We start from the raw sequence: 247597 nt of genomic DNA, 5'->3' as shown, positions 1-247597 counted from the left end.
ACATAGCGTTTAAACACACATGATTGTCTTTGTTCCTTTCCAAATATCACAGAAAATTATTATAAATGGATTTTTAAATTAAAGGGACTTAAATACACAAGGAAAAGAGAATGGGAGAGAAATCAACTACAGTTTGGAAGCTAGAAATCAGAAGGTTGAAGAAGAACACAGCTGGCTGATAGAAGGAGCTGGACACTGAGTATCTCTGATAAGGCAACAGGAAGATTATCTTGAGGTCTCTCAAGAAGTTGGAAGCACCAAGTTGGACAAGCACCAAGTTGGCTGAATGTCTCTTCCTTTCTATCTGTCCCATCTCTATATATGGCAGCCCTGTTCTTCTAGCTGTTCATTTCCAAATCATCAATTTTTTTTCAATTGTGAAAATGCCATACAGAGGGGTTACAATTACATGGGCAAGGTAATGAGTACCTTTCCTATCAAGCATTATTGCCTCCTCCTTTGTTTCCCCTTCTCATCCCTTCCTAGCTCCCCATCCCCACCCCTGTCTTGCCCCCCCCCCCCACCTCGCCAAAATTGTAAAGTTCGTTTTTTGACCGAACGTCTTGTACATCTCATTAGTGCAATGGGTCCACCTGTATCCCTATTTAAACAATTTGTTTTCCCTTCCCCTCCACAAATTATACCAACATCAAATACAGTGAAAACCAGGATTATACCATGGAGGAGGGACATACAAAGCAACAAAGAATTATCTTATAAATATGTTAGAAACAATAGCAAGAAAGAAAAAAACATTTGTGTCCCTATCTTGGGGTTCATTTCACTTAACATCATCTTATCTGACCATTTCTGCTTGTCTCAGACATAAACTAGTTACTGCAAATAAGGGAAACCATGGGACCTATGTTTCTTTGGGCCTGGCTTACTTTACTTAATATAAATTTTTCCAAGTCTTTCCATTTCATAACAAATAGGGCAATGTCATTCTTTCTGATGGGAGGCATAGACTTCCATTGTGTATATATACCACATTTTCTTGATCCATTCATCTACTGAGGGGCTTCTGGGTTGGTTCCATATCTTAGCTATGGTAAATAATGCTGCAATAAACATAGGTGTGCTGATAGCTTTAGTATGGTCTTGTTTGTGATCATTCGGGTAAATGCCCAAAAGTGGGATTGCTGGGCCATAGGGGAGCTCTATGTGGAGTCTTTTGAGGAACCTCCATACTGCTTTCCAAAGTGGCTGTACAAGTTTACACTCCCACCAACAATGCAATAAGGTTCCCTTCTGTCCACATTCCCTCCAGCATCTGTTGTTAATAGAGTTCTTGATTATAGCCATTCTAACTGGGGTGAGGTGGTATCTCAACGTCGTTTTGATTTGCATTTTTTTTATGACTAGGGAGGTTGAGCCAAATCAGCAATTCTTTATTCACCTCAAATCTTGACTATTGACTCTATCTTAAAATCATCTTCAAAGTCTACTTCTACCACTTCCACCATGCCCAACATAGACAGAGACACCATTATCTCCCACCTAGATCCATTTTTCTCATCTTGTTTTATTAGTTCAATTATTGTGCTGCTTCTAGCTTGAACTCTGGGCCTCCCACTCTTGCTCTGCTTGCTTCTTCACAAATGGTGCTCTACCATTTGAGCCATACCTCCAGTCTGCAATTTTGATGGTTAATTGGAGATAGAATCTCACAGATTTTTCTGCTAGAGTTGGCCTTGAATCTTGGCCCTTCACGTCTTAACCTCCTGAATAGCTCCTGTAGAATTATAGGAGTGAGCCACTGGTACCCTTCTCTTCTCTCTTCTCATTTTCTATTGTGTCAATCAATATTTTCTCCCCACTTCTCTGGGAAACTTGCCCAATTAGTGACCTCTCCATTGTCAAATCCAATGGTCATTCTCAATCCTCACTTTATTCAAATTAGCAGCAACATGTGACTCAGTTGCCTTTCATCTTTGAAACACTCTCTTTGGCTTTCAGAACACTATTCTCTTTTCCTTCTTCTACCTCATGGACAGTGAAACATGTAAGCCTCCTTTATACTGGCTCATCATCTTGACAACATTACAGTGCTCCAATCTTAGCCATTAAATGTCTTCTCTGTAGTTATTATTTAATTGATTATATCCAATCCCATGGTTTTAAGCATTGTGTATAAACTAACAACTCCAAAAGATTTAGATCCCCAGCCTGAGCATCTACCCAAACATCTCATTGCCTATTTAATATCTCCAATTACATGTTCCATAAGTGTTTCAAACTGAACATAACTAAAAAAGAAGTCCTAAATCCCACCCTTCCCCCAAAATGCTCTTCTCTCATTCTTCCCACATTGCAGCCATGGGGATTCCTTTAAAAGTCAGAAGCAGGGTGCTGGTGGTTCACAACTGTTTTCCTAGCTGCTCAGGAAGCTAAAATCTGAGGATTAAAGTTTAAAGCCAGCCTGGGCAGAAATGTTTGTGAGACTCTTATCTCCAATAAACTACCCCCCAAAAGCCAGAAGTAGAGCTCTGGGTCAAGTGGTAGAGCTTTAGCTTTGAGCAAAATGAAACTCAAGGACAGTACCCAGGCCCTGAATTCAAGCCCCAGGATTGGTACACGTGCACACACGTGCACACACACGCACACATACACAAAATAGTAAGTCAGATTATTTTATCATTCTTGTGTTCAAACCTCTTCAATAGCTGCATCATACATGGCATAAAAATTCAACTTTTCTGCCACCCTGACCTCATTTCTAACCCTTTTCTTCCTTGTTACTCTGTTCTACCAACATCATTGTCCTCAAATATTCAGATATTTGAGAACCTACTCAAGGCCTTTGATCTCACTTTTTCTGTGCCTAGAATGTCCTTCTCTTAGAGAAGGCTCTTCCCAATTTCAAGAGGTTCCCATTGGCCAAATATGAGACAATGTGTGCATTAAAAAGAATACCTTGATGGTAAGTTTATAAGAAATAAAATGTATTATAAGAAATAAAAATCCTTCAGGATTTTCAAGAACAAGAAAGAAGAATAAAGAAAAAGTTGATTTACTGCCTTTGGAGGTAATTATTAAGCAACTCTTTTATACAAAAATTAGTGATTAAATTGAAAGCACTAAGCATTTGCTCTGATTTTTAAGTAGGTAAGAGAAACTTCTTTGAAGAATAATGACACCTATATGCACATAAGGAATTATGGAATTAGAATATTTGATATCCAATAAAATGGGCTCAGGACAGGATCATGAACAGAAACTGAATCTGTCAGATAACAAAATTGTTGGTAAAAACATTACTACCCTAATCAGAACTGGTGGCTCACACCTGTAATCCTAGATACTCAGCAGGCTGGGATCCAGAGCATCACAATTTCAGCAAGCTCAGGGGAGAAGAGTCTGTGAGACTCTATCTCCAAAACACCAGGCATGGCTCCCATGGCAGCAATAAGCAAGGAAGCAAAGTTCAAAACAAAACAAGAACGTGATTTCAAAACAAAAACAAAGCATTGCCAGTTTTATAATGGAAAGATCTGGCTGTCACCATTTAGACAAGTGATTTGGCTAAGTATCACTATAGTGGGAAAGCCATTACCTCCTGTTATGGTATTTGATGTACACAGAAAGTGTAAAATATACTCCTGTTAGTGGAATAGTGTGGAATGAGGATGATGCACAATGTTTTCCCCAAGTTTGAGAAATGCTCTATTGCCCAGTGGGCACACATGTCCCATTAGTAATGATCACTTAAGGATGAAATACTATCTTTGTATCTTATGATAACTTAGTATCTTGGTAACTTTGCTGAGATACTAAGATAGTATGTATATGGTTTTAAAAATTAGTTACCAAGTTGCTAGGTCACCAATATCCAAATTGTTTATTAGCCTTGGGATGATATGAAAAGAGAAATTATTCAGAGATTGTCACAAAAAGAAATTCTGGAAACCTCTGTCCTAGGGCCATCATTGTATTAGACCTGGAACCAGTGGATGATATTCATCTTTTTGCCCTGAAGTCACCAAAATGGTGTTCTGATTCACTGTCTCTCTCTCTCCATCAGGATTCTAGTCTATGCACAGAGATGATCCTTCTCTACTCTGGCCCTTCGTTATCCTTGAGTTTCTCTCCCTTCCAGTGACTTTGTCTTCCATCCTATGATAGCCACTAATTCTTCAGTCTTGTTACTATCATGCCCTTTAGTATCTGACTCCCAAATTCCTTTGAAATGTCCCTCACTATCCCTTAGCACCATTGTTCACCAATCTGTATCCACCTTTAATATGTTCTCTTTCCTCCTCAGCTTGGGTTTCACGATCAATTGTTAGAATCCCTCCCTTGCCTATGTCCTCAACTTATTTGCCCTTTTCTCACTTTGTTGTAGTTGCTCTTCAAAACTCTCACCTTGGTCAGATCCAATCTCATCTCTTCTAGGATGCACCTGTAAGCCTGGACTTTTACCAAGACTTGCCTGCTGCGGAAGCTGCCGGAGTGACTTTCTATAACCACTTTATTACTTACATGCTTAGAGCTCCTTGCTCTCAGAATAGTGAAAACACATTAAGACACTTCATGGGCCCTTCCTGCTCAGACTCCTGCTGGCCACTCCAGCTCGTTTACCAGAGTGTATCATTCCCCACAGCACATATTACTCTGACTTCACAGTCTGTATTTCCTTGAATATTCCCTGTCCTTCCACCCTTCTCTGCCTTCGCACATGCCCATACCTCTGAAAGTGGTGCTTTTCTAACTGGACTAGTCTCTCAGTCTTTACTGAGTGGTCCACTGTCCCTTTCCTCCCTCTTTCCTTCTTGGTGCTGGAGATGTTTGCTAGGCAAGAGTCCCACACTTCAACTATACACCCAGTCCTTTGGTTTATATTTTATTTTTGACATGGTAACTTCCTAACTTGGCTGGAGCTGTCCTTGATCCCAAGATCCTCTTGGCTCTGCCTCTCCAGTAGCTAGGATTATAGGTATTCACCACATGGTAATGCCACTTGTCTAGGAAGTCACCCTGATATGCTCTCTCTTTGTTCCATAGGTTGTTCTCAGGTGGTAGTTCTGAACCTGTGCTGCAGGTGTATTTATCTATTTGCCTTCCTTATCACCGTTTTTTGAGGGCAGGAAATAAATGCATTGTGTCTTCTGACATAAAAGTGAGTAGCATACAGAATGTTTGTACATAGTTAATTGCGGAATCCTCCAGAATTTCATGAAAGGTGTGATATTACTATATGTATTGGCAAACCCATTTTGCTTTCCACTTCTTATCTCTGTGTCTGTGGGCATGAATTCATTCTCCATTATTTTCATTTTTCTTGTTTTCACCTTTCATTGTTACAGAAGGTCTTGTAACAATCTGCATCATCATGTAGTGAGTCACTGTGTGTGCATCACCTCAAGGACTTGACTACAAACCTGTGTTTTTCTTAATGGTTTCATGTGCTTATTTTTTGTTTTTGGTCCTTGAGAGACTAGTATGGATGTTTTAAAAAGGGCTTACTGACAGATCCAGAGGTAAAACACTAGCAGAAGACATGTCCTTACAAGGGCAGTCCTGGTCTGCACTGTCATAGGACCCTTGAGATACCACTCATGATTGAATTTTCAAAATGAATTTTAACAAACTTTAGAAAACAGAGAAAATACACAGTGCCCCAAAGCCCCAAAGCACACCCAAGTGTGTGTGTGTGTGGTGGGGGGACAGACTAGCCATATCGGTTGCCTTCTCCAAAGTCAGTCATCTCCCCTTAGGTGGGAAAGATAATCCTGATGAGAATATATAGAATTAGATGAATGAATGAGTGAGTTGAAAAGTCTTCAGATGTTATGGGGTGGTATAAATCACACCATTCTGGAAAACGAAACTTGAACGAATTTATTAATAACGAAGACTCTAGAGTTTGTCCACAATTTTATTGTTCTTTACATCTTTTTATCCTATTTTATCTAGAAAACAAGATACTTGGAAGCTGACTACTAGTTTGTACCAAAATGCACTTTATATAGTTTACCTACATTCTATAAAAAAAAAAAAAAGTACTGCCATGGTCTATTAGCTACAAGCTTCTTTCTTGCTTAAGAAAATGCAGGACGTTTTTTTTTTTTTGGGGGGGGGTCTTGATTACAAAGAGTAAGAAGCAAAACTGCAGTGGAAATCCAATGGTGCATTTCCTGTAGAGTTCACAGGTTATATTTCAATTTGAAAATCAAATTTTGCCATTTCTCTTTAGTGGAAATAACTGCCCTTTAGAAATAGATTTTTTTTTTTTTTAAAAGGAGCCTTATAATTAATAAAGGGTTGTCACTGGTTGGTTTCCTGTGCCGTTTTGGAACATGCCTGTCTGGTGCTGCATTTGGCAACTGGCTGTGACTATTGAAGTCACCCCATTTGTTTTAACTCACAGATCCCAGAAAACCATGCAGTCTGACTGTTGGGGTAGGGAAGAGAATGCCGAAGTTAGTGGATTTAAGTCTACAAGATGAAAAAGACAAAGAGCGGGGGAAGCTACCCTCTACTTTGCCAGGAAACAAGACCCAGCTCTGCAAATTAGTTTTGAAAAGGATACTGATTATTTGCTAAGTATCAACTTTTCAACTACTTCCGATAAAGGTGTGAATAAAGAACTGCGGCGCCTTTGTGGGAAGGCTGGCATCCCGTGTGTTCATTAGGACTTTTATGACCACCACGCAGTCTCCTATCCAACCGACACGGCTAAGGGGAGAAGAGGGCCCTTTGGCCCTTAATTGGAATTGCATTTAAGCATACGTGATCCAGTGTTGTTGTTGTTGTTAACACTAGAGGCAGATTGCTTTCCCGTGTGATTTCGGCGCTGCAGGGGATGAGGCCAAGAACACCTGCGGACCGATCACAAACATCCGGGGCCCGCGGTCAAGGGACTCAGAAGATGGGGCCCGTGCCTGGCGCGGCCGAGCGGCCTGCAGGCCCCCCTCCGCCCCCCGCGAGCCTTCGTGGGCCCCGGTTCTCCCTCGCCCCCCCCCCCCACTCCCCCCGTGCCGGCTCGCGCGCCGGGTTCTCCACTAGATGTCACTGCACATCGATCGCAGTGCCGCCGAGCCGGGCGTGGGGCGTCTCTCCACCGAGCCACCAGGCTTTGAAGCCGGCCCTGTGGCTTCTACCGCGACTGCGGAGCCCGAGGCGGGGTGGGCCGGCCGGCGCGGTTACAGCGAGCGGGCAGCGGCGCCGCGGCCAGAGCGGGAGGCGCGGAGGGGGCGGGGCGGGGCGCGGCGGCCCGGACTCCCCGCCCCCCCCCCCCCCCCCCCCCGAGTGAGACAGTCACGTGCCTCCGTAGGCGCTGCCCTCTGCGGGGCGGTGGCGCGAGCGGAAGGCGGGCCGGCGAGGGGGCGGAGCGCCGCGCCGCACCCGCCGCTCCAGGGTCGCCTGGGGCCGGGCGCGAGCCGGGCGCGTGCGCGGCGCGGTCGGCCGCCGCAGCGGGGAGCAGGGGGGGCGGAGCCAGCGGCGCGCGCGCCCGGGGAGGGGGAGGGGCGGGAGCCGCCGCGGAGGCTCGAGGCCGGCGTCGCCGTTGACGGGGGAGCGTGGGCCGTGGTGCGGCGGGTGACCACGTCCGTCGGCGTTCCTCTGGGCTCCGGGCCGAAGGCACTGTGTGCGGAGGACGCGGCGGCGGCACCCGCGAGGCCGGAGGTGGAAGCAGGGCCCGGGCATGGTGGTCCGAGGCAAAGCGGAAGGTGAGCGAGCGGCCGGGCCGGCGCGGGATGGGGGAGGGGCGGCCGGGCACGCGTCGCCGGAGACGCGGCGGACCGCGCGGCCGGAGGCGGGAGCGGGGCGGGGGCGCGGGGCGGCGGCGCGGGGCGGCGGCGCGGGGCGGCGGGAGCGGGGCGGGGGCGGCGGGGAGGCGCGCCGGCCGGCCGCCCGCTCGCGGCCCGACCTCTGCGGCCTGGGCTGCCGGCGGCTGCCGGGTTATGTAACGCGTGACCTCCCCTACCCCCTCCTCCACGGCGCGGCGGTTCCGGCGCCGCCACCCGCTCCCGGCTGTCAGCCGCCCGCCGGCGCCCGCGGCTCTTCCGCTCGGCGTCCTGCCGCCGCCGCCGCCGCCGCGAACTCCCTGCTTCCTGCGCCGGCGCCGGGCTGGCCATGGCATCGTCCCGCGCCATTCATTCGCGCGCGCGTTCGGGCCCGGGCGTCCGCTCCGCCGGAGTCGGCGGCTTGTGGCGGGGGGGGCGCCCTGGAAGGACGCCGGCGACTCCCCGCCTCCCGGCGCCGCTCGGCTCGGCGTCCTCCCGCCCCAGTGAACCCAGAGTCCGCGTCCGGAGGCAATTGGTTTACTCGTTGCCCCGCGCAGTCACCGTCCCGGGGGCTAGGCGGGCGCCTCGCGCCCACCGTCCTCACCAGGCCCCCCGCCCCCCATCCGGCCACGCGCCGCGGGAAGCACTGGGTCCCGGCGTGGACCCCAGGGCCGTGGGCCTTGCTGTTTGACCGCGGTAGACCTGCGGCGCTCTTGATCAACCAAAATCACAGGTGTTAAGAAGCCAAATTCTGGCCTCTCCGGCCCACCGCGGACCACGTAGAAGCCGGATGATGAAAGTGAAACTAGTGGAAACGACTTTGCCCTTGAAAGGCATTGGTGAGGGACTGGAGAGTTCACGCCGCCTACGTTCGGATCTCTGGCTTAGCCAGAGAGTAAGCCCCCCCCCCCCCCCCCCCACACACACATAGTAACTCGACGACGGTTACCGTCCATCTGCTCTTCAAATGTAGGGTCTCTATTTCCCCTCATATCCCCCTTGGCTTTTGCTTGTGCAACTATTCCTAGCTCGTTCCTACCTGCACTTCCTGTGCTGGACTCTTTGGAAACTCACCAACGGTCCTTCTTGTAGGATCCCACTTCACAGGAATGTTCTTAGTATGGGGCTGTTGGCCATTTATCCTGTGGTCTGATGATTATTCTTTTACCCCCTAGCCTCTTGTGTCTCTTAGGTCCTCTGCAGCCAGGCTCTATCACATCCTTGTCTTTTGTCTTAAATTTTAACTTTTTCTACCAATACATATTTAAGATTTTTTTAAGGTGAGAACTCACAAGATTCCGTCTATAAGCTCAAGTAGGAAATAGTTTTCAGTGTTTGAATCACTCCATTTCCCTTACCTGCAACACAAATCATTTGCATAAGAGAATTAAATACAGTAACAATCCAATCATTGGTAATAAGTGTGTGTGTACACCTAATAGTCTGGTTTTTTTTTTTTTTTTTTTTTTTTTGGTAGGTTGTGGCCTTGAACTCGGCCTGGGCTCTGTCCCTGAGCTTTTGCACTCAAGACTAGTACTCTACCACTTTGAGCCACAGTGCCACTTCCTGTTTTCTGGTGGTTAATTGGAGATAGGAATCTCACGGACTTTCCTGCCAGTGTTGGCTTCGAACTGTGATCCTCAGATTTCAGCCTTCTGAATACCTGGATCACAGGCATGTGCCATCAGCTCCTGGCTAGTCTGGTCTTTGATAGCTCTGGTACTTAACTGTGTGACCTTGGACAAGTTAGATTACTAATACGGGATTTTTTCTGATTCATAGAGTGAAGACCTTATATTCCACTCTGGGCACTTCAGTCTTGAATGAGTTCTTAGATGAAAGATACCTTGTAAGATTAGTATACAGTGGGTACTCCGTGTTACTATCTAGCATGAACCAGACAAAAAGCATGAAAGGAAAATTATAATCACAAGCAATGTTAGGTAACTGTTGTCTCTAAATGAATGAATTGTAGACTAAAGAAAGTGACTTGGCACTAGTAGTAGTGGCTTACATCTGTAATCCTAGTTTCTGAGAATTTCAAAGGCTGAGACATGAGTATCAGAAGCTAGCCCAGGCAAAAACTCTTATCTCCATTTAACCAGTAAAAAGTCATAGTGGAGCTGTGGTTAGCCTTGAGTGGAAAAAACCAAACGAGCATGAGGCTGTGAGTTTAAACCTGGGTACTGACACATACACACACACACAATTTTTTTGTTTCGTATAATAGTACCAGCTGAACCATTAATGTAAATATTAATGGATACTTAAAACCTGTTTTTTTCCCCAAATGTGTCTCCAAGGGGAGTACAAGAAGAGTTTTTATTTTATTTTTTTTTTTTTATTATAAAAGTGATAGATGGGTTAGTTTCATAAGTCAACTAATGAATACATTTCATTTTGAATGTTGTCACCCTTCCTTCACTCTCTGCCAGTTTTTCCCTCCCATTCCCCACCCACATATTGCCTAGTGAGTACCACTGCTTCATTTGTTCATCTTTTGTTAAGGAGGGTTTCATGAGTCTTTTTTGTGAATGGTTAGGTTTGCAGGATCATCTTTTAGTATCTCATCTGTATATAAACTATACACAAGTTGAGACATAAATTCTAGTATCTTGCTTAGACTGTGGATTACTGTCTTCACGGATGTCCTTGTATCTTTTGCTCTCTTATTCCCCACATAACTGATCTTTAAAAAATAATAATCATTTTCTTGAAGAAGTTCTGTTATATTTATAATTGATTTTAAACCCAATAGGACATTGTACAATTTGGCAGCTGCCAGCTTCTAACCTTGTGTGTTACCTCAGTACCCTACATCAGTCTCACAATATTTGAACAAACTTTTCCTACTTCAGAATGCTATCCCATTTTTCCTGAGTCATCCCTTTAAGTCAGAATTGTTACCTTCTGCTAGCTGCTCATATGTCTTCAGAGGTGCTTTCCCTTGACTCCTAAAATAGAAACCATCCTCAATGTCTTCCTTTGCACTTGAAGATTTCACTCCCTCTCCCCCTACCAGTATTTATTATTAGATGAAGATAGACCGTTATCACTTATTGATTGATTTCCTCTATTAGACTTATTTTTTCCATCTATGGGGCAGAGATCATGTCTGAGTTGTACGATGCTTTATCCCTAATACTTAGCCCACATACTTTAGACGTTAATACCTTAGGCGCTCAGTAAAATTTGTTAAATGACTTGAACATTCTTCTGGACAAGCTGAGTCAAAATCCTGGCTCCTAGCATTACTGATTGTGTGGCCTGGGGCAAGTTAATAACTCACGCTTCAGTTTGTGCATCTATAAAATAACTAATTATCTATCTTACATGATTACTGTGAGTAATTGAGTTAATATGTGTAAAGTGCTTAGGTCATGGTTATATTACTTTAAAACTATTTAGAATTAGAGTATTGACTTTGGATTTTGTATTTTGGCCCAAGATAAAGATGAATTCATTCCTTTATTTGGGAAGAGGGTGGTACTGGGATTTGAACTCAAGGCCTCACACTTGGTTGGCAGGTACTCCCCTATGTGAGCTGCAGCCTAGCCATTTTTGCTTTATTTTCAGGTATTTGCCCAGGCTGGCCTCAGACTGTGATCTTCCCACTTGCAGTCCCATGTAACTAAGATTACAGATGTTAAAGTACCATGCCTGGCTGGATCTTTGAGATAGGGTCTAACTTTGTCAAGGGTGACCTCTAACTATAGGCCGACCTTCTAACAACAGTCCTAGCTCCAAGTATTATGAATCACTATAACCAGTCCATATTACTTCATTTTTATATTACTTTTTTGGATAGGTTTTTTTGGCTACTGAAATTTTACTTAGAAAACTTGCAAATTCAGTTTTGTGGGTGTCTAGAAGAACAACTTAAAAAACAAATCTCTGAGAATAGTGAACTGTATTTGTTCTTAATGTGTAAGTCAGTTTTTTTTTAATCGGTCTGTGGAAATGCTTAATTATGCCAACTATCCACCAGAGTGGCTTTTATGTATTTCTCTTTGAAGTTCCACTGGAGATAAGAGTGTAGTGATGAAAGGACTTGCTGTAGGCTTCCTGTCCTCAGATAGGAAAATCCTTGAACATCCAGTTGAGGTGTGAGTCTTCTAATATTTAAGAAGGAAGAGATATTTTGTCATATCTTTAGTATGCTCAATTTCTGCCTTTTCTCATTAAAGATTTTCCCAAAATGATATTTGATCTTCAATTAGAACTTATATGTACCTTTACCTTTCTCTCCTTTTCATAGATTATTTTTTTCTTTAGCATTTTCAGAAATAGGAAAGGATTTGATGGAGCTAGTGACTTGGTTAATAATTGATACTTTGAGCTAATGCAACTTGAAATTTTTTTTTACAAGAACTCCATTTATTCAACATAAAGTCTTATTCATATTGCATTATTACAGAAGACACTTTTAATTCTATTCACGTTCAACATCAGAACTCTAAAATAGGAATTTTATTCATTTTCTTTTTTTATTATATTTTTATTGTAAATATACTGTACAGAGGGGCAACAGTTACATGAGTAAGGTAATGAGTACATTTCCGATCAAGTATTGTTACTTCCTCCTTTGTTTTCCTCCTAACTCTGTGAATAATTGATACTTTGAGCTAATGCAACTTGAATTATTTTTAAAAACAGATTCTGCCTGTGGCAGTCTAACAGTAATTTTTACTTAGTCTCCTTGTTCTTAGTAAAATACCTTTAAAAAATTGTTATTATAAAGATGATAGATGTACATATGGGTTACAGTTACATAAATTAGGTAGAGTACATTTCTTTTTGAACACTGTCACCTCTTCCCTTGATCTCTCTGAGTTCCCTCCCCCCTCTCCCCAAGTTCATTTTCAACATAGTGTGTAAAATGCCTTTTTGTTTTATTTCTCAGACTCAACTGACTAATAAGATCCTAACTTTGACTAATAAGATCCTGTATTGGGCCTTACACTTAAGCAATTTGAAAGGCCTGGCCCTGTAGCATTTGTCTCAAATTTAATTCCTAAATCATGAAATATGTACTGTGTAACAGTTTCTTTGCTAGGTAGGATGTCTCATTGAATATTTATGATTATCACATTAAGTAGGCACAGTCATAAAGAAGTGGTTTTATAGAGATGATGGTACTTAATCACATGGGCAAGAAAAGAGCCAAGAATAGGGTTTGGTTTTTTTTTTGGTGGGGAGGACAAACTGCCATTTTATCACATTATGAGTACATATTTCTCTTAACTATTTTTATATGTGAAACACATTTTTAGGTTGATACCCCAAAATAATTTTTTCCTCAATCAAGAAATTAAAAATAAGCCAAAGCATATGTGTTGTGTTACCTCTCTTTTATAAATAGTTTGAATAGGCTTTGAATATAATGGATATGGTACAGAAGATTTAAGGGAAAAAAAATCTTTACATTTGTTGGAGGATAAATTAAAGGTAGCAAGTGTTTAGTATAAGTTATTAATGATACATTTCTGCTGATTAAAATTGAATATTAGTTTCAGGTTTTTGTGTTTTTATTTTTGCCAGTATTAGGGTATGAACTCATTGCCTTTTGCTCATGAATGGTGTTCTAGTGCTTGATGCTTGAGCCATGCTCCTGGCCTGGTCTTTTTTTTTTTGGTGGTTAATTGAACATATATTACAGACTTTTCTTTTTGGCTGAGTCCCCAGATTGCAGCTCCTAAAGTAGCAAGGCTTACAGGCATGAGCCCACTGGTATCTAGCTTTAGTGCCTTGTCTTTACATATATTTTATTGACTTTTGATATCTTGTAAGACTTTTATTTGTAAGCATATTTTAATTATGAATTGTTGATTAAACTCTAGAGATTTAGTGTTGGCCCTATATATTTTACTAGAAGGAATTGAGAACCCTGAGAGTTGTTAAATTGCTAACATGGAAAAATAGGACTTAGAAGCTGTTCTTTCACTCTAAAACCTTTTTTTCCCATAAACAGGGAATTTATAATTTTTATTATTATTATAAAGATGATATACAGAGGGGGTTACAGTTACATAAGTCAAGTAAAGAGTACATTTCTCTTTAGACAATATTACCCCTTCCCTCACTTTCACAATTTTCCTTTCCATTCCCACCCACAAATTGTATAGTTCATTTTCAACATAGTGTCCAGCGAGTACCATTACCCCTCCATTTTACAACAAGACATTTTTATTGAATGTATTTTTTTTTGCGGGGGGGGGGGGGGGGGGGAGTCCGGTAGTGAGGCCTGAACTCTGGGCCTGAGCGCTGTCCCTCAGCTCAAGGCTAGTGCTCTACCACTTGAGCCACAGCACGACTTTCGGCTTTTTTCTTTTTGCTTATGTGGTGCTGAGGAATGGAACCCAGGGCCTCATGCTTGCAAGGCAAGCGCTCTACCACTGAGCCACCTTCCTAGCCCCTATTGAATGTATTAATAAAAATTTTCACTAATTTTTTTTTTTTTTTGGTCCGGTTGTGGGGCCTGAACTCTGGGCCTGAGCACTGTCCCTCAGCTCTTCAGCTCAAGGCTAGTGCCCCACCACTTGAGCTACAGCGCCACTTCCGGCTTTTGTCTTTTTGCTTATGTGGTGCTGAGGAATCGAACCTAGGACCTCAGGCATGCAAGGCAAGCGCTCTACCACTGAGCCAACTTCCCAACCCCTAATTTTTTTTTTTTTAAGAAGCTTTGCCAGAATGTGTGGACAGCCTAAGCCTCAAAGGGCTTCAGTAATACTGTCTCAGAAAGTATACCATGTTTGTTGACTTTCTTTCAGCAAGAAAGTATTGAGTACTTTCAATGTTGCATTTTATGTTTGTAGGTTTAAAAAATTATATGAAAAAATAAATAATAGCACTATCAGTCTTATTCAGTTTCATTCTGTCGTCATCTTACATAAAACCTACAAGATCGATTTCTTACTATTCAATTTCTCAGGATACCAAATAATGAAGACATGCATTAGACGGGGCTCTTAAGAAAGACCATTTCCTGCTACAATAAATTGTCCCCTGTACTACTCAAGGAAAAACCAAACACAGTATCTCAGATTTCAAGAAGACAGAAAATTGAAGCCACCACTGGGTCTGAGCTTGTAACCCTAGCTATGCAGGAGGCTGAGATCTAGAGAATCTCAATTTGAGACTAGCTTGAGTAGAAAAGTCTGTTATACTCCATCTCCAAAGTAGTCACCAAAAAAGCATGGCTGGAGTCATAGTTCGGGTAGTAGAACTTAAATTAAGTAAGCGATATCAGTAAGCACGATGCCCTGAGTTGAAACTCCAGTACCTCGGGGAAAAAAAAAATGGGAACAAGTTTTGTAAAAATGTGATTTAAAAGTTTTTTTTTTTAATCATTGGAAAGTAATGGGAAAAATTCTTGTTCTTTATAACGCAGTTTAAAGTGAGGCTTTTTCATTTGGGCAGGTAGCTGTCTTATCCACAGGATAGTTTGAAAACCCTTTTTAAAAGCCAGTTTGGGATGGGCAAAATGACTAACACCTATAATCTCAGCAAAAAGATTGTGATACCCTAATTCAAAGAACTAGCTAGGCCTGGTGGTACCTTCTATAATCCTGTTCTGGTGTAGATAGGATTGTGTTCTGGGGCTGTTCCTGACAAAAAGTACAAGACTCTACCTGAAAAAGGGCTAAGGTGTGGCTTAAGTATGACTACTTGCCTAATAAGTATAAGGCCCTGATTTAAAATCTAATACTACCAAAAAAAAAAAAAAAAAGGTCACTTTGGCTCCATTGCTTTATATGTGAATTACATGTACAACAAAAAGAGGTTGGCTGTGATTAAGAGTACTTTTAGTATCTTATCTCTAGGTAAACCCAGTATATAAGTGATCAAAAGATTGCTTACTGGCTACATTCATTCTAGATTATGCCTAAAATTCAAGAGGAACTAATTAGCTGAGTGTGATGTCTCATGTCTGTAATTACTGCACTTTAGGAGGCTGAGGCAGAAAATGGATTAAGAGTTCAAGGCTAGTCTACTATACATACATGAGTTCAAGGCCAGCCTGAGTCACTTAGCAGAATCTTGTCAAAAGAGAAAATGAGAAACTTTGAATTTACTTACAAAATAACTATTGTCTAGACACCACCATGATTACATTTGGATTAATGAGAATGGATTTATTGCATTTTTATCTTTTAGGAGTTATATGAGTTACATAGTGGAAATTATGACTTAGTTTTTTTTTTTGTTTTTTTTTTTGGATCCAGTCGTGGGGCCTGGAATCTGGGCCTGGGCGCTGTCCCTCAGCTCTTCAGCTCAAGGCTAGCGCTCTACCACTTGATCCATTGTGCCACTTCCGGCTTTTTTCTTTTTGCTTATGTGGTGCTGAGGAATCGAACCCAGGGCCTCATGCATGCAAGGCAAGCACTCTACCACTGAGCCACTTTCCCAGCCCCCTAATTTTTTTTTGGGGGGGGGATGAGGTATTGCTTGTAACTTGAACTAGACTTGAACTTTTGTCTTTCTGCCTCAGTCCCCTCTCCCCTCCATGTGCTACCATGTCCTGCTCTTTGTTTTTAAAAGCCTTTGATCAAGTTCTTAATTTTACTCTATAGCAAGCAAGTTCTTGTTTCTTGAATACTTGTTGGCTCTTTAACACTGCCTTCACCCCTTTTTTTCAACTTGGACAATCTGGTTTAATTTTAAGCCCTTTTAAAAACTTGGCCTGTTTATACTAGATAATCTTAAATTTTAAAACTATTTTTACAGTTTCCTTACTGTTTTAAACAAAGCTAAAAAACAATTTAAGTTTTGTAATGTGTTTTTACTTGCATTCAGTCTACTCGTTCTCCTTTAGTTCTCATTAGAGTGCTGGGAATAGAAGTCTAGCAGTGTTTCTTATTTTATAGCTGCTGTGTAATTTTGTTACCAGCTGCCTAGAGTTAGGTCAGACATCTGAGGTTGAAAGCACAGTCTACAACATACCTGTTACTTACCTCAGATATCAATCACAAATTTCAGGGCTTCGGCAGCCCTCACTTCTGATTAAGGGACTGCAATTTCTGAAGTTTCCACTACTCCCTGAGGTTTGATAATTTTCTAGAATGGCTCATAGAACTCATGAAAGTGCTTTTTTTGAGATTATAGTTGTTGTTTGTTCTTTGACACTGGGATTTGAACTTAGGGCCTCCTGTTTGCTAGATAAGCCTTCTGCTAGTTAAGCAATGCCTCAGCCTTTTCTTGTTTTATTTATTTTTTGGATAGGGTCTCAAGTTTTGGATTACAGGTATGAATGATAACATTTGGTTATATAGTTTTATTTTAAAGGACATAAGATTATATTCTTGTCAAGTGAAGAGGTCTATCTGGTAAGGCCTGGGAATATTCGAGACATAAAGTTTCCATGACTTCAGAGACATTCATCCTTCAGTTTTAAGTGTCAAGAGTTGTTACTGGAATTTTACATAGGTTTAAGTGGATGTAAGAAGTCAGGCTGGTATCACCTAGCTTAACTCCCTTTCTGATTATAGTCTGATTTCCATCATGGCAGCCAAATCCTGAAAAAAATGAGAACACATACTTACCCAGTTGACAGCTAAAGCTAGCAGTGTGTGTTTAGAAGGTAGAAACCTGGATAATTTTCTTTGTTCCTCCTTAGTGTTTTTCTTCTTTTTTTTTTTTTTTGTAAAAATAAAAAGAACACCTTATCCAAGACTGAATACGGACTGCCATGACAAAGCAGTGTAAAACACAAATCAGCAATGGGAGGATAATTGAGTGTTCCAAGAAAGATCAGACTCATTTAAAGAATAAATTTGTGCCAGTGCTGCTTTGGAAGGGGTTCATTATGTTAGAGAAAGTTTCACTGGACTTTTCTGCCCTGGTTTGCCTCAAATTGCTATCCTTCAGATCACCTACCTCCTGAGTAGCCAGGATATACGTGTAATTAAAAGCCACTTAACAATAGTTTCACTTACATGTTTGTTCATTTGGTTATTTGAGATAGAGCCTCTGGCTTTGTGGCTCAGGCTGGCTTTAGAACTCAAGATCTTGAGTGCTAAAATTGCAAGTATGTATGTTAGTCTAATAGGCTCCTTTTCCATAGCCTTAGCATGCTCTTCTCCCAGGCAAGACTATGTCCATTTGGTATAGGCAATAAATAATTGGCTTCCTATCCCCTTTACTCCTTAATTTGGCACTCCTTTGGAGCAGTTACAACCATATAAGACAACAAGCTCCCTTTTTAGAGTCTGGGCAGCTGCAGACACCTCTGCCACTTGGGCAGCAGCTACAAATCCTAGCCTGCCATGATGAAGCCCCTGGTTCACAGGTCCATACCATAGTCCCCGCCTCCTAGCCCCTCTGGGTTATTTAGGTCACCCCAGACTATAGCCACACTTCTCATATTGTGAGAAGGGGTCTTGCTGGTCCCTTTGCTGGCAATAAACCTTTCTTTATTCTTTGTGCCTGGATGTCGGTGTGGTTTTCTGGCAGGGACTGACAATGTGCACTCAGCTTTCAGTTTCATTTTTTAATAGTCCACAGACTTTTAGAGTTATGAATATGTAACTGATCAATACTGATGCAAACATGTTAAATCTTCTGTATAGTAAGCTTGCCTTATTAGTAGATTCATTGAGGTTTGTGCCAAGTGTTATAAAAATGAATAAATTTTAAAACTTCAGAAATACCTAAATCTCAATTTAAAATTTTTTGTGTACATACAATGCCAGTTTAGTTGCTGGGGAGAATCATCCCTACAGTATCAGTTCTTTTTATTTTTTGGTACTGGAACTTAAAATGTAGTCTTCATGCTTGCCAGACAGGCACTCTTACTGTTACACCACACTCTCAGTGCTTACATTTGCTCGCTATTTTTGAGATAGAGCCTCATTTTCTGTCCAGGCATAATTTACCTATGTTAAGTATCCTGATAGGATAGAAGGTGTGCATCACGGAGCACAGATTCTGTTTTACAGTTCTCACAAACTTTTTCTGCCTAGATTGGCCTTACACTTTGATCCCAACAACTTCAGCCTTCCAAGGACCCAGTACTTACAGGCATGACCCACTAACTACTCTGTTTGCCTTTAACTTACCTCACCTGGTTAGCTGTTATTGCATATTGACAAAGGGAGCTGGACATAGTCCACTAATAGCTAGTGTTGAGGTCATAATCAAAATGCTAGGGATAAATGTACTTTCACACATACTAATTTACCCTTTGTTCTTTTAGGCACTATTTTGGCACTTATAGTTGCACATCTGTTAATGTTGCCGCATAAGGAATATTGATAAGTTATTTTAGATTTAAAATTCTTTATCACTTTCCAAAGGTCTTGGAAATCCAGTCTACAAGAGATTCTCACTCTTTGTATTTAAAAGCCTAGCTAGGCAATTGGATGACTGTATTTAATACAGAGCCCATCTCTTTTTTGTGTGTGTGTCAGTCCTGGACCTTGAACTTGGGACCAGGTTGCTGTCCCCAAGCTTTTGTGCTGATTAGTGCTCTACCATGTGAGCCACAACTCCACCTCCAGCTTTTTGCTGGTTAAATGTCTCATGGACTTTCCTCCCTGGGCTGGCTTCAACCCACGGTGCTCAGAACTCAAGTCTCCTCATTAGCTTGGATTACAGGTTTGAGCCACCAGCGTTTGACCCATTCTTCTTAATGTAGTAAAAATGGCACAAAGTAATTTGAAAAGTTACCTGAAGTACAGGATTGGAAAAAGGCGTTTTTCTGAGGGATTTTTCTGTCAGTTAGTGGTATCCTGATTTTTTTGCCCTCCTTTTATTAGAGAAAATTCTACTTGAAGAATCTCATCACTCTCATAGAACAGTTTTTTTTCTAGACAGGACTGCAGAGGCACTGTCAGAGCTGCTTGCTTTTTTGATGATTCTTACTGGTTAGCAGAAATTTACACCCTTTACATGTCCTCCCATCACAGTTTCTAAGAAAAGGGCCCGTTAGCAAATTACTGATTTTATGCTATATTATCAACCTTCTAAATGTCTTTTAGCTATTTTCATCTGTTGTGTTCTTGCTAAGAAAGTATCACTAGAGGAAGTGGCGCTGTAGCTCAAGTGGTAGAGCGCTCGCCTTGAGTTGAAGAGCTGAGGGACAACGCCCAGGCCCAGAGTTCAAGCCCCACGACCGACAAAAAAACAAAAAAAAAAGAAAGTGTCACTAGGCAATTTTGTTTGTGAACACTTTGCAGGAGTAGAGGTCTATAGTAAGGCTCTTAAATGATTAGCATAGAAATTGTGAATTTTAAAAAAATTTTAAAATGAAAAACAATAACTTGAGGGTAGGGATGGGAGGGAAATCGGGAGAATGTGATGGAAGGGGTTACATTGATCAAAAAGCATTGTGCTCATAACCTGACTTAACAGAATTGTAACCTCTTTGTACAACTACTAAATTTAAGAAAAGGTATATAAGATTAAACATTCCAAATACCTTTTCAGATACTGATATGTTGGGCTATCATATATTTTAAGCATATTTATTTGTATTGTAGCCATGTTTTACATATTATATATACTGACTACCACAAGATAAACGGCAATTTTATATACTCAATGTTTTCATTACAATATTTTGAGTATCCAAAAGGAGATACACATGTGTCAGTAAATTATATACAGTGCATGTCAACTGTAGTGTTGAGAAAGGTACATGTTTGCTTCCCGATGTTTGCATCTTCCCTTTAGCCTTGCAGTTGAGGCTGTCAGGTGGCTCCACTGCATGTCTGGTCTGTGTCGATGTTTCCTAGAATTGTGGAGGTGTGTGTGATGGTGTTTGTTAGCTTTGTGCTCTAGGTCACTTCCTCTCCCTTCCCACTAAAACCTTTTCCTTGAGTAGAGCTACTGTTTCTTTGCTTTATTCCCATTTCTTTCTTTCTTTTTTTTTAAATGAGACATTCAGAATTATTTTTCCTTTAATTTACTTGAAGATAACCATGGCTATTTTTAAATGTATGTTAAATTCATTATCTACAGTCTCTGTAAGTCTGTAATTTTGTTGTTGTTCTGCTGGTTCTCCTTGTGTGATGGATGTATTTGTTTTTGTGCCAGGCATTGTATTTGCAAAATGGATTGTATAGACGTGAAGTTTAGGATATTATTTTCATCCATTATGGATTTACATTTGTTTTTGCCAAGTGCCTTGAAGCTGTAGCAGGATCCCTTTTATTTCAGTAATTGAAATAATGTATGTGAGGATTCAGTTTTGGCAGTTTGATTCAGTTTACTTGCAGTTTGTTCTTATTCCTAGATTCCTAAACCTAAGTATAGAGATCTGTATCCTTGGATGACTCCAGGACTCCTATTATCATTTTCCTAGTGCTGTTTGTCTAAAACAGTGCCTATTCAGCTATCAGTGAGAAAAGCAATTCCATTTTGGGAAAGAAGTGAGATGAAGTAGCTCACTGTCTTAAAAATGATTGTCTTCTGATTCTTGGCCATTAATATTCCATTAGGCCTTCTATGCCTTGGGGCAGTTTTAGAAACACAATGTATTGCCCAGCATTCAAGTTTCTTATCTACCATCATTACATCATCAGTAAAGACTTTTATTACTGGCTTTTAGCAGTAGGAACCTAGAAGGTCTTGTCAGATAAAGTATATGGAATTAGAGTTATTTGAAGTTAGAACCTATATGTTAACATGTCTTTTAGGCTCTTTTAAGAGTGAGAACTTGAAATCTTCAGGGGCTAGAAAAAGGAGCCACTTGGGAAAAAAATGATAAAAATATGTTCATATTTAGGGATTTGGTATTGATACTTGGACACATTATCAAGTGGTATTTGACATTCATATTCCTGTTTATATCAACCTTAACCTGTTTATATCAACCTGTTCACATAGTTTACTTCTTGTTCTTAGAGTACTTTGTTCCTCTAAATCATTTGTATTATCTTGGTTCTACCTAGTCTTCCCTTTAAGAATTATTTACGCAAAATAATTTAAGTTTTTCCAGTGCAAATTCACTTAATAATGAATGTCAACAAAAGAAACCAAACCCCACAATATATCAAGACCAAAAGTATTTGAAAGAAAGTATCTACTAATATATATGGCATGGATAAAGTATCATGTTGAGGGTGTTCAGTAAAAGTTCTCATAAATCATATCAAAGCTAATTTGATTATAATTACATAATACTATATAGCTGTAACCTGTAATAGTAACCATTTAATAGAAACCTATAGTTAAGAGAAAAATAAATGTTACATAAATTTTGTGAAAGGTATGCAATCATGTCCAAATATGCTTCTATTTTGTTTAGAATAATTTCAAGAATCATTTAGTGCCCATTTTGAATTATGAGTTATGTCTTGCAAGCACTATTCTCACTGCCATTGGAGATGAATGATTGATCTTCTTGGTGGTTTTGTACTACTGTTAGTTTAAGAAGAACAGTAGATTTTTTTTACTAATTCGTTATCAATGATCATCTTTATGCATCAGATCCCCCTGTGTTCTATTAGCTTAACTGATTTCTTTTAGGGTGTTTTGTGGAATAGGTGATTATACTGTGTTGATTCTTGATTATGTAGTATGTAGTAACAGAATTTAAGACCGATATTACAGGACAATTAATGAAGGGATGTGTTTTATTAGGTTCTGTTTCAGTAATTAGTGTTATCAAATAAGTGTGGCCATATTGCTGGATTTCTGCTATGTTATGTAAGTAGATGTTAGGATTAATGGTCAGGGATGTATAAAAATTTTTCCAGTTGAAATTGAAATTGAAAGTTAAATTTGTCATGAGACTCGAATGAAGGTATTTTAGGAACAAAAATAACTTGTAAAACAGTCTAAAGAGTGATACATTTTGGGAAAGTATTTGAAATTGCTTCTGGATTTCATTAATTGAACATTTGAGTTTATTTTCTTTTACTTGATACTGGAATAAAGTATCAATTAGGAGTATATTGTATTACAAAGTTGATTTTATTTTTTTCCCAAAACAGAAGCTCCACCATGAGACGAGGTGGATGGAGGAAGCGAGCTGAAAATGATGGCTGGGAAAAATGGGTATGTTTTAAAGAATAAAAGTAGTAGCTGGGCACTGGTAGCTCATGCCTATAATCCTAGCTACTCAGTAGGCTGAGATCTGAGGATCGTGGTTCAAAGCCAGTCCTGGCAGGAAAATCTGTAAGACTCTTATCTCCAATAAATCACTCAGAAAACCGGAAGCACTGTGGTTCAAGTGGTAGAGCTAGTGCTAGCCTTGAGCTGAAGAGCTGAGGGGACAGTGCTCACATCCAGAGTTCAAACCCCACAACCGACAAATAAATAAATAAATAAACAAATAAATATAAAAGTAGTGATACTGAACAAAGTATTTTAATACTTTTTAAAGTTTATAATGTAACTTAAGCTTCAGTTGTAAACCATTTATTTAACAATTCTGTGTTTTCCCAGTCCAGTACATTGAAAACTTCACAGTGTTCATAATAAGTTCTTAGCCCTTAAACTTTACTGTCAGGAGTTGTATCCTGATGAAGTAAATTTGCCTCAACATATAAACTGAGTGTATAGTGATGACTTTTTCTGACATTGATAATAATACCGAGAAATAGGAAGACACATGAATATGTAGTATCAAAGAGTGGGTCAACTGCATTTTCTGTATATAGTAGAACACTGTAGTTACTACTTAACTGTCTATTTCTTAAACAGGAATGATAGCCTTAACTAGGACAATGAATTACATGAGCATATTGCATATGTAACAAACCCTCTGTATTCTGAGATACAGAAGTAAGGTTTGAAAATAACATCCTGAAAATATTTATTAATGGGATTATACCTTTTTATACTCTACATTTTCTGAATTTTTTAAATAATGAACATGTAAGACTTTAAAACAAGTGATTCACATTTTGTAAATAAGTATGTATCTTGGCACTGACATTTCAAAACAAACTTAATTATCCGTGGTTTAGGAAAATTGAGACTGATTTCATAATTGTCAAAGTGTTTAAATGATAGCTTTATATGTTTTTTCGGAAGTTAAAGTTACCTAATGAAAGTTAAACTACTACCAGATAGATTGATTAGCTCCAGAACTTAGCCATTAAATTACTCATTGTATTCTTGTTCCTGTTTATAGAGACTGCTGGTCAGCTGCTTCATTTTAAGCTTCCTGTGTAGGAGAAAGTAGAAGATAGTCTAAAACTCTTAAGCCATTTGCCAAATACTTGATTGATTTAACTCTGAAGTAATTTGCTCAGTTTTGTAGTTAGGAGTGGTGTTTTATGATATTCAGTATTGACTTATCTTTTCTCTTTTTAAAAGAAACACCCTTAAGAGGTAATAAAATGTTTTAAAAAATAGAATTGATAGATAAAAGTCTTAGTGTACTTATTGTCTTGACTTGTAGTTCATGTTTAGGAGGTCATCATTTCATCCTAGCCACTAGCACAAAATAAGATAGTTTGCTTATGTAATTTTTTTAAAATAAGTTTTTTATTGTGAAAAATACTGTACAGAGGAGTTACAGTTACATGAGCAAGGTAATGAGTGCATTTCTTATCCAGCATTGTTGCCTCCTTCTTTGTTTTTTCCCTACCATCCCTTCCCTCCCACCTCCTCAGCTATAAATTGTAATGTTCATTTTTCAAGATAGTGTCTTGTACATCTCATTGTTGCAATGGGTCAACCTGTATCCCTATTTAAACAATTTGTTTTTTCCCTTCCCCTCCCCAAATTATACCAACATCAAATACAGTGAAAACAGAGGTTATATGATGGGGGAGGGACATACAAAGTAACAAAAAAAATCACATGGTACCTTATAAATACATTAGAAACAATAGCAAGAAAGAAAAAAACACTGTGTCCCTATCTTGAGGTTCATTTCACTTAACATCATCTTATCTGACTGTTTGTGCTTGTCCCAGACATATACTAGCTATTGCAAATAAGGGAAACCATGGGACCTATCTTTCTTGGGGCTTGGATTGCTTCACTTAATATTAATGGATGGAATGAAAGTGGAAGTTTTTGTGACTTGTTTACCTTTTTCTCTTTTTTCCCCCCTTGATTCTAGGGTGGATATATGGCTGCCAAGGTCCAGAAATTGGATGAACAGTTTCGATCAGATGCTGCTAAGCAAAAGGATGGGACTTCATCCGAGATTTTTAGTGGAGTTGCCATTTATGTTAATGGATATACAGGTGGAGTACATTTTGCTTATTAGGTACCCTAATTTGGAATATATGTTTTTAGGACTGAGGAATTGTTTTGAACTTCTCTATGTTATATATAGAAATTACTTTAAAATGGTGAAATTAGAACTTTGCTTAGGTACTCTTTCATTCTTTTTTCTTATCCACCCTACCTTTAATTTTTATCAAAGCATATTGTTTATAAATTAAATAAGCTTGGTGTAAGTGGCTCATGCCTGTAATCCTAGCTACTCAGGAGGCTGAGATCAGAGGATTTGGTTCGAAGCCAGCCCAGGCAGACAAATCCAAGAAACTCTTAACTCCAACTTACAAGCAAAAAGCACAAGTGGAAGTATGTCTGAAGTGATAGAGCACCAGAAAGTTAAATGAAATGGGATACTAGTCACTCTTGGCTATAGTTCAAGGTACTTAGAAGGTAGAGATCAGGGGATCACAGTTCCAGACCAGGCTGAGCTAAAGTTCAACAGACCTTATGTCAGCCAGTAGCTGGGCATGGTAGAACACAACTGTCATCTCAGCTACTTGGGAGAATGAAGTTAGAAGAATCAAAGTTCCAGGCCAGTCTGGGCAGAAAAATCAACTGGACTTCATCTGAACAGAAGAAAGCTGGAAATGATGTGGCACAGTCCTATCATTCCAGAGACAGTGGGAAATGGAAAATGAGAGGATCTTGGTCCTGGCCAAAAACAAGACCCTCTCTTAAGAAGTAACCAGAGTGGAAACAGATACTTGGCGCATACCTGTAATTCTAGCTCACATTGGGAGGATTTGAGCATAAAGTTCATGAGATCTCATCTTAACAACAAAAAATGGGTGCAGTGACATGTGCCTGTTAATCCTAGCTATGTGGGAAGCATAAACAGGATGTTGTCCAAGCTGGCCTGGGCAAAAGTTGAGATTACAGTATTTGAAAAATGACAGAATCAAAAAGAGCTGACTATACAGCTCAGTGACATAGAGTTTGCCTAGGAAGGGCAAGGCCCTGAGTTCAAGCCCCAGTACAAAAAAAGAAAAAGAAGAAACCATAACAAGCTGATAGTGGTGATTTTGCCTGCCTATAAGTCTAGCCACTCAGGAGAATCAGAGTGAGTCTGCTAGGGCATACAAATTTGAGACATACTTATCTCCAATTAACGAGCCAACTCAGCAGGAGTGTTTTTCTAGTGGGTACAAAGCTCTTGAGTTGAAACTCGTATACAGAAAAAAATATAGTAAATGAGTTTTAAAATGAAAAAAATAGAAAGCTATACATTTTGATTGAACAACTAACCTGGAGCTCATTGTATGTGAGACTTATGAGCTGCACTTTGGGAGGATCTAATAGGGTCATTTCATTGGGAAATCTCCAACTGTGATTATCTATGACTACTTTTGTGGATAAGTAGGTTGTATGCTTGTGATTTACCAGAGAAGAATGTTTTGCTTTTCTTGCCTGGAGAAAGATATAAATAGCTCTAAACATTTTGGTTGTCAAGGGGGTATGGAAAGGGTTAGAATTCTCACAGTTAAGGGAGTAGAGATTTACTTAATCTCATTGTTTCTTCATCTCCTTCCCTACCAGTGTTGCCTGTGGTCTTTGAGTCTACTATCTGGAAAGGGTTGGGTAATTTATCCTCTGTATGGTAGAGGAAGATAACTGGAAATTGTAATTTACATCTATAGAGTTTCAGCTACAAACTTAACCATATTAAGATTGAAACCACACAAGCTTTGGGAGGTACCCAGTGTATCCATTTTATGAATTTTTGTTGATTTTACTGGCACCAAGTAAACTCTTTGGTTTCCTTGGCCAGCTTAGATTTATTTTTTCCAATCTATAAAGTCAGCACTTGTTTATTGGTTATCAGCTTTTACTCCTAACATTTTTATTTTCTTTGTTTTTCTAATGATGGTTGTAAATATTTGTGTCAATCAGTATCATTTTCTCTTCTTAGCTGGGTGATAGCCTGCTTATCTTTAATTTTTCTATTCACATATAACTTCCCCTTGTTTGTCTTCATACTGATTTAGATAATTTCATGTGCTCCTTTGGGGCTATAACTTACGTATGTCTGTCTACATCCTAGCACTTATTAGACTTTGTGATAGTTACCTATTACTAGATAAAAACAGGAACTACATTGTTTTCAATAGTTGCCACTGCTATATCATCTGATCCTAACCAGTCAGGATGTATTAGCTGAATTAAATATTAGTGAATTAATGTATTTGCCCAGCTCACTGAGGGTAGACCATGTTGGTTGTAATTAAAAGTTTTGTTAGGCAGTATTGACAATAAATTTAATCTTAGAATTTATCTTAGAGTATATGCTGTTAGACACCTATAATGCATGTAGGTATATATTGGCAAATTTAAGGCTCGTAGACTCTCATGTGCTATTAAGAGATTAAAAAATAAACATTGGTTGCTATATTAACTGATTGTGGAGGTCCTTAATTCTTGAGAACACTCTAGTTCACATAAAAGTAAGCAGAGGAGAAAGTCTTTGTGAAAGAGAGAAATCACCTCCTTGGTTGAGAATATGCAATTCCTTTTTGTTTGACTTGTAAGATAGTTTCTATTTGAATTTATTATCCCCTTCAGGATAGTGATAATTGTCTGTTTTTAAATTTTTCTCATTAGTTTTGTGCTACATAGTAACTACAGAATTCTGTTATGCTGAAATTTATAGTGATACACAAATTGTGGTAAGACAAAATTATTGTTTTTAGCAAAAATTTCAGATTTAGTGAATACTTTGTAACTTTATAGAAGAATTAACCACTTCTATGCCATGAGTCAACAAAAGAATAGTACTTTAGGCAGAGCATTAAATCCTAACAGGAAGCTAAGACAAGAGCCTCTTGTGGTCCAGGCCAGTCTGGGCTGCACAGTAGGTAAAAAGAGAAAAAAAAGAACATTTATAGAGTTGCGGTAAGACAAGTGAGGAATTATGTTCTGTTTCGTAGCCAATCTGTTTCCTGCAGATTTTCTTAATTTATTTAGGGCTCCCAAATACTACCACCTATACCTCCTCTTCACAAGCCCTAATCTAGGTAGTTCAATAACTTGAGCTTATAATATCCCTTTCTACCAGCCAATGCTCTTTTCTCTTTTTCTCCTAAATAGGTTAACTTTCCTTATAAAGGGTGATTTTATCTCTCATCCTATTTTTTATTAAACTTAAAAAACTAATTGTATTTATGTAAGTAGATATAAGAAATAATCGACACAGGTGTTGTGAACCTGTTACCATTTTTCCTCAATGGTAACATTTTGTAGAATAGAGGACTATAGGAAATTAACACTGATGCGTCAAGGTACAGGGCATTTCTAATATTTTCATTGCCCCTCATTTTGTTCTCAGCTTTCTTTTAACTCTTGGGCACCACTAGTAATGTTTATTTCTGATTTTGTTATTTCAAAAGTGTTGTATAAATAAGACATACAGTATGTAATGCTTGAGGATTGCTTTTTTTTTTTAACAGCATTTCTTTATCATATCACTACTAGTTTTTTTCCTTCTTAAAGTCAGGTTGTAATTCATAGTATAGATGTGCCACAATTTGTTAATTAAACTTTGCCAATTAGAGAAGATATGGCTTATTTCCTTTTTTGCTATGTGAGTGCACACAGTAGATTACATGGTAATTGCATCTTTAGTTTTTGTATCTGACAAACTTTGCTAAAGAGATTATCATTTTTTTTAATATAATTCCACCAGTGGTCTATCAGTGATCTACTTTGTTTTCATCCTTGTTACATTTAATGTTCTTCATCCATTTTAGTAGGTGTGAAGTAATAGTCCATTGTGGTTTCAGTTGCTCCACTTCTTCACCAGTATTGGTAAGACTAGGTTTTAAATTTTTTTTGATGTACTGTAGTATTTCCCTGTTGTATTTGCATTTATTTCTTGTTTACCATAACCAGTAGCTGAGAGAAACAATTTTAAAACAGGAAAAGAATCATTTTTGGCTCCTGATTTAGAGGTTTAGTTTGTGTTCAACAACATGTTGAACAACATCTTGGAAGGGTATGGTGGAGAAAAGCTGCGCGTAATCTATGGAGAACAGGAAGCCAAAGAGAGAGCTATAAGAAACTGGGCAAAATGTAACTCCTGGGGACATAGCCCTTGTGATCTATTTCTAGCTAGGTCCTAATTCCTAAAGTTTCCAAAACCTCCCAAAATACCCTCACTGTTCATACTTAATTCATACTCAGATTCATACTCAAATTCATACTCAAATTTCAGTGGTTAATAGTGATGAACAGTGTTTAACGTATTATTTGATGAAATAGTTGCTCGTGTTTTTGTTTTGTTATATTTTCTAAGTGGGTTGTTTGAAGCTTTTTGTTTGTTTAATTTTGAGAGCCTTGTTGTTGTTTGGGGCTTGGGTGTTGTCCCTGAGCTTGTTATGCTCAAGGCTAGCACTCTACCAATTAAGCTACAGCTCCACTTCCAGCTTTTTGTAGTTTATTGGAGATAAGAGTCTCATAGATTCTCCTTGTTGGATTGGCTTCAAACTATGATTCTCAGATTTCAGTCTCCTGAGTAGCTAGGATTACAGATGTGAGTCACCAGCACCTGGCTTGTACCCTTGTTTTGTTATGTTTGTCTGGTAAATATTTTCTGTAGATTGTAGCTTGTCCCTCATCTTCTAGGTGTAGGGGTTTTTTTTTGGTAGAGAGAATTTTTACAATTTTAATGAATATAATTTATCCATCTTTTTATGAATATTTTCAAACCTAAAGACTTCTAAGTTCTATATCCCAGAGATCTTCCCTGTATTTTTTTCCTAAAGTTTTTATGGTTTTATGTTTATATTACCCATTTTTGTGATTTTATTTTGTTTCTTAATACCATTTACTATAGACCCCTCTTCCTTTTTTTTTTTTTTTTTTATAACTTTGCCAAAAATCATTTGGACATATTTGAATGAGTCTTGTTTCTAAGTTTTTTTTACTGTGGCCCATTGATGGATATGTCTATTTCTTCACCTGCATTACACTGTCTAAATTACTATTTTATAGTACTTTTTGTTTTTTGTTTTTGCTTAGTTGTGGGGCTTGAACTCTGGGCTTGGGCACTGTCCTGAGCTCTTCAGCTCAAGGTGAGCGCTCTACTGCTTGAGCCACAGAGTCACTTCCGGTTTTTCTAGTGGTTTACTGGAGATAAGAGTCTTATGGACTTTGGACTTTGCTGCCCGGGCTGGCTTTGAACCATGATCCTCAGATCTCAGCCACCTGAGTAGCTAGTATTACAGGCATGAGCCACTGGCGCCTGGCTTCTATAGTACTTTTTGTATGTCAGGAATACTCTTTTCATTACTTCTTTGTCAATATTGGTTTAGCTGTGTTAGGGCTTGTGTCTTTCCATATAAACTTTAGAATAAATGCTAAAATCCTATTCTCTCTCTCCCCACATATATATGTGTATACACATATATAAGCATGTATGTTATACATATATGCAGAGTGTACATATATACATGTGTATACATATATATGTATTATTGTCTTTAAATAGTTATACAAAGGAGTTTCAATTACACATATCAGTTTATGAGCACAATGCTGTATTTTTTTTTTTCTGGTAAACTCAGTCACCTTTGGAGATCCTGAACCTCATTTAAATGGTCCTTACCAAGATGTCAGGGGTAATCTGAAGGTATGATTTTGTAGGTTAGAAAATTGTAGTTTTTGTATTGTAACTTATATAAAAGTAATAAGAAGGATGTATAATGGGGATTATAGGTTGTTAATTGTATTTGCTAACTATTTGACTTGGTCCAGTCGGTTTACATTGATAAGGCTAGTGTATACCACTGTGGAAAATGAAATGACTTAAGATATCTGAAGGCTCTGACACTTGGGTATGACTGTAGGATTTAGAAGATACTTCATCAGGCTAATTCTGTTTTGATTTTCTGTTATTTTTACATCAGGATATTGAGTGAAAACATACTGAGGGATGGGCATCCCATCATCATATTTGTAGGAGAGACTAGAGATTTAAAAAATTTATAATTTGAGTTGAGAGTAGCATCAGCCCTGATGCTCTTTGTTCCTTCCTGCTGGGGGATAAGATGGTAATAATACTACTGATAACATTGTAATACCTTAATAGGTGACATAATCTTACTATCTGCACAAGGTACTTACTTTCCTTAGTTATTTGTAATTTTAGGCTTATTTAATCCCCATAGCAGTCCTTTTGAGTCACATATGTTAACCTCTGGTTTACTTATGCAGAATATGACACTGAGAAATTAAGCAACTTACCTGAGGTTCATACAGTTAACAAGTTGACAGCTAGGATTTGAAACTAGTCAGTTTTGCCTTGTATCTATCCCCTACTAATTTGACTTAAGAATATCTAATTTGTGAATGAACAAGTCTTTTGAGAAAGTATTGTTACTCCTTGTACTTTTTTTAGGTGGGTAAACTTCAGGTAAGAGCCTTTGATACACTGAGATATTAATGAATTCAATAACTATTTACTAAGCTGCTTTGTGTGAGGAACATATAAGGTAAGCATATGCTCCCTGGAGGAACATATGTTCAGGGGAATTTGACAATAAACAAGTAAACAGAGAAAATAATTTCAGCTTTTCAATACTAGGAAGAAATGTGTAGTAGATTGTAGGATGGGGTCCTATGACAAGACAGTGTATCACATAGTGCTTAATGTTACATAGATTTCATGGTTTTGGAACCTGTCTTCCAGACATCTTTTGAGGGTATTGAATGTAAAAAAAAAAATACAAACGTACAGTTATTTATATTCTTTTAACCTTATAAAACTGCAGCTAACATCAAAAAATAAAAAATATCCATGTATGCTTTACTACTAAAGAAATAGACTAGAGAGAAATATATACTATTTGAAAATGTTTTAGAAATCAAAATAAAGGTAGTTGACAACTACTATACATACCAGGCTTTTTAGTGGATAAAAGTGATTCCTGGCTGTGATCTACAGCATACTATTAACAGTTCTGGTTTTATTTGGAAGTCAGAGCTACCAAGTAACATTCTATGCTTGTTTTTCATTTTTTTGTGTGTGTTGTTTTTTGGTCTGGTCCTGGGACCTGAACTCTGGGCCTGGGCGCTGTCCCTCAGCTCTTCAGCTCAAGGCTAGTGCTCTACCACTTGAGCCATAGCGCCACTTCTGAATTTTTTTTTCTGCTTATGTGGTACTGAGGAATCAAACCCAGGGCCTCAGGCATGCAAGGCAAGCGCTCTACCACTGAGCCAACTTCCAGGCCCTGTTTGTTTTTCTTACGATGCAGAGCAGGAACATCATGTCATACACATTATTTGAGAAGAATTCAATATTCTAATTTGTAGTAATAGCAGTTTTCATATCAAGTGCTTCCTATGTGCCAGACTTATTTTATTGCTACAGCTTTACTTATTGAAGAAAGAGGAGCCTAAATGAATTAAGTAATGACCATAATCAGACAATCTGTCTAATACATTAGTTTATGTGAACTTTAACTAAATTGGTGTTCTTGGTCCACTTCACGCTGAAGAATTTGCAAGAACATTAAAACTTGAATTAATTCTCTTCATCTAGTGAAAAGGACAATGAACTTTCTAGGCTTTCCAGTTCCAAATTTCTAAGATGGATTTAAGACTTAGATTTCAAAGAGTAGTAGGTGATAGACAAGTACTTTATGAACATATGCAAAGTTAATGTATTCCTGACACATTTTAATAATTAGAGGACAATTATTTATGTTTGATTGTAATTATTAAATAGAATTAGTTCAGGATAATTATAGATTGACTTTATAAGTTGTTTTTTAGATTTTTTGTTCTCTATTGGATTTGGTATTTCTGTTCATGTATTATCTAGTCTTCAGTAATTTTTATTATTGTGTTTTGATTTTTGTTTTTGAGACAGGATCTTACTATGTAGCACAGACTAGCCTTCCACTGTGATCCTACTGCTGGAATTAGAGGTGTATGCTATTATTCCTGGCTCATTTTTGTGAGATCAGCCATGTTCCTTAATTGTGAGGAAAAAACTAGATTCCTGCTTGTCTAGCTATTTAGTATCCACTATTTTACATTAAATCCTTGTGATACTATAGTTTAGTTTTTGTGATCTTTAACCTCTAAAATCCTTTCATTATGAGCTTTGAATGTATTTTATTCAAAACTGTTATATTTTCAATTTATTTTGTTTCAGTTTCCAATTTAGTGTTTACTGATAGCTTAATGTTAACTCAGTGTTTAAAGCACTGCAAATGGGGGTAGTCTCAATTTTAACTACAAAATTCACACTGAATTTTGGTTATATTTTTATCAGTTCCATTTCAAATTGAGTTCAATAAAATTTTACAAAATTAATTTTACCTTTCTAATGTTTTTAATGAGGCTACCAGAAAAATTTAAATTAAGCATGTGGCTTATGTTGTGATGCACATATTTCTTTTGCATAGCTCTAGTTTTTGTAATCAATAATGTTAAATGAATTCTATACTATAAGATTTACCAAGGGCTGAGAATGTGGCTTAGTGGTAAGAATGCTTGCCTAACATGCATGAAGCCTCCATATAAACAGACAAAGCCAGAAGTGGTGCTGTGGCTCAAGTGGTAGAGTGCTAGCCTTGAACAAAAGAAGCTCAGGGGCAGTGCCCAGGCCCTGAGTTCAAGCCCCAGGACTGGCCAAAAAAAAAAACAAAAAAACCAAGAATTAGACAAACTTCCTATAGGTGGCACAAGGGGTTTCTACTAAAGAGTAAAACCAACGTGATTAGTAGTCTTACTAAAAAATATTTATTTAAACCCTTAGACCTATATTGCTTGGGCTTGAAGAAAATCTATTGTTGAATAATAATGTACAAATAAGGCTCCTGTGGAGGCTTTCTCTCCTGAGTACGATTGTTGAGGGGGGAGGTATGATTTAGAGCACTCATTAGGATGAAAGGTAACAAAAGCATGAAAGTGTTTGAAAAATAATTGGTTTAATGTGATCCTAAAAATGAAGGTCATAACATAACTTCAGTGGATCACATTTTGTTCATGGAAAGTAGAAAGCATGTTGATTTTTTAAAAAAACTTTCACAAGTTTAAGATTGTACCTGTAGTTTTATTTAGAATATGAAACAAACTAGAAAAGAAGTGTTTTTTAGTCTAATTTATTTTGTACTTTTTTGCCCTTGATATAATTTTATACTGATATAATTTTATACTGTCATCCTTACAAACTATTTGATGAATTTCCTAAATATTTTCTTAAATAAAAATTGAAATTAAGGGGGGCTGGGAAGGTGGCTCAGTGGTAGAGTGCTTGCCTTGCATGCCTGAGGCCCTGGATTCCTCAGCACCACATAAGCAAAAAGAAAAAAGCCGGAAGTGGTGCTGTGGCTCAAGTGGTAGAGCGCTATCCTTGAGCTGAAGAGCTGAGGGACAGCGCCCAGGCCCAGAGTTCAGGCCCCACGACTGGACCCCCCCCAAAAAAAATTGAAATTAAGCTTAATTATTAAGAACAGAGTCTACTACTAAGTTTACTTATAAGGTTGAATAATCGCTTATTGTTTTGTTTTGGTACCATGCTTGGAACTTCAACTCAGGATTTGGGTGTTACCCATGAGCTTTTGTGCTCAAGGCTAGTGCTCTGCTCTACTACTTGAGCCACAGTTTCACTTCTGGCTTTTTTGATGGCTAAACTGGGGATAGGAATCTCACAGACTTTCTTGCCTGGGCTGGCTTTGAACAGTGATTCTTAGATCTGAGCCTCCTGAGAAACTAGGATTATTAGCTATGAGCTACCTTATATTATCTTGAAGAAGTTAGTGGATTAAATTGTTTGGAAACTGCATACACATTATTGCTTTTCTTTTTTTTTTAAATAAGCTATATGTGGTAAAATTTTTCTTTTTTTAATTTTATACTACCTTATGTTTCTATTAAACGTACACACATATCATTAAGCATGATACTGTACGTACATATAATACTACATGTGTATACTTAAGTATAATACTATATATATTCACAATACTGTAAATGTATATATAATATACAATATTGTACTTTTTAATCTTTTTTTATGTCTTTTATTGAAAAAATATTGTACAGAGGGGGTTCAGTTAAATGAGTTAAGGTAATAGTACTTTTATCAAGCTCTTTTTTATTTTTTTTTGCAGGTCGTGGGGCTTTAACTTTAGGCCTGGGTGTTGCCCTTCAGTTCTTGTGCTCAATGTTAGCACTCTACCCTTTGAGCCACTACTGCTCTACTTCTTCAAACCTTAATCCTCAGATCTCAGCTTCCTGAGGAGCTAGAATTACAGGCATAAACCACCAGTGTCCAGCTGATTCATTTTATTTTTTTGTGCCTGGGTCTTAAATTTAGGTCTTCTGGTTCTTACTAGTGTTTTTAGCCATGGCTGGCCCTTTACCACTTGCACCAATAATTCCAGTTCCAGCTTTTATGTTTGTTAATTGGAGATAAGTCTTGAGGAAAGGATTTGTCTGCCCTAGCTTTCTTTGAACCTCAATCCTCAGATCTCAGCCTAAGTACTTGAATATAGGCATGAGCTACCATATACCAACTGGTTATTTTGAAGACTTGTTTCTTCTGCTGTCTCTGGCAGCTGGGGAAAAAGGACACATTACTTCAACACTTGGATTTGCCTCCCAGCTTGTTCTATGGCAATGTAGCCAAGGAGAAAGTGATCCAGTGGTGGTTGTTAAATTGGCCTTAAGGGATTTAGGGATTAACCATTTAATAATCTGCTTCCTTGTATGTAAAACCTTACTTTAATATTGGTTTCACAGATCCTTCTGCTGAGGAATTGAGAAAGTTAATGATGTTGCATGGAGGTCAATATCATGTGTATTACTCCAGATCCAAAACAACTCACATTATTGCCACAAATCTTCCTAATGCCAAAATCAAAGAATTGAAGGGGGAGAAAGTAATTCGACCAGAATGGATTGTGGAAAGGTAAGTTTAGATTAAGTTAATAAAATCCTTGAAAATTGGAATATGCATGCAGGATTTTGTTTTGTTTTGTTTTTTTTGCTAGGACTTGGGCTTGAACTCAGAACCTTTTACTCTTTCTCAACTTCCATGCTTTTGGCTGGCACTCTACCACCGAAACTAGTTCTCCAATTAGCATTTTGCTGGTTACTTGGAGATGGAGTCTTGTGGACTTTGTGCCCAAACTGCCTTTGAACCATAATCTTCTCTATAGCCTCCTGAGTAGCTAGGATTATAGGGGTAGGCCACCAGTGCACAGATGGTTTTTGTCTTTCAAAAGAGGCCCTATTTCCTTAAAGGTCCAACATTTCCAGTAACACCAAGCTGATGATCAAGCCTTTAACACAAGGGACTTTTGGGGAACATTCCAGATCCAAACAATAGCATAATACACACTGCCAAGTAGTAAGGAAAATGACTGAAGCAAATAGCCGGAATCAGTATAGGAAGCCGATTACCAAGCATGTAACTGCAACAAATGTTTATAAACCTGTTAGGAGTTGCATTCTGTGTGTACTTAAGAAATACCATTGAACAAAACAAAAGACCCTTCAATACCTGTGGAGCTTACCTTGTTGGAGAGACAGGCAATAACTAAATATGAGTAAACAATATCTCAGGATTTTTTGCTTGTTACTCATATAGGGGTTTGAATTCAGGACTTTGGCCAGTTCCTCATCTGGCTTGCTCACTGGCACTCAACCACATGAGCCACATCTCTGGCCTACTTTTTTTGCTGGTTGTTTTAAAAATGGAGTCTCATAGCCAGGTCCTGGTGGCTCATACCTGTAGTTCTAGTTACTCAGGATATTGAAATTGGAGGATCCCAGTTCAAAGCCAGCCCAGGCAGGAAAGCGTGTGAGACTCATCTCCAATTAACCATCCAAAAGCTTCAAGTGAAGCTGTGACTCAAAAGTGGTTGAGCTAACCTTGAGCAAAAAAGCTCAGCGACAGTACTCAGGTCATGTCTTCAAGCCCCACAGCTGACACACAGAAAAGGGAATGAAATCTCATAGACTTTTCCAAGTGGACTGGATTTAAACTTGAATCCTAAAATCTCATTTTGCTGAGTTGCTAGGATTATAGGTGTAAGTCACTGGCACTCAATCATCTCATTTTTTTATTACATATTATGTACAATATGTATTTTTTTCTTTAAATCATAGCATGAAAATACACAAGATAATACAAACATGAATTTCTGGCAGTAGGGCAAAAAGGGAGAGTGGTTTGCATTATTAACTTTTTTTTTTTTTTTCTTGTTTTGGGGCTTGAACTCAGGGCCTGGGCACTGTCCTTAAGCTTCTTTTGCTCAAGGCCTACACTCTACCACTTGAGCCACAGTACCACTTCTGGCTTTGTCCGTTTATATAGTGCTGAGGAATCAAACCCAGGGCTTCATGCATGCTAGGCAACCACTCTACCGCTAAGCCTCATTCCCAGCCTGTTAACTTTTTTGTTGTATTTGTTGTTGCTGTTGCTAGTCTTTATGCTAGGGATTGAACCCAGTGAGCTGTGCATGCTAGAAAAAAGGTCTACTTCTTATACCCCAATTTCTTTTTTTTTTAATTAGCTACTTTTATTTTTGTGGGGTTGGACCTGGAGCTTGGACTCAAGGTTTAGGCACTGTCCTTGAGCTTTTTTGCTCAAGACTAGCACTCTGCCGCTTGAGTCACAGCTTCACTTCAGGTTTGTTTGATAGTTAACTGGAGAAAGTCCTGTGGACTTTCTTGCTCGGTCTGGCTTCAAACTGTGACACTCACATCTCAGCTTCCTGAGTAGCTAGGCTTATTAGGCATGAGCCACCAGTGACTGGCAAAATCAGTCGTTTCTTTAGAGATAAGATCTTGCTGTGTAGCTAAAGCTACACAGTGGTTGCGATCTACTTGCTTCTGTATCCTTAGTACAAGGATTACTAGCATGTAAAACTGTACCAATTTCTATCAGTTTATGTTTTTGCAATTTTTTTTTTTTTTTTTGAGTCCGGTCGTGGGGCCTGAACTCTGGGCCTGGGAACTGTCCCTCAGCTCTTTAGCTCAAGGCTAGCGCTCTACCACTTGAGCCACAGCGCCACTTCTGGCTTTTTTCTTTTTGCTTATGTGGTGTTGAGGAATCGAACCCAGGGCCTCACGCATGCGAGGCAAGCGCTCTACCACTGAGCCACCTTCCCAGCCCCTGTTTTTTGCAAATTTTAACCTAATGGCTTCTGCTTATTAGAGAAGTTTTCTACTGCACATCCTGCCCTTTTATGCTTTCGCTATTTTTCAAATAGGGTAGCATTCCTCCCCCCCCCCCCCCCCCCCCCCCAGGATAGCCTGGACCTTGATACTCCTGTATTTCCATGTAGCTGGGATAACAGATCTGTGGAGATCTTTTCTATTTGTTGAGAGGGAGTCTTGAAAACTTTTTGTTTTGTTTTGTTTTTGGGTCTGGTCGTGGGGCTTGAACTCTGGGCCTGGGCACTGTCCCTCAGCTCTTCAGCTCAAGGATAGTGCTCTACCACTTGAGCCACAGCGCCACTTCCGGCTTTTTTCTTGAGCCACCTTCCCAGCCCTTGAAAACTTTTTTTCTTGAGAAGTCTGGTCCTGAGCAGTGATTCTCCTTAGCCTCCCAAGTGGCTATTATATATATAAATTACTGTGCCCAGCTAATTAGTAGTCATTGCCAATCACATTGTGTTTTCTTGGTTGTTGGTTTACAAATGATAAAATGTAAATTGATAGTGGTCATTTATTTTGACTTTGTAAATTTACTATATAGAATTTGGAACCTTGATGGGGCGCTGGTGGCTCATGCCTGTAATCCTAGCTACTCAGGAGGCTGAGATCTTAGGATCATGGTTTAAAGCCAGCCTGGGCAGGAAAGTCTATGAGACTCTAACCTCCAGTTACCCACCAGAAAACTGGAAATGGTGCTTTGGCTCCAAGTGGTACAGCTCTAACCTTGAGCTGAGAGCTCAGGGACAGTGCTCAGACACAGAGTTCAAGCCCAAGCCCCTTGGATGACAAGAAATAATAATAATTTGAAACCTTGGTAATGAGCCAAAATTAAGTGACTCATAGTTTGAAGTGATACATATAGCATATATGACAGATTACTTGATTTGTCAGAGATAAAAGAATATTAATGTAATACAAAGCATAGAGTGTAATCAATATAGGAGAGCATGGACAGATTTTATAGTGGGATGCTTGTGACACAAACTAAAATTATGTTTCTAAGACAGTGTATAAGGTTTTTGTCTTAAGTCTAGCTTTCTCTAATTCTGACACTTCCTATGAGCTATTCCACAGATGTAATATTCTTGCTCAGTCCTATGCAGTACATAGAGCCACAGTGAGAAGTAGCATTGTAGTGGAAAAGACTTTCAACTCATATCCAGATTAGCTCTTGTGTCTCTATCTCTACAGTCAGTATTTAGAAACTTTATTCGGTCCTTCATTTGTAAAAGAAGGCTAATAAGTATTTTCTTTGTGTTCCTCAGTTGTCCACGTGTTAAAATTAAATCCTCACAATAATGTAATAAGAACATAGATACTTGACCCTTATTTTTTTAACAGCTGACATTGTGCCTATAATTTGGATTAGATAAAGTTACCAGCATAGAATCTCAGGATTGAACAATGTTGACTTAATAGAAAGCTACAAGATGAGAGGTAAACAGAGAAGGGAAGCTATTACTTTAGCCTTAATATTTCATCATTTTTACATGGTATGCTAAGTTCTAAAGAGAAATCTCTACATCACCCTCTCCCTGCTTCAGCTCCTCTGACTGGCTGACAGAAAACTAATGTTTCTGATTAAAAATAAACTAGAAGTGATGGCCACAAGGGAGCAAGGTCTACATCAGTTTCTGGAGTAGCAGTAAGAAGAAAACATGAGGAAGATGAAAGAAAAGTGGGAAATTTTATACTTTGGTACAAGCATCACAGCCAGCCTGAAGATTTCTGCTTCACTGTCTCACTGTTCCTACTTTGTGTCACATAAAAGCCCTTTGTACTCTCAAGTCCCTGAAAACTCCTCTATTCACAATTGTTGACTCAGTTTATAAATTGTACTTCTTTCTTTAAAAATGCAGTCATTTCTGGGCTGGGAGGTAGCTCAGTGACAAAGTGCTTGTCCGCTTGACTAGCAAGTGCAACGTCCTGGGTTTGATCCTGAGTACCAAAAAAGAAAAAAACAAAAAAATAGAGTTTGATCTTTTTTTGTGTGTGTGCCAGTCCTGGGGCTTGAACTCAGAGCCTGGGTGTTGGCCCTGAGCTTCTCTTGATCAAAACTAGTGCTGCACCACTTGAGTCACAGCACTACTTCCAGCTTTTTCTGAGTAGTTTATTGGAGATAAGAGTCTTAGGGACTTGGAATCCTGATCCTCAGATCTCAGTCTCCTGAGTAGCTAGGATCTATAGGTGTGAGCCACCAATACCTAGGTGTTTTTTTTTTTTTTTTTTTTTTAACTTGGTGTGCTATTTATGAAAATGTAAATGTTGGAATTTTTATTTTATTTTTTTGCCAGTCCTGGGCTTGAACTCTGGGCCTGGGCTCTGTCCCTGGCCTCCTTTTGCTCAAGGCTAGCACTCTACCACTTGAGCCACAGCACCATTTCCCCATTTTTTTGTGATGCATTGGAGATAAGTGTCTCAAGGAATTTCCAGCCCTGGCCAGCTTTGAACCACAATCCTCATATCTCAGCCTTCTGAATAGCTATGATTATAGGTGTGAGCCACCAGTACCTGGCAAAATTTTGTGTCTTTGAGACAGGAAACTTTTTTTTGCTGTTTACTAGCTATTTTCCTAAATAATTTTAAGGGATGACTATGTATATTAGGTTTAAAAAAGAAGCTTAAGTGCTATAGCTCAGGCAAGTTCAGGCGTGGTGATAGAGTATCTGTCATCCCTGCTGTGCAGAAACATAAATAGAGGGATTGTGGTCCAGGCTTGCCCTCTGCAATAGTGTGGTACCCTATTCTAAAAATAAATAAGGCATAAATGGCTAGGGGCATAGCTAGAGTGGGAGAGCACCTTCTTAGACAGCTTAAGACTGAATTTATACTTCAACACTGCCCAAAACAAAAAACTCCACAAACCTCAAGTTTTCCTAATATTTAAAAAACTCATCTATTTACCTGCTTGTTTGAATAAGTATATTAGCTGGTCATTTTAAATTTTGTAGTAAAAGTGGTATTTTTAAAGATCTATAGCCATATAACTCAGTTTATCAGCCAGCAAAAATCACTTTGAGAGAGCTTCATCAAATTCATTTTAGTTGAAGTACAAAAGGAATGACACTACCATCTGGTATTACATCATTGGGGTTATCGTTGATTTTAGTAGCAGTGTTTGATATGTAGTAACCATTTGGAGTCAGGTGTATAGAGTCCATGCCTTCAAATCTCTTGTCTCTAACAATCTTGATATAAGTATTGCAGTTATTCATTGTATTTAAAATTGAGAGTCTTTGTCCTGTATTTTTTAGTTTTTCAAAGTTGTATACCTAACATGAATCATGGAAATGGAGAATCCTTATTGTTTACTTAATATTTGAGATGGAATTTGAGAAAGTCTTAATTCTTTTTTTTTTTTTTTTTTTCATCAATTGTGGGACTTGAGCTCTGGGCCTGGTGCTGTCCCTGTGCTTTTCAGCTTAAGGCAAGCACTCTACCTCTTGAGCCACAGCGCCACTTCCAGTTTTTGAATAGTTTATTGGAGATAAGAGTCTCACAGACTTTCCTTTCTGGGCTGGCTTTGAACCATGATCTTCAGATCTAAGCCTCCTGAGTAGCTAGGATTACAGGTATGAGCCACTGATGCCTGGCTAAGGCTTAATAATTCTAACAGAGGGAAAGTAGTAGTAAATGGTAGTCATGAAGATTAATGAAGATTAGAATATAGACTAATACAGCTAATGCTTGATGTTTATCTCATTCTGTTTTATGGTCTTGGTTTTGTTAGTTTAAAAAATTCCAGGTCTTATTTCTTTTCATGTATGAAATTGCGTAACTTTTTTTAATGGTTATGTAAGGTCATAGTGTATTAGGATCACCAAAACAGAATAAATAAACTAGAAAAACAAATGACCTATTCATGGTAAAAAAAAGTATTTTTCTAAGAACCTTAATTTTTTAAAAATTCATTTTCACCCAAGTGTAGAATTTTAAATCAGTGTGTTTTGTTGTTTCAGCATCAAAGCTGGACGACTCCTGTCCTACATTCCCTATCAGCTGTACACCAAGCAGTCCAGTGCACAAAAAGGTCTCAACTTTAATCCTGTATGCAAACCTGAGGATCCCATGCCAGGTCCAAGTAATATAGCCAAACAGCTCAACAACAGGGTGTAAGTTTGTCTACTTTGAGGATGACAAAACTGATGGTTTAGCAGTCCACTTTTGTTGGAAATAGAAACAATAATAAAAATCAGCTGTTCGCTTATAGTAGACATGTTGAAATGTATATGTGGATGTCTTCATTCTAATTATCTGTTTATGTAATTAAAGCCTTATGAGTAAAATATTCTTTAGATTCTAATTGGTCTTAAATTGTTAGTAAAATTTTTCATGTTTTTTCAAAAACTGAGTACCAGCTATAGTCTTGTGTTCCATGCTTAGACAACTTCAAAATTCATAATTCTGAATTTAAATATTTTATACCAGTGGAAATTTAGTTGGTGATATTAGTTACAGAATTGGGAATAAAATCTAGATTCTTACATATGAGTAATTTAAAAATCTATATATTGGTTTCAGCTTTAATGACAATATTCCTGGGTAAATTGGTTTCACAGATAATTGCTATATTATCTTGTATATCAAGTAGTTAGTTCATTGTCATTAACTTTATCAGTTTTTATTAAATTGCTTGCATTGGGAGTTGATAATACTTTTTCAAAAAAAATTCAGGAGTCTTAATTGACCTGAGAGGACTCAAAATCACTACCTTCTATAATTTTGTTGTTTTTACTTATTTTTTAATTAGTACTTATGCTTAAAAGTTTTCATTGTTAAAATACTGTCACAAAGAGCATAAAAAGCAACATAAAATCTTTCCAAAGAATGCAAAATCTTTTTAAACATACAATAATAAAAGTACAAAATACATAAGTGCATTTTCAAATTCTCTGTTCGTAATTTTAGATAGAATTATCTTAATAGATTTTACTTCTTAATATAAGCATATAAGTACACTCTCTTGATTTATAAACATATATTTCTAGTCCAGAATTTTTGTAATTGTTAATTTTCTGGTCTGGGAAAAAGGTGCAGAGATAATGTATATAACATCAGTATTAGACATAAATGTGACACAAGTTTTCTTGCCAGTTCATGTTTCTGTTGCATAGAATCCTTAATTATTATTATTATTTTTTTGGTCGGTTATGGGGCTTGAACTCTGGGCCTGTGTGCTGTCCCTCAGCTCTTCAGCTTAAGGCGAGCACTCTACCACTTGAGCCACAGCACCACTTCCTGTTTTTCTGAGTGGTTTATTGTACCTCAAGGGCTTTCTTTCCCGGGCTGACTTTGAACCGTGATCCTCAGATCTCAGCCTCCTGAGTAGCTAGGATTACAAGCGTGAGCCACTGGCACCCAGCTAGATTGCTTAATATTTTTGACACACAAAACTAGATGTTTGATTGACCACTTTTTTTTGTTGTGGTTTGAAGGACTGTTATAGTCAATCCATTTTACAAATTTCTTTGAAAGTTGCTCTTTTGCTTTCCCTTTTCTTAAGGGGCAGGATTTCTCTGCCATGTTAACCAAGCAGATTGTTTTTCCTTCCTTGAATCATTTCTAGTTTACCTTCTCTTTTTCTTTTTTACTGGCATGAAGATCTGTCTGGGTTGGTTCTGGTCAGAATTGTCTTGTCTAAATTATTTCATGACATGGTTAGCCAGAACCCAAAACAATCCAGAAGTTGGTAGCAATATTTTGTACTTTACTTATATGATTTTTCTTTTATAGTCAGACTGTCATTCTGATAGCTAGAGTTGGGATAAGCAAGAATTGGGATAAGAATTTTAGACAAAACCAGGTAATACTGGTAATCTCCTGTGCTTTCGTGTTGTGTATGGCACTTTTTCATCTGGTGCTTGAACTGTCATTGGTTAATATTATGCACCTCTCTTAATGGAATGAATTACCAATATAATGCAGATTTTTGTTTTTGTTACATAAGTGAGTTTTATGAGTAGAAATGAATTTTATTTTTTAGTTACTAAGAAAACATATGGAAGAAACAGGATATGAGGTTAGTATATTTTTATAGGTCCTTTCATCAGGAAACCCGCTCCAGACTGTCTGGCATCTAAATATTGCTCTAAATATGCTTTTCTTAAAAATAATTTTTTTCAATAAGGTGAATATCTTCATTTTTCTGTTGTAAATTTTTAACCATATTACCCCTCCATGTACACACATAATTGATTCCTATTTACCAGTATAGTAGTTAACCTTGTTACGGAGTAAATATAATTTTTGGCTAAGATTTATTGGCCTCAGAACTTTGTAGTTTTGGATTTAATGTGGTAGACAGTGGCTTACATAAAAACATTTGTGAAACCAGGAATAAGTATTCATGTAGAGGTTTATATAGCTTTTCAAAGTTACTTATATTTATTTAGCAGGTATTTAGTAAGTGTAGAAAATAAGTACTCATAAACATCCTGGTTTTGAACTAGATATTTGTATAGTTTATATGTTCTAATTAATTTTTTGTGGGAAAAGTACTTGGAGACCTTTAATACTTAGGTTTGGCCAACAAAAATAATGTAAAGTTTATGGTTTTAACTGTTCAGTTCAGACATTATTAACTTCAATTTTTTTTTAAATTTAGAAATCACATAATTAAGAAGATTGAGACTGAAAATGAAATCAAAGTCAATGGAATAAACAGTTGGAATGAAGAAGATGCAAATGATTTTGGTTTTGTGGATCTGGAACAGACACTTCCAGGAAGGAAGCAAAATGGAATTTCACATTCCAGAGGCAGTACTGCAATTTTTAATGGACACACTCATAGTTCTAATGGTGCCTTAAAGACACAGGATTGCTTGATGCCCGTGGGCAACAGTGTTGCCAGCAGGCTTTCTCCAGACTCTGCCCAGGAGGAGCAGAGGGCTGAGAATAGTGACACTGACTTCAGAGACTGCATGCTGCAGCAGTTGCAACAAAGCACCAGAAATACAGATGTTTTACGGAGTCCACACAGAACTAATTCTCTCTTACCACCTTTGCACAGTAACACTAAAATCAACGGTGCTCACCATTCTACTGTTCAGGGGCCTTCAAGCACAAAAAGCACTTCTTTAGTACCTACTTATAGCAAGGCAGCACCTTCAGTGCCATCCAAGCCTTCAGACTGCAATTTTATTTCAGATTTCTATTCTCATTCAAGACTGCATCACATATCTACATGGAAGTGTGAATTGACTGAGTTTGTCAATACCCTACAAAGACAAAGTAGTGGCATATTTCCAGGAAGGGAAAAGTTAAAAAAAATGAAAACATGCAGGTCTGCCCTTGTTGTAACTGACACAGGTAGATACTAAAATTGCTTTATTAAATAGTTATGTTTGATCGTGTCATTCTTAGTTTTCATTGGTATTTTGATTCATATTAAATACTCAAGGGATTTTTTTAGAAATGCCAGGTTATGTAAGTTACAGTAATTATAAGGGATTATAGAAAGCCTTCTAACTAACTTTCAGAAGAATTAGATTTGTGGCTAAGTGAAAATATTAAGTCATTTTAAGAAGTAACAAGATTGAGATTCCTCATTTAGACTATCAGTTGTTGAAGTTTTGATCTATGTAAACTAGTGTTTTATATTCAGTGCTTAACCTATATGAATAAAATTTATTTAGTAAAAGTAACTATATAATTATATAATTAGTTATATAATCATATAATTATATAAATTACAATTATATAACTTTCACATGTGACTTGTACTTAGAGTGGTAAGCTTTTAGTGAGACTCTATATAAGTTATAGATTGTTTAACTGCATTATTATTACTTGTCATCAAAACCAAACTGACAGTAGCTGGCTGCTGTTTTTGTTTTAGTAGCGGAGTCTGAGAGTATGTCATATTAACATTTAATTTATAGCTGTGGAGACTGAGAGAGAGAGAGGAGCTGATGATCCTGTCCTACAGAGTTTCAGGGCCTGTCCAAATAGGATTTTGTTTTTTCCTGCCACTGTTACTGCTGCTGTTTTGTTTTTATATTTTACTGCTTATTATTACATGTTTAGTTAAAATGCTTTTTTGGTCTTTATGAATATTCCAGAATAATGTTACAGGTATTTATTCTTATGTCTTGGGTTTGTAATCTGAAGCTCATTTAATTTTAAAAGCATTGAAGAACTATTATGAATTAGTTCTATGTTGGCAATAAAATGGAAAATCTTTATATTACCTGAAAATATTTGTAGATAATGGGGTTATACATTCTGTATTCCTTGAATGTTTAAAATAATTTTGAATTGCTTATGGTTACATAATACTTTTATACAATGGAATTCTAATTGTTAAGATTTATTTTATAGACCATTTCTTAAGGTACCTCAGAGCTTGTCAAGGGAAGCTCCAAATGTGAGTTTAGAGGTAGACTTAGCTTGAATCCAATTCCTGCCTATGCCACTCTTGTGCAGCAGCACTAAGGACAGAGTAGTTTTCCTCGCAGAGTCTTGGTTTCTTCTCAGAGGAGTGATAGGAATTAAGGATGTTTGCCTCAGGAGTTGTAGGCTTAAGAAAAATAACATGAAAAAAAATTGGTACCTTGTATATAATTATAAGTAGGAGCCAAGCATCTGATGGTAGCTTATACCTATGTTCCTAGCTAAGATCTGAGGATTGAGGTTCAAAGCCAGCCCAGGCAGGAAAGTCTATGAAACACTTTTATTTTCAGTAAACTACCAAAAAACCAGAAATAGGGCTGTGGCTCATACTAGCCTTGAGCACAAAAGTTCAAGCATAGTGCCCAGTTCCTGAGTTCAAACCTAGGACTGGCACAAAACAACATCAAAGTAGATAAATATTGTCATGTCACAGTTTAATAGATGTAGTAACTCAACTCTTGGAGTTAAAACACCAAAAATCACTAGTAGCACCAAAATCAAATTTTTTTTTTTTGCGGGTGGGGGGGGGGGGTTCCGGTCCTGGGGCCTGAACTCTGGGCCTGGGCGCTGTCCCTCAGCTCTTCAGCTCAAGGCAAGTGCTCTACCACTTGAATCACAGCGCCACTTTAGGCTTTTTTCTTTTTGCTTATGTGGTGCTGAGGATCAAACCCAGGGCCTCATGCATGCAAGGCAAGCACTCTACTACTGAGCCACCTTCCCAGCCCCCTTTAAATTTAAAAGCTATTCTAAAGACTAACTTAAGCTAATCAGAGAAAAGTTTGGTAAGATGAGAGCCTCTTACAAGCTAGGAATTATTTTAGAATCTGTGTTATTTTAGAGAAACAAGGGAAACTATTAAAATAACCTTAATGAATGTGTATCTTGGGGTGACCAGAAGCCATATTTCCTTAAATGTAATTCATCTCCTGCAGGACTGGTTTTTAGTAGGATCTAATGGAATAAGAAAAATTCCATTTGTACATATGTTTTTGTTTTATGGACTTGTTATATACTAAAGCATATCTAGTTTGAAGACTGAAATTGGCCTATGGGTTAAATCCCAGCTTGGGCACTCAGTGGGCTATGTGACTTAAGCTAATTATTGATCTGTAAAATGTGGATAATAGGATTAACTCCTCCATAGTGTTATAAGAATTTAGATAAATTAACCTGTAAGCCTTGAGTGCCTAATACATCTGCTAATAGCCTTTTAAATTATTTTATCCAAGTAAGGTATACAAACTGCACAGAATAGCAGTCATCAAGTTACTTAGTTCCTTTAATTACAGAAATGATAGGTAAACTTTTTGACATGCTGAAAATTATAGACTTTATTAGACTAGAGATTAGATAATATGACATCACAATTAGTTAAAGATTATTTTTGAAAATTTAACTTGTAGTTTAACAGCTTAAAATGAAATTTAATTTGGGTTTTTAAGTGTAGTTTATAACATATTCTCCTTGTAAATAGTTTTTTAACTATTTACAGGTCTGCAGTTTAGTAGACCTAATTTTTTAACATGAAAAATTGCAGTTTGAATGTTCTCTTTTTTCCTTCTAGGAGATCCATCAGTGTTGAACTCACCTAGACATCAGAGCTGTATAATGCATGTAGATATGGATTGCTTCTTTGTGTCAGTGGGTATACGAAATAGACCAGATCTCAAAGGTCTGTACTCTTGTTTTCAGAAAATTGATAAACGGCTCTGTATATATTTTCTAAGGGATAATGAAATATTCTTTAAAAAATATTTATTCTGACTTTGCTTGGCAAAATCAATTTCTGCTTCTAATTTTTCTGTCCTCCCATTATCAAGAAAGTTGTAGGAAAATCTAACAAAAACCCTTTCTTCCTTAAAGATGATTTTCAGGAAAATACTCATCTTTCTCTAAGGCATATGTTAACTGACATTTAATATGTACAGAAACTGACCTGTATTGGAAATTTTCTGGATTTTTTTTTTTTTTTACTGTTTGTTAATGGAATTTTTTTGATAGTCTTGTTTTTCAGACTTGAGTCACTGCTTGTGAGCAAATAACTTGCTTAGCGGTCCTGATAATCACCATCATAGTTGTAGATTAAGTTTTGTTCCTGACTCTTGCTAAAATATGTTGTTATTATGATAGTATTTTTTAAATACTTTTTATGGAGTTCATTATTATTATTACTATTATTATTTCCTTTTTGCTGGTCCTAGGGCTTGAACTCAGTGCCTGGGTACTGTCTCTGAGCCTTTTTGTGCTCAAGGCTAGCACTCTACCAATTGAACCAAGTGACTCTTCCAGCTTTTTCTGAGTAGTTTATTGGATATTAGTATCTCATGGACTTTTCTTCCTGGACTGGCTTTGAGCCGTAATCTTTGGGTCTCAGCCTCCTGAGTTCCTAGGCTTTAGAGGCATAAGCCACCAGTATCTAGCCATGATGACATTTTCATAAATGTAACAGTTTTGGTTTCAGTGAGTTTTCATATATTTACATACTCGTCATTTAAAAACATTTAGGTTTTTCAATAGGTATCTTTCTGAAAGAGATACAAATACTTTCTAGAGTCAATCTTTTGCTCATGTAAAGAATTACTAATTATGCTACAGAGTTAGGTTAATACTAACGTCTTATTTTTGTCAAGTATAGTTGCTGCTTCAGCCTGAGATGAGTTTTTAGAACATTCAAAATTGACTATAGTTTATTAGTGATAAGTTTTTAATGCACTCTGGTTTTATTTTACCTGTGATTCTTTTTGGTGTTGAGCTTTGTGCATGCTGAGCGTGTGCCTGACCACTGGTCTCAACAGTTTTGTTTTAGTTTTTGTCCTCACAGCAGTTACATTTAATAAGTATATATTAATCATCTGTGTTACTGCTTTATACTGCACAGTCATTGTGCAACTACTCATACACAAAAGGAAATTAAAATAATTTTCTAACTAAAGCAAAACTTGAGGGGAATACATTAGTTACGTTTAGTTATATCATCAGATTGTGATTTCTAGTCATTTATATTATTGAAAGCTAAATGTAGATGTCCAACCTATTTCTCAGATTCCAGAAAGATAAAAAAAGTCTGTTTACTTTTATCTCCTAATCTCTAATCCAAATCTAGGATCTGAATTGTATATTTTCTCATGTAAGAAATAAAAACCACAGAAAACTTTTAAGTGACACTGCAATTTTTAGACTGAAGAAATGTATCAAAATTGTCAATAATAGTTTACTTTTTATATGTTTTTAACACTCCTGGTACTTAGATGTAGAAATAACTTAATTTTTTCTTCACAGGCAAACCAGTAGCTGTTACAAGTAACAGAGGCACAGGAAGGGCACCTTTACGTCCTGGCGCTAACCCCCAGCTGGAGTGGCAGTATTACCAGAATAAAATCCAGAAAGGCAAAGCAGGTACAGATGAGCTCTTTAAAGTCAATAGTGCTCCTACGGACGACTTCTGGATTTTGCTTTTGGTATTGTTCTTATAGAAATTAAAGCAGAATTGCAGTAATTAGCTTTTTCATTCAAATGTTTTAAGGATGTTCATAACATCTAAAATAAAAATGTGAATACAAATGACTGCTTTGTAGTTTTGCTTTGTTGAATTGGATGGTGAGATATTCCTGGAACAGAGAGTAAGGAATGATTTATTAAATATGATGTTTGATTAATGTGAATTGACTTTGGTGATTGAAATTATTTTATAGAGGCCTTTTATCTGTATTTGAGAGCTAATTACATTTGTGCCGATATCACAGTATAAGAACGTGAAATAGGAATCTATAGAACTGAAAGCTAAGCACAGTGCTATGCACCTTTAGTTCTACCTACTCAGAAGGTTGAGGAAGTAGAATTGTGAGTTTGAGGCCTGCCTGCCTACGCAACACAGCAATGAAAACCTGTCTTTTCCCCTTTCCTCCTTGAGCAAGAGGTGGGGAGCACAGTGGAGAAAGGGGAGAGAGACTAGAACTTTAGTAGAATAAGAATATAAATATCAGTAATCACTCCCCATATCTTATTGAACCTGTTTGATAAGGAATATTTTCTTGACTTGAACTTTTTAGTTACTAAAAAACAAGTGTTCTGGGTGCCAGTGGCTCAGCCTGTAATCCTTGCTATCAGGAGGCTGAGATTGGAGAATCATGGTTGGAAGCCAGCCCATTCAGGAAAGTCCATGAGACTCTTTATCTCCAATTAACCACTTAAAACCTAGAAGTGGAGCTGTGGCTCAAGCAGTAGAACACTAGCTGTGAGCAAAAAGAAAGAAGTTCAGGGACATTATCTAGGCCCCTGAGTTCAAGGCCCCCAGGATCAATACCAAAGGGGAGAGAGGGAAAAACAAAAATCATGTTATACTGATTATTATATTCTAAGATTCTGTGTATTTTTTCTCAGCCAGTAAATTGGCTGAGAAATGCCAGTTTCATTTGCCATTGAAAATCAAATATGCCTACAAAATAATTTTTTAATTATTACATTTTTTTTATTTCTTACTAAACTTTTGACACTGATCACTTTCCTCTTGTTTTTATAGAAAAGCATTGTTTCTTCAATGTTTTTGGTTTTTGTTTGATTTTTGCCAGTCCTGGGGCTTGAATTCAGGTACTGGGCACTGTCCCTGAGCTTATTTTGCTCAAGGCTTTAGCACTCTACCACTTGAGCCACAGCACCACTTCTGGCTTTTTGTATTTATGAAATACTGAGGAATCAAGCTCAGGGCTTCATGCATGCTAGGTAATAAGCACTCTTACCACTGAGCCACATTCCCAGCCCCTCTTCATTGTTATTACAGAAATTCTTTTAGGAAAAATATTAGCCATATTGTAGCTATACTGTGGAATGATAAAGGCATGAAGTTTGATTTCTATTCTAATTATTTATGTTTCCTCGTTTGTTAGTTGCAGAACATTGGGCTTATTCTAGAAAAGATCTCTCCTGAGGCAAAGGGAAAGGGAAAATTATCAGAATCCCCAAGGATTCTTTTGGGGGATTAAATCATCTGTTGGTTGTAATCATCTGATTACATGGCATAAATATGAAAGAAAGTAATTTCACATACACGTTTATACATGATTCTTGTACACGTTTTTTCCGTTTCTAAGACTTTTTGGTTATTAAGTCTTTTCAGAGGTTTTTGAGGTTCTAGAATTGTTTGTGATGAGCATATTTTGGTTTAGTTACTACTGAACTTGTTGAAGTTTGTTTTGTGATATGGTTTAAGTGTTTAGTGTGGTTTTATAGGTTGTTACTTCTGTGTTTCTATGTAGTTTTACAAGATAATGAAATCTTAAGTTCTTGTAGAAAACAATAACTTAAGGAAATGCCTAATACTTCTACATGCTGGACACTTAATAAGTACTTACCAAATGAGTGCTAAAAGAAAAAAAAATTCCCAGGTATATTTGTTCAGTATTATCTTTTAATTACTCTGTGCTCTGTCTCTGGTGGGTGGAGTCTTAGTTTGCTACACATATCTTTATTTCAGCAGTCTGCATCTAGATTTTGATCTCAGCAGGCACATGTTCCTTTGGTATAGCAGGCAGGTGGTCCTCTTTGTCTTTCTTTCCATCACTGTCTGGCCATAAGTGATTCATTAATAGAATGTTGTCATTGGTTAGTTTTCTTCATCCCTGTAGCCGCTGCGTTTTCATGAGGTTTTAATGAACTTTTAAAATTCACACCCCCTTTACCTCTAAGTGTGCATAGCATACCAGAAGCAAATATTAGAAGAAATATGTAAATTTCCTCTCACTGCAAAAGTGGACAGCAATACTTTGATATTATACTTTAACTTTGTCATTTATTTTTTATATCCTAAGCCTTTTAACCCTTAAGGCGTTATTAAAATATTTGCTACCTATGAAATAAATAGATTTTCTTTATTATATGGTTTGATTACAACTTGTGTTCAGAACTTGATTTTCCAGTGACTTTGTTCCTCTTTCCCAATCTTTCTTTCTCTGGGTCATTATTAGACATGGCATCAAAAATAAACATATTGAAGATCAATTTCGAAATTAGAATCTTTGGCTTCTGCACACTAGCTTTAAAATAATCAATTCTAATGTTTGGCTTGTATGTCTAGTCAGAATATTAGGACAAATAAGCATCTTAAGTCCATTTTAGAAACTTTGGTTTCTTATTTCTCATTCAGAACCAAACTAGACCAGTGAAACCAGGGGATCTTATCCATCTGTGACTTTCTTTGGATGCTGCTTCCTGAGCTGTACTCAGAAGTTATACTTCTCATTGATGATCTGAAACCATTTATACTCTAGAATTCATGGTTGGGGCCTTTTACCCCTTCCTAGATTCCCAGGGTGCAGATGTTTTCTGTCCTTTCAACAACTTCAGTTTTCATTCTAAAGAACAAGTTTTAAAAATCGTATTAGTCATAGATTTATTCTCAGCGATTTCTTTTTCACAGACTTGGGTCCTGGCCTCTGATTTCTCCAACCGTTCCTCCACATTCTCCATGTGCCCGTCTAGTTTGTCAAGTTTTGATCAGCAGTTCTCTACTTTGCCCTCCAGTGAGGACAGTCTGTCCCTGCATTTCCCTGAATCTCACATGAAGCAACTCACTCCGCTGGTGGAGGGACCCACGCACTCTGCTGCACTGTGGAACAGGTCAGCCAGCCCAGTGAAGAGGAACACAATGGTGCTCCCTCTCAGGCCAGAGCATTGGGGGCGCATGGACTATATACCCTGTTGCGCCTCAAGCATGAGCTTCCTGTAATTTCCAGATGAGAATCTTACTAGCCTTTCAAATACAAAGATCATATAACTCCCTGACTTTTAAAGCATAAGTCACAGTTTTATCTTTGAAAGGCAGTTGATTGTGGCTGTGCAAGTGTCCACACCTTTTTTTTTTTTTGTCTAGTAGCACCCTCTTTAGGACTGTGTTACTGATAATCCCTGATAATACATTAGAATAATGGACTAGTACAGACACAATGGATAATCTGCTTGGCTTTCTGTCTTGTTTTTAACAATGGGATATACTGTTCACATTTTATCATAAAACATAGCTCACATTACATACTCTGCTGTTTTTATTTTTAATGCAAGTAGGATTGACCCTACTTAGATGCCACTTTTGAGTTTGACTTCTTGTATGTTGGAATCTGGAAATGCCTGTATGGTTTGCATAGTTAGGTGAATGATAGTAATGACTACTGATCAAACAAGAACATTTTTTTAGCCCATGAAGCCAGATGCTTTCCCACGTTTGTCTGGTGGTACACTACTTTGGCTGATTTTTCTTGGAGTAGTTTCTTAAACAGAAGTAAAATGGTGGGTTTGTTAGCTTTGTATTGTTATAATAGACTCAGAATAGGTTTGTCTACAATTAGCTGAAGAGGTATATTTTGGGTTTGTTTTACTATTGGTATTTTTGATCATATAGTAGAGAAATGACTGAGATTGTGTTTTTAGAATTTTTTTTGTTTTTTTTACAGCATACTCTTAGAACCTAATGGTATTATTTACTCCAAGGCCTGAGACTACAGATTTATCCTGTTGCTCAATTACTAGGGAAGCTAAAGATGATACAGGAAGTTAAATAATATATAGCCACTATGCTGCCTAGACCATGTGCTTTTATATTGTGTCAAGTACTAAAGTTTCATTTGCATAATAAGAGTGATGATTTATATTCTATTAGAGTTGTGTTCTGTAAAATAATTGATTGTCTGATTGCACTTGAATTTAGGTATTTTAATTGAACACTCATTGTTAAGCCAAAAATAGAATTAACTGAAAGGGGAAATAATGTTATCAAGCTCTTTTTTACCTGATATGTATCTAAAAGAAAAAAGCTTACATTTATGATGTGTAAGAATATCTTCTTTGTGATATGTGACCAAACTAAATTATTATTTGATCAAATGGACAGTAGAAATACATGAATTAAACATGTTAATTAAGTTCTGCACGTAGTTCTTTCAGGAAACAGCAAAGAACATTCAGAGAATTTTGTGTTTTCTATTAACTTTTTCCCACTACAGAGTCCTTGTGAGGCTTTAGGAGAGGGAGTTCATCTCCCTACCACTTTCCATCTTTGTCCAATTTAAAGGATTGTGTATTACAAAATGTCTTTGTTTATCTTTTGGTGTGCTTTAAAAAAATTCCTATTTCTAAAACATGACACTTTGAATTTTTGTGATATGTTTTAATGTGACTGCTGAAGAAGAATATAATGGAAGCAAACCATACTAGAGTTAGTTTTCTTTTAAATAAGGAAATAACATAGAGATGATTAGTTTTGAAATTTATGAAATGAAAATAATAGAAAACAAATTTCTTGAATAAGAGTTAAGGAAAATCAGTTAACGTATATGTAATCACTATATTATGTTATTTTAAAGCAGATATACCAGATTTATCAATGTGGGAGAATCAAGATTCTGCACAAACAAATGGAATTGATTCTGTTTTGTCAAAGGCTGAAATTGCTTCTTGTAGTTATGAAGCCAGGTATGTAGAAGTTGTGTTGTAATTCTTAATGAGTAGTTAATTATTTTTAAATAATCCTGTGAAAGAATAAGACATGTCAGGCAGGCCTGTAATTACAAGTTATAAACATGTTTTGGAAACAAGATATTTTTGTCCTTAATCCCCTCATTTGCTCCTCCTGTAAATAATTTTAATAATTCTTTATAAACTTACAGGTCCTTCAGTAAACACTAAAAGAAATTAGCTTTGTTGTTTTTCTTGTCTTTTGAGCATGAAAGAGTTCTCTTGAGTGAGATCTTGAAACAGAATCTAAATATTCTAAGCTCTATTAGATAGCATTACATTTTTTATTAGTACAAATTACCCTTTTTCTAGATAATTAAAAAAATTTCTATAATATAAAATTGGTAATTGGTGATTTTTGTGTTAAAATTGAATCGCCTTTTAAAATATAGTAATAAAAATCTCATCTAGCATTGTTAAGAGGATTATCACCATGTTAGCAACAATTTAATGTTTTAAGTTTTTACTTAACAATAATTTTAAATCATTATTTTAATTGGCTGTTTTAATACAAGAAGAAATGCGTATACATGTTTCTCATTTAAAGAAAATACATCATGGGGCTGGGAAGGTGGCTCAGTGGTAGAGCGCTTGCCTTGCATGCCTGAGGCCCTGGGTTCAATTCCCAGCACCATATAAGCAAAAAGAAAAAAGCCGGAAGTGGCACTGTGGCTCAAGTGGTAGAGCGCTAGCCTTGAGCTGAAGAGCTGAGGGACAGTGCCCAGGCCCAGAGTTCAGGCCCCATGACCGGACCCCAAAAAAAAAACAAACAAAAAAAAGAAAATACATCATTTAAGCAACCAATTATAATGTAAAAATAAGAGATTGTTACGTGATTAGACAACCTTTTTCCTGTTGAGACTTTTTTTAACTTTACAACACATATTGTTGGTACATTTTATTCAGTAAAGATGTAGTCTTACGTTAGTTTCAGTCTTCATGCAGGCCTGTTGTTCAGACAAGTCTTGTCTGAACAAACAATATTTGAGTTTAATATAACATCAAAATAGGTTAAAACATTTCTAGTAAAGTAAAAATGTTCCTCAAATATGCATAATTAATAATGTTAAATTCTTAGTCATTGATTACATACCACACTTTTACTCCCAGCCTAACTTAGACCTTTTCCCACTAGCTAACAAAACTGTTTTAATCTTTTTCATTTTCAATTGATAACCTATCCAAAGAGTTGAAATTAATTTAATAATAATTGAGACACAAATGTATTTATGATTGTTGATAAAACTTTTTCTTAGCATAGGAGTTCAGAACTGAGATTGTATGGCACTAAATAGGCTAACCTTTCTTTACCCATTTTGTTACTGATTGATGACTTGATGGCTGCCAGTTGTTAGAGTGTAAATGTGTGTTGCTGCCTAGAAATACATACTTTGAGTGTTGCTACTTTGTGAGAAAAGAGACACACTTTTGCCATTGCTACTTCCCATTAACACCCAAAAGAAAAATGTTCAGTGAGAAATCCCACGGCAGTCTTAAATGTAGAAGCATTTTCAGCTCCTGATTTGGATTTCAGCAGCCACACTTGGTGTCTAGGCTCTAGGCCTTTGGCATTTGCATTTGTATTGACCCACACATGGTGATAATAAAGCTGAAGGCCTTACAAAATAATTAGATTGATTATATGAATGCCAAATACTGCATGGGAAGCCATTAATTGCCAGTTAAGTGACAAATGTTAATGTTAACAAAATCCATAAAGAGATGAAAATGAATTTGAGTATAAGTTGAATATAACTAAACAATCCCACAGTTCCGGGTTATGGCATTTTAATTGTACTTGCCATTATGTAGAAAGCTACTCTTATACATGTATATATATAGAGAGAGAGAGAGAGAAAATCATTCCAAGATAAATTTCTCTGTGTGTATATATGAGAGAAAGAGAGAGAGAGAACAAGCAAGAGAGAGAATCCTCAACAGATATATTTTCTTTCTGTGAAGATTTTTATTTAAAACAAGTATAATTTCATTAGAGAGCTGCTTCTGAGATTGGAGAGGAGTAGACTGTGGTGATTGTCATTCTAGTTCTGTGTTTTTTGTGTAGTTTCTTATTTACTTGGTGGCACTGGAAATTGAACTGAATTCATATCTTTGAGGTTGTTGGAAAGGGCTTTACCACTTTAGTCACACCCCTAGCTCATGAGTTTTGAATGTACTTAATAATGAAGTTAACATTGGATGAAATATGAGTATGAGATGCTAAAAATCACCCAGAAGTGGAATATGCATACGTAGATTACAGTGTACATTATTTACAGTAGTTTTACTCATACTTACACAAAAGGCAAGCAAGCTTATACATAAAGTGAGAAGGTCAATAATGGATGAATAGATAATAATATATACATCCTCTAGAATTCTAGATTTCTTCAGTAATTTTCAAGCCTCTATTTTTACATGCTTTCATAAAAGCCCCTTTAATACTGTTACTAAATGATTCTGATGAGTAGAAGACAGTAACAGAGACTTGATGGCTGAGTTTTTTTTAATTGTGTAGTCTTATACAATAAGAAGTATATTTCCTCAGCAAAACAGATTGCAATACAGATTATGCTCTGATGTACTTTAAATCAGAGAATAAATTCTATTTTTCATATACATAGGAATTACAGTTGGTGATTCTTCCTGCATGGGATTTTAGGTTGGGAGGAATGGGTAATTATTCTGTTGAAGAACACATTTACTTCAGACATTTTTATAATTGTCTTAATACCTTGAGTTTCTGTGAAATAAATCTTAATTTCCCAAACCTCAGCTCAGTGTACTCTGCTCCCTTTTTTGGTTACAGCTTTAAAATATCTAGTGCTCTTCATTTTCCTCTCTGGCAAATGTGCAGGAACACATCAAAAGTATACTTACTCTTTTCTGCTTTAAACATTTTTGAAAACTTTCCTAAGCCATAATATAAGTAATATAATGGGTGTATATATATACATATATATATGTATAAATACATATACCCTATTATATATTCATTTTCCTGGTTTGATCAGCCTGTTGGTTCTTTAAAGCCTGTTGACCAATTCATCTTTTGCTGGGTGAATGGTGTCATGAGAACTCTTGTTTACCCTCTTCCATCCAGCAACAAACAGAATGCCTGAGACATAGTATTTGATAAATGAATGAAAGATTTGTTTTCTCTGCCATTGATGTCAGTCACCACTTCCTTTACTATAATATTTTTCCTTCTTGTTTGGATAGTCTTTACTACAGACTTAACAATGAGATCGTTTTCATGGCTTTTGTGTATATAAAAATGAATGTGATTTTTGCATTTACTCCTGAATAACTTGAAGGGTCTTCCTTCTTGGCTCTCTGATTTGGAAAGTACCAAAGACCCCTGAGCAATTAAGAGATTTATTCGTATATGTTTCTTAAACATAAACACCTCCATTCTAAGTAAGCAGTTAGTAAACATTTATTGAATGAATGTATACAATGACCCTGACTATACTATGTACTATTATGTAATCTGGTGAAACATTGCTTTATTTTGCTTGTGTTTTCACTGTAATATTTTTTCTTGATTCTTTACAGAGTGATAAAAATGGAATTTTACTAATTATGTATAATTCCATAATTATAGTTTTGTGCTGAATGCTCCAAATATCAAAGGTAATGTGGGGCATTGAGACACACAGTAGATTTAAAATTTACCATTTTCAATTAGGTCCCTCAAAGTTCTGGAACCCTGGCTCCTGCCCAGAGTGATGTCCTACCATATACAATGCTGTTGGCATCTCAACCACTGTGGAGCCACTTCAGGAGCATGGAATTGGTCAATTGGGAATTGGGTGGTAATAGGATGAGTACATTTTGTCTGTTTGTCACATAGCACTGTTTTGTGTAGTTCTTGCGTTTATATTCTTTGTCTTTGGGGGATGAACCCTGGCCAAACTGTGCCATGTATTAGGGGAAGAAAACCTTTTTTGACAGCATATTCCTGCTCTGTGGTGGTTGTGATATCACCAGCATATGGCATGCTGGCATCTCTGCAAAGGGGCCAGAGGTCAAGCCTTAGGAGAAGTCTTCAGATTCTGACAAAGAGATGTCAGTTACATTTGTGAGAGAATTGTTTATTTTCCGTTGGGGGGAAAACAAACCTGTAAGTTTTCCTAATGCCTGCCGTTAACCCCTAATGAGAAAGAAAGTTAAATGGAACTTGTATATTATATTAGTGGCATGGGGAGGTATCAACATATTTGATACTTGGTTTTCAGCTTAAAACTTCTTAGTATAACTCTCACTGTGTCTTGTTTTTCTCTCTAGACAAGTTGGCATTAAGAATGGAATGTTTTTTGGACATGCTAAACAGCTCTGTCCTAATCTTCAAGCCGTTCCATATGATTTTCATGCATATAAAGAAGTTGCACAAACAATGTATGAAACATTGGCAAGGTATTTATCCTTTTATCTGCTGTTAAACATAATTCAGTTTTTTTAGCATTATCAGGAGTACTTTTGCTAGACTTCATCTTTCTCAGGACAACTTTCCTTAGCATCCACATTTGACTCTTCTTTCTTTGGGCAGTTTTATAATTGAGAACCTTCATCTGTGGGCAGTTTTATAATTGAGAACCTTCATCTCAAAGAACATTTTTGCATTGCTAACAATTGCTTCCTTGATGGTGAAATAAAGTCTGATTCTCTGCCCATTAAAATTAGAACTCTAGAATTGAATGTGGTAGTATGCACTGTAGTCCTAGCTACTCCAGAAGCTGAAGGATCACTTGATTTCATGATTTCAAAACCAACAGGAACTACATAGTGAGACCTTGTATCATAAATTAAATAAGTAAATAAAATTGGAACTGATAGGGTGTTGACAAGCATAGATACTTTGAAACCTTTATTGTAAGATCATTACTCATAAGTTAGTCTTTCACAGTTGGGTTTCAAAATGGCTAGTTGACTTAAAAGAGATTAGCTTTAAAAATATTTATAGTAGAAATATATTTAATATTTACTCAAAACTCAAAAAGGTATATGGTAGGGGGCTGTGAATGTGGCTTAGTAGAGTGCTTGCTTAGCACACATGAAGCCCTGGGTTCAATTCCTTAGCATCACATAAACAGAAAAGGCAACCTATTTGTGCTCTAATAACTGAACTGCATGGTTTCTGCTTAAAGGGCCAGATAAAATTTGGGTCATAACTACTGAGTTATTTGCAGTTTAGAAGCAGCTACAGTGATTGCCTAAGCTGGACTCCAGGAAAAATTAATTTCTAAAGAGTAAAACTTTGTAGATCTTGATGCTTTGATATTTATTCTAAGAGGTAGACTCCTTGTCTGTATCTTCACTACCTCTTCTTTCTTATACTTTATTCTGAATACTAGTATTGTTTAAGTATAGATGGTTCCTAGATATTCCTTGTCTCATCAAGAGAAATAATTTAAGTTCCTGTCCTTATAGGAGCTTATTCTACTAAGAATATGTATCAGGAAAGATTGCTACCTAGTCAGTATGTAGTATTTTGTGGTGCATGCTAAACCAGTTAGAGTCATAGCTGTTTTTAAAGTCCCTAGAATAGAAATGTTGGTGTTACCAAGTAGGAAGTGTTTTAAATCTGTCTTGAAGATGAAATCACTGGTAGCATCCAAGTGGGGACAAGGAATGGGCCACTGAGCTGAGCAGTGGTGCTCCTATTTTCAGAGTATCAACTGCCAGGAGTAGAATGCTGGCCTGTACCTTGGGCCATGAGGACTTGAGGGTGATTTCTGATGTAGGCTACCTACTGCTGGTTTAATTTCAGTTTTTGAAGACAGTTTTAGTTGACCTTTCTAATTGGATAGAGGTGGGGGAATCTGTTAGTCTATTTTCTTCTAGTTTTGTTTTTGCCTAAATAATATATTCATTTCTTGAATGGAGATTTTTATGTGGCTCAAGTTGAAGAACAAATGTCTAGCAAGTACAAGGCCTGAGTTCAAACCCCAGTATCACTTAAAAATAAATCAGATTCTTGAATATTTAGCCAGTTTGTTTAAAATCCTGTTGTTGTTGCTGTTACTTTGGTCTTTTTTAAAATGCCTTGTGAGGAAATTGTAAAATATTATGAAAACTTTTATTTTGCAACATTTGTGTCTACCAGATGGAAACTATATAGTTGTGATTCACTGACTGCTTTGTATTGATAGCTATACTCATAATATTGAAGCTGTCAGTTGTGATGAAGCACTGGTGGACATCACTGAAATTCTTGCGGAGACCAGACTTACTCCTGATGAATTTGCAAATGCTGTGCGAATGGAAATCAAAGACAAGACTAAATGTGCTGCTTCTGTTGGAATTGGTTAGTGCTTTATTATTACTCATTTTACCCAAATAATTGCTTGGACATCCTTGAAGCCACTTAGTTTTAAAGTTTTTATCAGCTTAATACATATTCCAGAAGAGAGCCAATCCCCTCTAAAACAATTCCAATTCTTAACATTCCTTACAGCTGTGTAGGACATAGCTAAAATGGTGGATATTGAAGTAAATGGATGATAATTTATTTGCAATAATCAGTTTGAGTATTTTTTTTCTTATTCAAAACTGGGAATGTTAGCTGTATACAGTAACTTATGCCTATAATCCTAGCTATTTTTAAGATGAGACAGTGGTTTTGAGGTCAGCTGGAAAGAAAAATCTACCAGACTTTTCCTCAGTTGATAGCTGAATGTTCTTGTCATCCTAGCTATGTGTGGTAGGCTTAGATCAAGAGGGTCATAGTACCAGGCTGGCTGCAGCAGAAAAGTCTGAGACTCCTCTCAATAGGAGAAGGAAGCTGGCATGGTGGTACATGCCTGTCATCCTAGCTATGATGGAAAACCTAAAATAAGTAGATCATAGTGGAGGCATCATGCTTGCAGGAAACAAGACTCTTACCTCAAAATATGCTCATGTAAAAAAATGCCCTGGAGGTATGGCTTAGTAAAGAACACCTTCCCATCAAGTGCAAGGCCTTGAGTTCCCTGTACTACCAATAAAAAGGTGAAGGAGCCAAGTATTAGTAACTCATGCTTGTAATCCTAGCTACTCAGTGTTAATGAAACTTGAGAATTATTTATAAGACCTGGTTCCAGGTAAAGGGAGTTCTTTTGTCAGATTAGCCTGGAACATCCTCTCTAGTACACCAGATATCATAGGCTACTAGAATGTTTCAAAAAAGAGGATCCAAGCAAGGCACTGGTGGCTCATGCATGTAATCCTAGGTACTTAGGAGGCTGAGATCTGAAGATCATGGTTTGAAGCCAGGCCAGGTAGTCCAGGAGACTCTTACCTACAATTAATCACCAGAAAACTGGAAGTGGTGCTATGGCTCAAGGTGGTAGAGTACTAGCCCTGAGCAGAAGAGCTCAGGGACAGTGTCCAGGCCTTGAGTTCAAGCCCCATGACCGACAAAAAAGGGGGAGGGGGGAGAATAAGTTGTATTTGTAAACAATTTTTTTTCTAAGATTAAAACAGAAGATATATTTAAAAAGCAGAATGGTGAAATATATTTTGGAGTTTAGTTTGAGTCTTATTATTCTCCACTGTTTACTGGAATTGCAACTGTTCCTGACAGTGCTGAGTGTGTACTTGTCTCTCTCTTTCTCACATACACACTGTGTTCTCAGTGACTAGTCTTTTCCTACTCATCCATTCTGTTTTTGAGACCACTCTGTTTTTGTTCTCACCACTTGTTCTCCTTCTGGTGAGTCTTTGAGCTGTTTCCTCTGTAAAGCTTAAGCTTCTTACACCATCTCTTCTCTCCTCTACTTACTCAGACCTTCTGCCAAGATTCTTTCCCTCCTTTTTGCCATTCTCTTGAGTGAAGCCTATTTGTTCCTGTAGTTTTGGTAGGTAATTAGCACTTTGAGGTTGCTTGTCATTCCCAGCTATTATTATTCTATCCTCAAGTTCAACTCTTTTTTTCCTCTCAAATTTTATCTTTTGTATCTACCCAACTTCCAGGGGCAGTTCTGTAGGCAAATACTGTTGAAAGAACACTTGATCACTTTCATTTTGGTCAGGACCATGAGGGAAGCACTGGGATGAGGATGGTCAGGAAAAGTAGAAATACCATGGGAAAGTCTATACTGGGGTTTCCAAAGGTAGGGTAGGGTAGAGGAAGCTGTTTAGACTAGCTTGAGTATTCTTAGCAGGCTTCAGGCTAAAGGTTGATTTTTTTTTTTTTTTTTTTTACATTGGGATCACTTGAGAGGAGGGAGAAAATACTAGCTTAATATATGGGAGTTTGATAAGATAGTGGTCAGGTATGGTTAGGTATGTGAGAGGTAAACTTCCAAGTAAATGGTTTACTATCCTTGGAAATTAGCTTGTCCTGAAGCAGTCCCTGCTTGGTCAGCAAAAGTTTTTTCCAATGATTTATGAGATACAGGGTCTTGTATAACCAATCTATTAGCCTGGATGGCTTCAAACTTGAGATACTCCTGCTTCATTGTACCATGATTGGGTTACAGGCATATACTACCATACCTGATAGCCAGCAAAAAATTATCAGAAGATGGTCTACTGTCCTTTTTAATTTTTTTTTAAACTTATTTGTGTGGAACTAGGGTTTAAGACATTGTGATTGCTTGGCTGTCACCCAACAACTTCTCCATGAATCTCTATACTTAGTCTAAGAAAATTACATAGTCTTATATAAAAGTCTTCTCAATGTCCTTGATACAGATATTCCATAATGTTTGAGATTTTATTCATGGAGTTTCACCTAGCAGCAAATAGCTGAGCTCCTCGGTTTTCTCAGTACTCAGTGATTCTCTGGTTCGTCTCGGCTTATGCTTACTACCCATCTTCATCTGTGTTTCAAAGACTCTCCTCCCCTCAGCATTGTGACACCTGCTCTGATTCTTTGAGTTTTCTGTTTCTCTAGGCTGTAGCCTCATTTCCCTCATTTCTGATTATCCCCCATGATTCCTATGACCATTACTCTTTAAGATCAGAGCTGTGTTCTCTATGTTGAAATAGCATTTGTTTTAGACTAAAGAGAAACCTCTGTGTAGCAATCATGTTTGCTGTAGTCTGGAATATTTAATGAGTCTGCTAGGAACATACCATGTCTGAAATAGTCAAACTGCATTTTCATTGCTTTTACAGATTCAGTAGTAACCAGTGTTATATAAATATGTTAAAAATTTTAAATAATTGTGGATATTTCTTATTTACTTTTTTCCTTTTTAATTTTATAGGTTCTAATATTCTCTTGGCTAGAATGGCAACAAGAAAAGCAAAACCAGATGGGCAGTACCATCTACAACCAGATGAAGTGGATGATTTTATCCGAGGCCAGCTAGTTATTAATCTACCAGGCAAGACCAAGTCTTTTGATGTTTACTGAAGATGTTTATAAGGGCATTTCATAATTTGTATATTATACACACAGATTTTGTTTGGTTTTAAAGTCTTGTTCCATAACCAAGACCTAGCTTCAAACTTTTTAATCTTCGATCTTAGCCTCCCAACTGTTGGGATTATAGGTGTATCCCTCCAGGGTTGGGTTTCTTTATTTTTTTATATTGTGCCACCGGGCGCCCGTGGCTCACACTGTAATCCTAGCTACTCAGGAGGCTGAGATCTGAGGTCACCACTCAAATCCAGCCTGGGCAAGAAAGTCCATGAGACTCTTATCTCCAGTAAACCACCAGAGAACTGGAAGTGATATTGTGGCTCAAATGGTAGAGTGCTAGCCTTGAGCTGAAGAGCTGAGGGACAGCGCCCAGCATTGCTTCTTTCTAAACTTGCAAAGTGTTGGAATAGATTTGTTTTCTAGATGTGTAATTAATTAATTGCAGGTGGGCATCAAAGCACCAAGAGTAGGAAGAGGGGCCAGCCCCTAGAAAAGAAAAAGCCTCTCAACATAAATATCTGTGCAAAGTGTCTGTTTACCTTTGGTGTGGTTTGTCCTTTCTCTTAAGTTTCTGTTTGAAAAATTATCAATGACAGCACTATTTTGTGAAGCCTTCTGGAATGTTTTTGTTAACCTAGAATTCTGGTGTTTTTACTTGCCTATTGTTTTGACTTGAAATTGAAAATGGCTCCTCAGGGAGCCAGCATTCTTAACACTGTTCATCTAATTTCCATAGAGAGTAAACCAACCATTTTGGTTTAAACTTGTTTGGCCTATAACCATACCATAGGTCTTTTGTAAACTTCATGAACTCTTAACATTGTGTCATTCATACATTAATGCTTCCCGAGGTTTTCATGACAAGAACTTGAGATAATTCATGCCACTGATAATTCATAACCACAATGAGCAGAAAATAGAAAACTGTACTTTTAGCTCTTTGGATAATGTACAGAAGACCATGTACACATTGGTGGAAAATACTTAATAGTATGGGGTTCCACACCATTTTTTAAGATTCTGTAAATCTTAACTGCTTTCTAGAGGTACATATTCTTTTTAGAGCTTTTAGAATTGAAGAAAACCAAAACCATTCCTCAAGTTAGAGCAGAACTTATCAGAATCCTGTGGGTTGGATTTCAAAACCTTGCTTTTACATTGGGGAGAACACGAGGTGGCAGCATGTGGGTCCAGGAGGATTCATACCATCTCTTTAAGGAGACTGACTTTTTGAGAAAATGAATTCCCCAGAACTTGGGACACGGCTCAAAGTGCTTCAACGCTTGAAGCCCTCGATTCAGGTGAAAGGGCTACAGAGAGGCTATATTTGTGGGTTGGTTAGAAATCTTAAATCTTAGGTCACTCCAGTAGCAATTATTTTTAGATTCAGGCATACCTTGTAATTTCTTGTTGAATTACTAAAGAAAAAGTGGATGCATTCAATGCAACTGAATATGTAAGTCATACTGTAGACTTTTTAAAGCAAGGGTCTACTGCTAGTTGATTTTGTGGATAAGAAAGCAATCCTAATAAAAATCACACTCTTGTGATAATACTCATTTTAAATTGCTTTGTATGTGGATGAGGTTTTTTTCCTGTCATTTTTCAATAGTTTATCCTTCATTATTAAGAAGTAAATAACATTCCTTTCTTAGGAGTTGGACGTTCAATGGAATCGAAGTTAACAGCTTTGGGAATTAGAACTTGTGGAGACTTGCAGTACATGACCATGGCAAAACTTCAAAAAGAATTTGGTCCCAAAACTGGTCAGATGCTTTATAGGTTCTGCCGTGGTTTGGATGATAGACCAGTTCGAACAGAAAAGGAAAGAAAATCCATTTCAGCTGAAATCAACTATGGAATAAGGTTTACTCAGGTATGTTTGCATAAATGTCCATTTTGTGTTATTACATGGTGCTTTTTATCCAGTTACCTGTAACTTGATGCTTGAAGTTAAACCTTAATGCATGCTATTCATCAAGCCTTAGCAAAGTCTTTTTAGGCAATGTATATAATAGGGGAGAAGCCCAGAAAAGACCAAGAAAACCCAGATCTTTAGGGAAAGATATTAAAACATTGCATTTTGGAGTCAGCAGTTATTTGTATTTATAATGACTCAATTTCCAATGAAGGGAAGACAAAGTTGCAAGTTTCACCTGATTCATCTAGAAATAGTGGCTCAGATTATTAACTTGTCTTTACTTCTGAATATATTTGTATGTATCTCTGGAATTTAGATCCATAAACAGAGCTCAGTGTAATGAGATTTTGAAAGTGAGCTTGTTTTTTGGAGCTCTACAGTTCTTGATTCCTTTAAAGGGGAGCCAATGCTTGGGATGTATAGGGAACAATGAGAGTATATTTCATTAATAGAATTTAATAAGAATGTAAAGATAGAAGAATTTCAACAGCTCAGTGATGGCATGGAAAAGTGAGAAAGGAAAAACATTTTTTTTGAAAAATACTTAAAGGTATGGAAATACTAAGTTTTGATGCTTCAGAGAGCAAAAATAGACATGTTGAATATTAACCAAAATGCTTGAGAATTGTTTATAAAGGAAAATAATATGGAAGTTTTGTCATGTTTGTCTTTATGTAGCCAAAAGAGGCAGAAGCTTTCCTTTTGAGTCTTTCAGAAGAAATTCAAAGACGACTCGAAGCTGCTGGCATGAAGGGTAAACGTCTGACTCTCAAAATCATGGTACGAAAACCAGGGGCTCCTGTAGAAACTGCAAAATTTGGAGGTCATGGAATTTGTGATAACATTGCCAGGTAAGCTTATCTTACAAAGAAAGTTGGTAAATTCTATTTTTGGCATAGGTATTAGAGCTTATAAAAATCAATGACTATTTGGTGTAAAAATCTATAAATTCTTAACAAAGTTGTAATACCATTTTGTAGAGCCAGGACTTGACCTAACTAGGTCATTTGATTTAAGTATATATTTTAGTTTGTGTTATATCAAAATGAAGGTTTATTTTGCCCAAAGTCCTAACGATTCAAGAACTTGGCTAAGGTGACAGGAACATATGCCATGACAGATCACAAGGTGTGACAGAGGTCCTTGGTCATTCATTTATGCTAACTTTTTTGAGAGGGGAGCAGGGGACAACATGGCCTCACAGTTGCTTAGGTTATTTTACCACTTGATCCACACATCTAACCAATAACTGGGACTGTTGAGAACCATCATTCTCTTGAGAACCAGAACCTCAAAAAAACCCACATCAGTTCCTTCCAAGAACAGTGCCATACCCATGAACTAATTACTTCCTATCGTACCCCAACTGTTAAGGTCCCCTACCTCAACATAACTAAAGACTGGGCTTCTAATACAAGAGCCTTTGGGGAAAAAATCATAGCAGCACTGGAGTCCATCCATCTGGCAGTCTTTGCTTAGAGTTTCCAGGCTGCTAACTTTAGTGTGTGTAGGAAGAGATTTGCAGACCTGGGAGTGTGTTTTGGTTTTTGAAAAGCCTAACTGCAACTTTACCAGAAGGAAATTACATATGGTACTTTTAAAAATTGAATAAAAAAGCAAAATAACTGACATCTCTGAAAACTGGTAGAAAGCATTTGTTTAGAACCCTAGTTTTTGATGTCTGGGCTACATTGAAGATATTAAGCTTCATGTAATACTTGTGATCAATATGAGAATTCTTGGAGTAAAAACCACATATGAGATTGTATAGGCTTACTGGAGTTAGCTTATGTCAAACATTTGTGTGTACAGTGATAGCCCCTCACTGATGCACATCATGAAAACAAAGTGGAAGAACCTAGTTTTAAAGATACATTGTCTTTGGTTTATTGGACTATTTAGTTTAATACATATATTTTAAATGGCACTTTTAATAATGTGTTAATGGTCACTTCTATACTGAACTTATTATTAAATCCTTACTCAGAAATACCATGTCGTTATCTTTTTTGATGGGGGTCTTACTATGTGGCTCAGACTAACCTAAAAATATGTAGCCCAGGATTGCCTTCAATTTGAAACCTTCTTGCTCCTGAGTGCTAGGATTAGAAGCATGTGCCACTATCCTGAGTTTAGTAGTATAATTTCTATAGGAGAAAATCAGATCCAGTTCATCACATAGTTCCATCATACTTTCATATGCAAAAAATAGCTTATGGTAACCCATTTTTGAATTGGTACACTCTACTTTTATCTAGCCCAATTCCAAAGGGCGAGCTCATTGTGGTTTGCCACATAATAGTGATGGCTTCAAGGTATCTCATAGATCTAAGCTCATGTATTCTAGTCTGTTTTTTAGACCAGTCTATCACCATACTTTTTGTCATAGAAGCCACATGTTTTTGGGTCCATTTATAGAACCTGTTAGAAAGTAATATTGGAATGAACATACTTAAATTTTGAAATAGAATCATTAAACATAATGAAGAGTCAAGAACCAAAACAGAATTCATCTTCTCTTCAACTTGGAGAGGTGCTTTTGGAATCTAGAACATTGTAGTTACTGTGAATTTATGCATTGATTGCAAAGTGTATTTTTTAACATGCATCACTAAAAATTTTTTGACCAACTCTAGCGTTTACCTTGAAGTCTCACATTAACATTTTTCCCTTCTCGCTGCTACTGAATGTTTAATATTGCTGGTTTCTTATAACCCCCCCCCCCTTGTTTCTATAAGCTTTTGAATAAACTCTTAGAGGTACTAATAAACCCATCTGCATAGAATGTATAGTTTAAAACATTTCTATCACTTACAGGACTGTAACTCTTGACCAGGCAACCGATAGTGCAAAAATCATTGGGAAGGCTACTCTAAACATGTTTCATACAATGAAGCTAAACATATCAGATATGAGAGGGGTAAGTGTATAGTATTTAATTTATATCTCATTTGAGCCTTGTAAGATGGTTGGAAATAAGGTTCATGTGCAGGCCTTCAGCTCCTTTGATGTAATCCAAGCAAGCATGTAACCTGACTTCTTTAGTCTTTAGCAGATTTTAGAGTTGTTAGGATCGCTATCTTACTACATTCTTACTTCCCTAGTAGATGGGACTTTGAGGACCGTTAATCTGTCAATCTTCTCCTTTTAAGGTTCTTTTTAGTTAGAACTTTGATGCTGTTCCATGCTGGTGTACAAAGGAGAGAAACCATGGGCACATGTGGATGCCTTTATGCCAGACATGACAGCTACTATTAGTGTGTAAACTTTAGATTTCTGTTCGGAAATGTAAGCCTGTGTAGGATGGTGTTACCATGAGAGGAAAGGCCGTGTTGGACTTGCTATGAATTTTGTTCAAGATTAATCCCTGAAATAGTGTATTCTATGAGAATTCTGTAGTAGGAGGTAGTAGTGGTACAATATAGATCTGTACTATATATACACATACACACACTCTGCTAGCCACTCCCCATCGTTTGGATAAGTGTGTCGTGTTTTCTTAGACATATACACATTAATGGAAAGCCAGGCATTGGTGACTTACATGTGGTGACTTACATGTTATACCAGCTACTTATAGGCTGAGATCTGATCAAGGTTCAAAGTGAGCCTGGGTAGGAAAGGCCATGAAACTCTTACCTCCAATTAACTACACAAAAGCTGAAAGTGGAACTGTCGCCAAAGTGGGAGTGCTAGTCTTGAGGGAAAAAATAACTCAGATAGCACTTGGGCCCAAGAGTTCAGTCCCCAGGACCAAACACAAAAGGGGGTGGTGGAGTCACTGAGTAGGCCTTCCCTCCTCACCCCCCCCTCTCCCATACTGAACACTCTAGCGAGCCATACTCAGATACTCAGACCTTAAGGACTCCTACTTAAGCCACGGGCAGACCTTGTACTTCTAGATACAAGGCCTTCCCTATATCTAGAACCACAAGCTACCACTCCTAGCTTGTTTATTCTTTCCTGGGTTGGCCTCAGCTACCTGGGAGGTAGGGAGGATACAGTTAAGATCACATGTGTGCATCACCACCACACTGGCCCTCAGACTTTTTTTAAAAACCCTACTCAAAAACCTTAGTTTCTTAGAACATCAGTGGCTCTACTTGTTCATTTTCTAATTTTAAAATATTACTGTATAGGTAGAATAACTGCTCAATGGCTCATATAGTAATTTTTGTAATAAATCATACAAAAATCTGTTTGCTAGTTTCACTTTATTCTATGACAATAAAAAACAAGCTGAGAATTTTGCTGAGAAGTCTTATTTTTACTTTAGTTTTCCTACACTTATCTTCTAGGTTGGGATTCAAATGAACCAGTTGACTCCAGCTAATCCAAACACTTCCACATGTTCCAGTCGCCCATCAGTTCAGTCAAGCCACTTCTCTGGTGGGTCACACACTGTCCGGGATCTTTTTCAAGCTCAGAAAGCGAAGAAAACCACAGAAGAACAGCATAAGGAAGGTTGGTAGTTATCAAGATGGTTTCAATGTTTACCTTCCTAAGGATATAATTTTCAAATTGGCATGGTTGTGTGTGTGAGACAGGTTTACATTCTTTACTATGATGAACTAGTATTTGCAATGAATAGAAGGAAATAAGTGAGGACTAAAGGTCTCATACTCCTTTTTCCCTGAATGAGCTAAACAATATTAATGTGTTTTTCTATTCTTGCAGTATTTATGGCTACAGTGGATCTGGAAATACCACCTGCCTCTAGAAATTGCACATTCTTACCATCTTTTTCTACACATCTGACAACTAACGTTAGTGCTGACAATAACAAAGTTGAGTCTACAAGGAAATGGAATGGTCTGCATTCTCCTATCAGTGTACAATCAAGACTTAATCTAAGTATAGAGATCCCATCCCCTTCCCAGGTATATTTTTTTAGTCCTAATGACAGAACTGGTCTAAAGATGGCACTTAAGAGTACACTCATTGCTGAGTTATTTTTGCAGAGACTTTCAAGTCTTAAAAAGTTGTGAAGGCATAGCTAAAGGTAGTCCTTTCCCACTGTCATCCTGTCAGTAATCACGTAGGCCCCGATTCAACACAGTAGCTCTGGTGATCTGTACAGAAACCTCATGTCAAGTTAGTGAAACTTAGAACAAGCATTATTCTTATGGATTCTGCAAAAAATCTTACACATTGCCATCCTTAGCTCCTTGGAAGTAAGACACCATTTCTTAATCTCTGTGGGTAGTTTGTGGAAGGAGGCCTTTAAGGACATGGTAAAAATGCTTATTATAGGGAAAGGGCTAATTCTTGCTTTGGATTCCAGTCATTAGTGACAGTCTGGAAAGGTAAGAATGGCTATTTAGTTCATGGATCAATTGTTTTCAAATGGCCAGATTTGCTCAGATAGGCAGAGGGAGAACCCAGCCAAGCAAAGAGAGGATTCTGCTATACATATAAAGTTAGCTTCCAACTTTGTGGATTTACCTAACGCTGTGGAATTGACCCATGGTGTACACTTACCTCCAGACTCCTTATTACCTCAGGCTTCAGTGGTAAAAGGCAAAATGTTTCAAACATGTTGACTGGGGAGGGGATGGTAGGTAGTCTGTCTTGTGTTTTTTCTCTCAATAGACTTACCTTCAAATCCATGCTTGGTATTTTATAGCTTGATGAATCTGTTTTAGAAGCACTTCCTCCTGATCTTCGAGAACAAATTAAACAAGTTTGTGCTATTCAAGGAGAACCACACGGTGACAAAAAGAAAGAACCAGTAAATGGCTGTAATACAGGAATTGTGCCTCAACCAATTGGGACAGTTTTGTTGCAAATGCCTCAAGAATCTATTAGTGATACAGGAATAAATGTTATTGCCCTCCCAGCATTTTCACAGGTAAGTTAATAACATTGTAACCTTCTGTCAATGTACTCTTACTACTGACTAGCTCATAAGAGGTAGTGTGTTGTGTGTGTAGGACGGGCAGGGGATGTTGATGGCTCTTTTCCACTTCATCTGCATGACAAATACTGATTAGAAAGCTTCATTCATAAGCCACCAACTGAATTTAGCACTAGAAGAGAAAGGGGATGATGGGTAAGGAGTATATATGCATACACATCTGCCCACTCATCACTGTGCTTACAACAGAATGGCGATGCATTCAAATACAGGAGGTAGTTCCTACTTGGTTTTACTACAGCTTAGCTCTAAAGAATTTCTCTGTAGTGACTGTTATACTAATTCCTTATTCTCTAAATGTTTTAAAGTCCCTAATTATCAAAGTTCATTATAAGTCTATACAGATCAGAAAAGTGTGGTTTGAAAACAAAATCTACTTTGGGAAAAATAGAAACTAGCTGTCATCTAACATTAACCCAGGTTTGACTTTGGCCTTCCATTCTCACTAGGTGGACCCTGAGGTGTTTGCTGCTCTTCCTGCTGAGCTTCAAAAGGAGCTAAAAGCAGCTTATGATCAAAGACAAAGGCAGGGAGAAGCCACCTCTCACCAGCATTCAGCCAGTACATCTGGTAAGCTCAGGAAGTGGCAAGCTGGCAAAAAAGGTGATGGTATCACAGTTGTGTAGGTGTTACTAAAAGCTAATCTTGGAGAGTATCTGAACAGCAAAGAAAGAGCACAGCTGGTATTTGTGTTGCTTAGTACTGGCTGGATTTAGTACCTAAGTTTTAATACAGTTAAAGCAATTGAGACTGTTACACAATTGAGACAGTTACTTGAATCTAGGAACACAAATGAACATAAAATCTGGAGCTTGGGCATAGCAGAGCACTTCCATAGTGTATATATGTAGTATATGTACCAAGCACTACAAAACAAAATCTAAAGTTCTGGACATGAACCACAAACACCTAAACCTACATTTAAATTTAAAGAATGGTTGAGCCAGGTGCAGTTGTGCTCAAGTTTAACCATAGCTACTGGGAATGTAGATATCTGGTGTTTATGGTTCAAGGCCAACACAAGCAGAAGTTATGTACTCCATACAGGCGTGAAGGGAGACATTACCTCCAAATGACCAAGGCCACAGGCTCAGTGGCATTGTTCAACTGGTAAAGTGCCTACTTAGCAAGGGTGGGTACTGAATTCAGTCCTCAGTTCTTAAAAAGTTGGGTAGTATAGTATTTTGAGTCCTTTGCCTGGCTTCTCATGGTGATACCTTTGGTGATGGTGAGGTGGAGTTGATAGGCTTTGAGTGTTTTGATGGGAAGGAGGAAATAATTAATGGCACATTTAGTATTAAGGATCTTATATTCCCTCTTCATTTAGTGCCAAAGAATCCTTTACTTCAACTAAAACCAGCAGCCGTGAAAGACAAGAAAAAGAAGAAAAAAAAACCCATCAGTTCCCCCCAAAAGATTCAGAGTCCTTTGAAAGCCAAGCTACTTATCAGCCCTGCAAAAATTCTACCCGGGGCCTATGGGAGCCCCCAGAAGTTAATAGATGGATTCCTCAAACACGAAGGACCTGCTGCTGAGAAACCTATGGTAACCTAAATACTTCTGACCTTTACCAGAGCTTAATGTACTTGATACTGCACAAATGTACCACTTGTATCCTTTTTCTTAACAGGAAGAACTCTCTGCTTCCACTTCCGGTGTGCCAGGCCTTTATAGCTTGCAGCCTGATCAATCCAGCTGTGTTAGACATGTAGCACCTAATTTAGCTGGAGCTGTTGAATTCAATGATGTGAAGACCTTGCTCAAAGAATGGATAACGACAATCTCAGGTTGGCTTAGGCTGTGTCAAGTGGCCAATGTAGTGGGTCTGTGATTTTTGACAACACAGATCTGACCCATTTTCTTAATAGTGAATTAAGTTCCAAGATTTCCTTTGCAAGGTTTCATGAGGATTTTTTTTTCCCTCCATAGATCCAATGGAAGAAGACATTCTGCAAGTTGTAAAATACTGTACTGACCTTATTGAGGAAAAAGATTTGGAAAAGTTGGATTTAGTTATAAAATACATGAAAAGGTATTATCAGGATTTTCATGAAAAGGGGAAAAAATGCTATAGTGTTGGTTTTCTGAGATTTGTAACAGAATTAAAGCATAGGAAATTGTTAGTTTTTAGCACACTCCTTGAAGGAGAAATGTTTCCTAATGATGATGTTTCCTTTTCCCACCTGCAGGTTGATGCAGCAATCGGTTGAATCAGTTTGGAATATGGCATTTGACTTTATTCTTGACAATGTTCAGGTGGTTTTACAACAAACTTATGGAAGCACATTAAAAGTTACATAAATATTACCAGGGAGCCTGGTGCCCTCTGCTAGCTGTGCCATAAGTGCTTGTGAGGTATTTGCAAAGTGCATGATAGTAATGCTCATTTTTTTAAAGTTTCTTTTTCAGCAAGTGTTTTTGTACATTTTCTTTCAAAAAAGTGCCAAAATTGTCAGTATTGCATGTAAATAATTATGTTAATTCTTTTACTGTAGCATAGATTCTATTTACAAAATGTTTGTTTATAAAGTTTTATGGATTTTTACAGTGAAGTGTTTACAGTTGTTTAATAAAAAACTGTATGTATATTTTGTACAGGCTCCTTTTGTGAATCCTTATGCTTTAAATGCCCTATGTGGAAGTTTTTTTCCAGCCATTACAGGTTCTTGTGCTAAGCTTTGAAATTGCTGAGGTCCTGTAACAAGAATCTACTTGTTGGAATAAAGGGTAAAGCTTCTAAATGCTGTTTCCTTCTTTCATGGTTTTCCTGGGAAAATAGAGACTATCTCTTGAACCTATTAGGTTATTTTCCCATAACACAGATTAATTTATCATTATTTATCATTAAAACTTAGAATTCTATGTTAGTGAATAATTAAAATCACTTTCCTCAAACAATACACAGTGACTGCAGCTATCTCTAGGTCTATCCAACAGGTTTCCTAGTAAAAGGAGTGTGGACCCCTTCTCAGGGCAGCAATACAAGCTTCAAAATAACTGAAACAGCTGTGAAAACTTCTAAATGGATGGGATTTTCTAGGATAAAACCAATCAAGATCCTTTAGGTCAGGTACCATTGGCTCAAACCTGTAATCCTAGGTGTTCAGGAAACTGGCATCTAAAGATCTGAGGTTTGAAGTCAGCCCAGATGAAAAAAAAAAATTCAAGATTCTGACTGCAATTAACTAACAGTGCCAAACTAGAGGCATGGCTCAAGTAATAAGCAAGCCAAGTGAGAGCTTGAAGCCCTGAGTACAATCTATGGTTCTAACACACACACGCTCATCACACAGAAGAGAAGTATGATGATTGATAAAATCCTCATCCTGAGAACACTGAGCTGTTTTGAGGCCAATAAGCTATACTAACATGGAAGCCTAACAGAGCTTACTGTTATTGCAATGACTGTTTTCTTTATTGGGTTTTTGGAATTGGATTACAACCAACTCTCAAGACTACACAAGCAATAAAAAGCAGCCAGCTATGTTTTACACCATGGTTTCACACAAAGCAGATAAAGAAATACCAGAATGTCTTATTTGCTATTTTTAAAAAATCGCTAAGGGCATATGGCAGAAGAATGCTGAAAAAATCACTGGGAATATGCATAAAGACGTGTTTGTTACGTCAAAGAAGTCCCAAGAATCACAAAATCTGCAGAAGCTTGGTTAATCAAATACTGCAGGACTGATTTAATCAGTATAAAATTGAAAGAGCTTTTAGATTTGTAGTAAAAATCCCAATTTGGGGAAGGGCAAACTTCAAAACAGCAGCCAAGTAGGGAAGGTTAGGGCAAGGGATGAGTGAACAGGCACGCTGGAACTGTGGGGACGCATTAACTGACCACTGTCAAACCAGTGTAAGTTTCTTGGTTTCTCATGGAAAACATTTTATACACCTAAGTTCATCAGTGTCCAGATACTTATGTTCCTTTTTGTTTTCTTGGCTTGTTGGTGATAATACAACATAATATTGAATTTACTCCAATTCCTGTCCCATGTGGAAAAATTAGATGATTTCAAATACTTTCTTCAGCTCCACAATAAGCTGCCAGTCACTCTTCTGCATTTCATCTCTGAACCAGTCTTTGAGTGCATCAATGGATTGCCGGCTGATCTGTAATGCCCGAGGCACAAACAGGGTGAATAGAATTTTAACAACCTAGTGCCCAAAACAGCTTGTGGTCCTTAAATTAGGCATTATAATTGAAGGTCTATAATTGAAGAAGGGCAGTGCTTGCCCATCTAAGATAACAGAACCCACATCATGTTTTAGAAGCTTATACCCTGGCCTTGTCCAAAGTGTTCTACTCCATAGATAGCCCTAGCTCCACCAGATTCTCCAAGTTCTGACTGTAACCCTCAAAAGCTACTGATGCAAACAGATAAAAACCACTCTGTTGAAAATGTGCCACTTTGATTACTCACCTTGCTGACGAGAATATCTGTAGCTTCAAAATGTCTCCCAAACATTTTGGGAGATTCACCAGGGATAGGTTCTATTTTGACACAGACTTCTTGTCCTTTTTTTGCAACATCCACTTGTTTATGATTTATTTCAATACTTGTTACTATTCCAATGTCAACAAACTGTAGGACAAAAAAAGTACAATATATGCAGAGGAATTCTTGCCTTCCATAAGCCCAAGACCACTGAAATAAGAACTAAAACAAAAGTGCCCACATTAGAGACTTGGAATATGATCCTGCTATCATCACGAAGGCCTCCACAGAAGAATTTTCTCTACAACACTACATTTGCCCTCCATAACATAGCTGTTAAAAGCAAGATCGTATGTGCTGTGTGAATCTTGGTGTACACTTATCAACATGGTCATATTCTGTTTCTGTCCTACCTTCCTGCAGGACAGGTGCCAGGTTAGGAGATAATAACAGGCACTAAGTTTTAGTTCTACAAGAGCTAGAAAAGGGGGTAGTGTAGTCAGAAAGACAGCCAAAGAAACATTCTGCAGTTTAAAGGTAACTTGTGAACAAGTGACTCGGGAATAGAGGCAGGCTGTCCTACAGAAAGAGAGCTAAGAGTAAAAACAGGATTGGGTGAGACAAAGGCTATAAAATGCTCCATACACCGAGATAAGTTCCCAAAGTTCAGGGCAGGAGAAATATTGGATGAACCTGGAAGCATGTCACCAACCCAAAAACAGAAAGGCCATAAATACCAGCATGAGTAATTTGCCATGGCCAAACTGGATAAGCAGAGTATCAGGAAATTTAAAGGCACAAAATTACTTAAACAGCTGGAGGGTACTTCATTTAAAAGGTCTGTGGGTAGGAGGATATCATAATTTTGTAAATAATTATATAAAACTGACTCCAGCAAAGACCCAATAGGGCCTTAGAGCAACTGGAGTAAAAATTGGGTGATGGTGGCTCACATAATCTTAGCTATCAGCAGGCTGAGACCTGAGAAATTAAGATACAAAGCCAGCCCAGGCAGAGAAGTCCATGAGACCCGTTGGTGGTGTGGTTCTAGTGTTAACACCAGCTATGAGCAAGTAAACCCAATGAGAGTGTAAAGTCTTAAGTTCAACCTTTGGTGCTCACATACACACAATCAAGTTGCTGATAGCTAGGTATGGCAGTGCACGTCTGTAATTCCAGGTATAGGCAAGAAAATGAGTTTATAGAATATAAAGATGCATAGTGAGACCATCTCAAACAGTACCAGAAGCAAAGTTTTGTCTTTCAGCCTTTTCATCCCAACACTGAGACATCTTATGTGACAGAGGACGCAGAGAGTCCCCTTGTAGGTTCCTTCTCATAAATTCTAACCTGGATCTAGCGAGGAAGGAGAGAACAGGCAAGTTTAAATGGAAGAATAAATTGGAAAAATAAGTGGGTGGACTGAGGGTACAGCTCAGGTGGCAGAGTACTAGCTTAGCAAACACAAGACTGAATCCAAACTTATTATCACAAAAGCAATATACTGTGGGTGAATTTTTCAAGGAGAAAGGAGACTGTTCTTAACTGAGACTGAAACAATGTGCTTAGAGAATCAGTCCAGGCCACTGAATGGTATACCAAAGAGGACTGCCAATGCAGTTTAATGCTAAAGTCATGTCAGAGGTATGATGTTCTAAGGGAAAGAAAGCCTGAAATCATGTGATGTGAAGCTACACCAGGGAAAAATACTTTGCTATACTGAGGTACAACTTACAGAAAGAAAACAGTATGTATGCTTAAAGTCTGGAAAGATCTCTGTAAGTACCACTGAACTTACATTTCTGCTCGGAACACACATAGGTGTCCCTTGTTTCACCTGGCCAGCTTCTACAGTCACCCCCATCACTATTGGGTCTCGAGAATTGAAAATATACTGAGGGAGGATTTTCATCTTGCAGGGAAATACTGCTATGTGCCTGAAAGGACAAAGAAGTAAGTTTTAAAATCATTTAACCATAAAAATGAAATGCACACACACAAATGAGGTTTCTTCTAGTGGATGAAAGCACCTTTCCTAATGGAGGGTGAGGAGAGAAGCCCCTTTCAGCCCAATGACTAGGGGTGGGCTCTATAGCTCGCTCATTTTCCTTCATTTTCTTTCTTCTCTTTCTATTGCTTTCCAAGCCTTCACTTTCTTCTCTTAAATCCTCAGTGTAGTCTAAAGCTGTATCACAAGAGCATCTTGTGCCTAAATTAAAAGATGGAGCTTGACTTTGAAGACAACATACTTCCAGCCACACCTTAGGGTCTAGAACCCAGGCAGTACCTGCTGACAGGACTGTCACGTAATAATGTAACAATCTGCATTTTGCGAACAACAAAGCATCCTTACACTTCTCCCTGTTGTATTAGTAAGTTACTGGTACAAAAGGCTACTAGATATTAATTTCCCTGCTTGTTAAGCAAATGCCAGAAGTGGTTAATAGTGGATAATGGTTTCTAACAGTTCTTAGTCTTCTCACCCCAGGTTTCACAATCTAAAATGAATACATACTAATTCATGGCATAATACTTAATACCCATTAACTCTTTTAAAACTGTACTCTAAACTGAGCTCATTCTATATGTGGCTTGCCGGGCTTAGACTATGGGAGTCTCCTGAGAGGCAATGGTCACCACATCTACACATGATCATGTAATTTTGGCAACAGGCAACTTCCACAAATGAAAAGTTAAATCATAACACAAGGGTCCTGCCAACTTGTGACTCCATAGTCCCTGCAAACTCTACTTCAGCTAGGGTGGCTGCTGTTCCCTTTGTATGAAATGCTGGCTCAGATGCTCTTTTGCCTAGAAACTCCCCACATACCTGAGTGCTATACTTAGTCTTCAGATTGCTACTTCCAATGAGCCCTAAACGGATGCCTTCCCCAACCACATTATTAACCAGCCACTTCTCTTCTTACCTAGCCTTTCCCTGCTTTAATTACATCTCTACTTTTCACACACTTCACTGTTGTATTTCCCAATGATAGGCAGTCCCTGGGACCCAAGAGCAGCTGAGGCCCTGCAGACGTCTCCAGCACCTGCAGTAGTGTTGGCATATGAGCATTTGGAAAGTGTGGGGAAGTACATTTCCCACAGAATCCCTGGGATTATTTCTCAATATTCACATTCTAATTTTGCAAATTCCACTCCATGCAATTCCTAGTAAAGCAATTTCAGTAAGATACATGCATGATTTAGCAACTACTACGCTACTGACAAGTAAGGCTGCCAAACTGAAATTTAATCATCTGAAAGGCCACAGTAAGGGGTTGTTCACATGCCACCAGAATGTTCCATAGTGAAGGATTTGTGGTTTACGTAATATGTCACTTTTCAGGATACAGTCTCTGATAGATGAGCAAATGCTAGGCTTTTGTTAAACATACTTCTTCCAATATTTAGTAATTCTCAATTAACTACATTAACAAAGACATAAAGTAAACATCAACTTACTTAAATTCTTCTTGTTTTTGTTTCTTGTAGTCTTGTCTATATTTTGTAAAGGCATCAAATAAATGATAAATAATTTCTGCACTAAAAATTCTAACTCCTAAACTATCAGCCATTTCTTGTGCATCCCGTTCGATTCTTACATCAAAGGCCAAAATTACTGCATACCTGAAAGGTTGAAGCATATCAAAGACCATCAATGAAAAAATAGTATGGCACAAAGGACACTCAATAAGTTTCAGAAAAATAATTTTACTTACTGAGGATCGTGTTCCAACATTACTGAAGCCTTCATAACGTCTTTTTTATGGACTGGGCCAATGTTAATTCCTGCATACTGTAAAAAATATTTTATATGAGTGCACAAAGTAATGGAAACATGACTGTCACTTATTTGTATAGCTGGATATGATTACTTACGGGTACTTCTGATGTCTTCAGAAATTCAAGTAGAGCTTCTAAAGAGCCTAGTGTAGATGCTTGGACATACACTCCTTTTTCTTCCAATTTGATAGCATTTAGTGTCTGCTTTAGCTCATGAATCAGTTCATCCTTAACAAATTGAAAATTTGAAAAGATTATCAGCACATCTATTGCTATTTTTGGCAGTCTAGAATTTAACCATCTCTCATCTTGGTTAAGCACGCATCTGCAATTATGAAAGTAAAGCTTATAACAAGTTAAAACAGCCTGTGCCAGAAAAGAGGAGGAAGAGATACAGTCGCTACCGCATAACACTATGCCATTTTCCAGTTTGCCTTGGGTTGACCGACTAAAATATGTTCAACCTCTGTTCCACTCAGAAATAAAACAGATGGGTAGACAGAATAAAATAACTAGTTCTTTTTATGGGGGGTGGGAGGGTTGCTGGTAATTGGCTTGGGTACAGTTCCTTAGCTTTTTCACTCAAGGCTAGTGCTCTGCCACTTGAGTCATAGGACCACTTCTGGTTTTTTGATGGTTAACTTGACAGAAAGTCTCATGATCTTTCCTGCCTGGGTTGGTTTTGACATAATACTCAGATTTCAGTCTATTGAGTACGATTACCAGTATGAACCACTGGCACCCAACCAACTTCTAGCTTCTGACTCATTTTTTTTATTTCAATAAAATGCATATTTGAAATTCTATTGTAATTATTATTTGCCTTTATAAAGTAATTTGAATGGATTAAGTTTTCTATAAAAAGCCAACAGACAAGAGATTCCACAAGGATGCTCATTTTAGTCAGTACCCCTAAGACAATCAAACTCAAAATAGGTAGGAGAATCACTGAGTTTAAGGCAGCACGGGAGATTTAGGAAAGACCTAATTAAAAAAAAAAGATCAAAACAAAAACCCTTCAAGAGACAAAGCTTTAAATAGCAATGGAGGGGAAAATTAACAAAATTAATGGGCTTACTTTGAGCACAGGGATTTCATCTTCTTTATAAGCCACCAGGAGAGGTAAACCAGCCAGTGTTTTTTCCAGGTCTTTTCCAAGAATCTTCACCCCCTGAGCTGCTTCTACTTCTTTATGCTTTTCATACTGGTTCTATGTAAACAAAAACATTTTCCTAGACATTTATCTGAAAATTGGTAGCATCAGGAGATGATATATGTGAAGATAACTTGTAATCTTGGAATTTGAAAAGATTTCATAAACTAGGCACAAACAGCAATAATGATCAAAGACTGAGAGATTCAACATGCAAGTATTTCTTTAAAATATCAGAGCAAAGGAAGTGGCACTGTGGCTCAAGCGGTAGAGCACTTGCCTTGAGCTGAAGAGCTGAGGAACAGAGCCCAAGCCCAGAGTTCAAGCCCCACAACCAACAAAAAATAATAATAATAATCACAAACTAAGACAAGGCAATAAAACAAAATGTAGAGATACAATATATCAAGTCCTACAAAATCTGTAAAAAAAAGACAATGTGAGAGGAAAGAAAACTGAGTGTTTCATAAAGGAGGAAATAAATAAAGCAATTCCATGGAAACAATTAGGTAATTGCAAGCTGAAATAGCAATGAGCTGCAGACACTAGAATGACAGCTTAAAAAACTAAAGGCATCAAAGAACTATAAAGATATAAAACTGAAAAACTGTAATTGAAAGTGCAACTTGTTACTAGGCACATCATGGTGAGCTGTGTGTCCATAGCAACTCAGTAATCTATCTGAGTCCACCCTGGGACACACAACTGCACAAGATTCAGAGCAGACGTAAACAGCCATGGTCTTCTAGTGAGAACATGGCTCCCACCAATGGGAGAAAGGATAACATAATACATTCACACAAACTATCAATCATAATTATTTTTCAACTGAAGCCAGATAAAAGGTACAAAATTTTAAAAACTCCATGCAAAGTTCATACACATTCCATTACCGAAACTAGAAAGGATAGCAAGGATATTAGTTGTTATATTAAAAAAAAAAAAAGTACCCTTGGTTAACTTTTTTAGAGAACTGAGGAAGTACAAGCAAGAAGAAGCATGCAGGAGGTTTCCAGGTGCCAGCAATATTCTGATTGTTGATCTAGTTGCTCCCTGAAAAATTGTTAAAATCTCATGTACTTTTCCATGCTAATGTTTTCTCTCACCAAACAACTGTTAGTGAAAAACTAGGTAAGAGTATAGAGTCAAAACAATTTAAGAAAACCCTAGTCTAGTAGTAAACAGGTACATTCACCCATTTCCTCATAGAGGATGTCTCTCCTCTATGACTTACATGGTAAAACAATACTGTGTATTAAGCCAAACAACGCTCAAAGTTAAGGGGAGCAACCTCAGCAGAATTTCTAAATACTATACAAGTCCTGTGTGTCAACCCTATCCTCCAAGGCTTACCTTTACTCTTAATTCCTTCATAGGAGGAGGTAGCAGTAGACCTCGAATCTGAGTGACAATAGGCCCTTCCACACCAGGAACAATGATTGTATCTCCTTCCTTCAAACGCCCGTTGATCAATATGACATCTATAGTGGTGCCCATTCCTGGGAGAGCTTTAACCTAACAGACATTATTGCAAAGGGAATAACACATAGTGAATCATATACATTAAATCTAAAAAAACCACTCATCCTATACACCTAAGGAATGAACCATTAAAGAGCAGCTCAGGAACAATAAACTAAAAACATGATGATTACCTCCATCACCTGTGCTCTCAACTCTTCGCAGTGGGCAAGTCTCTTGCTCAACATGGTCTGAGTTAATTCGACAAGAAGGTAGATCAGACTTCCCATGCCATCACCAGTATGTGCAGAGGTAGGTACCAAAGACACAAAAGTGCGAGGATCTTTATTCTCATAAAACAAAGCAGCATTCAAACCCTGTAAGCAAAAGTTATTCCAAAACACCAAGCTATGAAAGAAGGTATCTAAGAACAGGACTGAGTAAAATGAGCTAATAGTTAACCATTGTGAAACTCCATATAATACTTCAGTGGGTTGGATGAGGGGGTACAGCATAGCTCAATGAAATCAAGCACTTGATTAATAACTCCAAATGGTCACAGAAACATTATAGAAAAACTTTCTAAGTCAACTTAGTTTTTTTCAAAGATTAAGAGTACAAAGAAAAATCTATGAGAACTGACCATAAACCTAGAATTCCAATTACCTAGGAGACAGAAGTAGGAGGAACTCAAGAGGAGTTTGGGCAAAATAGTGAGAAACTATATCAACCCTCCCACTTCCCCCCCCAAAAAACAACAAAACAAAAACTGAAAGTCAAAATATATTAAATAAGTAAATGAAAAACAGGGAAACAGAATAGCATTAATGAAAATGGCAATTTCATTAAAAAGGTAACATATTAAAAGAAATCAGCAATGTGAGATAGGCTTCATAAACAACGAAAGCCAAGCTAAGTGTGATAGTTTGAAGCCTATCTATTCCACCTACTAGAGAAATAGAAACAGGAGGACCACAAGTTTGGGTTCCAGCCTGAGCAACTGAGTAAAATAAAGTCAATACAGAATAAAAAAAATTTAAAAATTTAAAAAATAAAAAGGGCTAGAGATTTTAATGTCAAGAGTGCTTGCCTTGAATGTGGTAGGTCCTCCTGAGTTGAACCTCTGGTACCAAAGGAGAAAGGAGGGCTGAGAGGGAATTTTTTCTTACCTGTTGTGCAAATTCTACAATAATGGCCTTTGCACGCTCCTCAAATTCATCTTTTGTATTTTTTTTCTGCTTCTTTAATGTAGCAGCCACATCAGAGTCAGGACTCTTTTTCCAATCATACAATCTATCAATCTGAAAATTAATTTTACATAAGAAACATCGCCATAAATTTAAGATCTAAAAATTTCATAATGTAAATTGCTCAGATATTTTGTTGTGCCAAAAGCTATAGCTCAAAGCTGTGGACTCAGGGACAGCACCCAGGCCTGAGTTCAAGCCCTACAACAACAACAACAGAAAGAGGGAATGGGAGAATGTTAAAGGTAATAGTGTACAACTAGGATGTACAGAAACAAGAACTCATCAACAATGGTAAAATGAAAAAATGTGCGCCATGTCAGTGGTTCAAGTATGTGATCCTAGCTACTTAGGAGGCTGAGATCTGAGGATTGAGGTTTGAAGCCAGCCCAGGCAGAGTCTAAAAGACTCGCTTTTCCAATTAAGCACCCAAAAAACACTGGAAGTGGAGCTGTGGCTTAAGTGGTAGAGGGCTAGCCTGCAAGCAAAACGATGGTCAGGGACAGTGTGTAGGCCACGAGTTCAAGCCCAGGACTTGCCAAAAAAAAAAAAAAGACAGTCATTTTGCTAATAAGTAATCTATATATTACACTCAAGCTAAATATCCTTCAACAATAAATGCATAAAGTACGGATCATCCAGATAATAAAATATCACTCAGCAACTAAAAGGAATAATTTATGATTTATACAATGGAAGTCAAACTATAGTAACAGGAGTAACAAAAAGCAAGGTTAACAATTACAACCACCGACAACTTACATGAAATTCAAAATAAGTAAAACAAGTCAAGTGCCACAAAGGTCAAGTGTTGACCAGTACTTTGGGCAGCAGCCCAACTACTAAGAAGCATCAGGGAAGAAGTTTCTGGGAATAGAAGTGTTACATATTCTGAATTGCAATGATTATGTGGATGTATAAATTTGTCAAAATAGTACATGGAGTGCATTTTCTCATGTTATACATTTTTATTCTTAAAATATTCTTATCAGTATATGTTAACTGGATGTCATTGTGATATTTTCACACATGTATATAATGTTCTTCACACAATATATACAACGTACTTTTACCACATTCATCCCTTCATTACCCACTTTTTTTTTTTTTTTTTTTGGGGGGTCCGGTAGTGGGGCCTGAACTCTGGGCCTGGGCGCTGCCCCTCAGCTCTTCAGCTCAAGGCTAGCACTCTACCACTTGAGCCACAGCGCCACTTCCGGCTTTTTTCTTTTGCTTATGTGGTGCTGAGGAATCGAACCCAGGGGCTCGAGCATGCAAGGCAAGCGCTCTACCACTGAGCCACCTTCCCAGCCCTTCATTACCCACTTTTGCCCTATCTTTTTTTTTGATTGGTCCCCTTTTCAATTTCTAAACAGTCCCTACTTTACTGTCTTCTTTTCTTTAACCTAGATTCTGTATTTTATTGTGTCACATTTTCTTTATCCTTTGATAGTCACCTAGACTGATTCTACAGTACCATAGTAAACAAAAGCATGCAGGTATACTACATTCCTTAAACACAAAAAATATTAAGAAGCATTTGCCTAATTAAAATTCTTATAAGCAGTTTGTACGGTCATTTATAACTGTAATCCTTAGCTACTGGGCTAAGACTAGAAGGATGATGGCTGAAGTTACTCTACGCAAAACATTCCTAAGATCCCTATCTGAACAGATTAAAAAAAAAAAAAAGGATATGCTACACCTACCATCCCAACTATGCAGGATGAGGAAAATTGTGGTCTAGGCCAACCTGGCCATCAGTGTAAGACTCTATTCTAAATGGATAGGAAGGGTGGATGGATAGATACAAGTTGGACTCTGGTGGCTCAACCCCTATAAGCCTATCTACTAAAGAGGCTGAGATTTGAGGATTGTGGTTCAAAACCAGCCTAGGTAGGAAAGTCTAATACTCTTATTTCCAATGAACCACCAAAAGCTGGAAGTGGAGCTTGGTTGAAGTGGTAGAGCACTAGCACTTGAGCAAAATAGTTCAGGAACAGTGCTCAGATCCTGGGTCCAAGCCCCAGAAACACAAACAAACACATATATGCTTATTCACCAATTAAAGCAAAAAGGGATGGGGATGTGTCTAAAGTAGTAGAATGCCTGCTAGCAAGAGTGTGGATCTGAGTTCAAACCCTACTAAAAACCAAAAATATTTTTTCCATAAAGAGAACTTACCTTATTTAGAGCAACAATGAATGGACATTTTTTAGATTTGAGAAGGTTGATAGATTCAATTGTCTGAGGCTCCAAACCATGCATAATGTCAACAACTAAAATGGCAATATCACAAAGAGAGCTTCCTCTGTTTCTCAAATTACTGTTGTAAAGAGGAAAAAGATAAATAGAAAATTTTTGAATATTTTTGTTAAACTTAACATACATTCCAAGCCCAACATAAAAAAAGAAAGCAGTCATCCCTTGTTATCTGGAAGGAATTAAGTCCAGTCTCATCTAAAATGATGTAGTATTTGCATGTAATGCACACATATTCTCCCATAAACATTAACTCATCTCAATATTTCTTACAGATCACACATTCCAATCCAAAAGCCCAAAATCAAAAACATTTTTATTGCTGACATAATGTCCAAGTTTTCAGACTTGAAAACATTTTAGAGTTCACATTTTCTGATTAGGTATGGTCAAATAGAAAATTAATGCCAATACCCAGAAATATGAAACACTTCTCACCCACAGCATTTCAGATGTGTCTTATCTGATACAATGTAAATACCATGTTAGTAGTTACAATGCACTGATTAGGGAATAATGAGGAAAATGATTGTAGGTATTTAGCAGGTATACAATCTTTTTATGTTATTTTTGATCCACAGTTAACTATGGTATGTCTTATATTGTCCAAGTGCCTTTCCTTGCTTACACCTGATTGATACACACACAGAACTGGCAACTAATGGGTTAAGTTTCAAAATTCCAAAATTTACTAATATATCTGTCAATTTTACTGAACAAGTCCCCCCCCCCCCCTTTCTTTGTGCCAGCCCTGGGGGCTGAGTTCAGGGCCTGTGTGCTGTCACTGAGCCTCTTTTGCTCAAGGCTAATGCCCTACCACTTGAGCCACAACTCTACTTCTGGCTTTTGAGAGGGGTAGTTTACTGGAAATAAGAGTCACAGAGACTGTCCTGTGTGTAAGTGCTTTAAACCTTGATCTTCATACCTCAGTCTCCATATAGTCATGAGCGACTAGCAACCAGGCCAAGGAAGTTTTTAATTCTAAGGAATATGTCCAAGAGACAATAGTGCCACCCTATCAGTGGCTCATACCTGTTACCTGTACTTATTCAGGAGGCTGAGATCAAGAGGATCATGGCTCTAAGGCAACCCTGTGACAGAAATATTTGCAAGACACTATCTCCAAAACAACTAGAAAAAGCCAGCTGGAGGAATGGCTCAAGTTGTAGAGTACCAGCTCAGCAAGGAAGGCAAGCCAAGTGAGAGGTCCTAAGTTCAAACCTCAGTTGTGAAAAAAAATTAAGTAAAAAATACATACACATATGTATATAATGTATATAAATATATATATATGTGTATATATATTCTACTTGCAATAGTTCTGCAAGAGACCATATATTATAAGCTGCTCTGCTCTACATTAACTACTGCTCCTTCAGAATAGACTTCCTCTTCTACAAAAACAAGGACCCAAGTAAAAGACTATTAAATTATGACCAAGAGAAAATTTATAGTTACAAACACCATGGACTTTTTTTTTTTTATAATCACCCAAAAGTTAATGACTTCACTAAACATTTAGAATTCCTGAGTTTCAATTTTCTCAATGATATAAGACTTCTTCATACCTGAAAGATTCATGCCCAGGAGTATCAATAATCAGCATTCCTGGAATCCGTACATTTTCTCTGTCAAACTAGAAAGTGAAGGAACATGCATGGCTTAAGGAAGTCAAAACAAGAGAAGATTTTAAATTAATTTATCTGTAATTAAAAGTATTTCTACTAATGGTTTTAAAACCATTAGTTTGCCAGGCACTGGTGGATAATGCCTGCAACCCTCGTTACTCAGGAGGTTGAGATCTGAGGATCAGAGTTTGAAGCCAGCCCACGCAGGAAAATCTGTGAGATTCTTATCTCAAATTTACAAAAAAAACAAAAACAAAAACAAAAAAACAGAAATGGAACTGTGACTCAGTGGCAGAGAGCTAACCTTGAGCAAAAGAAGCTCAGGAACAGCCCCCAGGTCCTGAGTTCAAGCTCTAGAACTGACACAAACAACCAACATGAGTCAATGGGCACAAGAACATTAATATTTTCATTAAACAGAAATTTTTGTTGAAACAAATGAAATAAGAAAATATCACTTTCATTAAAGTCATGTAACTATAGTGAAGCTGGAGCAGATCATTAGGAAGTATAATATAAATGACAGAGCAGTCACTGGAGATTATTTAAAAAAAAAAAAACAAAAAACTGACACAAACCAGGCACTATAACTGTAACACTAGCTACTCAGAGGCCAAGATCTAAGATCATGGTTCAAAGCCAGTCCAGGCAGGAAAGTCAGTAAGATTCTTATCTCCAATTAAAGTCCACAAAGTTGGAAATGGGGCTGTGGCTCAAAGTGGTAGAGTGCTAGCCTTGAGCAAAAGAGCTCAGGGACAGTGGCCAGGCCCTGAGTTTAAGCCTCACAACTGAACCCCTCCCCCACCAAAAAAAAGGGCAGGCACAAAATTTATCTGGTGCAATTGTAAAGTAATTCTAAGCAATAAAAAATGTCTCAAATCTCTTGTAAAGAAATATTCTAAATGTTTGATTTTTTTTCTGAACAAAAACACGTAAATGAATAAAAACAGTACAACAGACCTCACTTGTACATACTCCTTTACACTAAGAAAGTCACCCACAATTTTGACTGTTTGCTACAATTTTTGCTAACTTTCAAATTTCTCAAATTTTATCACCTCATTTTTGTCAAAATGATTCAAATATAAATATTTTAAATCTGCATTCCAATAGCCTTAAATCAATACTCATTAAGCACTATAATTATTTCTACTTCGTTGCCAGGAATATAAGCAATAAGTAACTGAAACTGACATGTTAAGATTATGTAAGAACTGTAATATAGATAGACCTAATAAACATCTTGTTCTTTATATTTCAAGTTTTTGTTATTGGTTAATAGATTGAACATAACTTAAAATTTTAAGTTTAGCTGGCTGCTGGTGTCTCACACCTGTAATCCTAGCTATATAGTAGTTGAAATTTGGTCATCATGGTTTCAAACCAGCAATGGGCAGGGAAGTCTCGGAGATGATCTCCAATTAACCAACAAAAAACTGGAAGAAGAGTTGTAGCTCAAGTACTATCCTTGAGGGAAATAAAAAAAACAAAGGAACAGCACCAAGCCCCAATACCAGCAGACACATATACAAATATTGTAAATTCAAAAAAACTGAAATTCAAAGTATGTTCTAAAATAAAGACTCAAAACTATACATTGCAATAGAATACAAAACTGAAAAACTGACCCAGAGAAACCAGGACCAACATTCAAAATGACCACCTGCTTAATAAGATGAAAATCAACTTATAAATCCAACTTAACAGTACTGAGCTGGAAGAAAATAGACTTTTAAGATATTGTATAAAAGAAAATGTGAAGATTTTACATGTGACCCAATATAACTATTCAATACAAAAAACTCAAGGAATATAATTTCCTTAATTTCCTCCTTATGAAACTAATGAAAGATGAGCTAATAAAACTTAGTCTCGGGCTGGGATGTAGCTTAGTGGCAAAGCGCTTGCCTAGCAAGTGCAATGTCCTGGGTTCGATCCCCAGTACAAAAAAAAGAAAAGACAAAGAAATACAGTTAAAAAACAAACAAACAAACTTAGTCTCATATAAGCAAAGAAAAATGAGAAAGACAAGCTCACTGATTATCTCTACATTCAAGAAATAAGACAAAACAAGAAGGTGGTTGAATTTAACAATACAGACTCTCTTTGATTTTACCATTTGTACTTAATGTGGTGATGAAACCTGAGATTTGTAAGACTCAGTTCTAGGAAAGGGGAGTTCTTTGACAGATAAACCTGGAACATCCTTTCTGACATACCAGATATAATGGATGCAATATAAAATAAGGACTACCAGAACTGTATCAAAGAAGAAAGAGGACCCAAGCTGGGCCCTGGTGGCTCATGTCTATATTCCTAGCTACTCAGGAGGCTAAGATCTGAAAATGGCCATTTGAAGCCAGCCCAGGCAGGAAACTCCATGAAACTCTTATCTCCAATTACCCACCAGAAAACCAAAGTGGTGCAGTGGCTCAAAGTGGTAGAGTACTAGCCTTGAGTGTAAAAGCTCAGGGACAGCACCCAGGCCGAGTTCAAGCTCCATAACCGATTAAAAAAAAAAAAAAAAGAGGACCCAAACACGGGGCAAAGGTAACAATAGTAACTGAAATGGATTAAATCAGCAAATATGATTAAATACATGAATGCATTAAAAAATAAAATCAAACTGTACATTCTTCAAAAGTTAGTATACGAGGTAAAGAATCAGAGGTTAATTCTACTTTTGCTATATACACCGAAATTAAGTAATCCAACAGAAAATTAGGTAGAAGAAGACAGGATTGACATATCAACATTCTGTAACCCTCCATACATTAAAAGGGAGAGATTACCTTAAAAGTATATTAAAAAAAAGTGCTGACATGAGGAGAGAAATCAGGAGGGCCAGGGTATTTGCACTATGATCCACTGAGCTTACTGCTATACTTGTTAAAAAAAACTGGATAACTTCAAACAAGTAGAAAAATAGATAAAGACAAAAAGATTATCAAAACAAATTCCAGGAAATAGAAACATGGGTTTTATTGGTGGTGGTGGTGGTGTCTAATTTGCTTTGTTTTTTTCTTTTCTTTTTTTTTTTTAGGGGAACCAAAGAGGGGGGAACACAGAAAGGGAAAAGAAGGGTGAACAAATGCCATTATGTTATCCCATATACACTCTATGGAAAATGACCTATGTAATTTGTGGGCAGGGATGGAGAGGAAACAAAATGTAGTCAGTACCTTATGAAATGATAGCCTATCTGTACCTTATTAAAAAACAAAAAACAAAGGCAGAAGGAAAAGAAAAAAATGGTAAAGAGAAGGGAACTTTTAAACGGAGATCTACAATAACCATAGTAAAACATGGAGGGGAAAAATTAACTTCAGAATAGCAGTTGCCTCTGGAACAAAGAGGGAAGAAAATAGAATATGAGGACTCTTCAGTTACATCATTTTATTAAGAAAGATTTAAAGCAAAATAGGACAAAGGAGTACAAATGTTCATTGTAAATGCTGAGCAGATAAGTCTGATATAGTAGTCTCCAGGTTTTCTGTTTGAAATACTTTATATCTTAATCTGCATCAGATTAAAACACACAAGACATAATGTAACTTACATTTTTAATCATTTTAGTCTGTTCATTAATAGCTTCAAGGGGGACATTAGTGGCACCAATTTGCTGTGTGATACCACCCGCTTCACCATCCTGGACATGAGTGTGACGGAGCTATGAGAGGACAGCAAATTTGGATTGTTACTTTGACATAGAAAAGAATACAATGAAGTCCCTTTTGTACAACTACTACATACCAATACAAAATAAATTTTGTAAAGGTACAAAAGTAATTTTTATCACAAGCAGAATTTGCCCAAATGGGGTATGTTTATAAAACTTTTAAATGTACTTTTAAAATATATTATTTTGAGGTTATATCAACGCATACACTTACCTTATCTAGAATTTTTGTCTTCCCTGTGTCCACATGACCAAGCACACAAATTATAGGAGCTCTTAGCTTTTCTGTATTAACATTTTTGCTATGTTCAAGACGACGTTTCTAAAAAGAAAAAGAAAAAAAATCACAAAATTAAGTAAATATTCTTTTAAATTCTCACTTTTATATTTTACATTGGTATAAAATTATCACAACCTACATTCAAGTGATTTGGTGATGTGAACACATAAAACTGAACTTTACAGTGTGAACTTCATAATCCCATCATAGCACTTCTTGAAAAGGAAAAATCTGTTCAGAACAGACTCTAGATGAGCACTAAGTACAAATAGGCAAGGTATAAAGAACTACCTCCAACTTTCTGATAGGTTTTGTGTAAAGCTATTTAATAAAACAGATAGCAAAGAAACTGATTTTTTTCCATCATACTGTCTACACAGTAGAACTTCTAATTTATGTCACAGCTTATACAAAAAAGTGACAACTGTAAACATTTTTTAAAATGACATACTTTACACTTTTATCCAATGTACACATTTGTATTTTAAAGAAGCCTCCCAGCCAGCCACTAGTGGCTCACAGCTGTAATCCTAGCTACTCAAGAGACTAAAATATGAGGCTTGTGGTTCCTCACTAGCTAGGGCAGGAAAGGCCATAAGACTCATCTCCAATTAGCCAGCAAAAACAAAGAACTAGCTGTTGTTTTTAAAATTTACTTATAATGTACTGTTATATATATATATATATATATATATATATATATATATATATATTTGTTTCTTTTGTATGTCTTCCCCCATAGTATAACACCTGTTTACACTGTATTTGATTCCAGTGCCCTGCATCTTGTATATATATTTTCTAATTTGGGGAGAGAAGGGAAATAACAAAATGCTGAAATAAGGATACAAGTTGACCCACTGTAACAATGAGATGTACAAGATATTATGTTAAAAATAAACTTTACAACTTGGGGGGAGGGGGAGGAGGAGATAACAATGTTCGATAGGGAATGTACTCATTACCTTACTCATATAACTGTAACCCCTCTGTACAGTATTTTTACAATAAAAAATATATATACAACCCCCCCCCAAAGAACTAGAAATATAGCTGTGACTCAAGTGGTAAAGTACCACTTGAGCAAAAAAGCTAAGAAACAGCACCTCGACACTGAGTTCAAGCCACAGAACTGTGCAAGTGTGTGCACACGTGCGCACACACAAGCTTCCTAGTAAAAAGAATGTTTAAGCCTTAGTCTAAGTACAACATTTTTTATTTTCCCAGGCATTTACTAGGTCTCCAATGGACACTATGATTTACAAAAGCTTCTCTTAGAACTACAATGCAGCCAGGCACTGGTGGCTCATGCCTGTAATCCTAGCTACTCAGGAGGCTGAAATCTGAGGATCACGGTTCAAAGTCAGCTCGGGAAGAAAAGTCCGTGAGACTCCAATATCCACTATCTCCAATAAACCACTAGAAAACCAGAAGTGGTGCTGTGGCTCAAGCGGTAGAGTGCTTGCCTTGAGCTGAAGAGCACAGGGACAGCGCCCAAGCCCAGAGTTCAAGCCCCACGACCAATTAAAAAAAAAAAAAAAGAAAAGAAAAGAAAAAAAGAACTACAATTCAATTTTTCATTTGCTTGTTTTGGCAACATTTACCTAACTTTTGCTTTTGGAGGACCAAATAGAAAGGAAGCCATCACATAACTTCTTTGAAACAACAATCTTTCAATACAATAAAGCTGATATTATATTCAGATGAGATATGCATCATCAAAACTAAATCATTTGTGAAACTAGTTTTCAACTAACAAACTTTTATTTCTTGCCATTAGATGCTGTAATTGAAATAATACAACTTTCTGTAATGTCAAAAGTAAGATCCAAATGATGTTCACAAAGCAGCACTTCTTTATATACAACTCATATTTGAATACAATACTTAGGATAGAATATGGCTGAAAACTGCCTTTCTCTTCTACACTTGAAGTGTTAAAATATTTTGAAGGTATAAACTTTGAATCTAAAATTCTACCTCTTATTGTTTATACTGAACCAATAAGAGGGTAATATCATAAACATTTATAGGTACACACTGCTCACTATAGTACTCATCATAAAAGTCTTATAAATCCTTAATGTTCTTTGGTTGGAGATTTGTTGATACAAGTTTCCCAAACTGAACAGAAGTCATTTATCTGGTACATTCATCTGGTGTATAAGAATTACTGACAGGTTCCCATGGCTCATGGCTGTAATGCTAGCTACTCAGGAGGCGAACAGCTGAGAATCAGGATTCAAATCTAGCTATGACATGAAAAGTCCATGAGACCCCTGTCTTCCTATTTCCAATTAACACCAAAAAACTTGGTGGAGCTGTGGAGCTGTACCTGTTCTGAGCCAAGCCTCAGAACACGAACACGAACACACACACACACACACACACACACACACACACACACACACACACTCTCTCTCTCTCTCTCTCTCTCTCTCCAATATGAATATATTCCTTATCTGAAATAAGTAGGAATTTAAAAGTGAAAGTATAGTTTAAGAGATAAGAGGTCCAGCCTTGAGTGAAAAAGCCAAGAAAGAGCTTTGAGGCCCTTTGTTCAAGCTCCTGTGCTGGCATAAAAGAAAAAAAATTACTTCAGAAATGAAGTAATGCACATAAGAAGTATTTCTGATTTGGGGGGTTGTATATACATGAGATATATCTTAGAAATGGGACCAATTAATTATAAAATTCATTTACATTTCATGGCTGTCTTATCTACATAGCCTGAAGGTAATTTAAAACAATACATTTATTGTGCCTACATTTTGTTTCATTTTGCTGGTCCTGAGGCCTGAACTATCTTGAAGCTTCTTTTGCTCAAGAATAGCACTCTTAACACTTGAGCCACAGCGCTGCATCTGGCCTTTTCTGATTAGTTTGTTGGAGATAAGAGTCTCTCAGCCTTTCCTGCCAGAGCTGGCTTCATCCAAAATCCTTAGATCTCAGCCTCCTGAGAAGCTAGGATTATAGGCATGAATCACCTACACCAGGCTATTTTGTCTAGATTTTGACAAATGACACACTTGAAGTCAAATGTATAAACTTTAGAATTGAGAAGCTTAACATTCTCCAATAAAAAAAGAATTATTTAACCCAAAACATCAGTAGTTCTGGAGAACAATCCCATTTAGTGGTTTAGAAATTCAATTTGTCCCATACAAAATGTAGACAAGGAAAAAAATCAAATTATTGATGTTATTAAAAATTAATTACAGCGGGGGGGCCGGTGGCTCACACCTGTAATCCTAACTACTCAGGAGGCTGAGATCTGAGGATCATGGTTCAAAAAGCCAGCCCAGGCAGGAAAGTCCGTGAGACTCTTATCTCCAATAAACCCCTAGAAAACCAGAAGTGGCGCTGTAGCTCAAGTGGTAGAGCACTCGCCTTGAGCTGAAGAGCGAGGGATAGCCCTCAGGCCCAGAGTTCAAGCCCCATGACTGACCAAAAAAAAAAAAAGAAACAACAACAAAAAATTAATTAAATATGAAAAGATGGAGGGGCTGGGAAGGTGGCTCAGTGGTAGAGCGCTTGCCTTGCATGCCTGAGGCCCTGGGTTCAATTCCTCAGCACCACATAAGCAAAAAGAAAAAAGCCGGAAGTGGCGCTGTGGCTCAAGTGGTAGAGTGCTAGCCTTGAGCTGAGGGACAGTTCCCAGGCCCAGAGTTCAGGCCCCACGACCAGACCCCCTCCCCCCAAAAAAAGAAAAGATGGAAAGCTAGAAGTTTTTAGCTTTAAAAGTTCAGTAACTAGAGTTCAAGCAAACTATAATATTATTTATACTAAGCTAACAAAATGAAAGAAATGCTTCAAGTCTACTACATTAAATAGGAAAAACAAAAAAGCCTACTAGGTATTTATACCTTGTTAAAGAGAAGTTTAATCAATGTGCCAGATTTAAACAAGTAGATATCTTACACCAAACATCTTACCAACTAAAGGGCATATGCTCAGAATACCTTCACATACCTGTACCATCACCCAAAGAACACATTAATATTTGGACAAAACAAGGAAAATGATGCAGTCTCTAGTATGACTTGGGTAAGGGAAGAAAGCCTCTGGGTTAGATCAGTGTTGAAACTAGAGAAGATACAATTCTTAAGAATATATTTTGTAAAGTATTGGTAAAAATCTTTAGTTGTCATAGTACAGCTCTAATGATAAGAGTGGGGAAGATAGAAACAAAAAAGGAAAAAAAAATACCTCAATTCTCCGTTTTGCTTTGTCATAAGCCCTTTCTTCTTTAGTTCGATCATCATCAGAGTCATATTCAGAGTCTGAGCTAATTTCTTTACTTGGCTTTTTATCTAATGTCTTTCCTGAATCTTTTTCATCTGACATCTTTTCATCTTCCTCATCACCTTCACTGCCTTCACTTTCTCCTTCTTCTTCCTCTTCTTCTTCACTCTCTTCTTCTTCCTCCTCATCTTCCTCTTCTTCCTCCTCCTCCTCAGGGTTTTCTTTTACTTCTATATGGACTGTGTTTCCTTTTTTAAGTAAACAAAATTTAAAATATGATAGATTTGTATCAAGATAGGGAAACTACTAAAAATGCACTAAGGCAGCAACATTGTGTTTTCATACATTGTAAATGCAAAGTATTTGTCCACATGATACAATGAAGATGGTCACTTAGAAGTAAAAAATTCAGTTGGTAATCCACAAGTAAGTTAATAAAAAATAAAATCTACTACTAAACCAGGATCCAAGGTAGAATATAAAGACAGGGAGAAAAACACAATGTACTCATTAAGTGATTCTGGAGGTAGTACAAAAGGCTAAGTTGTTTCAGTGCTAAAGGGCTAGGCACAGCAAATTCAGACCTACAAATAATTAAAGCAAGGAAGGGGCAGTAGAGGGAGGTAGCACAAAGTTACACTTTACCATGGGGTAAAATTCTGTAAGAACTCCACCAATGGAGCATGAATTAAGAATGAATAAATAGGACATCATCCTCACTACTGCCAAATCACCTTCACCTTCATATGCACTCAGTAAAGTTCAAAATAATATACTCTATATTGTTTGTTCACTCATATTCCTGAGTATATATTGAACACCCGTAAAAAATCCAAAATCTGGCCAGGTACCAGAAGCTCATACCTGTAATCCTAGCTACTCAGGAGGCTGCCTGGGCAGGAACGTACCTTAAGACTCTTATCTCCAATAAACCACCAGAAAACCAGAGATGGCACTGAGGCTCAAGTGGTAGAGCACAAGCCTTGAGCTGAGGGACAGTATTCAGGCCCAGAGGTTAAACCACACAACTGACCAAAACAAAAATCCAAAATCTGAACTTTTTTGAGCACTGAAATGACACTACTAATGGGGAATTCAATTCATAAATAAAATGGTTAAAAAGTATGGCATAAACCAACCTTTAGGCTGTTTTAGACACATATAAATTAGATTTCATCACAAGGCTTGGGTCATATCCCCAAAATATCTCATAATGTATATGCTAACATTTCAAAACTCCTGGATCCTAAGCATTTCAATTAAGGGACACTCAATCTGTACAAATAAATTTGTCTATCCTCGACATAAATTACTTATACAATCTTATAAAAAAAAATCAGTACAAAGTATAGAACAATTTCCACAAAGAAAACCAGTAAGATACAAGGAAGATTTTGATGCACTGAATTTGTAAAACAAAAACTTTAAAAATTTCCCAACATTCAGGAGAAAAGGTTAAAATTTTTAGAAGGACTTTTTTTTTTAAGTTACATGGAAATTCTGAAATGGAATATAGAGGAGATGAAATTAAGTTTTCAGTAGGCAGGCTTAAAAGAATGAAAAATTAATGACACAGTAGACAAAGCAATCCAGAAAGAATTACAAAACTCAATAGAAAATACAGAAAAATAAATTGTAGTATAACAAGTATCTAGTACAGGATCAAAAGTGTAATAATGGCTTCATTCGTTACAAAATGAACAAACATAAAATCATACATTCATAAAGCCCTCCAAATAGAATGATACACAACATCACAAAAGAAGGGAGGGAGGGAGGGAGGGGAAAGGAGGGAGGGAGGAAGGGTGAGAACCTACCCTGGAGGCATCATGATCTAAATCACTGAAAACCCACACAGGTAGAATTTAAGCTGATATCTGATTTCTCATTAGAAGCAATAAAAGTCAAAACAAACAATATCTTCAAAATATTATATATGAAGTTTCAACCAAGAATTTCTTCTCCCTCAGTAAATACATCATATAGAATGAAGATGAAATAAAGATACATTCAGAAATGAAAAAATAAAATGTCTTAATAACCTTTATAAAAGGAAATTTAAAAAGATGTTCTTCAAGAAGGAAGAAATGAACCTAAATTGAAGATCAAAGACATAGGAAGAAATAGTGCACAACAAATGTGAAGAATAAACATAATGAAATCTCCACTTCATAAAAATATGAGAAATATAGAATAACATGAAGAAAAAAGAGAAATGTTATATATATGGGACATTGGATAAGTGTTCTTAAAGTATTTTAAAGTCCCGGCAAGGTATTGAAAATTAGGCATTGTTAGGTGAAATGTGCAAAATTAAAAATCTTGGTAACCATCAAAATAATAACTAAGGGCTGGGAAGGTGGCTCAGTGGTAGAGCGCTTGCCTTGCACGCATGAGGCCCTGGGTTTGATTCCTCAGCACCACATAAGCAAAAAGAAAAAAGCCGGAAGTGGCGCTATGGCTCAAGTGGTAGAATGCTAGCCTTGAGCTGAAGAGCTGAGGGACAGCACCCAGGCCCAGAGTTCAAGCCCCAGGACCGGACCCAAAAAAAAAAAAAAAAAACAACAACAAAATAATAACTAAATCAGGCATGTTAGCCGTTAGTATTGAGGCTAGCCTGGCAACACTGTGAAATCTTGTCTCAGTAGAAACAAATTAGAAAGTATAAAACTTTCTAGCATATGGAAGGAGAAAGAACAGAATTTTAAAAACTTCAACAATCAAAGATTGTTAGAAAAGAGAAACTAAAAGAAAAAAAAGAGTTGGAGATGTGGCTCAGATGGTAGAGGAACCAAATTTGAGTCCTGGTCTCAGACCAAAAAAAAAGAAATTTAATGTAAAGAAAAACAAGACTTAGATGAAAATTTAAAACCAATATATTTCACTAAGTACATCAAATGTACTCTAGGTAAACACTGATAAATTATGTTTCTTATGGTGTGAATATAGATTCACACTGAAACCTAATCCCAACTGTTGTGGTATGAAGATGTGGGGCTTTTTCAGAAATGATTAAGTGATTAGGATCCTGTCCTAATGAATGGATTATTATTATAAAAGTAGTATTGGGGAAAAAAAGGAGACTTGGAAAGTGTTCATCCCTCTTGCCCTTTCAATCCTTCTTCATGGAGAATAGTGTTCTTCCTCTCTGAAGACTGCAACATCAAAGCAACATCTTGAAGGTAGTGAGTAACCTACACCAGACCTAGTAACTGTTTCTTGAACTTGTGTTCTTCTGAAACTTCAACTTTTTTTTTTTTTATAAATCACTCAATCTGTGGTATTTTGCTCTAGGAGCACAAATAGAGCAAGATAATTTAATGATAAAGATATAATAAAGATTAATACTGATCTATGACTCAAAGCTGGTTTTTTCATATTGAGTACAGGATAAAAGTAGATTTTGTAAGGCAATCGACATGACTTGCAAAAAAGAAATGTCAGTAATATAAGGCTAAATTAGTAAGATTTAAGATTATTTTCACCTAATAATATAGTATCAAAATATTAAACCTCAAAAATTAACAACATGCAGGGGAAAATAAGACAATATAAAATCACAGTGGTAGTCTTGTTTTTAATCAGGATAGTCTCAGTAAAAGGAAAAAAAAGTATGCCATAAAAGCACCTCAGAACAATATAAAGCTATAACAAAACTTTTGACCAGCAAATTTAAAACATAAAGTAAGACACCAAACTAATGAAAATATAAATGCTATAAAAAAGGAAAATGTCAACGAAACAATAGGGAATCACTCTCTCTAGTCAAACAGATTTAGGGTCCTAATGTGCACTTCTCTCCAAAACTGACAACAACAAATAAACAAATAGAGAATCACAGGAATGGGGGGAAAAAAAAAAACCATGGAGAGCTCTTGGCCAACTCCCCAACCCATGCCAGCAGCACAGCAAAGCTACAAGAGTAGCCTTGCTGCCCAGGACTCCAGGACCCAACCAGCAAGACTGTAGCATCCAGACGTAAGATTTATCACAACGTCGCCTGTTGAACCCACAGCCAACTCCAGAATCAGTGACTATCCTGCTGGGGTCCCCTCCCACAAGGGACCAGCCTGGACCGGACTCCTACATTCTGCCCAAGAAGGGGCAACAAACTTGATGAGGAAAAACAGGCCAGAGATCTTCCTAACTCTCCCTTCACCCCACTTGTTGGCTTTCAGTGGGAGACTACCAGCGCTCATATTGGAAGGACGCTAAGACCCTGCGTCCTCACAGCAAGCTATCAGCAGGAAAATTGGGCCTGTTTTAAACCAACACTGACAAAAGCCTGCACACCAGCACCATTTGCAAAACTCATGCCCATCCTGGAGGCCTAAACACCACCATCCCAGGCCGCAGACAGAACCAACCACCCAGCTGCCAGTGGAGAGCTCCCTGTCCCAAGCCAGGAAGCGTGGCTCAGATCCAGCCGCCAAGCAGTGGCCACCTGCAGGGAGAGAAACCAGGGGCCAAACACCTTCTGAAACACACAACCATCTCAGAGGCTTGAAAGTAGCCTTCATAACTACTGCCAGAAACGGGACCCAGGCCTGACTTCAGGCAGAGCTCCCTGGCTCAGGGCTGAGCAAAGCGTGCACGCACACGCTGGCAGCCAAACACTAGCCACCTGTGGACCAAGAACCAAATCAGGGCTGAAGCACAGACAAATGCCTACACATGCATGGGAGTCCACCCCTTCCAAAGAACCCATCCTGGAATCTAACCTTCCCAGCCCCACTACAGGTGAGTTCCTGAATACTAGCCCAGGGCCAAGCATGTGCACAAGCATTCACTGGCCTACAGACCCAGCCTGGGCTAGTCCACCATAGTTTGAGCTAGCTTGGGCCAAGCACAGGACAACACCTGTCAGACACAAACAAGCCATGCTCAGGACACAGCCCTGACAATCCCTGAACCCAAATACATAAATCACAACCAAAGATGACAAGATTCATGAATAATTAATAAGACATATAATCCAAATCCAAAAGCCAACAAAAATTCAAGGAAGGATTTCAGTGAGAGTAAAAAGAGATGGAAGACAAAAGAAGCATTAAAGAAATGATGACAGAATTGGCCAACCAAATGAAAGGGGATATGCAAAAATAATTTCAAGAATACAAAGAAGAAATAACAAGAAAATCCAGAACCCCAAAAAAGGTATGGAGATAAAAATACACACCTCATTAAAAGACAACATTAATACTCTAAGAACTGATCTAGGAAGCATAAACGGTCCATAGGTAACAGAATAAGTGAAATGGAAAACAGAGTATCAGAAGTAAAGGATTAAACAGAGGAGCTACAACAAAAAGTCCAAGGTATGGGAAAAACACTCAGAATTTACAAAAGGGAAATCCAAGAATTTGTAGACTCAGCTAAGAAATCAAATTTACACATAACTAGGATCTTCAATAATAAAAGCACTGAAAACTCTACTCAGTAAAATAATAAGAGAACTTCCTCAATCTTAAGAGAAAAAAAATCTCAGTCACCTAAAAGAAGCATCCAGAACCCCTACTAGACAAGATTGAAGAAGAAACACTTCTAGACACATCATAGTAAAAGCATTAGACTTGAAAAGCAAGGAATTTTAAATGCTGCAAAATCAAAGATGCTATATTACAAGGGAAAGAAAATCAGTATCACTGCCAATCTTGCCATACAAACCCTCAATGCAAAGAAACCCTGGAATGGTATAATCAAAGCCCTGAAGATCAACAACTACCAAGTCAAACTGGTATACCCAGTAAAGCTATCATTTACATTTGATGGTGAAACTAAAGCCTTCCATGACAAAATATAAGGAATTCATGAACAATAAACCAGCACTACAAACAATACTGAAAAGGAGGTACATAATCTGAAGCAAACAATTAAAACCAAGGATATACATCAGACAAAAATCACAAGAACAACAATTTAGTAAGCACAGGAAGAGGAAAGAAGCAAAATACAGGAAATCAAGAAAATGGCAGTAAACTTTACATATTTTTCATTATAATAACCCTAAATACTGATGGACTTAACTCCACAGTCAAAAGAAAAAGAATAGCATATTGGATCAAAAAAAAAGATCCATCCATTTTTTTTTTATCTCCAAGAGTCCTATATCTCACAGTCAAAAATAAAAACCAACTACTAGTGAAGGGATGGAAAATGATCTTTCATGCAAAAGTACCCTGCAAGAAGGCAGGAGTAAGCCATATTGATACCTGATAAAATATAGACTTTTCATCAAAGTCAGTACAAAGAGACAAGGAAGGCCATGACATAGTAATAAAGAGAATGATCCATGAAGAGGAAATGTCAGTGGTAAATATCTATGCACCAAATAATGGAGAACCAAAATATGTTAAACACTTTTGAACTTACAAAACAGGATAGACCCAAGCACAATAATAGTGGGAGATTTTAATACCCTGCTCTCACCAAAGGATAGGTCAACCAAACAAAAGATAAACAAAGAAGCCTCTGAACTAAATGACACCGTAACCCAAATGGACTTACCAGACATCTACAGAGTATTCAACCCAACAACATCGCAATCAAATTCTTCTCAGATGCCCATGGAAGATTCTCCAAAATAGATCATATGATAGTACACACAAAGAACCTAAGCAAATACAAGAGGATTGGCATAACTCCTTGCATCCTATCTGACCACTGTGGAATCAAACTAGTTCTCAACAAAAACAATCCTGCAGAAAGCACTCAAACACATGGAAGCTTAATAACATACTAGTGAATAACATCTGGGTCACAGAAGAAATTAAGGAGAAACTAGAAAGTTCTTACAATTCAATGAAAATACATCACAGTGGAACCTCTGGGACACAGCAAAAGCAGCATTGAAGGGGAAGTTTATACCTCTAGGTGCATGTTAGGAATAGGTCAAATTAAGCAGATTTGGTATTGGTTAGACCAAGGAAGAAGGAAATTTAACTGGGTAGCCTGAGACAAACATAGGTACAGACCCTGGGAATAGAACAAGACTGCGGGTCTGACCATTTGTATTGATTAAGAATAGGACCAAATGTTAATTAAAAATACAGGCTTGAGTGAAGTAGAGCATTCAGCACCAGGGTGGCTCTTCTAGGCATTCAAAAGGATGGCCTGTCTCACCTCTACATCATTTGGAGAGCTATTCAATGCTTTCCACAGTTTGGGAAGGTAACCTAAGACTGATATTTGCATTTCTCCCAAGCAGAGCCCGTCTAGTTAGGCCAGGTGTTGCAAATCAAAGGGAGGCTTGCCCTACTTCCTGGCCTTGGAGCCTAGTAAGCAGCAGCTCCCACCTTCTGCTTAAGCACCAACATGTCTGCAAGGATGGCTTACTGCTTTGGCTTATTGCTTTGTAAATGTGTAATTACTAACTGCTGGCTCTGCTTTTGTAAACCCACTTGCTATCCCTTACATCCCCACCTGCATGTGGCTTCAAAATCCTGCCATAAGGGAGCTCTGGTGCTGGTCTTCACTGTCTTGGTATAGTGGAGGTCATAGGCCATGGCTAATAAATGATTCCTAGTCCTAGTGACTAAGTGTTGGTGACTCCTTTCACCAGGGGGATAATTCAGTGCACACATATAGAAAAGAAACAGCTCAAGTAATTAAGTTCATGATACAAGAAAAAATCAAATCTAAAAATATTAGATGGAAAGAGATAGAAAAGATTAGGACAGAAATCAACAAAATAGAAATTTAAAAAGCTATACATAAAATCAATGAAACAAAGATAGTTTTTTGAAAAAAACATTGACAGACCACTTGTAAGATTAACCAAAAAAAGATCAGAGTTGCCACAGGAAACATCACAACAAATACCCAAGAAATTCAAATTATTATAAAGGATTACTTTTAAATCTATACTCACCAAAAGGAAAACTTAACAGAAAGGGGTAAGTTTTTACAAATGTACAAACTGCCTAACTTAACCAAGAAGATATAAACCAGCGAAACAAGGCGCTAGTACACAAGAGAAAGCCCAGGCCGAGATGGATTCACTGCAGAATTCTGTAAAACTTTTAAAGACAAATTAATATCAATACTGTTAGAGTAAATTAAGACTCTGCCAGAAAACCAACTGGACATCCAGGTATGAAGAACAAAAGAAAGATTTATTGCCAGTAAGGAGACTAGCAAAAAACCAAAACAAAAAACAAAAAACAAAAAAAAAAAAAGAGACTAGCAAGACCCCTTTCTCACCAGGTAAGAGGAAGTGAGAAGTTCCAGCTATGGTCTCAGATGACCTTTTATAACCTCAGGGATTTGGGGGATCCCGCTCCTTATATGGTCTTAGGTATCCCAAAGTGGTACTCTGTCAGGGAAAGGGGGTAGGGGCTAATCATGTGCTGCCTTTACTACATGGACCTAGTGTTGCCTAGGGAAAGAACATGTTAAGCCATGAGGGAGGAGGCTTCTGGGCTAATATCTACTCCTCAAGCTTTTCCATGAAATAGAAATTGAGTCATCCCAAACTCATTCTATGAAGTCAGTATCATACTCATCCCAAAACCAGGTAAGGATCCAACAAAAAAGAGAACTTACAAGGGGCTGGGAAGGTGGCTCAGTGGTAGAGCGCTTCCCTTGCATGCATGAGGCCTTGGGTTTGATTCCTCAGTACCACATAAGCAGAAAAAGCCAAAGTGGCACTGTGGCTCAAGTGGGAGAGGGCTAGCTTTGAGCTGAAGAGCTGAGGGGCAGTGCCCAGGCCCAGAGTTCAGGCCCCATGACCAACACACATACAAACACACAAACACACACCCACAAAGAGAACTTGAGAGCAATTTCTCTGATGAACACAGATAAAAATATTAGCCAACAGATTCCAGAAACAAATAAAAACATCATACATTATGACCAAGCAGGCTGCATCTCAAAGATACTAGGCTGGTTTAACATACACATACCAATACATGAAATCCAGCACTGTCAACAGAGCCAAGGTCAGAACCACATGATAGTCTCAATAGATGCAGAAAAAGCCTTTGATAAAGTACAACTGTTATTCATGTTGAAAGCTTTGGAGAAACTAGGAATAGAAGGACTATTTCTTTTTTGGGGGGGATGGAGGGGGTCTGGTCATGGGGCCTGAACTCTGGGCCTGGGCGCTATCCCTCAGCTCTTCAACTCAAGGCTAGCACTCCACCACTTGAGCCACAGCGCCACTTCCAGCTTTTTTCTTTTTGCTTATGTGGTACTGAGGAATCGAACCCAGGGCCTCAGGCATGCAAGGCAAGCGCCCTACCACTGAGCCACCTAACCAGCCCAGAAGGAATATTTCTTAAAACAATAAAGGCTATATATGACAGACCAACAGCCAACATCATACTCACTAAATGGAGAAAACCTAAATTTCCCCTAAAATCAGGAACAAGACAAGGATGCCCACTCTCTTCACTCCGTTTCAGTATAGGTCTGGAATTCTTAGCCAGAGCATTAAGGCAAAAAAAGGACACAAAAGGGATTCACATAGGGAAAGAAACTGAACTATCCCTACTTGCAGATGACATGATCTTACACCTAAAGGGGCCAAAAAAAAACTTCACTCCTAAATCCTTAGAGCTGATAAACCACTTTGGCAAGGTAGCTGGATACAAAATTAACTCAGAAAAATCAGTTACCTTTCTGTATGCCAATATTGCACAAGCAGAAAGAGAAATTATAAAAACAACCCCATTTGCAATAGTCTCAAAAAAAAAAAAAAAACCCTAGGAATTAACCTAAACAAAGACATTAAAGATCTTTACAGAGAAAACTATAAAAATCTGAAGAAAGAAATGAAAGATACCAGGCAATGGAAAGACCTTACATGTTCATGGATAGGTAGACTCGGTATTTGAAAATGGCCACACTGCCAAAAACAATATATAAATTCAATGCAATCCCCATCAAAATCCCAATGATGTTCTTTACTGAGATAAACAGTTCAAAAAGTCACATGAAACAACAAAAGACCTATAAGAGCCAAAGCAATTCCAGGCCAAAGAAGCAATGCCCATGATATTACAATACCAGATTTCAAACTCTACTACAGAGCCATAATAACAAAAACAGCTTGGTTATTGGCACAAAAAGAGACCCAAAGATCAACGGAACAGATTAGAAGACCCAGAAATAAAACTACACACTCAGTCAATATTTGACAAAGGAACCAAAGACATACAGTGGAAAAAAACATAGCCTCCAACAATTGGTGTTGAGAAAACTGGGCAGCAATATGCAGAAAACTGAAAGAGGATCCCTGCTTGTCACCATGCACTAACATCAATTCAAAGTGGATCAAAGACCTCAGTTGAAACTCTGAAACTACTGCAACAGAGAGTAAGAGAAACATTAGAACTTATAGGTATAGAGAGGAAGAGTCCCAGGGGCACAACAGATAGGACAGAAACTCAACAAGGGGAACTACATTAAAAAGTTTCTGCACAGCTAAGGACACATTTACAAATTAGAAAGAAAATCAACCAACTGGGAAAAGATCTTTACCAGCAATACATCAGACAAAGGCCTAATATCCAATATATGCAAGAAATTCAAGATACCTAACCCCTCCAAACTTAATACACCAATTACAAAATGGGCAGGGAGCTAAGGAGAGACTTCTCAGAAAAAAAGATAAGAATGGCAAAGAAAACACATAAGGAAATGTTCATCATCTCTGGCAATAAAGGAAATGCAAATCAAAACATCTCATCCCAGTTAGACTGGCCAACATTTTAAATCAGAAGAAATGCTGGTTAGGATGTAAGGAAATAGGACCCTACACTTCACAGCTGGTAGGAATATAAACTAGTACAATCACTCTGGAAAGCAATCTGGAGTATCCTCAAAAAAACAAAAAATACACCTTCCCTACAATCCAGCCATACTACTCCTAGGCATCTACCCTGATGATAATGAATCAGGATATGATAAGGACTCATTGCTACACTATTCACAATAGCCAAGATATGGAAACAGCCCACATGCCCCACAATACATATGTGGATCCAAAAATATGTGGTACCTATGTACCACAGAAAGAATAAAATAAAAGCCATCAGAAATAAAATAATCTCATTTGCAAGGAAATAGATGGAATTAGAACAAATGTTGAGGTAAGCCAAGATCAGAGATAAAGGGCACATATTCTTTCTGATATGCAGAAGTTAGATCTAAAACACTGAGATGTAACAAATTACACAGGATTCTAGATACTCACATACAGTGACACCAAAACAGGATAGTCTTAGAAGAAAATCACAAAGGTGCAATACCCAAGTACCTCTTCATATGTACATAAAATAATATACATACTGGAAGGAACACCAAAGACAGAGAAACTAAGAACTCTTAATTTGCTTTTTTTTTTTTTTGCTGATGATCTGTATTCTTTACCTCATATACAGTATATTCATGTGCATATCTGTAGAAGATTAGAGGGAGGGCACAAAATCTGAGCAAAAAGGGTGAAACAGTACAGCAGTGGAACGTACTGGACATTAATGAAAGTGAGGTATACAACTTGTGGTTGGAGAGGAAAGAGAATGGGAGAGAATGAGTGAAGAGATGACACTGTACACAAAGAAATATCCTTATTACTTGACCATATACTAAGCTGTAAAGCAAGACTCAAAAGTTTTTCAAGGGTGAATCATAGAATCACTGATCACGTGCATTTGCTAAAAGAGATACTAAATCATAGATAAAGAAAATAGAAATATAAAAAAACCAATATATTAGAATTTGTAGAATTTCATGAGGGTATGCTTAAAAATTAATTGTAGCTTGAAAACAAGGATGAGGGTGGGGCTCTGAAAAAAATTGGAGTCAAACATCATTCTCTATAAGATAGAAGAAAAATCATAATAAAGGAAGTAGATATTTTAGTAATAAAGGGCAGAAAGTAATGACAAAGAAAGTTTACATACTGAAGTGACTAGGAAACGTATTCATCTTTTCATTACCTTTTTGGGGGTGCCTCTCTTGGGGCTTGAATCTAGTATGAACACTATTACTGAGCTTCATCCTTTAAGGCTAGCACTCTACCACTTGAGCCACAGCCCAATTTCAGTTTGGTGGCTAATTAGAAATAACGATCTCACAGACTTTCCTGCCTACGCTAGTTTGGACCTGTGATCTGTCTCTTGAGTCACTACAATATCAAGCATGAGCCACTGATGCCTGGTATCTTTTCATTACTCTTAAGTTAATAGCCTTTTTGTAGGCTACTTTTATTAAGAATCATGGAAAAAGTATATTAAACATCACCCTGGGAAATGTATTATAAATACTAGGTATGTGTTTTAGAAATGGATTTATTAACTATAGCAAAGGAGAGAGCAAGACTGGTCCTCATAACTCAAGAAGGGTCACACCTATGTTTCATAATTAGGAGACGATTCATGTAAATACATTCAACTTGAATGACCACTGGCTTTTATCAATGTGTAATTGTGAATTACTCACCTTTTTCTCTTTCCTCATCACTGGCCATAGCTTCCCAATCATCCAATCCAGCATCCTCAGTTTCTTCTTCTTCTTCTGTAAATTTTCATTTAACATACAAAAATCATTTAAGAATATGGCACTTTTAGAAAAAAGAAAACTACGCTGTGACATTAATGTTTTCATGATTTAACTAGGTAAAACTATGCATGTACCTTTTCTTTGGAATTAATTTTTTCAATGTAGTTAGTATGTTATAATTTACTATTAATAAATATTTCACTATTTCACAATACATACTCAAATACCAGAACTTAACCTAAACTGCATATGTAAAGAATTTAAAATTGTACAAATTTAAATGCTAAACTATTCTTTTATCTAAAAAGTATATATGAATACATTATATTTTTAAGAAGAATACATTTCACATCTTTTTGAACTTTCAACTCATACTTTATTAACATAATTTATTATTCATTTTGCTTTAGCCTTCACAGATATATTCAAATAACTATTATATTTCAAAGTTGAAGATACAGAACTATTATTCTATTCTAGGAAAAAAATAAATGTGGTGCTGAAATTCTGGAATAATTTTAATATGAAAAACTGTAATACTCTGTTAGTAATTATTCTCCTTTTACTAAAAATGCAACTAGACAAAACTACTTCTAAGAAAGGAAGGTAAACATGGGATTCTATCTCCCTATAATTATAATTTCTAATAATACTCAATAAGTCACTTTAGGAAATGAGTCTCAGAAATAAATAAGTACTCTCTAAAACTTTTTGCTTGATATTACAAATACCTTACAAACCTTACAACCAATCCCCAAACTCAATTCCTCTAATGTCACTATCTTTGGGGAAGGGAGGAGAGTGTGGGTGGATGTGTGTGCACTCAAGTGCTTGTCCTGGGGCTTGAATTCAGGGCCTTGGGCACTGTCCATGAGCATTTTTCATTCAAGGTTACCATCTTAACACTTAAAACCACAGCTATACTTCTGGCCTTTTGGTGGTTAATTGGAAGTAAGAGTCTCACAGACTTTCCTGCTTTGAACTGTGATCCTAAGATCTCAGTCTCCTGAGTAGGTAAGAATACAAGCCACCAACACCCAGTTAATTTCATTATCTTAACCTTAAGCTGAGGCCTACCCATGTGGAATTAGCATATTCAATTAGGAGAGAAAGGTAAGAAAAGGAGCTCTCATTATTTGTGAACATCTTCAGCCTGTTCTGATCCTGTCTTAAAACTGAATATTCTCTTGAGTTTATACATACGTGATTATGTACTCAACATACCTTTATCTAGCCTATGGTCTTATCAATCTCATGAAGGAGAACTTTAAATTTTTTTTTAAAAAGCCAGAGATTTTTTCCTTACACACACAGTGTTAAATATAAAAAAAAAAAAAAAATGGTGTTAAAATGCAAATTTCTGTAGTTCTTAAATTTTTAGGCCTTGAGATTTTCAACCCATAGATTAAAAACAAAAAAAAATAAATAGTTACTGTTACTAAAGAAAAAAACACATTGTAATCTCATTTGTCTACTGCTCAAAATTAAAAAAAAAAAAGCTATCTAGGCTGGGTGCCTGTTATCCTAGCTACTCAGGAACTAAGAAATGAGGATCATGGTTCCTGACAGGAAAGTCCATGAGACTCTTATCCCCAATAAACCACCAAAAAAACAGAAGTGGCACTGTGGCTCAATGCTGGCCTTGAACTGAAGAATTCAGGGACAGTGCCCAGGCCCAGAGTTCAAGCCTAGGACCAACAAAAATAAATAAATAAAAAGGGGAAAAAAAGCCATCTAGACAAAATATGTATTTGTTTCCAAAATACTTAATAATATCTAAGATAACATGATACAATAACAGCATCTAACAGTAATCAATTGATCCCCTAATGCCACTGGCCTGGTTCAACAGGGGTTGGTGTCTCTTCTTTTTCTGGTACTCCTTGTTCTATAACTTCTACAACAGAATTCAATTCCACTGCTTCAGACACTGAAAAAGAAGCACACATCAAGTTAACAATATTTCTGCAGTGTGTTATTTCTGGTAACATACCCTGTTCAATATGTAATTGAAAAAAATCAGTAATAAGAGCCTATGTCTTGGGTGCCAGTGGCTCATACCTGTAATCCTAGCTACTCGGGAGGCAGAGATCTGAGGACTGCAGTTCAAAGCCAGCCTGAACAGATAAAAGTCCATGAAATTCTCATTTCCAATTAACCACCAAAAAAGCTGGAAGTAGAGATGTAGTTCAAGTGTAGAACACTAGTCTTGAGCACAAAAAGCTTAGGGACAGCACCCAAGCCCTGAGTTCAAGCCCCAAGAACATCACCAAATCAAAAAATAAAAACAACAACAAAATCCCCACAACATCACATATTTCTTCTGCAACATTTATCAGCTGATGCATTATTAAAAAACTACTCTTTTGGGCTGAGAAGATGGCTCAGTGGTAGAGGTCTGCCTTGCATGCAGAAGGCCCTGGGTTCGATTCCTCAGCACCACCTAAGCAGAAAAAGCTGGAAGTGGCACTGTGGCTCAAGTGGTAAGAGCGCTAGCCTTGAGCTGAAGAGCTGCGGGGCAGTGCCCAGGCCCAAAGTTCAGATCTCACAACTGACAAAAAAAACAACTATTCTTTCAACTCAAGGAATGAAATACAAAATCACAAAAAAGTTATTATTGTTGGTTATTAAAGTTAATAACTATTCATAGAGTAGCCCATTTTTTCAAAGTAAAGTACTTTTTCTATTAGCCTCTTATTTAAATTAAGTATGACAATAAACAGAAACAAGGTATAAGAAATTTCAAAATGCAGTTCTGGGAGTGTTATTCGGAGTGGAATATATTGCACAATACCATGCCCATGTATACACAATTGAGTTCAGTGTTTTTTAAAAGACAGTGAATTGAAAGATATGAAGAAAAGCAAACAAAATAGTTTCCAAAACAAACACAAACCTTCTTTATTTTCTAGCTGCTGAGGTGTTTTTTTCTTCTTTTTATCTTCATAAATTGGCCTTTTTTTTGGCAAAGAGTCTTTTGATGGCACTTCAACACCTGATAAATAAACAAAATCTTTAGGCTTATACACTTGACATAACACCTGAGACATAGCTTTTTAAAAGATAACATTCCATACTATGTGGAAATGAAGTATGCAACTTGTGGGCAGGGACAAAGTGGGAAAACTAAGGGAAAATGAATGACAGGGTAATATTTTCTAAAAATAATTGTATTTACTACTTGACTTATGAAATGGTAACCCCGCTATACAACACCATAATAACAACAATAAAATTACTACTTATTTCAAACCAGGTACTAATGGCTCATGCCTGTAATCCTAGCTATTCAGGAAGCTGAGATCTGATGACTGCAGTTCAAAGACAGCCCAGGCAGGAAAGTTCATGAGAATCTTATCTCTAATAAGCTATTTAAAAAAAAATCTGGAAATGAAGCTCTGGCTCAAGTTACCCTTGAGCAAAAGAAGCTCAGGGACAGCACTGAGGCAGAGTTCAAGCTGCAGGATGCAAGCACACACCCACGCACCCCATTCCAATAACCTCAAAGATATATAGCCTAAAATATAAAAGGTTATGCATGGAAAAACTACTTTTACATAAGCATCTTAAAATCTATGTTTCAGTAACAATAAAAATTTTAATAAATGCATTTTTACAACCACATTGCAACAAAGCAGCAGTTATTTCATCCTGTGCTGTTCCCTGCAGCTAAGCTTTCCTCATACACTTGGCTGCTGAGCAACACCATCAGCTCTTTACTCCTAACCATTAGGTTTTTCCCAAAATGTCAATTAAATGCAAGTTTTCAGTCTGGCTTTGTTATTTACAGGGATTTATGAGTAATCCACTTTGGGGGATGATGTGGGTGCTGGGTCCTATGGCTTCATCTCAGGGCCTGGGCGCTGTCCCTGAGCTTTTTAACCCAAAGATAGCATCCTATCATTTAGGCCACAGCTCCAATTCTGACTTTTTGGTGATTACTGGAAATGAGAGTCTTATGGACTTTCCTGCCCCAGCTGGCTTCAAACCGTGATCCTCAGTTCTCAGCCTCCTGAAGAGGTAGAAGGTACCTGGCTTGTGAGTAATCCAGTTTTTGCATATATTAGTATAACATCTTCCTATTGCTGAGGAAATAACACTGTATGGATATACCAATTCGTTAATCCATTTAATAGCTGAGGGACATCTAAGTAATTTACAATTCTGGATAATTTTGAATAAAGCAAATTTGAGCATTTTTGTGTTAGTTTATTTCATGTTTACCCACCATTTCAGAGAAGTAATAAGACAAAGCAAACGTACTTAATTTTATGCTAAACTGCCTATTGTTATCCTAGTACTCATACAATTTTTCATTCTTAATAAATTTACTGTTGTGAATCTTCAACATTATGTATAGGTATATTTTAAAGGTTTTAGATTTATGTATGCTATGTGTTACTAAGTCATTTGGGATCTTAAATCTCCCTAAGGATTAATTTAGGCAATGTATGATTTTCATGTTTTTATAAGCTTCTTGGTAAAAAGATTGTTCAAACCTTTTGTCTATTTTTATATGGAGTTGTTGGTTTGTTTTGCTGAATTCTGAGACATCTTTATATATCTGGGATTTTACATACTGGATTAATCTTTTGTCAAATATATGATTTGAAGGTACTGGCTTTGAATTCCCTTAACAATGTCTTTTGCTAAGAAAAAGTTATGAACCAAAATTTCTCATTTTTCTCTCTGATTATAAAGTCATATCTAAGCACTATTTACCTAATAAAGAATAATCATGAAGACTTTCTCCTATGTTTTCCTCTAAAAGTTTGACTGTTGTAAATTTAGATTTAAGATTCACTTTGAATGGAGATTAACAAAAGGTTTTTTCTTGTTTTTTAACATACAAATGTCCAATTGTTCCAGTACCACTTGTGGCAAAGACTACAAATACTTTACCCTTTGAACTGCATTCACCTCTAACAGGAAAAATTAAGAAAAATCAATTGACCATATATAGGCTTTCTGTTCTGTTGATCTATTTGTCTATCCTTTGCAAAAAACATAGTATTAACTCCTTTAACTTTGGTATAAATCTTGAAATATGGTCTGTGCTGTCCAAATTTGTTTTCCTTTCTCAAAATTATGGCTATTTTAACATGTTAGTCTTTTTAAACATACATTTAGAAAAGTTTATAGATATACAGAAAACATGCTTTGGGTTGACAGCACTGAATATAACAGGTTAGGGAGAACTTAACATAACATTCTAGATAGGCTGGGAAGGTAGCTCAGTGGTAGACCGCCTGCCTTCCATGCATGAGGCCCTGGGTTCGATTCCTCAGCACCACATAAGCAAAAAAGAAAATAGCCGGAAGTGGCGCTGTGGCTCAAGTGGTAGAGTGCTAGCCTTGAAGAGCCGAGGGACAGAGCCCAGGCCCAGTTAGGCCCCACAACCGGACCCAAAACAAAAAACAAACAAAAAACAAAAACAAAAAAAATTCCACAGTCTTAAAATCCATAAACATGGCATCTCTCTACTAGGTCTTCTTTAATTAACTAATTAGTGTTGTATTGTTTTCCATATATACATTCTTTAAATATTAGATTTATAGTTATGTTATTTTTTTCCTTTTTGGATTGCTACTATACATTTTTTACTTTCACATATTGTTAGCATGAAGAAATACAACAAACAGTTGTATTTGCTATCTTTTTTGTCAGTCACGGGTTTTGAACTCAGGGCCTAGGCCCAGTCTCTGAGTTTTTCACTCAAGGCTGGTGTTCTACCAAAGTTCCACTTCCAGTTTTTAGTTGGTTAATTGGAGATTAGAGTTTCAACAATTTTCCTGCCCAGGCTGGCCTTGAACCATGATCCTCAGATTTCAGCCTTCTGAGTAGCTAGGATTACAGGCATGAGCCTATATAGATAGCAGCAGGCTATCTGCTATCTTTTTAATCTCACCTATTAGTGCTAAGGTTTGGGGGAGTCAAAAGGGGGATGGGGGAGTTGAGGAACCAGTACAACACAGTGTGTGGTAAAAAGTAGCAAACTTGACTCCCTCATAAGCTAAGGCTTACAACTGAGTCATTCACCATTATGTGTAATTGTTGTGCTTCCTATGTGTAAGTATCTTCTATCAAAGTGAAGAAGCTACTATTAATATCCAGGTAAGTGAATTCCTTTCTATACCCAGTTTGTAAATATTTATTAAACACTGAATGATAAATTTTGACAAATAATTTTCCTCATTTATTAAGGTAATTTTCTTTTTTTGTTTTGTTTTGTCAGTCATGGGGCTTGAACTCTGGGCCTGGGCACTGTTCCACAGCTCTTCAGCTCAAGGCTAGAGCTCTACCACTTGAGCCACAGTGCCACTTCCTGTCTTCTAGTGGTTTATTAGAGATAAGAGTCTCCTGGACTTTGCTGCCCGGGATGGCTTTTGAACCGTGATCCTCAAATCTCAGCTTCCTCAATTGCTAGGATTACAGGCATGAGCCACCAGCACCCAGCAGTAATTTTTCTTTTAGATTGTCAATATAGAAAAGCATTTTCATTCATTTCAAAATACTGAGGTCATCCTTTTATTCCCAGGATAATGTGCTTTATTATCAAGATAGATTGCCATTGTATGTAAATATGTATAAATATACATATTATTGCTAGAATAAAAGTGCAAAATATTGAGAATTTTTTAGTTCATAAGGCACATTAATCTATATATTTCTTCTCTTAAGTTGTTTTTGTCACAATATGTAATAACAGTAATGCTGGCCTCATAAAACAAGCTGGGTATTTCTGTAAGATAATGTTTATGACTGGTCTAATTTCATCCTTAATTATTTTAGAATGTCCATATAGAGTTTATCTAATTGGAAATTAACCTGATTAATTTAAATAGATATGGCCGATTTTTACAATCATAATGGGATTATTTACTTGTTCCTTTGTTTACTTTGTTTCTTTGCAAGTTTTGGTAACTCATGTCCTTTTAAAAGTCTCTCTAGCCCAGCGCTGGTGGCTCACGCCTGTAATCCTAGCTACTCAGGAGGCTGAGATCTGAGGATCGCGGTTCAAAGCCAGCCCGGGCAGGAGAGAGCGTGAGACTCCTATCTCCAATAAACCACTAGAAAACCAGAAGTGGTGCTGTAGCTCAAGTGGTAGAGCGCTCGCCTTGAGCTGAAGAGCCGAGGGACAGCGCCCAAGCCCAGAGTTCAAGCCCCACAACCGTCAAAAAAAAAAAGTCTCTCTATTACAACTAAGTTTTAAATTTATAGACATAAAATTATTCAGAGTAATGCCTTATAATTATCTTAATACCTTCACCCCTGATAATGGTTTTGATTACTGTGGCTTTTTTTCTGACAATATCTTTTTTTGGGGGGACTTGAATTCTGGGCCTGTGCACTGCCCCTCGGCTCTTCAGTTCAAGGCCAGCGTTCTACCACTTGAGCTATAGCGCCACTTCCAGTTTTCTAGTGGTTTATTAGAGATAGGAATCTCACAGCCTTTCCTGCTGGAGCTGGCTTTGAACCGTGATCCTCAGATCTCAGCTTCCTGAGAAGCTAGGATTACAGGCATGAGCCACCAGTGCCCAGCTTTTTTTTTTTTTTTTTTTTTTTGGGGGGGGGGGGGGAGTCCAGTCATGGGGCCTGAACTCTGGGTCAGGTTGCTGTCCCTCAGCTCTTCAGTTTAAGGCTAACGCTCTACCACTTGAGCCACAGTGCCACTTCCTGCTTTTTTCTTTTTGCTTATGTGGTGCTGAGGAATCGAACCCAGGGCCTCAGGCATGCAAAGCAAGCGCTCTACCACTGAGCCACCTTCCCAGCCCTGACAATATCTATTTTATCGGTCAGTTTTATCAATTTTATTGATCATTTTAAAGAACAATCTCTTCATCTAACTGCTTCTATTATTTTTGTTTTCCATTTCATTGTTTAGTGTACTTTATTATTTCTTTCCTTCTGCTCAATTTAGTCTTTAACATGGAAGTTTAGCTCATGGATTTGAAGCTCTTTCTAAAACATGTCATGCCTGCTCTCCTCTCTGCACTGTATTTGTTCTGTGCCTTTTAACATATTAACATATATTAGCATTTTTACTTATATTTAACATAATGAGTAGTATTTTGGTTTTAGGTCTACCATTTTGTTTATATTTGCTTCCTCTATGTTGTTTCCTTTTCTTTCTCTTTTATTCTCATTTCACTACTCCTGGCTTTTTAGCTATGTTAAGTCTGAATGAATACTCAAAAACTTAAGGACAAGAGATCTTGCTGACAGGCTAGAAAAGTCTACCGTATGGCTCAAGAAATTATCTACCTTGATGAAAATGTTAGGTTGGGTATACAAAGACACAAGATTATTATAACTTTTTGAAAATATAACTTTATTATATAATATGGGGAGTAGATTTCAAATTCCTGTAACTCCAACTTCCTTCTAATGTTAGTTTTGTAAACCTTTTCCTGTTCTTTTAATTTGTATGTACTTCATCTGATCCAAGGTATTTTCAAATTTCCAATTTAAGACTTTTCTTTGACTCAGGGACTAAAGTATCTTAATTTCCAAAGACTTGAGAGTTTTTCCCAAGTGTATCTTTTATTTGGATGGTTGGTTTGGTTTGATACAGGATCTTCCTATTTGGGCTAGGACAGCCTGGAACTTACGTAGCTCATGCTGGTCTTAACCCTCCTGCCACCACCTCCTGAATAATAGAATTATGGGTTCATGCAGTCCCAGCTCCAGATATATTCTATTATTTAATTCTACCTTACTTCTAGTTTTAATATAGGAAAACATATTGCATCAGCCAGGAGTAAGCTCACAGGTTTCAACTGTTGACTGAAATCCCATTCTACCTGTTTCACATTTACATTTCTGCTTTCTATAACACCCTGTACCTCTACCCTCTACCTCTCCTCCACCCTTTCTAGCTGAGAGAGAGATAAGGGAGAGTAGAGAAAATACCCTGCATATAACTAGATGATAGCAGCATGCCACCACACCCAGCTTTTTGTTGGCTGAGGTAAAGTCTCATCAACTTTTTACATGGGCTGGACTTTGAAGCATGACACTCTCATTTCACTACTCCTGGCTTTTTAGCTATGTTAAGTCTGAATGAATACTCAAACTTAAGGACAAGAGATCTTGCTGACAGGCTAGAAAAGTCTACCGTATGGCTCAAGAAATTATCTACCTTGATGAAAATGTTAGGTTGGGTATACAAAGACACAAGATTATTATAACTTTTTGAAAATATAACTTTATTATATAATATGGGGAGTAGATTTCAAATTCCTGTAACTCCAACTTCCTTCTAATGTTAGTTTTGTAAACCTTTTCCTGTTCTTTTAATTTGTATTATATTTCATGTAGAATTTCTTACAGAAAGCACAACTGTCTCATTTTCAAACAATCTGCCTTTTAACATATTAACGTATATATTAGCAGTTTTACCTATATTTAACGTAATGAGTCGTATTTTGGGTCTACCATTTTGTTTATATTTGCTTCCTCTGCCTTTTAACATATTAACATATATTAGCATTTTTACTTATATTTAACATAATGAGTAGTATTTTGGTTTTAGGTCTACCATTTTGTTTATATTTGCTTCCTCTATGTTGTTTCCTTTTCTTTCTTTTATTCTGTCTTCAGGATTATCCAACAACATCCTAATATTCTACTTTATCTACTGGTTTAGCTTATTTACTTTTAGTAAGTGGTAGAAGAATCAGAATATTTATAGCTGGCTTTTCATAGCATACTTAGAAGCAGTATTTACATGGCACATGAGTCACTCAGAAGTCAGTCTAAGTCTTGGTCATTGGTTTATAGCTCAGTTCAGTTTTAGAAGCTTGGCTATGCTTCTTTGGGTCTGTTCTAAACACAGACAATCCCTGATAAACCTAGGAGCTATGTCAGCTTGTAAATAGAACCATTAGGTCTTGGTTCTCCAGCTTTCTCAACCCTGTAATTTCCTTTACACTGTCTCTCAAGAGCTTTTTCCTGGTTCCTCTGGCCAAAACGTGAAGCTGTCAAGAGTTTTATGTTCCCAGATTGTTGGGAAGAGCCACACACTTGGGCAAAAACAGCAAGAGAAAAAGGATAAACAATAACAGAATGTCTTCTTTCTAGGTCTCCTAGCCATAATTAGGTAGCCAAATGGGTAGGTCATTCAATTTTTTTTTTAACAGAATTTTGGTCACCAGTGGCTTGTGCTTGCAATCCTAGCTACTTGGGAGGCTGACAGCAGGAGCAATGCAGATCAAGGCCAGGCTAGGCTAAAAAGCTTAAAGGGCTCCTTCTCAACAGATAGGTGCAGTGGTGATCAATGGTCATCTCAAGCACAAAGGAGGCAGAGATAGCGCAGGATAGCAATTTCAGGCCAGCTCAGGCAGAAAAACTATGTAAGACTGTCTCCATGGAAGGAAAATAAGACAGAGTAGCATGCACTTGTGATCCCAGCAACCACAGGACTCCTAAAAATGGTGATAACCTCAGGGGCACACTGGGCAGTAAGTGTGACCCTATCTTAAAAATAGCGTGAAAAAAACTGGGCTAGTGGCATGGCTATATAATGCTTCCCTCAAAGTATGAGGCATGAGTTTAAACCCTAGTAACAGCAGAAGAGGGAAATGTGCTTTTTTGAAATCTATATTTACTACTTCCAGCCAAACATACAATGATTAATTTCAGTTCTGGTATGTTAAACACGCTACTTACACCCAATGAGTCACTATCTCTACTCTAGATGACAGCAGGAAACTAAACTATAAGATTTTTATGAGGAGAAAAATGAATAATGTCGAAGTTTATTACTGTATACACCAATTTACAAACTAAGTACATCGTAAACTTGTAAATATAGTCCAAAGTATAGTCCCCCTAAGTCCAAAAATGACTATAATATAAAAATATATAAAATACAGGGATTAAAAAATTAGAAAAGATCCAACATATTCTCAGTAGTACTATTTTTACTCAGTGACTATTTTTACTCATCTTATCCGTTGGAAAACACAACTAAATGCCTAATTTGTGGTCCTAAGCCATCATTAACTACTAAAAGAACCAAGACATTTTTGTTAAACAGGTGATCCAGATTTAAGCAGAAAGTATTAGAAGACCTTTTTGGCTGACTTATACCAGAAAGTATAGAAGTCAAAGAACACATGTCATGATGTGAAAAAGTAGTAAGAAATCAGTCTGAATTAGACACCCACTGACCAAAGAGATACAATTCGAGTATGTAAGTTATCTTCCAAAATGAATAACTATTCTTACATTTTTCCTGACTTTTTCACAGAATTTTCACAGAAATTCTTTTGATTCAATTCCACTCTTCTGAACACTACAGTATCTCTACGTGAGAAAACTCCCAGATGGTTCAGCTAATTAAAAGCACCACTTACCTTGAGCCTGTAGAAGTTTAAGGGTAGCTTCAGCTCGAGCTCTGGCTTCTCTCTGGGATTTAGTTAAAAGTTTCCCTTCTTTTTTCAAACGTTCTTTTCTTTCCTTTTCTTTTTGCTTTTTCCTTTCTCTTTTTTCTTGTTCTAATCGTTCCTAAGAAAGAATGTATGTCAGATTTTAAAAATATATTAAAAAATATATAAGTATCAATGTGAACAGCCCAAACTTTAAAGCTCTTTAGATGCATAGTATTGTTAGGAGATTCCAAATGAAAATACTTAAAATGTTATGAATTATCACTAGGTAACAGATTACATAAGTAATCTGTCTCTATATGAAATAGACTTTCTGCAGCTCTTCATGTTAATATTTACACCAAAGGGGCTGGGAAGGTGGCTCAGTGGCAGAGCGTATGCCTTGCATGCCAGAGGCCCTGGGTTCGATTCCTCAGCACCACATAAGCAAAAAGAAAAAAGCCAGAAGTGGTGCTGTGGCTCAAGTGGTAAAGCGCTAGCCTTGAGCTGAAGAGCTGAAGGACAGCGCCCAGGCCCAGAGTTCAGGCCCCATGACCGGACCCAAAAAAAAAAAAAATTTACACCAAAACAAGAGTATAACTGAATTGCTATACAACTATGAACTCTTTAGAAATATAAGATTAACAATATTCTATAGGGAACAGATTTTGAATAAAACATAGTATCAATGTTAACAACTTCATGAAGAACATACCTCTTCTTTACGCTTGGCTTCTAATTCTTCAAGTCGCTTTATCCGTTCTTCTTCTTCTCTCTTCTGTCTTTCTTCTTCTTCTTTAAGTTTAGCCAGAGCTTCTTGCATAGCTTTAACAGTGGCTTTGCTAGGTCCTTTTTTCTTTTCTTTCTCTTTTTCTTCCTTTTCTGTTTTCTTTTTCTTCTTATCTTTTTTCTTTTTGTCTCCTTCATTGTCATCTACCAAAAAGAATAAAGACAAAGTGCTTTAAAAAAAAGTAGGGGTTAGAGGCATGGCTGGCTCAGCTGGTAAGAGTTCCAGTCAATGTGTGAACCAGATACAGTCTGAGGCTTAGTCCAAAGGAACAAAGTAGTTCCCTATGGTAATGAGGAAAACTGGTACAATTCAAGGACTGTCAACAGGCCAAAGCTGATGCCATCAGTGAGGTAGGACTGTGGGTATCAAGGCATTTTATGCACCTTGGTACCTAGAACAGCTTAGTTTTACTCATGCTGTCTACAAAGCTGTTGTTAAGTTAAAAGGGCAATATTGTACTTCAGGAGTCTTCATCTATGGCAACCTGGGGGAGTGACTTGTACATGACAGACACTTGCATGAAGTTCTAAAGAATGACTTGATTTCCACTTAAGTTCTATAGCTACTTGCACATCTATACAAAATCTATTTTATGACAAAATAAAAAAATACACATAACTATACTACATGAACTCAAACTCACTCCTTATTGTGTTTCTCAGATAATAAAAATTGCAGTGGTAAAAAAAAAGTATCAATTTTTTGCACTCTAAGCCAGGCACTGGTGGCTCATGCTTGTAATCCTAGCAACTCAGGAGGCTGATCTGAAGATCGAGGTTTGAAGCCAGCCCCAACAAGAAAGTCATGAGACTCTTATTGCCCACCCCCCCCCCCCCACATGCCAGAAGTGTAGCTGTGGCACAAGTGATAGAGCACTATGAACAAAAAAGCTCAGGGACAACTCTCAGACCCTGAGTTCAAGTCCTAGAACCAGCACCAAGAAAAGTTTTCTGTTGTTAAGAAAACCCATTCTGAAACTAAGATTTAATTTCTATAGGAATCATTTGATCTTCAGATCAAATAAAAAGGAATTAGTTATGTTTATTTTTAAAAGCTGGTTCTAATTTAAAAGATGTTAACTAATTTTAAAATAATATTACTTTGTATTTCAGACTGATTTCATGTTTTCATAGGAAAAGACTTAAGATATTATCTGACACTCAGTTTTCAAAAAGTATATTTTTCTCTTTGACAATATTTAAGTTGTTATCTGCAAATAGTATTCATAAAATTCCACAAAACCTCCAATGTATAAATAAATTCACTGAAAAAATATTTTATACTATATATAAATGTTGAGCAATGACATAAAAAGAGTAGTTTTGGGTGGATATATTTTGGTTAAAAGAAAAAAAAAGACAGGGTTCTCACAATTCTGTCCATACAAACTTTACATTTCAGCCTTCAATTAATCCTCCTGCTTTTGGTTCCCAAGTAGTAGATGTGTGTATGTGTACCAGTGTATCCAGCTCATTAGATGTAACTTTTAAAGTCTTTTATAATTAAGGTCCTTTATAACCACGGACAAATAATAAAGTGATACTGAGGTATAATCATCACAACTTAGACTAAGCATGAACCAACCTTCTTATACCTGCTTATTACCAACCTTCTATAGCTGTCAGAGTCTCTCCTTTCTCTTCAAAGACAGTGCCAGTCTCAAGGGTTACTTTGGATTTTATACCTTCCTCTTCAGACTTCCTTTGAGGTTCTCGTTGTTTACTCTGGTCTTTTTTACCTGTTTCTAATTCTTCCTTTTCTTTCAGCTTCCGTAGTTTCGCCTTTTCTTCATCTCTCTTTTTTCTTTCACGCTCTTTCTTTTCTGCTTTCTTTTGTGCCACTGTCTTAATTTTGAAGGAGGAGTCATCATCTTCATTGCCACTCTCTACGTTAGGACCTGGTTTGTTTTTTTGATTTTTTTTCTGCCCTTTTCTAGACTGTAAAAATTCATCTGATTCATCCCCACTTTCACCTGAAGAATTTACTCTGGAACGCTCTTTAATTTTCTTACTATTATCCTCATCCTCATCTGACCCATCCCACTTTTTATTTGATTTTTGAGCTTTCCCTTTAGCTTTCTTAGAAATTTTATTAAAATCATCATCATCATCACTCCCAGAGTATATTTCTATTTTTTGTTTCACATTCTTCTTTGCTTTTGACTCTTTATCTTCCAATTCTTCACTATCATCATCAAAACTCGGTTTTTTGTTCTTCTGTCCTTTCCTTTTTTTATCTTGTTTTGATGCAAATTCTTCTTCGTTGTTTTCTGTTGGCTAAAAGTTTCCACTGTTAGAAATATTAACAAAATTATTCTAATCTCCTAAAAAAAAAAACCCTGAGATCCCCTCAGATTCAGATTCATGTGTTTCACTAAGTATACATTTTTTTAACTCTCAAAATTATTTCAAAATAGTTTTATTTTACAAACACATAAAATTGAGCCATGGACCAATGGCTCACTTTTATAATCCTATTCAGGAAGCTGAGATTTGATTGTCGTTTGAAGCCAATCTAGGCTTATCTCTAATTAACCCCCTAAAAGCTGGAAATGGAGCTGTGGCTTAAGTGGTAGAATGCTAGCCCTGAGCAAAAAATCTCAGAGACAGAGAGCCCAGACCTGTTCAAGCCCCAGAACTAGTACCAAAAAACAAATACAAACAAAAAAAAAAACATAAAATCAAACACACATCCACATCTGACATTCACATTCACATTTCAAAATCCAAGTGCTAAAACAATCAGTAATCTCCAGCCACATTTATTGACTTTCGTTAATGACATATGAAATGCTATATGAAACTATTTTCAAAATAAAGGAGAAAGGTATCTACCATTTTCTCCATTACTCTGAGGCATATTCAAATTCAAAGGATGAAAAAGAAAATTTGTAAATGTAATATGCAGTTGCAATCACATTTCAAAAATCAGTTTTATAGACATGCAAAATGCCATTAACTATCTTTAGAATTGCAAATAAAGCATCTTTATATCTTGACAAATTTTAAAATATATTATTTCTGTCCTAAAAACGTTTTTCTATTGGGCATCATATTTTACAGAAGTTTAACGTATCTACATTTACTAGTTTCCTAATATAGCTCTCAAAACCAACATTAGAACAGGACAGGAAACATAAATAGTAATAATCTGTGTCTTTCACCTTCACTGTTACAGTTTCTCTGTCAGCCTTGATGCCTTGAGCTTCCAAAGACAATTCTTCTAGTTCTTTTAGAATATCATCTTCACTAGAAAAGAAATACAACACATTTTGAAGAACTGAAATTATTAAGTGACCTCAGAATCAAGGCTAAAAAAACTCAACTGTATTTAAGTATACTTACTCAAAGTCCTGCTTCTTTTTCTCTTTTTTCTTTTTCCCTTTTGACTTTTGAGGTTCCTGTTCCTTGGCAGCACCAGCTCCTTCAATTTCTGCAGCCAAGGCATCAAGATCAATGTCATCCTTGGCACTTAAAAATGAAAACAAGGAACTAGGTGTTACTCAAAAGCAAGTAATCTATTATATGTAATTCATAGAAAAGTATCATTTTAAAAACTTTTCATACATATGTAGCACAGGTAGGAAAAAATTCACAAAGTTCTTTCACAACAATGTGAGTTTACATCTGCTTATCAACTCCCTGAATTTACTTCAATAAAGTTTCTAGATTAGTCCAATCAGGAAGAGCTGCATGAAATCTACCAAATAAAACAAAACAAAACAAAAATACCAAGTAACCAAGAAAAAGAAGTAACTCTAGTAAATACCAAAGGGATCCGTGAGAGTGTACTGAAGTTATTCAAGTATATGAAGCTATTTATAAAACAAAAATCTTAAAAGAAGGTCTCAATTCTTGATCAACAACAATAATAATAAGTATCTGGACATTTACTTTTTATTCTGTCCTTTTATAGACTGCAAAATTTCATGATTCATCACCATTTTCACCTAAAGAATACAACAGCAAAAATCCAAACCAACTAATTAGAATACAGGCAAAAAACATGGAATATCCAATTTATACAGTGGATCAGTATATCCACTGAAGAGGATATACAGACTGCAAAAAAAAAAAAAAAAGATATTCTGCATTATTCACCATGTGGGAAATGGAAATTAAAAACACCACTACAATCAAAATGTCATCCTTTCTAAAGTGTGATAATAAACAATACTGGAAGAATATACAGGAACTGAATTATCCACACTGCTTTAGAAATATAAAATTGTTCACCCAATCTACAAAAAAATATGTGTGTGTGTGCGTGCCACATCACAAAAAAAAAATTTAGGTTCATAGAGAAACTTGTTGACAAATTTTTATGGAAGTTTCATTTACAATAGCCCAAAACTTAAAAACTGTGGCTCCCAATTCCACAGAACTATTCAGCAATAAAATTTAATGAAACTTTTGACATATACAACTTCTTGGATAGAACTTGATCCAATCTTCTAAATCTTTATGCATATGTGATTCCATGAATACAATATTATTGCAAAGATAATATTTTAGAAATGTAGAACAGATTTTCAGTTTACCGCAGGTTAGGAACCACAGGAGTAGAAGTGTACTGAGGGTACTTATGTGGTGACAAACGGCCAACTTAGAAAATCCCTGAATTATGTCCTTTATCTGAACTGTGGTAATAGATATACAAATCTACATACAGGATAATGTAAAACAAAACAAAACACTAAAAACACATAAATGAAATCAAGTGAACTTGAATGTGATCAGTGGATTTCATCATTTTTTTTTGTTATTATAAATGTGATATACAGAAGAGCTACATTTACGACCCCCCTCCCTCTCTCTCAGCCGAGACCCTGGGGCAACTTAGATAGTGAAGGGTGCCAGGTGTTCCCTCCTCTCCTGGGAAATATGGCTCCTATAATAAACATGATAATCTTTCTCCAGTGCCTGCCTGCCTCCGTGTGGTCCCTTGAGATGAATGTGAAGGATCCTTTTTTTTTTTTTTTACTGCTTTCTTGATTTTATTTCAAAAGTACACAAGGTCACAAAACTAAGAGCAAGTTTTCATTTGTGAAGGATCCTTTTAATGATAACTATCATTGTGAAGTTTAAAAGTTGTTTTTGACTTAAAAAAATACAAAAGATTAAAGCTAAATAAGACAGTTAACAAAATACAAAAGACGGACTGAGAAAATACTTGCTGAATATTTGTTGAGAATATCCTGTAATGCATAAGAAATTCCTTCAATCCAGTATCAAAGCAATATATATAGACAGACACATACACACACTTTTTTTTTTTGGGGGGGGGGGGGGGTTCTGGGGCTTGAACTCTGGGCCCTGGGCCCTATCCTTCAGCTTTTCAGTTCAATGCTAGAGCTCTACCACTTGAGCCACAACGCTACTTCTTCAGCTTTCTGATTGGTTTATTGGAGATAAGAGTCTCATGGACTTTTGTCCCAGGCTGGCTTTGAACCTTGATCCTCAGATCTCAGCCTTCTGAGTAGCTAGGATTATAGGCTTAAGCCACCATGCCCAGCTTAGAAAGCAATAAATTTTTAATGGGAAAATCTGACCAAACACAATCCATGAGATGCAAGGAGGAAAAAAAAAAAACAACATGTTAATAAGGAAATGTAAATTAAAACAGATGTCATTACACAGCCACTAGAATAATTAAAACTGGGTCAAAATTTCTCTGACACTCTGAGGTAAGGGTCTACTGTCTTCCTCTCCCCTTTAATCTAAGGGATCTGGCTGAAATGATTTAAGTTTCTAGGCTTAGACCTTAAATCAGCAGGTCTTATTGAATTAACTTGCTTTTGGAATGTCCACTGTCAGACTAATGTGCATGTCCAGGCAATATGGACATACTAGGTTTATGAAATACAGGTCTAGCTCCAATTGACCACCACCAACTACCAGAAGAAGAGAAGGAATAAGGAAGACTTTAAGATGACTCCATTACATGCCCCATGGCTAGACGCACAGGAGACCCAAAACAACACACTCTTAATTCGGCAGAACCAATGCCCAGAATTATTAAAGATAATGATTTAAAATTTTCAAGCCACTAAACTTTTGAATGTTATCACAGTAATTAAAGCGTATCCTCCATTTCCTCCTCTATCTAATCCACATCAGAGCCTGAAAAAAATGATGACATGTTGCCAGACAAGCATGTATTGGCTAAATCCAAACTACACCACTCCTTTCTGCCTCCTGTCAACTTCTAAGTTGTCAAACAGAAACTACCCCAAATGTCAACATACTGAAAGAAGGAAGGCCATGCATAACCCTCTTGCTGCCCTTTTTCACTCTATTTGGTTTCATGCCATGTACCACCAACATACTCAGAAACCTCCATTTCTTCTTACCCAGCATCAACAGTTACACACACAGAGGAAGAAGGGGGAGAGGCACTGAGAGGGATAAGCACAGTAATCATTGTTAAGATAATATCCCCCACCACTTGCAACTGCTGATCCCAACAGTCCTTATTTCCTATTTCCTCAATAGTGTTGTTTTACTGTATAATCCATTAGTAAGATAAGAACTACATCTTGGGGAAAAAATAAGGAAAAGAAAATAAGTACCACAACCTTACAACTATCTTAAGAAGTTCTGATACCTTACAAGCATTGGAAACCATAGTTATTGCAACACTGTACAATGCAATGCAAAGGGTATGTGAGATGTATCATTACTTCCATAAATTCAATCCATTGTATTTTTAAGTATCAGATACATTAGGCAAAAAAAGGAGAGTACAAGATCAAGGACAAATATCATCTAGTGGACTCACCAGTACACCTAACTTCCAGTGTATTTCAGTCCAGTGTATCTCAACAATCTAGTAGAGCTTTTACAAAATACAGTATCTCAAGAATTAAAAAGTTAGGTATTTAATGATTCAGAAGCCAAAAATTCTCTCCAGTAACTTTTGGGTTATCTATTTAAATTTTAATTTAATAAAGATTCAAGATAAGTGGTGTACATTTATAATCCCAACTAGGCAAAAATAAGAAAAATTAAAGTTTAAGGAAAATAAGTGACAAGCTATGGAACAAAGTTCAGGCTTCCAACCAGTAAGTTAGACTTCATCTCAACAAACAAGCTAGACATGGTGATTCTTCCCTGTAATCCAACTACTCATTGTTGTAAATATGCTCCCCAAGAACCATTGGAGTCACAATAATATACAAAAAAATAAAGAATTCTATCAGCAAGAAGAAATTTACTACTGCAAAAGGGTGTACTATAAGCTAAAAAAAAAAAAATCTGGCAAGCAATCATACAGAGTAGACAGTCTGCTCAGATAATTATTCCTAACACAGCAGGCCTTGCCCCTCTGCCCAGATTGGTTGAGATCAGGGTCACAATCTGCTCAAAATAAGCTAGTGTGCACAAGATAAAATGTATTTACATAAGGTGATTCTGAAGTAAGATTTATATTCACAGGTAATCTCAAAGTATACCCACACCCTCTACTTGAATAGTCTAAGGTGTGTCCTAATTCCATACAAAAAAGAAATCAGTTTAAGACAAAACCTTACACTTTACAAATCCTTTTTTATCCCAAAGCAGTTCTTTTCCTCAAAAAAGAGCCCACGAACTAGGCCAAAGCAGGAACTTTTAAGCCCTGCACTTTGGTAGAAAAGACCATTTTTCTCAAATCAAGACAAACAGGTAAAAGGATCATAATCCAAGCTGGCTCTAAGCAAAATCATTAAGACCCTCTCAAAAATAACTAAGGTAAAAAAGGGCTGGGATGAGCCAGGCACTGGAGGCTCACACCTGTAATCCTAGCTACTCAGGAGGATGAGAAGATGACAGTTGGAAGCCAGCCCAGACAGTCAAGTCCGTAAGACTCATCTCCAATTAACCACTAGAAAAGCTGGAAGTAAAGCTGGGCTCCAGTGATAGAGCGCTTAGTCTTGAGCACAAAAATGTGGGGACAGGGCTGAGTTCAAACCCTAAAACTGGCACAGAAAAAAGGGGCTGGGATGTAGCTCAAGTAGACCACTTGGCGAGCAAATATGAGTGAGGCACTGAGTTCAAACTCCAGACCTGCTACCTTGTCATAGAACATCCACCCAAGCTTTTATGTATAAACTATTGCTTCAAGTTGATGAAAAAGGTGTAAAATAAACCTTCATGCAAAGAGAAGGTGCTATTAAAGCTCAAACTCATTACTTCAAGTTGAAGATTATCAGAAAATTAAGTCCTTGCCAGTACAGGAATGCTGAACTCAAAAACTGAAATACAAGCACAGTGGCACAACTCTGAAGTCCTATCTCCTTGGGAGGCTGATAGTGGAGGATCACTTGAGCCCACAAACATAAGAACAACTTGGACAACTAGCAACATGACTTAAAAGAAAAAGAAGAGCAGTAAATGGTAACTGGATGACATCATCGGCTTCCTTTCTCACACAACTTACTCAACAGCTATTTTCACAAATAACTCCCCTGCAGAACTAACCACTAAGAAAGTTAGTGCATGTGGCAAAGTAGTAATTCTACCAAATAGCCCAGGAGTTCCAAGATAATGACAGGCAGTGTGGACTCACAGATTGCAGCCTAGAAGCAAAGGTGATGTCCTGTGCATGCAATGGCTTCTAAGGTTGCAGAAAAACCATCAGAGAAATTGCAGGCAATAGGCCTATCTACACAGAGAACCATAATACATAAATGATAGAGTCATGGTATAGGAAACAGTATAGCAGGCTATGGCTTGGTAAAGAACTGCTCCAGTGCAGACAATAGCAACTGACAGAGTTCTTAGGAACCAGGGAGAAGGAAGAAGTCACAAGTGGGAAGTGTGTGGGTCTTGGTGACTGAGAGCAGAGATCCAGAGAAACCTTATAAACTGACTTTAAAAATACACCAGGCACCACTGCTTCATGCCTGTAATCCTAGCTGTTCAAGTGGTTGAGATCTGAAGATCCCAGTTGAGATTCAGCCCAGATGGGAAAATCCTTGAGACTCTTACAGCCAGCAGAAAAGGCTGGAAGTAGAGCTGTGGATCAAGTAGTATAGCACTGTCTCGAGTGAAAAAACTAAGGGACAAGGCCCAGCCCCTGAGTTCAAGCCCCAGAACTGGCACAAAAAAATCTATATACATAACTCCAAAGTTAACAACTCAGTAATACAGGACTTAAATGATATTAAAGAATATGAACATGAAATATCAAAAATAAATTTGAAAAATAAAGATAAATGAACTTAGAGATGTATAAGCAGCTGAATGAATTAAGAGAATATACATTAATAGCAGACTTAAAGAGAATGCAGACAAACAACTGGATGAAATACAGAGTACTGGAAGTAGCACTATGGCTTAAGTGGTAGAGCACTAGCCTTGAGCACAAAGAGGCTCAGGAACAGTGCCCAGGTCCTGAGTTCAAGCCCTGCAACACACCAAAATAAATAAATTAAATAAATAAAGACAGAAAATTGAAAAAAAAAATCCTGGAAATGAATAGGTCGATAATCCAAATAAATCTTCCATTGAAAGCCTGGGTAACAGAACAGAACGAGATGGATATAAAGTATAAGCAGTTGAGGAGGGAAGAATTAGGCCATTCAAAGACAATAAATAAATACTAAGAAAATGAAAAATATACAAAGACCTCTGGGACAATATCAAAAGACCAAACCTACAAGTCAATGGAAAAGAAAAAATATACAAACTAAAGGCATAGAAAATGTAGTTAATAAAATAGCAGAAAATTTCCCCAGTCTTGAGAAAGGGTCATACAAGTGGAGGAAGGAGGCTTTCATAACACCAAACAGGCAAGACTAGAAATGAAACACCCCCAGATGACATTTATAATTAATACAATAAATGTACAGAACTGTGAGAAGCAACATAAAGGTAAACTTACCGGAATGACAAATTTCTTAACAGAAAACTCAAACAAGAAGGGCATGTAATGATACATTCTAAGTCTGAAAGAAAATAACTCAACCTAGATTAGTATACCCAGAAAATACTACATAAACTAAAACTTCCATGATTAATGCCTAAGAGAATTTGTGACCACCAAACCAGCACTGCAGAACATAATTAATGGGATCCTATACAGAGAAAAAGATAAATGCAGTCAGAAAAATACAGGAAAGAACAAGTCACACCAGATGAGTAAATCAACAGAAGAAAAATAGAATACACAAAAAATAACAAAATGACAGGAAATACTACATACCTTTTATTATTAATGCTGTCTCAATTCTCCTAGTGAGTTAGATTAAAAAGCAAACCCCAGACTATTTGTTGCCTGCAACAAACATATCTCACAACTATAAATACTGGCTTAGAGTAAATAGACAAAAAAGTTCCTCTCCAAGCAAATGGACCTGAAAAGCCTGTAGCAGTACCTATGCTTATATCTGATTAAATAAACCAGCTGGGTGCCCGTGTCTCATGTCTCTAATTCTAGTTACTCAGGAGGCTGAGATCTGAGGATGGGTCCCCATTGAAAAATCTGAGACTATAGCAATTAACCGCCAGAAAGTCATATGACAAAGTAGTAATATGCTAGCCTTAAGCTTTTAAAAAAAGCTCAGGGACAGTGACTAGTGACTTGAATTCAGGAATTCAAGCCCCAGGATTGGTAACAAAGGATACATTAAAAAAGACTTCAAATGTTAGTTTTAACAGACAAACAAGATCATTTCATATTAATAAAGGAAATAATCCATCACAAAGTTGTAACAGTGAAACATCAAACTACTTCAAAAAGTACACTCTTTGTATATATGGAAATATCACAATAAAGTCTCCTCATTACAAATATAAATTAAAACTAGAAGGAAAAATGAATTTAATAACTGTTAGTACACAAGCACCCAAATTAGTGCACTTGATTAAACAAATACTACTGGACATACAAAGCACAGAAAGGTCCCAGTACAATAATAACAAGCCCACTCTTACCAAGATAGTCATCCAGAAACTGTCCACTCCCCTCTCCCCCAAATGCCTGGGTTGCTGAGAATAACGTGTTTTGTGCTGTTACTGGATGAATTATTCTATAGAGGTCTGTTTAGTTTATTTGTTCCATATGTCATTTAATATTTAAGGAAGGATGCCGATGATGTTAGCCAGTTACCATTTACTATTTTTTTTTCTTGTGGGCTCAAGTGATATCTCCAGTATCAGCCTCCCAAGGAGATAGGACTTCAGAGTTGTGCCACTGTGCTTGTATTTCAGTTTTTGAGTTCAGCATTTCTGTACTGGCAAGGACTTAATTTTCTGATAATCTTCAACTTGAAGTAATGAGTTTGAGCTTTAATAGCACCTTCTCTTTGCATGAAGGTTTATTTTACACCTTTTTCATCAACTTGAAGCAATAGTTTATACATAAAAGCTTGGGTGGATGTTCTATGACAAGGTAGCAGGTCTGGAGTTTGAACTCAGTGCCTCACTCATATTTGCTCGCCAAGTGGTCTACCTGAGCTACATCCCAGCCCCCTTTCTTCTGTGCCAGTTTTAGGGTTTGAACTCAGCCCTGTCCCCACACTTTTGTGCTCAAGACTAAGCGCTCTATCACTGGAGCCCAGCTTTTACTTCTAGCTTTTCTGATGGTTAATTGGAGATAAGAGTCTTATAGACTTGACTGTCTGGGCTGGCTTCCAACTGTCATCTTCTGATCTCATCCTCCTGAGTAGCTAGGATTACAGATGTGAGCCTCCAGTGCCTGGCTCATCCCAGCCCCTTTTACCTTAGTTATTTTTGCATCAATGCTCATTAAAGAAGTTTTTACTTAAGTGCTATATTCGCATCAGGTTTTGTTATCAAAACCTGATGAGAATATAGAGTTTCCAAACAGTTTGGAAGTGTTTCTTTCCTATTTCTCATAATTGCAGAGAATTGGTGTTATAATAAAATTTGATAATGAATCCATTCTGTCCTGAACTCTTCCCTTTTGAGTGACTCTTTATTCTTTAACTTCATTGTTTGTTATAGAACTGTTTGTATGGTTTATTAGAAATAGTTTGGGATGTTGTGATGCAAAAACTTCAACACAGTTCTTGCAAACCAAAGCATATTAAAGATCACACAACACGACTTAAGTTGGGCTTACTCTAGGCACACAAGGCAACTCAACATGCATAAATCAATCAATGTAATATAGTATATAAACACAAGGACAAAAAATTCACATGATCATCTCAACAAATGCAGAAAAAGCCATTGACAAAAATCAACATCTTTTCATGATAAAAGTTCTGTAAGAGCCAGGCGCTGGTGACTCACACCTGGAATCCTAGCTACTTAGGAGGCTGAGATCTAAGGATGGAGTTCAAAGCCAGAAGAAGCAGGAAGTCCATGAGAGCCTTATCTCCAATTAACCACCTAAAAACTAGAAATGGAGCTATGGCTCAAAGTGGTAGACTGCTAGCCTTGAGCAAAAAAAAGCTCAGGGACAGCACCAAGGCCCTAAGTTCAAGTCCCACAATCAATCAAAAAAAAAAGTTCTGAAAGAACCTTGAAACAGAAAGAATGTATCCCAACATAATAAAAACTGTATTACCATCACTACATTGAACTGAGAAAACAAAAAACCATTTTCTCTCAAATCAGGAGAGACAAAGGTGTCCATTCGTCCTCATTTTTACTCAATACAATGCAGGAATTCCTACTCAGAACAAGTACTTCATAGTCTGATCAAGGTGAGACAAAGAAAATGGGTTCACCCAAGATAGGGACACAGGTATCTTTTTCCTATCTTGCTATTGTTTTTAACATATTTATAATGTGCCATGTGATTTTTTTTGTTTCTTTGTATGTTCCTCCCCCACGGTATAACCCTTGTTTTCACTGTATTTGATGTTGGTGCCCTGCATCTTGCATCTTGTATATACACTTCTCTAATTCACGGAGGGGAAGGGAAAAAAAACAAAATGCTTAAATAAGGATACAGGTTGACCCATTATAACAATGAGATGTACAAAACACTATGTTGAAAACAAAAATGAACTTTACAACTTGGGGGGGGGGGGGTAGTAGTGGAGGTGGGAGGGAAGGAATGGTAGGGGGAAAACAAAGGAGGCAACAGTACTTAATAGGAAATGTACTCATTACCTTGCTCATGTAACTGTAACCCCTCTGTATAGCATTTTTACAATAAAAAACGTACAAAAAAAGAAAAGAAAAAAGGAAGGAAGGAAGGAAGGAAGGAAGGAAGGAAGGAAGGAAGGAAGGAAGGAAGGAAGGAAGGAAGGAAGGAAGGAAGGAAGGAAGGAAAGAAAGAGAAAGAAAGAAAGAAAGAAAGAAAGAAAGAAAGAAAGAAAGAAAGAAAGAAAGAAAGAAAGAAAGAAAGAAAGAAAGAAAGAAAGTAAGAAAGAAAGAAAGAAAGAAAGAAAGGAAGAAAGAAAGAAAGAAAATGGGTTCAATAGGGAAAGCAGTTATCAAATGTACAGATAATCGGATCCTACACTTAAAAGCTCCTGAAGACTTCATTGAAATTCATGTTATACTGATACTTTTGGCAAAGTAGCAGAACAAAAAATTAACAAAAAAAAAACAGTAACTTCTCCATATGTCAACAATGAGTGGACTGAGAAATCAGGAAAACAATTTCATTCACAATAGCCTAAAAGAAAAAAATTACAAATAAACTTAGCAAATGAGGTGAATGACTTTTACATTGAGACTATAAGACTTTGAAGAAGGGGGGAGATGGGGTGTGGGAGTGGGGGGAATATCAAGGGATGGGAAGGGGAAACAAAAGAGGAGGCAACAATGCTTGATAAGAAATGTACTCATTACCTTGCCCATGTAATTGTAACCCCTCTGTATGGTATTTTCACAATAAAAAAAATGATGAGTCTAAAAAATAAATAAATAGCCAATGCTCATACATAAATGAAACTAATACTGTGAAAATGTAATCGATAGGTTCATTGCAAAATACCAATGTCATTCTCCACAAAAATAGAAAAACCAATCATAAAATCCTTATGGAAATAATTGAGAACCAAAAGGGCAATGTTAAGAGTTATCACAATATCTGACTTCAAATTATACTACAGAACAACAGTAGTAAAAGCCACATGATACTGGGGGGGGGGGGGGGGACACCAGACACAAAGGCCAATGGAACAAAAAACTCAAAAACTCACACAACTACCTTTGACCTTTGAGTCAAAAGCATACATTCACAAAAGCTGCTGGGAAAACTTTTATACAAAGAAAACTACTATCAGACTGAAGGGACAACTCACAGGAAGGAACTCTTCACTCACTAATCATCAAATGAGAGATTACTATATCTAGAATATAGAGAACTCAAAAAGTTAAAATAGAGCCAATCTATGGATAAAGTCCCCAGAAGTACAATTTGCTAATAATAAGCACATCAAAAATTTTTCAACATCTAGCCAGGCACTGGTGCCTCACACTTGTAATCCTAGCTACTCAGAAGGTTGAGATCTAGGATTATGATTCAAAGCCAGGTGGGGTTGGAAACTCTATGAGACTCTTATCTCCAATTAAACACCAAAAAGACAAAGTGGATTTGCGGCCCTAGCAGTAGAGTGCTGGCCTTGAGCAAAAAAGCTCATGGCCAGCTCCCAGACTGAGTTCAAGCCCCAAGAAAATGCATGCATATTTGTGTACATACGCACATGCGTGTGTGAGCTCGCGCGCGCGCGCACACACACACACACACACCTTAAAGGAAAATAACAAAATTGTAATTCGCAGAAAACACATGGAACAGAAAATAATCATAAATGAAAACTCAAAATTTTTTAATTTAATTTTATTGTGAAGATGCTATACAGAGGGGTTACAGTTATTTGAGTAAGATAATGAGTACATTTCTTGTCAAACTTTGTTACCTCTTCCCCTTTAAAATTATGACAACAATGTAGACAATAATAATGGGACATAAGTGTAAAAGACTAAGAGGGGCAAGGCAGAGAGGAGCAGGAAAGCAGAGGGTACTGCAGGGTAGAGGTTTTAATTGTATTACGTAAAAGGAATATTTTGGAGGGTAGAATAGTTAAAAGTACACTGTAAGCTGGGCACCAGTGTTTCAACACCTGTAATACTAGCTGCTTTGGAGGTACTTCAAAGCCAGCCCAAGCAGGAAAGTCCAATGAGACTCTTTATTTCCAATTAACCACCAAAAGGCCAGAAAGCACACACACACACAAGTGGCAATATCTTCCTAGTAGAAATGGTCCTTCAATTCTTGCTATTCTATTCTAGGGAAAAAAAAAAAAAAAAAAAGCAGCATCTTAAATTCACTGTGTCAAAAAGTCCAAAATCTCTGGCTCTACCCGGGTCAGACCCACTGACCCAAAATGTTCATCGTATAAGATCACCAGATAAATCTCAAAAGCACCCTTCAATAAATTGGCATCTTCGGGGCTGAGAAGGTGGCAGAGCAGTAGAGTGATTTGTAGAGTGCTTGCCTCGCATGTACGAGGCCCTGGGTTCAATTCCTCAACACCACATAAACAGAAAAAGCCAGAAGTGGTGCTGTGGCTAAGTGGTAGGTAGAGTGCTAGCCTTGCGCTGAAGAGCTGAAGGGCAGTGCCCAGGCCCAGAGTTCAAGCCCCACAACTGACAAAAAAAAAAAAAAAAAAGATATATCTTATCAGGGCTGGGAAAGTGGCTCAGTGGTAGAGTGCTTGCCTGCATGAGGCTCTGGGTTTGATTTCTCAGCACCATATAAGCCAAAAAAGCAGGAGGTGGCACTGTGACTCAAGTGGTAGTGCACTAGCCTGAAGCTGAAGAGCTGAGGGACAGTGCCCAGGCCCAGAGTTGAGGACCTACAACCAACAACAAAATGGCATCTTCCACATCAATGCCACAAATCCAATTGAGGGGGGAATATATGGAATTCCTATACATGATGTTACTGTTCTGTTTTTAATAGTAATAGCAGTTACTCAACTGTATGTATTTGTCAGAACTACAAACTAAAAAGCCTGCATTTGAACTTGGGAATCTGAACTCAAAAAGCTGAGATTTGAGCTACATCTCAACTTTGAGCTTTTTGGTAGTTAGAGATAAGAATTTCACAGACTTTGCTGTCTGGGCTAGCTTTGAAGTATGCTCCTCAGATCTCAGTCTCCAGGATTACAGGCATGAACCACCAGCCCAGAAGCTTTGAGAAATTTTAAGTTCAGAAAGTGTCAGTCAGCGGGGCGCCGGTGGCTCACGCCTGTAATCCTAGCTACTCAGGAGGCTGAGATCTGAGGATCATGGTTCAAAAGCCAGCCCCGGCAGGAAACTCCATGAAACTCATCTCCAATAAACCACTAGAAAACCGGAAGTGGTGCTGTGGCTCAAATGGTAGAGCGCTCGCCTTGAGCTGAAGAGCTGAGGGACAGCACCCAAGCCCCACGACCAAAAAAAAAAAAAAAAAGTCGCAGAATAAAAGTCTAATTTTTATGACGTTAGAAATAGGATCATACTTCAACATGACAAAGGCTACTTATGACAAACTTATAGCCAACTCTATACTGAATTGGGGGAAAACTGAATGCATTTCCTCTAAAATCAGTGTCTACTCTCTCTACAGTTATTCAACACATTGAATTCTTAGCCAATAAAGCAAAAGAAAGAAAGAAAGAGGCTACAAATAAGGAAGAATTCACATCCTTATTTGCAGATTTGGTTCTATACTTACAAGACCCTAAATAATCAAGGAAAGAAGCTTAATAGATCTGCAAAATAGCAGGCTACAAAAATCAAAATGTAAGTATTACAGTATCTATATACTAATAAGGAATAGCTTTAAAAAAAAAAAAAAAAGGCCCAGGAATAAACACAATTGAAGAAGGTAAAAGATACTACACTGAAAACAAACTACACAAGACACAAGATTGAAAGACCTATCAAGCCAATGGGTCTGATTTTTTTTATTACAAAAATAGCCATATTACCAAAAGTAATCCACAGATTAATTCAATCCTTAATATTCCAATAGCTTCCTTCACAGAAACAAAAAAAAAACCCAAAATTCAAAAATCAAAGATGAAACAGACATATAAACAATGGAATGGTCTTGAGAACCCACAAATAAAACCTGCATTATCTACAGCTGCCTGATTCTTAAGAACAGTGCCAAAAACATATGTTGGGAAAAAAGCTTCAACTGGAAAAATTGGATATCCCCACGTAGAATACTGAAACTGGATCCCTCTCACATTACATAAACATCAATTCAAAATGGTTCAAAGATCTTATTGAAGGACCTGAAACTTTTAAGAATATTAGAACACAAGTGGGAAACTTGTCTCTGTCAAGGGCCATCTGGATATTTATTAACATTATTGGAGGCTACAAAAAAGTATCGGCTGAAAAATTAGGCTGCTATATTTAGTCAAACATTTAATTCACTCTAATCATTCCTAATATGATAATTGGAATTGCTTCTCTTTGATGAAGTGTGTAATACTAGCTTGTTGATGTTGCTACTTCACAACTGCTTTTCCAAGTCTGGAGCACAGTCTGACTTTTCATAATGTAAGTTTTGAAAAGAACTGATGATGGTAACAGTAACTTGCTTCAAATATGTTCTGAACACCGCATATTTCAATATATGTCTCCTCAAACTGGAAAATTCTTCATTGTTTATTTAAAGTCTGTAGAACTCAGGCAGTGAAAGGTTGGTGTACCTACCAGCCTATCATCACTTTGCAGGTGAATGATTTCATGTTATAGATACTTTTATCTGGCTCCACATTAACTAGCATAGTAAAGATGTTCAACTACATTTATTTTCACACCCTTGAATCTTTCATTAAATGCTTTGATCAGTTTTGCATATTCACCAACATATTTGGGTGTCAAAGAAAGCTTTTGTCCTTCCAGAGTAGGAAATTATAGTTTTATTCCTATTGAGTTGCACTATCTACATTCTAATTTATTTCCACATCCTCAATTTAGCTTCAAATCATTTCACACTTGAAAATGAGAAGCTGGTTGGGACCCTGAAGCTTGCTATTCAGCTCAGAGGTATTCGATAATGTCCTCTTTCAACTCTAGATTACACATTAAATTTTTGTCATTGAGTTCTCCAACAGGAGTTTTCCTTTCAACTCCATGAATCGCTTGCCTTCATCTTGGAGTTCATAAAAATCTCCTGAGCATGTTCCCCTGACTCAGATACCACAGTTTGCAGTGGTAAATAATACCATATGCAATCAACATCATTTAGTAACTCCTTAGACATGTGGCTGGTAAACCCTCTGCTTTTGACAAAATTTATGCATGATATTACAGTGGACATCACACTGTTGAGACACAAAGACTCTTCACAGAGCTTTTTTTGGTGTATGATTCAGTGGCATATAATTAAATCACTTGGATCAAGACTAAGACAATTCAGTTTTTTTTTTCCTTGAAAGTGCATTTAACCCTTTTTTCCAGCCAACCAAGGCTGGAGTTCACTTATTTTTTCAAAGGATAGCTTAAGTTTTTTCACTGACAAAACAAGTTTCTGACCTCTTGTAGTTTCATGCATAGATAGCTTCCAGTGACAGCAGTTCAACTTGCATGTGAAATTTAACAAATACCTCAAAAACAACAGCTAGTGAGGCATTGTTATGTCCATAGTCCAGTCACAAACCAGAAAAAAAACTGAAAATCTATAGCATCCTTTAAGTTTTTTTCAGTGTCTTTTGCTAAATCAATAATCTAATCTGAGATGGTTCTCCAAGATACACATGCTGAAACAAACTTTGTCCTTAAAACTCCCCAACAGCCACCATTCTCCCTCTTCATGAGGCCTCAGCTTCATGATCAATTCACTCACTACAAAACTTATTTGAATAATGCTGAGTCTGCACAATGATACCTATAAAAGCACTTGTGATCCAAACTCTCCTGAAAAACACTGATTTTATCCAGATACATTTGGCCTCCCAACTCATTGAGTTTAGCATGTTTTGAGCTGTAATGATGCTCCAGACTGACTTTTTCCATTACTCCTAATGAAGGACCACAAACTAGGCAGAGACGACTCTTTGAATTCAACAATATCAACAACAACAACAAAATTACATCCATTTCTTTGGAAACATCAACATGCATCAATTTTTTTTTTTTTTTGCTTTGAAGTAGGATGTTACACCAACCAGTGTGTGTGTCACCTATGACTTGCTGTTCTAATCCTGTCTGTTAAGACTTGAAACATATCTGCCATTCATATCAGCAACCCTTGAGGTCTTGATCTTTTCTGTATATGATAAACTTAGTTTTCATCTGAGTTTCAGTTTGTATAAGGATTTGTTGATTGTGAATGTATGAATAAAGATTGGATTGAAGTTACTGTGTGTGGACAAAGAAATCAACAACCTTGCTGTCAATCATCAGAGGCAAGGTCATGAACATTGTGAGGAATCATTTCATCTCATCACAGAACTGCAATAGTTTCACAACAGTGTGCTACAGCATGTACAATATCAGTCTGTCTGGCACTGACTAGCCTCTGAGTAATAAATAGAGATGGGCAGCAGGCAGTCTATAGCATGTGTATCTGTCTCACTATGTTCTTATATGTACTCATGTCTATTACTAATCAATGTTCCTTGCTTGCACCTCAAAATTTACATTATGATTCACTTAATACCAAAGTTATGTTGCTATGAAAAAAGCTCCTATATTTAATCTTTTATAAAGCCAGATTCAAAAAAAAATGAGGGACTTATATCCGTTTTGAGAACCTTATATGACCCAAGAACTGGTGGTTCAAAACCCTTGTACTGGAGAACAATTCAAGATACAGGCAGAGGCAGTTACTTTCTGAAAAGTATTCCAATAGCTCAGGGAATAATAGCAAGAACTGAGAAATGGCATTGCATCTCAAATGGTAGAGCACTTATCTAGCAAGCCTGAGGCCCTAAATTCTAAACTCAATACTAATAAAAGGGTAAGCTGGAACAGGAGCTGTGGTTCAATGGTAGAGCTCAAGCCTTGAGCACAAAAACTCAGGGACGACACCCATACACAGAGTTCAAGCCCCCAAGATCTGCATAAGACAAAACCAACCAAACAAACAAACAAAAAAAAAATCAAAAAGAAAATGGAGGGGGGGAAAGGCTTCTTTTAAAAAAAAAGGAAAAGAGGTGATTCTGCACAGCAAAGGAAACTTTTTGTCAGCAATTCATCTGACAAGGAAGTAATACTCAGAACATATTAAAAAAAAAAAACTAAAAAAGAATGGGCAAATGAATTGGAGAATTCTCAATGGTCAATAAGTATATGAAACAATATATGAAAAAAAGTTGAACACCTTTAACCACTGGAGAAATACAAATCAAAAGGATACTGACATTCTATCTCACTCTAGTCAGAATAGCTACTCTTAAGAAACAAACATGCTGGCAACAATGAAGGGGAGGGAGGGAATGCAAATTATTAGTTCAGCCTGTATGAAAATCATTGTGCAGATTCCCAAAAAATAAAAATAAAAGAAAATAGAACTACCAAGCAATCTAGCTAAGTCACCACTGGGAATTCAAGTCTGCTACAAGAGAAATACCTACAAATTCATGTTTACTGAAATACTATTCACAATAGCCAAGTTATAGAATCAGCCTACAGCCAGGCACCGGAGGCTGTAAGCTAATCCTAGCTACTCAGGAGGTTGAGATCTGAGGATCATGGTTCAAAGCCAGCCGGGCAAGGACAGTCCATGAGACTCATCTCCAATTAATCACCAGAAAACTACAAGTGGCGCTGTGGCTCAAGTGGTAGAGCTCTTGCCTTGAGCTAAAGAGCTGAGGGACAATCCCAGGCCCAGAGTTCAAGCCCCATGACCGACCAAAAAAATAAAAATTAAAAAAAAAAAGAATCAGCCTATATACCCACTAACTGATGAAGAAATGGAGTACATTTACACAATGGAGTTTTACTCAGCCCAAAAGAACAAAATTATGTCATCTATAGGGAAATAGAACTGGAAATTGTCCTGTTAAGAGAAATAAGCAGAATTCAGACAAATACTGCATGGCTTCTATCATATGCAAAAAAAAAAAAAGACATGAAAGCAAAAAGGGGACCCTCTAGAGTTAAGAAGGGGAACAGCAGGAAGAAGTACAACAGAAGTTAATCTGAGTAAATATGATCAAAGTACAGTGTGTGTGTGTGTGTGTGTGTGTGTGTGTGTGTGTGTGTGTAAATGTCATAATGAAATTCAGGTATGACTTTTTAAAATTATAAGCCATACCACAAAGGGATGTGGTGTGAATCTAGACTAACTCTGCTTTGAATGGACGACTGTGAAAAACTATTTTGGAGTTGAAGTGAAAATTTAAACCGAGGACAGAATATTAGGGTTTAGAGATTTGTGTTAATTTTATTAAATGGGATAAAATCATAGTAACTACACACGCGCACACACATACACACCAACACTTTTATAAAGAGAAAATATCATGTTCACTTTGGCAGCACATATACTAAAATTGTAATGATACAGAGATTAGCATAGCCCCTGCACAAGGATGAGATGAACGTTCATGAAACGTTCTGAAAGAGAGAGAAAGACAGGAAGGAAGGAAGGAAGGAAGGAAGGAAGGAAGGAAGGAAGGAAGGAAGGAAGGAAGGAAGGGAGGAAGGGAGGAAGGGAGGGAGGGAGGGAGGGAGGGAGGGAGGGAGGGAGGGAGGGAGGGGGAGGGGGAGGGGGAGGGGGAGGGGGAGGGGGAGGGGGAGGGGGAGGGGGAGGGGGAGGGGGAGGGGAAGGGGGAGGGGAAGGGAAGGGGAAGGGGAAGGGGAAGGGGAAGGGGAAGGGGAAGGGGAAGGGGAAGGGGAAGGGGAAGGAAAGGGAGGAAGAATGGAGGAAAGAAAAAAAATACCATGTCTCTAAGATAAAATAGCAAAAACAAGGTATTTGGCTAATGATTAAACCAAGCAATGAGTATATGGAGGTTCATTATACTATTATCCCCTCTACTTTTCTGGGTGTTTGATTTTATTTTTTTTTTTTTGGGGGGGGGGGGTCCGGTCGTGGGGCCTGAACTCTGGGCCTGGGCGCTGTCCCTCAGCTCTTCAGCTCAAGGCTAGCGCTCTACCACTTGAGCCACAGCGCCACTTCTGGCTTTTTTCTTTTTGCTATGTGGTGCTGAGGAATCGAACCCAGGGCCTCATGCATGCAAGGCAAGTGCTCTACCACTGAGCCACCTTCCCAGCCCTTGAATTTTTTTTTTTAAATAAAAGCTTGTGCAAGGCTTAGAGTTCAATCTCCAAAACAGGGAAGGAAGAATCTGAAAACCAAAAACTTTTGGTCTGAATCAGTTACCTACTACTCTTTTTTCCCCCTCCAGTACTGAGAATTAAGAATTAAGTCTCTATCACTTGATCTATGCCTCCAGTCCCTTTTAGCCTTGGTTATTTTCTTTTTCTTGCTTTGTTTTACCACTATTGGGTAGTGCCTACTAGGCTTTGCCTGCTCTGCTGGCACTCTCATTATTTTGAAGGAATCTCATGGTCTATTCTGCCCCAGCTGGCTTCAAACTATGATCCTCCAGATCAGTCTCTCAAGTAACTAAGATTACAGGTGTGTGCCACCTGTGCATGGCTATTATGGGTATTTTCAAGGTGAAGGGTTTCACTTTATTCTGGGCCAGCATGAGCTCCCATCCCCCTACTTCTGCTTTTCACTTCAGATGACAGTCATATGTCATAGCACTCAGCTACAGTGCTTCCCTGCAGCTAACTGGCACACAGCACCACACCCAGTTGTTGGTTGAGATGGAATCTTGGTAACTTTTATTCTCCAGGCACGCCTGTAACCCCAACTCCCTGTCTCTGCCTCCCAAGTAGCTAGGTTTTCACAGGTTTGAGCTGTACGTAACACTCAGCTACAACCTACCACTTTTGATTTATAATTTCTAGAACCTGAAAGGTAGTGAGTTTCTAAACATTTCATTCTCGAAGACTTTGGTTGGTTGGGAACAGGTCTAAAAGAGGAAATCACCTTAATTATTTTGCTGAGAGCAAATTAAAGTCCTAAGAGAATTACAGAAAAACCATCAAGTATGTTCTATCTTTTCTAAGTTCAGTCGTTCTTTTTAAGAAGGTAATATCCAGCCTTAATTAACTTTTATGTAAAAAGTCACTGATTAAAAGCAGGAGTATGAAATATAATCAAAATTCTAGACAAGAGCCCTACTGTCTTATACTGTACATTAAACATTTGTTTCCTATATACAAGGTTAAACAGAAAACAGAAATAGTTCATATAAATATACTAACCCAGATGCATACAGATGGCTCACACCTTTAATCCTAGCTACTCAGGAAGCTGAAATCTGAGGATCCTGGCTTGAAGCCAGAGACATAAAAGTCTACGAGACTAATTAACCAGCAGAAAGCTGAAAATGGAGATATGGATCAAGTGGTAGAGTATCAGCCCTGAGCAAGCCTCCAGGACCTGAGTTCAAGCCCCTGAGACACCAAAAGAAACAAAAAAACTAAGCGGTCAATAGAAGAGAAAACAATGTTAAAGTCAAGAAAAAGAAACAAAGGATCCTAGAAGTAGCACAAATAAAAATCTAAACCAATGGGCAAAAAGTTCAAATATAGGGCTGGGAAGGTGGCTCAGTGGTAGAGCGCTTGCCTTGCATGCCTGAGGCCCTGGGTTTGATTCCTCAGCACCACATAAGCAAAAAGAAAAAAGCTGGAAGTGGCGCTGTGGCTCAAGTGGTAGAGTGCTAGCCAGCCTTGAGCTGAAGAGCTGAAGTACAGCGCCCAGGCCGAGTTCAGACCCCACGACTGGACCCAAAAAAAAAAAATTCAAATATAGTCCTATGTTGCTTAATAACAGGGATATAGCTTGAGAAATGCATTATTAGTCTATTTTGTTAAGCATCATTGAGTATACTTACACAAATGTAAGTGGTATGGACTACTGTCCATATACCTAGTCTATATTGTATATAAATACACATGATTTTGATATATATAATATATTGCACATAAATACATATGGTATAGCCAACACTCCAGAGGTCATGATTAACAAAGTAGTACAAAATTAATTCGGGGGTGGGGGGGAGTAGTTGTGGTGGTGGGAGAAGGGATGGTAGGGGAAAAACAAAGGAGGAGGCAACAATGCTCCATAGGAAATGTACTCATTACCTTACTCATGTAACTGTAACCCCTCCATACAGTATTTTTACAATATAAAACGTACAAAAAAAAGTTAAAGATATGGAAACAAGAAAAAAAATTCAAACACACCAGAAAAATGATTCAATCAAGAGATGTAATGTAGGATAATGATGCCAGTGCAATGCAGCATATTACAAAACTTTTTGTATATAAGAAATGTACTCATTATCTTGCCCATGTAATTGTAACCCCTCTGTACAGTATTTTCACAATAAAAAAAAACTTTTTGTAAATATTCTATACTTTCTGTATGTATTCTATAGTCATATAAAAATAGTACAGTAAATACATCAACCAGTAACATAGCCATTTAACATCCACTATTATGTGTAGGAACACGTAATTGTACATGCTGTACCTTTAAAAGACTAGCAACACAGATTTCTTTACACAAGCATCATCACAAGCATAATACATTCCATCATGATATAATGAAGGCTACAATATCTTGAGATAATAAGAAAATATTAGCTCCACTTTAGTAAATTAGGGGGTTGCTGTTCCTGGGGCTTGGAACTCCAGGACTGGGCACTATCCCTGAGCTCTGCTGGCTCAAGGCTAGCACTGTACCGCTTGAGCCACAGTTCCACTTCTGGCTTTTTGGTGGTTAATTGGAAATAAAAACTCCCACAAATTTTCCTGTCCAGACTGACCTCGAACCTCAATTATCAGATCTGAGCCTCCTGAGTAGCTAGGATTGCAGGCCTGAGCCACTTTGACCCATCTCTATTATATTCTTTTTGTTGTTGTTGCTTTTTTGTCAGATGTGGGGCTTGAACTCTGGGTCTGGGTGCTGTCCCTCAGCTCTTCAGCTCAAGGCGAGGCTCTACCACTTGAGCCATAGCGCCACTTCTGGTTTTCTGGTGGTTAATTGGAGATAAAGAGTCTCATTGACTTTCTTGCCCAGGCTGGCTTTGAACTGCAATCCTCAGATCCCAGCCTCGTGAGTAGCTAGGAACAGGTGTGAGCCACTGGCGCTCAGGTTATATTATAGTCTTAAAGGACCACTGTTGAACAAAATGTAGCTACATGTTGACATATCATTAATCATAATAAGCAATCATAATGCAAGCAATGTTTAGTGACTTTAAATTCTCAAATTGAGGCTATGTTCAAGTTACACTTTTTTAAAGCCCACCTTCATGCTGTTTTATGCCAATTATACAAAGGTTAAAAGTAAAAAGATGAAATTTTCAATAAAATACCACCAAATCAAATCCTACAGACAATGAGCAGGCAGGATCTATCCCAACAGTGCACATAAAATTCATTTCATCTAATCTACCACATACATGGGATAAAAGATAAAAACCATGATAATCACATAGATGAAGAAATAGCATTTAATAAAATCTAGCATCCTTTCATCGTAAAACACATACTGAACTAGGAATAGATGAAAACTCTCCTAGTGATTAAGGACACGCATGAACACAGTCAACTTACTAGTAAAAACATAAAAGCTGGGGCTGGGAAGGTGGCTCAGTGGTAGAGCGCTCGCCTTGTATGCATGAGGCCCTGGGTTCCATTCCTCAGCACCCAAAAGCAAAAAGAAAAAAGCTGGAAGTGGCACTGTGGCTCAAGTGGTAGAGCGCTAGCCTTGAGCTGAAGAGCTGAGGGACAGCGCCCAGGCCCACAGTTCAGGCCCATGACTGGACCCAAAAAAAAAAACATAAAAGCTTTCCCTCCCAAGAGCAGAAACAAGAGATGGTCATTTTCATTTCTTTTCAACATTGTACTGATGGCTCCAATCAAAGCATTAGACAAGACAAAGAAAAAAATCTAGAATGATAAAAGAGGAAAACTATTGCATGCATATGGGAAATCCTAAACAATCCATAAACACAAAAATTCCTTTGTTAATGAGTTCAGTTAAGACTGCAGACTACATAATGAATATACAAAAATCAATTGCATTACTGTACACTAGTAATGAATTTAATTTCCAATTAAAATATCATTGAAAAGGTATTTCTGAATAATTTAAACAAAGAACAGAAACTCTTATAACCTAAAAACTACAAAAGATATTTAAGGAAGGAGGGACAGAAGGAGTGAAAAAGAAAAGGAGGGTGAAAACCAAAAATCTCTGGTTCATAGATGAGAAGACATAATATTTTCAATGTTCCCACCCAGTCAATAAATGCCTATATACTCTCAGGTTTTTGTTTTGTTGAAATTGAGAAGTTGCTATGAGGGCCAAAACAATGAGAAAAAGAACAAAGTAGAACTCCTAATTTCAAAATTAAATACCAAGCTATGATAATCAAGAAAGTGTGGTACTGCCTTAAGCACAGACTTATAGATCAATGAAATAGAATAAAGAGTCCAAAAGTAAACTCATGAGACATATGCTCAACAGATTTTCAGTAAGGCACCAAGACAACAGAGAATAAATATGCTAACAAATGGTACTTGAACAAATGAAAATTCACAGGCAAAGAATGAAGTTGGACCTCTACGTGTCATACAAGAAGTAAAAGTTATTACAAGGACCTAAATTTAAAAGCTAAAAACATACGCTTCCTGGAAGAAAACATAGATTTGTAAGTACTCATCATCTTGGATATGGTCATGATTTCTTAGAACAGCAAAGGAACAAACAACAAAGAAAAAATGTAAAGGACCTCATCAAAACTTCTGTGCTACAAAAGGCACAATTAAGAAAATTTTAAAGGAGCAGGCAATCAGTGGCTCATGCCTCTAATCCTCCATAGCAGAGGCAAAGTAAGCAGGATAAGGAAAGGAAAATGAGAATAGAATTAAAAGTGGGCACAGAAAATATTTAGCAATTATACACATCTGAAAAGGAATGTCTACAATATAGAAAGATCTCTTATTCTTCAATAAGAAAGATAAATAACTTTTTTAAAAATTGGGCAATTGATGAAGTGGCGATGTAGCTCAAGTGGTAGAGTGCTCGCCTTGAGCTGAAGAGCTGAGGGACAGCGCCCAGGCCCAGAGTTCAAGCCCCAAGACCGACAAAAAATTAAAAAAATTAAAAATTAAAAACAACAAAAATTGGGCAATTGAGCCAGGGGCCGGTGGCTCACGCCTGTCATCCTAGCTACTCAGGAGGCTGAGATCTGAGGACTGCGGTTCAAAGCCAGCCCTGGCAGGAAAGTCCGTGAGACTCTTATCTCCAATAAACCATTAGAAAACTGGAAGTGGTGCTGTGACTCAAGTGATAAAGTGCTTGCCCTTGAGCTGAAGAGCTGAGGGACAGTACCCAGGCCCAGAGTTCAAGCCTCATGATTGACAAAAAAAAAAAAAAAAAAAGGGCAAAGGACTTGAGTAGACAGTTCTTCAAACAAGATATAGAAATGGTCAGTAAGCCAGGATAAGATACTCAACATCTTAAGCTATCATGAATGCACAATGAGGAGACACCACATCCATTGGGATGGCTATAGCTAAGAAGTCAGCAAGTTGGGGAGGTTATGGAGAAAGAAGAACTCTATACATGGTTGGTTGAATAAGGAGCAGCTGCTTTGGCAGTTCCTGAAGACAGTTAAATTACTTGACAGTTTCTGAAAAAGTTATAGAGACATCCTATGATCAAGAAATTTGACTCCTAGGAATTTAAGTATATATAATGGAATTAAAATTATTTATCCACATGAAAACTTCAACAGTGAAGTTTGCAGTACTGTTATTCATTATTGCTAGAAGTGTTAACAATCCGAGTATTTATCATCAAGTGATGAATGGATATAGTTTATTCATGTAACGCAAGTATTACTTTGAGCATGTAATTCTAAACCTAGAATAAAATTTCATTATCACATCATCCGTTAGCCTCACCAGAGCTCAGTACTAGAAACCTAATGACTTAAAATATAATTAAGTTTAAAAAATTATATTATTCAGAGAGATGCACAAAATTACTGGCGTGGGTGAAATTTCACAAACAAAAAAAGCAAGGAATTTATGTGAAAATACCAGAGATATTTTTATGAAAAAGGATTCTCATATATATGCATATCTATTATATAATATACATATGCATATACATACATGTGAAGTTTTATTTCCAGGTCAAAAAACAGATGGAATGAAACACTATATCACCACTGCTTTCACTTTAAACAGATAAGGTGGTTATTCAATTAAGGGTAACAGAGAAAGAAACATTTTAAAGAAATTTTGGCACTCTTCCTTTAGGCTCTAAATAGACTAATACTTATTCCTGCTAGATTATTTGCAACTATAAAAATGAAAAGGAAACTGGTTAGGGAGATTTTGGGGGGAGGAGAGCAGAGAGTGTGATATAGGGTAAGATTGGTTGAATTACAGTGTAAACATATAACAATGAAACCCCCCCCACTGCAATATAACTAATAAGTCAAGAAAAAAATTAATTATCTTCACCAGTGAAAATATTTTGTAGATATGCTCCCTTTTGCAATATGAGAACTGCTTAAATCTGTAACTACAGCCAGTTTTTTAAAAAACCATACGCACTTGACACTGGTAGCTCATACCTGGATTTGAACCCACCCTGGGCAGAAAAGTCCGTAAGATCTCATCTCCAATTAACCAGTAAAAAATTAAAATAAAGCTAGACTGGAAGTGTGGCTTAAGTGTTAAGAGCTTTATCCATGTTTAAAAAGAAAGGCAAGTGAAAGTACACAGCCCTGAGTTCAAGCCCCAGTAGCGCACGCACGTGCTCACACGCACGCACACACACGCACACACGCATGCACACGCACGCACGCGCACGCACACACACACGCACGCACACGCACCCACACACACACACAAAATAGGCTACAGAGTCTTGGCTTAATAACCTAAAAGTTTGTATGATTCAAATATATTATGGGGAGGGAGGGAGGGGATGGTAGGGGGAAAACAATGGAGGAGGTAACAATGTTCAAGAGGAAGTGTACTCATAACCTCACTCATGTAACTGTAACCCTCTGTATAGTAGCTTTACAATAAAAAAAAAAAACAAAAAAAAACAAATATATTATGGTAAATTCGGTTTAGTTCTTATATCTACTTTTCCCTTCTTTTCAGATTCTCAAACTAGTTACAGAACTGGTTCTACAATTAGTAGCTTCATTATTAAAATTATACAAATATTGTGGTCACTCCTAAGGCAAACAGTGCTGGTAATTTCAACACATACAGCTTAAAATTTATATTTTGTATTTTGTACTACAATTTCTCAACAGAATTTGTCCTAAGTTAGGAAAGGAAAGGAAATAGGTTGTTTATAAATACAACACTGAACTCTGCCTTAACTCTTTATACTCTTTAGCATTATTATATATTATCACAAACTAATAAGCTAACTCATAATTTAGTCCTTATCCCTTTTAAATAACTATTTTTAATAAAAGTTCAGTAAGTTGGTCTAACAGCCATTTTGAAAATAGGCTTTACTATATGCAAATTAATTGTATTAGCAACAAACAAAACACTTGTTTTCTGGTTCTAGAAACTGAGCCTGACATATGCTAGGCAAGCACTTTATTACTTCAACTATACCCCAGTCTTCCTCCTTTCAGTTCATTTTTCCGGAGTGGGGAACCTTTTGGGGGCCATTTGGTTATTCATACCATCATTTTCAGGCCATACTAAATTACCAACACAGGTGAATGGCCTCAAGCAGCTAATGATGAAAAGCATACATGAATCATATACCAAATGATTTTTTTAGGCTTGGAAGATCCATGTCCTAGCTGCTCTCTACCCATGAACACACACGCTTCTGCTAACTATGCCAGGGCTGGCTTCAAAGCACATTCTTCCTACCTTTGCCTCCCGAGTAGGTGGGACTACAGGTATGAACTACTGTGCCTGGCTCAAGAAATGGTGATTCATCACCATAAAGATGTTAAATATAAATATCACTCTTCTTCCTCACTGCTACCTATGGAGACGGATGCCATTCTCCGTCCTTTGAAAAAGAAGACCAAGAAGTTCCACCTGCCAGAAGTTCCACCCTGCCATGGCAGGGTGTAGAGAAGATTCAAGGGCCAGATCTTGTTGCCCAACATGGATAAGACCAACAAGAAAACAAAGCACATACTGCTCAGAGTAGGGCATGAGGTATAACTCAGCATTAAGAGCATATGCCTAGCAAATGTGAAGTTCGGAGCTCAAACCTCAATACTGCCAAAAACAACCAGAGCAAGGACTGAAAGCATTGCTAAAGTAATAGAGCACCAGCCTAACAAGTATCAACCTCAATATGGCAAAAAAAAAAAAAAAAAAAAAAAAAGTTCCACCAATGTCTTATGTTGCCCTTACGTAATTCTCAAGCATACTAATTACGCACAGGACAAACATTAATGATGGTCAAATAGCTGATAAATGTCTCACAAATGTTAAATCTAGTTTTGAAATCTGTAAAACAGCAGTTCTTAAATTAGCCCAAATAGCTGATAAATGTCTCACAAATGTTAAATCTAGTTTTGAAATCTGTAAAATAGCAGTTCTTAAAGTAGCCCAAAGACTAAGACTAACATCTATCAGAGTCTATTTTCTTATTTACGTATACCATGGAACTAAGACTTCTTCCCATCAAGTTCATTAAGTATTGATATGGGAACAACATAAACCATGAGAACTTTCAGACTGGACATTTTTTAAAACCTAATTTATGCAAATATGTGTTTTAAGTTATTCAAATATATGCAAATAAAAATGAATTCCTTTGTTAAACCTAGACCATATTAACTTCCAGTTGAGTCTCCCTCATCCTAAATGCTTTTAAGACGTTATTTTTTCAGATTTCACTTGCCATATACACAATAAGATATTTGAGGTATAGAACTCTAACTGAAACATATACCCAGAGCATGGAGGTAATTTTATACAATATTTTTGGATCACCTGAGTGTTGACTATGACCCATCACGTGAGATCAGGTGTGTCACAATATTGGTGTTTAAAGAGTTTTGGACATTAGAGCATTTATGGGTTTCAGATTTTTCCAATTAGGGATATTCATTATGTATTTTCAATGTAAATTGTTCCCTTTGGGGCAATTCTTGTAGGACCTACTATAGTCATAGGTTCTTCTGGAACTGCTTTCTTAAACAGATCACCATGTTTTCTATCAAGAGAGACCTGGCTATCTTTATCACATATGATCTACTAGGATAAATGTCTGACACTAAGATAGTCATCTAAGGGGCAAAGCTGCTACCTACCTCAGACAATCAGAATCCCCACAGGAGTTTGTCAGTAATAACAGTATTATTTGTAGTTAAAAGCAAAGAACAGTAACTGTAGTAGCTCACTACTGGTATAGAGAACAGAACCCTACCAACAAATAATCTAACACTGAATGCATCCAGAATACTACTGAATCATGAATGCCTAGTTCTGAAAGACATCCTCACCTCAATGATAGCTGACTAAGAGATAAGTGGAAAAAGTTACCTTCCTTCCCTCAGAAGGGGTCTGAGTGGTTTGTTTGGCTTAGGGAGGTTGATTTCATCAAGGGTAACTTGCTTTACCACCTTTAAGTAATTTTTTAATTGATGACTAATAACTAGTGTAAACAGTAACAATAGGACATTACTGAGCACACAAAATCTGGTATAGTCTCATTATGCAAACTGATGACTGAGAAGGTTACAGGATAAATGGAAATCCTTCCCTATCTTTTGTTCCATCTGTATATTTTAAACCCTATCCTTTGTCCCATAAAGTTTCTTCAGTCAAGGGAAAAAAAAAAAAAGAAAAAGAAAGAAAAACCTGTGTAACACCCCATGGGAAATCTCATTTTCACAATTACACGAACTGGGGTAGAGTTCTTGAACTTGATCTTCAAACAAATTTCTAAAATTCAAAACTAAGACAAAATATTTTGATAAGAAACAAGTATGTGTTATACAAATAAAATTAGATAGTAAAATCTAATCAGAAATCCATGTCAGGTAGAACTTAAAATAAGGATAATACATAAGGAATAAGAACAGTCAAGCAGCAGGGCACTTGATGGCTCACATCTATAATCCTAGCAATTTGCGAGGCTAAGATCTGAGGATTCAGGTTCTAAACTAGGCAGAAAAATCCAAGAAACACTTATCTCCAATTAACCAAAAAAAAAAAAAAAAAAAAAAAAGCCAGAAGTGGAGGTGTGGCTCCAGTAGTAACGCATTAGCTGTGAGCAAAAGAAAAGCAAGCAAGCGAGACATGAAGGCTAGTATTGGTCAGAAGGTCAAGTCCCAGTACCTAAAGAAGGAAAAAAAGAAAAAAAGAGGCAAGTATTTTATACTTCTTCCAAGAAGTGAAAAATGGTCCATCCATACCTTCCTTGATAATAAGCAGCTACTTATTTCTTACCCAGTGCCATCAGGCCAGAAATTCGTCTGGCTGAGAATAGCCTGGGAGAGGGGAATGACAGAAAAATCCTTAAACTAGGGATCTTAAATTTAAAAAAAAAGTTTGACCATATTTATGTTACACAAATAATAAGGGAACTTTGCACTCCTTCTTCCCAGTCTGCATTGTCTTTTAAAAAAATTATTCAAAATATCCTTGAAGAAAGTGCTACTTAAACAACAGGGAAAAAAAGCAAAGTAACTTTCCCACCTTTCAGCATCTCATGTAGAACACCAAAGTAAAAACCAACAACAAAACACAAAGCAATTCTGGTCACAATGAGCCCTCCTGCAAAATCTCAGAAATTCTTGGTACAATTTTAAAGGCTCAAGCATAGGAGTCTACAAAACAATAACACATACTTTATATTGGCATATGAGAAAATGTTTTCAAATTACACTGCTGCACTTTCCCTTCAAAATGAGCCAAAAAAAAAAAAAAGACTATAGGTTAGTGGAGGAAGCAACACCTATACTACACCAAACCAATCACTTAATAACAAATTCCAACTTTTACGTGATCCATGAAATTATTTTTATGAATCTTAAGAGGAAGGTTACTTTTCACTAAAACTACAAAATGTCTCCTCTCAAAATAGCTTTTTTTCCACTGTGAAAGAGCACTGAAAGTAGAATAATATAAATATATAGTGTAATCCTGAACCAAACAAATGAATTGAAAAAAAACTAAGACAATCAGGAAAATTAAAATGCTGACTGTATATTGGATATTTATAAAACCACTTAGGCTTGATGGTGACATTTTGATTGTACCCTTATGCTTCTGTGGTGGGCTTGTGGGTTATCCCCCTCCCCCTTTTTTATGTTGGTCATGGGGTTTTAACTCAGGGTCTGGGTGCTGTCTCTGAGCTTCTTTGCTCAAGGCTAGCATTCTACCACTTAGAGGCACAGCTCTAGTTCTGGGTTTTAGGTGATTAATTGGAGATAAGATTCTCACAGCCTTTCCTGTCCATGATGACTTCTAACCATGATCCTCAAATCTCAGCCTCCTGAGCAGCTAGGATTACAGGCGTGAGCAAACAGTGCCCAGTTGCCCCCATTACTCAGATTATTCCTGACGGATTTGCAGGTGAAAGACCTCTGAGAATAGCTTCAGAGTTTCAAATATTCAACAGGTGGATGATTAGGGCTGGTCATGTGCTTATAATGGCTGAAGACAGGTAAGTGATACACAAGGCTTTATTGTATTTGTTTGTCTACATTTTATACACAGCTGAAAATTCTTCTCAGCAAGGAAACAAATACCATCTACATATCAAAAAACTTTTCTGTCAAACATGCATAAATTTGTGTTTCATTAAACTACCCAATTTCTGCTTTTGTCCCCCATTTTTTACTTACCAAATTCTATTCTCCAAACCAGTTATCTTCCTCCCAAAGATCTAAACCTAAAAGTGAAATACGAAGAGTCTGGGGCCTTCTCATTCCATTCATTTGCTACGCAAGTTCTAGGTGAGCGTACACGATTCAAGATTCCAACTGACAAATCTTATTTTAACTTCAAAAACCACCCACGGTGTTTTTCGTGAAGACGACGAAATAGCACAGACTGGCTCTGCTCTTACGTTTACCTTACACTCCCCTCTTACCATTTAAACTAGGTCTGGCGAGTAGCACAGCATGGATAAACTAACAGATGGCAACCTGTTCCCACGAAGTAAAACTCTTTATGAAAAAGCCGAAAAAGAATGTTAATTGAATGCGACGCTCAGGAACGTTCCAAAAACCTCTGGGTGAGTAACTTCCGGACACCCTCGCACTCCCTCGCTCCCCACAGACTTTGAAGTCGTTGGAAAGCCGCGACCCGGGGTTGGTTTTGTTTCACCTTCTCCTTTCCTTAGGGGAGGTGCTAGAGAGCAAAGAAATGACCAAAAAGGCCGGAAGAAGGAAAGAGGGGGGGAAAAAAAGCATGGAGCCTGGACAATCATCATCTAGACGGATCTGAGATAGCGTGCCCGCATTCGACCGAGAGCGAACAGCTAAAACTCTCGCTCCTCACTTCTCCATTCCTGAGCAGGTTCAGGAGCAGCGACCACCACCACCACCACCACCCAATCGACGGCACGTACGTCAGCTTCGGATTCCCTACTCCCTCCCCCCCCCAGGATTCACGGGGTACCAAAGCATAACAAGAGCCGAATACCCAACTCCCACCCACCACCTGGGCAAGGAAAGCCGACCCAGACCCTCCCCGCGCGGCCGGGTACCTCAAACAACTGCCCCGCTGCCCGGGCTCCGAGGCCTGGAACCTCCCCCGGCCAGAGCCGGCGACCCGGCAGCTTACAGGACTGACGCACGGCTAGAGGAAATGAGGCCCACCGTGTCCGCCTGGCCCGGGGTCTCGGACCCGCGCCGCCCACTCCCGGCCGCGTCCCAGCAGCCCGCGAGCCTCGACCGCAGCCCAACCTCGCGCGCGGCAGACCCGCGCGCCTCACGGAGCCGCGGCGGCTGCTGCCGGACCCACCAGCCACAGCCTACCTGTCTTCGCTCTTGTTTTTCTGTTTCTTCCCCATCGTCTGTCAGCGGCAGTCGCGGCCCCAGCCCTCGGTTCGGTTTCTCACAGACCCACTGTTTCCCCGCGGACTTCGGTCTCCGCTCGACTCCGTCCCCACTCGCGCTGCCGCCTCTCGCACCCGGCTCTCGACAGACGCGCGCACAGGGACGGGGCACATATGGTGTGAGCCTTCAATGCGCAAGCGCATCGCCCTGCCGCCTCAGCGTGAGGACGCAGGACGCGGCTCATCGAGAGCGGCGCTTCAGGTAGAGCGTCTCCGGTTGACCCGCCAGCCCGGCAGGATCCTGAGCGCCCCCTGCCTGCCAGTGTTCGCCGCGCAACGACACCGCGTGGTTTCCACATTCTAGAACCAAGTGGCGGACAATGAGACTGTTCATTCCCCACGTTTGCATTTCCCACGTCAGCACCCTCCCCGCGGGGTGATTTAGGCGTGAGGAACTGGCACCGGCTTCAAAAGTGGGTCTTTGCCTGCTTTTATGTCCATGTATTCTTAGCTGCACGAAATTCCCTAAAGAACAACAATGAACCAATGTTGAGCCCTGGGAAATTTCCGAGGGATTTTAAACCCAAGACAAAAATTGGGACTGCTCAAGCACATCCATGGATTAAAAATGATGTGCAGTTACCGACGGAAAAATTCAAGGACCTACCTATCTACCGGTGCCCTCATATGAGTCTTAATCTTTACATTCAAAACAAGAGTAGCTTCTAAAAATTAGCGTGTTAGAAGGACGGACGGAAGCTCTTGGAACAGTGAAAATGTTCTGTGAATACGAATATGAGCAGTGGTATTATGGGTGAACTATATTTAAAAAATGAAGTTATCGCTCAATTTTATAAAAAATAGAAAAGATCACTAAACACAATGAAGTTCGATTGTTAACCCTTAACAAAATCGTAGCTATTTTATTTCTGGTGTAACTTCATAGTACTGACTTTTTTTTAAGCCACTCTAGCCTGAATTTTAAAAAAAAACTACAACTCCCAGAATACTTCGCTCTCTTTCCCTAGAGCCATTTACCCCGAGAGAACTGAATTGAAATCCTTGAGTTCCGACTAGCTAAGGAGCGTGGCGCACGCGCAAAAGCTCTCGCTTCACAGATGACCATGCCTTCCGCGAGCATCTCAGATATCGCGAGAGGGCTGCAGCCAATGATAAAGCAGAGGTGACGGCCCATTCGTAGTCCGCGACGTCAGCTGCAAAGTGAAAGGACCGGCCTTCTGGAGCTGCTGCCCCCTCACTCCCTGGACACCTAGAGCTCAGGTGAGACAAGGAATGCTGTGACAGATCTGGCCACCGCGTCCTCTCAATGCTGTTGGGCACATCACAGCTGCACATCCAGTTGGGTTGGGAGGAGGGGCGCGGCCGGACGCTGGGGTCCAAGCGGTGGCAGTGGCCCTAGCGCATGCGCTCCCGAAGTCGCCGAAGTCGCTGCCTCTGAATTGCCCTTATCTGTCCCCGGGCTCTGGGAGTGGCAAAGGAGACTGTTGGAAAGGTACAGCAGGACTGTTAAAAGCGAGCTTTTGGTAGTTTTGTCTGGTGCCTGGCTTTAAAAAAATTAAAGATAGCCGGACGCCGTAGGCTCAGTACTGTAATCCTTGCTACTCTAGAGGCTAAATTCAGAGAGGATCGCGGTTCAAAGCCATCCTGGTCAGGAAAGTCTGGGAGACTTATTTCCAATTAATCATTGCCCAGGCCCTGAAATCAAGCTTCAGTACCCAGACAAAAAGAGAGACGGGGGAGGAGGAGAAGGAGAAATTTCAGGCCTCAGTATCTCTTTCCACCATTCCAGTTAACCTTAAAAGGAACAATAGAGACTTTGACTTGAAGAATGAAAAGTTAGCAACCATTACACCACTTCTTTAACATTTTCAAGAGGTTGAGACCTCCGCACCTTCACTTAGCAAAGCTCTTTATGGTTTCTGTTCTCCTTTAGCAGATAATTGAAGTTTAAGTATGTCTTGTGATCAGCATCTGCTGTGGCCCTAGTAATAAGTTCTGATGAACAAGGGATATCTTTTGTTTTCCTTCCCCTAGTCCTACCCTTAGACTCACGATCTTACATTTTTGGGGGGAGGCAGGGAGTGGAAGTATTTTGTTACATTCAAAATAGTGTTCAATTGTATTATTTATAAGGAGTTACTCATTTGATTTTTTTAACCTCAAATATGTTTTGAGCAAAAGCTAGGCACATGTACATTCAACAATAAATTGAATGCATTGAAAATATTCAAATATTAAGTATCTGCTGTGATCTGTGCACTGCTAACTTCAGGTGTATGAAAGTGAAATCAAGAATGTTTTTCAGCTGTTTTTTCTGTGAAGAAAAAGCTGAAAAGTGAAGGTTGCAAAAGCTCAGTTCAACATTTATAGAGGGCCACAGGTGGACCAAGATCAGTATCAGAAGCTTAGTAAATAAATTCACAGTTCATTTTGGTTTTTAGATACTTCAGTAGTGTTTTCTAGTATATTTTGGTTATGTATTAATTGACAAACTGTAGATCATCTTTGGTAATAACCCAGACATAAAGAATTGGTCTGTTACTAGTAGAAAATACGTCATCTATTTTGCAATATATAATTGATACAACTTCAGCTTTGTGTTAAAACTTTACACAATGAGTTGATTGGGCAGAAAAAAATCAACATTTAAGAAAATAGTAAATACTATATTGTTTTGTATCACAGAAAACATTAAATGTCAGTTAATTGAAGTCAGTATTAATTTTTGAGGATTGGATTTTGTTGCATAATAGATTAGGCATGGATACTAATGCTTATAGACGACCAGGCAGTAGTCTTTACAAAAATTATGAAATGTCTTGAGAGAAATGAACTTCCTTAGGAGAGTAACCATGAAAAAGCGTATTTTTGCTCAAGTCTGCTCAATGTTGGAGCACATCTTAATATGTTTTTGTTTTGGGGTTTGTCAGTCATGGGGTTTGAACTATGGGCCTGGGCCTTGTCCCTGAGCTCCTCAGCTCAAGACAAATGATCTACCACTTGAGCCACAGCACCACTTCCGGTTTCCTGGTGGTTAATTGGAGATAAGAGTTTCAGGAACTTTCCTGCCCAGGCTGGCTTTGAACCATGGTCCTCAGATCTCAGCCTCCTGAGTAGCTAGGATTATAGGCATAAGCCACCAGCACCCAGCCTATGTTTTTGTATATGTAAAAGCTGAGTTTGTGATCTTACTACTACTACTCAATAGTAGTCTTCACAGATATTTCTGCTTTTCTTTTCCTTTTGTAAACACTGATTGCCAGTTCATCTCTTCAGCTGATTTCTGTGTGGTCTGATAATGGTCTTAAAAAAAAAAAAAAAGCCTGAAATTTGCTCTAAGTAGGTTCATTTCAGTTCTCAATTGAATTTTGATTTAAAGGCATTTCCATTTATTTAAGTTACCTGGAAATATGTCACAATCTTGTTTCAGTTAAATAAAACTAACTTTTCTGCAGTTTTTATGTATCTAAACTTAAAAGCATTTAAGTAAAACTTTTTGTTACTATTTTCTTTCCTTGGCTATTGGCTTGTTAACAGTTTCACTTATATAAACCCAAGCTGGCTTTGCACTAGAAGTCCTCCTGCCTCAGCCTCCCCATAGGCCACCACACTTGGCTTCTTTCTTTTTTTTAAGATTTTTTTATTCTTTTGCATAGTTGTATAAAGGTGTTTTATTTTGACATTTCCATACATACATACAGTGTACCCCATCAACTTCATTCAGCAATCACTTTGCTTTATATCCTCTCATATATTTATTTTGTACCTATACTGGGGGCTTGAATCCAGGACCTCAGGCTATCACTTGATTTTTACTACTCAAGGCTGCTACTTTTCCACTTTAGTCACACTTCTAGTTCTAGCTTTTTGTTTGTTTTCTGTTTCCACTTCTAGCTTTTCACTGATTTACTGAAGATAAGACTCAGACTTTTCTGCCAGGGCTTGCATTGAACCTCATCCTCAGCCTTCTGATTAGCAAAATATTAAGCAAGAGCCCTCAGTACCCAGCTTTTTCTAATATATAGATAAAGTACTTCATCCTCCCTATTCACCCATTCCAACAAACCCTATTTTTTTCCTCTTTTGTCATCCATTTTTAGCAGATATTCATTGTACCAAGGTTTTCAACCATGCAGTTTAGCCCATACATGTATTTTATTTTGATCAGAATAATTCCCCTCTATTGCTCTTTCCTCATCTATTCACCTCCTTATTTTAACACTGAGGGTTTTTTTTAATGCCATCTTCATGCATAAGCACTATGGGTCTCTCTCTCTCTCTCTCTCTCTCTCTCTCTCTCTCTCTCTATATATATATATATATATATATATATATATAAATTCTTAAGCCTAGCAGTGTGTGTTTGGGAGTTAGTAAATGCCCAGTTACTGGAATCTTTAAGTGAAAAAGAAAATTTTTTTTTTTTTTTTTTTTGGGGGTCCGGTCGTGGGGCCTGAACTCTGGGCCTAGGCGCTGTCCCTCAGCTCTTCAGCTCAAGGCTAGTGCTCTACCACTTGAGCCACAGCTTCACTTCCGGCTTTTTTCTTTTTGCTTATGTGGTACTGAGGAATCGAACCCAGGGCCTCATGTATGCAAGGCAAGCGCTCTACCACTGAGCCACCTTCCCAGCCGAAAAAGAAAATTTTTAAATGAAAGATTTTTCGTGTTATTTGCCTTTTTTTTTTTTTTTTTTAAACTTAGTACCAAGGCTGACGAGTACCATTTAGAAGAATGGAAGGTGATGCATCTGTCGACATGTTTTCAAAAGTCCTGGAAAACCAGTTGCTTCAAACTACCAAACTGGTAGAAGATCATTTGGATTCTGAAATTAAGAAACTGGATCAGATGGATGAAGATGAATTGGAGCGCCTCAAAGAAAATAGACTTGCGGCACTAAGGAAAGCTCAACAGCAGAAACAAGTAACCTCTCTGCCCTGCTTTCTGAAATTGCTATAACAGTATGCTCCTAACAACTTATATCTATGTGTGCTGTAATGATTACATTTGACTCCTCATTTTTATTTTTATTTTTTATTTATTTGTTGGTCCGGTCGTGGGGCCTGAACCCTGGGCCTGGGCGCTGTCCCTCAGCTCTTAAGCTCAAGGCTAGCGCTCTACCACTACAGCCGCAGCACCACTTCCGGCTTTTTTCTTTTTTGCTTAGGTGGTGCTGAGGAATCGAACCCAGGGCCTCAGGCATGCAAGGCAAGCGCTCTACCACTGAGCCACCTTCCCAGGCCCGCTCCTCATTTTTAGAATTTTGTGATTTTAAGTATTCTTGTTAGAAATTTGTTCAAGAAAATTCATTAGGAGAAACAGACAAGTTGTGAGACTTGAGTGGCTGGTGTGAAAAAAGACTAAAAAATATTTTTCTCTCTAAACTTTGTCCAAGCTGAATCCATAGATAAAAGTTGTGGATCTATATTGCAGTTCAGTGTTAGAGCCTTTTTTTTTTCCTTTTTTAAAAAACAAACAAAAAACAACTCAAGGCTTTGAGCGTGCCAGGCAGGCACTTTAACACTTGAGCCACCCTTTTAGCCCTTTTTGCTGTGGTTATTTTTGAGATAGGAGCTCACTTTTTGCCTACACTGACTTGGACCTTAATCCTTTTTCATCCCTTTCTCCCTCTGCCCCACCCCCCATCCTACCCCTCTCTTCCCCAGCTCTGGTCCTGATCCTGGTCCTTGAACTCAGGGCCTGGGTTCTCTCCCTAAGCGTTTTCTTTCAAGGCTAGTTTTCTACTACTTGAGCCACAGCTCCACTTCCAGCTTTTTGAGGTTACTTAGAGGTAAGTGTCTCATGGACTTTCCTGCTCAGGCTGGCTTTGAACAGTGATCCTCAGATCTCAGCCTCCTATATAGATAGTATTACGGGGGTGAGCCACCAGCACCTAGCTGATTCTTATATAGCTGGGATGACAAGTCATGTCATTACACACAGCCTTTTCTTTTTTATTGAGATGAGGGTCTCATGAATTTTTGTCCTGGCTGGCCTTGAACTACAGTCCTACTCTCCACATCCCAAGATGTGTAGGCCATCAGTACCCAACTGTCAAAAGACATTTCTAAAAAAGTACTTAGAAGTTTAATTGAAACTTGTATCTCTGACCTATAAGCCTAGTGCTCCTTTTTATTAAAACCACCTGCCTGAAAGGTTAGCATTTCCAGTTGAGGAGATAAGCTTCCTGCCACAAGCAGGGTTCAAGAAGCTGGGAGGTCTCTCGGGCTTGGTTGTTAAGGGCAGATGGACTCAATGGGAGATCTGCATTGATTCTGGATACCATGTGAGTGAACTACTTTTTCTCTTAGGACACTTCCCTTTGTTAGTATGGAAGGTATGTATACCTGCTTCTCTGAGGTGCTCATCAGAAGCAAAGAGAACTCCCTAGCTTCTCAACTACAGTAACTCCCTGTACCCAAGACTGACTTAGCCGGTGAGGTTTTTTGGTTAGTTGGTTGAGTGGTTGGATTTTTCTGTGGTTGGAACTTTCTCTTATTTAGCATGCTAGGGTTTGAACTCATGGCTCTGTACTCAACAGCTGAACCACACCTCAAGTACAAACATTTTTTTCTTTCCTTTTTTTAGGTCCAAGACTGGGACTTGAACTCAGTACCTGATGCTTTTCCTCATTGTCTAATGCTCTGCCAACAAAGCTATGCCACCAACCCCCGAACTTTTTTTTAAGGGTAGATCTAGGGGTGTGGCTGAATGGTAGAGCACTTGGATGCTAAAAGCTCTGTGTTCTGTCTCCCAACAATGCAAAAAAAACAAAATTAAAAAGAAAAACTTTTCAAAAAGAAACATAACTTACAACAAATGTTTCTAACTTTAGTAGTTAATAACACACACACAAAATTGCAATTTGATGCTGAGTCTCACAAGTCTAACTACTTTGATATTCTGAGAAAACAAGTGTTTTAAATTACTGAAACAGTTGTCTCAGTTCAGGCTGTGGGGATATTCTCACTGCCCATGGACTAGTTAACTCTTGGACACCAGAAACGGGAAAGCTACTAAAATGAACTCATTTCTCTATAGGATATCAACTTTGTTATAAAATAATATGGTGATTGGGACATTTAAAATATCAATTGGTGCTAAAAGATTTTTCATATACAATATTTTGCTTCTCTCCAAATTAGGAATGGCTTTCTAAAGGACATGGTGAATACAGAGAAATCCCTAGTGAGAGAGACTTTTTTCAAGAAGTCAAAGAGAGTAAAAAAGTAGTTTGCCATTTCTACAGAGACTCTACATTCAGGTAACTTTGTTCTCTTAAAAACAAAATTTGGATAAATATATACTACTGGAAACTAAAAGGAACAACTTCTCAATTTGTCTTCTGGTAATCTCATACATATTTTAAGTTCTATACCACATGTTAAAGTTAAATAAGTGGGTTTTTTTTGTTGTTGTTTGTGTGTATATGTGTGTCTGTCAGTAATTAATCTTTTTCACTCAAGGCTAGTGCTCTGCCACTTGAGCCACAGCAATGTTTATAGCTTTTGGTCGTTAACTGGAGATGATTTCTCACAGAATTTCCTGCCTAAGCTGTCTCAATCCTTAGATCTCTGTCTAGGAGATAGTGGCAAGACTCTATTCCTCTTCCCATCTTTCACCCTTCCCATTCCTCTTCCTCTCCTCTGTCTTTCCCAAGGAGTCTAGAAGGACAGGTTTCCTGCCTGATAGGTTCAACATTCCAAGAAAGAGCAAGCCCACTAACAAGTGTTTTGTTTAACTGCCCTGCCAGGCATTAGTGGCTCATACCTGAAACCAGCCAGGACAGAAAAGTCCATGAAACTTCTATCTCCAATTAACCATCAAAAAGTAGAGCTATAATTCAAGTGGTAGAGCACTAGCCCTGAGCAGAGAAGTTCAGCTCAAGGACAGTGCCCAGGCCCTGAGTTTAAACTCCAGGATTAACAAAAATATACACACAAAGTTTTTTTTAAGTTTTCCTAAATGAGATGCCAAGAAACATACATAAGGAAAACAGTATCTTGATGTTTTGCTCTTTCCATAAATATTAAAAGTTTGACAACATCTTTATTACTTAAAAGCATTTTTTTTAAATCTCATTAGGGAAAATCTGACTTTTTAGAATGCTCATTTGTCTTTGGACAGTCATCTTGCAGTTAACCTGGAAATTAGGTCATCTGACATAGCATAGATTGGCTGCCACCTAGTTAGACGTATACAGAAAAACTGAAATCAGGTGTTTAGTGATATTTTTGTTTGAGGTGCTAGTCCTGGGGCTTGAACTCAGGGGTGCTGTCCCTAAGCTCTTTTTTGCTTAAGGCTACTGCTCTACCACTTGAGCCACAGCTCTACTTGCATCTTTTTGGAAATAGAATTGGAAATAGAATCTTAAGAACTTTTCTTTTCCACCAGGCTTCCAATTGGAGTTGTCAGATGTCAGCCTCCTGAGTAGCTAGGATTACAGGCATGAGCCACTAGCACCAGGATAGTGGTGCTGATTTTTTAAAGAGAAATCTGTTGCCTTACATTTTAACTTTTTGATGTTGTTACAGGTGCAAAATACTAGACAGACATTTGGTGATACTTTCTAAGAAACATCTTGAGACCAAATTTTTGAAGCTGAATGTGGAAAAAGCACCTTTCCTTTGTGAGAGACTGCGTATCAAAGTCCTTCCCACACTAGCACTCATAAAAGACGGGAAGACACAAGATTATGTTGTTGGATTTACTGACCTAGGAAATACAGATGACTTCACCACAGAAACTTTAGAATGGAGACTTGGCTGTTCTGATATTCTTAATTACAGGTAACTTTTAGCATCAAGTTAATTTTAAATCCTATCTAGTTGATCATTTTACAGAGGATTTTCATATATTATTAACATTTATGATATTAAAACTTGTAGTTTTATCAGGAAGCAATTTTTATTTTCTTTAATCTTGTTTTGTGTTTATTGTGTTTTGATGAGTCTTACTGTGTAGTCCAGCCTGTTCATGAACTCAAAATCCTCTTGTCTCTGCCCTCCTAAGGGCTGGGATTACAGACATGTGCCACCACACTTTAAGAAAATTGTATTTCTTAAATTATATATTAGCATGATATTGCAGCAAATTCAGATTTATAGACAAACCTGAGTCTTAGAGTTTTTGTGTTTTATTTTGTGGTATTGTGCTGGGGATTGAACCGCCGAGGCTTCGTACACACATGCTAGGCAAGTGCTATATGACTGAAATGCATCCCAGCCCGAAGCTTACTTTAAAACATTAAATTTTAATATATATAGCCCTATCTCACATGTAGAGATTTCTGTACTTAGTATACATTATGGAAAATAGGATCCAAATGTTGCATACTAGCACAAGAGATTCTCACTTATCCTTTATATATTTTTTTCCTCAGAAGCATTTGAGTAGATGTTAGAAATACTATATCCTTTTATTCCTGAATAAAAGGATTCCTTATGTATTTCCTAAGAATATAGACATTCTCTTACATAGCCAGAGTGCAATTATCAAAGCAAGAATTACTCAATTTACAAACCTTACTCAAATGTGTCATCACTCAATACCCAAACGTGTCAGTTAAAAAATTTTCTATTCTTCAACAATTTGTTACCAGTTCTCAATCCAATGTTTTGTGGGTTTTGAGGTTTTGAGTATGATAAGCAAGTTAGCTTATAAGATAGTTCTTCTGTAGAATCACTATCCACAGTTCAAGTTTTGCATTGCATCCTCAAAATTAGCTTCTGATCACACATCATTGTTAATTACATTAGAGGAGTGGTGTTGGGCTCTTCCATCATACCAAGTGTGCGGTAGTTGTCTTATTTCTGGTGTTAGCAGAAATAAGCTAGACAAACAAGCACAAGATTTACCATTTGGCATAGTAGGGAAGAGGTTAATGTATTGAAATTTTCTCATCTCCTACATTTATTTACTTTTTCATTTAGTGTTATTAATACATTTAGCCTGTGAATTGTTTTATTACTATTGTGATTTACTTTCCAGCTCAGAGTTGGTCAGTGAAAACTTCTCTTTCATATTAGCTTATGAGTCCTTATAACATGTCACCATAATTATCTAAGCCACTTTTTTTTTCTTGTCCTAAGAAGATGTTTTAGGATTACACTGTATTCTCCCTGTAATTGGTTCCAAGGACCCATGTTTCCATTAATAGCAAATGGTATTTCCTGTTTTGTGTGCCAGTCCTGGGGCCCCTGAGGTTTTTGTTTTTGCCAGTCCAGGGGCCTAAACTAAGCGCCTGGGCACTGTCCTTGAGCTTCTTTTGCTCAAGACTAGCACTCTACCAACTTCAGTCACAGCATCACTTCCAGCTTTTTCTGTTTATATGGTACTGAGGAATTGAACCCAGGGCTTCTTGCATGTTAGGCAAGCACTCTACCACTAAGCCACATCCCTAACCACCTAAGCTTTTTTGTTTCTTTTCTCAAGGCTAGCACTCTTATCACTTGAGCCATAGCTTCACTTCTGTCATTTTGGTAGTTAAATGGGGATAAAAGTCTCATGAACTTCCCTACTCAACCTGGCTGTAAACCATGATCCTCAGATCTCAGCCTCTTGAGTTGCTAGGATTACAGGTGTCAGCCACCAGATCCCAAATCCTAAGACACTTTTGAAAGAAAAATTATTTTTAATTAATATTGGTATAAAATGCTTATTCCAATCCCAGATTATAACAATTATGTAAGTTTTGCTAAAGTCTGTAGAAATCTAAAGATTAGGAAATACACCAAATCAATCATAATAAGCTACCAAAAGTAGAGCAGGATTGGCTATTATTCTTTTAGTTAAAGCTTACACAGGCTCACACTTACTATCCTAACTATTTGGGAGGCCTGGGTTGGGAGGGTTGTGGTTCAAGGTCAACTTGGGCAAAAGTTCATGAGACCTCATATCAACCAGTAATAGCTAGGCATGGTAGCCTGTCATCTCATTCACAAGGAAAACTGAGATCACAAAGGTTGAGTTCCAGGCCAGTCTACACAAAAAATGTGAGATGTCATCTCAAATAGAAAAGGCTGGATGTGGTGGTACACTCTTGTCTACCTATGGAAACATAAGCATAAAGACTGCATAGTCCAGGCTGGCCCAGGCCAAAGTCAGACCCTATCTCAAACATAACCAGAACATAGCCAGATAATGGTGGCTCATGCCTGTAATCCTAAATACTCAGGAGACTGAGATCTGAGGATCACCATTCAAAGCCAGCCTGGGCAGCAAAGTCCATGAAACTACTCAGAGAAAGCCAGAAGTGGCGCTGTTGCTCTAGTGGTAGAGTGGTAGCCTTGAGCATAAAGAGGCTCAAGGATAGTGTCCAGACCCTGAGTTTAAGCTCAAGGACAGGCCAAAAAAAAAAAAAAACAGAACACCAAAGACAGTTGGAACTCCAGTACTGCAAAAAAAAAAAAAAAAAGGGTGGGGGGGAGTCAGGGTTAATGGGTTCATCACAGGCATAACTAACAAAAAGCACTCTTCTTAACAATCAGAAGTTGTGTTAGCACAGCCTATAAAACGTGAATCAACAATTAATGATTAAAGAGAAAATAAAACATTGGCCTAAAACATTTAGAATACAAGAACAAGATGTAGATCTATCAGCTCTTAGTATGATTAGAGAAATTTTCTTAAATTGTTTATATTCTGTACATTATAATGAAAAAGATTTTTGTTTGCATTCTAATATACTAGGTGTATTTAAAATGGTTTTCAATTTTGTTCTGTTTTTAGTGGAAATTTAATGGAGCCACCATTTCAGAGCCAAAAGAAATTTGGGGCAAACTTCACAAAGCTGGAAAAGAAAACTATCCAAGGAAAGAAATATGATTCAGACTCTGATGATGACTAGAGCTCAATTGCACATTGTCTGTTTATATCTGCTTACATGTAAATGTGTTTTTGTAAATTCCATTAATTTCAATACACTGATCATCAAATACTAATATTCTGGGAATTTTATACATTGAAAGTCATCTTTATTGTCTGGGAAACCATGTTTAAGTGAAGGAAACTGGAGTTTTTAAATTGCTTGGGAAGGGTCTGGTTTCTCTATTTTTCACAGTTTCTACCATAATATGATTCTTACATCTTTATACCATTCACAATTATGTTTTAATCTACTGAGTTAGAAATAGAAATTCCAACTACTCCAGGACTAATTCTTGAGCAGCATTATTTACACAGTAAGTCAGCTTACATTTAATTGTATAATGCCTTGCACTTGTAAATTAATCATAAGCACTTCGGTGGTGGAAAATATTTAAACAGCTATTAAAGAACTGCTCACTTAATGTGGATGCTGCATGTTGATGGTGAATTACCTCCTGGCAGCAGGAAGATCTTTCAGGTTGTGAACATGCTGCTTTATTTAAAGGGTGTATTTTAAGATATGCATTAAAAAGTAATCAAGGAAGGGCTGAGAATGTGGCTTAGTGGTAGAGTGCTTGCCTAGCATGCATGAAGCCCTGGGTTCAATTCCTCAATACTACATAAGCAGAAAAAGCTGGAAGTGGCGCTGTGGCTCAAGTGGAAGAGTGCTAGTTTTGAGCAAAAGAAGCTCAGGGACAGTGCCCAGGCCCTAAATTTGAGGCCAAGGAAGGAAGGGAGGGGGAGGGATGAAGGAAGGAAGGAGTGGGGACATAGCTGATGTGATAGGGTATTTGCCAGCAAGCAAAAGATCCTAAATTCAATCCCCAGTACCACCCTAAAAACAAAAGACTTATAGATCCATGACAGCAACAGATCAAAAGACTTACAGATCGCTGAGCAGAGAATGAGAAAGAGGCAGCTAACAGGAGTCCTAGGGTTAAAGATACCATATATGGATCTGAATTTAAGTGGATCAAACAAGTTGGGGCTGGGAATGTTGTACTTCAGTGGTAGAATTTGTGCTTAGCACTCAAACCTTGGGTTCAATCTCTATCACATTAAAAAAAATACATAATACCAATAAAAGCAGACCAACTAGAACCCTTTAATTTTCAATTGATGATATTGGAAGTTGAACTCATAGCCTTGAAGTTTTAGACAGGTATTCTGCTACTTGAGCCAACCTTACCCCACCCCACTTCCCAGCTAGAACAGAAGGTCAGAGGAAGTAATTACTGGGGGATGGAAGGAAGACTAGAGAGACTACACATGCCCATGCTGTAGGAACACTAGAGGCAGAATGCTTTTTGTTTAAACAATCCAGCTGACAACTTAAGGGAGAAGAAGGCCTTGAGAGAGCTCAGGAGCAAAGTGCTGTTATAAATTTGTTCAAAATATCTAAAGGAAACTGCAGGAGTCTAACTGTAAGAGTCTAATGAAAGTATTTAGTCAAATACTATAATGATGGAAATTATTTTTTAGAGCCAAATGGAAATTTTATTAGAGGCTTCAATAGCTTTGAAGTTTACAATAGGAAAATCCACAAGTGTAAGATTAGCCAAAGAATAGGATAATTTTTAAGTGCCCAGAAAAATAAGGATGTAACTATGTAATGGGAATGTTAGATGTAAAGAAGAAAGAAAAAAATTAGGACTGGAAGTGTACTTACCTAACCTAGGTTTTATTCCTCTCCACCAAAAGATTTAAAATAAATGTAAGAAGACTACCAAATTGTAAGAAGGTAATAGATGTATTATTCCCCAATCTATCATAGTGAAAATGATAGAAAACTGAGAGAAAAGGAAAACCCACTTAAGGATCCACAAGTGATCTCATTGGGACTATATTTTAACTTCTCTAAAAACAGAAGCCTCAAGGCAGAGGACAACAAAGATGGAATCAAACTACCTGTCAACCAAACATCTAGCAAAACTAGATAATTCAAACCAAAACATAATACAGAATAAGAAATCAAGGCAAATAGGGCATTCTCAAGTGTATGTATGTATGTATTACATATTACATATGTAATAATAATTAAGTTGTATAATTACATAAGTTGTATAGAAATAACATTTCTAAATTTCACTGGAATTACTATAAAGCATATATATGTATATATATACATATATTAAAGAAATTGAAATACTACAATAGAGTTTGCTTTCAGCTGGAGATATAGCTGAAGTAGTAAGAGTCCTGCCTGAGAAGCATGACATCCTGAGTTCAAAATTGAAAAAAACAAGACAGGAGATTCATGAAACCCAAAGGCAAAATGACATTAATCCAATCAGGACAGCCTCAGACAAAAGGAGAAACCCTCTCAAAAATAAGCAAAGCAGGAAGTAGAAGTGTGGCTCAAGTGGTAGAGTACAAGTATTCAGCAGAAGCCACAAGCATTCAGCAGAAGAAGCCAAGGGACACTAGGAAGCTCTTGAGCTTATGCCCCAATACTGGCACAAAAATAAGTAGATTCAAAAGGGCTGGAGGTATGACTCAAAAGGATAGACTGGGGGCTGGGAAGGTGGTAGAGCGCTTGCCTTGCATGCCTGAGGCCCTGGGTTCAATTCCTCAGCACCACATAAACAAAAAGAAAAACCCGGAAGTGGCGCTGTAGCTCAAGTGGTAGAGCACTAGCCTTGAGCTGAAGAGCTGAGGGACAGCACCCAGGCCCAGAGTTCAGGCCCCATGACTGGACCCAGAAAATCCCCCAAAATCAAAAGAATAGACTGCTGAGCAAGCCCAAAGCCTTGAGTCAAACTCTTGTGCTAATAAATAAATGAATAAATTTTTGCTGTCCACAAGGGACAAACTGTAGGTCTGAAAATAAGAAAACAATGAAAAAGCTTATTCAGAGTTGACTGCAGTGACCAAATTTATCAGACAAAATAGACTGAAAAGGTGGCTCAGTGGTAGAGTGCTTGCCTTGCATGCATGAGGCCCTGGATTCTATTCCTCAGCACCACATAAAGCAGAAAAAGCTGAAAAGTGGCAATGTGACTCTGGTAAAGCACTTGCCTTGAGCTGAAGAGCTCAGGGACAGCACGCAGGCCCAGAGTTCAGGCCTCACATTCGGCCAAAAAAAAAAAAAAATTAAAATCTTTTCATAATGATGAAAAGAGACAAGAAGATGTAACAAACATTTGCATACCTAACAGTTCATAAATTCTTCACAATTCTGGGGTTTTGTTGGTGGTGGTGGTGGTCGTAGGTCTTGAACTCTGGGCCTGGGCGCCTTCAGCTCAAGGCTAGCACTCTTATCACTTGAGCCACAACACTACTTCCAGTTTTCTGGTGGTTAATTGGAGATGAGAGTCTCACGGACTTTCCTGTCTGGGCTGGTTTGAACCACGATCCTCAGATCTCAGACTCCTGAGTAGCTAGGATTACAGGTGTGAACCACTGGTGCCCAGCTAATTCTGTATTTTGCTGTAAAAATTCTGAAGTAAGAATTGATATGCTAAGGGTGTCTTAGTGTAGATGGTATGTTAAGGCATTTGAGATTTGGGTTCAGTCCCCAGTTTTCATACACATGCCATAAGTTAGAGAATACAGGGGGATATAAACATTTTTAGCAATAAATGTTGCTTTGATATACAGCACTTTCAGGAATAACTAAATAACTACAGGAATAACTAAATAGAAAATCAAAAAGGAAAAGAGTAAACAATTACCAGGTGTTCACACACCATGAGGCACAAACTGATCATTTACTTGAACCAGTAAACAATTGGCAAATATATGAAAGCAGTCAGAAACACTGGATCCAGGCAACTCCCTCATGTAAAAGAAATATTTAGCACTGGGACACAGATAAACTATCTAATATATGCATATCTAGTATATGCATCAAGGATCCACAGGCCAAGCACTGTTACTAAGACTTCAGCTCAGTTCCACCTGTCTGATAACACCTACAGCTGTTAGTCTGGATCCAGTAAGCTAGAGATGTAACTAAGAGCCTAGATCCTGCTCTGTCTCAAATAAGCTAGGCACTTCAATTTAAGAGTGCTTGGCCTCAACAGCTCAGAGACAGTTATGGGATTAGGTTCCCTACATTACAATCATCTCTGACCATCTGCAGTGACCTTTTCATCTATATCAGCTCTCTAATCTTGCATTAAACAAAAAGCCTCTTTGAACCTTGTAGCTGCCTCATCCCTTTCCTAGCCAATTGGTAACCTCTACATTTTAGGTGGGCTAGGTGATCAGAGAGTTAATAGTAATAAGGAAGAACCTGTGTTCCCTGGCACTGGTGGCTAATGCCTGTAATACTGTACTAGATACCCAGGAGACTGAGATCAGAGGATGACAGTTTGAAGCCAGTCTGGGCAGGAACGTCCCTGAGATTTTTTTTTAAAACATTTACTGGGGCTGGGAAGGTGGCTCAGCCCTGGGTTCAATTCCTCAGCACCACGTAAGCAGAAAAAGCTGGAAGTGATGCTGTGGCTCCAGTGGTAGAGTGCTACTCTTAAGCTGAAGAGCTGAGGGACAGTGCCCAGGCCCAGAGTTCAGGCCCCATGACCAGCAAAAAACAACCAAAAAAAAAAAACTTTACTAAAGAAAATGTCATCTATATAATAAAACTAGAGGTACAAGTCTAACAAAAGTATAAAATAGAATATTGAATAGGTTATGGTTTGGGAACAAAGCCAATAAAGATGATGTTCATTTTTTACTAACTTACTATAACTTTAAAATGCATATGGATCACTTGAGAAGTTGTTTGTAGCTTCTGATGCAGTAAAGATGGGAATAAGTTCACCATTCTAAGACTCCATGAACCTCCAATTGATGGCACTCTGCATGGTCTGGCGATCATTTATTGAAAGGAACAAGATTATTTTACATTCACAAGAATTCACAGTGCTGACTGTAAGGTTTTAGGTGAGGAAAGAACATGCAGGAAGAGGGAAAGGTAAGAAAGGAAAAGTTTATTGGGGTACACTCCCGGGCAAACTCCCTGGTAGGGATCAGAGAGGTCGCACAGAGTCTGGTGGTAGCAGGGTTTATATGGCCAGGATCAGCAGGAACTTTTAGCACATAATTTGTTTTGCAAGCTTGAGCAGTTTCAGGCTAGTGCCCCCAAAGAACAATTGGGACAAGTGGTATATGAGGAAGTGGCTTTTCTCGGCTTCCTCTGCCTTTCAGCGGCACTGTCACTGACATTCTCAATTTTAAAGAGAAGGAAATTGAAGGAATGAGTTGTCAACGCTGTCTTAATAGATGCAGTATTAATGAGGGTGGTAGTAGCTCAAGAGTTAGTGTTGGTGTTTCCTTAAGTATGTAAGGGCTAAGCCCAAGAAATGTTTGCCATGAGCAAAGGTTTTCTTTCTCTGCTTCCTGGCTGCCATGTGTTAATCTGCTGTCTTGTAACATACTCTCTACAGTCATGGACCGAAACACCAGAAACTGTGAGCCTACGTGAGATTTTCCTTATGCCAGGTTAGCAGAGTCATGACGGAGCTAACACAAACACACATCTAAAAATTTTTTACTGCTTCTCACGGCCACTTTACTTACTTTGGATGTATATGTACTAGAACATTAACTTGAAGAAAGTAGAAACATTTCAGTTTCTAGTATTTAGAATATGATAAGCACATAAGAACTACTTCTTTGGCAATTCTGCCTTGAACATCTGTGTGTATGCACTGCAATCTCCTCTAAAGTTCCTCATATGCCTCATCCTTTTTAGTCCAAGATGCTCATTGAGGCACAAAGACAGCCATAACCAACCAAGCTAGGATCTGAAGCATTTTGGAGGATGGAAGTAGAGTTGATGACAAGACTCCCAAAGTCTGGATCTTCTAACTGCCTCCAAAACATATAACCCTTCAGTTTCTCTGGGCTCTTCTGCTAGCTAGAGACAACCTCATAACCTATAAGTCTGCAAGCCATTCATTTCCTCTGATGTCACTATTCTGACACAAAGGGTACCAACAGAAAACTACCAAGAAGCACATGGCTTATCCTGTCACTGCGACACCAACTTCCCTCCAGCCCCACCCATAGCATCATAGAGGTACTGCATAACTACAGAATCACATCCTAGTGTTCACATTCTAAACTCCAGTTGTTCACAAAATTCATTTTGTTTCAGATCCAAGAGCAAGAGACAGGGTATACACCACAACTCAATTCTAGGATTTGGAAGCTGCTGATTTTGAACTGTTTTTGTAGTTAAGGATATTTCTAGTAAGGTGCTAATTGGAGGTCAACTTAAAGAGTAGGATTTAAGAAGATCAAGTCCCTGGGCCCCCATTCAATAAGTGACCCAATTATGGGAAGTATTTGAGTACTGTGGGCCCCCAAGTAGAGGGAAGAATTTCACCATCATCATCTACTGGGGCTTCCATCTCTATCGTGAAGGAGGATTATCAGTGTAGACCTTCCTGGTTTGCAAACTTTGGCAAATAATCAGCAACTTTGTGTCCTCATAGAGAGGAGGGTGGAGCCCCCAATAAAATGTCTACTGTTGCTCCTATGTCTGGCATAGAGGACTATAATCTGCACAGATCCTCCTGGCTTACCAACACTGACAAATATCCATCCACTCAAGTCCCCATAGTGGAGGACGGATCTCCCAGGAAAACATCTATTGGGCCTCTTGTTTTGGCCACAGAGGATGGTAATCTGCACAGGCCCTCCCTGATTTTTGATCACATATGTCAGAACTTACTGTATCTCAAAGTAGTGGAGGCCACACCAGTATTCTTAAGAGGAGGAACATAATCTGCACACTCTCCTGGCTGACCAACAATGGTGACTGTCCAACCATTGTGGACTCCCAGTCATCACCTGGGGCTCATATCTCTGCCCTGAAGGATAATCTGTGCAGACCCTCCTGTATGATAACTAACAGCAATTTTTCAACCACTGCATGCCCTCAAATCTTTGACGATGTAGCCCCCAAACCGACAACTTCTGGGAATCATCTCTTCCTTGTAGGGAGAGAGATGTACAGAGCCCGAGCAATGATCAACCTCCCCCTTATGAACTTGAAACAAAATCCTGCAGGGTCAAACTGTTGTAGTCCAGGATTGGAGTGTATATCATCAACAGGGGAATGTAAACCCTGCAGAACCTCCTCAAACCAACAAGAAAGAGCATGTAACTGAGAGCCCTGAAGGAGATACACGAACCCCTGGGCTCTCAGCTTCAGCAGTTATACCTCAGTTGAGGACCCAACTGTTGGACTTCAGTTTGTCAGGGCCAAATCTGCTATTGATGAAGTTAAATTACACATGATTGCTGTGTCTATCAAGACTAGTCCCAGACACCTTCAGTGGCCAATTAATTGAGGGCAGAGCCATTAGTAACTCAGCTGCCAAGAAACATTCAGCAGCCAAAGAGACTAAACCAGGCAAGGGCAAAATGTCATCTAAGGTTGGGCAAGACTGTATAATTTGATTTGAGTACCCCCAAAAACTATTCAACCTCCGGTTGCCAGGTGTAAGTCAATAGCAGAGGGCACTAAACTGCCTAAGACCACCTCCAAAACCAAGAGGGGACATAAAGCAAAGAGCTGTCCACTCATAGACAACTATGCTGAATTCAAAGCTAGATTTAACTTTATAGGCAAAGTGAAATAGCACAACACGTCTTTACTGCCTATCACCTCAAATACACAAATATACCCTATTGACCAAAAAAACCTGTACATTCTCAAAGAGCTGAAGGCAAAGTTGTTGGAAACACCACCACAGAGACTAGCTCATTAACAGATGATGTTGTTAGGCAGATCCTCATCAAAGATCACTAAGAGGGTAAATTTTTGCCTGAGCCCCAAAGGAGCAGAGGACCCAGCCACTAAACACATGGCTGCTAGGGATATAGTCAAGGCAAGGCTGCCTCTCCCACTAATTGTACACAAAACCTCAAATCTCCAAAGAACAAAGGGAGAAACCACTAGATCCCAGGCTGTCAAAGCTACTTCAGTAGTAGAGGATTTAAACCAAGATGGGGCCATCTTGCTCAGAAAGAGCATGCAAGAAGCTAAGAGCCTTCAATTAGCTGAGGCCACAAATTCAGGCTGCTGGATTTAATCCAACAGCTGAGACCACTGAACTAGATGAGGCCACTCAGAACATCAAGACCACAGATCAAACTGTTGGCCTCCCAAAAGCACTTGGCCTAACCACTGGACTCTTACCTGCTAGAGCTAATTCCTCCCAAGAGGTTTAGTTTTCAAGGCCCCCAATAGTCACTAAAAATGCACACCTCATCATTAATCCCCAAGCCAGGCCGCTGGACTTTTGGCTGCCAGGAGTAATTTGAAAATCAAAGAAGCTAAAATATTTAAGGATGACTCCATCTTCAAAAATGGTGCACCAAACGCTGCACTTCAAATGAGTTACACTTCTGCCTGCCAGGGTTAATCCAGCATAATTTAAATTATGGGCTGCTTCCAGCAGGAATAAGACCATATTTGATCTTAGACTTACAGGTACCAACTTCAGTCCTACTCATCCCCAAGTAGAAAAACTGCAAGAACTTAGTAAACCTGGACACAGTGGGGTAAATACCCAATACCTCAGACCAGTCTACATGCCTTACCTGTCATCTTGGGTGAAAAAACACATGGATTCTTAGAACATACTTCCTCAGTGCCCCAGAAGTCATATATTGCTAACTATAAAAGAAGTTTGCACAGGGCACTGGTGGCTCACACCTGTAATCCCTGCTACTCAGGAGGCTGCAATCTGAGGACCATGGTACAAAACCAGCCTGGGCAGGAAAGTCTGAGAGACTCTTTTTTGTTTTTTTTGAGGCGGGGGTCCAGTCATGGGGCCTGAACTCTGGGCCTGGGCACTGTCCCTCAGCTCTTCAGCTCAAGGCTAGCGCTCTACCACTTGAGCCACAGCGCCACTTCCGGCTTTTTTTCTTTTTGCTTATATGGTGCTGAGGAATCGAACCCAGGGCCTCATGCATGCAAGGCAAGCGCTCTACCACTGAGCCACCTTCCCAGCTCCTGAGAGACTCTTATCTCCAATTAACCACCAGAAAACTGGAAGTGGCATTGTGGCTCAAGGTAGTAGAGCTCTAGTACTGAGAGAATAAGCTCAGGGACAGTGCCCAGGCCCTGTGTTCAAGCCCCATGACCACCACCACCAAAAACAACAACAACAAAAAAGAGCTGAAAACAGAAGGTAACTTAATAAGGAAACCAGTGGAGGCTCCCCGGAAGATATCCATTCAAGAATAATTCATATCTGTCAAGTACAGCTGCAATAAAACAGGAAGCAGCTACATAAAGAAACTTTGTTAAGAGCCATGACACATCATTTCTGGAACATTCAGTCATAAGTAATTAGCCATATTGAAAAATATCTCAGTGCAGTTGTACACTGGCATTCATGACAGACTGAGGATTGACTAGTCATTTGTGGGACTGTGAACCTTAGCCTGGGAATACAATGCAATGTTTCAGTAGTGTTCCTTCAGAGGAAAGAAGAATCAATTTTATGTGCTCCAGAAATTCTAAGTGATAAAATCTTCAAATATAAATTTCCATTTTATTTATATATAAAACACATTCATCTAAAATTAGGCTGGAAACAACTTTAGGTCCAGCATTAAAGTTGATAGATAGATAGATAGATAGATGCATATATATTACAATTTTGAGAAATTGTAAACTGAAAAACTTCCAAATTAACTTTCCAAAACTCTTCCTTTATTTGCATGTGAAATGACTTCATAGAAAATTGGATAAAGGATAACATTCTCCTTCAATGTTGTTTAGTTTCAGCATTAGCATATTTCATATGTACTTTTATTATGCTTCCAAGAATTTGTAAGGGCTGAAAAATTTCCAAAGTAGTTTTCCTTTTTGACTTCAGAAGAAAATTTGGGCTAACATCAAATTCTCCTTCAATGCAATTTTTTTTGGGGGGGGTCAGTTGTGGGGCTTGAATTAAGGGGCTGGGTGCTGTCCTTGAGCCTCTTTGTGTTCAAGGCTAACACTATGCCACTTGAGCCACAATACTACTTCCAGTTTTTGAGTGGTTTATTGGAGATAAGAGTCTCATAGGGACTTTTCTGCCCAAGCTGGCTTCAAACCATGATCCTCAGCTCTCAGCCTCCTGAGTAGCTAGGATTACAGATGTGAGCCACCGGTGCCTGGAAGCAATGAAATTTTTAATACTAGTATTTATGTACTTTGGAAATGTGTGCTGTTGTTAAAAGTATATTAATAAAATAATTAAAATCCTACTTGGAGTTACAATTTTAAAAAGAAAACTTTGCTGGAGAGTGAGTGAATGCCTTATGTAAGGAATCATGTAAAAGGGATGGAATGTGGGTATAAGGAGAGGCAGCCTAGTGGAAGACCAAGTATAAGAGTCTGGAGGGAATAGAGCAAGTTTAACAAACCAAAGACTACCATGGAATATTGAGGAATCAGACTTCATAGTAAATTTGATGGGAGTAGGGCTGTAACAAGCCCGGGAAAAGCAAGGAAGACGATTCATGAAGAGTTTACATGACAGGATAAAGTAATAAAAACTGCTGATCAGTTTCCTACTGCTGTGAGAAACCTCTGAGAAAAAAGCTTAAGTGAGGTAAAGTTTGATCTAGCTCACTATTTCAGACAAGTATGGCAGGGAGGTGAGGACAGAGCAGAGAGAACAAGAGGCGGGAAGAAATAAGAGAGGGAGAGAATAAAAGGGGAAAAGGAGGACAGGAGGGAAAGGGAAGAAGAGGAGAAAGGAGAGATGAAGGAGGGGAGCATGCTTTCTTTTCCTCCTTTTATTTTATCTGGGGCCCAGGCTATGGGAAGGTGTCACCCACATTTGGGAAAAGTTTTCCCCATTTAGTAACTCCTCACTGGAAATGACCTCATAGACATAACCAGAAGCTTTCCTAATCTAGCCATTTCTCAATCCAATCAGCTTCGCCTGCATCACAATCCACTCCATGTCAACTCTCGTGTACCCTTAGGAGACATTTGACACCTAGCCCCCCAAAAGCTCATGTTTATCTCATGCAGAATATATTCAGTTCATAACCCTACAGTCTCACAGTTCCAATATTGCTCAAATGTTCATTTCCACAATTTCTTCTGAGACTCTGGGCTAACTCTTTATTTGTCTAGCATTTGTTTGAAGTCTTTTCTAAACAGCATCCATACCATTTCCAAATTCTTCCCACCATGTATTTGCAGAGGCTTCCGAATCATATCATTGGGAATAAAAAGTCCACTCTCAATGCCAATTTTATATGTTAGTAACTTTTTCTGTCATGGTTACAAATAACTTCTGGAGACCTCTGCTCTGTTATCCTTACTCATAGCTCAAGTGCTGAAGGCTCCATCTCTGCACTGTTATGATGGACAAATCGCTTTCTCTAGCATCTCGTGGGAGTTGAGTATTTGCCCTCTTGCTTCATTGAACTTTCCAGGAAGAAGCAACATTAGTGCCACTCCTGAAACCACAGAGTTACCTCTGTGGTCTTGTGCCATGAAGTACCCTACTATCTTGTGTGGTCAGGAAGCAGAGACAGGAAAAGGAACACTTAACCCCAATTACCACTAAAAAGCTGGAAGTGGAGCTACAGCACAAGTGGTAGAGTGCCAATCTTGAGTGAAATAGCTAAGAGATAGCATCCAGGTCTGGAGTTACCTGCAAAAAAGAGAAAAAGGAAAGCGAGTTGGGGAGAGAGAAGAGAGAAGAGAGAAAATCAACAGCCGAGGCTATCAAGTGTCCTAAGTAGCACTTGGTTGAATAAATGCCAGTGAAATTGATGTAGCTTGTGAGTTTCTTGTTATTTAATAAATTCTGACATTATGGAAAGACTCTAGTATGTAGGTCTGTTTCTGACATAGCTTGCTCAGAACACTTTTTAAATGGATCACTAAGGCCCCAGTCAGCAGGATTTAGAGCAGTCCCCCATGGGAATTCCTCTGCCCATCCCCACCCCCACCCCCAACCTGCCAAGGACAAAGTATTTTACAAAGTCCACTGATGCAAATGCTAATCTCTCTCCTCTGGAAACATCCTCAGAGACAAACCTAGCCTTTGACCTGATTCTAACATGTTTCTGGAAGCACTCAGTCACTATACCTGCCAATGTACAAATAATGAAAGCAGAGCTTGAAGGCAAATGAAGACATCTTAAGGAAAAAAGGAATGTGACATTGAGGTTCAAAATCTGTCATCCTGCTCCTGAGGGAAAGTGACTTGACTTTAAGAGAATGCTCTGGAGCTTGGTTGGAAGGAAGTGTATGGAACAGAGGGTATGCCCCAAGACCAGAGAGTTGGTCTGCAAGAATCCCAAATTCACCAGTTCTGAGAACATAAAAGATACAATTTAAGAAAAATTGTCTCAGCAAAAAGCTAACATGCCAAATTGTCAAAAGAAAAATTCATGCAGAGATAAGGAACTTTAGCACCCCAACTAACTTGAGCCTTACATATAACATGCCCTACACAAAACATGACACTTCTTCTGTGACCACATTTCCAGCCTATTGGACTGTGCTTTGCTTCCTGCTTTTCTGCTTTGCTAAATACTGTACAACTTCTGGAAGTATATATTTGTTACCTTACAGCTATGGAGGTCAAATGTCTAAAATGATGCTCCAGGAAATAAGTGAAGTATTACAGGGCTACCTTCCTCTAGAAACTATACGGAAAAACCCATTCTCTTCCTTTTCCAGTTTAGAAATTGCCTCACTATTTGGTCCCTTCCTCCATCTTCAAGGAGAGAGACAGTTGCTCAGGTCTCATAGCCCATCAGTGACACACTAAATTTTCTGCCTCTCTCTCCCACATTTAAGACCCTTGTGGTTTTAGCAGGCTCACCTGGATATCCAGGATCCTCTACCTCTTTTAATATCATCTGGAGAGACAAATGGCAGGTTTTTGCCCTTACTAAGGATCCAGGGAGTAGATACTCAGGGAGTTTTCTGTTGCTGTTGTTATTGTATAAGTGATGTACAGAAGGTTACAGTTACATAAGTCAGGTAATGAGATCATTTCTTTTTGAAAAGCCTCACTCTTTCCCTCGCTTTCTCCCAGTTTTCTCCCTCCCATCCCCTGCCACCCACAAGTAGCATAGTTCATTTTCAACATAGTGTCTAGTGAGTACCACTGCTACATTTGATTACCCTTTGTTCTACCATTTCTGTGCTTTCCCCCTTACCATACCTCAAACAGATAAACTTAAAAACAAAATAATAGGCACAGAAAACAAAAACAGCAACAAAGGAAAAAGAAAAAAAACCCTTGTTTCCATTTCTTGGAGTTCATGTCAATAAATATAATTTTATATGATGCACATAACTATTGAGCCTTTGTGATCCTCTCCTAAGAATATCTTCCTTTAGCCTCACTGTGTGAATGTCTAGAGTCCTGTATAATTGATCATGTCCAAGTTTATTTTTTGTCTTTTACTATAGGCACATTCTAGTTACAACAAATGAGGGAAGCCATGCAACCTATTTTTTGGAGGGGTCTTGCTTACTTCATTTAATATAATTTTTTCAAGTCTTTCCATTTCCTTATGAATGGTACAATATCATTCTTTCTGATAGAAGCAGTATTTAAAAACTAACAATAACAGACTCTTACAGGGATGTGGCCAAAAGGGCACTTGGTGGGAATGTAAACTTGTTCAGCCACTCTGGAAAGCAGTATGGAAGTTCCTCAAAAGACCAAACATGGAGCCAGGCACTGATGGTTCACACCTGTAATCCTAGCTACTATGGAGGCTGAGAGCTGAGGATCATGGTTCAAAACCAGCCCAGGAAGGAAAGTCTGTGAGACTCTTATCACCAATAAACAACCAGAAAACCAGAAGTGGCACTGTGACTCAAGTGGTAGAGCACTAACCTTGAGCTGAAGAGCTGAGGGACAGCACCCAGGCCCAGAGTTCAAGCACCATGACTGACAAAAAAGGAAGAAAGAAAAAAGAATTACTCAAAATAAGAGGTCTGAACTTCCTGACACTGACATGGCCATTCTGTGATTCAACCCCATACACCTCGCCCTCGGAACAGCTACATCTGGTACTCCCAAATCTGTGCAAAGCCATGAGGGCTTTGCACAGCAAAGCAAAGGCCAAGAAGACAGCTGGTAGCAGCATAAAAATTGTGAAAGTGAAGAAGGAATAATGAGCCCTGGTTAAAGCATGAAACACTACTTTTCAAGGTGAAGACTTAGGAGCACATGTTATGGCAAATTGAAATTACTTCACTTCATGGGGGAGAAATAACTCTGTGTGTGTGTGTGTGTGTGTGTGTGTGTGTGTGTGTGTGTGTGTGTGTGTGTGTGGGTGTGTGGGTGTGTGTGGGTGTGGGTGGGTGGTGGGGCCTGAACTCTGGGTCTGGGCCCTGTTCCTCAGCTCTTCAGCTCAAGGCTAGCACTCTACCACTTGAGCCACAGTGCCACTTCTGGCTTTTTCTGCTTATGTGGTGCTGAGGAATGGAACCCAGGGCCTCATGCATGCAAGGCAAGCACTCTACCACTGAGCCACCTTCCCAGTTCAGAGAAATAACTCTTGTTCATAAATTGACGGTGTCAATAAATTCATTCATGGTTCACTTAAAAAAAAGAATTACTCAAAATAAATTTCTAAAAGCCTTTAAAAATAGAACTTCTCTGGTCCATGCACTGAACAGAAATCCTGAGACTCTTATCTTCGATTAATCAGCAAAAAGCCAGAAGTGGATCTGTGACTCAAGCTGTAGCATACCAGCCTTGAGCAAAAACAAAAACTTAAGTGAGATCATGAAGCCTTGAGTTCAAGCCCCAGTACTGCCATTTAAAAAAAAGGAAAATAAAGGCACATCTCTATTAGGGATCCATGTCATAAGATCAATTATATTATCACTTAATTTACCACTGAAGTACCATCCTATGAGCTTTTGGCAGTTTTCATGGAAGGAATCTAGAAAATTCTCTCTAGGTCTTGCTGGAAAAGTTTGAGGAAACCCCAACCTTTTCTAAGAAATCAGAGCTTCAACACTTCTAAAAACCTCATGCCCACAGTCCTGGCTTCCTGATTTCTTCATTCAACCCCAAGGGAACCCTTGGTTCACAACCTCCTCTTTGAGAGTGGAAAGGATGGGGATGTGAATGACCCTGTTGATGAGTCGGAGCTATGTGGTCCTGGGCCATCTCTGGAGGGCACCCAGGCTTGGCTGAATAAGATGGCTGGCAGACTAGAATTCAGGGCAGTGACCATAAGCTTGTTACTGAATATCTTCTAGGTCTTTAGTATAACTAGGTACAGTGTGGATGGGTCCTTGATAGAACATAAGGGAGGAAATAAGCTAAACAATACCTTTTAGGAAGTGATACTGCTGTCATAAACAAATGAGCATTATCAGGGCTAAAGGATATAGCTCAGTAGTGCTTGCCCAACATGCATGAGACCCTGGGTTTGATCTCCAGCACCACAAAGAGAAAAACCAACTAAACAACAAGCCTATCAGGAATAGCAAGGTGAGCAAAAATATAATTTCTATAAATATGATAAAATTAGTTAATGCAATAGACTTCTTATCCTATCTTTGGTATTTTTGGAAATCCAAACCTCACAAACTCCCACCTGGAATGTGGGAACTTTCTCCCTTCACACTACCTCATCATTACAAAGGCCTAAGGTTTAATTCTAGCCAGGCTGAGCCTGCTTGTGCCCACTCTGTTTTTCTAGGAATCTCTTATGTGAATAATGAATATTCTCTTAAACTCTCTGGCATTGATGTTATCAGCCTCTAATCTACCTATTTATTGAGGACAAGTTCCACTGCTTCTGTAGAGTGACTGCATAATAATTGGCTTTGTATAGACAGGATGGTCTAGGCTATGACTATACTTCTTGAAAATCTGGTTTTGCTCTTGGCTTCCTCAATGGGTATGAACTACTACCTACAGAGTATAGTATGTCGCCACAGAATATTGTGAACTAAGTCATACTGTGCTGAATCTATTTGTTCCCAGAGAGAATATTTTAAGTTCAGCCAAACTAAATTGAAAGTTCAGATAATTGGGAGAGAGTATTGGGTTGAATGCATCCATAAATGACCCTGTATTGTATTGGTCTGAACATCCCTGTGATCTCAGATTGAATCATGTCGCAATTGCAGCATAAATTATGACTGAGCTGATTTCAGGGGATCGATTTTGACCCTGTGATGGTTGGATATATGTATATGAATATAAATATATATATGTATGTATATATATATTGTGTATATATATATGTATATATATATGTATGTATATATATTGTGTATATATATATATATATATATATATTGTGTGTGTGTATATATATATATATATATTCCAAGCAGGAATCAGACTTCCTTCTATAAAGTGATCAGGGGAAATACAGATACCTTGTGCAATATATGGTACATTAGATGTCACTCGAGGAAGAAAAATCAGGTTTAGAGGTATAGCTTCAGTGGTAGAGTCACTTGCTTTCCTGACAAGCACAAGGCCAAATTCAAACCCCAGTACTGCCAAAAAGAAAAAGAGCCAGGGGCTGGGAATGTGGCCTAGTGGTAAAATGCTTGCCTAGCATGCAAGCATTGAACCTTGGTTTCAATTTCTCAGTACCACATAAACAGAAAAAGCCAGAAGTGTTTTTGTGGCTCAAGTGGTAGAGTGCTAGCTTGAGCAACTGAAGCTCAGGGACAGTGCCCAGGACCTGAGTTCAAGCCCCAGGATTACAAAAAAAATTTTTTTCAAAAAAATTCAAGAGCGCCTTCTCTCCAATGAGCCAGCAAGTGGCTCAAGTTGTAGAGTGCTAGCCTTGAGTGAAAAAAGCAGAGACAGTACTCAGGCCTTGAGTTCAAGTCCTGTTACTGGCAGAAAAATACGTAAATAAAAAAAAATAATATATATATATATTTAAAAAGAAGAAGCAGTCCCTATGCAACCTGCTAAGGCCACGACTCCAAAGAGCAAATGCCTCACTAAGACCCTGTGATGGTTAATTTTATGTGTCAACACGAAGGTCATGGGGCTCAGATATATTGTTATGTTGTTATAGTTTGGATTTGGAACATCTCATGTATTGAAAGTCTTGGTTCTTTGGGAGGTGATAGAAACTAACGGAGATGGGGCCTGGTTGGAGGAAGTTAGGTCATGTGACAAGTACCAGCAAATGGGAATACTAGGACTCCAGCCCTTATCTCTCACTCCCTTTGTTTCCAAGATGCTCTGAGGTGAGCAGCTTTACAGCTTTGTTCTCCCATCCTTTCCTTGCGATGATGTTCTGCTACATCACAGGGCCAGAGTAACCATGAACTGAAATTGAATCAAAATACATCTCTTCTCATTTTTTGGGGGGGGGGGGTCCGGTCGTGGGGCCTGAACTCTGGGCCTGGGCACTGTCCCTCAGCTCTTCAGCTCAAGGCTAGCGCTCTACCACTTGAGCCACAGCGCCACTTCCGACTTTTTTCTTTTTTTATGTGGTGCTGAGGAATCGAACCCAGGGCCTCAGGTATGCAAGGCAAGCGCTCTACCACTGAGCCACCTTCCCAGCCCCATCTCTTCTCTTTTTAAGTTGATTATTTCAGGTATTTTGCTATAGTAACTGAAATCTGACTGTGACAGTGTTTTTGGATGAAATTCATACTTAAATCAAGCAGATTTCCCTTCATTATGCCAAGGGACAATCACCTACCAATTCAAAGACTGAATAGAACAAAAGACTCACTGACTTTCCTTAAGTAAGAGGCAACTCTGCCTACCATTGGCCTTAAGACTTGAGCTGCAAACTGAGTCTCTGTAGACTTCAGATTTTGGGCTTTCTACTTTCCACAATTTTGCGAGGAATTCCTGAAATTAATCACATCATGGTGCATACTTGGGAACCTAAGGCAGGAGAATTGTAAAGTTGTGGCCAGTCGGGGCAACAATAGCAAGGCCTCAAAAAACTAAGCCAAAAAAATACCAAAGCAAAAACTAGGTTAAAATAAATTAACCATGTTTCAATTGTGATATCTGAGTTGGCAGAAAGTTCCTCCTATTGTCTGGGCTTAGTCCCTCCTGGAGTTAGAAATTTACTCTCTCCCCTGAGCCCTCTTCCCCTTAGAAAAGAAAGATATCCATGAGAACAAAAATGTGATTAGAACAAAATTATTGACAAAGGGCAAAACCTCTTGGTAAAGAAAAACCCCAGACAAAGGCTGACCAGGAGTCAGCTTTTGTCCCTTCCCCATCCTTGCTAAAAAGCAAAAGAACGTCTCTCTCCCTCACTCAAGTTTACCAAGCTGGGAGCTTTCCAGAAGGCTACTGACAACCTTGAGGCTTATCTCCAGCTTCACTGAGGTGCTGTGTTAGTCAGGAGCTTATAATACAAATCATTTCTGTAATAGTGTCAATAGCATTGATAGTATCGGTCATGCTGACCAAGTCAAGATTGTTTTGCCTATGCTCCTGTGACTCAAAGCTATGTTTTGCTTCTGTAACCTTGCTTGCTTGCCTCAGTAGCAAGGCCTTAAACCCACAAGTGACACCATCATTGTCCTCCAATTGAAGACCACCACCGAGTGGTCCCACTATGGGTGACCTATTGTCAATTATTACATATAATATTTACCATAAAGAACAAATAAATTGAAAGGTCATATAACCATAACCAATGAAAATGTGCCAAACCTGCCTTGTATGGCTTGTCTCTGTAACTCTATGTAACCTACCCCTATAAAAACCCATCCTACCCTGAGATCAAGGTCATTCTCCTACTTTCCCAGTAGTAGAAAATGGACCCCATGCAGCTGTAATAAAGTTCCTAGCTCCTTTAACTGGGTGTCCTGGAGTCTCTTTTGGATCCTGGATATTATATCAATAATAATAATAATAGTAAGAATAAATAAAATATCTCTCTTTTCTATATACATCCGACTGGTTCTGTTTCTTTGGAACTAATACAGAGCCATAAATGATTCTGCTACTGCCACTATCTGTGCTTTCAGTATAAAAAAAATCCAGATCTATAGTTGAAGGAAAATTGTGTCTTGTGGAACAAACGCATATGAAAGTGACCGGAATGCCCTACTTTGGTCCCTTATAAAAGGCCAAAGGACACAACGATCCTTTTGGTAATTGTGAAGCAGACCAACAGCAAATATGGGCCTGCTAACTAGAACAGACTTACAGAAACAGATGTGGAACATCTACTTCCCCAGCTTCCATAGGGCAAATCCTGGCCTCGGTGTGGCTCCATTTGGGCCTACCATCTCATATCTTAGGGGTGAGATATCAATAAATGAAAGGAAAATTGTCATGTTTCAAAGGAGTCTTATCTTCTCAATGGACAACACACTCCAGCTAGTCTTGGGAACATCTATAAAAGACAGAACTTCTTTGTTCTCTTACTCAAGAGGCCACTGCTTAAGACGCTCTGGATGACTTGGAGTTAGTGGCTACTGAAAAGCAACATCTGGGACTCAGGTCTTTGTTTCCTAAGGAAACACATCCTACTATTGAAGTGATCCTCCATCTCAGAACTCATCTCAGAACTTCCAGCATCCCCCTCCAGTACTACTGGACCTTCATGAAAAGACCCAGTATTGGTGACACTGCAACCTGGACTTCCATCATAATCTGATTTCTATTAAGAACCTGAAGATCTCTATGTTTTCCTAGTCTCCTTTCAAATGCAATATCCAAGGTGTGGGACCCACTGCTCCATTCCTTGACATGAGAGTCAATGACCAACTCCCCAGCTTTGTTAGGCATATGGCATGCCACAGCCACCACATCAGGACAATAATCCCTTATAGCTATCATGAACCATTAGCCCTCACATAATAACCAACTTGATTAATAATGGTTTCCAATTCCGGGTACCTCCCCTTCCGGAGATCCTACGAGATTTAAGAGAAGAGTGTTAATGTTCTCTAGGGAGTTACAGGACATATGATTGAAGATAAATAAGTGGATCATATGCAACCATTAGGTCCTTGTTATTTGTTAATTTGGAGAAGTCATTTTGTTATTATGTATCACAGTGTCCTCACCTATAAAATATGGGTAATTATTTTGTCTGTCCCGCCTACGTCATAGCATACATAATAGCACACATAAAAAAACACTTTGTACTTTGGGAAGTACAAAGTCAACAACAATGAGATTTAAGTGGGTGATCCCCTAGGCAGGGTCCCATATTTGAGGTATTTTAGACAAACCATGTGAGTCACAGCAGCAGCAATAGTTTTATTGTTTCCTGGATATGTTTCAGCCTTTCTTTCTGAAGACAATAAAAAACTTCACATAGCATTATCTCGTCAGTTTATTTCTTGATGGCTGATGAATTCTAAAGCACTTCAGATCTGAAGGGCTTGATGTTGGCTCAGTGATAGCTTGCAATTAACCCTTTAGCCCCACAAAAAATAGGAAATGTCAATGAATGCCTTTCACTACCTGGAAATAAGATTTTTAGAGTATAAACTGTATGATATTTAATTTTTTTAATTTCTGGGCTATAGTGTAGTGCTTGGCACAGTGTAGCTACCAAATATTTATTGGGTGGACAAATAAAAATATTTGGAAGAAAGAAGGTTGTTACTTGCTTCCAGAAATTACTTTTTGCCTAGTCTAATACTTATTACCTTGATTTTAATTAATTTAATTATTATATTTATTAATTAATAATATATTTAATAATTAATTTTAATTAATTAATTAATTTATTTTTGTCGCTTGTGGGGCTTGAACTCTGGGCTTTTCAGCTCAAGGCTAGTTTTCTACCACTTGAGCCACAGCACCACTTCCTGGTTTCTAGTAGTTTATTGGAGATAAGAGTCTCACAGACTTCTTTGCCCAGGCTGGCTTTAAACCTCGATCCTCAGATCTCAGCCTCCTGAGTAGGATTACAGGTGTGAGCCACTGGTGCCCAGCTTTAAATTGTATTTTTCATCTCATGGGGACCTAGGCTTAGTTTTAAATTTATTGAAGAGAAAGTAACATATGACTGTAAGATGAATACACCCATATTGTATCTATATCAGATTCATCATTCAAATGCCCATTTTAGTCAGCATGTAACTAGCAGAAATAAAAATTCAAAGGGCCAGACTTCAGTCATAGCTATTCTCTAGTATGCTTTGGGGCAAAGGTACTTTCAGGCCCACATAAGTTTTTTGACTACTGAAAATTATTTCCCTGAAATATATCATCAAGTTTAATAGAAAAGACAAGCATAGTTTGTGTTTACATGTCTAAATTTATATAATCAGTCTCACCTTTGTAATTATTGCTCTCAACACACAGTGGAGTTTGTATGCTTCAGGATTATGCCTAGTCAATGAAAAGTAGAAATCTAGCCAGGTCTCGTAGTACACATCTATAATCCTAGCACTTCAGAGGTTGACGCAGGATAATTTTGAGCTCATAGATAGCCTGGACCATGTAGTGAGAGACCCTTTCAGAGTGAAAAAAAGGAAGGAAAGAAGGAAGAATGGAAGGAAGGAAGGAAAAAGGGGGGAATGCAAAGTAGAGGGAGGATATGTCAGCACTCTCAATGAACTATTAGCAGAAACACAATCATACAGAATATGTAAACAAATGGAGTTGACAATATTTTTTTATTGTGAGAATACCATACAGAGGAGTTACAATTACATGGGGGCAATATTTCAATAAAACTTTATTTCATTGGTGATGGCTTGGAGCCACAGGTGGTTCATTCAGGAAGTGGAATTGACAGAACTTACTGTGGAACTAGATGCCAAGGATACAAGATCCACAAGTCAGTTTGGGAATTTGGTTCAAGAAGAGGAACTAGTAAAGCTTAGTGTGCAACTAGATGCCAAAGTTACAAGATCCACAGGTCAATTTAGGAATTTGGTGCTGTGCTGTTTTCTGGGCCATCTCAGGACACCATCCCATCCTTGATGGAAGAGACTACACCAAGAAGGGAATATTATGTTGCAGTATGGCTGACCTCATCTATAAGGCCAGAACCCAATGTCTAAAGTTTAAATCTTAATCTCTTTTTGTAAATCTGCTCCATCTTCAACATTTCAGTCTCAGCAACTCTCCAAGATGTTTATACACCCTTTCTTTCCTTCAACCTTGACATCTAGTTCCATAGTAAGTGCTGCCAATTCCACTTCTAAGATGGATTACCAACATGTCTTTTCCCTGTGTCTCTGTCTCTGTCTGTCTCTCTCTCCTCCCCCTTTAAACCATAGTCCTAGTCCAGTTGGCATCTCTCACCTGATTGCCTGCAACATCTCCCAACTAGTTCCTTTTCTGTTGTTCATCTACAATCTAATAATAGAGGACACTTTAAAAACATGAATATGAATGTCTTTTAGTATCCAGGAGGCTGAACACCTCCTTAAATCACTGGGATTCTTGAGGCTGGAGAGCCAGGTGCAGAAACACAAATTAATCACCAACAGTCTCCCAAATGAAAAGAGGCTTATAGAAAACTACCCTGCTCCTGAGAGTTACTCTACTTTTGTATGGTACCTAGTCAAAGAAACAAATTAATCACCAACAGTCCCCTAAATGAATACAGAGTTTTCTAGGAAATTACCATGAGATGTTCCAAAAGAAAGAATTGTTCCACAAAACCAAACTTCCTCAAAAAAGGCTTCTTGCCCATCTATTCTTCTAAAATATTGTAAATATCTACTCTCCCTTAATTTGTTTTTCTTCTAAAATGTGTCTTAAATGGCATTCTCCTCTCCCACTCTTCTGGCTTCCCAACACCTCTTGACATTCATTATTACCCTGGGAATGGAATTCATATCACGTGATTATACTGCAAGTTAAAAGATGGAGCTCATTGGAGGCAAAAACTCAAACATGAGCAGAGGATTCTGTTTGTGAAATAGGACAGGCATAGAGGTGGTAGAAGTTGATAGTATTTGCTGCTTACATGGTCCCAAGGCATGGCAGGAGATGTATTATTCTGTATTTAGTCTCACTTTAGTTTTTTTTCCTCCCTTCCTTTCTTTTTCTTTTTCATTCTTTCTTTGTAGCAATTGCTACAGGCAACTCTCCTGCCTCAGCCTCTCACTGAGCTGAACTAAGCTTTCTCACCAGTACCTACCTCTATGCTTCTACTGGGTGTCTAGAATCCTTCTTTTGTCTGGGACAGAGCTTGTATTTACCAGGTATTTTAAAAGAAGATTGTACATAAAGGGAGTGGCTGAGAGCTGAACAATCCTGAGGACACAAGTAGACATCATTTTTGTGAAGCTATTTCCAGGTAACGTGCTGGCTGCTAACCAGGAAAGAGCTTCCAGGACGCTAATATGGCCTTTAGTGTTGATGACATGGTACCTTTGTAGATGGGGCCAGGACATCCCCAGATTTCCTCACACTGTAATGAATTTTAATTGTCAGCGTATGCTAGTTGTTGCTAAGCAAAATAGAGAAAGGGTTCGATTTTGGAGGTTTAGGGGTATGGTCTTTAGTAGAGTGTATTGTTTTTCTACTTTTAAAAAATATTGTTATTGTTAAGGTGATGGACAAAGGGGTTCTTGTTTCATAAGTCAGTAATGAGTACATTTCTTTTTGGGCAATGTCACACCTTCCCTTTCTCTTCCCCGTTTTTCCCTCCCATCCTCATTTGCTCAGACTTTGTCGCTCCATTTCTGTGCCTCCTCTTACCCTCCCAAAGACAGATAAATAAACAAGCAGAACAAAAAGAAAGGAAGACATAAACAGCAAAAAAAAAGAAAAAAGAAACACCTCTTGGTTTCATTTCTTGGAGTTCATTTTGATAAATATTATTTTGTCTGATCAGATCCCTCTTATTTTTTTTGCTTTTTACCCCAACTGCCAACAAAGAGGAGCCCAGCAATCCCATATCCCCCTCCAAAATTAAGTTTAGGAGCTTCTTGGGTGCCCAACTCTAGATCCTTGCTCATAAGCAAGACACTACCATCTTAGCCATGGGTAGACAACAACAAAATCCTAGTTCCACAAATCTGAGCTGGTAATGCTAAATCAAAGACACCTGAACTAGAACCTCTGTTCATGTCTAATATAAACCAAGAAAAAGAGTCTCTGCTATAACAAATTCTCTCTCAGTCTTCCTTCTCTCCTCCCTTCTTTCCTCTCCTCTTTTCTTCCTTCCTTCCTTCTCCCTTTCCATATGCTCTCTCTTTCTTTCTTCCACTGAGCCACCTTCCCAGCCCTCCTGAGCCAGTTTCTAGCCAAGTAAAACCACTTTGCTGGAGTTCCCAACTCTAGGAAACCCAAAGGATCAAAGTGTAAAAGAGCTGTCAGAGATGCACAGACCAAAGAAACCTCTTTTGGGCATGGTAATGCAGGCCTGTAATCTCAGAACTCAGGAGTATGGGTCAAGAGGATCACTAAAGCCAGTTTGGGATACATAGTGAGACACTGTCTTAAGAAGAAAGGAAGAAATAAGGAAGGAAGGAAGGAAGGAAGGAAGGAAGGAAGGAAGGAAGGAAGGAAGGAAGGAAGGAAGGAAGGAAGGAAGGTAGGAAGGGAGGGAGGGAGGGAGGGAAACAAGGAAAGAAGAAGTCCCCTTTCAAGATTCAACCTCCTGAGCAAAGGAAAGGATTTGCCTGTAAGAAGGAAAGAAACTCCACCAAATTTTCTGTCTTTTCCCCTGGGCTATTAATCATAGCTTACAATTCATATATATATATATATATATATATATATATATATTCAACTATATAATGTTTTCATAGATTATGTGCAGATGAAATCTGCAAGAGGAGACTCTTTTCTCCATTCCTTCATTTCTTTTTTCTTACCTAGCTGCATTCCCAGAAACAAATGTGAAGAAAGACAGATGCTGGGACCTGAGAGTGTCAATATGAACCCACAATTAGAATCTCTCCTCTGAGGTGTGGTTAACGAACTAATTGGTTAATGTTTGCAAAATGCCAGGACATTCCTGAATAAAAAGACTGTCTATATAAGTTCAAAGTATTTGTAATTCTTATGATTATTATTATAATTTATGAGATTTAGCCATAAATCTCATAATAGGATGAGGCATGTACTTTTTAAAGGAGGAACTAGAACAAAGACTCTATATAAAGCACTGTGGGCTCACTGGTTCTAAAGACAAGAATTAACTGAAGACAGGTGAGTGTCAATGGGTGAAACTGGTAACTGCTTATTGAGGATGAAAAATCCATTGTGTGATGTTTGATAATGATTGTGTATTTGTTGCTGATAAAACTAAAGAACCTTGAAAAGAAAACTAAAGTTTTAAAAGTCATATAGAACTGGGTGCCAGTAGCTCAAGCCTGTAATCCTAACTGCTCAGGAGGCTGAGATGGGAGGATCACAGTTTGAAGCCAACCTTGGATAAGAAAGGCTATGAGACCACCAAAAAGCCAGAAGTGGAGCTGTGGCTCAAGTGGTAATGTATTAGCCTTGAGCAAAACAGTTCAGAGACAGCACCCAGGTCCTAGGCCCCCCCCCCACACATACACACACACACACACACACACACATACAAATGTTATACAGATACAGAACAGTTTTCCCTGTTCATTACAGTGATTATTTTTTATGTAAATAACTTTTCTTAATTTTATGCATACGCAAAACAAATAATGGGAGAAAGAAAATGTGTATACATTTAACACTAACAGTAATAGATCAAATGGAATGCTTTCTTTGTGTGCATAAATTCAAAGCCAAGACTAAGGTGTTTGCATTTTTGCCACATGGTAAATTTATTTCCTTCTCTTGTGTTCTATTTTGTCAATGTTACTCAAACACTATAAGTGATGGGGTATCCTAATGTCCTGTTTGCTCTGGAAGCTGTAAAAATAAGGCCAACATCTCTCAGAGCTTATGTTGTAATGAACTGAGTAGTAGACAGGTTTCAAGAGTCTATGGATGGAGCAGAGAGGCCAGTTTCCTTTTGATCTGGTCTTTGTTCAGAAGGAGATATTCCTGAGCCAGTTTCTTTCCTTCTTTTTTTTTGGGGGGGGTCCAGTCATGGGGCCTGAACTCTGGGCCTGGGCGCTGTCTCTCAGCTCTTCAGCTCAAGGCTAGCACTCTACCACTTGAGCCACAGCGCCACTTCCGGCTTTTTTCTTTTTTCTTATGTGGTGCTGAGGAATCGAACTCAGGGCCTCAGGAATGCAAGGCAAGCGCTCTACCACTGAGCCACCTTCCCAGCCCTCCTGAGCCAGTTTCTAGCCAAGTAAAACCACTTTGCTGGAGTTCTCAACTCTAGGAAACCCAAAGGATCAAAGTGTAAAAGAGCTGTCAGAGATGCACAGACCAAAGAAACCTCTTTTGGGCATGGTAATGCAGGCCTGTAATCTCAGAACTCAGGAGTATGGGTCAAGAGGATCACTAAAGCCAGTTTGGGATACATAGTGAGACACTGTCTTAAGAAGAAAGGAAGAAATAAGGAAGGAAGGAAGGAAGGAAGGAAGGAAGGAAGGAAGGAAGGAAGGAAGGAAGGAAGGAAGGAAGGGAGGGAGGGAGGGAGGGAGGGAGGGAGGGAGGGAGGGAGGGAAACAAGGAAAGAAGAAGTCCCCTTTCAAGGTTCAATCTCCTGAGCAAAGGAAAGGATTTGCCTGTAAGAAGGAAAGAAACTCCACCAAATGTTCTGTCTTTTCCCCTGGGCTATTAATCATAGCTTACAATTCATATATATATATATATATATATATATATATATATATATATATATATATTCAACTATATAATGTTTTCATAGATTATGTGCAGATGAAATCTGCAAAAAGTGACAGTCTAGAACAAGCTATGTTGCCTCATGCATATAATCCCAGCCTTCCACATAGGAGGCTTAGACAAGAGGGTGATAAATTTGAAGTCAGCCTGGGCTACATAGAGAAACACTGTCTCAAAAACCAACAGTAACAACAAAGAGCTCTCACTTTGCTGCCCTATATTTTACTTTAAAATGTTAGCTCTTTCCCAAGGAAATTCAATTCTGATGACAGAAGGATCTTTGTGACCGTCATTGACTGTTATTGCTATTGCTTTAATTTAAGGACCATTGGTTCAAAGAAGCCTTCCAAGGTAATGGGCTGGGGTATTGCTGTGTGTGACAAGGGAGGGGAAAAACCAGCACAGCAAGAGAGATGACAGTGAGAAGCCCAGAGGGAGCAAATGGATAGAGAGATGTCTCAACAAAAAAGCAAGAATGAGCCAGGTTCCAGTGGTTCATGCCTATAATCCTAGCTCTTCAGGAGGCTGAGCTCCAAAGATTGCAGTTCAAAGCCAGCCTGGGCAGGAACAGGCATGAGACTCATATCTACAATTAACCATCAAAAATCCAGAAATAGAAGTGTGGTTTAATTGGTAGAGCACCAGCTTTGGTTGAAAAAGATAAAGGACAGTGCCCACTACTTGAGGTCAAGCCCTAATTCTGGCACACGTGTGCACACGCACATGCACACGAAGCAAGGGCATCAACATAGCTTTGGGTTAATGTGGTTGCGTAGAATAGTTCTTTATTCTTCCAGGTCAGTTCATGGTAGGGCCCGGGGTCGGGGAATGGAGCGATGGCGCAGGGCCATCTCTATCTGTCAGCATATCAGGGTGTTAATGCAACATAATTCATGATTGGAACATCCATGTTCTGAATCTGGGATGCTATTGTTCAAGGTTAAGGTAAAAGTCAATTGCATTCATAGAAAAGGAATGGGAGTTTTCCCATAACGAAACTATAAATAGACCTTCATTTCCACCTTTTCCAGAAAAATAAACTAAGGAAGAAATTATCCTTAGCCTATACAAATCCATGCAATGCTGCTGGAATCACAGAGTGCCCCGTGGAGAAAAGATAAGTAGAAAGACATCCTGATGGAGGCCATTAGGAACTTGAGCTAGCCCTCGAGGAGTGTGCTGTGGCTGTAAATTGTTGCTATTCCTTTGCTGTTAGCTACTGTTTTGCTTATCAGGATATAATAAGAGCTAAGTCCCTGTAGACACTGTACTCCATATCTAGCTACCATATTTGTCTTGACATGACAGTTTTTAAATACCTTACGTGCAGAAAACCACAGGAGGTATTCACAAGTTAGGCCTAAGTATCCAATGGACACTCTTAGAGCACACCTCGTGATGCCTCAATAATCCCTTCTAAACACAGAGTCCCACATTGATACCTGTACAGTTAACTGGACCATGGAGTTTGGATTGTTCAATATGCTGTGTTTATGGCTGGAATGCCCTGTACATCCATATAAAAAGTCCATTGTTAATTGCTCTTCCCTGATATAATTGTGGTAGCCTGTGCCTGGAATCCCAGCCTGGCTGACACATGCATCAAAATGTTGCTTTCAGAGACTTGGCTCAGGTTGTCATTTCTCCATGTAGAGAATCAAAGTATCTTGGTTTCTTAAAATAATTAGCCATTATCTTGACACTGTGTTGAGGCTCTAGGAACTGAAGAGACCATTCCTCATGTTTAAGCTATTCAAAAAGATGAAGCACTTGTCTTACTTTTGCTTTCTCACTATGATCCAAATCATTCATCTTTTACTTCGGTTACAAGTAAACTTATTCCATTCCCCAACAACTCTTTTATGGAAACATTATGTATTGTTGTGATAGTGGTCAGCACATCTTCAACCTAACTTGGTTCAAAAGCATTTCAGGCACTGTGGACCCAGAATACACAATATGTCTGCACTGTGGCTGCTCCTTGGTCTTCTGGCCCTGACTTGTAAGTATGTTTCATTTTCTTCACATGACCTTTGGGAATGGAAAGGAGAAGCATGGGAACTTTTACACTTGAAACTGAAGTGGGAAAGTTATTTTTTTCTCCTAAGATATATAATAAATTTTGTTAGAACAACTATGAACAAACCTCCTCCCTGCAAATGCTTCATCATTAAAAAACAAGGTACCTTAAAATTCAGGGTGATCTTAAAACAATATTGCCAAAAGTCAGAATTTAAATATTCACCATTGATAAACCTGCTCATTACCCACTGCCAAAAACTCTTTCATCAAAAGTATCTGGTATATTTATAGGCTATCAGCTTCCATAGAAAGATTAAGACTGCTGCCATAATAAGACTAATATAATTCAAATAGAAAACAGGAACAAAAGGAATGGATGCATGGCCAGGCTGGTTATGCTGAGCCTGATTCAACTACTGTGGACTCACATACCGTGCAGCTTCTGCTCTGGTCCTATGTTCTTTGCAGCTGAGCCAAAAGTGAAAATACGTGTTATTTATTCATTTTTGTGTCAGTGCTGGGGCTTAAACTCAGGTCCTAGGCAACTGTCCCTTAGTTTTTCTGCTCAAGGTTGTCATTCTGCCATTTAAGCTACAGCTTCAGTTTTGGATTTTTGATAGAAGTCTCATGGACTTTCCTGTTTGAGCTGGCTTTGACCCATATTCCTTAGTTCTCAGCCTCTTGAGTAGCAAGGATTACAGACATGAGTCACTAGCACCCAGCGATACTTGTTTTTTGATAAACAAAAAAGTTCCTTGGGAGAAGCAAACTTTTTTTTGCTCTAAATTCCAAAAAATTTCTCAGATGAGGTCTTACATGTATCCATTTATTTATTTATTCAGCCATTTATTCCAACAAATACTGTTAACTTCCTATGAGATGTTAAGCATTGGGTATATAAGGAACTTTGTGGCTGATAGAAAAACATTAGGGAGAGGTCAGAGGAAGGCAGCAGTGATAGTATCAACTGACACACGAGTAGTCTTTCTCATCAATCATAAAGATAAATATGTACTGATCTAAAAATTCAGGCTCAATGGCACATGCCTAGAATTCTAGCATTCCAGAGACAGGCAAGCCTGGGCTGCACAAAACACAAAAAAAAGAAAAAACAACAACAACAAAAACCACTTTAAAAACATCTTAATAGACACATTGGACTGTATTCTCACAAAAACTAAGTCTTTTCACTAATACGTATCTCATGCCAACTTTGTAAACTACAAGTTTTTACTCTAGTATTTTCAGATGTCAACCCTGTGAAGCTTTAAGAACATAAAACCTAAAAATGCACTCCTATAAACATACAGGATGCATACAATGATGTACAATTAGTACAATTCCAGTAATCTATAAATCATGACTCAATGATTATACCCTACCTTGATCAAAGAATAAAATAAGAATTTTAAATCACTGTAATGAGAAGTTCTTACAAGTTTATAATGATGGCATAATTTTCACAAAGAGCAATTAATTTCCTGCCTATGAAGGTACTTGCTTTTTTGTTTTTTGTTTGTTTTTGCCAGTCCTGGGGTTTGAACTCAGGGCCTGGGTTCTGTCTCGGAGCCTCTTTGTGCTCAAGGCTAGCACCACTTTGTGATCAAGACTGAGCTATAGCACCACTTCTGGCTTTTTCTGAGTAGAGTAGTTTATTGGAGATAAGAGTCTCTCAGACTTTCCTGCCCAGGCTAGCTTTGAACTGTGATCCTCAGATCTTAGCCTCCTGAGTAGATAGGATTACAGGCATAAGCTACCAGCGCCAGGCTTTCAAGGTACTTGTTACTAGCTACTGGTGTGAATTGTACATTTACAGTGTTTCCTGAATATCTGATGAGAGAGGAGTCTGGTTCCAGGATGCAGGATACTTAGATTTCAAGCTTCTTATATAAAATGGTATAGAGTATGCAAATAACCTATTTCAAGCCCTGGATACTTTAAGTAATCTCTAGACTATAGTGCCTAATGCAAAGAAAATGCTATGCAAATACTTTGTTAATGCAATATTCTTCAGGGAATAATGACAAGTAAACAAATATCTATACATGTTCCATACAGATTTTTCCCCCATACATTTTCAATTTGCACTTGGTTGAAACCGTGGCTGAGGAATCCACAGTTATGGAGGGTAGACTCTAGGTTTTAAGCACTTCCCCACTCCCTTCCTGGTGTGAGGGAGGAATGTCCTCCACTCCAATGGCCTTTGTGAAATAGCAATAGTGACTAAAACAAGACCTCTCCTTCAGAGATGACCAGAATGGCAGCAGCAGATAGATGCCAAGAAAGAAAGAGATGAAGCAGAAAGAACCCCATGTAACTGGTCCTGTGCTTAACCCGTGTGTGTTATGTTCCATCTCTGAAACCTTTGGCCCCTACCCAGAATTCATTGAGAGAAGGTCAAGCCAATCCCAGTATTAGTTTCTGTACTTTGGGTCTGGGTTGAGGATTCCAGGGAGAGTGATGCTTCTTCTTCCCTTTGGGAGGTGTGGCACATAGGGTTTGAAGTCAGGGCCTTGTGCTTGTTACTGAAGCTCGCTGCCATGTGAGCCATGCCTCCAGCTCTTTTTTCTCTTTTAGATTATGTCTTTAAGACAGGTTCTTAGGTTTTTGCCTGGGCTATCCTGAACTATGATCTACCTACCCATGTCTTCCCATGAGGCTGACACCATGAGTGTGTACCACCCTATCCAGTTCATTGGTTGAGCTAGTATCTTGCTAAGTTTTTGTCCAAACTGGCTTCTAACTATGATCCTTCTGATCTCCATCTAGCAAGTAGTTGGATTTCCTGGTGTGAGCCACCACACTTTGCTGTAAAACCCATGGTTCTAGAGCAAACATTAGATCAATGATTGAGAGTCTTTACATAAGTGCTAAGAATTCATGTAAGGAGGTAAGATAGGGACTAGGACACAAATAACCCCTGATTTGTTCCAAGACAACCACCTGTAGCCTTAAACAGCCCCTGAACTTTGCCAAGAGTATAACTGTCCTGAAAGTTCCTCATGACTGCAGGGCAGGAGGTGAGAATTTAGAATCAAAGCAGTGTCTGTGACAATTTCTTAGCACACTGTTAAATAGAAAAGAATTTTAAATGAAGTTATAGATCTTACTGATGTTATTCTATTTGCTGCTGTGTTTATCAATGCCATTTCATCCACAACAGAATAATGGAAGCTCTTCTAGCTCCATGGTTCAGGTTGACCTTTTCTCAATCTGTAGGCTCGTCTGAAAGCAGCAACTGGGGATGTTATGGAAACATCAGAACCCTGAATACACCTGGAGCATCTTGTGGGATTGGAAGACGTCATGGCCTGACTTATTGTGGTAGTTATAGTCTCTGTGCCCTTGATGCATGTTCTCTTGGCTCCCACTGTTTCCTACATCCCCATGCCCAGGGAGTGGGGGTGGGGTAGGAAGAGCACTGCATGTAGAGCCCAAAGACTTTGTCAGAGCTCTAGCTCTGTTTCACTTAGCTTCCTTGAGCCTTTATTGAAATCAAGATAACAGTCTTTCTAGTGTTATAAACTATGATCAATATAATGAATGAAAGTGCTTCTTAAACCATAAAAGTGCTTAGATGGTAAGGCTAGCCAATTTTGCCCAGCAGTCTTAGTAAAGGTTTGAATGTGATTTCTTGGTATTATTTAAGGACAAGAGTGGAAATGGGAGGGGGGATGAATTGTGAACAAATCTGTTAAGAAAAACTCACCATCAACCTACAGAAGGCATTTGGGTAATTTCTCCTTTATCCACAATGGTGGGACCATTGTAGATAATTGATGAACACTCCTCATTTTACTAGAAGTCTTTCTCTGGGAGGCTTTGGATCTTGTGGTGGCCAGGCTCACAAGATCCACTAAGTGAGGGGGAGTTGTGAGCAGTCCCCGAAGCCTAGCAGAGAGGCCTTGAGAAGCACCTTTGGATCTCCATCTTAGGAGATTCATGGGATGCTGATTCAAACTCACAGGAACAGAGTCCTAATCTCAGATCAGGAAATTTTCCGTAGGGATACAAGCTTACACCTAGGTTTCTCAATCCTAGAATGATACTCATATCCTTGGAAGGTCCTTTCTCTCCTTGGGTTCTCATTTCAGTGTAACTCAGACCAAGCCACATCCTTCCTTCCATGTTTGCTTCAGGAGTTCGAGCTTCTGAAAGGCTAGCTGAAATAGACATGCCATATCTACTGAGATATCAACCCATGATGCGAACCATTGGCCGGAGGTACTGCATGGATCCTGCAGTGATCGCTGGTGTCTTGTCCAGGGAGTCTCAGGGTGGCAATATTCTGGTCAACGTGGGTGATGGAGACAGGATGGTGCAGGTAATGCTCCATCATTAATCTGGTGTGGTCCTTTTGTTTGGTGACACAACTCTGAGGGGACACTTTTAGAGATGTATAAAATCAGGTTGTTGGGAAAAGTATGAGATTGAAGATGAAATAATATCTACTAAATTTAGCCACTTCTCCTAAAAAAAATGGCAAAAGGGATGTGAAGGTGCATAAGGAAAATTAGAAGTACTTTAGATATTCCAATCAACTGGAAAGAGCATTCAGGTGGAAAGTGCATTCAAGTCTATTTGTGAGTTGTGCTAAGGAGGGCAACCACGCTACAGTCTACATGAATTCAATCTTCTTTGGCTTCTAGTCCAACATTGAAATGACTGCTTGTTTCTTTCTCAGCCCAGACCCTGTAGTTTTACTTCTTTTGTGTATGTTGATGGTAAGAACAGTTAACATGAGATCTATCCTTTGAACAAATTTTACTTGAAATATAACACTGTATGTATTGCCATAGTGTTTATACTATAGGCTCAATATTGAATGTCAGATTTTAGAACTTTTTTACTGATAATCAAAAATTTTCACATATTAATTAGCAACTCCCTATAGCTTCTTCTGTCTAGTCACTGGCCACCACTAACTTGTTCTTTGCTTTCTATGAATTTGACCGTTCTAAGATCCTCAGGTAAATGGAATTATACAGTATTTGCCTATGACTGGCTTGTACCACTTAGCATATTGTCTTCAAGGTTCATCTGTATTGTTTATAGTACAGACATTGCTTCCCTTTTTTGGTGCCAGTTCTGGGACTTGGACTCAGGTCCTAGGCCCTGTCCCTGAACTTTTTGTTTAAGGATGACACTTGAGTCACAGCTCCACTTCTGGCTTTCTGGTGATTAATAGGAGAAAAGAACCTCATAGTCTTTCCTGACTGGGCTGATGTTCAATTGCTATCCTCAGATCTTAGCCTTCTGTGTATCTAGGATGACAAACATGAGCCACCAGCACTTAGCATTTACCTTCTTTTTTCTTTCCTTTCTTTCTTTCCTTTCTCTCTCTTTTTCTTTCTCTCTCTTTCTTTCTCTTTCTCGTTCTTTTCCTCTCTCTTTCTCTCTCCCTTCCTTCCTTCCTTTCTTCCTCTTTCTTCCCTTCCTTCTTTCCTTCCTTCTTTCCTTCCTTCCTTTCCTTTCTTTCTTTCTTTCTTTTTTTCTTTCTTTCTTTCTTTCCTTCCTTCCTTCCTTTCTTTCTTGTCATAGGGCTTGAACTCAGGGCTTAGACATTGTCCCTGAGCATTTGTACTCAAGGCTAATGCTCTACCATTTTAAACCAAAGCCCCACTTCCAGTTCTGGGGTGATGAATTGGAGATAATTGCCTAGGCTGGCTTCTACCATGATCCTTAGATCTTAGCCTCCTAAGTAGTTAGGATTGCCTTCCTTTTTAAAGCTAAATAATATCCCATGGATATTGCACAATTTTTCTGTCCACCTTTCTATCAGGGACTTCAGGCCACTTCTACCTCTACAGTATTGTGAGTATCTCTGAAATGAGGATGGGAGTACTAACATCTCTATGAGATCGTGACTTCAATTCTCTTAGACAAATACCAAGAAATACATTGTGAGGTCAGATTGTATTTCTAATTTTACTTTTTGGAGGAACCTTCATATTGTTTTTCATGGTGATTGCATCATTTAAAATTCCCCTCAACAGTGCATAAACATTCTTATTTTTCTACTCCTACACCAATACTTGAGTAGTCTGTATTTTGGGTGATAATCATCTCAAAAGGCATAAGAAGCATTACAATTTAACCCCAGGGAAAAGGTAGCATTAGTTTCACCAAAGGTAGAGGAGAAAGCTAGCAGCCCTGAGCCTATGCTGCTACATCACACTCCAACCTGGCTTACCTGCTTTCCTATAGGACTCAAGCTTTTACCCCTCCCCATCTTGGATCAACGAGTCCCAGATTTCCCAGGCAACTCAGCTTCTGACTGCTAGAATCAAAGACATTCAGACCAGGTTTCCAACATGGACCCCTGGCCAGTACCTGAGAGGTATGTGTAACTTCATAAGTCTTTTGCTTTGCAGCATGGAATTAACAGGGTCAAATGTAATACACTGTACCAGATTCCTTACCAATAGGCAGTTGGGCAAGAGAATCTAAGCTTTCTGCCAACTATCCTGAAGTAACCAGGGCTGCTGAGTCAAGGACTAACCTGTCATATGAATTTCAGGTGGACTCTGTTCCTACAGTGGGGGTCCTGGCTTTGTCAAAAGCAGTCACGACCTGAGTTGTGACTTCTGCAATGATGTCCTGGCAAGAGCCAAATACTTCAAGCAACATGGCTTCTAGCACCACAGATGAAAACCAAGTTTATTATCAGATAGGAGATCTCAACTGCTCTGCCAATAAAGCTAGTGGGGTCTGCAACTGCAAATAACTTGATTGTCAATATAACATAAGTCACATTAAAAGAAGAGTTATTACCTGTATGCTGTGGTCCAGTGTGTGTGTGTGTGTATGTGTGTGTGTGTGTGTATGTGTACTATGAGCTGTCTCTTTGAAGGTATCCCTACTGATACTATCTCCAATGTGGATTTCTGTGAAATTAACTCTATATCCCATTGATTACCGTTGCCAGATTCAGTACATCAAAATATAGGAAGTGCGTGAGACCTCCACTTTAAATGTAAATTCCAGGGGCTGGGAAGGTGCCTCAGTGGTAGAGCGCTTGCCTTGCATGCATGAGGCCCTGGGTTCAATTCCTCAGCACCACATAAGCAGAAAAACCTGGAAGTGGCGCTGTGGCTCAAGTGGTAGAGTGCTAGCTTTGAACTGAAGAGTTCAGGTACAGCGCCCAGGCCCAGAGTTCAGGCTCACGACCGACAAAAATAAAAATAAAAAATAAAAATAAATGTAAATTCCATATAAACAATGAATTTTAATTTTTTTTAACTGTTGATGCTGGAAATTGATCTCAGGGTCTCATATCTGCAAAGGATATTCTCTACCACTGACCTACACTCCAGTCTGAACAACAAAAACAGTTTTAATATAAGTCAAATGCAATATTTAGAACATGTTTATATTAAGAATTACTTATTGTTTATATAAAATTAAATGTACCGGGCAATTCTATTGTTGACTTGTTGGTTAAAAAGAAATCATCACTTTAAATTTCAATAGAAACTGTTTGTCTTATATTCTGAGTGAAACAGAAAAATGTTAACTTTAGTATCATCTGAACACCAGCGTTATTTATCACCTCCTCCTTTCCTTTGCTGGTCCACAGATCCTTTGTGCCTAAGATCCCCAGTTTCCCACTCAAAGTATTTGGATCTCATCTACCTCATCCCCTGTTTGGGAGCCAGGGCATGGGAGGGCCTCTCAAGTACAATGTCAGTACTCTAGATTGTTAAATTAATGAATTTGAGGCTTGTATTCTATAAAAAGTAATTTTGACATACTCTAGCAAATGAATAATATCATCACTGTCCAGCATCATTTGAAAACACATTAAGTCACTCACCTAAATATTTTTGAAGCAATTCCTGTGTGTTTAGTACTATATCAGAGTCCTGCCTCCAAGAACTGTCAAATCAAACAATTTAGTTAGAGATAGCAGCCCATGTAGAAGACAGAACATCCAGTCATACCTGTGACCAAGGAACATTAGGGGATAGTGTGAAGTGCTTACTCCCTGTGTCAGAAGCCTCTCCTGCAATGGTCTCTCATAACCTTTGGTGTTCCTTTTTTATTTTATTAATCTATTTTTATTTTCTTTAAGTAGTTTTACAAAGGTGTTGCCATCCAACAGAGCAGTTACCTTTAGTGTTCTTGACTTCCCCCAGGGATACTTTCTTTTTAGTATCCCCACCCTTTACCTGTCAAATTCTACTCTCAAGAATGAATCCAGGAACTGGGAATGTGGCTTAGTGATAGAGTGCTTGCCTAGCATGCATGAAGTCCTGGGTTCAATTCCTCAGTACCACATAAACAGAAAAAAGCAGAAGTGGTGCTGTGGCTCAAGTGGTAGAGTGCCAGCCTTGAGCAAAACAATGTCAGGGACAGTGCCCAAACCCTGAGTTCAAGCCCCAGGACTGGCCCAAAAAAAAAATGAATGAATCAAGTTAATAGTGTCCCATCAAGAACATGTCTGAGAAGACCTTGTGAATATACCTCTTCTGGAAATGTACACATCACTGTACATTAATGTATTATACACATAAATGTACAGTAAAATGGCACATGAGAACCTGGCTATAGCTCACAAGGGAAACATTTAGGTAAATAAGTGTTTCTGTAATCACACTACTAAGATGACCTCCTACAGCTACAACCATAGACTTATGTGTGTCCAGTAAGTAGGAGCAATTTGTGTACATGCAGGTGGTATTTCTCAGCTAAGAAAAACCCAACATGCCCCAGTGGATCACATCTCTAGTCCTAACTATTCGGGAGTGCGACGGACCAGCTCTCTGGAGCACCGGGACCCAATGACGGGACAGGGATCTCGGGATAGGTGGGCAAGGAGTAGGCGAAGTGACAAACAGACACAGATTCAAAAGAGTTGCATCTGAGTGTATCTTTATTGAGGAGAATTAACATTTTTATACAGTGTGTGATTGTGACATAGATTCTTTGTTTATTTAAGCACGTAATCAATTTTTAAGAAAAGCAAAGTATTGATGGATTACATGAAAATTGATGACTATCCCACCAAGTGTTTAAGCTATGTGGTGCAAAACAAGTCTAGCATATAGATCCTTATATATCACCCTGCACCAGAATCAATTCCAAATGGATCAAAGACCTTGAACTCAAAGCAGACACTCTGAAAACATTACAGGATGGAATAGGAGAAACCCTAGGTCTCCTTGGCTCAGGCCGAAATTTTCTGAATAGAGACCCGGAAACACAACAAATCAAAGAAAGGTTGGACAAATGGGATTGCATAAGGTTGCAGAGCTTCTGCAGGGCAAATGACATAGCTAGCAAGATCAATAGAAAGCCCACGGATTGGGAGAAGATCTTTACTAGCCATACAACGGACAAGGGTCTCATATCTAAAATATACTTGGAACTCAAAAAATTAAACCACCCAACAACAAATCCTCAAAGAAACAACTGCCCAATAAATAAGTGGGCGAAAGACTTAAAGAGAAACTTCTCTGAAGAAGAAAGAAGGATGGCCAATAGACACATGAAGAAATGTTCAACATCCCTAGCCATAAAAGAAATGCAAATCAAAACAACATTGAGATATCACCTCACTCCAGTTAGAACAGCAAAAATCAAGAACTCTAACAACAACAGATGCTGGAGGGGATGTGGACAGAAGGGAACCTTACTTCATTGTTGGTGGGAATGTAAACTTGTTCAACCACTTTGGAAAGAAGTATGGAGGTTCCTCAAAAGACTTCACATAGAGCTCCCCTATGACCCAGCAATCCCACTTTTGGGCATTTACCCTAATGTTTACAAACAAGACCACACTAAAGCTACCAGCACAACTATGTTTATTGCAGCATTATTTACCATAGCTAAGATATGGAACCAACCCAGATGCCCCTCAGTAGATGAATGGATCAAGAAAATGTGGTATATATACACAATGGAATTCTATGCCTCCATCAGAAAGAATGACATTGCCCCATTTGTTAGGAAATGGAAAAACTTGGAAAAAATTATATTAAGTGAAGTAAGCCAGGCCCAAAGAAACGTAGGTCCCATGGTTTCCCTTATTTGTAATATCTAGTATATGTATGAGTCAAGTGGAAAAGGTCAGATAATGTGATGTCAGGAAAATGAACCCGTAGATGTGTATTTTAATGTTTTTTTTTCTTTCATGCATGTGTTTCTAACACATTTATAAGATTATCTCTTTGTTGCTTTGTATGTCCCTCCCCCACAATATAACCCCTGCTTTCACTATATTTGATGTCAGTATAACTTGTGGAGGAGATGGGGAAAAACCAGTTGTTTAAGAATACAGGTGGACCTGTTGCAACAATAAGAAGTACAAGTTGTCATGTCCAAAACGAACTTTACAACGTTGGTAGGGGGGGGGGGGGGGGAAGGGGGAGGAAGGGGGAGAAGGAGAAGGATTGGGATTAGGGGGGGAGGGGGGAGGCTGGGAAGGGATGTGAAGGATAAACAAAGGAGGAGGCTGCAATGCTTGGTAAGAAATGTACGCATTATCCTGCCCATGTAACTGTAACTCCTCTGTACAGTATGTTCACAAATAAAATTAAATTAAATTAAAAAAAAAACAAAAAAAAACAAGTCTAGCATATTAATACAGTGCATCATCTATTCAGCCTTTTTATGTTTAATAATTAACAAGCCTAAGACAGGGCTGTACTTATATTGTACTCTTTTTATTTTTTCCATATATTTTCAAGTCTCTTTGAAACCATCCTAAAAACTACTTCCAGGTTAAGTCAGGCATTCTCCGTTTCCTATGATTTTAATCCCATATTTGTTCATATAAATTTCTAATTGTTATTTTAAACCATCTTGCTGTTGTTTTGATAATAAACACCATAATGGTCTAGATCTACCTAATCTTTGTATAAAATCTAATGAGTACCAAAATACTCTTTTTCCTTTTACATTAATCCATCTATTTCCATCTTTATAAACTCCTGTATAAGGCAATGGTTCATGGGTCGGCTCAGGAAATGTGATGTCACTAACTTTATATTTTGTGGGAAACCACCATCTATTCCCTATAACGTAAGCTGGACCAAACTTAGTCATAACTGTTGGGGGAATCTTTCTTTTCCTTTTATTATTAGGGGTCCTTTTTTCTAGAACTCTCTGTACTTTTGGGATAACTCCTTCTGGTTTAGTTTAATTCATTAATTCTGCCTGTTGTAACATATCTGGAAATTTTAAATTTCTATATTTACTATGAGTGAGCCGCAAAACTGCTGGTGAAGTTGCAGGAGCTTCTGGAGGCAGCGTCACATCAGATGATATACTGATTGGGGCATTGTCCACATCTAATCTTTGGTCCTAGTCTTTATTATTCAGAGAAGCTGTTTCTATTGAACTGGAAAGAAACAACAAGCTCTATTTGCAAATCAATAGAAAAATAGCCAAAACGAGAATAAAGGCAATGAATGTACAGCCAAGAAGAATAAAGGTAGAGGCAATAAAAGTGCAGCCAAGTATATAGGAAGTCTTGAACCAACACCCCCTTCCTGCAGGCATGCTTCCTTGAAGCTTATGCTTTGCCTGGCGCGATCTCTCACGCAGACTCTGCAGGAGGTGGCGTGGCACAGGAGGTAGCAAGTGGGAGGACTGCAGTTCAAAGATAGCTGGCTTGGGAAAAAATGTTTATGAAACCTCCATCTAATCCAATAGCTGCATAGTGTGTGCACCTGTCATCCTAGCAACACAGTAACCCTAGACAGGGGATTGTGATCTCGGCCAGCCTAGGCAAACAGACAAACAAAAAAATGACTCTATCTCAAAAAATTAAATAACTAGAGTAGAAAGGGCTGGAAGTGTGTCTGGGTCAAGTGGTAGAGCTCTTGCCTAGTAAGCACAGAGCCCTGTGTTCAAAACCCAGTATCACCAGAGGAAGGAGAGGAGGAGAAGAGGAAGAAGAAAAGGAGGGGGGGGGAAGGAGGAGAAGGAGAAGGAGAAAAAGGAGGAGGAGGAGGAGGAGGAGGAGGAGGAGGAGGAGGAGGAGGAGGAGGAGGAGGAGGAGGAGGAGGAGGAGGAGGAGGAGGAGGAGGAGGAGGATCTCCATGATATTTCAAAATAGTCTCTTGGGAAAGTGTTATTGAATGAAAGGTTAGTAAAAAGTAAATAAAAAATAAGCAAATTAATTATACAACAAATATCATTAAACACCTTCTCTCTTCCATCTCTTGTGTCCAATCAGTCTCACGTGCAAGTCTTCCAGGGACAATGGGTCATGATATGATACCCAGAGGCCCACATACACAACTGCTCAAGCCATGATGTTGTGATGTCTAGGGACCTGCACATAAGGTTGGTCAAGCTGTGGTGAGGTTTTCAGAACCTCTATGGGAGAGGTCATTGTCCTGATTGCCAAGCCAGACTCTTTCTGCTCTCACTTTGACCTACAGCATTAGAACCACTGGAAGATTTCCTTTCTTCCTTCCTTATTTTACTAGGGATTAAAACAGGATCTTGCACATGCTAGGCAAGTACTCTACCACTAAGTTACATCAATGGATTGGAAGGCTATATTTAAAAACAGCTCCCACTTCCCACTCTGGATTTTTAATCATAATTTCCAGGGATGGGGTCCAACCAATGAAACCATAGCAATCAATTGAATAGGCAACAATTTAATGAGCATCATTTGAATAGATGCACACTTCAAAAGATACAAGAGAATGAACTGCAAACATTTTCTTGCCATTCCTGTCTCCTAATCACTCAACTGTGGAATGAGGCAATAACTATGATATATATTTTGCAGGGAGGGAAGGGTCGGTCATGAGGCTTGAATTCTGGGCTGTCCCTGCACTCTTCAGCTCAAGGCAAGCACTCTACCATTTCAGCTCCAGTGCCACTTCCAGTTTTCTAATGGTTTGTTGGAGATAAGAGTCTCACAGAATTTCCTGCCCAGGCTGGCTTTGAACCATGATCATCAGATCTCAGCCTCCTGTGTAACTAAGATTACAGGCATGAGCCACCGGCACCCAGCAATGCCTTTTATATTTTTTTCAGACATATTCCACATACAAATGTACATAAGTATATATGTAATATACATTCTTTTGCTCTTCTACCTTCCCTATAAGAAGAAGCCTAATATATACATTTTGTTTCATATTGTTTACATTTAACTATAGTTAAATAGGAGGACCCCGACTGGAGTTTTGTAATTACCATTCTTTACCAGGCATGTATTTCCTAGATTACATTGCCATTTTGTTGAGTCTGGCTTTGAATTTTGTATCAATTAACTCATTCTACATATTTTATTTGGTATTATTTAATCATGATACGGTTTTGAGAAACAGATGTCTACAGCTATATTTTCTTTGCAGTCTGGTATTCCATTCTGGAAGTACATGAAAGTTCTTTTTTTAATTCTACTGATGATGGATATTTGGATTATTGCAGTTCTTGCCACTATGACCAACACTGCTATGGCCACGGTTGCACAAGCTGGTTACCTGTAGCTGGTGCTGGACCTGCTCTGTCCAGTACAGTACCACTTAGTCTATGTGGCCACGGAGGACTTAAACCTCAGTGAGCTACACTGCAAGCCTAAACTATCCACTGGATTTGGAAGATAGTATTTTATTTTTTTAAAAAGAAGGTAAAATATTTTATTAATAATGTTTTTATATTTATAAGTTTGAAATCATAAAAAAAACTCATGAACATTTTGAATAAATAAAATACTGTGGCTTGAACCTTGAATAAAAAATGTAACTAGAATTTGACATGTTGAAACCCTTTTGTATGACTACTCAAAAATATGTAATGTGCCATATATATGGCATATATACACATATGCATTTATATACATATATGATTACCTAAGGGTCACACTATAATCCTAGCTACTCAAGAAGCTATGCAAGAAGAGATCTCAATTCAGAGCCATCCATGGGTATACACACTTAAAACTCTTATTTCCAAATAACCAGCAAAAAGATAGAAGTGGAAGCATGGACCAAATGATAGAGCACCAGTCACATTTTGGTATTCAGTGTTCAAGCTCCCAGTAACACACCACAATGTGTGTTAGTCCTATGTTTGTTGTGGAACATGGACAGAATTACTCTTGTCCTTTTCCCATAAAGAATATAGTACATACATATCGGGCACTGGTGGCTTACACCTGTAATCCTAGCTACTCAGGAGTTTGAGATCTGAGGATCAAGGTTTGAAGGCAGCCCAGGCAGAGCTCATGTCTCCAATTAACCAGCAAAAAGTTGAAAGTGGAGGTATGGCTCAAATGGTAGAATACTAGTGTCGAACACAAAAGTTCAGGGACAGCGCCTAGGTCTTGAGTTCATATCCAGGACCAGCATTAAAAGAAAGAAAGAAAGAATGGAAGAATGGAAGGAAGAAAGAAAGGAAGGAAGGAAGGAAGAAAGAAAGAAAGAAAGAAACAAACAAACAAACAAATCTGGGCACTGGTGGCTCATGCTTATAATCCTAGCTATCCAGGAGGCTGAGATTTGAGGATCACAATTCAAAGCCAGCTGGACAGGAAAGTTCTTGAGACTCATCTCCAATCAACTACCAAAAAAAGCCAAAAGTGGGGCTGTGACTCAAGTGAGTGCTAGCCCTGGAAAAAAAAGAAGCTCAGAAACAGGGCCCAGACCCTTAGTTTAAGCCCCAGAATCTGCACCAAAACAAAGACAAAACAAAGAATACAAGTACAATTATTAACAGGTGCTTTTGAGTATCTTAATTCTGAAATCTATGCAAGTCCAGAAAACAATTCTCCATGAGTACCAAGGTGCTGTTGTGTTATTATTAACAGTTGACTGTTAATTTAAGCTTCTTTTTTTGAACCTTGCTTTTGCTTTTTTTTTTGTCCGTCATGGGGCTTGAATTCTGGGCCTGGGCACTGTCCCTCAGCTCTTCAGCTCTTCAGCTAAAGGATAGTGCTCTACTCTTTTTTTGCACTTTGTAAATGAGCTTAGTCCCTGGTGATCCCCCCCCTTCCCTTCCTTTCTTTCTTCCTCCCTCCCTTCCTTCCTTCCCTCCCTCCCTCCTTCCCTCCTTTCTTTCTTTCTTTCCTTTCTTTCTTTCTTTCTTTCTTTCTTTCTTTCTTTCTTTCTTTCTTTCTTTCTTTCTTTCTTTCTTTCTTTCTTTCTTTCTTTCTTTCTCTCTCTCTTTCTCTCTCTTTCTCTCTACTTTCCTTCCTTCCTTTTTTGTAAAAAAGGTGAGGATACAAACTACATTACATTTTCCTATTATTTTTGATGAGAAAATTGCAAATGACCCTGTAAAAGTGATTTAAGTATATAAGCTAATGGCTCAGAAAAGGTTCGACTGGAATGATCAATAAACATACATGAAAAGATGCCCAACTTCAATCAGGAAAATGTGCTTCTTGCCCAACTGAAGTCTGATAATAGCAAATCTTGATGGAGATAGGGAGCCTAGGAACACTCTTATCCTTGTTTTAGAGAGTAAATGTGGCACAACACTTTGAAGAACAACCTTACAACGTCTGCTAAGAGGAAGATACAATCCAGCTTATTTTCTATGTATGTGTGTATGTACACACACTTAAGAAATATTAGAAATAGGAAGTGGCGCTGTGGCTCAAGCAGTAGAGCAATCGCCTTGAGCTGAAGAGCTCAGGGACAGTGCCCAAGCCCAGAGTTCAAGCCCCACAACGGTCCAAAAAAAAAAAAAAGAAATATCAGAAATAGTTATTAATGTTATTCAATAATCCACTTAAGTAAAGGGCTTACCAATTACCTTATGATCAGTTTTCTGCTGTTACAAGAAAACTTAGTAAATGAACCCTCCAGCTGAGGGCATTCACCCCTGATTCCTCTCTGCCTGTGAGGACATCTGGAGTGAAGAAAGATCACCACATTTTGCATATGTGCAGAATGGCCACACCTGCACATTGTCCCACTGTCACTGGGAATATTGTGCAGCCTAAGGCCTCTGCACAAGTTCATTCTTCTCACTGGTCATCCTTACCCCAAAGAGTCCATCTGTCCTTGATTTTGCTCAAGTTTCCTTTCCTGTTTTACTTTTGGCTATGTTATCCTTATTATTTATTTATTTATGTTTTGTTGATGCCACTAAACTTCATTAGTTTTATCAAAGTCTTTTTAAAATTTTTTATTATTATAAAAGTGATGTACAGAGGGGCTACAGTCACACACGTATGTATTATTAATTTATTTATTAATTTTTGAGTTTACATATATTTGTAATCTAAAAGGGTTTGTTTCATTGTAATACTTTTAAATATGCACTTTGAAGAAATTCACCCCCTGTACCATATTCTCATCCCTCTTTTTTACTTTGTCAGTCATGGGCTTGAACTCTGGGCCTGAGCCCTGTCTCTCTTCAGCTCAAGGCTAGTCTCTACCACTTGAGCTACATCACCACTTCCAGTTTTCTGGTGGTTTATTGGAGATAAGAGTCCCACAGAGAAATAAGAATGGCCAATAGACACATGAAGAAATGCTCAACTTCTCTAGTTATAAAAGAAATGCAAATCAAAACAACATTGAGATTCCACCTTACCCCAGTTAGAATGGCTATAATCAAGAAGTCTAATAATAACAGATGCTGGAGGGGATGTGGCCAAAAGGGAACCCTACTGCATTGTTGGTGGGAGTGTAAACTTGTTCAACCACTTTGGAAAGCAGTATGGAAATTCCTCAAAAGACTCCACATAGAGCTCCCCTATGACCCAGCAATCCCACTTTTGAGCATTTACCCAAATAATCATAAACAAGACCATACTAAAACTACCAGCAAAACTATGTTTATTGCAGCATTGTTTACCATAGCTAAGCTATTGAACCAACCCAGATGCCCCTCAGTAGATGAATGGATCAAGAAAATGTGATACACACACACACACACACACACACACACACACACACACACACACACACACACAATGAAATTCTATGCCTCCATCAGAAAGAATGACACCGCCCCATTTTTTAGGAAATGGAAAGATTTGGAAAAAATATACATTAAGTGAATTAAGCCAGGCCCAAAGAAACATAGATCCCATGGTTTCCCTTATTTGCAATAACTAGTATATGTCTAAGACAAGCAGAAAAGGTCAAAAGCTATGAATATATGACCATATAAGATGATGCTAAGTGAAATGAACCCCAAGATAGGGACACAAAAGGTTTTATCTTTGTTGCTGTTGTTTTTAATGTATAATATACTTATAATATACTATGTGTTTTTTTGTTTCTTATGTATGTTCTTCCCCCATGGTATAACCCCTGTTTTCACTGTATTTGATTCCGGTCCCCTGCAACTTGTATATACACTTTTCTAATTTGGGGAGGGGAAGGGAAAAAACAAAATGTTTAAATTGAGATACAGGTTGACCCATTATAACAATGTACAAGACACTATGTTGAAAACAGACTTTACAACTTCTGGGGGGGGTAGACGGGGGAGAGGGAGGAGTTGGGGAGGGAAGGGATGGTAGGGGGGAAATCAAAGGAGGGGGTAACAATGCTCGATAAGAAATGTACAGTATCTTTACAATAAAATATATATATTAAAGAACAAAAAGAGGGCTGGGAAGGTGGCTCAGTGGTAGAGCACTTGCCTTGCATGCCTGAGGCCCTGGGTTCGATTCCTCAGCACCTCATAAGCAGAAAAAAAAAAGCCAGAAGTGGCGCTGTGGCTCAAGTGGTAGAGTGCTAGCCTTGAGCTGAAGAGCTGAGGGACAGCACCCAGGCCCAGAGTTCAGGCCCCACGACCGGGCCCCCCCCCAAAAAATAAAAGAACAAAAAGAGCCTCATGGACTTTCCTTGCCCAGGCTGGGCAAGGAATCACCATCCTCAGATCTCAGCCTCCTGAGTAGCTAGGATTACAGGCATGAGCCACTAGGGCCCTACTTATCCCTCTTTTTTGAACAGTGTTTATTGTGATTTATTATTCTATGTTTTAATCTATGTTTGACTATGTATATGATATAGTTATATGATTATATGATATACAATATATTATGTGTATACAATAAATACATATATACACATTTATGCATAATGTCCTCTCATTTCCCTCTCCTGATTTCCACTGATCCTCTCCTCAGCAGCCCCTCTTTTCTATTAATATCCTATTACTATTACTGTTAATTTAATTTTATACTTCACAAGTGAGAGCAGGTGACATTTAGAATATTGAGCTTGGCTGAATTCACTCAACATGATGATCTTTAGATCCATCAATTTTCCTGAAAATGATATGGTTTCATGATACCTTCATTATATACTGATTTACACTTCTAGTATATTTCCACTAATGGTATGATGGAGTCATAGATAGACTTTTTTTTTTGAGAAATTGCCATAGTAGTTCACTTGTTTACATTCCCACTAGTAGTGTTTGAAGGCTCCTTTTCCCCTGAATTCTCACCAGTTTTTGTTTTTATGGCAGCTATTCTGTCTAGAGTGAGATGAATCTGCCTGTTCTTACTATTATTCTATTCAGAAAAAAATTACTCATGCCTGTATCTTCCATACTTTCCCTCAAGTTTTTCTGTAGTAGTTTTGATGTTTCAGGTCTTACACTAAGATCTCTGATCCACTTGGAGTTGTTTTTTTTTTACAGAGTGAGAGGTAGGAACATAGTTTCAGTCTTTTGCATGAGGACAACCATTTTTCTTAGCCTCATGTGTTGAGGAGGCTGTCTTTTTGCTAGTGTATGATTTTGATTCCTTGTTCAAAGATCAGGGATGTAGTTGAGTGGTTTTAAGGTTGTCTTCTGTTTTATTGGTCTTTGTGTCTGTTTTTGTGCAATACCATGCTCGTGTTGTTACTATGGTTCTGCAGTATGGTTTGAAGTCTGGTATTGCAATAACTTCAGTGCTTTTCTATTCACAAGGGATTTCTGAGCTATTTGCCTTTTGGGATCTTCTATGTTTCTGTTTGGGTCTTATAATTGTTTTTTCTATTTCTAATTTTATTAATGTTTCTAAGAAGAAGAAATAGGGGATATATACAGGGGTCCAATGGTCCTAGAACTCAAGACGGCAGAAGGCAGGGTGCATGAAACTTTGGAAAGAGCCAGAGCAAAGCAAGTTGACACGGGTGATTATTTGTTGCAGCTGTAGATGGCGTCAGAGAGGTAGGGCAAGAGGGTGTCAGCTCGGCTCCATTACTAAAACCTTACATTTAAACCTGCTCCCAGCCCCCTAATTTCTACTATTTTCTTTCCTTCATTCCTTACTCAGTTTCAACTCCTCCCTCACTTTGCTCCCACTATTTCTGTGTCAACACTCCAGCTGGCTTGCCCCTGTATCCTTGTATTTTACTTGCTGAGCTGCACTTTAGCTCTATCTGTATTTTCTTAGGTTCTGGAGTCACAATCTAGCACTTCTAAGGCTCTAAACAGCTGTGCACCTCATCCACTAATCTATAGCCCTATCCCAGTCTTTTTTTTTTTCCTGGCAGTTGGAACTCAAGACCTTACGTTTCCTAGGCAGGCTGGCCCTTTGCCACTTCAGTTTGCCCTAGGATATTTTTTTCAGGTAAGATCTTCCATTTTCTTTCTCTTTTTTGTGGTTTTAGGGTTTGAACTCAGAGCTTTGGTAGGCAGATGCTCTATTGCTTGAGCCATGCTTCCAGTGAGTCTTGAAGTTTTGGCAGCGATCAGCCTGGACTGTGATCCTTCTACCTATTCTTCCTGTGCATGCTGAGCTGCCAGGCACCCAGCACCATGTACAGCTTGATAGTTAAGGTCTGGCTAACATTCTATCTGGGGATGACCTTGAACTAAAAATCTCCCAATCTCTGCCTCCTGAGAAGCTGGGATTATAATTCTGAACAAAGGATCCTGGCTACCTCAGTCATCTTTTGACTCACCTATCATTTCTCCAATTCTCCAGAGTGACTTTTCCAAATTTTCTCTTTATCCTTATTCCAAATTTTTACCCTCCACACAGGACTTTGTCTCTTATTTTACACAGAAACTAGGAGCCAGTAGAAATGGTTCCTCTCAGTTTTCTCCTATCATCTACATAAATTGAACTATAGTTGTTCTCCATTGCTATCTATCTATCTATCTACTTATCTATCTATCCACCTATTTTTGTACTAGTACACTCAAGGCCTGGGCATTGTCACTTAGCTTTTTCATTCAAGGTTTGTGACCTACCATTTGAAGTTTTTGGTGGTTAATTGGAAATAGCAATCTCATGGATTTTTCCATCTAGGCTGTCTTCAAACTGTAATCCTCAGATCTCAGCCTCCTGAGTAGTTAGGATTACAGGTATGAGCATCCAGCACCCAACTTCCCTTTACTTCTTCTTATTCATGGAAGAGGAATCATAATTTTACAATGAAACATGGACATTTTCAAAATTCACACCTTTAGAATGTAAAACACTAAGGTCAAATGCAGAACATCAGTTTCTAAAAGGCCTCTCTTCCAGCTCTTCTTTGGGGCTCTTCTCTCAACCCCAAGAGTGGCCTTGATGTGTCTCTGTCATTGAAGAACTGTAATGAAAAAATTAAAGAAGAATCACTGTCCAAGAAGGAAGTAAGTGATGAGGGAAACTGAGGCTAAGTGCATACCCAAAGAAGTAGATTTGGGTGAGGATTCCATAAGGAACTACTCTTCAGATCATAGCACAGAAAGAGCTACTATTCTGTCCTGAGCTAGCCTAGGTCAGCACCCTTAGGACTTAAGGAGTCCAACTTCTCAAGGCCCCTTGTTTCATATTTCCTCATCATCCCTACCTAAGACTGTGGTGATAAAGACTGGATTGTTTCCACCATGTTTTTTGTTTTGTTTTATGAAGCCCAGCCAGGGAAGAGCAGCTAAGCACAATGACCATGGACAACTCATTTAATCTCTCTGGGCCTTCATTTTCCACATCTATAAAATGGAGATGATAATAGTGCCCCATGACTTTGTTTTGAAGATAAAAAGAAATTAGCTGTGTAAAAACATATAAACTACAGTGCTTCCTACACATACCAGTTATTATCTTGGTGAGTTGTACTCAGATCTTGATAGTTTAGCTTCTTGTTGATTTATTCATTTGTTTGTTTATTTATGCTTGAGCTCTGGAGAAGGGATTAAGAGTTGATTTATTAGACAGAGAGTGGGAGAGGAAGCTCCACTTCAGTCTTGAGAGGAATAATGAAAAATGAAGGTAACTTCTGGGACTCCGCAGCCTTCCCGGTGGACTGAAGGAAGGACAATAGTAGAAATTGGCACATAAGTGTCTAAAGACTAAATATCTGTCTCATAGCTGAGAGATAAGGCAGCAAATGGAGAGAGGGCAGGTGGGCAAATGCAGTTACAATATTCAATGTAGCTATATGAAAATGGAACCAGGTCAATTGAAGGGCTCACTTTGTTCAAGATACATTGTACTCATGAACTGACTTGTCGAGTTGAAGCCTTTTTGTATGACTACTTAAAGATAATGTTAAAAGTCATGGAATAAAGGGTTGTCCACATACAAAGACAAAGATTCTTCAGTACCAGTGGCTGGAGGAAAGGCAAAGGAGACACCACTCCACAAATTCCCATAGGAAATTAATTCCATCTAATCCCAGAAAATTTCAACACCAGACATACATTACTGAGTGATTGTCATAGCTTAGCTTTACTTTCATATGAAAGCTAAAATACCATACCCTGATGAAGAAATCACTTTTGTATTGCTGGTCTTCCAGTGTCAAATATTGTATCACAACTTAAAAAAGAAGACAGTAAGGCTAATAAAGTCTATAGAAAATGCTAAGCATCATTCAATTTCAGAAAAATGTTAACCACAGTAACATTGTATTTCATACTGTCTAAAAAGGCTGAGAGAGCCAGATGTGGTGGTTCATGCCTGTAATCCTAGCTACTTGAGAGGCTAAGATTGTAATGATCATGGTTTGTTAACATCCCAAGCAAAAAGTTCACAAAACCCCTTCTCAACCACTATCTGTGTGCATGCTCTTGTCATTCCAGTTATTCAGGAAACTAAGATCAGGAGAATGATGGATCCAGGACAGCCTGGGCAAACAAAAAAAAAAATGTTGGTGAAAATCCTTAGTTGGTTGTGGTGCTGTGTGCTTGTCATCCTAGCCACAACAGGAATTATAAAAGAGAAGGATTGTGGTCCAGATGCAGGAACCATGCTAACACATACAATGTCTGCATGGCATTTATGATTTTGATGAATATTAAAATGTAGCTCAAGTTTCCACGAAAAACAACAAAGCTATAATATAGACAATCCATATTTAAGCTTCTCTGTTCAGCCTCCTATGTTTAGCCAGCTCCAACAGATTTTTAGAGGCCAGGAGGCCTCACAAGATCATCTGCTGTAGTCTAACCTTTCCACTTGAGACAATGATGCCCAGACAGGTTGCTCTGCTGCCAAGTAACAGAGCAAACACTCCAAAGGGGGTCTTTACCATACCCTACTTTTGGGTGAGTTGTTTTTGTTAGAACTGTATCTACTTCGGTTTATGCTCTATTGTTGAGAACAGTTAGATATTGATGTGACTGGAGTTCTCGTGACCAAGGCCAAGAACTAGACTCTAAAAGCTCAAGACCTGACCTGAAAATTAACTGAAAGAGAAAAGGAGTGTGAGCACGGCTTAAGTGGCAGAATACCTGCTTAACAAGCATGAGGCCCTGAGTTCAAACCCAGTACTGCCCAAAAGAAAAGTACTAACAAACAAACAAAAACACCAAGAAATAGAAAGCACTGTGAATTTAGTTAACTCACATGAATTTGTATCTTTGTAATTGCAGAAGCACCTACAAATACAAAAGGTAGTGGTATCTGTCTTTAGCTCATACTATTTATTCAGACAGGAGGAGATGCCTTCTGAGCAGATTGAATTGCATGTGTTGCAATAATTGCTCTGCAGAGTCATTGATCCTGAGTGCTGGATCCTCTGCTATAATAAAGTACATTGCTTATAGAAACTTATAGACCTGGGTTCAAATCCTGACTCCCTTATTATAACTGTGTCATTTTTTGGTAAATCACTTAAGACCTCTTAGTTTTGATTTCCTCATGTCTAAAATATCAATACCTCCCTCGCAAGGCTACTGGAGGACTGGACACTATGATGCTCAAAGGAATCTGGCTAACAAATGAATTTCCATTTTTCTTAGCATTTGAACAAAGCAGAATACTCCACATGTTTGAAATCCATAATTTAAGTTGCTAAGGGTCTAGGTCCATCGTGATCCAAGGATTCAGCCCCATTTCACAGGGAGAAATAAAGAACGCTTGCTCCTCAACAGGACTTTACATGTTTTAGTGATGCTGTTCTTCCTCAGGAGCATCCAAGGACATTTTAGCCTTCACTTACCACGTAGCTTGTGATTGTTTCCCCATTGCCTCTTTCTCCTATCCTGAGCTTTCTTACTGCACTTAGTCTAGAAGCCTCACGTAAGTGCTCCTACTTACCCTGCACTGGAGCACACCAGGAACATCATATAAATATGATGTATAATATTACCAGTGTAACCTAGGTGTTCCTAAAGGCTGCCTCAGAGTGGCTGAATTTGTGCAAAAGTCCTCCTTACTAAAGAATAGACCCATTCCAGTGGTAGTGGCACACACCAGTAAGCCTAGCTGCTTAGGAGGCTGAGATCCAAAGGATTTTGGGGAGGGGGGTTGTGTTGGTGTCCTGGGGTTTGGACTCAAGGCCTGGGCATTTTTCCTGAGCTTTTGTGCTCAAGGCTAGAACTCTATCACTTGAGCCACAGCTCCATTTCCAGCTATTTTGGTAGTTCATTGGAATAAGTCTCACAGACTTTCCTACCCAGGCTGGCTCCAAATCCTCAGATCTCATCCTCAGATCTCCTAGCTGAAGTATGAGCCACAGAGTCCCTGTTAGAGGACTGAATTGTAGGACTAGCTCAGGCAGAAAAATAAGAAAGACTACCTTCAAAAAAAAACAGCAAAAGCAGGGCTGGAGGTGTGTGGTTCAAGTGGTAGCACACCAGCCAAACAAGCAAGCTAAGTCAGTGAGTGAAAGGAACTGAGTTCAAACTTCAGTACTGTATCTCCTCTCTCCACCAAAATAGCAGCCCTGACTGCAGTGTTGATGGTCACTGTGTAGCAGACCTCAATGAGTTATTATTCTGAGCATCAAGGCAGAGCTCATCTATTGGCTCAGAACATCCTCGCCTGACCTTCCTAATGCTGAGCTTGAGGCCACTAAGGAGCAGCTGTTCTACAAGAAGGAAGGCAGGCAGGGCAGAAGTTAGTGCGGCCAGGGCATGTGCACATGATCTCCCGGCTGGCGTTTCTGTTGTCAGGCTGCTGCAAAGCTGTTTCACTCAGCATCTTCATTTTCCATCTCTTAGTAGAAGTAGGAAAGATTGTATGCAGACTTGGTAACTTCTCACATTTATGGAAGGACCCAAGAAGGGTCCTTCCTCTCTTATGAGAAATGTGCTACACCTAGTTAAAAAAAAAAAAAAAAAAAAAAACCCTCTCTTCTGTTTCCTGTATAGGCAATTGCACAATGTATCTTCTCTCTTCTTTTGGGAAGTAAGTGTAAATAAAGACACTCTAGGAATGGAAGTGTGCCACAAGAGGCATAGAACCTGCCTAGCAAAAATGAGGCTCTGAATTCAAAACCCAGTACTGAGAGAGAGAGAGAGAGGAAAAAGAGAGAAGAAAGAAAGAAAAGAGAAGAAAAGGAAGGATGGAAGGAAGGAAGGAAGGGGAAGGGAAGGGAAGGGAAGGAGGGAGGGAGGAAGGGAACATTTTGCCCATGGCTAAAACCTCTTCTCCCTCATCCTCAGAAAGTTTGGGAAATGAGGATCTGTGTTGCTACTCCCTGGCATTTTTAGGCACTCTATCAGAGGTCCAAGTGGACCAGGAGTCACATTCACCATCATATGACATGAATCCTGTAACATATTGGTACAGGGATCATATGACAGCATTTCAGGCAAACCACCAATCCAGGAATGAGAGCAATTAGTATTTCCTGTTTATTTATCTTATTTTTTTAGGCTAATCATCTGGTTCTTAGTCTCAAATTCAAATGTTTGCCTTGTATCATTTTTGGTATCCAGAAACAATCCACCAAAATAGATGCCTCTAGTACAACCCGGGGACTCATTAGATTAATTAATTAGTAGTGGTCAATAAACACTTTGAAGTTCTTTTATTAAAGGAGCCACCTAAATCCAAAGTATTATTATAACCAGGTCTAATGAGGTCAGTGGTTTAAAGAGATGGTTTTAAACCATATATAAAGCTCCTCTACCAATTGTTGGCCCAGAAGAAGGTAAGAAAAGGCAGGTGAGTCTACATGCTGGTATTTAAAAGCTTCCTTTATGGTGGTGGTGCCATACTGAGGTCTGGTCAGTTGAAGCCAGAGGCACAGTGATTTACTGACTAATGGATTCATCAGTTGTTAAACCTCTGTTATAAGACGAAGGCCACCATTCTAAAATCTTGACCTACAGGTTGCTGCTTTGGAAGACCTTCTCAGAGAGAGAGGGAAGATTTTTCTCTGGGAGGCTGCAGATGAGGTACGTGCTGGCTTTCTTATATCTTGTAAAGTTTATAGCCCCCTCCCCCTTTTGAATGAAACAGAGAAAAAGAGCTCACTGGGAAGAAACAGAATACAACCAACACCTTCAGTGTGTGTGTGGTGTGTGTATGGGGGGGGGTAGCCTACATAAAATGTGCACAGACTTGTAGCAATATGAAATTGGACTAAAATGAGTTAAAGGTTTATGCATAAAAAAGAGAGTAAGACAAGGAGCCATTTGCTGAGTGAGACTCAGAAAACAATAACCTGAAACTGGAAAAATGGGTATGGAATTAGAAATGACTCCACATTATTTATGTTTAAATCAAAGGAACTTTACCTTTAAAGAAAGTTTTAAAATGAATCACTTTCTATTTCAAACCAGAACACATCTTGTAGGATAAGACCCGCCACCATGCTGCCCTCTGTTGTGTTTTGGGGACTTATGACCCTCATTGGTAAGTCGTTGATTGATGTTTATCATTGTGCTCAGAGAGTTTGTGAGAACTTCCAACATTGTCATGAATCAGATAGAGCTGGAGCTGGGGGCCAGGCTCTGTGGTAGAGTGCTTGCTTAGCAAGTGTGAAGCCTGGATCCCAGTACCAGGGAAAGGAAGGGAGAGGAAGCAGGAGAGACAGGAACAGGGAGGGGGAGAGAGGGAGGGAGGGAGAAAGGGAAGGAGAGAAGAAAGGGGAGAAGGAGGGGAAGAGGGAAGGTAGAGGAAGAGGGAAGGAAAGGGAGAGGGAAAAGGAAGGGTTAGGGAAAGGAAAGGAAGAGGGAAGGGAAGGGAAAGAAGAAGGGAGGGGAGGGGAAGGGAAGAGAGGAAGAGAAGGAAGGAAAAACTGATTATATGCAATGGAAGTATGGGCTTTTCTGACTGCTTGTCCATTAACCAACTGCTTATTTTGGTAATTAAGAGTGTATGGTAGCTAAGCACTGGTGATTCACATCTGTAATTCTAGCTACTCAGGAGGCTGAGATCTGAGGATCACAGTTCAAAGCTAGCCCAGGCAAAAAAAAAAGTCCATGAAAATTTTACTTCTAATTAACCACCACAAAGCCAGAAGTAGAGCTGTGGCTCAGGTGGTAGAACACCAGTCGAGCAAAAAAGCCCAGGGACATCATCCAGGACTTGAGATCAAGTCCAAGAAAGAAAGAGAGAAAGAAGGAAGGAAGGAAGGAAGGAAGGAAGGAAGGAAGGAAGGAAGGAAGGAAGGAAAAAAAGAGAAAGAAGGGAAGGAGGGAGGAAGGAAAAGGAAGAAAAGAAAGAGAAATCTCAGTATGTGGAGTGTAGCCAGGTGCTGAATCCTGTAATCCTAGCTACTCAAAAAGCTGAGTTCTAAAGATTATGGTTCAAAGCCAGTCCAGGCAGAAAGGTTTTATCTGCAATTAACCACCAAGCTGGAAGTAGACTGATGGCTCAATTGATAGAGCTCTAGTCTTAAACAAAAAAGCTAGCACCTATGTCCTGAATTCAAGCTCCAGGACTGGCATGCAAAAAACATGTATGAAATATGCTTCTTGCCAAGCAGGTAAAGAAGATAGCAGTTGGGGGCTGGGAGGATGGCTCAGTGGTAGAGCGCTTGCCTTGCATGCATGAGGCCCTGAGTTCGATTCCTCAGCACCACAAAAGCAAAAGAAAAAAGCTGGAAGTGGCCCTGTGGCTCAGTGGTAGAGCGCAAGCCTTGAGCTGAAGAGCTGAGGGACAGCGTCCAGGCCCAGAGTTCAGGCCCCACGACTGGACCCCCCCCCCCCAAAAAAAAGAAGATAGCAGCTGGAATTCAATATGAATTTATCCACATACTTTCTATCTCATACTTTCTATCTGACAGTGAGCCCACTAGGATTGACATCTTATCAAGAGATACATGGAACTGTACCTTGAAATATACAGAGATAATTATCAAGGCCAGGCAGGAGATAAGAGTTAAGTTAAAATCTCAGGCAAAAACTCTAACCTGGGAGGAATTTGGGAAGAAAAGCTCTCATATCAGCTAGGAAGTTCAGATCTGAAAGCCTGGAGGGAAGACGTTAAGCTTGAAGGAGGGGGCTGGAATGTAGCTCAGTGGCAAAGCGCTTGCTTAGCAAGTGCAACGTCCTGGGTTCAATCCCCAGTACCAAAAAAAGAAAAAAAAGATAAAGTTGAAGGAGGCTTGGTGATTTAATAAAGAAGGAGAGCATCCTCTGGATGGAAGAATAAGAAAAGACACAGAGGCAGATATGCTTGAGAAGTATGTGGGAATAGGTCTGTGTGCCCCAAACAGAAGAGTCCTAAGAGTAGACTGACAACATGGTAAGGGACTTTGAACTAGGAAAGATAGAAACTTAAGCCGAAGGAAATGAAAAGCCAGTGTAAGCAATGTTGAAGTTGTCTTTATTTTAGAGTGGGAATTGAGATAAAAAAAATTTCCAAGTTTAATCCTTGACAGGTGCCAGTGACTCACGCCTATAATCCTAGCTACTCCGAGAGGCTGAGATAGAAGGATAATCGCTTGAAGCCAGACCTGGCAGGGAAGTGCATGAGATTCTTATCTCAATGAACCAGCATAAAGCTGAAGAGGAGCTGTAGCTTAAGTGGTAGCGTGCCAGCCTTAAACAACAACAACAACAACAACAAAAAAAACTCAGGGACAGTGACCAGGCTCTGAGTTCAAGATGGACATGCATACACATGTACAGTTCAATCCTAAATTTAGAAAAGTGAACCTATCTAAAAGCAATAATTTGCATTTACTTGTGGTCAAAAGAAGGCAATATAGCTTTACATTTTTACCCACTTCTAATTGCCAAGTGGGAGCTTTTATATAGCCAGCTATATGAGCTATGATACTATCTGTGTACAACTAACTGATGAGTGAATATAATTTAAAAGAACCTGTGGGGTTGGGTGTGGTGGTACACCCCTGTAATCTCAGCTATTTAGGAGACAATGATAGAAGGATCATGGTCTGAGGTTGGCCCTGGACAAAAGTAGAAGACACTATCTTGGGCTGGGCATGTGGCTTAAGGAATAGAGCACTTGAAAGGTTCTGAGTACAAGTCTTGGGCTTTCGAGCTAGATCCTGGTTCTGAAGATCTGGCATGTGAAGCCCTGGGTAGGCATTTTTAATTAGTTCTCCCTCCACATCACAGTGATAAATATGCTCATAGGTAGTGAGCCAGTCAGCAAGCAGGTACTGAGCCTGTCAATATAAATTAAATAAGATTGCTGGGTACCAGGGGCTCATGCCTGTAATCCTAGGTATTCAGGAGGATGAGATCTGAGGAACGTGGTTCAAAGCCAGACTAGGCTGGAAAATCTGTGAGACTCATCTCCAATTAACCACACCAGAAAACTGGAAGTGGCACTGTGGCTCAAAGTGATAGAGCACTAGCCTTGAGCAAAAGTGCTCAGAGACAACACCCAGGCCCTGAGTTCAAGTCCCATAACCAACAACAACAATATATATATATATATATGTATATGTAATTAAGATTGAAAATAAAAAAGAAATTAAATAAGATAATGAGGATCAGAAAATGAGGTGTGGTATGCTATGTTTTTAATATAGTTGGACAAAAAAGGCTCTCTGATAAGTCATATTTTGTGTATATTAATATTGAACTTGTGTTTACATGCTAAGCATGTAACCACTGATCTATGCTCTTAGGCCCTTTGATAAAGTAGCTTTTATTTATTTATTTTTTTTATTGTAAAGCTACTATACAGAGGGTTACAGTTACATGAGTGAGGTTATGAGTACACTTCCTCTTGAACATTGTTACCCCCTCCATTGTTTTCCCCCTACCATCCCCTCCCTCCCTCCCTTCCCCGAGGTTCTTTTTTTTTTTTTTTTTTTTTGATTGTGATTAAATGATTACATAATTTCAAAGTCACAAGTTCATTCTAACTTCCCTGGAGCAAATTGTCTACCACAGTCTGTAATATATAACAGTGTTCACATGTTATATACCATATTTGTGATCAGCAGCATGAGGATATTTAGTAGTGGTTCAACCAGAGATAAAGTAGCTTTTAAAAAGCCTTTAGCTATAGAAATTTTCAAACATATAAAACAGAAGAATTTATAGTAAGTATTCATACACCCATAATTTTCAACATCTGCCATTTAAAAAAATCTATCCTGCCAGGCATGGGTGGCTCACACCTATAATCCTCTCTACTCAGGAGGCTGAGATCTGAGGATCATTCTTCAAAGCCAGCCCATGCAGGAAAGACCTGAGACTCTTATCTCCAATAAACCACTCAGAAAACCGGAAGTGGTGCTGTGGCTCAAGTGGTAGAGTCCTTAACTTGAGCTGAAGAGCTGAGGGACAGCGTCCAGGCCCAGAGTTCAAGTCCCATGACTGACAAAAAAAAGAAAAAAAGAAAGAAAATATATCCTGCACTCTTGCCTTAGTGTGTGTGTGTGTGTGTGTGTGTACGCGTGCGTGTGTGCGCGCGCGCATGCACGTGTGTGCGTGTGCGCATGTGAGCTGGCACTTGAATTCAGGGTCAAGGCACTGTCCCTTAGCTTTTTGCTCAAGGCTGGCACTCTACCATTTCAGCACACCTCCACTTCTGACCTTTTTTTAATCTATTTTTTTATTGTAAAGATACTGTACAGAGGGGTTACAGTTACATGAGTAAGGTAATGAGTATATTCCTGTTGAGCATTGTTACCCCCTCCTTTGTTTTTTGCCCTATCATCCCTTCTCTCCTCCCCAACTCCTCCCTCCTACTCCCACGAAACCCCGAAGTTGTAAAGTTCATTTTCAACATAGTGTTTTGTACATCTCATTGTTACAATGGGTCAACCTGTATCCTTATTTCAGCATTTTGTCATTTTCCTTCCCCTCCCCAAATTAGAAAAATGTATATACAAGATGCAGGGCACCGACATCAAATACAGTGAAAACAGGGGTTATACCATGGGGGAAGAACATACAAAAGAAACAAACAAAAAAAAATCACACAGTACATTAAAAACAACAGCAACAAAGAAAAAACTTCTTGGGTCCCTATCTTGGGGTTCATTTTGCTTAGCATCATCTTATAGGGTCATATATACATAATTTTTTTACCTTTTCTGCTTGTCCTAGGCATATACTTGTTATTGCAAATAAGGGAAACCATGGGACCTATGTTTCTTTGGGCCTGGCTTACTTCACTTAATATCATTTTTTTCCAAGTCTTTCCATTTCCTAACATATGGGGCAATGTCATTCTTTCTGATGGAGGCATAGAATTCCATTGTGTATATATACCACATTTTCTCGATCCATTCATCTACTGAGGGGCATCTGGGTTGGTTCCATATCTTAGCTATGGTAAATAATTCTGTAATATATGTAGTTGTCCTGGTCGCTTTAGTATGGTCTTGTTTGTGATCACTTGGGTAAATGCCCAAAAGTGTGATTGCTGGGTCATAGGGACCTCTATGTGGAGTCTTTTGAGGAACCTCCATACTGCTTTCCAAAGTGGCTGAACAAGTTTACACTCCCACCAGAAATGCAGTCGGGCTCCCCTCCCCACATCCCCTCCAGCATCTGTTGTTATTAGATTTTTTGATTATAACCATTCTAACCGGGGTGAGGTAGAATCTCAATGTTGTTTTGATTTGCATTTCTTTTATGGCTAGAGAAGTTGAGCATTTCTTCATGTGTCTATTGGCCATTCTTATTTCCTCTTCAGAGAAGTTTCTCTTTAAGTTTTTAGCCTACTTATTAATTGGGCAGTTGTTTCTTTGAGGATTTGTTGTTGGGGGATTTAATTTTTTGAGTTCTAGGTATATTTTAGATATGAGACCCTTGTCCATTGTATGGCTAGTGAAGATCTTCTCCCAATCTGTGGGCTTTCTATTGATCTTGCTAGCTATGTCCTTTGCCATGCAGAAGCTCTGCAATTTCATGCAATCCCATTTGTCCAACCTTTCTTTGATTTGTTGTGTTTCTGGGTCCTTATTAAGAAAATTCTGGCCTGTGCCAAGGAGCCCTAGAGTTTCTCCTACTCCTGTAATGTTTTCAGGGTGTCTGCTTTGACAATGAGGTCTTTGATCCATTTGGAGTTGATTCTGGTGTAGGGCGATATATAAGGATCTAGCTTTAGTTTTCTACAAGTAGTTAATCAATTTTGTCAGCACCATTTACTGAAGAGGCTGTCTTTCTTCCATTCTATTTCCTTAGCTTCCTTATTGAAGATTAGATGGCTATAGGTCTGTGGGCTTATTTCTGGGTCTTCAGTTCTATTCCATTGGTCCTGAGGTCTGTTCTTGTGCCAATACCAAGCTGTTTTGATTACTATGGTTTTGTAGTAGAGTTTGAAATTTGGTATTGATATTCTTCCAACACTGTTCTTTCTGCTAAGGATTGTTTTTGCTGTTTGGGGTCTTTTATTGTACTTGGAAATAATTTTATAGCATAATGTATAGCTCCACCTCTTCTTTCATTTCATATCTCTATAGTTTGTCACCATTGGTTTTTGGCCTCACTTATTCAGCCAGCCATACATTGGTGACATGTGCATTGTTTCCTACTGTTATAAACATAGATGAAAGGAATAGCCTCTTGTACAATTCTCTACAGCAAGGAATGAGACTGCCCACTGTGGTTTGGATGAGTGTTCTCCAAAGGCTCATTTGTTAAACAGTGTCCCTGAGGGGCACTCTTGGGAGATGCAGTGGACCTTTGGGAGGTAAGGCTTTATTGGACATCCTTAGATCATTGAGAACATGCTCTTGTAGTGTATTGGGGAAACCAGGCTCTCAACCATTCCTGACTTGTGATGTAAATGAGGTTTCGCAACAGGACACACTCTCTATAGACTCAAAGCCATGGTGCCTCTTTATCTTGGATCAGAACTTTCCTAAGTGTGTGCTAAAATATACCTCTTTATTTCACTATAGTGACAGAAAGCTAATGAGCACACTGCTTATTAACTCATAGCTTCACCCACAGAATATGCTGTTAAACTTTTGGCTTATTATTAATTGAAGGACTGAAAAATGCTGTCTTTATAATGTTTGCTTTTTATTGAGTAGTTGAACAAAGAGGTTATATTTCTATATTTCCATAATGTTTTAATGTGGCTTTCTCGTTTTCCAAATGTGTTTGAGCATCATTTAAAATATTTAAGGATGGTTTCACTTTTGGCCTATGAACTATTCATATCTCTGATGATACAAATGAAGTGATATTTGAATATACTTGAAGGCATAAAGGCAGCCAATCATGTAGCTATCTGGAGCAATGGTATTCTAGGAAAAATGATCTGCCTACTATGTTAAAGGATGGGAACAGAGAAGAATGGGAGTGAGGAAAGGGAAGGGAAAGTCAAAAAGGAGTAAGGAGACAAATCAGATAGAGTGTGGAGGACACAATACCAACTTGGTGATGATAAAACTATGGAATGTTAAGAGAGACTAGTCTGGCTGAGTGAAGAACAGACTGCAAGAATGGAGCAAAGAGGTCAATTGGAAGCTGTCCTTATAATCCAGATAAACAGTAATGATAATTTGTATTATTCTATTAGCAGAGTAGGGAAAAGGAGTGAACTTCCAACAGATGGTTTCTGTTTTCTGCCTCATTTCCACCCCACATATATCCATTTTACATGTTATTTGTATTATGGTAATCTGTAATCTATTCACTGAGAGTTAGTATCTGAGCAGACAGGTTCAGACTCCTGCAGATATCAAAATCTGAGGATACTCAAGACCTTATAGAGAATGGCCTAGTATTGGCATAGGACCTATGCACATTTTTCTGTACTCCAAACATCTCTTGACGACTTATAATATCCAACATAAGAACAAGGCTCTGCAAATAGTTATTTGCTTAGAAAACAGAAAATTAATCTGTATAAATTCCTTATGGACATAATCTCACTCAATCTTCTGAAAACAATCTATCCCATTCATGCCTTGCAGATGTTTTCTGTGTGTTTCATAGCCACAACTTTGAGGGGCTTAGCAGGTGCCAGTGTGATTGTCGCTCTGTGAATCACACAGAAATCCACAGCTTAGTGTGTAAAATGGCTTTTCTGATGCCTGATTTCTCATATCTTAATTATCATATTTATTTATTATTGATTTATTTGATAATTTCACTGTCTAATTTGCAATTTCGTTTTCGCTATTTGTTCTATATCTAATTCTAAGGCAGTGTGCAGTGTCTTTACACTATTACATTAATTAGAACTACACATGTAGTAAGGAGAGCAAATCCATCTGTGAATAGACATTACTTTCATAGCCAAGTGTGGCAGTACACAACTGGAATTCCAACTACTCAGCAGGCAGAGATAGGGAGACTGTGGCTTAGGCCACCCTAGGCAAAAGTTAGGCAGACTTTATCTTAAAAACAAACTAGGCCAGGCACTGGTGGTTCATGCCTGTAATCCTACCTACTCAGGAGGGTGAGATCTGAGGATCACGGTTCAAAACCAGCCCAGGCAGAAAAGTCCGTGAGACTACCTCCAAGAAACCACTAAAAAACCAGAAGTGGCGTCGTGACTCAAGTGGTAGAACACTTGCCTTGAGCTGAAGCGCTGTGACTCAAGTGGTAGAGCACTTGCCTTGAGCTGAAGCGTGCAGGGACAGTGCCCAAGCCCAGAGTTCAAGCCCCATGAACGACAAAACAAACAAAAAAAACAAACACAAAACAAACTGGGTATGGTGATTCACACCTCTGGTTCTAGCTACTCAGAAGGCAGAGGTGAGAGGATTGCCATCATCTGTGTGGCCCTATGTAAAATAAAACAAACTAAAAGCAAAAGGACTAAAGGTATGTTTTAAGTTTTAGTGTACTTCATCTAGATCCTGAGTTAAGTCCACAGCACCACACACACACACACACACACACACACACACACATTTATATGTTGAGACAATATGTTTTTTACTTTAAATGATTTGTCATAATTAGTTTATTCTAACAAGTATTTATAACTTTAATGTACATATCTATAATCAATGGAATTTTGAGAACAAACTTTTCAAAATTCTGAAAATAATCAAATTTCCTTTATCAAACAGACCTGAACAGAAGTACTCAAATCATACTGAGAGTAAAAATAAGAAGAGATTGTCTTTATAATAATTTTTATTTCTAATTTTATTAACTAGACATAGAAACTTACTTTGTAACATGACATAGAATATGTTTACCTAATTATGACAGTATGCACTTATATGTGGAGGCCCTGGATTCAATCCTCAATGCTGAAAGAAAATAAAAAGTCTGTGACCATTTAATCAAAATCAAGATTGAAGCAAATTTTTGGGGGGAGGGGTCCGGTTGTGGGGCCTGAACTCTGGGCCTGGGCACTGTCCCTCAGCTCTTCAGCTCAAGGCTAGCGCTCTACCACTTGAGCCACAGCGCCACTTCCAGCTTTTTTCTTTTTGCTTATGTGGTACTGAGGAATCAAACCCAGGGCCTCATGCATGCAAGACAAGCACTCTACCACTGAGCCACCTTCCCAGCCCCTAAGTAAATATTTGAGATCTATACAAATGGGTTTTCACAATACTTTGTATGATGTTTTATAATTAAGTGCTGTATTAAAAAGCAAACCCAAAATGTTGGAAGAGTGTGAAGGGATCATTTCTGTTTTGTCTACTGAAGCCAGGTTTATCACACACACACACACACACACACACACACACACACACACACACACAAGTAATTCAGAAGGAAGTCTAAGATCTTTCTCCTTGGTTTTGGTGTATCTTTAGTAGCAGCTCAAGCAGCATTTTCTCACAGATTTCACACAAATGATCATTCTCTGCTCTGCCAGGCACTTCCAGGGCCTCATACTCTTTCACTCATGCCATGAATCCTCGCCTGCATCCTCGCCTGTACCATGGTTGCTACGGAGACATCATGACCATGGAGACCTCTGGGGCCCCCTGTGAGATAAACAATTTGATTAGCTGTGGTAAGTGAGAAAAAATACAACAGACATTTGAATTTTCTCACCAAATTTAGATTCCTTTTCTTAGTCAATTTTGAGAAGGCATCACCATTACTACAAGTAAAAAATATCTAATTTAAAAGTTATTAATAGTTTCCATATATAGAAATAAACACATCTGGGCAATGTTTGGAAAAAAGAGGGAGAATGAAAACAAATAGTTTGTTAGATTGAGTCAGAATTCTGTTTATTTATTACAAGTACTGGGACTTGAACTTGGGGACTGGCGCTGTTAGTCATTATGCTTTTATGCTAGACCCATGAGCCTTTAAAGCAAGCCTCTTGCTCTTTGTCCTTCCTCTCCTTCGAAATCTGTTCAAATACTTCTTCAAGATGTTACCCTGGTTTTAGAGAGCCAGACTGGAAGGAGCCATAAGGTCATATGTAATTCCACACCTTCAAGTCATAGATCAGAGTGTTGAGGCTCAGCAGGAAGGAGCAACTTCAGACACAAAACTAGGAGGTGGCACAACCAGATTAAAGCTGACATTGGCTCAATCCAGTGCCCTCCCTGCAATGGGCATGCCTGATAGAAAGGAGGAAAAGCAGAGCACCAGGGGCACCTGTCCCAGGTTGTGAACCTATCTGACTTTCTTCAATCAGAGATCAGAATGATGGATGTCTGAGAACGGCTGCTCCATGGTATGGGCAGTGGTTAGGGGCTATAGGAAAACTAAGTGAACTTTGAGCAAGGGTCTTCTTCTGGAGAAGAGGAAACTGTCTTTTTTATTGGCTTAGGGATCCGTGGTTCTGAAATGTTTGCTGAGATGGATCTAAAAGCCCTAAAGTCTTACCAGATTGTGATCAAAGAAGTGGGACAAAGATACTGCATCGATCCAGCTGTCATCGCAGCCATCATATCCAGGGAAAGCCATGGTGGAACTGTCCTGCAAAATGGCTGGGACCACAGGGGACTTAAATTTGGCTTGATGCAGGTATGTAGACTTTGTCATCTCCACTTCATCCTTCCTTGCAGAAGAAGCTCAGCCCAAACGGCAAATACTGTGCATTTATGGTGCTTCCAGTCCCCCCAAACAGCCTCCTGTCTGGCTCTAAGGGTTTCAGTACACTTTGATGTGGGATTTTTGTAACATATTTTTGGTATTTCAAGGCTTATCAGTTAGTGGGCATCTCTAAATGTGTTATGTATACCATAACTACAACTGAGCAATAAATACGCAACGTACTTCAATTGGGAAAATTTCATCCATATGAGTTGTACGATTATATAATTAAGTCCTATGTGAACCCATATTTTCCTCTTGATTAATTGAAGGAAGGAGGTCCAAGAAACCTGAATATTTTCTCTCAGGTTGTATTTTAAATCCCCTGTAGAAACTCAAGCTTCTAGACTTCACTGTTAGAAATAAAAGTTGTTGGAATTTTTTGTTTATTTTTGAGACTGGATCTCATTATGTAGCCTCGGCTGGCCTTGAAGTTATGATTGAAATTATGATCTGCCTTCTGCCTTGGCCTCCCAATGCTGGGGTTACAGGCATACACTTCTATGACTGTCTAGAAACAGATTTTTTAAACACTTGTATTATTATATTTTTAAGTAGTTGTACAAAGAAGTTCCCATTCTACAGAACAGAATATGAGTACAAAGTGTCTGACAACATTGTCACCCATCCCTCCTAACCCATCCCTTCTCTCACTTTTTTTAAAAAATCGAGATTAGGTGATTACATAAATTTCACATATTTCACCGTATTGCGGAATAGTGATACTTAAAGTCACAAACACATTTTAACCTTCACAAGGCAAATTGTCATTATCATAGTCTATAAAGTCTGTGAATTCTATGGGCTTTGACAATACAAATAAATTATTTCTTCCACATCAGGTGATGATTACATTTCTTTCCTTTTGCTTAGTGTAGGCTGTTCCTTCTTTCCCTCTCATTCCTCCCTTCCAATTGCTGTCTTTGGGTTGCTTCCTTCTTTTTCTTCTATGTCCAGTGCAGCTGATGGGCCCCTTTGTTGTATGTTGTTCCATTTCCCACGTATTCTAGAAACAGACTTTTGTTTAGTTTAATTTAATTTATTTATTTATTTCTCAGTTGTGAAGCTAGAACTCTGGGCCTGGGCGCTGTCCCTCAGCTCTTCAGCTCAAGGCTAGTGCTCTACCATTTTGAGCCACAGTTCCGTTAGAGACTTTTATTTGAATTAGCTAGATAATTGTTTTCCACTACAAATGTCTAGACTTTGAAACAACTTATTCCCTCTTCTTCCTCTTCCTTTTCTTCTTGTGTATTTGGAGGCTTAGCTAAAACCAAGCATGTCCATTTTCCCCAAACTTTACTTTGTTTCTCTGACTCTCTTCTTTATGAAAGACAAACCAGTAGGATTGACATTGAGTAGGATTGACTTTGGGTGAGGGGAGATAAAAAGATAGATGTCCCTGGGTGTCGGTGGCTCACACCTGTAAGCTAGCTACTCAGAATGTTGAGATGTGAGGATCACAGTTTGAAGTCAGACTGGGCAGAAATGTCCCCATGAGACTCTATCTCCAACAAACCACTCAAAAACCATTAGTAGAGCTGTGGCTCAAAATGATGGAGTGATATCCCTGAGCTAAAGAGCTCAAGAACAGTGCTCAAGCCCTGAGTCCAGGCTCCATGATCAGAAAAAGAAAGAAAAGAGGAAAGAAAGAAAGAAAGGAAGGAAGGAAAAGAGAGAAAGAAAAAAAAGGAAGGAAGGAAGAAAGGGAAGGAGGGAAGGAGGGAGGGAGGGAAGGAAGGAGAAAGAAAGAGAGGGGGAGGGGAAGGAAGGAGGAAGAAAGGGAGGAAGGGAGGAAGGAAGGGAGGGAGGGAGAGATGTGTCAGGCCAAGTCTGTTAGATTGAATGAAAGGAGGAGAAATTAAGAGCAGCAGAAAACTGTGTTACCTTGTCCAGATGCTGACATTATTGTCTGAATTTTCTAGCTTGATAAACAACTTTACCATCCAGTTGGTGCCTGGGACAGCAAAGAACACCTTTTGCAGGGCGTTGGGATTCTAGCAGACAAGATAAAGGCGATCCAGAGAAAATTCCCCACGTGGAGTGTGCCTCAACACTTAAAAGGTAGGGCTCTTTTGGCTTCAAGGGGCAGGAATGACATGATGAAATCTCAGATGTGTCCTGAGAGCACCTGGGAGCCTTCCTACTGGGTCAGCCATGGCTAGCAGGACTTGCTGCAGTAGCAGTCTCAGAACCATAGTTACTTTGAGTGGTCTGCCTTCATCAACTTCTTAAGTCTATGTAAGATGTGGGAGTTGCTGGTATCATCTATTGAGTGGTGTCTTGATAGTTAACAGTAGTTTAAGTCAGTATATTAACCTTCTTCTCATAGGGTTTTCCATGATACAAAAAGCTATTAACCGTTTTCTAAATGGTCTGAATAAACTTTTGCTCTGTGAGCAGTCTCCAGTCTTTGAGTACCCTGAGAAGCCCAGTGGAAATTTCTGTTTGGCTGAACATAGGATTTCTCCCCCTACAAATTTTTACAAATTTGCTTTTTCTTCTATAGTTTCTGTGACTTTGGATATGTGTGTGTGTGTGTGTGTGTGTGTGTGTGTGTGTGTGTGTGTATGAATGCATGTATGTATGTATGTGTCTGAGTGAATTATTGAATAAAGGAGAGACTATCACAATTTCATACTAAAGAGTTACCGGATATCTCATTCTTCCAGGTCTACACTACATACAAACCAAAACTGGCCATTGTAGAGAGAAAAAGAAAGAGGAGGGAGAAAGGGACAGAGGAAATCAGAGAGAGAAAGCAGGGGAGGGGGAAGGGAGAACAAACAAATTAGAACCTTTCTAGTGATTATTTTTTGTCATGGGCCTGAACTCTGGGCCTGGGCGCTGTCCCTCAGCTCTTCAGCTCAAGGCTAGCGCTCTACCACTTGAGCCACAGCACCACTTCTGGATTTTTTTCTGCTTATGTGGTAAAGAATCAAACCCAGGGCCTCATGCATGCAAGGCAAGCACTCTACCACTGAGCCACCTTCCCAGCACCTTTCTAGTGATTCTTAAAACATCTTTTTAGGAAAGGAAAAAGGGAAAAAAGAATTTGGGACTGTTTACTTTGGGAGATTTTTCTGGGGGTGGGGTTTGAATATCGTGGAAATGTTTATATCTTATTTCTACTGTTAGCTAATATTGGAGTGTAAACCTCTGTATTTCATTTCAGGTGGTCTCTCTGCCTTCAAATCTGGAATTGACACCATTGATACACCCATGGATGTAGATGCTGACTTAGTTAGTGACATTATAGCCCGAGCTAAATTCTTCAAAAAGCATGGTTTCTAGGCAAAGAAGCACTGTAGGTGAGCCACATGAATAGGGTACTCAGTCCTTCTTTAAAAGTTTGATATCAACATATTGTGCCCAATATTGCCAAGAAATGACTTAAATCATGAAATGAAATTTGTTTCTTAATCATCTTAATGAAAGCACACACACACACACACACACACACACACAGAGGCTGCTGGAAATGTAGCCTAATGACAGAACACTTGCCTCCAAAGTGCAAGGTCCCATCCCAAATCCCACAAGGAAAAAGAAAGAAAGGAAGGAAGGAAGGAGAAAGAAGAGAGAGAAAGAGAGAAGAGAGAGAGAATCATCATCCTATTTCACAATATGGCATTCATAGAATGTACAGAGACATACATATAATTGTTTTGTAGTCAATATGAATGCCATGGCCACAATTCTACCTCTTCCAGTAAGGCCTTACATTAGCCTACAATGTCAGTGCTCACCTAAACCATCTACCTGAATTCTTACAGAAATGTTAAGTGAGAATCACCTGAGCCTTTGTCCTTTTCCCAGTATCTGCCAAAATCACCAAAATTTGGCTCATGAGTAGTTCCTGGCTCATAAGCCAATGATCCTATGGCCCAATGGAGAAGCTAATGATGGAATTCCAGCTTCTTAAGGAACTGAGCATGACCTTAAAGAGATACACACTACATCTCTTAAGAACCACACCAATCTTTTGCATCACCTCTTGCTGAAGGTCCATCAACCATTTTCTTTTCTCCTATTTCTCCTAGCTACTAATAAAAATCTTTAAAAATAAGTATGTGTCACCTGAATTAGATTTTTATTATAAACAAAAAATCCCTATTTCTGGACATTATAAGCAATGAGGAAATTACTAAAAAATCACTTGAAAGCTCACTGAATAGACTTGAGAAGCCAGGCATCTCTATGATATGGGGAGTAGTAATACTTGACCATACTTAATGGTTTGTGCCTAGATTAGCAACCTCCTAATAGGTGAATTCTAAAGGCTTTACCCCATCCCTTCATCAGTGTGCTTCACTTTCATAGCCCTTGGGGAAAGACTTCGGTTAGCTTAATTTGGGTGAAATATACACCTACTTCTTGGCTATTTTGCTCTTTGGTGTTGCAAGGTACTACCTCCAATAGATGGGGGCAATTTTTGACAAGGAAACTGGATGCTGATTGTAGCTTTTACTTGCAGAGTCAGAAGAGGATACTACACCATGTTGGAATGTAAAGTTCTTGCCATGTGGCTCCTGCTGAGCATTTAAGTCCCTTTGGAGATATTTGGTAGATGTCTGTGCCAATCACTTTTCCTTCTAACAAGGAATGGAATCCTCCTCCCTCAACTAGTGAGATACCTTGGAGAAAGCCAAGTAAACTTTTTTCTGCTAAATGACCTCTCAGGCAGAACTAGAAATCTCTTTCACTGGGAAAAACCCATAGTCAGCTAGTGTGTCAGTGTGCAGCACAATCTTTTGTGATTGGATAAATCCCAGGCTGTACCACTTCGTTAAATACTTTGACTCTTGTCCCTGAATAGAGTCAATCCAGGATTTTCTTCAGAAGCCTGTTTTGCTCATAGATGATTTAGTTGGGACTTTCCTGCCAAAACATATGTTTCAAATAATCAGTATAAGGATCCAGATGACAATTTTCTTTTTCTTTTTGCCAGCTCTGGGGCTTGAACTCAGACTAAGCATTGTCCCTAAGGGTTTATTTTTCTCAAGGCTAGTGCTCTACCACTTGAGCCACAGCTCCACTTCTGGCTTTTTAGTGGTTAATTAGAGATAAGAGTCTCACAGACATTCTTGCCCAGACTGGCTTCAAAATAATATCTTCAAATCTTAGCCTCCTGAGTAGCTAGGATTACAGGCAGGAGCCACCAGCATCTGGCCTATATTTTGAAAAATAAGAAATAGCAGACCAACAAATTTCCTGAACCTATTCCCCTAGTGTTTTATGATGGGGAAACAGAGATTTTCTACCAAAGACCCCATACTCAAGATGTCATTTGGGCAAAGTAGACACTAAAATAAACATGTGAGTACTGATGACACCAGTATGAAAATGTATCAGTGATTCAGGAACGGGTTGACAGCCAGCAAAATTCATCATAAACCCAACCACCACAGTGAACACTGGATCTCAACCTTGCAAGGGAACTATAAGGAACGGTACAAGCTTTCTCTCTCTGTCTCTCTCTCACACATACATACACACACCTATTATTCTATATTATTCTATTTAGGGAACAAGAACAGAAGTATTTTATTTATAATCAACTCCTGGGAATCACTGGTGGAGGGATCAGCTTGTAGATATGTGTGTGGTGACATATGTGGGTTAGGGCTACGTGATTCCTTGTTACTCTGATCTGCCAAGCAAGTATACAGAACACTCTTCTGTATTTCCAAGAACAAGAGCCTGTTGGCACACATACAAATCAAGTGAGAATTCTGAGAGGTCCAGAGACATGGCAGAATATTGACAGCATCTGCTTCATAGAGCTATACCTACAGGCTGGCAACATCCCAGCCTTGTTTTCATTTATGATTTAAGAACATGATCCAGGGCTGGGAAGGGGCTCAGTGGTAGAGTGCTTGCCTCCCATGCATGAAGCCCTGGGTTCAATTCCTCAGCATCACATAAACAGAAAAGGCCAGAAGTAGCACTGTGGCTCAAGTGGTAGAGTGCTTGCCTTGAGCTGAAGAGCTGAGGGACAGTGCCCAGGCCTAGAGTTCTAGCTCCACAACTGACCAAAAAGAAAGAAAGAAAGGAAGAAAGGAAGAAAGAAAGAAAGAAAGAAAGAAAGAAAGAAAGAAAGAAAGAAAGAAAGAAAGAAAGAAAGAAAGAAAGAAAGAAAGAAAGAAAGAAAGAAAGAAAGAAAGAAAGAAAAGAACGTGATCCAGGGCTGGGAAGGTGGCTCAGTGGTAGAGTGCTGGCTTCACATGCATGAGGCCCTGGGTTTGATTCCTCAACACCATATAAACAGAAAAGACCAGAAGTAGCACTGTGGCTCAAGTGGTACAGTGTTTGCCTTGAACTGAAGAGCTGAGGGACAAGCCCTACGACTGACAAAAAAAAAGAACACAATCCAAATAATCATAATACGAGTAACACACGAGCCTCATGTATCTATGATTTCCGTGCCAAACTTCTGCAAATCTATTAGAATTCAAAGTAATAGAATGGTCTCAGTCTTATCTCTTCTTCATCTCCAGCTCAACAACTAATTCCCAGAAACTCACTGAGAACATTGTCAAAGATGTTAAGACTCAGTTGTGGCACCATTAAACATTATATCATTGGCCGTCCTCAACTTTCTTTGTGTAGTTTTTTCCTGTGTCCCATTGAAGGATAATAATTTTTTTCATGTGTACATCGTACTCTGCCAAATACCACTTCTTTTAGTTATCCAAACACTAGACTCATAATGGATAATGAAAATTTGTGTTTATATTTGTATTTCTTTGTCTTGGCCATCAATGCCTCATATGTCAAGAGATTGTAACATAATAAGAAAGACCTATTTGGTCTCTGCAGGATTGTACAATAGGAAAGAAAGGGAAGAAGTTCCAGCTTCCATACTTTGAGTTATAATAATGCTCACAGCACTGATGTTTAAAGTCTTGTCTTACAAGACTCTTGTTTTGCCTCTGTTTTACAATACCAGTGGGGGAAACATCGTCAGATACAATGTCTATAATACGGTCAGGTAAAGCTTCACATAAAGCAAGTTCAGATATACTAATTTTCCTACAAAATTTTACTATACTTTTATCAACCCTTATGTTCCTAGTTTTCCTTCAATTTGGGCTTAAATAATAAATTTTGATTTTTTAAATTGTTTTTTATTGTGAAAATACTGTACAAAGGGCTTACAGTTACATAAGCAAGGTAATGAGTACATTTCCTATCCAGTATTGTTGCCTCCTCCTTTGTTTTTCCCCTACCATCCCTTCCCCTCCCATCTCCTCAGCTACACTCTCCATCTCCCATCCCCCACCCCCACCCCCGCCTAAATGGTAAAGTTCGTTTTTCGACATAGGGTCTTGTACATCTCATTGTTGCAATGGGTCGATCTGTATCACTATTTAAACAATTTGTTTTTTCCTTCCCCTCCCCAAACTATACAAACATCAAATACAGTGAAAACAGGGGTTATACCATTGGGGGGGGGGGGACATAAAAAGCAACAAAAAAATCACATGGTACCTTATAAATACCTTAGAAACAATAGCAAGAAAGAGAAATCCACTTGTGTCCCTATCTTGGGATTCATTTCGCTTCACATCGTCTTATCTGACCTTTTCTGCTTGTACGAGACATATACTACTTATTGAAAATTAGGTAAACTATCTTTGGGCCTGGCTTATTTCACTTAATATAATTTTTTCCAAGTCTCCATTTCCTAACAAATGGGGCAATGTCATTCTTTCTGATGGAGGCTTAGAATTCCATTGTATGTATATGCCACATTTTCCTGATACAATCATCTACTGAGGGGCATCTGGGTTGGTTCCATATCTTAGCTATGGCAAATAATGCTGCAATAAACATAGCTGTGCTGGTAGCTTTAGTAGGATCTTGTTCGGGATCATTTGGGTAAATGCCCAAAAGTGGATTGCTGGGTCATAGGGGAATTCTATGTGGAGTCTTTTGAGGAACCTCCATACTACTTTCCAGAGTAGTTGAACAAGTTTACACTCCCACCAACAATGCAGTAGGGTTCCCTTCTGTCCACATCCCCTCCAGCATCTGTTGTTATTAGAGTACTTGATTATAGCCATTCTAACTGGGGTGAAGTGGAATCTCAATGTTGTTTTGATTTGCATTTCTTTTATGGTTAGAGAGGTTGAGCATTTCTTCATGTGCCTATTGGCTATTCTTATTTCCTCTTCAGAGAAGTTTCTCTTTAAGTCTTTAGCTCACTTGTTAATCGGGCAGTTGTTTTTTGAGGATTTGTTGTTGGGGGATTTAATTTTTTGAGTTCTAAATATATTTTAGATATGAGACCCTTGTCCATTGTATGACTAGTGAAGATCTTCTCCCAATCCGTGGGCTTTCAATTGATCTTGCTAGCCATGTCCTTTGCCATGCCGAAGCTTCGCAGATTCATGCAATCCCATTTGTACAACCTTTCTTTGATTTGTTTTGTTTCTGGTTCTCTTTTTCTTTTTGTCAGTTGTGGAGCTTGAACTCTGGGCCTGAGCGCTGTCCCTCACCTCTTCAGCTCAAGGCTAGCACTCTACCACTTGAGCTACAGCTCCACTTCCCATGTTCTGGTGGTTTATTGGAGATAAGACTCTCACGGACTTTCCTGCCTGGGCTGGCTTTGAACCGCGATCCTCAGATCTCAGCCTCCTGAGTAGCTAGGATTACAGGCGTGAGCCACCGGCACCGGGCTTCTGGGTCTCTCTTAAGAAAATTTCAGCCTGTGCCAAGGAGACCTAGGGTTTCTCCTATTCCATCCTGTAATGTTTTCAGAGTGTCTGCTTTGACATTGAGGTCTTTGATCCATTTGGAGTTGATTCTGGTGCAGGATGATATATATATATAAGGATCTAGCTTTAGTTTTCCACAAGTGATTAACCAATTTGCCAGCACCATTACAGAAGAGGCTGTCTTTCTTCCATTCTATTTTTTTAGCTCCCTTATCGAAGATTAGGTGGCTGTATGTCTGTAGGTTCATTTCTGGGTTTTCAATTCTATTCCATTGGTCCTGAGGTCTGTTCTTGTGCCAGTACCAAGCTGTTTTGATTACTATGGCTTTGTAGTAGAGTTTGAAATTCGGTATTGATATTCCTTCAGCACTGTTGTTTCTGTTAAGAATTGTTTTTGCTATTCGGGGTCTTTTATTGTTCATATGAATTTTTGGATTGCCTCTTGAATGAGGTTGGAATATTGATAGGTATGGCATTGAATTTGTAGATAACCTTGGGAAGTATTGCCATTTTCACTATGTTGATCTTTCCAATCCAGGAGCATCGGAGGTTTTTCCACTTTCTAACTTCTGTTTTGATTTCTTTTTTCAGGTTTTTAAAGATTTTATCATAGAGGTCCTTCACTTCTTTGGTTAAGTTAATTCCTAGGTATATTATTTTTTGTGGGGCTATTACAAATGGAGTTTCTTTCAGCCGCACTCTTCTCATTGTTGGCATACAGAAAAGCCATTGATTTTGAGGGTTAATTTTATACCCTGCTACATTGCCAAAGTTTCAAATCAGCGCGACTAATTTGGGAGTAGAGTCCATGGGATTCTTCAAATACAAGATCATGTCATCTGCAAAGAGGGAGAGTTTTACTTCATCTTTCCCTATTTGCATCCTCTTTATGTTTGCATCTTGTTTTATTGCTATAGCTAGGCATTCTAATACTAGATTGAAGAGAAGTGGAGAGAATGGACATCCTTGTCTCATTCCTGAGTTTAGAGGAAATGGCTTTAGTATTTCACCATTAAATATAATGCTGGTTGTAGGTTCATCATATATAGCCTTTATTGTATTGAGGAATGTTCCATGGATTTCTAATTTTTCCAGAGCCTTCATCATAAAGAGGTGTTGGATCTTGTCAAATGCTTTTGCTGCATCTATTGAGATAACCCTGTGGTTCTTTTTTTTTTTTAATTGTGAAAATACTGTACAGAGGGGTTACGATGACATGGGCAAGATAATGAGTACATTTCTTATCAAGCATTGTGGCCTCCTCTTTTGTTTCCCCTTCCCATCCTCCCATCCAATCCTCCCGGCTCTCCTCTCCAAAGTTATAAAGTTCATTTTCGACATAACGACTTGTACATCTCATTGTTGCAATGGGTCCACCTGTATCCCTATTTAAACGATTTGTTTTTCGCCTTCCCTCCACAAATTATACCGACATCAAATACAGTGAAAGCAGGGGTTATACTGTGGGGGAGGGACATACGTAGCAACAAAGAAATAATCTTATAAATGTGTTAGAAACAATCGCATAAAAAACCATTTGAATACATATATTAGGGTTCATTTCCCTAACATCACCTTATCTGACCTTTTCTGCTTGACTCAAACATATACTAGATATTGCAAATAAAGGAAACCATGGGACTTAGGTTTCTTTGGGCCTGGCTTACTTCACTTAATATAATTTTTTCCAAGCCTTTCCATTTCCTAACAAATGGGGCAATGTCATTCTTTCTGATGGAGGCATAGAATTACATTGTGTATATATACCACATTTTCTTGATCCATTCATCTACTGAGGGACATCTGGGTTGGTTCCATATCTTAGCTCTAGTAAATAATGCTGCAATAAACATAGTCTTGCTGGTAGCTTTAGTGTGGTCTTGTTTGTAAACATTTGGGTAAATGCCCAAAAGTGGGATTGCTGGGTCATAGGGGAATTCTATGTGGAGTCTTTTGAGGAACCGCCATAGTGCTTTACAAAGTGGTTGAACAAGTTTACACTCCCACCAACAATGCAGTAAGGTTCCCTTCTGTCCACATCCCCTCCAGCATCTGTTGTTATTAGAGTTCTTGATTTTAGCTATTCTAACTGGAGTGAGGTGGTATCTCAATGTTGTTTTGATTTGCATTTCTTTTATGGCTAGGGAGGTTGAGCAACCCTGTGGTTCTTATCCTTGGTTTTGTTGATGTGATGAATTATATTAATTGATTTGCATATATTGAATCAGCTTTGCATCCCTGAAATGAATCCTGTTTGATCATGGTGTATGACTTTTTTGGATGAGTTGTTGAAGTCGATTGGCCAAGATTTTGTTGAGAAGTTTTGCATCAATGTTCATCAAAGAAATGGGTCTATCGTTCTCTTTCTTTGATGAATCCCTGCCTGACTTTGGGATGAGGGTTATGATGACTTCATAGAATGAGTTCATAGTGAACTTTCTCTTTCAATTTCATTGAAGAGTTAGAGGAGTATTGGTGTGAGTTCTGCTATGAAGGCCTGTTAGAATTCCACTGTAAATCCATCCGGTCCTGGGCTTTTCTTAGATGGGAGGTCTCTTATTGCTGTTTCTATTTCAATGCTTGATATGAGCCTTTAAGTTGGGCTAACTCATCTTGGTTTAGTTTCGGCATGTCGATATTTGCTAGGAAATCGTCCATTTCTTCCAGGTTCTCAAACTTATTAGCATAAAGGTTTAAGAAGTATTCCCTTATAATATTCTGAATCTTCGTTGTTTCTGTGGTGATGTTTCCATTCTCATCTCTGAGTTTGTTTATTTGGAAGTATTCTCTTCTTTTTCTGATAAGATTTGCCTTAGCAAACCAACTCTGTTTTGTTGATTCTATGGTTTTTTTTTTTAATTCTAACTCATTTAATTCTGATTTAATTTTAATTATTTCTTTCTTTCTGTCTACCGGATTGGGGTTTATCTTGCTGCTCTTTTTCAAGGAGGTTCAGATATCTCATTAAATTGTTGGTTTCAGATCTCTCCAATTTGTTGATGTAGGAACTCAGAGCTATAAATTTGCCTCTGAGTACTGCCTTTGCTGTGTCCCAGAGGAGTTGGCAATTTGTGTGTTCATTTTTCTTGAATATCATGAACATTTGAATTTCCTTTCTAATCTCTTCCATGACGCACTGGTGATTCAACAGTGTGTTGTTCAGCCCCCATGTGTTACAGGATTTTCTTTGGTGATTTTTGGTGTTGGGTTCTAATTTTATTCCCTTGTAGTCTGAGAGAATGCAGGGCATAACAATGCTTCTGAATTTAGACAAATTTGCTTTATGACCTAAACTGTGGTCTATTTTGGAAAATGTTCTGTGTGCTGCTGAGAAAAACATGTATTTGGATGCTGCTGGGTGAAATACTCGGTAGATGTCTGTTAGATCTAGTTGATCTATGCAGTTGTTTAGATCTGCTGTTTCTCTGTTGAGTTTTTGCCGTGTTGATCTATCTAGTGGGGATAGTGGTGTGGTAAAGTCCCCAACAATTAAAGTCTTTGGATCTATGTGAGATTTGAGGGATAGTAGGGTTTCTTGATAAATTTGGGTGCTCCGTCTAACTATTTATCTATTTGGTGAATAGATATTTAGAATTGTAGTATCTTCCTGAAGGAGAGATCCCTTAATTAGTATGTAGCAACCTTCTTTATCTCTTTTCAGTAATTTTAATTTGAAGTCTATTTTATCTGTTATTAGGATTGCAACTCCTGCCTGTGTATGGGGGCCGTTTGCTTGGTAGATTTTATTCCAGCCTTTCACTTTCAAAATAGGTTTGTTTTTTTTCCCCAAATTCTTTATTGGGATTAAGTGGTTACATAATTCCCCAAATTTCACAGTATTATGGGATACTGATGCTTAGTTAAAGTCATAAACACATTCTAACTTTCATGGGGGCAAATTGTCTATCATGGTTATAACATTCATGAGATCTATGAGCTTTGCAATACAGTTATTTCTTCCACATTGGGTGGTATGTACATTTCTTTTGTTTTGCATAGCATCAGCTATTCCCTCCCTCCCATTGCTGCCATTGAGTTGTTTAGTTCATTTTGATCAATGTCCAGTGGAGCTGATGGGTCCCGCTGTTGTATGTTTTTCCCTGATTCCCTCTAGTTCTGGGTTGTCCTCCTCATTTCCCACTGGTGTGCACGTATATACCATACATGTGATCAGCAGCATGGGGTTATTTAGTAATGATTCGACCAGATGAGTGGAAGTCCTTTGTTTCTTAGGTCTTGTTAATTTTGTCATATCACCTTACATTTTGGATTTAACATCCACTTATCAGGGAGACCATGTACCGTTTGTCTCTTTGCTCTTGGCTTACCTTGCTCAACATGATTTCTTCTAGCTCCATCCATTTCCCTGCAAATGCCATTATTTTGTTCTTTCTAATGGCTGCATAATATTCCATTGTGTATAGATACCACAATTTTTGGATCCATTCATCTGTGGTGGGACATCTGGGTTGTTTCCATATCCTGGCTATTGTGAACAGTGCTGCAATAAATATGGATGTGCATGTGTCCAGGATAGATGCCTAGAAGTGGTATGACTGGGTCATAAGGGAGGTCAATATTTAGCTTTCTGAGGACCCTCCAGACTGCTTTCCAAAGTGGTTGTGTAAGTGTACATTCCCACCAGCAGTGTAATAGGGTTCATCTTTCTCTGCATCCCCTCCAGCATTTGTCGTTGGCTGACTTTAGGATGTGGGCCATTCTGACTGGGACAAGGTCATATCTCAGGGTTGTCTTTATTTGCATTTCCTTCACAACCAGGGATGGTGAACATTTCCTCATGTGTTTCTTTGCTATTTTTATTTCTTCTTCTGAGAAGTCTCTCTTTAGTTCCCTTACTCATTTAGTAATTGGTTTGTTAGGTTTGGGAGGGATTAGTTTCTTGAGTTCCCTGTATATACTGGATATTAACCCTTGTCTGATATATTGCTGGTAAATATTTTTTTCCCAGTAAATAAGTGGGCTAAAATCTTAAAGAGAAACTTATCTGAAGAGGAAAGAAGGATGGCCAATAGACACATGAAGAAATGTTCAACCTCCCTAGCCATAAAAGAAATGCAAATCAAGCCAGCCCGGGCAGGAAAGTCCGTGAGACTCTTATCTCCAATAAATCACTAGAAAACTTGAAGTGGCGCTGTGGCTCAAGAGGTAGAGTCCTTGCTTTGAACTGAAGAGTGCAGAGACAACTCCCAAGCCCAGAGTTCAAGCCCCACGACTGACCAAAAAAAAAAAAGAAAAGGAAGAAATGCAAATCAAAACAACATTGAGATACCACCTCACCCCAGTTAGAATGGCTATAATCAAGAACTCTATTTTCTTGATGTGGGCACTGAAAGTGATAAATTTGCTCCTCAGGAATGCTTTTGCTGTGTCCCACAAGTTTCTTTGTGATGTGTCTTCATTTTCATTGAATTGTAGGAACTTTTTAATTTCTTCTCTAATTTCTTCTGTTACCCTGATGTTGCTTAGAAGTGTGCTGTTCAATTTTCACGTATTTGAATAATTTCTGCGGTATGCTTTGTTTTTAAGAACTAGCTTGATTCCACTGTGGTCGGATAGGATACAGGGGATTATGTCAATCTCCTTGTATTTGCTTAGTTCCTTGCATGAACTATGGTCATGTTTTCTGATCCAATCTGCAGTTCTTTTTCTTTTGATTGGTGAATTAAGTCCATTAATATTTAAGGTTATTATAGAGAGATGCATTGTGGTCCCTGTCATTCCCTGTTTTCCTAAAGTTTTTCTTCTTTCCTTTCCTCCTGTGCTTACTAAGGTAGACTTCTATTAATACCTGTCTGGTGTGGGTCCCCGTTCCTGGTTGCTTTCTTCAGGTTGTGTTCCCCCTCTTAGTATTCTTTGTAATGCTGGCTTATTGTTTATG

General features: G+C 38.4%; 5 protein-coding genes and 1 non-coding gene across 12 annotated transcripts; 5 read left to right on the top strand and 1 right to left on the bottom strand.

The window, feature by feature from the left end:
* The first annotated feature begins 7481 nt into the window (after positions 1-7481).
* Rev1 (REV1 DNA directed polymerase) lies at positions 7482-74760 on the top strand. Of its 6 annotated transcripts, XM_042695373.1 has the most exons (24): positions 7482-7670; positions 22664-22727; positions 24748-24874; positions 35658-35826; positions 42041-42193; positions 44686-45389; positions 48037-48144; positions 49752-49868; positions 54824-54932; positions 59265-59393; positions 61130-61284; positions 64172-64291; positions 65985-66205; positions 66929-67101; positions 69068-69170; positions 70549-70714; positions 70928-70975; positions 71021-71130; positions 71877-72101; positions 72617-72737; positions 73495-73712; positions 73798-73954; positions 74097-74199; positions 74357-74760. In XM_042695373.1, the coding sequence occupies exons 2-24, from the start codon at positions 22674-22676 to the stop codon at positions 74466-74468; spliced, it is 3702 nt and encodes a 1233-aa protein (XP_042551307.1). In that variant the 5' UTR covers positions 7482-7670; positions 22664-22673; the 3' UTR covers positions 74469-74760. The 6 variants fall into 6 exon arrangements, with proteins under 6 accessions (XP_042551307.1, XP_042551306.1, XP_042551305.1 ...); XM_042695372.1 differs by having other exon boundaries at positions 54827-54932; positions 70928-71130; XM_042695371.1 differs by having other exon boundaries at positions 70928-71130.
* Positions 74761-74848: 88 nt separating this feature from the next.
* On the bottom strand, positions 74849-156189 carry Eif5b (eukaryotic translation initiation factor 5B). Of its 2 annotated transcripts, none has more exons than XM_042695377.1 (24): positions 155980-156189; positions 124361-124486; positions 124180-124264; positions 122626-123292; positions 120942-121159; positions 120215-120365; positions 111751-111849; positions 110695-110784; positions 108795-108869; positions 96312-96598; positions 92037-92144; positions 91703-91813; positions 88084-88151; positions 86438-86579; positions 84176-84307; positions 83201-83383; positions 82899-83060; positions 81471-81602; positions 80489-80620; positions 80329-80405; positions 80072-80236; positions 78408-78546; positions 76595-76756; positions 74849-76283 (listed from the first exon to the last, which is right to left on the bottom strand). In XM_042695377.1, exons 1-24 carry the CDS (start codon positions 156012-156014, stop codon positions 76176-76178), a joined length of 3654 nt encoding a protein of 1217 aa, XP_042551311.1. In that variant the 5' UTR covers positions 156015-156189; the 3' UTR covers positions 74849-76175. The 2 variants fall into 2 exon arrangements, with proteins under 2 accessions (XP_042551311.1, XP_042551312.1); XM_042695378.1 differs by having other exon boundaries at positions 96312-96595.
* On the top strand, positions 142401-142502 carry LOC122121392. The gene has a single exon (XR_006149936.1). It is a non-coding gene; the product is annotated as a U6 spliceosomal RNA (small nuclear RNA).
* A 984-nt stretch (positions 156190-157173) lies between the features above and the next one.
* On the top strand, positions 157174-168307 carry Txndc9 (thioredoxin domain containing 9). The gene is made up of 5 exons (XM_042695379.1): positions 157174-157280; positions 160722-160940; positions 163163-163281; positions 164552-164806; positions 167748-168307. Exons 2-5 carry the CDS (start codon positions 160752-160754, stop codon positions 167863-167865), a joined length of 681 nt encoding a protein of 226 aa, XP_042551313.1. The 5' UTR covers positions 157174-157280; positions 160722-160751; the 3' UTR covers positions 167866-168307.
* A 28161-nt stretch (positions 168308-196468) lies between these two features.
* Lyg1 (lysozyme g1) lies at positions 196469-203170 on the top strand. Its single transcript, XM_042695560.1, has 5 exons — positions 196469-196511; positions 199751-199855; positions 200671-200855; positions 202739-202871; positions 203052-203170. Exons 1-5 carry the CDS (start codon positions 196469-196471, stop codon positions 203168-203170), a joined length of 585 nt encoding a protein of 194 aa, XP_042551494.1.
* Positions 203171-222436: 19266 nt separating this feature from the next.
* Positions 222437-236269, top strand: Lyg2 (lysozyme g2). Its single transcript, XM_042695551.1, has 5 exons — positions 222437-222479; positions 231798-231938; positions 232713-232909; positions 234901-235039; positions 236151-236269. The coding sequence occupies exons 1-5, from the start codon at positions 222437-222439 to the stop codon at positions 236267-236269; spliced, it is 639 nt and encodes a 212-aa protein (XP_042551485.1).
* Positions 236270-247597: the final 11328 nt, after the last annotated feature.

Source organism: Dipodomys spectabilis, unplaced genomic scaffold (assembly GCF_019054845.1).
Source record: "Dipodomys spectabilis isolate Male_0828 unplaced genomic scaffold, ASM1905484v1 ptg000187l, whole genome shotgun sequence".
Classification (NCBI taxonomy): domain Eukaryota; kingdom Metazoa; phylum Chordata; class Mammalia; order Rodentia; family Heteromyidae; genus Dipodomys; species Dipodomys spectabilis.
Note: the sequence above shows the minus strand (reverse complement) of the source record. Positions and strands in the feature narration are given on the sequence as shown.

Excerpts from the sequence above, each read along its gene's own strand:
- Rev1 (XM_042695371.1), top strand. The coding sequence starts at position 22,674 with ATGAGACGAGGTGGATGGAGGAAGCGAGCTGAAAATGATGGCTGGGAA. Across the intron at positions 42,194-44,685 it reads AAACAGCTCAACAACAGGGT|AAATCACATAATTAAGAAGA; the intron begins GTAAGTTTGTCT and ends TTTTAAATTTAG. Across the intron at positions 67,102-69,067 it reads ATTTGTGATAACATTGCCAG|GACTGTAACTCTTGACCAGG; the intron begins GTAAGCTTATCT and ends TATCACTTACAG.
- Eif5b (XM_042695377.1), bottom strand. The coding sequence starts at position 156,014 with ATGGGGAAGAAACAGAAAAACAAGAGCGAAGACAG. Across the intron at positions 120,366-120,941 it reads AAGCCAAGCGTAAAGAAGAG|GAACGATTAGAACAAGAAAA; the intron begins GTATGTTCTTCA and ends ATTCTTTCTTAG. Across the intron at positions 108,870-110,694 it reads ACCAACCCCTGTTGAACCAG|AAGAAGAAGAAGAAACTGAG; the intron begins GCCAGTGGCATT and ends GAAAATTTACAG.
- Txndc9 (XM_042695379.1), top strand. The coding sequence starts at position 160,752 with ATGGAAGGTGATGCATCTGTCGACATGTTTTCAAAAGTCCTGGAAAAC. Across the intron at positions 163,282-164,551 it reads TACAGAGACTCTACATTCAG|GTGCAAAATACTAGACAGAC; the intron begins GTAACTTTGTTC and ends ATGTTGTTACAG. Across the intron at positions 164,807-167,747 it reads TCTGATATTCTTAATTACAG|TGGAAATTTAATGGAGCCAC; the intron begins GTAACTTTTAGC and ends TTCTGTTTTTAG.
- Lyg1 (XM_042695560.1), top strand. The coding sequence starts at position 196,469 with ATGTCTGCACTGTGGCTGCTCCTTGGTCTTCTGGCCCTGACTT. Across the intron at positions 199,856-200,670 it reads TCATGGCCTGACTTATTGTG|GAGTTCGAGCTTCTGAAAGG; the intron begins GTAGTTATAGTC and ends TGTTTGCTTCAG. Across the intron at positions 200,856-202,738 it reads ATGGAGACAGGATGGTGCAG|GACTCAAGCTTTTACCCCTC; the intron begins GTAATGCTCCAT and ends GCTTTCCTATAG.
- Lyg2 (XM_042695551.1), top strand. The coding sequence starts at position 222,437 with ATGCTGCCCTCTGTTGTGTTTTGGGGACTTATGACCCTCATTG. Across the intron at positions 231,939-232,712 it reads AAACAATTTGATTAGCTGTG|GGATCCGTGGTTCTGAAATG; the intron begins GTAAGTGAGAAA and ends TTATTGGCTTAG. Across the intron at positions 232,910-234,900 it reads TTAAATTTGGCTTGATGCAG|CTTGATAAACAACTTTACCA; the intron begins GTATGTAGACTT and ends TGAATTTTCTAG.